Below are 288,358 nucleotides of genomic sequence, written 5' to 3'. Positions count from 1 at the left end.
CCTACAGGGTGTTTCAAAAATTTGAAACGGTAATAAAAACTAAACGAGCAGCGATAGAAATACACCGTTTGTTGCAATATGCTTGGGACAACAGTACATTTTCAGGCAGACAAACTTTCGAAATTACAGTAGTTACAATCGTCAACAACAGATGGCGCTGCGGTCTGGGAAACTCTATAGTACGATATTTTCCACATATCCACCATGCGTAGCAATAATATGGCGTAGTCTCTGAATGAAGTTACCCGAAACCTTTGACAACTTGTCTGGCGGAATGGCTTCACATGCAGATGAGATGTACTGCTCCAGCTGTTCAATTGTTTCTGGATTCTGGCGGTACACCTGGTCTTTCAAGTGTCCCCACAGAAAGAAGTCACAGGGGTTCATGTCTGGCGAATAGGAAGGCCAATCCACGCCGCCTCCTGTATGTTTCGGATAGCCCAAAGCAATCACACGATCATCGAAATATTCATTCAGGAAATTAAAGACGTCGGCCGTGCGATGTGGCCGGGCACCATTTTGAATAAACCACGAGGTGTTCGCAGTGTCGTCTAAGGCAGTTTGTACCGCCACAAATTCACGAAGAATGTCCTGATAGCGTGATGCAGTAATCGTTTCGGATCTGAAAAATGGGCCAATGATTCCTTTGGAAGAAATGGCGGCCCAGACCAGTACTTTTTGAGGATGCAGGGACGATGGTACTGCAACATGCGGCTTTTCGGTTCCCCATATGCGCCAGTTCTGTTTATTGACGAAGCCGTCCAGGTAAAAATAATCTTCATCAGTAAACCAAATGCTGCCCACATGCATATCGCCGTCATCAATCCTGTGCACTATATTGTTAGCGAATGTCTCTCGTGCAGCAATGGTAGCGGCGCTGAGGGGTTGTCACGTTTGAATTTTGTATGGATAGAGGTACTCTGGCGCATGAGACGATACGTGGACGTTGGCGTCATTTGGACCGGAGCTGCAACACGGCGAACGGAAACCCGAGGCCGCTGTTGGATCACCTGCTGCACTAGCTGCGCGTTGCCCTCTGTGGTTGCCGTACGCGGTCGCCCTACCTTTCCAGCACGTTCTTCCGTCACGTTCCCAGTCCGTTGAAATTTTTCAAACAGATCCTTTATTGTATCGCTTTTCGGTCCTTTGGTTACATTAAACCTCCGTTGAAAACTTCGTCTTGTTGCAACAACACTGTGTTCTAGGCGGTGGAATTCCAACACCAGAAAAATCCTCTGTTCTAAGGAATAAACCATGTTGTCTACAGCACACTTGCACGTTGTGAACAGCACACGCTTACAGCAGAAAGACGACGTACAGAATGGCGCACCCACAGACTGCGTTGTCTTCTACATCTTTCACATCACTTGCAGCGCCATCTGTAACTACTGTAATTTCGAAAGTTTGTCCGCCTGAAAATGTACTGTTGTCCCAAGCATATTGCAACAAACGGTGTATTTCTATCGCTGCTCGTTTAGTTTTTATTGCCGTTTCAAATATACCGGTCATTTTTTAAACACCCTGTAGCAGCCTGGTATGTTCTTCCACCGTACAGTGCACGCGGTGTATGAATGCAGAGTCTCGCGGCGATAACATTGAATTAAATGTTCTCGGGTTTCCAACCGCATCAATTGCTTAAAACTACTCGAGCTTTCGGCCAAGCACCCCTTGGCCATTGTCAAGTGTTATGACTGCCAGTGGGCTGTTGGTGCGCCCTTACATACGCTAGCTGCCGGCTGTGTCGTCACTGGTGCCCGTGACATTGCCCTGTATGGGCATGTTTTGAGTCGGCGTTCGATGTGCCCTCTTCAACCACGCGATCGCTGGATCCCACACAGCGCTGAGCTGCAAGCCACCGTCTCTATTCAGGGTGTTTGCGGTAATTTTTATTTCAATAGCTTCCTTTATTAAACTGTCCCAGAAGCCGTTAGTGCGAGCCACGACAGAGGTATCGCCAAATTTTATGTGGTGACCGTTTTCTAACGCAGATTTCTCTGGATACCGTAGGTGATAATACCTCTCATGTTCTTTACTGCGTTGTTCCACAGCGCGCACAGTGATGGGTGCCTCGGCCACAGCGCCTACAGAAAACCACCCACACAGACCTGTACCTGCACGCCACCAGCCATCATCATCCAGCACAGAAGCGCACAGCATTGCAGACATTGGTGCACCGTGCAAGAGTAATATCAGACGACGACAACCTGCCCCACGAACTGAGCCACCTACGCAAGGTTTTCAGGAATAACGTCTACAGCATCCATCAAGTGAAAGGAGTGATTTCTCAGAAATATCAGAATAACACCACCGACGAAGAACAGGACAAGAAACTTGCTTCGCTGCCATTCTGTGGCTCTGTGTCGGGCAAGATAAGCCGCCTATTGAAACGACACAAGATCAAATCGATCTTCAGGCCTCCAACGAAAATCCGCCAATTACTGAGACCAGTTACAGACGCTTTAGGTCTCAGAACACCTGGAGTCTACGAAATACCTTGTGAGTGTGGCCAGAAGTACATCGGACAAACAGTGCGCACTGTGGAACAACGCAGGAAAGAACATGAGAGGTATTATCGCCTACGCTATCCAGGGAAATCTGCGTTAGCTGAGCATGCGTTAGAAAACGGTCACCACATAAAATTTGGCGATACCTCTGTCGTGGCTCGCACTAACGGCTTCTGGGACAGTTTAATAAAGGAAGCATTGAAATAAAAATTACCACAAACATCCTGGATAGAGACGGTGGCTTGCAGCTCAGCTCTGCGTGGGACCCAGCGATCGCGCGGTTGAAGAGGGCACATCGACCGCCGACTCAAAACATGCCCATATATGGCAATGTCACGGGCACCAGTGACGTCACAGCCGGCAGCTAGCGTATATAAGGGCGCACCAACAACCCACTGGCAGTCGTAACACTTGACAATGGCCGAGGAGTGCTTGGCCGAAAGCTCGTGTAGTTTTAACCAATTGACGCAGTTGGAAACCCGAGAACATTTTATTCAGTGAACACGGTTTCTAACCTATCTTGACCACTCCAAATAACGATTTGTCCAGACTTAAAATACAAGAAACGCATCGAGCAAAGGGGGTTTAGCTACCACGAGGAAATTGCCCAGTGTTGTTGCCTTTCTTATAATTTAATTCGTTACGATGCTACGAACAGCGTCGTCTCTAACATTTTTATTCGATAATCCACTTCCTTTCCTCAAGACGTTTTCTAAAACTCGTCACAGCGTACTGTCACATAAACATGACGATATTTAGAACATTGTAAGGTGCCTCTTACGTGAGGATGACATTTTTACCAGTTTTAATAAATTATTGTCTCTTATTGATGTCTTCACGATAGTTAGGAAGTGCTGTAGTCCGTAGCCGGCCGTGAGTCGGAGATTATTTCCCACGCTGGCTGGCTAGGTGACGCAGCGACCATATGTCGCGCGTAGTGGGGTGGGGCTCGGCGCTGGACCCTAGCAACAAGCGTCAGCCTGGGAAATATACGCGACGGGATGTACCGCCATCTTGGCGCCAAAGTCACCGATTTTGTTTATTTATATTTAATAATTAAAGTCATTTATGACAACATGAATACCGGGAGGGGCCTCTGGATGTTTAAGACTACCATGATTTTGCCTCGTTAAAATTCACACCCGCTCATTAACAAATGCATATCTTAGTAAGTATGTACTTGATCGTAAATCCACAAACTGTGACGAAACTAGTAAGACATACGGACTGTGCGCCGAAGTCGGCAGTCGACGTTAACAGCTCTTCCTGTCTTGTTCGATGGTAGCCATGCTCTCTGTTATGAGTAGTTTGTGACACGAGTGTTTTGTTATTGATCTAATAGGAATAAAAGCGATATTACGGCATTCTGAATGTTAATTTCGAGTAAATAGATACCCCAAAGTTGATCGACAGCAATTTCAGATAATTAGCTTCCTTCCACCGACAAAGACATCGAATGCGCCAGTGAAGAATCTGCACGGGACGACATTTACAAGAGCTGCACCTCGCACAAGCAGGAGGAAATCCGACGACACGACCCACCAAGGCGGATCAAGGAAGGTCCGACATACACTCGCAAATTCCGGGTGGAAATGCTGACCAGTTATACTGTACGTCACATATACCACCCTCTACGGACTCGCGGCTAAGCTGAGTAATAATAGTATCAGTTTAGAAGCGAGGGGATCTTGCAACACGACACCCTAAACCGTCTTTGACTCTTGCGTGCTTGCACACAGTGGAAGTGTATAATGTAACTCATCCACTTGCTGGAGTTGATAGCAAACAAGGGGAAACACAAGGAAAATGAATTCTGGACATCCAGTTAACCTTCCCTAGGCGAATCTTTGTATGCGTGCCGTGAACGCAGTCTAAAAATGCTACTCATCTATGGAGAATGTAAGTCATCATAACAATAACTGCAATAATATTTTCTTGTTTGCGATGAGGATACATCTAGCAACAGCACTTCTGTCTGTTACTCCAGTTAGACCTAGATCTTATTACCAAACGGTGCCGCAGGAATGAAGTCAAATGGCACGCACAGATGACAACTGCGGTATACTTCTGTATTAAAGGTCTGTATCACGGAGCACGTTACGACTACAAAATAGGAACATATCATGTCCGACTGCTGTTCGGTATCTTTGGATAAAAATAGACCACCATCTGTTCTGACACATCTGTGTCGTAGAACTACGAAGAGAGACGCTAGGGGTGCCAAAGAAACTCACACCCTACGGATATGCAGTGCTCCTTGTGCACTTGTGCCATTCTTGTATGAATTTCCTTCCGTGGACTCCCTCCGCTGTAAGGAAACGCACCACACCCCTTCGCTCTTCTTTTGAAGCCTCCACGTATGTGTTTTAAGCACTGTTGAGTCGACGAGTGCGAGCGCACGTGTCCATCTAGCGGCGAGTTTGCAGTCTCAGCGCTCATATGAGTACACCTCTTACAGTACGCAATGACATGTCGGTCTCGTGCTCGGGTCTTTTTGAAATGCCCTACTACAGTGGGGTACAAAGTTACAGCAACAAACAGAAATTTCGCAAGGTTGCGTTTATTTTACCGCAGAGCAGTATGAACAGGTGCTAAAGTGCGCGTCTTTTATGACGGCGGCCGAGTTTAGGTTCGTTCTGCGCATCTGACGTCACAAAACACAGTCAGCCAATGAACAGAAAACGACGTTGCCAGAGCTTGACTGCAGTGTAGAGCACGGACGAGTGTCATCAGTTTTAGAAACTTTCAGTCATAAATAAAGTAATTGAACGAAAGCAGTGTCTTGACAGCAGACTTGCTTTTATAGAAAGTTTGGGAAAAGCATTCTTTATACCAATTGCTTCATATTCTATTAATTAATTAAACCAAACAAGCAATAAGCCTCCTAATTCAGGCGACAGCAAGGAAAGGTATTTCTATCATTCTCACTAACCGATTTTTCGCAATAAAGAACAGCGGTAATTGTTTATTTCCTATTGTACTTCGACGAAACGTGAGTAATTCATAGTCATACCAAAAGTGTTTGTCAGTATTTTGCGTGATATTTTTAAGTCCTCTGGGAAATGTATTGATCGACAAGCTGCGATAGCGTAATGGTTAAAGTGTCGCCGGCACGGTAGCTCAGCGTGTTCGGTCAGAGCGTTAGCTACTCTCTGTAATAAAAAAAAGAAAAACTGAGCGAACGAATCAACGAACAAACTAAAACTGTGTCATCCGACGTCTGCCCTGAACAAATTCAACAAACAATACAAAACAAAATGAAATTAAAGGAAAAAAAAACTCTGATAAAATTAAAAAAAAAGTTTATGACTGCTAAGTGGAAGGTTCTGAGTTCAAACCTTGTTCGGTGCTTAATATTTTCTTTACTTGAAAACACTATCAAAGTTTATTACTTCATGAATTTCATTCGTTTGAATGTAATTTTTTGAACATTCTAGTGGCAACTAAAATCGACCATATGGAAAGTATATACTTTTACCTCTGCAAACTCTTCAAAATTTCGTGCAATGGTTTACTACATCTAATGCTGCAAAATAACTGCGTTGAACTTCGAAACAAAATTAAGTAATTTATGGGGCGAAGGTATCAGTCAAGAAGATGTGAAAAAATATAATTTTTGGGCCAAATAGTTTTTGTGAAATCGAATGATAAAGTGCGTCAAAGCAGTCGAAACACCATGTGTCTGCACAGGCGAGCAGTGCAATGATGACAAAATCGCGCACATCGCGGAATACAGGGAGCACGTCTCTGTAGCAGCGAAAGGGTTAATGCGGCCGTGGTGGCTCTATTTCATAAACTGCGCGCTCCCCCTTCACGTAAGTTTGCGAACTATATACTTATGGCGCTGCTTCTCTTGGCGCGTACAACTGGCAACGCAGCAATCTCCCGTGTCTGGGCGGGCATGCACGAACCGCCAAGATAAAACAATTGAACTATAGTGAAGCAGAAACAACGTAAAGAACACAGAACTTAAACAACTGCAACATGTGTAACGGTAGACAAAAATGTTCGTTTTCTTCCAACTTAACGAATGTGCACTCACATTCTAACAACTAGTTAATGCTGTCAGTACGGGGTGTGACCACCTCTGGCAGCAGTGCAGGGTTTACGACGACGGGGCTTGCCGTGAGTGATATCGCGTTGAGGCAATAACGCCCATTCTTTCTGCACAGCTCCTCGCAGTCTTGGAGAGAGGTAGGCGGGAGCTGACGCGATGTAAGCCGCCTCCTTAGTGCTTCCCAGATACGCTCTATGGGATTCAAAGCGGGAGAGAGAGCACGCCACGCCAAGTAAACGTCAACGACTCGTGCTGTATGAAGTCGAGCATTATGGGCCATCAGTAGGAAGTCCGGTCCCACAGCACCTCGCAACTACTGCAAATGAGGTTCCAAGATCTCGTCACGATACGTTACAGCAGTTATACCTTGCCGATTCACCCATACTGTATCATGAAGAGGTTTTCGACTGCCAAATCTAACCCCTGCACACACCATTAAGAATCCTCATCGATCTCTGTCTCTTTCCACAATGTTTGGGTCCCGAAATCGTGTTCCACGTTCCCTCAACATGCGAATCCGTCGAGACTTACTCTCCAGAGTAAACCGGAACTCATCAGTGAAAAAAAACATTGGATTACTGATTAAAATGTTTTCGGGTTTCCAACCGCGTCTACTGCTTAAAAGTACTCGAGCTTTCGGCCAAGCACTCCTTGGCCATTGTCAAGTGTTATGACCGCCAGTGGGCTGTTGGTGCGCCCTTATATACGCTAGATGCCGGCTGTGACGTCACTGGTGCCCGTGACGTTGCCACATATGGGCATGTTTTGAGTCGGCGTTCGATGTGCCCTCTTCAACCGCGAGATCGCTGGATCCCACGCAGCCCTGAGCTGCAAGCCGCCGTCTCTATTCAGGGTGTTTGCGGTAATTTTTATTTCAATAGCTTCCTTTATTAAACTGTCCCAGAAGCCGTTAGTGCGAGCCGCGACAGAGGTATCGTCAGAATTTATGTGGTGACCGTTTTCTAACGCATGCTCAGCTAACGCAGATTTCTCTGGATAGCGTAGGCGATAATACCTCTCATCTTCTCTCCTGCGTTGTTCCACAGTGCGCACTGTTTGTCCGATGTACTTCTGGCCACACTTACAAGGTATTTCGTAAACTCCAGGTGGTCTGAGACCTACTGCATCTCTAACTGGTCTCAGTAATTGACTGATTTTCGTTTGAGGCCTGAAGATAGATTTGATCTTGTGTCTCTTCAACAGGCGTCTTATTTTGCCCGACACAGAGCCACAGAGTGGCAGCAAAGCAAGTTTGTTTTCCTACTCTTCGTCGGTGGTCTATAGCGCCCATCAAGTGAAAGAAGTGAATTCTGGGAAATATAAGAGAGGTATTATCGCCTACGCTATCCAGAGAAATCTGCGTTAGCTGAGCATGCGTTAGAAAACGGTCACCACATAAAATCTGACGATACCTCTGTCATGGCTCGGCTTCTGGGACAGTTTAATAAAGCAAGCTATTGAAATAAAAGTTACCGCAAACACCCTGAACAGAGACGGTGGCTTGCAGCTCAGCGCTGCGTGGGATCCAGCGATCTCGCGCTTGAAGAGGGCACATCGAACGCCGACTCAAAACATGCCCATATATGGCAATGTCACGGGCACCAGTGACGTCACAACCCACTGGCGGTCATAACACTTGACAATGGCCAAGGAGTGCTCGTGAAGTTTTAAGCAATTGACGCGGTTGGAAACCCGAGAACATTTTATTCAATGTTATCGCCGCGAGACACTGCATTCATACATTGGCCCACTGTTCGACCGTCCAGGTGGCACCTTGATGACTACACTCTATACGTTCCCTTATGTAAAGACGCGTCGGAGGTACACTCACACACCAAGTGGATTTGATTGGATTGGATTGTTTGAGGGAGGAGACCAGACAGCGAGGTCATCGGTCCCATCGGATTAGGAAAGGAAGCCGGCCGTGCCCTCTCAAAGGAACCATCCCGGCATTTGCCTGGAGCGATTTAGGGAAATCACGGAAAACCTAAATCAGGATGGCCGGACGCGGGATTGAACCGTCGTCCTCCCGAATGCGAGTCCAGTGTGCTAGCCACTGCGCCACCTCGCTCGGTCACACACCAAGTCTCAGATAGTAAAGCGGAAGCCTTCTGCACACCGTTTGCCTCTATACAACACGTCCAGTGGATGCTTCGAGCTGACATGCAGTTGCTGTGCAGTACTAAGGCAGTACTGTTGCGCCCTTATAGCCAAACAACAGTCCTATCTTCTGACGTCACACGTGGTCGGCCCTGCACTGGTCTTCGGGATATAGTTTTGGTGTCTATAAATTGTCGCCACATCCGAGAACGGGACGACTCGCCTTAAGCCATCCGACCACACCAGTTGGCGACTGTCCTGCTTCCTTTCATTACGGCCCTCCATCGCAGAGTGTCTGGTACGCATCTTCTCTGCGCCATTCTGCACCGTCTACGATTGTGTTGATGTTGAGCTACCCGGCGAACGCTACCTCGTTTCATAGGTGCCCTAACGTCATCGTTGGCATGGTTGTCAGTTGACCAGAATGTAATCTTCGTTGGAGAACATGATCTTGCGGACATCTGATTGACAGTCTGTATGACTGCATCGTGAATTAGACAAAAAAAGACCGGGAAATAGCGATTTGTTGCTTTAATTTTGGACATCATTGTACAAACGATTACCTTCTGTTAGGTGCAAAGTATTGGGCTTCCTGGTGTGGAAGTGTTGTTCTAAGGTGATCTGCAGTGATTCAGAAAATATTCCTCACGATAAAAACACCTTACAGGAGTTTGCAGCTCTGATTCCCATGCATGGGTGTGAATTGCTGAGCAGTATTCTTTTCCAGTTTTTGTAGACTAGTATGTTGGCTTATGTTGGTATGCAGAGGCCTGAGTCTGTTGGAGCTGGAGGATAGGCAAGATTGATTTGGCGAGGATTTGACGGAAGACTGTAAACTGAATTTCTTTCCATATATCTGAAGTATTTTGATGTGACTTCTGAACCATTGGTTTTGATGATTAACTTCTTGCAGTCATGTCAAAGGAAAAGCCCATTGACAACGCTTTCAGAATCCAGTTAATGTATTTGTTCCGCTCCTCTGTATGATTTTCGACTTGTTCTAACTACTTCTCATTTCGACTGTCCCTCTGGCTACACCTGCAAAGCTGTCCACTATTTCCCTCGGTGTTTCGCTAATTACTCGGTTCACAGTTCCCACAAGGAATTTTTCAACTTCTGACCACTTTTTGGTTGGTTTGTGTGCACAAAGTTTCAATATCATTGAAATTACAGTGATACGTAGGTATCCGAAAGATATAACGATTTCATGCCCTATTTTCATTTGTTTTATCGGTGACGTACATTGGTAATTGTGTTCACTTTTTTTTACGACCATTTCTAGCAATTCAGCTTCACCGAGATCAACAACCAGTCTTGTCAGCCACTGATTAATTTCGACTTCCTTTGTTAGAATAGGTAATGTCTTACCCTCAACAAGAGAATGGTATGCAGCAGTATGAATGACAATAACTGATGGGCTTATTAGGTTTCATGCAACTTTTTCGAGCTGTTACTAGGAAAGTACACTGTTCCTCTCTTCACGATAATTACCTATCGTTTTCGAACGAAAAATTATCAGTAAGTTTGGTACAAAGCTGCCCAAATGGCTCTGAGCACTATGGGACTCGACGTCTGAGGTCATCACTACCCTAGAACTTAGAACTACTTACACCTAACTAACCTAAGGACATCACACACATCCATGCCCGAGGCAGGATTCGAACCTGCGACCGTAGCGGTCACGCGGTTCCACATTGAAGCGCCTAGAACCGCTCGGTCATAGCGGCCGGCTACAAATCTGCCCGATCCACTTGAGTAAGCCACAAGGAGGACCTTCAGCCTGAATGGTTGAGGTTTATCACTCAGTTTTCTTTTCGGATCTGCTGGTAAGCTTTCTGTTCGGAGCATAAGGAAGTGTTATCCAAGTGCATACCGTATTCCCCCCCCCCCCCCCATGAACCATGGACCTTGCCGTTGGTGGGGAGGCTTGTGTGCCTCAGCGATACAGATAGCCGTACCGTAGGTACAACCACAACGGAGGGGTATCTGTTGAGAGGCCAGACAAACATGTGGTTCCTGAAGAGGGGCAGCAGCCTTTTCAGTAGTTGCAAGGGCAACAGTCTGGATGATTGACTGATCTGGCCTTGTAACAATAACCAAAACGGCCTTGCTGTGCTGGTACTGCGAACGGCTGAAAGCAAGGGGAAACTACGGCCGTAATTTTTCCCGAGGGCATGCAGCTTTACTGTATGATTAAATGATGATGGCGTCCTCTTGGGTAAAATATTCCGGAGGTAAAATAGTCCCCCATTCGGATCTCCGGGCGGGGACTACTCAGGAGGATGTCGTTATCAGGAGAAAGAAAACTGGCGTTCTACGGATCGGAGCGTGGAATGTCAGATCCCTTAATCGGGCAGGTAGGTTAGAAAATTTAAAAATGGAAATGGATAGGTTAAAGTTAGATATAGTAGGAATTAGTGAAGTTCGGTGGCAGGAGGAACAAGACTTCTGGTCAGGTGACTACAGGGTTATAAACACAAAGTCAAATAGGGGTAATGCAGGAGTAGGTTCAATAATGAATAGGAAAATAGGAATGCGGGTAAGCTACTACAAACAGCATAGTGAACGCATTATTGTGGCCAAGATAGATACGAAACCCACACCTACTACAGTAGTGCAAGTTTATATGCCAACTAGCTCTGCAGATGACGAAGAAATTGAAGAAATGTATGATGAAATAAAAGAAATTATTCAGATAGTGAAGGGAGACGGAAATTTAATAGTCATGGGTGACTGGAATTCGAGTGTAGGAAAAGGGAGAGAAGGAAACGTAGTAGGTGAATATGGATTGGGGCTAAGAAATGAAAGAGGAAGCCGGCTGGTAGAATTTTGCACAGAGCACAACTTAATCATAGCTAACACTTGGTTTAAGAATCATGATAGAAGGTTGTATACATGGAAGAACCCTGGAGATACTAACAGGTATCAGATAGATTATATAATGATAAGACAGAGAAAACTGAAGAAACTGCAAAAAGGTGGGAATTTAAGGAGATGGGACCTGGATAAACTGAAAGAACCAGAGGTTGTAGAGAGTTTCAGAGAGAGTATAAGGGAACAATTGACAGGAATGGGGGAAAGAAATACAGTAGAAGAAGAATGGGTAGCTTTGAGGGATGAAGTAGTGAAGGCAGCAGAGGATCAAGTAGGTAAAAAGAAGAGGGCTAGTAGAAATCCTTGGGTAACAGAAGAAATATTGAATTTAATTGATGAAAGGAGAAAATATAAAAATGCAGTAAGTGAAGCAGGCAAAAAGGAATACAAACGTCTCAAAAATGAGATCGACAGGAAGTGCAAAATGGCTAAGCAGGCATGGCTAGAGGACAAATGTAAGGATGTGGAGGCTTATCTCACTAGGGGTAAGATAGATACTGCCTACAGGAAAATTAAAGAGACCTTTGGAGATAAGAGAACCACTTGTATGAACATCAAGAGCTCAGATGGAAACCCAGTTCTAAGCAAAGAAGGGAAAGCAGAAAGGTGGAAGGAGTATATAGAGGGTCTATACAAGGGCGATGCACTTGAGGACAATATTATGGAAATGGAAGAGGATGTAGATGAAGATGAAATGGGAGATACGATACTGCGTGAAGAGTTTGACAGAGCACTGAAAGACCTGAGTCGAAACAAGGCCCCCGGAGTAGACAACATTCCATTGGAACTACTGACGGCCTTGGGAGAGCCAGTCCTGACAAAACTCTACCATCTGGTGAGCAAGATGTATGAAACAGGCGAAATACCCTCAGACTTCAAGAAGAATATAATAATTCCAATCCCAAAGAAAGCAGGTGTGGACAGATGTGAAAATTACCGAAAAATCAGTTTAATAAGCCACAGCTGCAAAATACTAACACGAATTCTTTACAGACGAATGGAAAAACTAGTAGAAGCCGAACTCGGGGAAGATCAGTTTGGATTCCGTAGAAATGTTGGAACACGTGAGGCAATACTGACCTTACGACTTATCTTAGAAGAAAGATTAAGGAAAGGCAAACCTACGTTCCTAGCATTTGTAGACTTAGAGAAAGCTTTTGACAATGTTGACTGGAATACTCTCTTTCAAATTCTAAAGGTGGCAGGGGTAAAATACAGGGAGCGAAAGGCTATTTACAATTTGTATAGAAACCAGATGGCAGTTATAAGAGTTGAGGGGCATGAAAGAGAAGCAGTGGTTGGGAAGGGAGTAAGACAGGGTTGTAGCCTCTCCCCGATGTTATTCAATCTGTATATTGAGCAAGCAGTAAAGGAAACAAAAGAAAAATTCGGAGTAGGTATTAAAATCCATGGAGAAGAAATAAAAACGTTGAGGTTCGCCGATGACATTGTAATTCTGTCAGAGACAGCAAAGGACTTGGAAGAGCAGTTGAACGGAATGGATAGTGTCTTGAAGGGAGGATATAAGATGAACATCAACAAAAGCAAAACGAGGATAATGGAATGTAGTCGAATTAAGTCGGGTGATGCTGAGGGAATTAGATTAGGAAATGAGAACCTTAAAGTAGTAAAGGAGTTTTGCTATTTGGGGAGCAAAATAATTGATGATGGTCGAAGTAGAGAGGATAGAAAATGTAGACTGGCAATGGCAAGGAAAGCGTTTCTGAAGAAGAGAAATTTGTTAACACCGAGTATAGATTTAAGTGTCAGGAAGTCATTTCTGAAAGTATTTGTATGGAGTGTAGCCATGTATGGAAGTGAAACATGGACAATAAATAGTTTGGACAAGAAGAGAATAGAAGCTTTCGAAATGTGGTGCTACAGAAGAAGGCTGAAGATTAGATGGGTAGATCACATAACTAATGAGGAAGTATTGAATAGGATTGGGGAGAAGAGAAGTTTGTGGCACAACTTGATCAGAAGAAGGGATCGGTTGGTAGGACATGTTCTGAGGCATCAAGGGATCACCAATTTAGTATTGGAGGGCAGCGTGGAGGGTAAAAATCGTAGGGGGAGACCAAGAGATGAATACACTAAGCAGATTCAGAAAGATGTAGGTTGCAGTAGGTACTGGGAGATGAAGAAGCTTGCACAGGATAGAGTAGCATGGAGAGCTGCATCAAACCAGTCTCAGGACTGAAGACCACAACAACAACAACAACCGTATTTCCGTCTAGTGTTCACTCAATGACTTTTGCAGTTCCTTCTGAATGAGTCAATGTCATTGACCAATCCCATGATGCAATATACGTGCAAGGAAGGAAGAGTTAAAATTCTGACAGACCTGAACAATGGCATGCACGAAATTCACAAACTGACATGACAAATCAGTCTGACCGCTCTTTTCTGAGCTAAAAAACTTTTTGTGACAGCAGTGTTGCCATAATGTTTAGCAGAGTTCGAGGTAACAGACTGAAACCAAGCAAAGCAAACAAGCCATCGCATTTTAGTGTATGACGCAATTTGGGTAACTCTTATACTGGAGATAGTGGCATTCAGTTTCTGCGCAAGATCTTTAATGAGATATTTTCAAGAAAGGCTTTCCCATTAGTACTAAGAATTTAAAATGCTCGACTGCAGAGACCTGTCTACCAGATTGGGCACCTCCGACTTTACACGACCCCAGCAGTCAGATCCAAATATCTTCCCTGTTTCTCTACACTGGAGGACAACCTTCTGCTTCCTACTTGCCAGATGCGAAGTGAACCATTGTTGAATTTTTTCACTAATCTCACAATGTTGCAAGTTATGCAGAAGCATTGCATGGTCCAGAAAATCAAATGCTTTCATTAACTCAAAGAAATACCTACTATCCTCAGTCTATCGTTTAGTCTTGCTACTGCCTCACACATACAAGAAAATATTGCATTTTTGTGGAACTCCTTTCCTTATACCAAACTAACTCTGATAGCAAATTATGTGAATTTGAAAGTGTGCCTACTGTGGTGTCACCGCCAGACACCACACTTGCTAGGTGGTAGCCTTTAAATCGGCCGCGGTCCGTTATTATACGTCGGACCCGCGTGTCGCCACTATCAGTGATTGCAGACCGAGCGCCGCCACACGGCAGGTCTAGAGAGACTTCCTAGCACTCGCCCAGTTGTACGACCGACTTTTGCTACCGATGGTTCACTGACAAAATACGCTCTCATTTGCCAAGACGATAGTTAGCATAGCCTTCAGCTACGTCATTTGCTACGACCTAGCAAGGCGCCATTACCAGTTACTATTGATGCTGTAAAACAGGTACCGTCAAGAGCGATGTTCACCAATTATGGATTAAAGTTAAGTATTCCACCAGCTACATCCGTTTTTCTAAAGTCTAAATTCCTTGTCCTGTTCCAGACCTCATGCCAGCCTGCGTGAGCTAAAACGCGTGCCTTTCGGCTTCCTCTAGTGCCCGGTGTTGGCTCTCCTGACAACCCACAACACCAACTATCTTATACATTGCTTCCTCGCAATATTTTAAAAACACTGGTAGAAACATACTGGCCAGTACATAACTAATGCATCATGCACTGACCTTCACAACCATTCATAATCAACTGTACTAATCTAATAGCAGACAGTTTGTGTTGGCTTGTTTCCTGTAGCTTCATGAAACACTGCAGAGAGGTTTAGTATTTAAATCAGGACACTGGCGTAGATTCAGATGATCAGCAACTTTACGCCACCGCGTCGTCTCCTCTGCTGGCCAAATACTAGCAGTGAAAAGGGCAGATCCTCTTTTGGTTCACGGAAGATGGGCCCCGACACCCACCTGCAGTCACCGATGTGACTGGCAGCAGTGCAGCTCCCAGAGATGAAGTTTCCTCCACAGCCACTTGGCTGCAGACTCTTAGGAGACGGCGGCTGTAGGCACTTCGCTGCATTCACCGGAGCATCGTGCAACTAGCAGAGCTGACCTTCCGTCTGAGTGGTGATGATGGAGAGGCCTAACTCAGAGCGAACAGAAAGAACTTATCGTCTCGGCCTTCAAGACCCGAGGGATGTCTACCGGCCGCCGTGTCCTCCTCTGCTCTGCGGACTTTATGCGGATTGTATGGAGCGGCTTATGGTCAGCGTACCACTGCCTGTCGTTTTGCAGACTTTCCAGACCGTCGAGCCGCTACTTCTCGCTGAAGTAGATCCCAAATTGGTGTCGCTAGGCTGTGTACACCCCTATCCGTCCTCCCAGCAACGAAAAATCCTTGACAGTACCGGGACTCAAACCCGGGTCCTCACCATGACCACCGTGCTACGGAGGCAGACGCTTATCATGTGATTGCCCTTCGTACAGGCGACCGATGTGCCCCCGTTTTCTGAGACTGTCAGCACCCTTCGTTGGCCTGATGTTTGAAACCTTTAGACCTTTAGAGTGTTCCTTTATGCAGAGTTTGCATCCTGAAATGCGTTCTGCTGCCTCTCTGAAGTCACCACGTGCAGGGTCGTTACCGAAGAGCGTTCTGTCTGCTGTGGATTGTCGTGTAGGTGCTGAATCACCGGTTTCCGACGCCGTCTCACGCACGCTGTTACGCAATATGCTCGCTGTCTGTTTCTATTTCGGCAGCCCCGAGTGTTGACATTTGTTACGCCATCGTTGCGTAGCCGGGGATGTGTTCCACTTGACTTCGTTCCAGCCGTATTTTACGAAATTTTATTTCTACACTTAATTACTAGTCCGCTGTGCTACTGCGCTTATGGTGCGCTCCCACAATTGTGCTTAAGAAAACTCTAAAGGCGGAAGAATATCAACACATTTTACAGGATTCTGTTATGTGTAAAAAAGAACAGTTCGTAGGAGACGATTGGTTGTATCAACATGACAATTCATCCTGTCATATCGCAACATCTATGAGGCATGATTTGTGAAAAAACTTGTTGAAATGGAGTGACTTGCACGAAGTCTGAAGCTGAAGCCAGTGGAACATCTTTGGGATGACTTACAATCTGAACTTCGCTTCAGACCCCAGCGTCCAACATCAATGCCTTCCAAGCTTGCGGCTCTTGATGACGAATGGAATTCCATTCCTCCACAAATATTGACACGTCGTTGAAAGTGTGTCTAGCGGCGTTCAAGCCGTTATGATGGCGAAGGGAGGACACTCCCTGTACTGATGTCCAGTAATAAGCGTCCGCGCCTACGGCCTTGCCGCAGTGGTAACACCGGTCCCTGCCGGACCACCGAAGCTAAGCACTGTCGGGCCGGGATAGCACTTTGATGGGTGACCATCCGGTCTGCCGAGCGCTGTAACCGGGGTGCACTCAGCCCTTGTGGGGCAAACTAAGGAGCCGCTTGATCGAAAAGTAGCGGCTCCGGTCTCGTAAACTGACATACGGCCGGGAGAGTGGTGTGCTGACCACATGCCCCTTCACATCCATATCCATGATGAGGATGACATGGCGGTCGGTCGGTTCAGTTTGCCTTCATGACCTGTTCGGGTGGAGTTTAGTTTTAATCGGTATACATTTCCTTTTGATGACGTAATTCAGCGCACGGCAAAAAGATCTCCCGTGTTGGTGGTGGGGATAATGATAGCTGTGAACGTGCCATTTTCGGCAGGCGCACTGTCTTGGCTAGTTGAGCGTCGTGCGTTTGTTGTGGAGGAGTATAATCGTAATGGTGGTTTTGTGATTACTCCATAGCGACCATTCGGTTCGAGCTTGGCAGACATGATTCTCCTCCTGATCGAAAAACTATTCGAATTTGGGTATCAAATTTCAGATTGTCAGGTTCTGCATTGAAAAGGACATCACCGGCCGATCTCGGACTGAAGCAACGTCGGGAAATGTGGCGTATCTGAGAGCGTCCGTCAAGAAATCTCTAAAGCGTTAAGCAGTCAAACATGCAGCTGTCCTGGGATTGTCTGATAGGAGCGTTAGAAAAATCGTCCACAGAGATCTTTGCGTGCACCCATACAAAATGGTAGTTACGCACGATTCTATGAGATTTTCAAATGCGCAGAGCTGTGTGTGAGGAGTTTCTTCGGGACACTCCTCCCGGCGCTGTTTTGTTTTCTTCTGACGAGTCCCGATTCCAACTGTCACGTGCTGTAAATAAACAAAATTTTCGCTACTAGGCTGCTGGAACTACGCCAATGACCTTCTTCACAGCCACTGTGCAACAGTTTGGTGCGCTGTTGCTGAATTTGGTGTTGGGCTCCCTATTTTTTCGAAGAAGGTGGCCTAACAGTAATGGTTAATTTAAGTCGCAGCGGTCACATGACGGAGACCTTCCTCCGAACTAAGTTAAACCAGATTGTTGAGGATCATGGAGAGGGAGAAGTCAGCTTCCAACAAGAAGCAACCACCGCTAAAAGTTTTCTGCATTATTCACAAATTTTGAGAGATTTGTTTCTCCTCTCTTCACTAGAAGACATCTCCCGATCGACGACGCCAACCGACTTATAACCTTGTAAGCGTTTCTTTCTATGAGGACACTTACATGTGTACGAAGATCGCCCCACGACCCTGCAAGCATTTATGGAGGCAATGACACAGGAAGTGGCTGCCATTCCACCGGAAATGATGCGAAGAACTACGGACAACAGTGCCAAGAATGGAGGATACCAGACAATTTTTAAAAACAGATAATGTGAAATGGCGCTGTATTTGTTGTTGACAAATAAAGGTATTTTGTCCATATCTTTGTTTCTTTGTGACTCTTTCGTGAAATATGAAACGTCTTTTGTCTTACACGTAGTTTCAAAATTCACTTCAAGTTTCAATCTTCAATCACGTAGTAATTACCCTTTTGTGATCTCGTATAAATATTTTCAGATTTCCATGTATGGTTCAAATGGCTCTGAGCGCTATAGGACTTAACTGCTGAGGTCATCAGTCCCCTAGAACTTAGAACTACTTAAACCTAACTAACCTAAGGACATCACAAACATCCATGCCCGAGCGCCTAGAGCCGCTCGCCCCCCCCCCCCCCCCCCCGGCGGCTTTCCATGTATTTGTTGTTGTATTTATTAATCGTTAAAGCAGAATGATATTTTCACTCTGTAGCGGACTGTGCGCTGACGTGAAACTTCCTGGTAGATTAAAACTGCGCGAGACTAACACTCGAACTCAGGACTTCTGCCTATCGCTGCCAAGTGCTCTACTAGTTGGTTTTCTCGCATTCCTGAAATTACGTACAGCTACAAAAACAGCAAGATAACGCCACCTCCACTTTTACCCAAACTTTTTAAGAAGCAGCACCAAAAGAAAAGCTTCAACACTTCAGGCGTTGACTCCTATCACAAAAGACGCCAACAAGTTCGACAAAAAAAGCAGGGAAGGAACGTACAACGAAGGCGCTTTTTTATTTTTAAATATTTATTTACTTTATTTTTTTTATCATGAATGACCATCTCCATCGCACCAGCGCGTCCTCCTAACGACTGGCGTGGTGGCAACACATCAGTAAATCATCGATGCACGTCTTCCCGAAGTGCGTATGAGGGGCCGTTGAACGGATCAAATCTGTCAAACTGGTGAAGGGACATATATGACAGCTGCTCAGCGATCCACCTGCGAGGGTGGTTGTGGAAAGCGCTCCGGGTAAAGTCCAAAAAACGTTGACGGTTCTTTGCGCTTTTGACAACTGCACGATGTCGGTCGTTAAGGTATTGCCAGAAATCGAGGGCTGATGAAATGACGACACCACAAACAGCCAGTCCCTGGGAAGAGAAAATTCCCAACCCGGCCGGGAATCGAAGCCGGGACCCCGTGATCCAGAGGCAGCAACGCTAGCCACTAGACCACGAGCTACGGACATCATTTGTGGTGTGATGCCGTCAGGAGTCGTGCGTGTGATGAGTGCCAGCATCTGGCGGACCAAAACCCAAACATTACTCGAATCGCCGCTCACAAATCGACGGCCGTCGTCGTCTTGCACGCCACACGTTGTAGACTACGAGTCGTGCATGACCGAGTAAGCGAGCACAAAATACGAGGTGGGGCGAGCACACCCTAACTGGATAGGCTGCCCGCACTAGTTCTAGTGACCGAGCATAGAAGCCGTGACCGAATACGTAGCACGCAACTTCAAACACATTACACGTGTCATTATCCGTGTGAGACTGCAGCCAGTAAGGGCTTCTCGTTTGTGGTGTCTCTCTCTCTCTCTCTCTCTCTCTCTCTGCAATCATGCAGTGCGAGGAAAGCAGTGCAGTAAGACGTAAGATTGAAATCAATGTTTACACATTGAAGAGACGGGAAGGTCTAAAAAGCCAAGTACGGAGCATATTTTTGGTGGTTGTAGACGAAAACAGTGCGTCTACTGGATACGTATCGTGCATAAACTGCTCCACATTATTGTGTTTCCAATCGGGAACCACTCTTTTAAAGAAACACAGTTGCAAGAAACCTCACAAAGATACAGCTCCTTCAGGAATACCGGCAGTAATAAAAAATAGTATTACAGCAAAGTGTGTTGCAATGTGTGCTAAAGATATGAGACCTTTTAATGCTGTTTGCGGTGAAGGTTTCAGAGAACTAGGCCAAGAAGTAATACATCTAGGTGCGCATTATGGAAAAGTTAACGTGGCAGATGTCATGCCACATCCCTCTACTATAAGCAGACATGTCAAAGAACAAGCTGATGCAATACGAAACAGTATAATGCCTTCTGTTATTGCGGAAGTTATTAATAAAACATGTGCTGCGATAGTTGATATGTGGACTGATTCGGATAATCAGGTGTACTATTTGACGCTTACATCTCATTACATTAACACGGATTGGTCTCTTCTGATCAATGTTTTATTTACAACAAAATTCCCGGACGTTAGGAAGACGGGAGTAAATATTATAAAAGGAAGTGCTCTGTGAATTTAGCTGTGTAACGTACCCGTTCTTGGAAACGTTACTTTTGTATTAAAAGAAAGATAGAGAGAGAGAGAGAGAGAGACAGAAATAGAGACAGAGACAGAGAGAGAGAGAGAGAGAGAGAGAGGCGTTGGATTTGTACAGTAAAGTACAGAGCAGCGAGCCGTGGCGAGACGTCAGCGGTGACCGGTCATGCTCTGTCTTATCCGCGTGTCCGGAATCCGGACAACAGACATGGGGCGAGTACGTGACCGAGCCGAGTCGTATGGGACCGGACACGAGCTGCTCGGTCCCCCCGTCAACAGGCGAGCCGTGACCGGTCAAACATGGAGCGTTGCAGCACTCTAGTAGTCATGTCTCCGCAATATCCTTTCTTCTAGGTGTGCTGGTCCTCCTAGTTTCGCAGGAGAGCGCCTGTGAAGTTTGCAGGGTAGAAGACGAGGTAACGGCGGAAATAAAGCTGTGAGGACGGATCGTGAGTTGTACGTGGGACGCTCAGTTGGCAGCCATCACCATGGTCTACATTGTGGACCATGGTGATGGCTGCCAACTGAGCGTCCCACGTACAACTCACGATCCGTCCTCACAGCTTCATGGTCTACATTGTAGACCATGGTGATGGCTGCCAACTGAGCGTCCCACGTACAACTCACGATCCGTCCTCACAGCTTCATGGTCTACATTGTAGACCATGGTGATGGCTGCCAACTGAGCGTCCCACATACAACTCACGATCCGTCCTCACAGCTTCATGGTCTACATTGTAGACCATGGTGATGGCTGCCAACTGAGCGTCCCACGTACAACTCACGATCCGTCCTCACAGCTTCATGGTCTACATTGTAGACCATGGTGATGGCTGCCAACTGAGCGTCCCACGTACAACTCACGATCCGTCCTCACAGCTTCATTTCCTCCGTTACCTCGTCTTCTACCCTGAAAACTTCACAGGCGCTCTCCTACGGAACTAGGAGGACCAGCACACCTAGAAGAAAGGATATTGCGGAGACATGACTACGCCACAGTCTGGGGTTTGTTTCCAGAATTGATATTTTCAAACCGCAGCAAACTGTGCACTGATACGAAACTTCCTGGCAGACTAAGTGTGTGCCGGATGAGACCTATACCGTCACAGGTAACTGAGCTACGCAAGCACGACTCGCGACTCATTCTCATAACTTGAGTAAGACGGGAGTCGTACTTGGGTAGCTCAGTTGCTACCAGAACGATAGCTCAACGTGTTCGGTCAGAGAGTTGGCTGTCCTCTGTAATAAAAAGAACTGAGTGAACCCTCAAAGATGAACTTCAAGGGATGTCACGGGACGTCCGTCTCTAACAAATGCTAAGGAAGAAAATAAATGAGACAAAAAGAAAGTGCTAGGTGATCGAAAAGTCAGTATGAATTTGAAAATAAACCGCGGAATAATGTAGATACAGAGGTAAAAATTGACACAAATGCTTGGAGTGACATGGGTTTTTATTAGAACAAAAAAAAACAAAGTTCACAAAATGTCTGACAGATGCCGCTGGACAGCAAAACGTCAGTAACTGCGCATGACAATCGTGTATAAAAAGAGCTGTAATGAGAGAGAGAATCACATGCGCCAGCAGTCGCAGCATGTTGACGTTACCTGAAAAGGCGCTTTTAGTGAAGTTGTATTATCAGAATGAGGAATGTGATAGTTCAGCGTTACGATCCTATCGCCATAGTAATGGGATTTGAACGGGTAAAGGTACGTTGACAAATGCAGCTGTGGCGATAATAATTTCGAAGTTCGAAGCCACGGGTTGTTCAGACGATAGACCCCGTAGTGGCTAACCGAGCACAAGGCATAATGCTGCTGAGTCAGTTCAGGAAGAACTGTAGCGGGTTCGTCTATGCACGGGGAAGTCAGCGCTCGTGCAGTCCTACGTCGCACCGGCATTCCATACACTACTATTTGGTTGGCACTTAGGCGTTCCCTCCGATGCTATCCGTACAAAATCCATCGGCATCATTAACTGTTACCTGGCGATTTAGTGAAACGGAGGGCATTTGCAGTGTGGGCGTTTCCAAAGATGGCGGAAGATAACGATTGGTTGAGTAACGTGTTGTGGACCGACGAAGCTCATTTCACGCTCCGAGGGTCTGTCAACGCCCACAACTGCAGAATTTGGGCTATCGAAAATCCTAGAACTGTCGTGGAAACTTCATTGCACGACGAGTAAGTCACGGTATGGGTTGGATTTTCCACATCTACCGTTATCGGGCCTTTTTTCTTCGAGGAAATGTGATTTCGTTTTTCTAACTGCTACTGTGACGGGTGAGAGGTACGGCGTTAAGTTACAGAATCGCGTCATTCCCAGCCTGGCTGATAAACACCTGCTGGAACGTTCGATGTTTATGCAGGATGGCGCTCCACCCCATATTGCTAGACGCATGAAAGATCTCTTGCGCGCGTCGTTTGGTGATGATCGTGTGTTCAGCCGCCACTTTCGTCATGCTTGGCCTCCCAGGTCCGCAGACCTCAGTCCGTGCGATTATTGGCTTTGGGGTTACCTGAAGTCTCAAGTGTATCGTGATTGACCGACATCTCTAGGGATGCTGAAAGACAACATCCGACGCCAATGCCTCACCATAACTCCGGACATGCTTTACAGTGCTGTTCACAACATTATTCCTCGACTACAGCTATTGTTAAGGAATGATGGTGGACATATTGAGCATTTTCTGTAAAGAACATCATCTTTGCTTTGTCTTACTTTGTTATGCTAATTATTGCTATTCTGATCAGATGAAGCGCCATCTGTCGGACATTTTTTTTAACTTTTGTAATTTTTTTTTGGTTCTAATAAAACCCCATGCCTTTTCAAGCATGTGTGTTAATTTGTACCTCTCTATCTACATTATTCTGTGATTTATTCAATTTTCAAATTTATATGGATTAACTGACCAATTGTGTGATTGGATTGAAGAGTTCCTAGATAACAGAACGCAGCATGTCATTCTCAATGGAGAGAAGTCTTCCGAAGTAACAGTGATTTCAGGTGTGCCGCAGGGGAGTGTCATAGGACCGTTGCTATTCACAATATACATAAATGACCTTGTGGATGACATCGGAAGTTCACTGAGGCTTTTTGCAGATGATGCTGTGGTGTATCGAGAGGTTGTAACAACGGAAAATTGTACTGAAATGCAGGAGGATCTGCAGCGAATCTGCGTTACCTCGTCTTCTACCCTGCAAACTTCACAGGCGCTCTCCTGCGAAACTAGGAGGACCAGCACACCTAGAAGAAAGGATATTGCGGAGACATGACTACTAGAGTGCTGCAACGCTCCATGTTTGACCGGTCACGGCTCGCCTGTTGACGGGGGGACCGAGCAGCTCGTGTCCGGTCCCATACGACTCGGCTCGGTCACGTACTCGCCCCATGTCTGTTGTCCGGATTCCGGACACGCGGATAAGACAGAGCATGACCGGTCACCGCTGACGTCTCGCCACGGCTCGCTGCTCTGTACTTTACTGTACAAATCCAACGCCTCTCTCTCTCTCTCTCTCTCTCTCTCTGTCTCTGTCTCTATTTCTGTCTCTCTCTCTCTCTCTCTCTATCTTTCTAGGGAATGACAATTGAATCTCAATGTAGACAAGTGTAATGTGCTGTGAATACATAGGAAGAAAGATCCCTTATCATTTAGCTACAATATAGCAGGACAGCAACTGGAAGCAGTTAATTCCATAAATTATCTGGGAGTACGCATTAGGAGTGATTTAAAATGGAATGATCATATAAATTTGATCGTCGGTAAAGCAGATGCCAGACTGAGATTCATTGGAAGAATCCTAAGGAAATGCAATCCGAAAACAAAGGAAGTAGGTTACAGTACACTTGTTCGCCCACTGCTTGAATACTGCTCAGCAGTGTGGGATTCGTACCAGATAGGGTCGATAGAAGAGATAGAGAAGATCCAACGGAGAGCAGCGCTCTTCGTTACAGGATCATTTAGTAATCGCGAAAGCGTTACGGAGATGATAGATAAGCTCCAGTGGAAGACTCTGCAGGAGAGACGCTCAGTAGCTCGGTACGGGCTTTTGTTAAAGTTTCGAGAACATACCTTCTGTGGTGTCACCGCCAGACACCACAATTGCTAGGTGGTAGCTTTAAATCGGCCGCGGTCCATTAGTACATGTCGGACCCGCGTGTCGCCACTGTCAGTGATCGCAGACAGAGCGCCACTACACGGCAGGTCTAGAGAGACTGACTAGCACTCGCCCCAGTTGTACGACGACTTTGCTAGCGACTACACTGACGAAGCCTTTCTCTCATTTGCCGAGAGATAGTTAGAATAGCCTTCAGCTAAGTCCATGGCTACGACCTAGCAAGGCGCCATTAACCATTTATAGAGAGAGTCTGACTTGTATCATCAAGAATGCTGTATACAAACGATGGATTAAAGTTAGGTATTCCAGTAGCTACGTACTTTCCTTTATAGCATTCATTACGTATCCTGTTTCAGACATAACGCCCGCATCTCGTGGTCGTGCGGTAGCGTTCTCGCTTCCCACGCCCGGGTTCCCGGGATCGATTCCCGGCGGGGTCAGGGATTTTCTCTGCCTCGTGATGGCTGGGTGTTGTGTGCTGTACTTAGGTTAGTTAGGTTTAAGTAGTTCTAAGTTCTAGGGGACTGATGACCATAGATGTTAAGTCCCATAGTGCTCAGAGCCATTTGAACCATTTTGAACTTAACGCAAGCCGGCGTGAGTTGACGCGTGCATTTCGGCCTCCTCTCTAAATTAGTGCGTTGTGTTGGCTAATCTGCCGACACAACACCTTCACCGAAGAGTCAAGTAGTATATTGCTCCCTCATACGTATATCTCGCGAAGAGACCATGAGGATAAGATCAGAGATTAGAGCCCACACGGAAGCATACCGACAATCCTTCTTTCCACGAACAATACGAGACTTGAATAGAAGGGAGAACCGATAGAAGAACTCAGGGTACCCTCCGCCACACACCGTGACGTGGCTTGCGGAGTATGGATGTATATGTAGATACTGCCTTTTTGATTACCCGGTAAGTAGATCACTTGCCGGGAAAGGTCTCGAGATCGAGGTTCGGACTGACGTACAGTTTTAATCTTCCAGGAAGTATCATCGTAAAAATACACTCCTGCAAACTGAAATAAGAACACCGTGAATTCATTGTCCCAGGAAGGGGAAACTTTATTGACACATTCCTGGGGTCAGATACATCACATGATCACACTGACAGAACCACAGGCACATAGACACAGGCAACAGAGCATGCACAATGTCGGCACTAGTACAGTGTATATCCACCTTTCGCAGCAATGCAGGCTGCTATTCTCCCATGGAGACGATCGTAGAGATGCTGGATGTAGTCCTGTGGAACGGCTTGCCATGCCATTTCCACCTGGCGCCTCAGTTGGACCAGCGTTCGTGCTGGACGTGCAGACCGCGTGAGACGACGCTTCATCCAGTCCCAAACATGCTCAATGGGGGACAGATCCGGAGATCTTGCTGGCCAGGGTAGTTGACTTACACCTTCTAGAGCACGTTGGGTGGCACGGGATACATGCGGACGTGCATTGTCCTGTTGGAACAGCAAGTTCCCTTGCCGGTCTAGGAATGGTAGAACGATGGGTTCGATGACGGTTTGGATGTACCGTGCACTATTCAGTGTCCCCTCGACGATCACCAGTGGTGTACGGCCAGTGTAGGAGATCGCTCCCCACACCATGATGCCGGGTGTTGGCCCTGTGTGCCTCGGTCGTATGCAGTCCTGATTGTGGCGCTCACCTGCACGGCGCCAAACACGCATACGACCATCATTGGCACCAAGGCAGAAGCGACTCTCATCGCTGAAGACGACACGTCTCCATTCGTCCCTCCATTCACGCCTGTCGCGACACCACTGGAGGCGGGCTGCACGATGTTGGGGCGTGAGCGGAAGACGGCCTAACGGTGTGCGGGACCGTAGCCCAGCTTCATGGAGACGGTTGCGAATGGTCCTCGCCGATACCCCAGGAGCAACAGTGTCCCTAATTTGCTGGGAAGTGGCGGTGCGGTCCCCTACGGCACTGCGTAGGATCCTACGGTCTTGGCGTGCATCCGTGCGTCGTTGCGGTCCGGTCCCAGGTCGACGGGCACGTGCACCTTCCGCCGACCACTGGCGACAACATCGATGTACTGTGGAGACCTCACGCCCCACGTGTTGAGCAATTCGGCGGTACGTTCACCCGGCCTCCCGCATGCCCACTATACGCCCTCGCTCATAGTCCGTCAACTGCACATACGGTTCACGTCCACGCTGTCGCGGCATGCTACCAGTGTTAAAGACTGCGATGGAGCTCCGTATGCCACGGAAAACTGGCTGACACTGACGGCGGCGGTGCACAAATGCTGCGCAGCTAGCGCCATTCGACGGCCAACACCGCGGTTCCTGGTGTGTCCGCTGTGCCGAGCGTGTGATCATTGCTTGTACAGCCCTCTCGCAGTGTCCGGAGCAAGTATGGTGGGTCTGACACACCGGTGTCAATGTGTTCTTTTTTCCATTTCCAGGAGTGTAGTTGTTAAGACACCGAAAGAGAGGTAGTAGCTTTCGTTAGGTTACTGTCGGCGCCATCAAGGCAAGGTCAGACGGGGAGCGGCCAGGGATTCCTAGTCACGGAAAGCGGCCGTGTGGGAGGTAAACACCGCGTTTCATTAGCAGCGGACGCTGCAGGACGGAGCAGCACTGCCGCTGCAGGCAGGCAGGCACGCGGCCGTTTATTCCGGTCGCAGCGCGCGGAACGACAGCAGGGGACGGAGGGATGGGCCGCTGATTGCGTGGCGTGGCGTGGCGCGGGCGGTGCGTGGCGGGCCGCGATACGGCGCAGCGCACACTTTTCCAGGGGGGGGGGGGGCGGGCTGCATTTTTAATGAGAGGCGCACATACCGGCAGCTGGCGGCGCGCGGAATGCACGTGCTCACAGGTGGCTGGCGCCGCCGCTCTGCATTGCAAATACTTCGCGTCACTCACACCGCCCCACCCCGAGTAATTATGTGCGAGCACTTCATCCGCTCCGCGCCAAGATTAATGCAACAGTGACGCCGTATTATGTGGGTTTGCAGCGAGTACTCGCTTTAATCCCAAATATTCCACTTCCTCGCTAACTCTGGCAGAAACGTACGATTACTACTGCTACTGGAACGACAGGAATCAAAAATTCTTTTTCTACAATACCCCCAGCCTGGCACTCCATCCCTGAAACTCCCTACATAGACATACGTTTCTACGTCTAGTTGTACAGTATAATTCACCAGAAAAAGATCTTGGCATCCCATAAAAATGATACCATTAGTCACTTTGGAATGCTGTAGAGTATGAAGCAGGGATGTACACTACTGGCCATTAAAATTGCTACACCAAGAAGATATGCAGATGATATACTGGTATTCGTTGGACAAATATATTATACTAGAGCTGACATGTGATTACATTGTCACGCACTTTGGGTGCATAGATCCTGAGAAATCAGTACCCAAAACAACCACCTCTGGCCATAATAACGGCCTTGATACGCCTGGGCATTGAGTCAAACAGAGCTTGGATGGCGTGTACAGGTACAGCTACCCATGCAGCTTCAACACGATACCACAGTTCATCAAGAATACTGACTGGCGTATTGTGACGAGCCAGTTAATCGGTCACCACTGACCAGACGCTTTCAATTGGTGAGAGATCTGGAGAATTGTGCTGGCCAGGGCAGCAGTCGAACATTTTCTGTATCCAGAAAGGCCCGTACATGACCTGCAACAAGCGGACGTGCATTATCCTGCTGAAATGTACGGTTTCAGCGGATATTGAATGAAGGTTAGAGCCACGGGTCGTAACACATCTGAAATGTAACGTCCACTGTTCAAAGTTCTGTCAATGCGAACAAGAGCTGACCAGGACGCGTAACCAATGGTACCCCATATCATCACACCGGGTAATACGTCAGTATGGCGATGACGAATACACGCTTCCAATGTGCTTTCACCCCGATGTCGGCAAACACGGATGCGACCATCATAATGCTGTAAACAGACCCTGGAATCATCCGAAAATATAACGATTTGGCAGTCGTGCACCCAGTTTCGTCGTTGAGTACACCATCGCTGGCGCTCCTGTCTGTGATGCAGCGTCAAGGGTAACCGCAGCCATCGTCTCCGAACTGATAGTCCATGCTGCTGCAAACGTCGTCGAACTATTCGTGCAGATGGTTGTTGTCTTGCAAACGTCCCCATCTCTTGACTCAGGGATCGAGACGTAGCTGCACGATCCGTTACAGCCATGCGGATAAGATGCTTGTCATTGCGACTGCTAGTGATACGAGGCCGTTGGGATCCAGCACGGCGTTCCGTTTCTCCCTTTTGAACCCACCGATTCCATATTCTGCTAAAAGTTATTGGATCTCGGCCAACGCGAGCAGCAATGTCGCGATACGATAAACCGCAATCCCGATAGGCTACAATCCGACCTTTATCAAAGTCGGAAACGTGATGGTACGCATTTCTCCTCCTTACACGAGGCATCACAACAACGTTTCACCAGGCAACGCCGGTCAACTGCTGTTTGTGTATGAGAAACCGGTTGGAATCTTTCTTCACGTCAGCACGTTGTAGCTGTCGTCACCGGCGCCAACCTTATGTGAATGCTCTGAAAAGCTAATCATTTGCATATCACAGCATCTTCTTCCTGTCGGTTAAATTTCGCGTCTGTAGCACGTCATCTTCGTGGTGTAGCAATTTTAAGGGCCAGTAGTGTACACTGAGGTAACAGGTCGACCGCTAGCGACATGCACGAGTACACGAGGTATAAAAGGGCAGTGCATTGGAGGAGCCGATTTTTGGAGACAGGTGAATCATGTGAAAATATGTCCGGCATGATTATGGCCGCATGACGGGAATTAACTAACTCTGAAAGCGGAATGGTAGTTTGAGCTAGACGCTTGGGAAATTCCATTTCGAGAATCGTTAGGGAGTTCAGTATTCCGAGATCCGCAGCGTGAAGAGAGTGCTGACAGTACCAGATTTCTGGAATGACAACGTAGTGACCGACGGCTTTCAATTAATGACAGAAAGCAGTGGCGTTTGCGTAGAGTTGTCAGTGCTAACAGACAAGCATTACTGCATGAAATAACCGCAGAAATCAATGTGGGACATACGACGACCGTACCCGTTAGAACAGTGCAGTGAAATTCGGCGCTAATGGCCTATAGCAGCAGTCAACCGACGCTGTTTCTGCAGATATGTCTACTGACCATATCGCTTGTACGCTGGACGACTGGAAAATCGTGGCCTGGTCAAATGAGAGAAGAGATACTGGCAGAAGTAAAGCTGTGAGTACCGGGCGTGAGTCGTGCTTCGGTAGCTCAGATGGTAGAGCACTTGCCCGCGAAAGGCAAAGGTCCCGAGTTCCAGTCTCGGTCGGGCACACAGTTTTAATCTGCCAGGAAGTTTCATATCAGCGCACACTCCGCTGCAGAGTGAAAATCTCATTGTGGAATCCCCTGGTTTCAGTTGGTCAGAGGTGATGGTAGGGTTCGAGTATAGGGTAGAGCCCAAGAACCCATGGACCCAAGTTTTCAACAATGTACTGTGCAAGCTGGCGTTGGCTCCATAATGGTCTAGGCTGTGTTTACATCGAATGGACTGGAACCCCTCGTCCAACTGAACCGATCATTGACGGGAAATAGTTATATGCGGCTACTTGGAGACCATTTGCAGACATTCATGTTCCTAAAGAGCGACGGAATTTTTGTGAAAGTTTGCGATGTCACCGGGTCAGAATTGTTCGCGATTGGTTTGATAAACAGTCTGCGAGATTCGAGCGAATGATTTGGCCACCCAGAACGACCGACACGAATCCTATCGAACAAGTATGGAGCGTAATCGAGAGGTCAGTTGGCGCACCAAGTCCCGCACCGGCAGCACTTGTGCAATTATGGGCGGCAGCAGAGGAGCGTGGCTTAATATTTCTGCAGGGAACTTCCAACAACTTGTTGAACCCATGCCACGTCGAGATGCTGCACTGCACCGGGTTGGTTGGTTCGTTTAAAGGCGGGAGAAGGGACCAAACTACGCAGTCATCGTTCCCCTGTTCGTAATAAAACAATGCCACAAGGGTGAGAATAAAACGGAGGAAACATACAACACAAAACGGAAAGAAAGGAAAAGCCACAGCAACGAAGGGTAAGCCAACAAATACTAAAAGGAACAAAATAGGACAAGAAAACAGGGAGAAGCTAGAAACCGAAGAGAGTAAAACATTAAAGCAGATTACAGTCGCTGGCCAACCACGAGAATAAAAAGGGAAAGCCAGCCACTCTGCAACACATTAAAACCTCCACCCTAAAAGCACTAGGGTGGAGGACACGGAGGGACAAAGGACATGCGCTAAAACCTACATGTTGCTGTTGTTGTGGTCTTCAGTCCTGAGACTGGTTTGATGCAGCTCTCCGTGCTACTCTATCCTGCGCAAGCCTTTTCATCTCCCAGTACTTGCTGCAACCTACGTCCTTCTGAATTTGCTTAGTGTATTCATCTCTTGGTCGCCCTCTATGATTTTTACCCTCCACACTGCTCTCCAATGCTAAATTTCTGATCCCTTGATGCCTCAGAGCATGTCCTACCAACCGGTCCCTTCTTCTTGTCAAGTTGTGCCACAAACTCCTCTTCTCCCCAATTCTATTCAATACCTCATCATTAGTTACGTGATCTACCCATCTAATCTTCAGCATTCTTCTGTAGCACCACATTTCGAAAGCTTCTAATCTTTTCTTGTCTAAACTATTTATCGTCCATGTTTCACTTCCATACATGGCTACACTCCATAGAAATACTTTCAGAAACGACTTCCTGACACTTAAATCTATACTCGATGTTAACAAATTTCTCTTCTTCAGAAACGCTTTTCTTTCCATTGCCAGTCTACCTTTTATATCCTCTCTACTTCGACCATCATCAGTTATTTTGCTCCCCAAATAGCAAAACTCCTGTACTACTTTAAGTGTCGCATTTCCTAATCTAATTCCTCAGCATCACCAGACTTAATTCGACTACATTCCATTATCCTCGTTTTGCTTTTGTTGATGTTCATCTTATATCCTCCTTTAAAGACACTGTCCATTCCGTTCAACTGCTCTTCCAAGTCCTTTGCTGTCTCTGACAGAATTACAATGTCATCGGCGAACCTCAAAGTTTTTATTTCTTCTCCATGGATTTTAATACCTACACCGAATTTCTCTTTTGTTTACTTCACTGCTTGCTGAATATACAGATTGAATAACATCGGGGAGAGGCTACAATCCTGTCTCACTCCCCTCCCAACCGCTGCTTCCCTTTCACGTCCCTCGACTCTTATAACTGCCATCTGCTTTCTGTACAAATTGTAAATAGCCTTTCGCTCCCTGTATTTTACCCCTGCCATCTTTAGAATTTGAAAGGAGTATTCCAGTCAACATTGTCAAAAGCTTTCTCTAAGTCTACAAATGCTAGAAACGTAGGTTTGCCTTTCCTTATTCTTTCTTCTAAGGTAAGTCTTAAGGTCAGTATTGCCTCACGTGTTCCAATATTTCTACGGAATCCAAACTGATCTTCCCCAAGATTGGCTTCTACTAGCTCTTCCATTCGTCTGTAAAGAATTCGCGTTAGTATTTTGCAGCTGTGGCTTATTAAACTGATTGTTCGGTAATTTTCACATCTGTCAACACCTGCTTTCTTTGGTATTGCAATTATTATATTCTTTTTGAAGTCTGAGGGAATTTCGCCTGTCTCATACATCTTGCTCACCAGATGGTAGAGTTTTGTCAGGACTGGGTCTCCCAAGGCCGTCAGTAGTCTAATGGAATGTTGTCTACTCCCGGGGCCTTGTTTCGACTCAGGTCTTTCATTGCTCTGTCAAACTCTTCACGCAGTATTGTATCTCCCATTTCGTCTTCACTACATTCTCCTCCATTTCCAGAATATTGTCCTCAAGTACGTCGCCCCTGTATAGACCCTCTATGTACTCCCTCCACCCTTATGCCCTCCCTTCCTTGCTTATAACTGGGTTTCCATCTGATTCATACAACTGGTTCTCTTGTCTCCAAAGGTTTCTATAATTTTCCTGTAGGCAGTATCTATCTTACCCCTAGTGAGATAAGCCTCTACATCCTTACATTTGTCCTCTACCCATCCCTGCTTAGCCATTTTCCACTTCCTGTCGATCTCATTACCTACATAGAAGTATAAAACCCACTCTCACGGATAAAACGTAAAACTAAAGCTGCAGCAGAGGCATTGTCGCCCAACACCGAAGGCAGGGTGCTGGGAAAGTTAAAAGTCTGCCGCAGAGCGGCTAAAAGTAGGCCGTCCAGCAAGAGGTGGACGACTGTCATTTGGGAGCCACAGCGATACTGAATGGGTCGTAGCGGCGGAGTAGGTAACCATGCGTCAGCCACGTATGGCCAATGCGGAGCCGGCAGAGGACAACTGATTCCCCGCAAGAGGCCTGCATGGAAGACTTCCACACATTCATAGTCTCCTTAATGACACGCAGTTTGTTGTGCGTGCTGTTATGCCATTCCGTCTCCCAAAGCCGGAAAACCCTGCGGTGTAAGACAGAACGCAGGTCAGCTTCGGAGATGCCTGTCTCCAGAGGCAGTTTCCGCGTCGCCTGTTTGGCCAGCCTGTGCGCAAGTTCGTTGCCGGGGTTTCCGACGTGTCCTGGGGTCCACACCAACACCAATGAACGGCGGGACTGTTCCAGGGCATATATAGACTACTGAATGGACGCTACCAGAGGGTGGCGAGAGTAGCACTGGTCGATAGCATGTAGGCTGCTCAATGAGTCAGTACACAGGAGAAATAACTCGCTAGGACATGAGCGGATGTACTCAAGAGCACGAGATATTATGGCCGCCAGCAATGCAGTGAAAACGCTGCAGCCAATTGGCAAGGAGTGCTGCTCAACATGTCCTCCATGAAGATATGCGAAGCCTACGTGACCATCAGCCATTGAACCGTCGGTGTAAACCACTTCAGAGCCCCGGAACTCGTCAAGAAGCGAGAGCAAGTGACAGCGGAGAGCGGCGGGGTTAACGGAATCCTTAGGGCTACGCAAAATGTTCAGTCGAAGTTGCGCACTGCACCGGGAAAAAGGAATGTCCGACACGATATTAGAAGATAAAAAATGGTTCAAATAGCTCTAAGGACTATGGGATTTAACATCTGACGTCATCAGTCCCCTAGACGTAGAACTACTTAAACCTAACTCAACTAAGGACATCACACACATCCATGCCCGAGGCAGGATTCGAACCTGCGACCGTAGCAGCAGCGCGATTCCGGACTTAAGCGCCTAGAACCGCTTGGCCACAGCGGACGGCGGATTTGGAACTGATCGTCTGTTGTTGTCGGCGTCTTGAACACGTTGAATTTCTATGGTATCCGCCCGTCGTACATTGTTTTTGAATAAGGTACTCCTGTTTGTGGATTTTGCCACGCGTGCTCCGGTGCTTGACTTGCTCCCGTTTGGCTGGTTCGCCCGCTGTCCTCCGTCGCTCTGTACTCAAGCTACTATATTCTGTCTCTCTCTCTCTCTCTCTCTCTCTCTCTGTCTCTCTGTGAACTATCCTTGTGGATTGTACATTTGAGTGTGTTGAAACTATGTTTTCCGTTTAATTGCAACTTGTTCAGCATTTCGGTGAGCTTTGTCATTATTTCTTGGTTGTGACCTTAGTTTGGTTGTAGTGACCACTGAGGTCGAATATCTAGCCTTACCCTTAAGGTGTCAAGTTCTTGCTTGCCCGACTTTGGCATGAATTGTAATATCGGGCGTGGTCGTAATAAGCAAACGCCAGTGGCCCGATGAATGTTGGCTCGTTTTCGGTACTCACGTTGTCAGGACCGACCCAAGGCTAAATGGCGGCAGGAAAAAGTGTGGGCAAACAGTAAAAGAAATGGGCGTTGGAAGAACCGATTCAGCATATAGAAAAATCGAAACAAAATTTGAGAAAATGGAACTAATAGCTTCACCATCAACAGTGCTATGTTAATTGCACTGCTAAAAGCAGAGGTAGAAAGAGTACATTCACCGATTCTCAGAGGGGACTACTAGTCTCATACCCTAATGAAAGAAGTACTGGGAGGTGACAGGAAAGACTTAGTGGATCCTGTATTAGTCAATTGGAGCCTTTAACGATTTGTCATCAAAGCTCGAAGTATAGGTACACTTCTTTGGAATTCCTTCTATCATTTGAGGAAGTGGCAACCATCTACCATTCAAGTTTGTGTTTAAAATCTATGAGTCCGGAAACATAGCATGAGATTTTGGGAAAGATATCGTCCACGCAGACAACTGTCACAGCTACCGCACATTACATAAACAGCTCATGCACCCAAAGGGCCAAGAAGAGTAGTGAGAATTAGTTAAGTGACGACGAGTTTACGTGAAATGTATTCTCAGTTGCGAACGTGGACAGCCATCAGCTGTATAATGGAATGGCGACAGTGAAAGTTTATGCCGGACCGTGACTCGAAAGCGGCTTTATCGCTTCTCGTGAGCAGTCGCCTTACCATTAAGGTAACCGAGCTCGCTTCACGGCCAGACTCAAGCTTCCAATGTCGTCAACCATGTGTCTACAACCTGCACTCCTACATCCTTATGCATGTTCCCGTACTGGGGAGACATTCTGATTGAAAGTTGCTGCAATGTTTCTTCGGAAATGCATGCATGGAAACACTGCATCGTACTTCTGAATAACACAAGAATTTCAATATCGTATCGACAATTAGCCTGGCACCAAAGGCACCAAATAGGCAATTCTCTACATCTACATCCACATCTACATTTATACTCCGCAAGCCACCCAACGGTGTGTGGCGGAGGGCACTTTACGTGCCACTGTCATTACCTCCCTTATCTGTTCCAGTCGCGTATGGTTCGCGGGAAGAACGACTGTCTGAAAGTCTCCGTGCAAGCTCGAATCTCTCTAATTTTACATTCGTGATCTCCTCGGGAGGTATAAGTAGGGGGAAGCAATATATTCGATACCTCATCCAGAAACGCACCCTCTCGAAACCTGGCGAGCAAGCTACACCGCGATGCAGAGCGCATCTCTTGCAGAGTCAGCCACTTGAGATTGCTAAACATCTCCGTAACGCTATCACGGTTACCAAATAACCCTGTGACGAAACGTGCCGCTCTTCTTTGTATCTTCTCTATCTCCTCCGTCAATCCGATCTGGTACGGATCCCACACTGATGAGCAATAAAGTATAGGTCGAACGAGTGTTTGGTAAGCCACCTCCTTTGTTGATGGACTACATTTCCTAAGGACTCTCCCAATGAATCTCAATCTGGTACCCGCCTTACCAACAATTAATTTTATATGATCATTCCACTTCAAATAGTTCCGCACGCATACTCCCAGATATTTTACAGAAGTAACTGCTACCAGTGTTTGTTCCGCTATCATATAATCACACAATAAAGGATCCTTCTTTCTATGTATTCGCAATACATTACATTTGTCTATGTGAAGGGTCAGTTGCCACTCCCTGCACCAAGTGTCTATCCGCTGCATATCTTCCTGCATTTCGCTACAATTTTCTAATGCTGCGACTTCTCTGTATTCTACAGCATCATCCGCGAAAAGCCGCATGGATCCTCCGACACTATCTACTAGGTCATTTATGTATATATTGTGAAAAGCAAGGGTACCATAACACTTCCCTGTAGCACGCCAGAGGTTACTTTAGCGTCTGTAGACGTCTCTCCATTGATAACAACATGCTGTGTTTTGTTTACTAAAAACTCTTCAATCCAGCCATATAGCTGGTCTGATATTCCGTAGGCTCTTACTTTGTTTATCAGGCGACAATGCGGAACTGTATCGAACGCCTTCCGGAAGTCAAGGAAAATAGCATCTACCTGGGAGCTTGTATCTAATATTTTCTGGGTCTCATGAACAAATAAATCGAGTTGGGTCTCACACGATCGCTGTTTCCGGAATCCATGTTGATTCCTACAGAGTAGTTTCTGGGTTTCCAAAAACGACATGATAAGCGAGCAAAAAACATGTTCTAAAATTCTACAACAGATCGACGTCAGAGATATAGGTCTATAGTTTTGCGCATCTGCTCGACGACCCTTCTTGAAGACTGGGACTACCTGTGCTCTTTTCCAATCATTTGGAACCTTCCGTTCCTCTAGAGACTTGCGGTACACGGCTGTTAGAAGGGGGGCAAGTTCTTTCGCGTACTCTGTGTAGAATCGAATTGGTATCCCGTCAGGTACAGTGGACTTTCATCTGTTGAGTGAATCCAGTTGCTTTTCTATTCCTTGGACACTTATTTCGATGTCAGCCATTTTTTCGGTCGTGCGAGGATTTAGAGAAGGAGCTTCAGTGCGGTCTTCCTCTGTGAAACAGCTTTGGAAAAAGGTGTTGAGTATTTCAGCTTTCCGCGTGTCATCCTCTGTTTCAATTCCATCATCATCCCGGAGTGTTTGGATATGCTGTTTCGAGCCACTTACTGATTTGACGTAAGACCAGAACTTCCTAGGATTTTCTGTCAAGTCGGTACATAGAATTTTACTTTCAAATTCACTGAACGCTTCACGCAAAGCCCTCCTTACGCTAACTTTGACATCGTTTAGCTTCTGTTTGTCTGAGAGGTTTTCGCTGCGTTTACACTTGGAGTGAAGCTCTCTTTGCTTTCGCAGTAGTTTCCTAACTTTGTTGTTGAACCACGGTGGGTTTTTCCCGTCCCTCACAGTTTTACTCGGCACGTAGCTGTCTAAAACGCATTTTACGATTGCCTTGAACTTTTTCCATAAACACTCAACATTGTCAGTGTCGGAACAGAAATTTTCGTTTTGATCTGTTAGGTAGTCTGAAATCTGCCTTCTATTACTCTTGCTAAACAGATAAACCTTCCTCCCTTTTTTATATTCCTATTAACTTCCATATTCAGGGATGCTGCAACGGCCTTATGATCACTGATTCCCTGTTCTGCACTTAAGGAGTCGAAAAGTTCGGGTCTGTTTGTTATCAATAGGTCCAAGATGTTATCTCCACGAGTCGGTTCCCTGTTTAATTGCTCGAAGTAATTTTCGGATAGTGCACTCAGTATAATGTCACTCGACGCTCTGTCCCTACCACCCGTCCTAAACATCTGAGTGTCCCAGTCTATATCTGGTAAATTGAAATCTCCACCTAAGACTATAACAAGATGAGAAAATTTATGTGAAATGTATTCCAAATTTTCTCTCAGTTGTTCTGCCACTAATGCTGCTGAGTTGGGAGGTCGGTAAAAGGAGCCAACTATTAACATAGGTCGGTTGTTGAATGTAACCTCCACCCATAATAATTCACAGGAACTATTCACTTCTACTTCACTATAGGATAAACTACTATTAACAGCGACAAACACGCCACCACCGGTTGCATGCAATCTATCCTTTCTACACACCGTCTGTGCCTTTGTAAAAATTTCGGCAGAATTTATCTCTGGCTTCAGCCAGCTTTCTGTACCTATAACGATTTCAGCTTCGGTGCTTTCTATCAGCGCTCGAAGTTTCGGTACTTTACCAATGCAGCTTCGACAGTTTACAGTTACAATACCGATTGCTGTTTGGCCCCCGCATTTCCTGACTTTGCCCCGCACCCTTTGAGGCTGCTGCCCTTTCTGTACTTGCCCGAGGCCATCTAACCTAAAAAGCCGCCCAGTCCACGCCACACAATCCCTGCTCCCCGCGTAGCCGCTTGCTGCGAGTAGTGGATTCTCATGTTGGGATTGTTGACAGAAGCAAGACTTAAGGAAAGTAAGTTCATGTGATTTGTCGACATAAACAAGCGTTCGACAATATAAGATGATGCAAGATGTTTGAAATTCTGGGATAACAGGAGTAAGTTACAGGGAAAGACGTTGAATATACCGGGTTATCAAAAAGTCAGTAGAAACTTGAAAACTGAATAAATCACGAAATAATGTAGATACAGAGGTACAAATTGACACACATGCTTGGAATGACATGGGGTTTTGTTATAACCAAAAAAATGCAAAACTTAAAAAAATGACCGAGAGATGACGCTTCATCTGATCAGAATAGCAATAATTAGCATAACAAAGTAAGACATAGCAAAGGTGATGTTCTTTACAGGAAATGCTCAATATGTCCACCATCATTCCTCAACAATATCTGTAGTCGAGGAATAATGTTGTGAACAGCACTGTAAAGCATGTCCGGAGTTATGGTGAGGCATTGGCGTCGGATGTTGTCTTTCAGCATCCCTAGAGATGTCGGTCAATCACGATACACTTGCGACTTCAGGTAACCCCAAAGCCAATAATCGCACGGACTGAGGTCCGGGGACCTGGGAGGCCAAGCATGACGAAAGTGGCGGCTGAGCACACGATCATCACCAAACGACGCACGCAAGAGATCTTTCATGCGTCTAGCAATATGGGGTGGAGCGCCATCCTGCATAAACATCGTACGTTCCAGCAGGTGTTTATCAGCCAGGCTGGGAATGACGCGATTCTGTAATATAACGGCGTACCTCTCACCCGTCACAGTAGCAGTTAGAAAAACGAAATCACATTTCCTCGGAGACAAAAGGCCCGATAACGGTAGATGTGCTAAATCCAACCCATACCGTGACATTCTCGTCGTGGAATGAAGTTTCCACGACAGTTCTAGGGTTTTCGATAGCCAAAATTCTGCAGTTGTGGGCGTTGACAGACCATCGGAGCTGAAATGAGCTTGGTCGGTCCACAACACGTTACTCAACCAATCGTCATCTTCCGCCATCTTTGGAAACGCCCACACCGCAAATGCCCTCCGTTTCACTAAATCGCCAGGTAACAGTTCATGATGCCGATGGATTTTGTACGGATAGCATCGGAGGGTACGCCTAAGTGTCAACCAAACAGTAGTGTATGGAATGCCGATGCGACGTAGGACCCCACGAGCGCTGACTTCCCCGTGCATAGACGAACCCGCTACAGTCTCCATTTCTTCCTGAACTGACTCAGCAGCATTACGCCTTGTGCTCGGTTGGCCACTACGGGGTCTATCGTCTAAACAACACGTGGCTTTGAACTTCGAAATCATTCTCGCTACAGCTGCATTTGTCAACGGACCTTTACCCGTTCGAATCCCATTCCTATGGCGATAGGATCGTAACGCTGAACTATCACATTCCTCATTCTGACAATACAACTTCACTAAAGCGCCCTTTCAGGTAACGTCAACATGCTGCGACTGCGGGCGCATGTGATTCTTTCTCTCATTACAGCTCCTTTTATACGCGATTGTCATGCGCAGTCACTGACGTTTTGCTGTCCAGCGGCATCTGTCGGACATTTTGTGAACTTTTTTTTTTTTTTTTTTGTTCTAATAAAACCCCATGTCACTCCAAGCATTTGTGTCAGTTTCTACCTCTCTATCTACATTATTCCGTGGTTTATTAAGTTTTCAAATTTATACTGACTTTTTGATCACCCGGTACAATATGTGCAAGAATGAAGAGTGTTGTGGACTGGCAAGGCTGCCAATCCCCAAGGACGGGAGGCCGAAGGGCACGCGTTTAAGCTCACACAGGATGGCGTGAGGTCTCGAACAGGACAAGGTCTTTATAGTAGCAAAAATAGTTCGTAGCTTCGGGAATACTTAACTTTAATCCATAATTGGTGAACATCTGTCTGACGGTACATGCATCACAAGATAAATAGCAATTGATAATGGCGCCTTGCTAGGTCGTAGCAAATGACGTAGCTGAAAGCTATGCTAACTATCGTCTCGGCAAATGAGAGTGTAATTTGTCAGTGAACCATCGCTAGCAAAGTCGGCTGTACAACTGGGACGAGTGCTAGGAAGTCTTCTCTAGACCTGCCGTGTGGCGGCGCTCGGTCTGCAATCACTGACAGTGGCGACAGGTGACGTACTAGCGGACCGCGGCCGATTTAAAGGCTACCACCTAGCAAAAGTGGTGTCTGGCGGTGACTCCACAAAGAGGCCACAAAAAGAATAGTAGAACAAGACAGTAGAATTCGCATTAAGAAGGGTATAACGGATGCAGTCTTCCAACCACACTATTCAGTCTCTACGTCTAAGAAGCAATGATGGAAATAAAGGAAAGTTTCGGGAGTGGGATTAAGTTTCAGCGCAACAGAACGTCAGCGATAAAATTCGCTAACCTCTGCAAAGGGGACATGAGAATTACAGGTCGTGTTGAGGGGAATGAACATTCTAATGAGTTGGCGTTGAGAGAAAACTGAAGGAAGACGAAAGACTTAAGGAGTATTATAAATGAGAATAGCGATGAATTTGACGTCAAAATTGTTCCACGTGAAGTAGATCATGGAAGGAATTGCTCCACGCATGAATCAATAGCAGACTATCACATGCGAAGAAGTTTACTTGTCCAAGTAACTTGTGGAAGAAATTTCTGATAATTTACGTTTGGAGCACGGTTTTGTACGGTAGCGGATCATGGACTGTGGAAAAAGCAGAAAGGTAGATAATTGGAGGGTTTGAGATGTGTTGCTATAGAAGGATACTGCGAATTACTTGGGCTGATAAGGACTGAGGAGTTTCCAAGGAAAATCGACGAATAAGAAAGATGGGAAACTCGTACAGGAGGTAGTGATAGGATGGTAGGACATGTGTTAAGACATCAGAGAGTAATTTCCACAGTACCAGAGGTAGTTGAAGAGGTAAAAACTTTTTGGGGAAAAAAGAAGGTTGGACTGCATCCAACAAATAGTTCAGGACTTGAGGTGTAAGCGCTGTATGGGACGGAGATGTTGGCAAAAGAGAGGAATTCATGGTGGGTCGCAGCTAACCTGTCAGAAGGCTAACGACTCCAGCAACATAACTGCTATTGGCATCATAGCAAGAAAGTCAGTAGTCCTGGAACACACTGAAATCAACGCACCACAATACCGTACCACGGCACCAGAGGACCAAAAAAAATGGCGCAGCCCGAAGATAAATTGAAGTATAGGGCTGTAATTTGTCCTCTTCACTTGGTGGGGGACAACTCTGCATCCGTCCATGTTGAGTTTGTAATAATACACCATTATATGCCACAGGCGTTAGCTGGCTCAAACACTTTCATTATGGTCAGACAAGTGTGAATAGCGAAGAATAAAGTGCGGACTATTTGTCTGTGAAGAACTGGGAATCATAAGATGACACTATGTTGTTTAGAATCCGGCCTAAAGAGACTATAGCGGAGAAGTGAAAATCAGTCATGGATCAGTTTGTTTTGTTTTGTTTTGCTTTGCTTTCCGGCGCAAACAACAGCTGGAATCATACGCGCCCCAGTCAAAACTCAAAACTATAGAACACGAACACAGAGAGGGACAGAATAGGAAACAACCAAAAACAGGCAAGTGGAAAAAGGGCTGAGAAAACACCATACAGAAATGGGGGTCCAAAACCAAAAATTAATTGGCCTCCGTCATAATGCTTCGGCGGATAAAAAGTAAAACGTGGCCTACAGCCCGCGGGTCATTCGCTGAAACGGCTGATAAATCAAACGGCAAAGCCGAGCTGGAACGTAATGATTAACAAATAGGAAGTGGTGGACTGTTAGAATTTGGTCGCAATGTGTTCAAAGTGGTGGGGTAGCGCCACTTAGAAAATGACGATGGCTAAAAAGGCAGTGCCCAATACGCAGCCGCGTTAAAATAATCTCCCCCTGGGGAGAGGGCCGATGGGAGGTCGTCCAAGGCTCTGGGAGAGGCTTAATTTCCGAAGCTTTGGCGATGCCAAAGGGACGCCACCTCCTGACAGACGGCAATGCAGAGATCATCGGAGGGACTATAGGTACTTGCGGGCTGAGGTATGAGGACTGCAGCCTTGGCAGCGGCGTCAGCAGCCACGTTTCCTGGCAGACCGACATGATCAGGGACCCACAGAAACATGACTCTGGCTCCAGCAAGAGTGAGCAAGTGACAGCTTTCGCGGACCCGCTGCACTAAGAGATGAGCAGTGTAAAGCACACAGACTTCAGAGGGCATTGAGAGTGTCTGAGCAGAGGACACAATTGGAAAATCTGTGTCGCCCGACGTACTCCGTAGCCTGTTACAAGGCGAAGATCTCGGTTGTAAATATTGAGGAGTATGCCAGAAGCCAATATCGAAAGACACTGGTGCCAATGATGAAGGCACATCCGACCGCACGGGCAGTCCGAGAGCCATTAGTGAAGACAAACGTACTATCGCATAGTTCCATGCGAAGGTCATGAAATTAGAGGCGATAGACCGAGGCTGAAGCAGAAAGCGAACGAAGGCCAAGGATAACATGGGCCGCTTCAGGAAGCCAAGGTGGTGAAGGGTTCACACACACTGGGCAAGTTTCAGGTAGTGTGAGTTTAAGCCGCCGTAGCAAGTGGCGAAAGTGGACGCCAGGAGGTAACAGGGAAGAGGGACGAGCCCCATACTGACGATCAAAGTAATCATCAAAGGAGGAGGCATAGGAGGGGTGGTCACGAATGGCATGCATACCTGTTGAGAGGAAAGTGACGGCGGTAGGACAGTGGTAGTTCAGCACCTTCAGCATACGGACTCTCAACCGGGCTGGTGTAAAAGGCGTCCATGGCTGAATGGATGCCACGGTGGTGGATAGTGTTGAGACGACGTAGGAGTGATGGGCGTGCAGATGCATAAACAAAGCATCCATAGACGTGTTTCGAACGGACAATGGATCGGTACTAATGGAGGAGGGTGGTTCGATCGGCTCCCTAGGAAGTACCACTGAGGACACGTAGGAGATTGAGGGACCGTGTACAGAAGGCTTCCAGGAAAGACACATGGGAGGGCCAAGAAAGTTTCCTATCGATCATGAGCCCCAGAAATTTCGTAGTTTCAACAAACCGAAGGGCAACAGGTCCAAGATGTAGAGATGTTGGCAGAAACCATTTGCGCCGCCAGAAATTTATACAGACCGTTTTGTCAGTGGAAAAGCGAAAGCCATTGTCGATGTTCCAGGAGTAAAGACGATCAAGACAGCGCTGAAGATGCCGCTCAGACAGGTCCGTGGAGAACTGCAATAGTACGCCTTAGATAAGTTCGTACCGACTAAGGTCCAAAGCGAGGGGAAAGATCCACCGTGGTATAACAATCATGTACGAAAGGTACTACGGAAACAAAGAAAGCTTCATCATAGGTTTAAGAGTAGTCGAATCATAGCTGATAAGGAAAAGCTGAACGAAGCGAAAAAGAGCGTAAAGAGAGCAATGAGAGAAGCATTCAACGAATTCGAACATAAAACATTGGCAAACAATCTAAACAAGAACCCTAAAAAGTTTTGGTCATATCTAAAATCGGTAAGCGGATCTAAATCCCCTATTCAGTCACTCGTTGACCACGATGGCACCGAAACAGAGGACGACCGAAGAAAGGCAGAAATACTGAATTCAGTGTTCCGAAACTGTTTCACTGCGGAAAATCGTAACACGGTCCCTGACCTCAGCCGTCGCACGGACGCCAAAATGGAAAATATTGAAATAAACGATATCGGAATTGAAAAACAACTGCTATCACTTAGTAGCGGAAAAGCATCCGGACCAGACGAGATACCCTTAAGATTCTACAGTGATTATGCTAAAGAACTTGCCCCCTTTCTATCAGCAATTTATCGTAGATCGCTGGAAGAACGTAAAGTACCTAGCGACTGGAAGAAAGCGCAGGTCGTTCCCATTTTCAAGAAGGGTCATAAATCAGATGCGAATAATTATAGGCCTATTTCGCTTACGTCAATCTGTTGTAGAATAATGGAACATGTTTTGTGTTCTCGTATTATGACGTTCTTAGATAATACAAATCTCCTTCATCATAACCAACATGGATTCCGCAAACAGAGCTCATGTGAAACTCAGCTTGCCCTATTTGCCCAAGAAATTCACAGTGCCGTAGACACTGGCGAGCAGATTGATGCCGTATTCCTGGACTTCAGGAAGGCATTTGATACGGTTCCGCACTTACGTTTAGTGAAAAAAATACGAGCTTACGGAATATCGGACCAGGTTTGCGATTGGATTCAGGATTTCCTAGAAGAAAGAACACAGCATGTCATTCTTAACGGTTCAAAATCTGCAGATGTAGAGGTAATTTCGGGAGTACCGCAAGGAAGCGTGATAGGACCTTTATTGTTTACAATATACATAAATGACTTAGTTGACAACATCGGTAGCTCCGTGAGGCTATTTGCAGATGACACGGTTGTCTACAGGAAAGTAGCAACATCAGAAGACTCGTACGTACTCCAGGAAGACCTGCAGAGGATTAATGCATGGTGCGACAGCTGGCAGCTTTCCCTAAACGTAGATAAATGTAATATAATGCGCATACATAGGGGCAGAAATCCATTCCAGTACGATTATGCCATAGGTGGTAAATCATTGGAAGCGGTAACGACCGTAAAATACTTAGGAGTTACTATCCGGAGCGATCTGAAGTGGAATGATCACATAAAACAAATAGTGGGAAAAGCAGGCGCCAGGTTGAGATTCATAGGAAGAATTCTAAGAAAATGTGACTCATCGACGAAAGAAGTAGCTTACAAAACGCTTGTTCGTCCGATTCTTGAGTATTGCTCATCAGTATGGGACCCTTACCAGGTTGGATTAATAGAAGAGATAGACATGATCCAGCGAAAAGCAGCGCGATTCGTCATGGGGACATTTAGTCAGCGCGAGAGCGTTACGGAGATGCTGAACAAGCTCCAGTGGCGGACACTTCAAGAAAGGCGATACGCAATACGGAGAGGTTTATTATCGAAATTACGAGAGAGCACATTCCGGGAAGAGATGGGCAACATATTACTACCGCCCACATATATCTCGCGTAATGATCACAACGAAAAGATCCGAGAAATTAGAGCAAATACGGAGACTTACAAGCAGTCGTTCTTCCCACGCACAATTCGTGAATGGAACAGGGAAGGGGGGATCAGATAGTGGTACAATAAGTACCCTCCGCCACACACCGTAAGGTGGCTCGCGGAGTATAGATGTAGATGTAGATGTAGATGTAGATGGCAAAACCGTCAACAAAAAGAGAGCCGGAGATGCACAGTGGGAGACAGGCCGTTATAGGATTAATGGCGATAGCAAAGAGGACGACGATCAGGACAACCCTGAGCCACACGATTTTCCTGGATAAAGGTATGTGCCAAGGTAGAACCCATACGCACCTTGAAAATTCGGTCTTGTAAAAATGCCTGAAGGAAACAGGGCAGGCGCCCATGGAAGCCCCACTTGTGAAGAGTACGGAGGATATCATTTCTCAAGCAGGTGTTGTAGGCCTTCTCCAAATCGAAAAACACGACCACAGTCTGAGATTTCCGCAGAAAATTATTCATGACATGGGTGGACAAAGTAACGAGATGGTCAAATGCAGAATGCTGCGCTTGAAATCCACCCTGTGCATTCATCAGTAAATTGCGAGACTTGAGCCACCATACCAGTCGCACTTGAATCATATGCTCCATCACTTTGCAAACGCAGCTGGTAAGAGAGATGGGGCAGTAGCTAGAAGGAAGGTTTTTGTCCTTAACGGGCTTAGGTATGGGTATGACGGTGACTTCACGCCAGCGTCAAGGGAATGTGGCCTCTGCACAGATGCGGTTGTACATGTTAAGCAGAAAGTGATTACCCAGAAGAGAGAGGTGCTGCGACATCTGAATGTGGATGGCGTCTGGCCCTGGGGTAGAGGATCGGGATGAACTGAGAATATGTTCTAACTCCCTCATAGTGAAGATGGCATTGTAGCACTCATGATTCGGAGATGAGAAGGGTACCGTTCGAGTCTCCTCCGCACGTTTCCGATGTAGGAAGGCAGGGCGATAGTGGGAAGAGCTCATAACGTCCGCACAATGGCAGCCCAAAGTGTTGGACATAGCAATAGGGTCCACAATGACCTCGTCATTGACTGTCAGGCCGGAAATTGGGGAATGGATCTTGGTTCCAGAGAGCCGTTGGAGGTTGGCCCACATGACGGAGGAAGGTGTGGAACTGTTAAAAGAACTAGTGAATGAAATCCAGCTAGCTGTTTCACTATCCCCAAGAACGCGACGACACTTTGCATGCATCTGTTTATAACGAATGCCAACCCGTTCGAATCCCATTCCTATGGCGATAGGATCGTAGCGCTGAACTAGCACATTTCCCATTCTGATAATACAGCTTCACTAAAAGCGCCTTTTCAGGTAACGTCAACATGCTGCGACTGCGGGCGCATCTGATTCTCTCTCATTACAGCTCCTTTTATACACGATTGTCATGCGCAGTCACTGACGTTTTGCTGTCCAGCGGCATCTGTCGGACATTTTGTGAACTTTGTTTTTTTTTTGTTCTAATAAAACCTTATGTCACTCCAAGCTTGTGTGTCTATTTTTACCTCTGTATCTACATTATTCTGCGGTTTATTTTCAAATTTATACTGACTTTTCGATCACCCAGCACTTTCTTTTTGTCTCATTTTTTTCTTCCTTAGCATTTGTTAGAGACGGACGTCCCGTGACATCCGTTGAAGTTCATCTTTGAGGGTTCACTCAGTTCTTTTTATTACAGAGGACAGCCAACTCTCTGACCGAACACGCTGAGCTATCGTGCTGGTAGCAACTGAGCTACCCAAGTACGACTCCCGTCTTACTCAAGTTATGAGAATGAGTCGCGAATCGTGCTTGCGTAGCTCAGTTACCTGCGACGGTATAGGTCTCATCCGGCACACACTTAGTCTGCCAGGAAGTTTCATATCAGTGCACAGTTTGCTGCGGATTGAAAATACCAATTCTGGAAACAAACCCCACACTGTGGCGTAGTCATGTCTCCGCAATATCCTTTCTTCTAGGTGTGCTGGTCCTCCTAGTTTCGCAGGAGAGCGCCTGTGAAGTTTGCAGGGTAGAAGACGAGGTAACGGCGGAAATGAAGCTGTGAGGACAGATCGTGAGTTGTACGTGGGACGCTCAGTTGGCAGCCATCACCATTGTCTACAACGTGTGGCGTGCAAGACAACGACGGCCGTCGGTTTGTGAGCGGCGATTCGAGTAATGTTTGGGTTTTGGTCCGCCAGATGCTGGCACTCATCACACGCACGACTCCTGATGGCATCACACCACAAATGCTGCCAGGAAGCTGCCGTTTAGATGTCCACACGGACGGGGTCAGCACATGGATAGCACACGGGAAATGGTCACTCGAGTAGGTGTCAGAATGGATCACTCAGGACGATGGGCAAGCTGGGCAGTGCAGAGGGATAGGTCCGAATGGGAATAGGTGTGCGAGGAGTCAGAAAGGAAAGTGGGTGCTCCAGTGTTACGGCAGAAGAGGTGAAGTTGGTTAAGAAGATCAGCCAAGAGGGCACCTCTCTAACAGATCCTGACAGAACCCCAAAGGCGATGATGTGCATTAAAGTTACCGAGTAACACAAAGGGGGGGATGTAGCTGCCCAATAAGTTGAAGGAAGTCTGCCCTGGTGACAGAATGATGGAGGGACATATATAGTACAGAGGAAAAAAGTCAGGTGGGGAAGGTTAAGGCAAACTGCCACCAGCTTCGAGATTGGTAGTCAGGGAGATGGGTTGACTTGAATGTCATTCCTTATGAACAACATGACGCCCCCATGAGAGAGAATTCCAACTTCATTGCGGAAGTCAAACTGAATCAGTAAGAAATGTGAAAGATCAAAACAGTCATGAGGGCGCTATTTCCTTTCCTGAAGGCAGAGTATAACGGGACGCTGCGACGCTAAAAGCAGCCATAAATCTTCTTTGTGGGACCAAAGGCCGCGAACATTCCATTGGGGGAGAGTCATGATGAAGAGACATGGGGGTGTCGGCTTGGCGGCTGCCGAGTGACAGCTGGAGAAGAGGCGTTACCACAGGGAACAGAAACAGGATGATCTACACCATGGGGTCCACAGAACCATTAGCTTGCTTCTGCGGTCGGTCTGTGGAGTCCAACACCGAAAACCGGAGGTTGGCCGGGGTAAGATATCACATGCGAACACCATCTAAGAGGACCACTGAGGTGGCGAAGAAGCAGACCGTTTGCCTTTGGACGACTTTTTCGAGCCTTTCTCGTTAAATGAAGACTCTGATGTTTGGCTGGAGGGATGGAGGAAGTCTTCATGGGAGTACTGCTTGTGTTGTTTGTGGCCTACCAGTTGCGTAGCTTGTGGTTTCGCCTCTTGAGGCGAGAGTTTGACGGATTGTTGCAAAGCTGGACTGGGGGATGGCGATGCGATCTTGACACTGACTGAGCGATTTCACAATCTCAGAGCTGAATTGAATGTCGCATGTCTGTGTGGCCATGTCCTTCATAGATCGAGGGGTAACAAGAACAGAACTATAGGTACCAGACAGGAGAACACATGGTTTCAAGTAGCCAGCAACTTGCGAGCAACTGGATAAGGCACCTTTTCCTTTACCCAGATCTCTTGAACAGCCCGCTCATCAAGATACGATGGATGAGTCTGAGGAGGAGGCAGCATGGCCGCAATTGCAGTTGATACAGCAGGGGGAAGTAGGTGGACAATCGCCCTTGTGCGCATCCCTACCACCGTTGGCATTTGGCAGGGTGTAGACAAGACGTTCTAGTGTGGTTGAAACGATGACAGTAGTAGCAGCGGATTGGGTTCGGAATGTATGGCCGGACGGTGATAATTTCATAGCCTGCTTTGTGCTTGGATGGAGGCACCAATCTGTCAAAGGTGAGCAAGAGTGCAGGTGGGTACTAAGGTAAAAATCTACGTTTTTTATCACACGATGAATGGCAATGAAATTCTGATCAGAGAAGTACGATTTTGTTTCGGCCTTAGACCGTAGAGCAGCCTGGTGTAAATTACACCACGGGGAGAATTCAAAGTTTTGTGGGCCTCGACAGGAACAGCGTAACCATGGAGAAACGAGGCAGCAAGCAGTTGTGCTTGAGAATGAGAAGTGGTCTCCAAAAGCAAAGTGTCATTCTGTAAACGAGAGCAGGGTTGCACAGGGCCAGCAAGTGCATCTACACCTTTCTGAATCCAAACAGATTTACTGTGGCAGAGGACTGACAGTCTTCAGTACGTGAGACCATGAGGAACTGTGGTGCAGCAGGAAGGGTCTCTGAATCATTAGCCTCATTACCTTTACATTTTGTAGACATTAAGTGGGAAGATGATTGACTCATAGTGAGGAAATCCCCCATGATTGGCAGCATCTCTGATGGTGTGCTCCTTCCAACTGTGGGCTCCCTTTACAAGCAAGTGCACCCACCTTAAGTTATTGTTCACCCATCAGGTGACACCTCCCAAACATGTGACAGAGGGACCAATCAGCAATTTGGGAAGGTTACAGCTTTACCAGGGGGTACATGCGAACAATACCTGTCTACCTGGGGCTGGGAACTACATGTTACCAAGTCACCTGTTATGCGTCAGATGTGTGGGCCGGCCTTCAGGAGCGCACAGGGAGGAAGAAGAAAAAGGAGGTTCCTCAAAAGTCGAAGCGGAGGAACGAGAGGAGAAGGGAGAAGGGATACAAAGAAAGGAAAAGGGAGTGAAAAAGAAAGGTGAGACTGTTCACACGTCAGATAGCAAGAGGGTAGACATGCAGCAGAAATGCTGCAAAGGCTTGGGTCCTGTGGTAGCCAAGCACGAACCCGGCAAATAGTGGTGAGCCCCCTCGTGGGGGGGGGGGGGGGGAGATCATCTATCAGTGGTCGACATCTTGCACAACATTTTAAACGTGGCAAGGGTTGCCGCCTGCTATGTTCGTCGGTTGTTGACGCCCATTCAAGAAGCCTGCGAAACGGCACAGTAGCTGTGTCAAGCCACTGCAGATGACTTCTTTAGCTGAATGATCAACATGGATGACTGCTGGATATATCACGACGACCCAGAGAGAAAACAGCAGAGAAATAGTGGAAACGCGTAGGTTCACCACTGCAGAAAAAGGCGAAGGCCCAGTGATCATCCGGGTAGTTGTTCCAGAGGGCTTTCTTGAGACTGCTGAAGTGTAGTACTCGTAATGGGAACATAACTTCCATTTGATTGATTTCTTCCATTTGTAAGGTACGCCACCATCCACAGTTAGCGGATAGTAATTCCGTGGAAACGTCTTGATCAAGACTATATGATAATAAGAAGCATCGCAAAAAGCTGCTCAAGGGGGTATTTTGGTCCACGACAGGACATAGCCACATCCTGACGTAACTGATACAAAAAACGTTGGCCACAGGCATTTCCACGTTGACGACAAAGTGTTTTGTAAGCTGAAATGTTTCCTGTCTGCCCATAACCCAGGCTTCCATAACCATGGTGTTCAAAATGCCGTCTACTGTTGCGAAAAACGTGTCACACTAAAGGGTGAAATCGTAGAGAAGAAGAACATCACAACTACGTTTCATGTTTGAAGACTTGCTGTTTCGAAGTGATAATTAAAACTTTCGGATTACCCTTTACACCGACAGTACGAGAGCCAACTGAGTAAGTTTCACATTTCACAGAAGACAATTTGTTGGGTGGGCGTAACTTCATTAGGATTAGGTCAGGGCTCGTGTTGTCCAGCATGTGACAGTTTTTGACAAGAAATGGCTTTTGTACACTATGTCAATCACCTTACAGGGCACTGTGCGACTGTCATCCCCACCCCGTTGCCAAAAACTACTTTGAGAGAGACTTTCGAAATATGCAAACAATGGAAACTCTACAGCCGATTTTGAAGTGCGTGAGAAAAATAAAATGTGGCTTAGCTCCATACAGCGCTCATATAAAACAGGTCAAAAGTCAGCTCCATACAAGTTGTTAGTTCGTAAGTGTGAGAGAGCTATTTGCAATCAACCTGCGTGTACAACCGTCCAGGAGACGGAATATTACGTACAAAATTTTAAACTTAAACATTTGCCATATACCAAATGGAAGAAAAATTTATACAATATTTTCATTTGTCAATAGCTAACGTCAGTATAAATTTCAGTCCAATGTTTGTCATATTTATACAGATACTAAGTAGACAGTAATTTGTCATGTACGAAGTTCGTAAATTATCAGTTACAGTATGTTTCTACTTTTTTCGTGTGAAGTATCTATTTTATGGCTTTAAGAATTAGCTCTGTTCCTTCCTGCAGTTCTTCTAGGCAAGAGTATTTGAGGATTTTAATTTTTCCTGTTATTTCCTGCATGACATTACTGTTAAAGCGTCCCATATCTTCCTGTAAGTGCGCTAACAGCTCTTCTCCTACACAATCTTAGGGAACTTAAATTTTACAACTTTTGCCAAGAGTGTCCATTAAATATAGTGACTTCATCAGTTTTAAACTGAGCGAACTACTGTTCTATTGCTAGGTGCACAACGTCCAGTCCACCAAACTTTGATACAATGTAACCATCATCTTTTAATTAGTTACAAACGGGAATAGGGCTTCATAAACAGGTTCACGTGCTACCTTTAACGTAGTAGACATGCTTGAAATTGTAATTTGCGATCAGTACTCCATCGTACGGCTACTTTCCATTGGTATTAACAGTAAATGTCGATGTCTTATATTCTCTACTTGTATCCATATTTCTCAGTACATATTGTCTGAAGCAGTATGTAAGCCTTGACACTACATCTAAAACAGTTTTCCTTTTCCCAATTGCAATTTATATTCGTCTTTTGTGGCAGCTGTTTTCGCCATTTAATCCAGTTTTAATTTTTATTTTATTTATTTTTTTAATTCGAACTCTTCCATTTCCAGATTTCTTCTTCGTGCAAGTAACACATTAACTGCACTTAAAGGTAATTTCATTAATGGGTGAAGAGCTGTTAATTCACTTACAGGAAGATACGGAACGCTTTTACAGTAATGCCATACAGGAAGTAGAGGAATATCAAAATCCCCAAATTTCCTTTCCTTGGAGAATTGCAGAAAGGAACTGAGCTAATTGTTAAATCCATAAATACAAGATTCTGTTGTAGACGTAACTTATAAGATAAAAATTAAACAGGATGTTGTTTGAAACTACACTAAGGAAACTTAAAAGAATATTGGTTACTGTGCATAAATGTATATGCAAGAAGTATCTGTAGAAGATTATTTGTTTACTATATTCTCTCCTATTAAAAAGCCAAAAAATCTGTTTACGCTGATACACATGTGTGTCTTTTGGTTCGACATCCGTTTCTTACCTCTATGAACGTAACTCGTATAACTGCCTTAGGTTACTAGGGACTTTCCGATGGAGGCAGTGGAGAGTGAGGAGAGGGGGAAGTGGCTTTGAATGTAGCTAGACCAGGCGTGTAACCTGATGCTGCAAGTCGTTGTGAGTGGCCTTGAGATAAGATCGTTATACCAGTTCGTTCTGTCCCTGTATATCTACTACTTTCCATTACAGAATTAGCTTATCATTGACCCTTTCTTTATTACTGTTGGTGTCTTTAGGTATCCAGAAATCTCGACAACATAACGATTGTTAGTAACTTCTTGACGAGTACGTAAGTGTCAGCTAAGCACTTGATAAGAAGTTTGACAGTATATGTAGCTTTTCGGTAACAATGAAAAACATATTTATGCAAAATAATTTTTTTGACGATTTTATTATAATTGTCATTAACATTTATGGAAGTAATGGGAGTTGTATTTAACTTATAATTAAAGAACGTATGCGCGTGACGTACGTGATGTACGAATTTGTGAACAAGCGGGTATAACAATGGGAACATAAATCTGAAGCATGAGAATGAGTCATGTACAAAAAGGAATTTAGTGATGTCTAATACGCCAGTTCACGGTATTCGGGTAACGACAGACTTTATCTGATAGTTCAGTTATCCAAAGAATGATTGAACTTCTCTTATTTGGATTTCCAAAACTAATTGTTTATTAAACTGATGTCAAGGTATGTAGATAATATGTTTGCTGCAAGGTAGAAGATGTGTGATGGTAAGGATTAGAATTGATAGGCTGTACTGGTACCAAAGCAAACCGTAGAGAGCGACTTTAATGCGCATTTCTTACGGCAAGAGAAATTATGTTCTGGAGTCTACAAGATATGGGATACGGACATCATGGCAATCGAACTTGTTAGCACTGTGCTGTGGAAAGAAGGTAGTTCGAAGAACCGTTTCCCATGTTCGTAAGTGTAAATTGCAGATTAACAATATAGTTCTACATACAGATGTAATTTCGAGCAGTCATTTTCTTAAAGAGATTGTGGAGTGTCAGAAAGTATTTATGGACAAACGGCAATGACAAAGATGGAAAATTCGGATTTTTCTATGTGAACATTTTGAACAACTCAAATCCGCATGTTGTATTGTACAAATCGTAAGCTAGAACTGTGAGTCCGAGTGGATCAACTTTTAGTGTACCGAGCCAGCATTCAATCCACAGATAATCCACGTGTATTATTCCGCTAACAGGTTGCGAGGTGCCGGGGCTAGCAGTGTATTTAACACTCAATTCTTCTAGAATCTACATATGTACATGATGCTCTAAGCCCCCCCTATTCTAACTCCAACTTTTGCTGTTGCACAAGGATAAAAAAAATACGCGAACTGACTCTAATCAACCCTGCCAGTGGAGTAGAAGAGAGTTTGGCACCTGCAATAATTTAATTTGATAAATAAGTTAAATAAACGAAGGTTTCATTAACATAGTGAGAAATAATGGGGTTGCTCTACTGATTAACAGAATGAAAGTTCTGTCCAAAATACCAATATGATTTATTAAGACTAAACACAAAATAATAAACAAAAACACATGAAACATTAACAATACATCAAATTGGCTCAAATTGGATACTCAAACAAACGCTGTGAATGTGAAGTTGTCCCTAAACTAGATTGTGAGGATTATGACGAAGTGGTATGTGCAGCCAATTCCTTGCAACTCAAATCTTAGAGAAAACACATAGCCAACCCAACATTAATTGCTGCCACCCAAGACAGAACAGAGTTAGAAAAAAGACGAACAGGCGCGCTCTGCTGAGCTCTGATTATCACCTAGGAAAATCCCTGTCTGCCGGTGCTGCGGACATACTTTACCAAACTGTCTTCTTAACTGCCAGAACACGATCTGGCGTACCGGAGCCGTTGGCTGGTTGCTTCGACATCCTCGACCGAAAGGCGAGAGCCGACTCTCCACAAGAGCGCCCATACAAAACCGAACACAGAACATTCACCGCCCCCACGACAGTGGCCGTGATTAAACGTTCCAATCAGCAACTCGAAAACCGGCGGAAAATTCCACTCCATTGCCGGAACGCTACCATTCCACCAATGGAGATTCTTGGCGCCAATTTCTGCGCCGATCTTGCTACGTCACGGAGCTATGCCCTGAGCAAACCAATCACAGTTACTATTTTGCAGAAAGCGCGGAAATTTTCCTGCCACAGCTGCCTGGGTACACAAGTCATTCCCACGCCCCACTGGTAGCCCGCCAGAAAGTGTTTTCGCTAAGTTTCTGCGAAGTAACGGAATCTCTAGCCCAGCCACTACTTCAGGCCCTGCGGGCGTGCCTCTTGACAATGTCGGCGTCTGGAAAGCATTCACTCGACTCCCTCACACCTGTCGGCTTACCCTTTCAAAGTCAAACAGAGCCCACCTGTCACCGGACCACCCGGGTGACGAGAGACGCTGCGTGGGATGTCCGCGTGTGAAGGAATAGCAACTTTCCACCGCATGCAATTAGAGAGGAGAATCGTAAGATAGAAATATGAGAGGGGGCTCATGCCACCTCTCAAGGTTAGGGTGTCTACAATATTTTGGCTATTAAGAATGATTGTGATTACGTGTTAAAGTGCCAGCCTAGCTAGCCGCACGGTCTAATGCGCCGCTTCCAAAGCAGGAAGGCATGCCGGTCCCCAGCACAAATCCACCTGGTGGATTAGTGTCGAGGTCTGGTGCGCTGGCCAAGCTATGGATGGACCGGCACGAATTTGCCAGGTGGAGTAGTGTCGAGGTCCGGTGTGCTGGCCATCCTATCGATGGACCGGCAGGAATCTGCCAGGTGGAGTAGTGTCGAGGTCTGGTGTGCTGGCCAGCCTATGGACGGACCGGCACGAATCTGCCAGGTGGATTACTGTCAAGGTCCGGTGTGCTGGCCAGTCTATGGATGCTTTTTAAGGCGGTTTTCCGTCTGCCTTGGTGCATGCGGGCTGGTTCGCCTTACTCCGCCTCAGCTACATGATGTCAGCGATTGTTGCGCAAACACTTTCTCCATGTACCCGTGCACCATAATTACTCTACCACGCAGACATTTGGGGCTACACTCGTCTGGTATTAGACGTTTCCGGGGGGGGGGGGGGGGCACTTGGGGCCAAACCGCACAATAACCCTGGGTTCGGTGTCGTGCGGCGGCGAGGCCTGTGACTGCTATCGCTTATTGTGGGGTTGTGAACCACTGAGGGCTACGGCTGGCCGAAGCCTCTCCATCGTTTCTAGATCCCCGTAAGCCACACACCCGCAACGGTCCACATTCCTGGTGATGTTCATCCATCTCATCACACGACACTTAATGCACGTTTGAGAGTCAGCTACAGTAATGTTGTGGCGCCTACGTTTTGTCGGAAACTTTTTCTTGACCACGAGATGCCAATTGGCGCGGATCTCCACATCATAGGCCACGCCACGCCTTCAAATGTACAAACGTGTGTGAATTCCTAAGGGACCAAATTGCTGAGGTCATCAGTCCCTAGACACACACACTACTGAAACTAACTTTAACTTATGCTAACAATACACACACACACACACACACACACACACACACACACTCGAACCTCTGACGGGAGGGGCCGCGATATCCGTGGCATAGCCCCTCAAATTACGCGGCCACTCCGCGCGGCTGCGCCTTTCAACCACACTCCGTGATTTTTCATCAACCGGTCGTACACACCACACGCCGTAGGTGTCCTTGTACAGGTGAGATTCGTGTGCGCACAGCTACATTCGAGGATGCGGGAGAGTGTGCGTGATGTGAGCGAGTGCAACAGGGGACAGACGGGATGGATGCGCCAGTTCATCAATGAGAAGACTGGTGAAACGGAATCGAGGATGGGTCCACATCCTGTACACAGTGCTGATGTAAAGGGCCACCGATTTTGCTCGAATGTTGGTAACTGCCAGTTCTCTGATGTGAGGTGAGAGGGTGAGGGCATCGTATCGTATCTTGAACAGAAGTCCATTGCTAGTTCAGCGCTGTCGTACAGCGGGTATCTTTCGTAAATGCAACGCCTGAAGACCGAAGTTTATCCATCAGCTCCAGTCGGGCAAGTCTTACTTCACAGAGCCCTTGGCCGATTTTGACGGCACGTGATTTACCAGGTTCGTGGTGCTGCCTGCAACGTTCCCATACCACTCAATCCATCCTAGTGCCATGTAATATTTCTGGCTTTGCAGGCATCATATTCAGGTATAAGGACCTCTTCTTACAGTAGTTGAGAACGCATCAATGGCAAGATGACGTAATGTGGTGTGAGGTACGGATGACGGAATTGTGACCCTTCTCCGCGATTGGCTGCTGCATTCGGAAGTTGCGGGCCAAAATGATAATCTTCTGTTATTATTATTTGACAAAGGAAACAGCGTATTTACTTGCATCTCAGATTAAAGTATCTCTCAAGAGTGTGGTATCATTCCATTATTTCCCAAGTATTAATATCCAGGACGATAATAATCAACTGCTAAACGAAAAGGCAGACGAAGCACTTCCGCGATCTTCGGATCGTGCCTAAACTGGATGGCAGGTGAAGTGGTTCGGCTGTAAGATCAGAGCTGGTTTGGCAGTGCCGGAGGACAGACATGTTGTCTGCCGTGGTATCAGTTTAGACTTAATTTCCAATGCCTAGTTTGTAAATGCGGGTACGAAAATACCCAACTCATTAATTTGTTGAACAACAAATTATTTGTGACACTAAAGTGTAATATAATTGTGTAGTTTCTAGTGTTCTGCCAATAAAAGGCGAATGGCATCCCAAACAAAGAAACTACACTCCTGGAAATTGAAATAAGAACACCGTGAATTCATTGTCCCAGGAAGGGGAAACTTTATTGACACATTCCTGGGGTCAGATACATCACATGATCACACTGACAGAACCACAGGAACGTAGACACAGGCAACAGAGCATGCACAATGTCGGCACTAGTACAGTGTATATCCACCTTTCGCAGCAATGCAGGCTGCTATTCTCCCATGGAGACGATCGTAGAGATGCTGGATGTAGTCCTGTGGAACGGCTTGCCATGCCATTTCCACCTGGCGCCTCAGTTGGACCAGCGTTCGTGCTGGACGTGCAGACCGCGTGAGACGACGCTTCATCCAGTCCCAAACATGCTCAATGGGGGACAGATCCGGAGATCTTGCTGGCCAGGGTAGTTGACTTACACCTTCTAGAGCACGTTGGGTGGCACGGGATACATGCGGACGTGCATTGTCCTGTTGGAACAGCAAGTTCCCTTGCCGGTCTAGGAATGGTAGAACGATGGGTTCGATGACGGTTTGGATGTACCGTGCACTATTCAGTGTCCCCTCGACGATCACCAGTGGTGTACGGCCAGTGTAGGAGATCGCTCCCCACACCATGATGCCGGGTGTTGGCCCTGTGTGCCTCGGTCGTATGCAGTCCTGATTGTGGCGCTCACCTGCACGGCGCCAAACACGCATACGACCATCATTGGCACCAAGGCAGAAGCGACTCTCATCGCTGAAGACGACACGTCTCCATTCGTCCCACCATTCACGCCTGTCGCGACACCACTGGAGGCGGGCTGCACGATGTTGGGGCGTGAGCGGAAGACGGCCTAACGGTGTGCGGGACCGTAGCCCAGCTTCATGGAGACGGTTGCGAATGGTCCTCGCCGATACCCCAGGAGCAACAGTGTCCCTAATTTGCTGGGAAGTGGCGGTGCGGTCCCCTACGGCACTGCGTAGGATCCTACGGTCTTGGCGTGCATCCGTGCGTCGCTGCGGTCCGGTCCCAGGTCGACGGGCACGTGCACCTTCCGCCGACCACTGGCGACAACATCGATGTACTGTGGAGACCTCACGCCCCACGTGTTGAGCAATTCGGCGGTACGTCCACCCGGCCTCCCGCATGCCCACTATACGCCCTCGCTCAAAGTCCGTCAACTGCACATACGGTTCACGTCCACGCTGTCGCGGCATGCTACCAGTGTTAAAGACTGCGATGGAGCTCCGTATGCCACGGCAAACTGGCTGACACTGACGGCGGCGGTGCACAAATGCTGCGCAGCTAGCGCCATTCGACGGCCAACACCGCGGTTCCTGGTGTGTCCGCTGTGCCGTGCGTGTGATCATTGCTTGTACAGCCCTCTCGCAGTGTCCGGAGCAAGTATGGTGGGTCTGACACACCGGTGTCAATGTGTTCTTTTTTCCATTTCCAGGAGTGTATTTCGCGATAATACAAAACGAACTTTTGAACTTTTTCGTGTCATCCGTCAGTCCCATCTGACGCGGATTCCACACCGAACAGTTGTGTTCCAGCCAGAATATGGCGGACAAGCGTGGTGTAAGCAGTGTCTTTAGTAGACCTGTTGCACCTTTTAAGTCGTCTGCCAATGACTCGCAGTATTTGGTTTGCTCTACCCACAACACTATGTGATCGTTCCAATTTGGGTTGTCTGTAATTGTAATCCCTAAATATTTAGTTCAATTTACTGCCTTCAGATCTGAGTGATTTATCGCACAATCGAAATTTAGCGGATTTCTTTTAGTACTCATGTAAGTAACTTCACACTTTTCATTATACAGGGTATATTGCCACTTTTCGCACCATACAGACATCATTTTGAAATTCGTTTTGGTCATCTGATGACTTTGCAAGACGGCAAATGACAGCATCATCTGCAAATAATCTAAAACGGCTACTCAGATTGTCTCCTATGTCGTTAATACCGATCAGGAACAATAGAGGACCTGTAACACTTCCTTGGGGAACGCCGGATACTACTTTTGTTTTACTCGGTGACTATCCGTCTGTTGCTACGAATTGTGACCTTTCTGACAGTAAATCACGAATCTAGGAGCACAACTTAGGCGATTTTCCATAGGCACGCAGCTTCGTTAGAAGACTCTTGTGACGAACGGTGTATAAAGCCGTCTGGAAATCTAAAAATATGGAATTAATTTGACATCCCCTGTCGATAGGACTCATTACTTCATGAAAATAAAGCGCTAATTGCGTTTCACAAGAAAACCCAAAGAGATTCTGGTCGTATGTGAAGTACACCAGTGGCAAAAAACAGTCAATACCGTCACTGCGCGATAGCGATGGAAATGATACCGATGATGGTGCCACTAAAGCAGAGTAATTAGATACAGTCTTCCGTAATTCCTTGAAGAAAGAAGACGGAGTAAATATTCCAGAACAGCTGTTAGCATGAGTGACATAAAAGTAGGTATCTTACGTGTTGCGAAACAACTCAAATCACTTAAGAAAGGCAAGTCTTCCGGTCCAGATGGTATACCAAACAGGTTCTTTTCAGAGTTTGCAGACACAATAGCGCCTTTCTTAGCAATCATATACGAGCGCTCACTTGACGAAAGATCTGTTCCTAAAAACTGGAAAGTAGCACAGGTCACACCAATATTCAAGAAAGGAAATAGGAGTAACCCCTTGAATTACAGACCCATATCACTGACCTCTTTTTGCAGTAGTATTTTGGAGCATATACTGTATTCTAACATTATGAATCGCCTTGAAGAAGATGACTTATTGATACATAACCAACACGGATTCAGAAAATATCGGTCTTGTGCATCACAGCTAGCTCTTTTTTTCCCATGAAGTAATGAGTACTGTCGGCAAGGGATCACAGATCGATTCATTATTCCTAGATTTCCAGAAGGCGTTTGATACCGTTCTTCACAAACGACTATTAATCAATTTGCGTGCATATGGAGTATTGTCTCAGTTGTGTGACTGGATTCGTGATTTCCTCTGAGAGGTCACAGTTCGTAGTGATAAACGGTAAATCATCGAGTAGAACAGAAGTGATATCTGGCGTTCCGCAAGGTAGTGTCATAGACCGTCTGCTGTTCCTGATTTACATGATCTAGGTGATAATCTGAGCAGCCCCCTTAGAATGTTTGCAGGTGACGTTGTAGTTTACCGTCTAGTAAAATCATTAGACAATCAATTCCAATTACAAAATGATGTAGAGAGAATTTCTGTATGGCACGAAAAGTGGCAATTGCCACTAAACAAAGAAAAGTGTGAGGTCGTCGGCATGGGTACTAAAAGAAATCCGATAAATTTTGAGTATACGATAAATCGCACAAATCTAAGGGCTGTCAATTCGAATAAATACCTAGAATTTACAATTACGTGCAACTTAAATTGGAAAGACCACATAGATAATATTGTGGGGAAGGCGAAACAAAGACTTCGCTCTGTTGGCAGAACACTTAGAACATGCGACGAACCCACTAAAGCAGGGGCGGGCAGGAATGCTGCACATGTGCGGTGCACTTGCACGCGTGCAGTTAACAGGTGTTCCGCGTGCACACAGGGGCAAGCTGGCCACCCGCTTCTCTCCCCTCCCCACCATACCTTCTGTCCGCTCCTTCCTCTGTAATGCGTTTTGTTTCCTAGCTTGCTTTATTGAGTGAATCAATAAGGTTAGTAGGAGTGCTTGAAAGAAATCATGGTTTGAAAGAGTACCTATTACCTACGATACGTTTTAATTAATTATCACAGGTGGAGTTTACAATACGTATAATATCTGGAACAAAATATCTACATACAGACAAACACAAAGAGTTACGTAAATTTTCATCACTGATGTTTGCTCTTAACCGAGACTTATTAATTCAGCAATTGGTTTTCCAGCTCTCGCTATATTAAGCGCAGTCTTATAACTTGCACATACCGCTGGGCTATTATTGTTGTCGTCCTGAAAACTTGAAAACAGTGCTCCATAAAATGTTAGATCAGGTAGATGAGAGACTGACGAGAGAAAGTCGCAGATCTCTCGTGACAACAGCAACTACGACAAATTCAAATGGCTCTGAGCACTATGGGACTTAACTGCTGTGGTCATTAGTCCCCTAGAACTTAGAACTACTTAAACCTAACTAACCTAAGGACATCACACACATCCATGCCCGAGGCAGGATTCGAACCTGCGACCATAGGAGTCGCGCGGTTCCAGACTGTAGTGTCTAGAACCGCTCGGCCTCTCCGGCCGGCCAACTACGACAGATTCATCTGGTATCGTCAGATCGGTCTTCTTAAGCTCTGTCAATCCCCATCCGCTCAGAATCCGACAATAAATTGTACTCGTCCTTGTGAAATTTATTATAATGGCCTTCAATACTAAACTTCCGTTGACCAGCGAGAATACTGCCACATATTAAACATTTCGAATTTTCACGTTTTTGCACAAAGAAAAAATGGTTCTCCCATTACTTTTTAAAAGATAGCAAATCTCCACTTCTCCGTTTCTTGAAATACAACGTTCACTACATAGTGCTCGCTTCGCAGATGGCACTACACTGCCGCAACCTGCCGGCTGTCGCCACAGCCCCGGTCGACGCCTGCACGCGAGCAGCACACGTGCAGCGCTGTGCGCTCATGAGCCGCGTGCAGCGTTTGCCCGCCCCTGCACTAAAGAGACAGCCTACATTACACTTGTACTTCCTCTGCTGGAATACTGCTGCGCGGTATGGAATCCTTACCAGGTAGGATTGACGGAGGACATTGAAATAGTGCAAAGAAGGGCAGCTCGTTTCGTGTTATCACGCAATAGGGGTGAGAGTGTCACTGATATGATACGCGATTTGGGGTGGCAGTCACTGAAACAAAAGCGGTTTTATTTGCGGCGAGATCTATTTACGAAATTTCAATCACCAACTTTCTCTTCCAAATGCGAAAATATTTTGTTGACACCCACCTACGTAGGAAGAAAAAATGATCATCATAATAAAATAAGAGAAATTAGAGCTCGAACGGAAAGATTTTGGTGTTCCTTTTTCCCACGCGCCATTCGAGAGTGGAATGATAGAGAAGTAGTATGAAAATGGTTCGAAGAACCTTCTGCCACGAACATAAGTGTTAATAGCAGAGTAACCATGTAGATGTAGATGAACGATATTTTCTGAATCCGTGCTGACTGTGTGTCAATAAATCGTTTTCTTCGAGGTAGTTCATGTTCGAACACAGTTTATGTTCCAAAACCGTACTAAAAATCGACGTTAGTGATATGGGTCTGTAATTCAACGGATCACTCCTATTTTCCTTTTTGGGTATTGGTGTGACTTGAGTAATTTTCCAGTATGTAGGTACGGATCTTTCTATGAGCGAGCGCTTGAATATAATTGATAAATTATATACTCTTAAAGGAACCCGACTTTAGACAACCTGCCTTTGTTAAGTGATTTAAGCTGCTTTGCTACATCAAGGATATCCACTTCTGTGTTTGTCATATTCGCAGTTTTTCTTGATTGGAATTCAGGAATATTCACTTCGTCTTCTTTGGTAAAGAAGATTCGGAAAACCGTGTAGTAACACTTCTTTTGTGAGACTTTCATCAGTGACTTCACCGTTGTCATCGCGCAGAAGGTATTGATTGCGTCTTGCCACTGGTGTGCTGTATGTTTGACCAGAATCTCTCTGAGTTTTCTGACAGATTTCGAGACAGAATTTCGTTGTGGAAATTATTATAGGCATCTCGCATTGAAGTAAGATGATAAGAAGGTACGTGCTTACTGAGTTCACAATGCGTATCTGTAGCGCCCCATTCAATACAGGGTAGGGGTCGGCACTTCGAATGGGACTTCTTATATGATAATCATTCAGATACCGAAACCTCTGATTCGGTAAGCTGAATTTAAGCATCGATTTCCGATATGAACTGGCTATTTACTTCTAAAGACACTCACTGGCGCGGAAGTCGCTGTAGCACGTAAACTCCTCGAAAGCCCGCATCGTGGCGGGAACGTGAACGGCCGCCTTCGCGTCGCTCCAGACTACGAGTCTAGTAGGTAGGAAATATGACAAGCATTGAAACAATATAAATAGACGAAAAGATGAGCGGTCTCGATCCACCTATCACTGAACTTCAGCGCTAAACGCATAGCGGCCATCGCGTTTGCGTTCGGGATTGCAACGCACCGGTACGTCATGGAGGGTAAAACTTCTCTTGCTATTTTCTCGAAATCGTCTGAGTAGTACGCCTTACTATTTTCCCGTTAAATTGTCTTAATGGACTACTATAAGTGTACAATGTTTGAAGTAAATCGGTGATCCGAACGTGGTATCCTCCCAGTAGTTTGTACGGACTCATTATTCGAAAGTGTATCCAAGTCGTGACAATATATCGGAATTTTCGTTCAACGACTTTCTCTCACTTAGTAGCTTGGCAGACTTGAAACCGGAAACATTTTATGCATCCTGTTATTACATGTAGTAGACCTAGTTTTTTGTTATAACTTCTGTAGTTGAGAAAATCTACTCTCAGTTTCACATAAGCCAAGTGCTGAAAGGTGAAGGGAACATTTCTGTACACAGGAGGTTCCCGTAAGACAGTGTAAAAATTTAATAGGACATAGAGGATGCTCGATTGAACAATGTGATGTAGGGAACCTGAGGTCGGAGAAGTCAGCTTAAGGAGATAACAGGAATAAAATCATATTACTGTGTACTTTATTTACATTAGTTACAGTTAACTGAAAATACTATCATTGAAGCAATGAACGTTCCCTTTGTACTGGAAATGGAAATGAGCGTGTGGCGTCATTGGCCGGGAGGCCCCTCGCGGGGCAGGTCCGGCCGCCTTGGCGCAGGTCTTATTACAGTCGGCGCCACATTGGGCGACCTGCACGCCGGATGGGGATGAAATGATGATGAACACAACACAACACCCAGTCCCTGAGCGGAGAAAATCTCCGACCCAGCCGGGAATCGAACCCGGGCCCAGAGGACGGCAATCCGTCACGCTGACCACTCAGCTACTGGGGCGGACCCCTTTGTACTGTACCTTACAAAATGTGCTAGAAGTGACGGCCGTGAACCTCAGTGCAAGAATGACATTGACGAACAAGATTCTGATGCACTCCGAGAAATATGCCTGGTGTGTTTCGAATCACACACGAAAATTCTGAGGTGGCGCAGTGGTTCGGGAGGACGACGGTTCAAACCGGCGTCCGGCCATCCTGATTTAGGTTTTCTGTGATTTCCTTAAATCGCTACAGGCAAATGCCGGGATGGTTCCTTTGAAAGGGCACGGCCGACTTCCTTCCCTAATCCGATGAGACCGATGACCTCGCTGTTTGGTCTCCTCCCTTCCCCCCCCCCCCCCCCCCCACAACAACTCAACCCACGAAAATTCTGGCAACTAATTCCATCTCCGTTTCCACTGCGGTCGCACACAGAAGTGACCTTAGATATCTACATAGGAAATAGTCAAGGGGATTAAGGTCTGGTGACCTCGCAAGGGCGTGGAATAGCACAGGCTGTTCCAGCTCGTCGGCTGCGTTGTGAGCCGCGGAGCGCTCCCTGCTCCATGGAGCCGTGTCGCTAGCTGTGACCATTCAAGTGGGCCGGCACGCCGGCACGTGGCACGGCATGCTGAGGCAGGCGGCAAGGCAAGCGTTTTGATGAGCCAGCTGCGTCTTACAAGGTCGACGTGGTGACGTGCTACACCAGGAAATACGATGTTCAGGAAATAAAGAAGAAACAACTGTTTTACAAGAAATTGCATACTAAATTTATTGGGCCTCTGTAGCTTGACATTTTCTTTTCATTACAAGATCGGAAATATCAGGCGTCAAAGTGTTCGCAGCGTTAATGCGGAGGATGGCCTTCATTGTTGCATCCTGAAGAAACGACCGTTCCTTACTTTTTTCTCTTTTCATTCCTGAGAAAAGCTGCTCACAACAATACGTAGATCCAAACATGCACATGATCTGAGCGGCATTGTTGTGTAGTTTGGGAAATGTTTCTGCTGTAATGAACGATACCACTGTGACAAATCCAATGTGCTGTAGTACCTCAATAATCTCCAATTCAAGTGACGATGACAAGTCATCGGGGGAAACTGAAAAAGGAGTGCTGAACACCTTAAGTTCTATTTCCAAACTAGTTAGGTCTCGGAATCGTGTTTCAAACGACGTGATGAACTGCTTTAACTTTGCTTGGTAATCACCAAAAGTAGTACCTTCAGGTAGTTTTAAAGAAGCAAGACGATTGAAGAACGTTAAATGTCCATTACTCATCTGCCTATCAAATAAAGGTAAGTTTCATCTGGTCGTGCATGTCAACGAGTAGCTGCCCTTTGCCCTGCTACGACAGATTTAAATTATTCAGATGCATAGTTATGTCAGCTAGGGACGCCAGGTCTGATATCCATTTTATATCTTTCAGACAACAATTGCATATTCAGTAGTGTTTTCTCCGCTCTCATTCACCTGAAAATTATAAACGCATTACAGAACACGAACTATGTTGCATGTTATGATAGCCTCCGTATTACGAAACCATTTATGAACTTACGTCTCCTGGTATGTCGTTCTTAAGCCTGGGCACCAGTTCTCTGCGTGCAACGCCTTCTACCTGATCGTAGTGCGCTGCGTGAAGACATGTATAATGTCGTTGTATATTGTACCTCTTCGCAGGATTAAATACTTTATTACATACAAGACATGAATAGAAAGGTATCCTCCAATAGAGGTACAGAGCTCCCGCGGCTAGTCATAGCTGTCATTGAACACCTTGTAGACAAGCAATGTAAACAAAAACAGCATCATGACTTGGCTTGCCAGTAATCATGATTGTCCTCCTTGCAGGAAATAAAGAATGTACATGTAAATAAGGAGCACAGTGCGCGTAATCCTGTGTGCGTATAGCTGTAAATAAGTTAGAAAACAGTGATGCTAGACAAAGCGGTAGACGAGTTTACTTCCATATCTCCTTAAGCCGTCTTCTCCGACCCCAGGTTTCATACCTCAAACTGTACACTGGAGGATTCTTCATGTCCTGTTACATGTTTCAACTTCTTACGGTAACACCGTGTGTACTATAGACGGCGCTGCCAAAAATGGCGTTGATCTCGTGAGCTGAGCCAAGTGAATCGCAAAATGGTAGATATCTAAATAGATGACAGAGGGATAGAAAAACAAATAAAATCGCTCAAAAGAGGAAACGCAGCTGGACCTGATGGGATACCAGTTAGATTTTACACAGAGTACGCGAAGGAACTTGCCCCCATTCTTGCAGCGGTGTACCGTAGGTCTCTAGAAGAGCGTAGCGTTGCAAAGGACTGGAAAAGGGCACGGGTGATCCCCGTTTTCAAGAAGGGACGTCGAACAGATGCGCAGAACTATAGACCTATATCTCTAACGTCGATCAGTTGTAGAATTTTGGAACACGTATTATGTTCGAGCATAATGACTTTTCTGCAGACTAGAAATCTACGCTGTAGGAATCAGCATGATTTTCGAAAAAGACGATCGTGTGAAACCCAGCTGGCGATATTTGTCCACGAGACTCAGAGGTTCCCAGGTAGATGCCGTGTTTCTTGACTTCGGCAAGGCGTTTGATACAGTTCCCCACAGTCGATTAATGAACAAAGTAAGAACATATGGACTATCACAGACAAGTTGTGTGATTGGATTGAAGAGTTCCTAGATAAAAGAACGCAGCATGTCATTCTCAATGGAGAGAAGTCTTCCGAAGTAAGAGTGATTTCAAGTGTGCCGCAGGAGAGTGTCGTAGGACCGTTGCTATTCACAATATATATAAATGACCTTGTGGACAACATTGGAAGTTCACTGAGGCTTTTGCGGATGATGCTGTACTATATCGAGAGGTTGTAACAATGGAAAATTGTACTGAAATGCAGGAGGATCTGCAACGAATTGACGCATGGTGCAGGGAATGACAATTGAATCTCAATGTATACAAGTGTAATGTGCTGCGAATAAATAGAAAGAAAGATCCTTTATCATTTAGCTACAATATAGCAGGTCAGCAACTGGAAGCAGTTAATTCCATAAATTATCTGGGAGTACGCATTAGGAGTGATTTAAAATGGAATGATCATATAAAATTAATCGTCGGTAAAGCAGATGCCAGAGTGAGATTCATTGGAAGAATCCTAAGGAAATGCAGTCCGAAAACAAAGGAAGTAGGTTATAGTACACTTGTTCGACCACTGCTTGAATACTGCTCACCGGTGTGGGATCCGTACCAGACAGGGTTGATACAAGAGAGAGAGAGAGAGAGAGAGAGAGGGAGGGAGAGAGAGAGAGAGAGAGAGAGAGAGAGAGAAGATCCAATGGAGAGCAGCGCGCTTCGTTACAGGATCATTTAGTAATCACGAAAGATCAAATGGTTCAAATGGCTCTGAGCACTATGGGACTTAACATCTGAGGTCATCAGTCCCGTAGAACTTAGAACTACTTAAACCTAACTAACTTAATGACATCACGCACATCTATGACCGAGGCAGGATTCGAACCTGCGAACGTAGCGGTCGCGCGGTTCTAGACTGAAGCACCTAGAACCGCTCGGCCACACCGGCCGGCTAATCACGAAAGCGTTAAGGAGATGATAGATAGACTCCAGTGGAAGACTCTCCAGGAGAGATGCTCAGAAGCTCGGTACGATCTTTTGTTGAAGTTTCGAGAACATACCTTCACCGAGGAGTCAAGCAGTATATTGCTCCCTCCTACGTATATCTCGCGAAGAGACCATGAGGATAAAATAAGAGAGATCAGAGCCCACACAGAGGCATACCGACAATCTTTCCTTCCACGAACAATACGAGACTGGAATAGAAGAGAGAACCGATAGAGGTACTCAAGGTACCCCCCACCACACACCGTCAGGTGGCATGCGGAGTATGGCTGTAGATGTAGATTTGGTGCCGAGAACATTGAAGATAAAAAAATAAATTTATGCACTTTTTTAATAAAACGTTTGAAAAACAGGTACCATTCTTTAATGGGCATCCATCGTACGACCGAGTCTGTGGCGCACCTGAGGCGACTAGGCTCGCTTTCAGCGCTGAGTGCTCCCTGGGGAGGAACTGCCGTGTCCTCGGCGGCGGGCGCCGCTGAGTGATTGTGGCGGGTGTCTCCCTCCCCCTCCCCCTCCCCTTCCCGCTGCCCAGGGACAATTTGGCGGCCGGCTGCGCGACACGGCAGACACCGAACCGGCAGACAATGGCGGAGCGCGCGCATTGTGTCAGCTCGGGTGTGGAGAGTGGACGGCCAGCCGGTCCGCGCCTCGGAGCTGCACGCGTATCGTGTGCTGCCGTTGCGCCACTAGTCCGCCAGCACTTGTTTATATGGTACACCGGGGGAAGCAGTGGCTTCGCGGCAATCACCGCAGTTTCTGCCTGGAGAAGTTGAAACGTCTCTCTAAAGTCGTTTCATAAGACGCTTGTCGAATTCGGTACAACTTATTCTCTACACTACCTAATTTTAGCTCAATTCGTGAACTCTTCCAGAAAGCCTGAGCACTCAAATAAGGCCTATTGAATATTATACACTCCTGGAAATTGAAATAAGAACACCGTGAATTCATTGTGCCAGGAAGGGGAAACTTTATTGACACATTCCTGGGGTCAGATACATCACATGATCACACTGACAGAACCACAGGCACATAGACACAGGCAACAGAGCATGCACAATGTCGGCACTAGGACAGTGTATATCCACCTTTCGCAGCAATGCAGGCTGCTATTCTCCCATGGAGACGATCGTAGAGATGCTGGATGTAGTCCTGTGGAACGGCTTGCCATGCCATTTCCACCTGGCGCCTCAGTTGGACCAGCGTTCGTGCTGGACATGCAGACCGCGTGAGACGACGCTTCATCCAGTCCCAAACATGCTCAATGGGGGACAGATCCGGAGATCGTGCTGGCCAGGGTAGTTGACTTACACCTTCTAGAGCACGTTGGGTGGCACGGGATACATGCGGACGTGCATTGTCCTGTTGGAACAGCAAGTTCCCTTGCCGGTCTAGGAATGGTAGAACGATGGGTTCGATGACGGTTTGGATGTACCGTGCACTATTCAGTGTCCCCTCGACGATCACCAGTGGTGTACGGCCAGTGTAGGAGATCGCTCCCCACACCATGATGCCAGGTGTTGGCCCTGTGTGCCTCGGTCGTATGCAGTCCTGATTGTGGCGCTCACCTGCACGGCGCCAAACACGCATACGACCATCATTGGCACCAAGGCAGAAGCGACTCTCATCGCTGAAGACGACACGTCTCCATTCGTCCCTCCATTCACGCCTGTCGCGACACCACTGGAGGCGGGCTGCACGATGTTGGGGCGTGAGCGGAAGACGGCCTAACGGTGTGCGGGACCGTAGCCCAGCTTCATGGAGACGGTTGCGAATGGTCCTCGCTGATACCCCAGGAGCAACAGTGTCCCTAATTTGCTGGGAAGTGGCGGTGCGGTCCCCTACGGCACTGCGTAGGATCCTACGGTCTTGGCGTGCATCCGTGCGTCGCTGCGGTCCGGTCCCAGGTCGACGGGCACGTGCACCTTCCGCCGACCACTGGCGACAACATCGATGTACTGTGGAGACCTCACGCCCCACGTGTTGAGCAATTCGGCGGTACGTCCACCCGGCCTCCCGCATGCCCACTATACGCCCTCGCTCAAAGTCCGTCAACTGCACATACGGTTCACGTCCACGCTGTCGCGGCATGCTACCAGTGTTAAAGACTGCGATGGAGCTCCGTATGCCACGGCAAACTGGCTGACACTGACGGCGGCGGTGCACAAATGCTGCGCAGCTAGCGCCATTCGACGGCCAACACCGCGGTTCCTGGTGTGTCCGCTGTGCCGTGCGTGTGATCATTGCTTGTACAGCCCTCTCGCAGTGTCCGGAGCAAGTATGGTGGGTCTGACACACCTGTGTCAATGTGTTCTTTTTTCCATTTCCAGGAGTGTATGTGTGTTTTAATGTGAGGTTTCGGTTTTGAGTTTTTGGGAAACGCTGAGTTGGTCATCGTCTGCTGCGAGCAGACGATGTTGCTTCTCGTTGGAAGGATAGCACAGGATGACCAACTTTGGTTTCCAATACCTGAACAGAGAGGTTTACCCATCTTAGTCGAAGGCTGTTATTGTGTGCGAGGTTGGTGACGAAGGGCTACCCCCTCTGGTAGCTTCCGCTGCACGGGGAGCTAGGTAATCTCGTAAGAGAAATGGGCACTCTTCGGTGAACGCTTGGTAAGTACGGATCGTAGCTCTTAAGGGGGGTTGCAGGTGATAGGAAGCAAGTTGAGTTAGGACTTCGTTATGTTTAAATGTTGAAATACTTAAGAACTTCAGCTTAACTGAAGCGAGTGAAGTTAGCAATTTTTCCGAATGTGCCATAATTATATTGTTTTAAATAGGCGATTTTTGGGTGTTTTGAGTTAAAAGTGTGGAAGTTACTTTGTTCATTTTGAACAACGATGAAGTAGAATTTCAAACGGTAAATCTGATTAAGAAAGCCGGCCGGAATGGCCGTGCGGTTCTAGGCGCTACAGTATGGAACCGCGGGACCGCTACGGTCGCAGGTTCGGATCCTGCCTCGGGCATGGATGTGTGTGATGTCCTTAGGTTATTTAGGTTTAAGTAGTTCTACGTTCTAGGGGACTGATGACCACAGCAGTTAAGTCCCATAGTGATCAGAGCCATTTGAACCATTTTCTGAGTAGGAAAAGCTGGTGAGTATCACTTCAATCGTACGTGAGTGTAATACTGTGTCGAAGCGAGTATGATTTTCAGTCTAATATTTTGTCGAAGTTGCTTTTGTCTTTGTGTGTCGATTTTGTGCCACGTTTTTGACAATCAATTACCCTTCTGGTCCAGCACGGCACCGCAATAGGCTTTACTTTTAACAGTTTGCTTGTTTAATGAGCTATGATTTCTGCAAGAATATGTTCTTTCGTGCGCTTTCTACAAAGTAGCACAACAGTTTGATTCAGAATGCACCATGTGCTCTAGTTCGGCCATTTGCAAGGAGCAGACGCAGTTAGTACGTTGAATAATTATAGCGCAATCTCGTGCATTGGTTAAACCTCTGTCCAGAATAGTGCATGCGTACAATCGTAATGGGAATGTCACAGAGATATTTTTGTGGTGTGAATGCAAAGGAGATGATAGTATCATTGTCTCCCACCCCCGTTTTCTGTGCTTCTTCTTGCTGTAGTTAAATTGTGCTCTGTTACATTCCCGTGTAATTCTTACTCAAATATTTCTTGTCAGGCACCAGTTATGTGTAGTTAGGATGTGCAACCAAGTACTTGGATACTATAAGTAATCCACGTGAAAGATAAATTCTGTGGTGTTGATCTTATCCACTTACTCCAATTTCCAATCCTGATTTAAGTTGTTTCATGCACGACGCGGAGTGCTATTTATCTGGCTACTTAAAGATATTTTCATACTTGTAATTAAATTATTAAAGTAATTAAACTAATAATTTTCCAGCTCCGTTTCTTCTAAAATGTTAGGAAAAGCTTGGGCTGGTGGCGACCCAGAATTTCTGAATTTTTATCATCATTTGTGTGTGAGAAGCAGCTAGAAATGCGAGATAATGTATATGGCTCGATGAGAAACGTCGTGAAGATAGTAATACGTTACAAAGTATCAGCCATCGCTGACACGTAGATCGCCGAGCCGTGAGTACTGAAGAAGGAGTGTTCCAAGTCAGTCCATCCACTTGATTGCTAACAAGAATCCGTTGAACTTCGGTCACACGATAAATCAGTCACATCGGAAGGCCGTAAATTCAGTTAAATACCAAGAAATTGCAATTACAAACAATTTAAATTTGATGAGTCGTGCCGCTACATTTGTTGCCGGTAGCTTCGAACGTCACGCAAATGTTACGGAGGTGCTTCGGGAACTCAAATGGGAATCCCTGAAGGGAAGGCGACGTTCTTTTCGAGACACACTATTGAGAAAATTTAGAGAACCAGGATTTGAAGCTGACAACCGAACGATTCTATTTCCGCCAACATACACTGCGCTTGAGGACCACGAAGGAGATACGAGAAATTAGGACTCATACGAAGGCATACAGGTAGTCGCATTTCCCTCGCTCTATTTGCAGGTCGAACAGGAGGGGAAATGAACAGTGGTACATGACACCCTCCGCCACGCACCGTACGCTGGCTTGCGGAGTATCCGATGTAGATGTAAATAAACAAGTAGAAAATGTTGGGGGGAAGCCGAACCAAAGGCTGCGTGTTTCATTGGCAGAACTGTTAGAAAATGTAGCAGATCTACTGAAGAGCCTGTCTACACTACGCTTGTCCGTCCTCTTTTGGAGTGCTGCTGCGCAGCGTGGGGTACTTACCAGATAGTATTGACGGAGTACATCGAGAAAGTTCAAAGAATTGCAGGACGTTTGTAAGAGTTTTTTTTTTTGGGGGGGGGGGGGTTTAAGTGCGCTCAACTACTGAGGTCATTAGCGCCCAGACACAATTGTTAGAGCACATAGAATGTAGTAAAACTCAAGGGGGGGGGGGGGAGGGACACCAGAAAGTTCTTATAAAGATACAGATAAAATAAGTGAAAGAGTTAGATATCTTGGGACAATCCAGTCAAAGTAACGAAACGAAGAACACGAGCAGCTGCTCGAGCGTCATCCGCTAAAATATCCTGTAAAGTAGATGGCAGAGACAGGACAACACGAGATTGACTAAAACGGGGACACGACAATAAAACATGTCGCACTGTTAATGCATGACCACAAGGGCACTGCGGGGCTGGGTCACCGGAGACGTTTGCAAGGTGCCAGGACATGGGCACTTACACGTTAGCTTACCAACATTGGCATTAATAATAAAGGGACTGGCAAGGGCATCAGATCATTACTCTATTGAATTATGATAAATATGAGGCACTCTCGAGCAGTATTCCCTGCATGTCTGCATGATTAAGTCACTGACTTAAAGCGTTCGCGAAAAGTGTCGGAAGTTGATAATTGTGGAATATAAAGTCTGCAGCTGGCCGTAGCTCATCGGGCCGCCGTGGGCGGCAGGTAGCGGTCACCGGAAACGCGGGACAATACGGCGCTTTTGGGGATAGCCCGGCATCCGGAGCCACCTGTGCTGGGCAACACGTGGCGAAGACAGGAATTTCGTTTGCCGAGGGGCGTTATGACCTACTCGATCATTGGGTAGATCTCAGAAATGCCGTTGGAGGGATTTCGGCGACGACAGTGCGTTCGACATTGGCCGAAACTGAGTATTCTTCAGCCGCGTTTTCGTACGCGTGGGAAACGGAAGAATTGTGGAGAGAGTGGACTTCGCCTTTAGCCATCGAGCGGTACGGACTTGGAGACGGCGCCTTGGCCATCGCCTTCGAAGGGAGATGTACGGTCTGTATCGCAGCACTGCACCAACGCGTGTTCCGTGCAGAGTTCTGAGGTTAGAGCTCTTTGTGTGCTCAGAAGCGAGATTTTCACCAACGCTTAACCACTTCCAACAACTTACCTAATATTCTTCATCTGGTAGTTATCTCTGCGAGGTGCCGAGTATTTATCAACGTAGCTGCCGGTAATATGGGCGCGTAATTGCAAATTGTTAATGTGACATTCTCAGGAGTGTGTGAGTGGACAAGGAAATTCACTTTTTTTTGTAAATTTTGTCAGTTGTGCAGGGTATCGAATTCGAATACTAGTATTACAATCGAATTATCGACTTCGTTGTAGCTAGCATTTACCCTGTCCCAGGAAGCTTTACATGTACTCTAGTCACTGCACAGCTTGCTCAGACGGGAACGAAAGAAGGTCAGCGACGGACAAATAAGTTTACACGTTTTTTACCATCGTGAGATAGGGGGAGAGATTGTCACTCAGATGACACGGGATTTGGGATGGACATAATTAAAACGAAGGCGTCTTTCATTGCGGCGGAACCTTCTCACGTAATTTCAATCATCAACTTTCTCCTTCGAATGCGAATATGTTTTGTTGACGCAGACCTGCATAGTGAGAAACGATCATCATTATGTAGTAAGGGAACTCTGAGCTCATACGGAAAGCTATAGTTGTTCGTTTTTTCTGCGCGCCGTTCGACATAGGAATAATAGAGAATTATCGTGAAGGTGGTTCGATGAACCCTCGGTCAGGCACTTAAATGTGATTTGCAGAGTATAGATGTAGATGCAGATGTTTCTTATAAAGCGCTAGTTCGACCGATTTTAGGGTTCTGTTTGTTGTGGATTGGCAAGACAGCCAACCCACTATGAGAGGAAGCCGAAAGGCACGCGTTTTAGCTCACGCAGGCTGGCGTGAGGTCTGGAACAGTTAAAGGAATTGAGACTAGTGAAAAAAGTACGTAGCTGCTGGAATACTTAACTTTAATCCATAATTGGTGAACATCGCTCTTGACGGTACATGTTTTACAGCATCAATAGTAACTGGTAATGGCGCCTTGCTAGGTCGTAGCAAATGACGTAGCTGAAGGCTATGCTAACTATCGTCTCGGCAAATGAGAGCGTAATTTGTCAGTGAACCATCGCTAGCAAAGTCGGCTGTACAACTGGGGCGAGTGCTAGGAAGTGTCTCTATACCTGCCGTGTGGCGGCGCTCGGTCTGCAATCACTGATAGTGGCGACACGCGGGTCCGACGTATACTAACGGACCGCGGCCGATTTAAAGGCTACCACCTAGCAAGTGTGGTGTCTGGCGGTGACACCACACTGTTCATCAATATGGGATCCTTATCAGGCAGGATTAATTGGAGAGAGAGAGAGAGAGAGAGAGAAGATATATCGAAGGAAAGCACATTTCGTCACGATATTGTGTGTTCGATACGAGAGTGTTATCGAAATGCTCGAGAAATTTCAGTGGTTGATGTTAAAAGGGTGACAATGAGCATCATGTGCCATTCACGAATGGAACAGCAAAGGTGGGTTAATGGCTCCAGAAGTACCCTCCATCACACATCTATCCACAATTCTTCCGTTTCCCACGCGTACGAAAACGCGGCGGAAGAATACTCAGTTTCGGCCAATGTCGAACGCTCTGTCATCGGCGAAAGCCCTCCAACGGCGTTTGTGAGATAGAGTAGGTCATATCGCCCCTAGGCAAACGAAATTCCCGTCTTCGCCACGTGTTGCCCAGCACAGGTGGCTCCGGATGCCGGGTTATCCCCAAAAGCGCCGTATTGTCCCGCGTTCCCGGTGACCGCTACCTGCCTGCCGCCTCTTTTTGTATTCGCTCACTTTCTAAGGGGCGCAAAATAGCTTAGGTCACAAGCGCATATATCATAATTTGAAACTGGCTGTCTTCTAGAGAAAGAATTCCTTGGATCTTGAAGCTAGTTGACAGCAGTACTGAGTATTCACTGGATGTAAGGTAAGCGCAGCTTACCCAGCGTAAACTGGAAACAATTGCGAAACACATGTAAACATTGAAGTTTAATAAGATTCCTTACGCTCCTTGATAAATGCAAATAAATAAATAAATAAATAAATAATACCATACAATATTTCTGCATAGAGCTGTTGGTTTTCAGATGTTTTCTCGAGAACGAGAAGCTCCTGTGTAAAAATAAACATGTATTCCGTAAACACAAGTCTTGCCAATTCCGTTCGCTCTGTTATGTCATGAGATCAAAGTGCAGTGGAAAACGGCGCTCGGGTTGATGCCGTGTTGCTTGACTTCAGAAAGGCACTTCACACCGTCCAGCACTGTCGGTTAGTGAGAAAAATACGAGCCTATCAATTATCGGACTAAATGTGCGCCTGTATTCACTACTTCCTTCCGGATAGAACTCGACACGTCGCCCTTAACGGAACAAAATCGACAGATGTAAAGGTAATCTCCAGAGTACCTAAAGGAAGTGTGACAGTATCATCACACAATGTATATAAATGAGCGAGTAGAAAGCGTCGGAAATTTTTCAAGACTGTTTGCAGATGATGCCAATGTCTATAAAAAAACAGCAATGCCGGAGGACAGTATCTATTTGCGGAATGACCTGCGTAGGACTGATCAGTGTTGCAGGCTCTGGCAGCTGATCCTGAACATCAATGTATGTAACATACTGCGCATACACATGAAAAGAAATCGACTATTGTACAACTCCACTGTTGATTACAAGCTACTGGAAACAGTTGGCTATCTACCGTGAAATATCTAGGAGTAACTTTACAGAGTGATCTTAAGGAAATTATCACATAAAACAAATGGTGGTAAAAGCAGATGCCAAACAGATTCGTAAGAAGTGTCTTAAGGAAGTGTGACTCATCCACGAAGGAACTTTCTTATAAGGCACTTGTTCAACCGATTCTTGAGTTCTGTTCATCAATATGGCATCCTTACCAGGCAGGATTAATAGAGAGAGAGAGAGAGAGAGAGAGAGAGAGAGAGAGAGAGAGAGAGGAGATACAACGAAGAAAGGTACACTTCGTCACGATATTGTGTAGTCGATGCCAGAGTGTTATCGAGAAGCCCGACAAATTTCAGTGGCAGATGTTAAAAGGGAGACATTGAGCATCTTCTCATGTGCCATTCACGAATGGAACAGCAGAGGTGGGTTGATGGCTCCAGAAGCACCCTCCATCACACACAGTTAGGTGGCTTGCGAAGTATGCCGTACATGTATGTGTCATGATTCGTAACAAAATTCCTGAGGTCGCGCTCACTGTATGTTACTATTCAGGCAAGGAGGGATATTCTGTGAATGGGCTATATAAGGGGGGCCCACATCTCTGGGAAACGTGGTTACCTTGTGAGGTGGCAGCTTGAATGAATGTTAATTTCGCACCTTACACGAGATTTTATACATCATAACAACTAGATAGATATGTCACCTGACATACTTGGGTGATAGTGAGCAGATTTGTCTATCAAAATGTACAGTAGGTAAAGCAAAAACGGTATGACACTCGATTCGATGGCATTAACACACCAAACCCAAATCCTGCATGTCGATGAGCAAAATGTGGAAAAAGTTGCTGGAAGAAACACTTTAGTTTGGGGACAAACGTAAGTTGTGCCATCACGGCCCACATACAATGAAAGGCTTCTAACAGGGGTCGGTGACCTGTAACGAGAGAGTCAACGAACGTGCCGAGCGATACATCGATGGGAGCAGGTAGTGACCCGGCGCTGCCTGCAATGGAGAAATTCTTTGCAAAACTGTGTTGGGGAATGTCCAGAAGGACACGAACAGGCCAGAGAAGCAGTTAAAAGGGAGATGCAGTTACTCATCATGTAAAAGGCCCGTGGTGCTCTCCTGATGTACGCGTCTAACTTTTAGGCGTCAGGAACGGGCACAAAATGTCAAATTGGCTGAAATAAACTCTGAAGGGGTAGAAGTTGCGGTATTTCGACGCAGTTTAAAGGTAGGTTCTTTGCGATTCGCGGCGGTAGTCTCCACGAGATGAAAGGAATGCTCCCATTGATCTGAAACGGCCGTGACGCGAAGGACGAAAGGACACAGGTGGGGGGACAGTTTGCTACGAAAGACGGTACCGATAACTTTGGGGACTCTCCTCATAAACAGCGTCAAGTGTAGAACAGGGCGCATCATGCTCTGTATGACGCCGAAAGGGGAATTTTGTGTGAAAACTGCATTCACTTTGGCTGGCAGTCAGCTAGAAATTAGCTGAAGAGTCGTTGAGCTCCGATACCGGAGAAACGAAGCAGCCACATAGTTACTTGTGGGAACTGAGAGCACATTGAAGTATACACGCTGCTCCATCTATGCACGTGTATATCGATGTATTTTCCAGACTTGGGATGAGTGCGTGTTTTCTTGCGTAATGATCAACATACGGTAGTTTCAGCTGATAAAATCAGTAAAGATTTTTATTAGCTTATTATAGCATATTCAGAGGGCGAGAGCAGCCACGCAGCCGACAACACGCCCCAGCTAAAGGTTAATGAAGATTGCAGAGGCGTAACATTGTTGTATCACCAGCTTTCGTCCACTGTGAACGTAAGCAACCTTGAGTAATCTTTTGTACATCTTTTCACAAAAACTAACCATCCTAAATAGTACCGACCTTAAAACCGGAATCGAATGATTTGACATAATACTGGTGAGGTCACACAGTGCTTCGCTGTCTAGATGGAAGAAAAATCTTTTAGAGAACCTATTTAAATTTGATGTTGTTGTGTTCAGTGTTATTTCTGATATTCAGGGCGTAATATTTTATTTTGAAAATTGTCCTGAAATTGTCGTGTCACAATCTACGTAAATCAGTGCGCTTCATTGACAACAACACAGAAATTAAAGAAATTTTGTACAGCTAAACGCCGATGTGCTCTGTCATAGAATAAGGGTCCACCACTCCTAACCTCAGTAATTTATTGTAGTGATGCTAACGCACAAACAGGGCGTTTTTTCTGATATCTCAGGTATGTGAAAAGGAGTGTATCCCAGGCCACAAGATCCCACAGTCGGCCTTTGTGTCAGATCAGAAGAACTCAAAATTGTAATTTCCTGTTGTGAGCGTGTGGGTGCTATTCTGTCATTCTGCGCAGCGGATTAATCTGAGATGTACCCTTTACCCTGTGGCTCCCGCAAGATGCAATTTCCACCCCCACACTACTACAGAAGTCAGACAGACGCTCCTAAAGTTCTAAAGAGAAATGCCTGAAAAACTTTCAACAATAAATATCTTCTGGAGTCGTCCACTGTAAGGAAATGACACAAAAATTCACCATAATTTCTTACGTAACTAGTGGGATACTTGGGTACTGGAGTAGTGTTTGTTAGTGTAAGAAAAACATGGAACTAACGAAAATTATTATTTATTTTGCAAAAATTCTGAGAAATCACAATGGCACTTTTAGTTATGAACTGAACAAGTTATTTCCAGGTTCTTTTCGGAATGTGAAGTTACCTCTTAAAGATAGGATTCGCCAATGAAATTTCTATACAAAGTTTAAGATTGTTATTGACTTGGCAGAATGGTTGAGAGCCGCACCTACTCAACTTGAATAATTATCCGTTAGAATGTTGCTAGGTATGGTCGAGGCTGTTGTGTGTGAAATGCAGTGAAATGTTGTGGAGGAAATATGGGGCTCGCAAGAGCTGTAGCACACAATACCGTAAGTTGCAATGACTACTGTCTGCACCGCTCGCTGCTGACAAATAAGATAACTCTCATTCTATCTGGATTGACCTTCGCCAATCAAACTCTCCCTATGCCTTGATGAAGTCTAGGACTCCTATTCGCCCATAGTCTAACTACTGGTGTGGTACGCTGGTCAGATAACGTACACCATGATGCCACTCAAACATTCGCTCGCAGACGTTTAACTATAACTCTGTCCGTTCACACAGCACAATAAGTGTGGCGGCCAACACAGTTTTCAACGCTTAATCGCAAGGACTCAATATAGAGTCGCACTTCGATTCACTCTCCCAGTGTAGTACTGAGTAGAGACTTGTTACTCCCTCTTTGAGTACACGTACGAGCGCACATGCTCTCATTACGTGTTCTCGCTACAAGAGTGACAACAGAACGGCCCCTCTCCATGCCAGAAACGAAGCGGTATATCTTTCGGTCTCTTCCATTACTCCTTCAGTTCAAGGCGTCAGGAATATCGTCTGGCAATCAACATTGCTCTTCTAAAACGGGAGAATGACGTTTCGTTTAAGGCGACCAATCCAGAAATCTGTAGCATCGGCATTTGGCGTTTGCTGTCTCCCTGTGAAAACCTCTGAAACTGCGTGCTATGTTTGTAAAGAATGCGTAGGCTGGGCGCTCCCACACAATGTAGCGGAATTGGCTTTTAAGCTAAACATGGGGTCGTTCTCCCCTTTCACTCAGGCAAACGCTGTCCGCTCCACAGGCAGTCGCCGTCTGATGTAGATAGGCTGAATCGTCCTCTGAAGGGACCGGCCTCTCTGCGTGCGGTCCGCTTCTCCCGAACTAAAAGCTCTTGTGACCGTCGTGCCTTGAATGTGTGTGTGTACGCCAGCCTCGAGGATCTCAACCCTGGTGCGCACTTGTTATTTGCGTATCGTTTACATGAATTCATACAACATTGACTATCTTATCGCGTTTGACGTGCGGAATATGATTGTTAGGGTGGAATATGTACGCAATGAAGGTCAGGAGACCATGACGTCTTACACTGTCTTGCGGAAAACATACTTATAATTAAGGTAAATGACGAATCTCGCATGTGGTATATGATTTTACGTTGTATCAGCGCCACAAATAGCCTTAACTGTTTACAATAGCCAGTGCATAGACTTGCTAGTGTGGGCGGCAACGTAAGCAACTGAACTCGTTGCATATTGTACTGCCGAGCAGCGAAGTCATAGAAATCCAAGCAGGGCAACACCAGCGCGAATTTGGGGCTCTGTGGCATGAGTTTTGTGCCCGCAGTTTTGAAGATGACCACAACATAACACAACTGTATAGACATACAAATGAATCATGCACTGTAACTATGTCATGCATATGACAGTCCAATACGTACATCAACAAAAGCAACAAGTGGCTGTCAGGATGCCCTAATATGAAAAAGCTGGACAACCACGATTTTGTAGAATCTCCTCAGTGAATATAGCGAAAAGGCGAGTGTAAAACCTAATACAGAGTGGCCTGACTGCTTCTGCTTCAGACATATCCATGAATAAAATATGAAAGGGCATATGTGAATAGATTTTTGTCTCGGTTGTTTGGGTTGAATTAACTGATGCTTGTGATTTCTCTTAGGCCTTTTAACACTTCGCTGTGTCACAGCTGGTAGTCAAGTCGATGGGACTAACTCAATTCATACTTACTTCAAGTTGTTTCAAAGACCAAAAATTACAGAATTATTTCCTTACTTTTGTTTCGCTAATTTTTTTGCATCGAAGGAGCTTAAGATGTAGATGAGAAAGTAAAGGAAAGACTAAAATATCTGCCATGCGGCAGAGTCCTGCATCTCGCTTCTAATCATGATGCTGCAACCAATTTGGGAACAAATGCTATGAGATTGTATTGAAAAATTTTGCACACAGTGATGGGCCAGTTACAAGATAGATTCAGTAGCTTGGACACCTGATTCAGTAGCTTGGACACCTACTTTTGGGACTTTTAAATGTGTATAATTTTGATGAACATGAATTATATTACTTATCACTTGCACAGAACCACTAAAAGAGTGGTATGCATTAAAAAAATGCCTGTGGTTCCGTGTATTTCCGGAGAAATGCGTCATTAAAGGGTTGGTAATTTGTTGAATTTTATTGCCGAATTACCTTCGGATTTCATTCTGTGACTCTGTAAAACAAATTATCTTGAATATTCCTGCATCCAGTTCGTAAGTTCAGAGAATCTTCTCAGCCACTAAAGCTTAAAACGTATTTTGTAGTTAAAGTCAGTAACGGCTTACAAACTTAGCTCTATTATGAACTGAAAATGATCTCCTGTGGCAGCTGAGGTGTGAGTTCTAGTAATCAACAAATTCCCTTAAAATTTAATTTGTTATACAAAATGTCCTTCAGTCGTTTTGTAACGGCTTACCTTAGTGTAAAGTTCAATGCATGCCACTGGTTGCCACAAGAAAGATTCCAAGGCATTCGTAGTTGGCTGAAACTATTTGAATAATGATACTGAACTTTAAACGCTTGGTACAAAACAGAAAACACAGTGCAAATATAAAATGCACAATTACTACAAACGTCGTTTCTATAGAGACCGATAAGAGTTTCTAGGACAGCAGGAGCCCACGGTTGAAAATTAAATGTACTTTGTCACGTTACAGCGAGTGAAGAGCAAAAAGCGTTCTGCAGCCTGTGTTCAGTTGCGATGACGAACACATATTAAACGTAAGAGGTTAAAAAACTGACACTTTTTTAGAAAAAAACTGACACTTTTTTAGGAAATAACTGACACTTTTTTAGGAAATAACTGACACTATTTTAGAAAATAAGTGGTGAGTGGTAATCGCTTAATGGGTGACAATGGCTGAAAAGACAACATCCAACACGTAGACTAGCCAGGGGCGCCCAAAGGGGAGGGCCAGTGGGGGCGGTTGCCCCTAAGTGAGAATTCATTTAGTTTACGAATATAAAAAAATACTTGTAACTTTAGGGCTGAGTTATGTATGATTTAAAATACCTGTAAAATTACCACTAAAATTACCGGAAAATATCGATAAAATCACGTAAAAATGATATAAAACATATGTAAACAGAATTACAGGATGAAATAGAGCAATGAAAAACTTTAAAGGAGAATCGAACTAAAATTAAAACATTATGATAAATTTAAAAATTGTGTGTTTTTCTTTAAGAAATCTCGTTCGTTGAAGATGTGCAAAATTGTTATATATCCGTCTTACAGCTATTGCCTACGAAGTATCTTTATTTTTATTTCTACACCCACACGTGGTAGAAATTAACAACATGCCGGCCGGAGTGGCCGAGCGGTTAAAGGCGCTACAGTCTGGGACCGCACGACCGCTACGGTCGCAGGTTAGAATCCTGCCTCGGGCATGGATGTGTGTGATGTCTTTAGGTTAGTTAGGTTTAAGTAGTTCTAAGTTCTAGGGGACTTATGACCACAGCAGTTGAGTCCCTTAGTGCTCAGAGCCATTTGAACCATTTGAACCAAATTAACAACAACAAGTGAGGCAACAATGGGAATAATCAGATGAACGCTCAGTTTATTGTTAACTTTTACAAATGCATTCTTGAGCAACATTTAAGCGTTTTTCCTGAAGGCACGCCCATTGTTCGTTCTTTACATATTAAAAGAATCAGTTGTGTCATAAAGCGACGTTAAACACAAACGTAAAAAAATGATATATTCCTTGAAAAATAATCTACGATACAGTATCTATATGACAAAAATACAAAATTAAAGTAGGTATCCTTCAGTTACTTTCGAATGTCGATTTGTAATAGCAGGAAAATAGGTAGTTCAGAGAGAAAAAGCTTAGGACAGGACCAAACGAAAATAACGGCAAAATGTACAGTCTGCTAATGTAAAAACAGGTTTTACTATAGTTATAATGTTATTTTTTATGTTCATAGCTCTGGTATGGTACTGAAAGTGCATCAGTATTTCTAAATTGCATATAAGGGGATAAAAATCTGGCTTACCATGAAACGACAAATGCTCTTCAGAGAACAATAGTAATTCAGTAAGCATATTAGAATACGTAGACTTATTCCAAAATAGAGCTGTATCACATGAAAGAATCGTTCTTAGTTAGTACACTACGCAGCTGCAGAACAATATTGTTAAGTGCATAAAAGAAGCGTTCACAGTAATGTAAGTGAATTTGACCAGGTTTACACAGCTGAGTGTAGTGAACCATTTTTTTCCGGACTGTCAATTTAAATTCAAGTGCGTTCACTGCATGAGCAGTGTTTTTAAACGCTTATTAGTGGTAAGAAAACAATTTATTGACAGAATACGGTTTAGAAACATAAAATCTGGGAATATACATATGTGGGGAAATTTTTTGCCCCTATTGAGACAAAAACCTGCGGGCGCCCCTGAGACTAGCCGAAACTATTTCCTCGCTATGGGATGTATGACAGAAAGCCGTCCAGGCCGCAGGGGGGAAAGGGTGTAGGATAATAGCCCTGTGCTTTTTGCCACAGAGACGAGCAGAGCCAGAGTAATAGTGTGTTTCTACTTATAGCAACACTGAGGTCGTCCAAGGGGACAGTATTGTTGAAAGACCTGTGTAATAAAGCTGCTGTCTTGGCAGCAGTAGGAGCAGCAGCAGCAGTAGCAGTAGTTATCTCACCCCTAACCCCCCACCTCACACACACACACACACACACACACACACACACACACATTACATATACAGTGTGATCCATTGATCGTGACCGGACCAAATATCTCACGGAATAAGCGTCAAACGAAAAAACTACAAAGAACGAAACTTGTCTAACTTGAAGGAGGAAACCAGATGGCGCTTTGGCTGGTCCGCTAGATGGCAAACGGATATTAACCGCGGTTTTTTAAAATAGGAACCCCAATTTTTATTACATATTCGCGTACTACGTAAAAAAATTTGAATGTTTTAGTTGGACCACTTCTTCGCTTTGTGATAGATGGTGCTGTAATAGTCACAAACGTTGAAGTACGTGGTATCACGTAACATTCCGCCAGTGTGGACGGTATTTGCTTCGGGATACATTGCCCGTGTTAAAATGGACCGTTTACCAATTGCGGAGAAGGTCGATATGGTGTTGATGTATTGCTTTTGTGATCAAAATGCCCAACGGGCGTGAGCTATGTATGCTGCTCGATTTCCTGGACGACATCATACAAGTGTCCGGACCGTTCGCCGGATAGTTACGTCATTTTAAGGAAACAGGAAGCGTTCAGCCACAGGTGAAAGTTCAACCACGACCTGCAACAAATGATGATGCCCAAGTAGGTGCCGCGGATAATCAGCACATCAGTAGGAGAGAAATTGCGCGAGCATCGGGAACCTAACAAGGGAACCTCCCCATCGCACCCCCCTCAGATTTAGTTATAAGTTGGCACAGTGGATAGACCTTGAAAAACTGAACACAGATCAATCGAGAAAACAGGAAGAAGTTGTGTGGAACTATGAGAAAAATGAGCAAAATATACACACTGAGTAGTCCATGTGCAAGATAAGCAACATCAAGGAGAGTATGAGCTCAGGCGCGACATGGTCCCGTGGTTAGCGTGAGCAACTGCGGACCAAGAGGTCCTTGGTTCAAGCCTTCCTAGAAGTTAAATATTTAATTTTTTATTTTCAGACAATTATTATCTGTCCGTCCGTCCGTCCGATGCGAGGTAACTGCGCCGTAGTATGGGGACGCAACACCTAAACAAACATCGAAACAAAACATATGTTTTAATAGAGCACAGGGAAAATTGTGCGACTTTGAAACTGTTGCATTTATTTGTTGCAGTTTATGTGACAAACTCTTATGTTTTCATCACTTTTTTGGGAGTGATTATCACATCCACAAGAAAACCTAAATCGGGCAAGGTATGAGAATCTTTTTACCCACTCGCCAAATGTACAAGTTAGGTGGGTCGACAAAATATTCCTTTCATGTGACGCACATGCTGTCACCAGTGTCGTATAGAATATATCAGACGTGTTTTCCTGTGGAGGAATCGGTTGACCTATGACCTTGCGATGAAATGTTTTCGGTTCCCATTGGAGAGGCACGTCCTTTCGTCTACTAATCGCACGGTTTTGCTGTGCGGTCGCAAAACGCAGACACTAAACTTACTACAGTGAACAGAGGCGTTAATGAACGGACGGACAGATCATAACTTTGCGAAAATAAAGAAAGAAAATATTTCACTCGAGGGTAGACTTGAACCAAGGACCTCTCATTCCGCAGCTGCTCACGCTAACCACGGGACCACGGCGCTCCTGAGCTCACACTATCCTTGATGTTGCCTATCTTGCACATGGATTACTCAGTTTGTATATTTTGCTTATTTTTTTCATAGTTCCACACAACTTCTTCCTGTTTTCTCGATTGATCTGTGTTCAGTTTTTCAAGGCCTATCCACTGTGCCAACTTATAACTAAATCTGACGGGGGTGCGATAAGGAGGTTCCCTTGTAAGAAACGTCGTGTTGAGAACGCTATATCAACATCGATTGCACCCGTACCATATTTGTATGCACCGGGAATTGCATGGCGACGACTTTGAACGTCGTGTACAGTTCTGCCACTGGGCCAGTGGGCAGAAGAGAAATTACGGGACGATGACAGATTCTTTGCTCCCGAAGCGTCATTCACCAACAGCGGTAACGTAAACCGGCTCAATATGCATTATTGTGCAACGAAAATCCACGATGGCTGCGACAAGTGGAACATCAGCGACCTTGGCGGGTTAATGTATGCTGAGGCATTATGGGAGAAAGGATAAGTGGCCCCATTTTATCGATGGCAATCTAAATGGTGCTATGTATGCTGGTTTCTTACGTAGCGTTCTACCGATGTTACTACAAGATGTTTCAGTGCATGACAGAATGGCGATGTACTTCCAACTTGATGGCTGTCCGGCACATAGCTCGCGTGCGGTTGAAGCGGTATTGAACAGCATATTTCATGACAGGTGGATTGGTCGTCGAGACACGTTCACCTGATCTGACGTCCCCGGATTTCTTTCTGTGGGGAAAGATGAAGGATATTTGCCATCGTGATACGCCGGCAACGCCAGACATCATGCGTCAGCGCATTGTCAATGCATGTGCCAACATTACGGAAGGCGAACTAGTCGCTGTTGAGAGGAATGTGATATTTACAGGTAATCACACTGTAACAGCATGCGCTCTCAGAAATGATAAGTTCACAAAGGCACGTGAATCACATTGGAACAACCGAAATAAATTGTTCAAACGTACCTACGTTCTGTATTTTAATTTAAAAACCTACCTGTTACCAACTGTTCGTCTAAAATTGTGACGCATATGTTTTTGACTATTACAGCGCAATCTATCACAAAGCGAAAAAGTGGTCCAACTAAAACATTCATATTTCTTTACGTACTACACGAATATGTAATAAAAAATGGAGGTTCCTATTTAAAAAAAAAAAACGCAGTTGATATCCGTTTCACCTACGGCCAGCCATCTAGCGGGCCAACCATAGCGCCAGCTGGTTTCCCACTTCAAGCTAGACGAGTTTTGTTCTTTGTAGTTTCTTCGTTCGATGCTTATTTCGTGAGATATTTGGCCCGGTCACTATCAATGGACCAACCTGTATAATCGACAAGGCGAGGAACTGATGCGAACGATACTTTGGTGCGAACATCAGCGAGCGAGTGAAGGCATTTCTGGATTCGTTGAGCTGAAGGGTACGTCGCTTAGAGGTTGTAAAGATCTCTGATGGAAACAAAACAGAGCTTACAACATATTTACCCCTTCCCTGTCGCCGGCTGTGCAAGGTGGCCGGGTAATAGGACAGATAGCTCTGCAATAAAAATCGAACAGTTGTCTAAAAGGCGCTATTTGAAAACCTCTCCACCAACAACAAAAGCATATCCAGTACCACTGTCACTTAAGGGTCTCCGGAAAGGCTCAAAATCATGATAAGTTCAATTTTTACTTTTTTGCGTTTTCTGAATCTGCAGACTATTACCTTTTAGTAGATATATAATTTATTCAATTCCGAAGACAACAACTATTTTTAAATTTTTTTTGAAATGTGTTCTACATGGGCGTGACCCACTGTGGCGCTGTTAAACTGCTGTCAAATGGTGTTATTATTAACGTCCGTCTTCATCAGGTACATTTTAGTGATTTGAGATAAAGTATGTGTTGTGGCTAACCTATTTTCAGAGACTTAGCAGCACCTGAACTGTTGAAAAAGTGAATTTACGGAAAAACTCAAAACCGCAATGAAAGTGTAAATAGTGTTATATGGTCGAGAATCCCCAAGACTGTATTTGTTGGAATAGAAACACTTCACTTTGGTGTGTATGATGCTGTTGCGACTTTCAATGATGGCAACATTGTAAGGTGCAAGGTATTTAGAAATATGGGAATGAAGATAGGTTCTAACGTGGTACGAGCGATGCTTGCTTTAGACAAGGAACGCCTTCGGGCTGCAGACAGGGCTGTAAAGAGTCTAGAAATACAAGCAAGAGTAAACAGGACGAGGAACAAGAGGAAGCTTGAGGAGGAGTTTGCAGAGGATGAAGATAATCCATCCTATGGACCTGGAATGCACTAAAAAGTTAATCCAATCTTTTTCGCTCGATTCCCAAAACTTTTATTTTCTCATACTAATTACATGTTTTCTAAGGATCTTCCAAACATATTTGTTTCAAACTTCCAGTAAATGTTACACAGTATCTTCCGCATAATTTAACACAGCCTTTTTCCAAAAAACTGTATATTTTTGAATATATAAATAAAAAATTGCAAAAAAATGTTGTGAATTTTCATTACAATTGAAAAAAAATCATCTTTAATAACTGAACAAAAATTTTGTAAAATCCCTGTGTTAAGTTGTAGCCCATATTCCAATAAATAATGTGTAAAATGTTCAACTTCCTACCTCAAATACTTTGTGAGGAAAGATATAATTTATAAGCGTTATTTTAACATTGCAAGTATAGGGCGTTCCGGAGCCCCTTAAGTCAACACACTGACTGTGCATTCTAACGTCAGCGTTGAGCGCGCAGAGTTTCTGACTTTTTAGGGCGCCGACAGCACGTTGTGGAGTGTTTCCGAACGTGTAGAGCAACATCAAGCGAAACAGATATTCTGATCGTGTGCTTGAAGTAGACTAATGAGGTGGAAGAACGCCACATGTCAAACGCAACTCGACGTGTTACTCTGAGTCCCCTGCAGAAATAGTGAGCTACACTGCCTCTATAGCCGTCAGTAACTGCGGAAGTGTTGCCACTGCAGGTTTTTGTGGACGAAGTGACCTCTCGTTTGTCGATGTGGGTCATGTCGGCCAATCTTGGTGGCCGTATCATTCCATTAGATTGTTTCACAAAGCAGTCGCGACCAGTTGTGGCCCAATGATATGGCGCATCGTTCTTTGGGTCGTGTGCTGCCATAGCCCATTAAGGGACTCCGGAACGCCCTATACTTGCAATGTTAAAATAACGCTTATAAATTACATCTTTCCTCACAAAGTATTTGAGGTAAGAAGTTGAACATTTTACAGATTATTTATTGGAATATGGGCTACAACTTAACACAGGGATTTTACAAAATTTTAGTTCAGTTATTAAAGATGATTTTTTTTCAATTGTAATGAAAATTCACAACATTTTTTTGCAATTTTTTATTTATATATTCAAAAATATACAGTTTTTTGGAAAAAGGCTGTGTTAAATTATGCGGAAGGTACTGTGTAACATTTACTGAAAGTTTGAAACAAATATGTTTGGAAGATCCTTAGAAAACATGTAATTAGTATGAGAAAATAAAAGTTTTGGGAATCGAGCGACAAAGATTGGATTAACTTTTTAGTGCATTCCAGGTCCATAGGATGGATTATCTTCATCCTCTGCAAACTCCTCCTCAAGCTTCCTCTTGTTCCTCGTCCTGTTTACTCTTGCTTGTATTTCTAGACTCTTTACAGCCCTGTCTGCAGCCCGAAGGCGTTCCTTGTCTAAAGCAAGCATCGCTCGTACCATGTTAGAACCTATCTTCATTCCCATATTTCTAAATACCTTGCACCTTACAATGTTGCCATCATTGAAAGTCGCAACAGCATCATACACACCAAAGTGAAGTGTTTCTATTCCAACAAATACAGTCTTGGGGATTCTCGACCATATAACACTATTTACACTTTCATTGCGGTTTTGAGTTTTTCCGTAAATACACTTTTTCAACAGTTCAGGTGCTGCTAAGTCTCTCAAAATAGGTTTTATCACCTTCATTATTGCATGAGGCAGACTATGCTTATGAGTGTACACTTCACCAGTTAGCAATCCTTTGTTATATTTACACCAACTGTCTTCTTCCTTGGGACACAAGCTATGTTGGGGATTTTCATCGGTTGAAGAAGTATGAAAAAAAAGAGCCCAAACAGCCTTCTTCATTTCGTCGACACTTTGTGTATTTTGCCTAATAGCCTTTACTTTTACTCATTATTATACTTCAACAAAACAGAGACTCAAGAAACAGAATTAATTACGAATATTTTCGAGATAATGACAGAGTAAATAAACATGAAACAATCGACAATCACACCAGCGATATATATTGAACCATCACAGGTTAGCCACAACACATTCTTTATCTCACATCACTAAAATGTACCTGATGAACACGGAAGTTAATAATAACACCATTTGACAGCAGTTTAACAGCGCCACAGTGGGTCACGCCCATGTAGAACACATTTCAAAAAAAATTTAAAAATAGTTGTAGTCTTCGGAATTGAATAAATTATATATCTATTAAAAGGTAACAGTCTGCAGATTCAGAAAACGCAGAAAAGTAAAAATTGAACATTTCATGATTTTGAGCTTTTCCGGAGCCCCTTAAAGCCAAATTTTGCCACATTGACCTAATGGATACGTTCGTCGTTCGTCTGCGGTTATTCCACGCAGCGTTATTTGTCTGTCTTCCCGGGTTCGATTCCCGGTGGGGTCAGGGATTTTCTCTGCCTCGTGATGACTGGGTGTTGTGTGATGTCCTTAGGTTAGTTAGGTTTAAGTAGTTGTAAGTTCTAGGGGACTGGTGACCAAAGATGTTAAGTCCCATAGCGCTCAGAGCCATTCGAACCATTTTTTTTAACTTGTCTGTCAGCTCTGAGTACGCAAATGCCGCTCCTCTCGGTCATTAAGTGAAGACCGTCGACCACTGCACTGTCTGCCATCTGTACATGTGCATATCGCTGTCCCATGAATTTGTCACTTCGCTGTAAATGGTGTTACATGGCAGTTTACCCTCAGAGTGTCACGCAACGTATTCTATAATGTAATATACACTTCCCACGAGTGAATCTAGTCGATCCTTTAACACTGAATCACAACTGCAGCCAATATTCAATACTGCCAGTGGTCGATCATCTAATGACTACTACTTTCGTTTTAACTGTGGTGTAGGGACCTCTTAATTTCTACAGCATTGAAAGCTTTCTAGCTGACCCACACAGCATACAACTTTATTTAAAAGGACCGTGAGCAATCATAAATGTGTTTGGAACTTAAAGTTGTCCTCCAGAGCAGGTAGCGGACAGGGAATTTGCTACATCTCATATTAGCACAGAAGGCGACTATCTGCTGTAAAATTCTGTTGTGGGAGATACTAGAAAGAATCTTCTTAAAAAGATGTTAAGCCAGATGTAGCAACCATAATGGTTAAGCACGAGACCACCCATTTCTCTGTGCTCACAGCACGAAAAAATGTTCATTTAAAATTCTAGTAACAGGCTCTCTGGCTGGCTCACTTTTTTATGCAGGAAACGGGTTAAGTAAACAAAAGATCTTTATTTCTACAAGCATAGACACAACCGAAAGAGCGTCCTTTCGGCAGAACCGACATCGGACGTTACTCTCGAACAAGTTGTGCAAAACTCTTTATTAAGAAGGTATCGAGAGTAATAATAATAATACTGAAAGTGTGCTTGTAGGTGTGAGGCCGTAGATAAAGAAGGAAGAAGGTGCGGGGCTATGATAGGACTTGCAGGTATGAACTGCTCAACAGATGGGGCGTGGAGGCTGAGTGGGCAGGGGTCAACATGCGAGGCCTGGCCACGGTGTCTTCGGCGCCACTACCGGGAAATGAGGGCGCAAGTCAAGGAGGAGGAAACAGTGACGTTGAGGGAACGACTAGCGTGCTCTGATATAGAGCATAAAAGAAGGGGCTGCGTGTCCGTTGTGGTCTATTTCTTTTTTAAAAAGATATTTATACACTCCTGGAAATTGAAATAAGAACACCATGAATTCATTGTCCCAGGAAGGGGAAACTTTATTGACACATTCCTGGGGTCAGATACATCACATGATCACACTGACAGAACCACAGGCACATAGACACAGGCAACAGAGCATGCACAATGTCGGCACTAGTACAGTGTATATCCACCTTTCGCAGCAATGCAGGCTGCTATTCTCCCATGGAGACGATCGTAGAGATGCTGGATGTAGTCCTGTGGAACGGCTTGCCATGCCATTTCCACCTGGCGCCTCAGTTGGACCAGCGTTCGTGCTGGACGTGCAGACCGCGTGAGACGACGCTTCATCCAGTCCCAAACATGCTCAATGGGGGACAGATCCGGAGATCTTGGTGGCCAGGGTAGTTGACTCACACCTTCTAGAGCACGTTGGGTGGCACGGGATACATGCGGACGTGCATTGTCCTGTTGGAACAGCAAGTTCCCTTGCCGGTCTAGGAGTGGTAGAACGATGGGTTCGATGACGGTTTGGATGTACCGTGCACTATTCAGTGTCCCCTCGACGATCACCAGTGGTGTACGGCCAGTGTAGGAGATCGCTCCCCACACCATGATGCCGGGTGTTGGCCCTGTGTGCCTCGGTCGTATGCAGTCCTGATTGTGGCGCTCACCTGCACGGCGCCAAACACGCATACGACCATCATTGGCACCAAGGCACAAGCGACTCTCATCGCTGAAGACGACACGTCTCCATTCGTCCCTCCATTCACGCCTGTCGCGACACCACTGGAGGCGGGCTGCACGATGTTGGGGCGTGAGCGGAAGACGGCCTAACGGTGTGCGGGACCGTAGCCCAGCTTCATGGAGACGGTTGCGAATGGTCCTCGCCGATACCCCAGGAGCAACAGTGTCCCTAATTTGCTGGGAAGTGGCGGTGCGGTCCCCTACGGCACTGCGTAGGATCCTACGGTCTTGGCGTGCATCCGTGCGTCGCTGCGGTCCGGTCCCAGGTCGACGGGCACGTGCACCTTCCGCCGACCACTGGCGACAACATCGATGTACTGTGGAGACCTCACGCCCCACGTGTTGAGCAATTCGGCGGTACGTCCACCCGGCCTCCCGCATGCCCATTATACGCCCTCGCTCAAAGTCCGTCAACTGCACATACGGTTCACGTCCACGCTGTCGCGGCATGCTACCAGTGTTAAAGACTGCGATGGAGCTCCGTATGCCACGGCAAACTGGCTGACACTGACGGCGGCGGTGCACAAATGCTGCGCAGCTAGCGCTATTCGGCGGCCAACACCGCGGTTCCTGGTGTGTCCGCTGTGCCATGCGTGTGATCATTGCTTGTACAGCCCTCTCGCAGTGTCCGGAGCAAGTATGGTGGGTCTGACACACCGGTGTCAATGTGTTCTTTTATCTATTTCCAGGAGTGTATTTTGATCAAATTATTATTCTCTTGTGAATATTCAGAAGTCTGTTGTGAGTTTTGCACCACTTCTTGGCGGGAAGAGCAGGGACTTTTCAAAAAACTTACAGTACTGTACGTGATAGTTCGCATTGCCACTTAATATATTTGTGTCGTGATCATGTTCGATCACAACCGGATATGAGACATAGCAACTACTAACAGAATAACCCAAGGGACCAGACAGAGCTGGAAATTTTCTTTGCTATACTACACCTCACATTAAAAGAAGTTGGATCTAAATCACAAACAAGGTAAAATAGCAATGCGCCTTCTGCCTTAACTACGACGTTTGCCGACATGCAGTCGGTCTCTGGTAGCTGTATGAAAACTATAAAAACATCGTCATTTCTGTTGCTATTAATAGACGATGGATAGCAAAGAAATACTTTAAGTAATAAGCAGGTACTACAGCATTTGAGAGCACAATAACCAATTTAATTACCTTAGTCTGTATTTCTAACAATATGCTCCTTATATTTCAATTTTATACCTTGCTGTTTAAATGAAGTCCTTTAACATTTTCGACATTTCATCTTAGCTCCACTCATAAATTCTTACATAGCACTGCGCAATAGTAATATTTTATAACGACTAATTAGTGATTGCAGACCACTCCATTTACGCGACCGCCGTCTTTAAAAATTATCACGACTGTGGTAAAAGAAGAGGATTACAATTCTTCAGCCGTCAAAAAATAAGAAACACAAAATATCTCTATCGATACAATTTATGAACAATTCTTATTCTGCGCCGTGGCGCGTAAGATATTCTTTGAAATATCAGGTGATCGCTGCTCAGCGACGATCTAAGAAATTTTTTACACAAATTGTATGGCTTTTATGAGCCTGCACGTTTAGATTATCGAATGTAAGTTATTTAAGCTATCGAAACAGATACTAATATTACACCGTGCGCGTACTCCACTGTGGGGTAAGATATAGAAATGTAGCGTTAGCATCCAACTGATCGGGGGTTACGCAAAGATAGCGTGAAGGTAATTGGCGAAGAAGGCGCGGTAGCGCGGTCGGTGATCTACGTCAATGTGGGCGGTTTGTAAGTACTGCCAGAAGGCGAGATTTATCGTCATCATTATAAAGGTAAGGACATCGGACATTACACTCGAACAAGTTGTGCAAAATTCTTTGCAAAGAAGGTATGGAGAATAATAATAATAACCCCGTGGAGACTCGGGAAAAGAATAGGCCTTCGGTATGTTCTGCCAGTCGTAAAAGGCGACGAAAAGAACAAACCACTAATAGGGCTAACCCCACTTTTAGTGTGATTAGTAGGTTCAGGACAGAACTAATGAAGCCTCGGACAAGCGCTGTCATGGTCGGGGATGACGCTTGAACCCTATGCCCGTCCACAATGGTAACGACACTGCCAGCCACACGGAAAATGATTTAAATCCAAATAGAGGTGTTTTGCAGGACATGCTTCCTGCAACCACTCTAGAAGGAAAACAAAGAAAGAGGATGAGATGGTCAGATGAAGTTAACAGACGCCTCATGTTATGTTATTACCAAGCAACAAACTTAGGAACCAACACAACTGGATACAGATCACAAGTATACACAACATTTATTACCAGATACACAGAATTAAAATTTTTAACAGAACAACGATTAGCTGATCAGATTCGTGTAATAATCAAAAATAACAGGATACCCCAGTCAGAATTAGAAAACATCAAACAACAAGTACAACAAATACTGGAACAAAATAATGTGCAATCAGAAGAAGAAGAAAATACAGTAATGGACTCAAATATCCCAGAGCAAACAAACAAAGAACAACACGCATCAATTAAACAATCAGAGGAAAACGAAATCTTAGGACAGCCACCAGAAGCAGCACAAATAGAACATGAAGTGACACACATGTTAGATACAGAAGAAAAATTTCAGTTGACATATATAGAATACAAAGACACAAATACAGACATTAGACCATTCTTGCATAGACCACCAAATAACCCACAACAAAATAAATGAAAATACAACTATGGCAGAGTTACAACTACTGGTCTATGTAGGAGCACTCACTACACTAAATATACACACTAGGCAGAGATCAGAACCAACCAACACACAGAAGAAACCCACAAAACCAGCTTGGCAACACAGGCTACAGATCAGAATAGAAAAACTGAGAAAAGACATCGGACAGATAACACAATTTATAAGAAATTAAATATCAGACAAAAAACGAAAAAGGTTAGGTAAAATCTCACAACAAGAAGCGATAGAGCAATTAGATGAAAAGAAGCAAAAATTACAAGCATTGGCCAAACGACTTAGAAGATACAAAAAAAGTGAAAATAGAAGGAAACAAAACCAAACATTCAACACAAACCAAAACAAATTTTACCAGACAATAGATAACACACACATTAAAATAGACAATCCACCAAACATAACAGACATGGAACACTTCTGGAGCAACATATGATCAAACCCGATACAACATAACAGACATGCACGGTGGATATAAGCAGAAACAGACTCATACAGCATGATACTACAAATGCCTGAAGTGATAATTTTGCAACATGAAGTCACCCGAGCAATTAATTCTACGCACAATTGTAAAGCCCCTGGAAATGATAAAATAGCAAATTTCTGGCTAAAGAAGTTCACCTCAACACATTCACAGCTAACTAAATTATTTAACAATTACATTGCAGACCCATACACAGTCCCTGATGCACTTACACAAGGAATAACTTATCTGAAACCTAAAGATCAAGAAGACACAGCAAACCCAGCAAAATATCGCTCCATAACATGCCTACCAATAATATACAGAATATTAACTTCAGTCATTACACAGAAATTAATGACACATACAACACAGAACAAAATTATAAATGAAGAACAAAAAGGCTGCTACAAAGGAGCACGAGGATGTAAAGAACAAGCTAAAACTAAACAAACGTCGCTGCACTACGCATACATTGATTATCAAAAAGCTTTTGATAGTGTACCCCACTCATGGTTACTAAAGATATTGGAAATATACAAAGTAGATCCTAAATTAATACAGTTCCTAAACATAGTAATGAAAAATTGGAAAACCACACTTAATATCCAAACAAATTCAAATAAATCACATCACAGGCAATACAGATTAAGTGTGGAATGTACCAAGGAGACTCATTAAGTTCTTTCTGGTTCTGCCTTGCTCTGAACCCACTATCCAACATGCTAAATAATGCAAATTATGGATATTACTGGAACATACCCACACAAAATAACACATTTGCTACACATGGATGATCTAAAACTACTGGCAGCAACAAATCAGCAACTCAAACAATTACTAAAGATAACAGAAGTATTCAGAAATGATATAAATATGGCTTTTGGAACAGACAAATGTAAGAAAAATAGCATAGTCAAGGGAAAACACACTAAGCAAGAAGATTTGATATTGGATAACCACAGCGATTGCATAGAAGCGATGGAGAAAAGCAGATGCCTATAAATATCTAGGATGCAGACAAAAAATAGGAATAGATAATACAAATATTAAAGAAGAACTAAAAGAAAAATATAGACAAAGACTAACAAAAATACTGAAAACAGAATTGACAGCAAGAAACAAGACAAAAGCTATAAATACTTATGCTATACCAGTATTGACCTACTCATTTGGAGTAGTGAAATGGAGTAACACAGACCTAGAACCACTCAATACACTTACACGATCACAATGCCACAAATATAGAATACATCACATACATTCAGCAACAGAAAGATTCACATTAAGCAGAAAGGAAGGAGGAAGGGGATTTATCGACATAAAAAACCTACATTATGGACAGGCAGGCAATTTAAGAAAATTCTTTATAGAACGAGCAGAAACTAGCAAAATACACAAAGCAATCACTCATATAAATACATCGGCTACACCATTGCAATTTCATAACCACTTGTACAACCCTTTAGATCACATAACATCAACAGATACGAAGAAAGTAAATTGGAAAAAGAAAACACTACGTGGCAAGCACCCGTATCATCTAACACAGCCACACATCGGTCAAGACGCATCCAACACATGGCTAAGAAAAGGCAATATATACAGTGAGACGGAAGGATTCATGATTGCAATACAGGATCAAACAATCAATATCAGATATTACAGCAAGCATACTATTAAAGATCCCAATACCACAACAGATAAATGCAGACTTTGCAAACAACAAATAGAAACAGTAGATCACATCACAAGCGGATGTACAATACTAGCAAATACAGAATACCCCAGAAGACATGACAATGCAGCAAAAATAATACACCAACAGCTTGCCTTACAACATAAACTTATAAAACAACACGTTCCCACATACAAGTATGGACCACAAAATGTACTGGAGAATGATGAATACAAATTATACTGGAACAGAACCATTATAACGGATAAAACAACACCACATAACAAACCTGACATCATATTCACCAATAAAAAGAAGAAATTAACACAACTAATCGAAATATCCATACCCAATACAACAAATACACAGAAGAAAACAGGAGAAAAAATTGAAAAATACATCCAACTGGCTGAGGAAGTCGAGGACATGTGGCATCAGGATAATGTTGATATTATATCAATTATACTATCAACTACAGGAGTCATACCACACAATATCCAGCAGTACATCAACGCAATACAGCTACATCCAAACATATATATACAACTACAGGAATCTGTAATTATTGATACATGTTCAATTACCCGAAAGTTCCTAAATGCAATGTAAGATATACCGTACAATTAAAAGGAAGTCACGCTTGATCAAGGTCCGCGTCACTTTCCATTTTTAACCAGACATAACGTCTGAGAAAGGAAAGAAATAATAATAATAATAATAATAATAATACTGAAAGTGTGCTTATAAGTGTGAGGCCGTAGATAAATAGGGAAGAAGGTGCGGGGCTACGGTAAGAATTGCAGGTATCCCCTGCTCGGCAGATGGGCCGTGGAGGCTGAGTGGGCATGGGTCAACATGCGAGGCCTGGCGGCGGTGTCTCCGGCGCCACTACCGAGAAAGGAGGGTACTCAGTACAACGATTTTTGATGACGGGGAAGCAAGTATCCTCAGGACGTGTGAGAGTGCATGGGTCAGTTGAGTCCGGAGCAACACGGGGATCGCAGGCAACGAACTGTTGACTAAGTTTCCAGGCGTCACTGGTGGCAGCACAAATCAGTTGGTGGGCATCGTCACCCACGGGCTGGCAAATTGAACAAAGCGCCGTGTCCGACAATCCGATTGCGCGTAGACGTTGATTTGAGGCGAATTTTCCACATGCGATGGGCTACCATATTGCCCAGACGTTCGACGGAAGGAAACGCTGGTGGACATGAACCCAAACCGGTGGCCACCGAGTCGATGGATGTTGAAGTTCGACGTTGTTGCAGGATGTGCAACGAAGCAGTGGTGCGTAGAAATCTGTGGTTCGAGGAAGGCGCGTCCTCGATAAGTGAGTGTCAGCATAACTGAAATCGACGATGAAATCAGGAATGTGCGTCACATGGTCCGTGGTGGGGCCCACTAGTGCTGACGGCGGGCATGAGAATGTCCAGCAAGCTGTGCGCAGGGCTGGTGCCCCCGTTCCACTGCTCGTGCATGTTGGCCGTGCACAAAGGCGCCGGTCAGGGTCGCACATTGACAAGGCCGAGGCTCCCCACTGAGGCTGATGCCTTAACCACTGCACCATCCGGGACACAGCATTATCGAAACTGCACGGACCATCTGCGCACGCCTCACGGCCGGTCCACATTCCCACCGACCGCCACCTACCCGCAGTCCCTGTCCATTTCCTCACTGTCCGCTACTATGAGATTCCCACACAGGAGGTACGTATTTGTGCGTCCGCACTGAAGAAGGTGGATCGACTGCCCAACTTGGCGTATCAATGATATGAACGCGTGGTGTCTGTTCTTGCGAATGCAATTAAGAAGTTCCAGTGTCTGTTCCGTAAGTGCATGGATCGCATGGTGGGGCTCGAGACTTACTCTGGACACATACCACTAACTGCTCACGCAGAGCAAGCTAGGGAGCCCCCTCACATTCTTGGAGCATCCAATGGTGATGTTCCCAATTTAAACGTCAGTGCTTTTTTTGCGATTGACGATTGTACAACACTCAAGAAGAAGTGGAATAGTTTCTTCTGTTTTCTGACGCTTCAGTTGTCGTTTGTAAGCAGTAACAGAGATGGACACCCGAAGCTGTACAGACGCCCGAAGCTGTACAGACGCCCGAAGCTGTACAGACGCCCGAAGCTGTACAGACGCCCGAAGCTGTACAGACGCCCGAAGCTGTACAGACGCCCGAAGCTGTACAGACGCCCGAAGCCGTACAGACGCCCGAAGCCGTACAGACGCCCGAAGCCGTACAGACGCCCGAAGCCGTACAGACGCCCGAAGCCGTACAGACGCCCGAAGCCGTACAGACGCCCGAAGCCGTACAGACGCCCGAAGCCGTACAGACGCCCGAAGCCGTACAGACGCCCGAAGCCGTACAGACGCCCGAAGCTGTACAGATGCCCGAAGCTGTACAGACGCCCGAAGCTGTACAGACGCCCGAAGTTTGAGAAGGTAGACACAGTATCAAATGCAAATTGTATGTTCCATTTCATTCACACTGATGTCTCATATCAAGTAGGAAAAGCGAATTCAACTTACAGATAAATTATTACACCACTTCTTTCTACGAGTTTGATACATCTGTCGCTATTTGTAACTTCATTTTCCATTGATTCTTGTCCATCCAGTCCCCATATTGCAGATTTCTGCTTTGCGTTACTTAATTTGTATCATACTTCTATGTTCTTGCTGGTCTATCCGCTTTTCTTCTTCCCTATCGTGCGTGACTCGGCGCAAGAGCGCAAGCGTAAACAACAAAATTTCTAAAAAAGTACAGAGACTAGTGACAGCTGTAAATATATTTTCAAAATACTGATTATCTTTTGAACGACTAACTGTAGAACGAATGTATTGCCAGGAGATTATGTTAAACGTTAAACACACACAACAATATCAGTTTATTAATCGTAAACTCTTTTTTAAAGCTTTATAGCGAGGTGAACGCATAATACATTTTACATTTTTTTGTTTCTGTAAGTCTTTTTTTAAAGCATGCATCATCGATCTCTGGTTTACCGACGATGCTTCTCATGGGCTTTATCTGAATTACTGCTTACCTGTCCACGTATTTTCTTAGTTACCTACTAACTGGAATATTTGAAGTAGTTTCGGAGCATGTGTGCAGTTGAGGTAGATATGCAGTAGCACACATTTAAATATAAGGTAAAAATATGGTAGTACCTTGTTTGTGTTGTAGAATCCATGGTTGACGTTCGATTGATAACTGTCTGTATGTTAAATTAAAAGAATATACGTCATTAAACCACAAGCTGAGTACGGTGACGTCTCAGGCCTAATATATTTGCTACGTATAGCCATTGGTAGGCAGCTACAGTTTGTATAGCAGCGGCAGTTGTATGGAAAGAGCTGTACTTTCCGGAAGTGTCGAGCGTAAAATTCTTAGGAAACGCTAGTAGCGCAAAGAGGTGAGGTACTCACTGCATTAGAGGTCTTTCCCCACCATCGCCGTGAAGTCTTACCTGTAAAGAAAAGAAAATGCGTTTAACAATCAGACACGGGAAATATGACCTTGCACAAGAGAGCACAAGGAAGAGGAATTATTCAGTTGAATTTTGTTTGTAACTCTTTCCTTTCTACTTTTGACCTGCGATGAGACACGCCACTCTGCTTTGGATTTGGGAGAGGACAGATCCTAGACACAGATATGCTGCAAGAAGCCTGAAGAAATTTAGACAGGTTAAGGGAGAGGTAGCTCACAGAGAACTTCAGATGACAAATTCCTTCGGTATTAGTAGTCTGTCCAGTACCATAATCAGATGCGATCGACAGACATAGAAAAGGTCCCAAGAAGAGCGGTGTGTTTCGCCATGTATTCGTTAATAAGTATGTAAGGTGGCATGGTCTCCTGACCTTCATTTCTTACGTATTCTGACCTCACCATCGTATTCTGCGTATCAAGACGTTTCATTCGAGCCCAAACTCGATAGGGTAGAGTCGATTTTACATATTTCCATTTAATTGATATACAAATCTAATAAGTAAGTCTCAAGTGTGCACTGAGATTAAAAAGTCGTACACAGTTATTCGAGACACGATGGTCACAGAAGTTTTCGTTTAGCGGAGGGAACCGGCCCGCTGAAAGTCCGTAGGAGGGTGGGTTAGCACGCAGCTGCGCCAGCCAACCGACTGCCCACGGACTGAAACAGTTTTTGCCAGAGAAAAGGGATAACGGCCTGCGTGTTCACCTCAAAAGCAAAACCTGCTGTATTGTTTGGGAGAGCCCCAGCATATGCATTTCTTTGGCTGACCTAGTGCACAGTTTCAAAGTTCTCACAAGTGGATAGTGAACGCCTAACACAGATGCTATATACACTCCTGGAAATTGAAATAAGAACACCGTGAATTCATTGTCCCACGAAGGGGAAACTTTATTGACACATTCCTGGGGTCAGATACATCACATGATCACACTGACAGAACCACAGTACTGATTTATTATTAGATATTCTGTACATCAACATTCTAGAGGCCTGCCTATTCCCCTTAGAGCAAGAATCGGGAGTAAAACGATGCACGTTGTCGCTTGGCGATAACCACTTTGCTAACAATGGTAACAGCGTGTAAATGGCACAATGACAGATGCACGATGGATCCGGCGTTCGGTTTCGTCGCACACGAGATTTGTGCAAAACACTTCATATCGACTTCCCTGTTTTTTCTCATTTCTGCCAATGCCAGCGACCTAGCAGCTGTAGTGCCCAAATTGCGTGGTGAAGCTAAACGTTGAAGTTTCTGTTTGTAGCGACGATTACGTCAGCATTTCCCCTCGCAGGTTTCCACCCACCGCAAAGCCCAATATTGTCGTTTTGATTTTTGTTCGTCATTTCCAGTAACTGCTATTGATGAACGCTTATTTCAAGAAACGGCACACTAGTTTCGTTAAAATTGTTTACTAACGCAACTGATGTGTGATTTCTTCTCATCTGAAATCTTGTTATTCCATTTCTCCCCCCCCCCTCCCCCCCAAAAGCAATCATACCACCCTTCTCTGACACATACACTCCTGGAAATTGAAATAAGAACACCGTGAATTCATTGTCCCAGGAAGGGGAAACTTTGACACATTCCTGGGGTCAGATACATCACATGATCACACTGACAGAACCACAGGCACATAGACACAGGCCACAGAGCATGCACAATGTCGGCACTAGTACAGTGTATATCCACCTTTCGCAGCAATGCAGGCTGCTATTCTCCCATGGAGACGATCGTAGAGATGCTGGATGTAGTCCTGTGGAACGGCTTGCCATGTCATTTCCACCTGGCGCCTCAGTTGGACCAGCATTCGTGCTGGACGTGCAGACCGCGTGAGACGACGCTTCATCCAGTCCCAAACATGCTCAATGGGGGTCAGATCCGGAGATCTTGCTGGCCAGGGTAGTTGACTTACACCTTCTAGAGCAATTGGGTGGCACGGGATACATGCGGACGTGCATTGTCCTGTTGGAACAGCAAGTTCCCTTGCCGGTCTAGGAATGGTAGAACGATGGGTTCGATGACGGTTTGGATGTACCGTGCACTATTCAGTGTCCCCTCGACGATCACCAGTGGTGTACGGCCAGTGTAGGAGATCGCTCCCCACACCATGATGCCAGGTGTTGGCCCTGTGTGCCTCGGTCGTATGCAGTCCTGATTGTGGCGCTCACCTGCACGGCGCCAAACACGCATACGACCATCATTGGCACCAAGGCACAAGCGACTCTCATCGCTGAAGACGACACGTCTCCATTCATCCCTCCATTCACGCCTGTCGCGACACCACTGGAGGCGGGCTGCACGATGTTGGGGCGTGAGCGGAAGACGGCCTAACGGTGTGCGGGACCGTAGCCCAGCTTCATGGAGACGGTTGCGAATGGTCCTCGCCGATACCCCAGGAGCAACAGTGTCCCTAATTTGCTGGGAAGTGGCGGTGCGGTCCCCTACGGCACTGCGTAGGATCCTACGGTCATGGCGTGCATCCGTGCGTCGCTGCGGTCCGGTCCCAGGTCGACGGGCACGTGCACCTTCCGCCGACCACTGGCGACAACATCGATGTACTGTGGAGACCTCACGCCCCACGTGTTGAGCAATTCGGCGGTACGTCCACCCGGCCTGCCGCATGCCCACTATACGCCCTCGCTCAAAGTCCGTCAACTGCACATACGGTTCACGTCCACGCTGTCGCGGCATGCTACCAGTGTTAAAGACTGCGATGGAGCTCCGTATGCCACGGCAAACTGGCTGACACTGACGGCGGCGGTGCACAAATGCTGCGCAGCTAGCGCCATTCGACGGCCAACACCGCGGTTCCTGGTGTGTCCGCTGTGCCGTGCGTGTGATCATTGCTTGTACAGCCCTCTCGCAGTGTCCGGAGCAAGTATGGTGGGTCTGACACACCGGTGTCAATGTGTTCTAATTTCCATTTCCAGGAGTGTACAATACTTTTGTGTCTTTTTCCTTACAGTGTACGACTCAAGAAGATATTAATTGCTGAAAGTTTTTCAGGCATTTATTCTTGGTACATTAGGAGCATCTGTCTGACTTCTGTAGTAGTGTGCGGTTGAAATTGCTTCTTGCAGGAGCTAAAGGGTACTTTTCGAATCAATCCGTTGCTCAACTCGTCAACGTAACATCCAAACACTGACAAGTACTACAGCTTCATAGCTTTGCTCAATAATCCTCAGGGTCAGATAATACTCGTATAAGCGAGGCGCTGTGTGTAATTTTCAATATTGTAATTCCGAGGGTATGTGTGCCTATAACAGTCGTGGGACATGATAATCCATCCGACGCACACTACCTGATATAAAAATGTGAAGCATTCAGAAGACATCATCAGCTGATATGTTAATGGTGAGAATTGCAGTACTCCGTAACAGACAGATTAAGGAAAGGGCGCATTAGTGGTGTTCGCGTTTAGTGGTGTAAACAACGTTAAGTGAGTGCCGTGAAGCACACGAAGATGCCGTGTACTTGTTTGGACAGCATTTTCAGTGGCTGATAGAATTTGAACTCCTTCTGGACAGCTAGTGCAGTGTTGCACTATATCCATCACGGCTTCGACAAAAGAGTGCATTTTCTTGTGTTCCTCCCGCAACAATAATCATTTTGTTATTGGTCTGGGATAGCTTCGTCGGCTGTCATTCGTTTCTGTAATTCAACCCACTGAAATTCTCTCTGTTGGAAACCTAAAATCTATTCATTTTATTAAATTCCATCTCGGCGGGTAACTCAGTTAAAGCGCTAGCTTGACGAGCGATGACGTTTCAATACTGGAGGTAAATTAAGCCTTTCAAAACTGTCACCATAACGTTTATAGCAGGTAAATTGTTGATAGGTAATATGCTACAGCATTCATATTTAGAGGAAGTTAAATCCAAAGTAAGCTGTAAGTAGCACTTTGAGACCACTATCATTCCTCCACCAAATTTCAAAGAACGTGTGAAGGTCACTGTTCAGAAGGGAAGGGGTCGTTCGAAACTTAAAGAATTTGTACAGAGCCAAACAAAATACCTATACATACACATGTAAAAGAAAGGCCAAGAATCGGCAGCAGAATGATATTGTTTAGCAAAAACATACCTCCCCACTCGTTTTCGAAGAATCAGGTTCCTAATTTTCGGCGCTGGCCTCTGTGGCTGAGCGGTTCTAGGCGCTTCAGTTCGGAACCACGCAGCTGCTACGGTCGCAGGCTCGAATCCTTCCTCGGGCATGAATGTGTGTGATGTCCTTAGGTTAGTTAGGTTTACGTAGTTCTAAGTCTAAGGGACACATGGCCTCAGATGTGAAGTCCCATATTGCTTAGAGCCGTCTGAACCATCATAATTTTCGGAGGAAACTTTCTTTTGGAAAGAAAGGAGTGTTCCTCCCAGATCCGAACTGGGACTGAACAAGACTCGTATAATGACGTCATCTAATTTAAAAGCTGTGTTCTATGTTGTGTGGCCATTCCTTGCAGCTTAGTGGTGCATCTTCTATTCACTCTGACATTATCGAGTATCCTCAAGTGTAAAAAGCGCACAACTGAGCTCTAAGCAATATTTCTTATGCAGGAGCCACAAACCACCAAATTTATACATTGTGCTTCAGAAGTGATGGTCAATATTCAGGGATATGACAGGAATAAGCATTCCAAACAAGAAAGTCAATGAAACATGGGCTCCAAAACGCATACCTTAAGAGTAGTGAGCAATTCTTAATCTTCGATACTGTGAAACAAATCTCTTCTACACCAAGGTCTTTGATTTCCATATATTAGGAAGTGCTAGTATAGATCAAAACAAGAAAAAAAAAGAATGTCCAGTAAACATGTGCTCTAAAATACATATCTTAGAAGTTATGAGCATCTGTTCATTAAAAGAGTTGTGTTTCAAAGTAGCGAACTGTTGACCACTCGAACCCCTGCTCATGAAATTGTACGGGTGAATCGGCAAGATTCAACTCCTGCCAGATATAGTGACGAGATCTTGGGACCTCATCTGCTATTGCTGCGAGGTGCCTTGGGCCTAGACTTTGTATTGTTGGATGATAATGTTCTACCTCATACAGCTCGAGTGCTTGCTGTTCTCTTGGAAGCGGAAGGTGCACTCTTGGCATGGCCTGCTCGCCCTCCCGATTTGAATCCCGTAGATCAGGTCTGGGATGCACTAGGCAGGCGGTTTGCATCGCGTCAGCATCCAACCAGCCACTCTTCAAGACCTGTGGGCGGCTCTGAAGGAAGAGTGGGCGTTATTGCCTCAGCGTGAGACTGATGACATCATTCACAGCATGCTCCGTCATTGTCAGGCCTGTATTGCTGCCAGAGGTGGTCACATCCCATATTGAGCACATTAACTAGTTGTCGGAATGTACGAGGGCAGTTCAATAAGTAATGCAACACATTTTTTTTTTCTCGGCCAATTTTGTTTGAAGCCGGCCGGTGTGGCCGTGCGGTTCTAAGCGCGTCAGTTTGGAACCGCGTGACCGCTATGGTCGCAGGTTCTAATCCTGCCTCGGGCATGGATGTGTGTGATGTCCTTAGGTTAGTTAGGTTTAAGTAGTTCTAGGGGACTGATGACCTCAGTAGTTAAGTCCCATAGTGCTCAGAGCCATTTGAACCATTTTGGTTGAAAAAACCGGAAATTTCTTGCGGAATATTTTCAAACATTCCCGCTTCGTCTCGTATAGTTTCATTGACTTCCGACAGGTGGCAGCGCTGTACGGAGCTGTTAAAATGGCGTCTGTAACGGATGTGCGTTGCAAACAACGGGCAGTGATCGAGTTTCTTTTGGCGGAAAACCAGGGCATCTCAGATATTCATAGGCGCTTGCAGAATGTCTATGGTGATCTGGCAGTGGACAAAAGCACGGTGAGTTGTTGGGCAAAGCGTGTGTCATCATCGCCGCAAGGTCAAGCAAGACTGTCTGATCTCCCGCGTGCGGGCCGGCCGTGCACAGCTGTGACTCCTGCAATGGCGGAGCGTGCGAACACACTCGTTCGAGATGATCGACGGATCACCATCAAACAACTCAGTGCTCAACTTGACATCTCTGTTGGTAGTGCTGTCACAATTGTTGACCAGTTGGGATATTCAAAGGTTTGTTCCCGCTGGGTCCCTCGTTGTCTAACCGAACACCATAAAGAGCAAAGGAGAACCATCTGTGCGGAATTGCTTGCTCGTCATGTGGCTGAGGGTGACAATTTCTTGTCAAAGATTGTTACAGGCGATGAAACATGGGTTCATCACTTCGAACCTGAAACAAAACGGCAATCAATGGAGTGGCGCCACACCCACTCCCCTACCCAGAAAAAGTTTAAAGCCATACCCTCAGCCGGTAAAGTCATGGTTACAGTCTTCTGGGACGCTGAAGGGGTTATTCTGTTCGATGTCCTTCCGCATGGTCAAACGATCAACTCTGAAGTGTATTGTGGTACTCTTCAGAAATTGAAGAAACGACTTCAGCGTGTTCGTAGGCACAAAAATCTGAACGAACTTCTCCTTCTTCATGACAACGCAAGACCTCACACAAGTCTTCGCACCCGAGAGGAGCTCACAAAACTTAACTGGACTGTTCTTCCTCATTGCACCCTACAGCCCCGATCTCGCACCGTCGGATTTCCATATGTTTGGCCCAATGAAGGACGCAATCCTTGGGAGGCACTACACGGATGATGATGAAGTTATTGATGCAGTACGACGTTGGCTCCGACATCGACCAGTGGAATGGTACCGTGCAGGCATACAGGCCCTCATTTCAAGGTGGCGTAAGGCCGTAGCATTGAATGGAGATTACGTTGAAAAATAGTGTTGTGTAGCTAAAAGATTGGGGAATAACCTGGTGTATTTCAATGCTGTTTCAGAAAAAATATGTGTTGCATTACTTATTGAACTGCCCTCGTATGTTCAAATCCTCTAAGCTGGAAAAAAACAAAGAATGCTTTTGTCTACCGTTATGTGTGTTGCAGGTATCTACGTTCTGTATTCATTACATTGTTTCTACTTTACTACCACGACTTTACACTGTTTTGTGGCAAAATAAAAAGCAATCTTGCAAAATTTCCGTTTGTTGCTTTAATTTTGGACACCAGTGTGTTTAGACACAGTGTACAACATTAACATTGACAAGACTACGGCTACTATTCTTGTGGTTTCTGTCAAACCTTAACTTTTTTAACTCAATGTCAAACGTTCGGCACGTAAAAAAGTACTTTATTTAAGGCTCTATGATGGCAAAGTGTACACAGTCCATGTGCAGCGATGCATTCTATACAGCACTGTGCAAAAGCAAGGAAAACCAATTATTGCATGTCCTCGTTGAGTGTCTAACAAAATAGTCTGTGTTTCGCTAATTTGGTCTGTTAAACACACTATAACGAATAATGCGTTACCTACACAGCTACGCATCTGCTTTCATTAACTTTCCATCTCCATCGAATATGAAAATATTAGAGGGATTAAAAATACTGGGACATCTAGTAGCGACTGAAAACGTCTCCCGCATCCATTTGTCGATCAATACGTGGTTTACAAGTCTCATCAAGCTCAAATTCGTGTTCTGACGCCTATGTTCGCCACGGATTGCACCGAGAGGCTAAGCAGCTCCTATTTAGGAAGAGTTAGTCATCTCTCTGTGATCCGCCAGTCTACGTTAATCAGACTGAAATGCGTCAGCTACTAATGCGCAGTTCGTTTAATATCTCAATTTAAATTAAGCTATCGGACGCCATTAAAGACACAGGGTACGTATAAATGGTGGAAAAATCGAAATTTTTTATGATTTTATTCGATTCTATAGCCATTCATGATCACATTGATATATACATTATAGGGTTTCAAATGCAAAATGACCTATATGTACCAAATTTTGAAGTTACGGTCATGTATGCTGCCACGCCCCCTTTTTTTCTGTTACAAAAACCAGTATCATTTCGAAAGGAACTGTGAACTTTCTGTTTCCAGTGATTATACGTATGATACCTTATATATGTTAGTAAGAGTGCAGGTTTCTAATGCCTGTAAATGATTATATTTACTAGAATTTATTTTTGTTTCACTGAAGCAGTTTGTTCACGTATTACTGAATGTTTGTTGCCAAAGTACTACATATATTTGTGGAAGTACACATCCTTTAGTGTGCAATAAATATGAACTATCCCACACATGAAGAAATTCAATAAAAGGAAATTCCGTGGTAACGAGTTCACAAACAAAGCAAGCCACACTGTTGAAAGTAACCTACGCATCAGTTCTAGAGGGAAGAAACTTCCACATCCACGCCTCCTGGTGATTCAGATTTTTGTGTTAACAATGACGCTGTAGTGGATTTGTTGTTGTTGGCATCTTATCTTGTTTGACAAAGGAAGTGGCGAAATGTAAACAATGTGCTGGTGTAGGCTGTCTGGAAGTAACTGCACAACAAAATTAGCAGGAAGGGTTTAGCGTCAAAATTAGTTGTTCTGTGTAGATCCTGCAATAAATCTACCTTCAAAATGAATTTGGTGTATGCAATGCATGCAATTGTAGTATCTCTTTGTATTCGATGAATTATTCTGATACAATTCTACCCTTGAATGACGTTTACTAATTTTCTATCTTCATACTCGCAGAATCCATGCGCAAAGTAGTTTCATACAATAGCTATGCCATGAGCGCATAATTATTCTTTGTATTACTCTCTTTGGTGGGTGTTAGAAAAAAAAAGGTTCCGCGATGGTCTTCGTGCCGATTAACCTGAGCATTGTTTGAAGAATTGTAATCTGAATATTGAGATTTATGACAGAAGATAACTGATACGAAATTGTACGATTAAAAGGGAAATATATATATTGCTCCTTCATACAAACGGTGTGTAACAATTTACATTATTTGACATTTGAGAATTAACGATATTCATCGATATATTGCGTAGTTGTTAATCAGAAGGGAACTTCCTAAAGACTGAATACGAACCTGCATTTAATAATCCAAGAGCTCCATTGCTTCTTCGAAAGGTTAAACTTCATCAAAGCCAAATATCCGCTTGACCTGAGGTTTCCCGACAGATTATACAACGCTCCCAAAAATACGACGCATTTTATTTGTACAGATTAGCAGATTGCCGCAAAGCACGAGCCTGCAGAGAAGAAGAATCATCGCCTGATTTCATTCTAACAAGTAAAATATCTGATCATTTTGAGTGACTGAGTTATGACTGTGTTCCCTATTATGAATGATTGATTGCTCGAACATAACTATATAATTACATAGATAGGAGGAAAAATTACAGTGGCGCCAGTGTGACAGGACTCTCTTGGATTGTTATATAATATATGTATTTTTTATTTCATGAAAACCAACGAGAACGAGAGGTAACTAATCTGAAGAGAGATTCGGTGCCCATAGTAAAAGATTGCTGATACCAAGGAACGATTTCAACTATTGGACAAGACCTATACTGCAGAACAAGGCCAGATGATTCCAATTTTTACATTTTGTAGTTAAAATAGTTTGAAATTAATTTAGAAAGAACTTTTTTCCAGATGGTAGTTAGATTGTAGAATTGTATATTGTGTGATTTTCGTATCTGGATATTGAACTTTATACCATCTGTGAAGTAATTTGAAAGTTAGGTGTGTCAACGACAGTAAATTTGAAACTGTATTTAGTGACTAGAACCTGATATTGAGAGTTATTTAATGGTATTGATTAGAGCGGCATTTAATATGTCATTGAATCAGCAACGAGACGTGCAACAGCCTTCAGCTGTTTCCGCAGAAGCAGAGGCCACGGATAGCAATTCTGAGACTGTTGTGGCTAGCGGTAGCAATATAAATAAAACCGCTGGTTCAGAAAACATTCATACAACAGCTGATCAGACTGTTGTTGACCCATTAGTTGCCCTTATTATGCAACAGTTGTCTCTATTAGCCGAAAATGTGTCAAACTTTGGGAAGGCTCAAGTAGAAATTAAACGAGATTTCGCAGAAGCCCAAGCGGAAGTAAAACGAGACTTATCCATTATACAGTGTGAAGTAAAACGAGACTTATCAGCCATACAAAATGAACTCGAAAATCAATTAGCCGAAAATCAAACAGAATTACAAAATCAATTAAGAGCAACCTTTACGGAATTACATCAGAGATTAAATATCCAGACACAGGAAATAAAAGAACAGGCAGAAAGGACCGAATAGAATCTTATTGCTCAAATTGAGCAGGTCCGCCAAAAATGCCAAGAAAACAATAGTAAATTAAAAGCGGAACTAACCGAATATGTATCCGTCAAAATTGACACGATACAAAAACAAGTAGAACTGTTTCCTCAAATAATACAAGCTCAAGAGGACATACAGTGTTACGTAGCTATGATACCAGAAATTATAGAATCCCAAGATAATCTAAAGAAACAATTGACGAAGAGAAGGAAAAACAGACGACAGTGGAGCATAGAATGAATGTACTTGCGGGAAAGTTTTCAGAAATGACCTTAGAGCGGCAAAATTTTCCTTCGGAAACGATAGAAGAAACTGAGAAAGTAGCTTTACAGTCAATTTCAGAGAGTTTCGAAGAGAATTTTTTCAACAAAGGGTTAAAGGAAGTTCGTGAACAACTTGGCGAAGAATTCTCGCGTTGGAAAGAAAATATCGAGAGATCACTAAATCTCTCGCAGGAGGATTTAGAAACAGCGAGAAGTAGGAAACAAAAATCTCAATCCGCGCGTGACATTCCGTCCACGTCAAGATCCGATGTAGACAGAACTGGAACGTCACAAGTTAGATTCGATATAACGGATAGCCACAGGGAAGAGTACGAACAGGATGATTTTTGGAATCGTAGTACCGTTGAGGAAAAGATGATTAAACAGAGACAATTTCAAATCTTTAACCCTGACAAAAAGAATGTTCATCCTGTAGTCTTTATTCGAAGTTTCAGAGGTCTATCTCCACGATCTTGGACAGAATGGCAAAAGATTAGTTTTGTATCTGGATATACACAAGGATCAGGAGCATTGTGGGCATCCGAACAAACATCTTCTTGTAAATGTTATAAAGAATTTGAGCAGGCTTTTCTAGCAAAATATTGGTCTGCTGGAATACAAGAAAGACGTAGGCAGGAAGTATTATATCCTGAGCCTTTCTCATTTTCCAGAGGATCTTTAAAGAGATATTTTGAGAAATACATTAATAAATCTTTGTATTGGGATGTACCGATTCCTTTGCCGGGTATACTTAGGATACTCAAGTCCAGACTAGCCACCAGTATAAGGAATCAGCTGTTATATATAAATGATAAGGATATAGACTGATTTATGACTACGCTTGATCATGTTGACTTAATTGAGGAGGACAATAAAAGGTGAAGAGAAATGTCATATCAAAGAAGAGCAATAGAAGCGAATCCGAGCTGCAACTCGAATGGGAATGGCAGTAATGGTAGCAGTAACAATAATCATAACCAACTACACTATCCGAGGAGACTTAGAAATGGACAAAATGCAAACAATAATTATGACCATAATGGAAACTTTAGAAATGGTGTAGCGAGGGGCTATTTTAGGAACAATAGGAATTTTAATCGATATAATCCAATGTATGGCAACACACGACAGTTCTACCAACACCAGCAGAACAACAACAATAATTACACGAATCAAGCGAGGCAATATAGACCGAATTCACCACAACAACCGATAATCACTGAAGTAGCTGAAGAGACAAATACCAATCGGACCAACAATCAGTCAAACTAAACATGACCGCATCGTGCCCCGGAGGAGCGGTCAGGGGATGTGTTAGGGGCGAAACAGTAAAATTACAATTGTTAAGATATAATGATGGTGAGCTGTTGGCTGAAGAGTTAACAAAGGATTTAATAACGTGTCATAATGACAGATCGAGTGTTCCGGTATCGGAAGTATTTGTTGAAATAGAGGAAGTTCCAACGAATGTGATATTAGACACCGCCGCTTCCGCCAATGTCATCTCAGGCGCTCTTTTTAGGAGAATTATTAGGAAGAAGAAGGTACCAATTTTGCCGGTACAGAACTGCAAAATCATCGGAGCTGTTGGAGCACGCTCTCCCAATGTCAAAATACAAACACAATTAGAGATGAAAATGGGAAATGTAGCAATACAATGCACGTTCCTTGTAGTGGAGAAGTTATTAGTGGACTGTATTCTTGGTATTGGGAGTATTCAGCAGTACGATTGTCAGATTGATTTTTTGGAAGGAATAGTTAAATTTAGATTAAATGGAGAAGAGATAGCACTGGATTTAAATAGAAAGGAAACGGTGCTTGAGAAATATTGTCGCGGTGCCATAATTCAGTTATTTGACACTACAAACGGTCGTTGGAAGGAGCTTTCAAAGGATTTGATACAACAGGAGGAATTTTACCAAACAACAATGATAAAAGCTAGTGAATCAAATCAGCTTACCGGAGAACAAAGGCAGTAGCTTCATTATTTGTTAGAGGCATATGAAGAGATTTTTGATGAGAAACCAGGAATTATTAAAGGGTATTTTTGTCACCTACAAGTGAAGCCACATCAGACTTACTGTTACACGCACTATCCGATCCCTTGGCGTTTAAAACAATCTGTTCAAAGGGAGATCAATAGAATGTTAGAATGGAACTTCATTGAGCCATCAATTAGTCCATATTGTTCTCCGCTCTTAGTCGTTCCAAAACCTAGAGGCAACGTAAGATTAGTTCTGGATGCGAGAGAGATTAATAAAATAATAGTACCTGTAAGAACTCATCCGGAAAATATAGATGAATTAATTCAAAATTTCCAGGATGTTTCGTACTTAACTAGTGTTGTTTTGAGAAGTTCGTACTGGCAGGTCCAAATGGATGAAGAATCTAGGAAATATACCGCATTTATCTATGCCGGGAGAAGATACCAATTTAGAGTTGTCCCGTTCGGACTTAATATTAGTGCCGGAATATTTATTTAGCGTTGGATTATGTTCTTAGACAAGAATTGCGTAGTCGTATAATTGTGTCTGTTGACGACTTATTAATAGCCACGAAAACATGGGAAGAGCATTTGCATATTTTGGAAAGGATTTTTGCTGTTTTCAAGAAAACCGGAATTTCAGTAAACTTACAGAGTCTCATTTTGCTTTACCACAAATTAAGTTCTTAGGACATATGATAGATGCGAAAGGTATCCTGCCTAGCGAGAAGAAGATAAGTGCAATTCGTAATTTTCCATCACCACGGAATAAAAGACAGCTGAAGGGATTTATAGGTATGGCATCGTTCTACCGAAACTTCATAAAGAATCAAGCCATGAATTCTGAGGCATTAAACCGGCTTCTACGGAAGGATGTGCCTTGGCAATAGAATGAAGAATGTGAATTAGCTTTTCGAGACATTAAAGACCAACTCGTTAATGCATCCTTATTATATCACCCTGATTATGTTGCTTAGAGGTTAAGAGACAGTGAGATTACTCCTGTGATAGGTTAAGAGACAGTGAGATTACTCCTGTGATAGGTTAAGAGACAGTGAGATTACTCCTGTGATAGGTTAAGAGACAGTGAGATTACTCCTGTGATAGGTTAAGAGACAGTGAGATTACTCCTGCGATAGGTTAAGAGACAGTGAAATTACTCCTGTGATAGGTTAAGAGACAGTGAGATTACTCCTGTGATAGTTTAGCACAAAATTTTAAGATAGGTAGAAGAATTTGTTAATTACTAGTGTTTGTAAGTGTGGACTATGAGCAGAAGCCATAGTGATATACAATGAAAGTGCATCTACATTGCCTCAAGACACGGCACTTACGTGAGAATTGCGTGTGAAACTTGAACAGTGCGGGATATGTAGGTAAATACTCTGTGTGTATGATGTGCGCTGTTCGCGCGAGAAAACAAATGAACTGTGAAATGAAGCAACAGTCGATAATGTCACTGCTGCAAACAATTGAAGAAACTCTCTTGTTGCGCGAGAGAAAATTATTAGAATTTTTAGATTTTTTATTATGCCTTCTCTACCAGGAGAATTAATTTAAGAGTTTTAATTAACATTTTAAGAATAGCAGTTTGTGTGTTTCATATTATGGACATAATTGTTGAAATATATTTCCATAAATGATCATGAGAGAATGAAGAAGAACCTGCGAGTGGATGATTTGTTAAATGAACATATATCATCATTCATGATATTTATTTGCAGGTGGATCTATAAATCAATTAATTATAAGAATAATGAAAAATTTTCAGAGAACTTTTTCTGGAAATTATTCCTTTTGTGGAGTCAGTATCATATGCCGATGTTTAAAATTTTTCATCAGGTGTACACTTAAATTTTATCCCTAACTTCGTAATTGAAAGCAAACCTCGGACAGATTCAATGCTCTACTTCCACCTGCACTATAACAAAACGAAGATTAGATTTAAAATTTTTTTTGATAGGAATACATTCGATATGAGCTACAACAAAATTTAAATGCCCACAGTCTATTTGGCAATGTTTTGGACAATCAGCAGTTGTAATGCAAAACAACTTTGGTATTGAGGACTATAAAAAATTCGTGATTGTCAGGACTGATGGATGTTCCAGTCTAGTACAGATGGAAGAATATAAGAATCCACTCCGATTTTGAGTTGAACGATGAAATATGGACTCCGTTGCCTTAATCCACTCTCTTCCAGGGATTTATTCAGTCAGAACCTTTTCTTATTCGAATTTAAACCTGTTCCATGTTCACGTCCCTGACCATCTGCTCCTGAGATCATCTTGCTGTTTCTACGGCACATTACCAGCTTCTGTCCTGTACCATAAGCCATCGCCTGTCCTCCGTACCGCCTCCACCAAACGCTGTACGTCGCCTACCCGCTGTCCATACCCAGTGCTCCTGTTCCATCGACTTAACAACGAGATCGCCGGCTACATCGTCGAAAGAAGAATTTTGAAAATTTTTTGGAGCACTATTGATATTTTTTTTTTTTTTTTTTTTTTTTTTTTTTTTTTTTTTTTGCTATGAGGTACTTTTCCTACGATCTAATCTAAGGTGCTTCTATATATTTCAAAATTACTGGATGTAGGCTTTCCTATCTTCTTTATTATCTGAGCTGGGGTCTATACTTCCGGGTTTTCCAGGGTTTCTCTGTGAAGGCCAGTTCCCAAATGGGCAGACCTTTTTCGTTATTACACCAACCTACATCTTCCCTGGTTATGTACTCGGGATGCGGGTATACCCCCGTACATGTAAAAGCTACAGCTTAGGTATTCTCGTAACTTACTGTCTTAACATGTTACCCATACTCTCTATATCAAAATTCTATTAATTCAAAATATTTCTCTTTTGAATAAACAACGCAACAATTTTTTTCTGTTAGCTCGCAAAGTGTATTATGATTAACTTTGCTCGCTGCGAGGGGCAATTGTAATATCTCTTTATATTCGATGAATTATTCTGATACAATTCTACCCTTGAATGACGTTTACTAATTTTCTATCTTCATACTCGCAGAATCCATGCGCAAAGCAGTTTCATACAATAGCTACGCCATGAGCGCATAATTATTCTTTGTAGTACTCTCTCTGGTGGTTGTTAGAAAAAAAGGCTTCCACGATGGTCTTCGTGCCGATTAGCCTGAGCATTGTTTGAAGAATTGTAATCTGAATATTGAGATTTATGACAGAAGATAACTGATACGAAATTGTACGATTAAAAGGGAAATATATATATATATATATATATATATATATATATATATATATATATATATATTGCTCCTTCATACAAAAGGTGTGTATTTGACATTTGAGAATTAATGATATTCATCGATATATACCGTAGTTGTTAATCAGAAGGGAACTTCCGAAAGACTGGATACAAACCTGCATTTAATAATCCAAGAGCTCCATTACTTCTTCGGAATGTTAAACTTCATCAAAGCCAAATATCCGCTTGGTCTGAGGTTTCCCGAGTGATTATACAGCGCTCCCAAAAATACGAGGCATTTTATTTGTACACATTAGCAGGCCGTCGGAAAGCACGAACCTGCAGAGAAGAAGAATCATCGCCTGATTTCATTCTAACAAGTAAAATTTCTGATCATTTTGAGTGACTGAGTTATGACTGCGTTCCCTATTATGAATGATTGATTGCTCGAACATAACTACATAACTACATAATTACATAGATAGGAGGAAAAATTACACAATAGAAGAAGGAAAAAAGGCTGCTCAAACGTTTTGCGGTTTGATGGACCTTCCTCCCCCTCCTAGTAGCTCAGGAAGTACATAAAAATACTTTTAGGTGCCTTGACGGTTGTTTATGAAGTATCGTGCAATAGAAGAAACTGTAAATATTAGTGGAACCAGGAACATTGCTGTTGCACTTGATGGGACATGGCAATGTCGAGGACATCGTTCCTCGAATTGTGTTGTAAGTGTTACTTCTCTGGAGAATGGAAAAGTTGTTGATGTTGAGTCTTATATAAGTACTGCCACATCTGCCATGGTAACACAGGACACATTGAACATCAGTGTTCTAAGAATTATGATGGTTACAATGGAGGTATGGAGTGTGATGGAGCTATGAAGATATTTCAGTAGTATATAGGCGATGGGAACTCTAAAGGTTTCAATGAAATTAATGAGTTCAATGTTTATAGTGACACTTTGATAACAAAACTGGAGTGTTGTGGTCATGTGCAAAAGATGATGGATGCTACATTGAGGAAGCTACGGAGAAAAATGAAAGGAAAGTTACTATCAGATTGAAAATCTCTGTCTGGCCGTGGCAGATTGACAGAAACAGAAATAGACCTTCTTCAGAGTTATTATGGACTGACCATTACACGAACTGCACCTCTAACTGATCTTACAGCAATCAGAAAAGCTTTATGGGCCACCTACTCTCACAAGTTGCCCACAAATGACCACCCTATTCAGGGACTATACCCCAAATGAGTAGATTTCTGGCGTGGTTACCAAAAAGCAAACGAAAGTGGTTAAATACATTATCATAAGCATTCTCTTCCTGAACCTGTTATGAATGAAATAAAACCAATGTTTAGAGACCTGAGTGACCTTGTTTCGCTTAGTAAATGTCTTCATGGGGGCACTCAGAATACGAATGAAAGTTTCAACCATTGCATATGGGAAAGATTACCAACAATGTTTTTGTAGGATTAAATACATTAAAAGTTTGTGTACTAGGTGCAGTGATATGTTTCAATGACGTAATGATAGGAAGGTTGGAAGTCCTGAGAAATGCATAAAATGTGGCTCTATTATTGAAGATCAATTGCTTGCGTGTGACAGACAACAGGTGCATGAAGCTGAAAGATTCGCTCTTCAAGTTACCAAAGAAACAAGAAGTGCTACAAGGACTGCCACGAGGAAGCTTGAAGACGAAGAAATGCTTAAGGAATGTTCTGAGGCAGTTTAATTAGACTCATATCTTCATTCCCAATTTCCTGCAAGTTGTATTTTTCAGAATTCAGGTACAAATATTTCTTGAAATTTATAAAGCATTGTTCTAATTTTTTTCTGTACCTTGCAATAGTCCATATTTTGTAGCAGACCTAAACATTGTTGCAGAATCAACTAAATTATAGAAAAAATAACATTTTTATTAGGAAAAAAATTATAAAAATTAAAACGTAAGATGTGATATTTTTTATCTCTGCAATATACGTAATAGGTTTAATTAAATAGGACTAGGACCTCAGCCATCATGTCATGCATATCTGGTAAAAATTTGGTCCCCTTGAAATATATAACATTGGATTAAATGGTACCTCAATGTGAGGAAGCATTTTGGAAAAAAAAGTTGCATCAATTTTTTTGTAATTTTTTTTAGTAATCCGAAGCAGGTTCAAAAATATTCAAACTACTTCCAATTTGTTAACAAAGAGTGCTCCATTACCTCATATCAACAAAAAATCTGTAAAACATATACATTATAAAGAGTGCCTGAAAGAAATAGGTGTTGATTTCTACATACTATTGAGCCGGAAAGTTCCCTGTATCCTTAAGATGAAACAGATAAATTCGACCGGAGAAATAAAATTCTGCGGATTTTTTCCCCATATAAGTCTCTATATAAAATGCCATGTCCCAAAAGACAACTGATCACTGACTTATCACTGACTCATCATCGCTCTGCCCAATCCATTAAGTGGTGGTGGTGGTAGTGTTTAACGTCCCGTCGACAACAAGGTCATTAGAGACGGAGCGCAAGCTCGGGTTAGGGAAGGATTGGGAAGGAAATCGGCCGTGCACTTTCAAAGGAACCATCCCGGCATTTGCCTGAAACGATTTAGGGAAATCACGGTAAACCTAAATCAGGATGGCCGGAGACGGGATTGAACCGTCGTCCTCCCGAATGCGAGTCCAATCCATTAAGCATAGAAACTTTAAATTTTCAGGGGGTGGTGGTGTATTGTAGGCGTCGTTAAGGAAGAGGGTGCATAGGGGATGAAATGTTTTTCGAAAAACGTCGCTATTAACGCAATTTTGAAGCTGAAGCTACGAATATTAGTTTTGGTTTCTTGGTCAGATATAACGAAGTGCATGTTACAGCATTTTTGGACCTTTAACCCCTATGGAGGCAAAATAGTTGGTGCAATTTTTTGAAACAAACAATTATTAAAGAACTACTAAAGCACTTTTATATCCACACGTATGAAACTTGGTATTTGAGTTCTCAGTTGGAAATAAAAAGGCACGTTTTTCAATGTTTCTGAAAATTCAACCCGTAAGGGGATGAAATAGGGCCCGAGTGATTCATGAACCACTCCAAACCACGAAGGACACAAACTAAAAATTCGGAGACGATGTTGATCTTATAGTAGACATCTTTTAATAAGGGATTGTTCGGATTTCCACCCCTAAGGAGATAAAGTAGGGGAGGAAACGTTATTTGAAAATATTTCCCTATTAAGGCAACTTTGAAAACTACAAAAACTGGTGTTTCGATTCTCTGTCAGAAATTGAAACACGTGCTTCAGTATTTCTGGAAATTCCACCACCAAATGGAACAGTAGGATGTGACAGCTTTTTTAGAAAGTAAATCAGTACTAAACAAATCATTTTCAACTTATGTCTCTGAAAACTGATGTTTCACTTCTCGGTTAGAAATTAAAGATACGAGTTTCAGTGTTTTTGGAAACTCAACCCCTAAGGTGGTGAAATAGGAGACGAAAAGTTTTATGAAAATATTCCGTTCTATTAAAACATTTTTTAAGGTAAATCTATGAAAATTTATATTTCACGTCTAAATAAATGTTATGGGATTTAAATTTCCTGCGGAAATATCACCACAGAAACTCAAAAGACAGAATTAACAACGATCTCTGACTGACTAGCTGCCAGAATTGCTTTTTGGTCGGAAGTAATTTTAGAAAAGACCTTGCTTCCATGGCCTTAATTATCATGCAAAGTTTAGACTATGTTGTAATATGTGAACAACATTAAAATTTAATTAAAGGAAAGGAAAAAAAAAGTATCTGTGCAGACCCTTCAGCCAACGCGGACCGAAGCAGCGGGCAGTAAGTTAGTGCAGTAATAGTAATTTGGATTATTCTTAGCCAGTTTTAACAATCTCGACAATAGTTTCAAAGTGACTGAGTAGTGTTTCTCTAGTTCTGCATTTACTCTCACACACACACACACACACACACACACACAGTGCTGGCACAGACGTGGCAAGCCGCCTTTGAACCAAGGATGCAAACAGCTGTTAACTCTGGAACAGCATCTGGTCTGGCTGTAACGGAAACATAAGAATGAGAGGTTGGCAAACGGTCAAAGTGGTCTGTCCAGCACCATACGACAGAGAGAGAGAGAAACTTTAACTCGACACTAGGAAGAACGTATCTGCGTTTTGTGGGAACCCTGTTAAAGTTTGTAACGTCTTCAGTGGGTGCCTCAAGTTGTTGCCTGAATGTGGACTCGTGAAGCATTTGAAGTCCTTTACAAAAACTCTTGCGCTAATTTCGAATGTTTTTGACTGCGGATCGTAACAGGGCGATTCTGGCAACGTATCAATAGAGTATCTCCGTTATTACGGCTTAAATTGTAAGAATGCATCGTTGATAGTGTTTTGATGTTGATATAAAATTCTAGGAAGTTTACCGTGGGAAACTAAGAGATTGTCTTAGATGGCTTTCTTTCACTGACCACGTGCCTGCGGTCAAAGTTGCCTGTTTCCTGTCATAAAGTCATTACTCAAAGATTCAATGAATGATATACGCCGTCTGGTCAAAAGCATCTAAACACCAGTTAGTGGACATTAATGTGGGGTGTGTCCACCCATGGCCTTTGTATTGGCTCCATATCTGTTGGGGACACTTTCAATGAGGTGTCTGAATGTACGAGGTCTGTTCAAAAAATTACCAACATTCGTAAATTCGCGCCAATGGAGTGTTGGAGCGAAATGGGGTTGGCATCCCTGCACACGACTGTGTTTAATGTGTAACAGCCGGATGTTTCATTGTTGTAAGTCTATCAGTTATTTTCTACCGCTGTATTGAGTAGAACGTTGTGTGTCAGTGTCTGCGAATTTCGAGATGGCAGAGGAGCTACGCGTCTGCATTACATTTTGCACGAAACCGAAGAAAACGTTTACAGAGACACACCAAATGATGCAGGAAGCGGTTTAAAATATGCCGGACGGAAGTTAACGGTGACCCTCGTTCATGACGTCGTTCGACGTCTACCGACGAGTTCATGTCAGGAACGTCAACGAAACTGTTCATGTCAATCGAAGACAGACTGTCCTAGAGACTATTCATACGCACCACACAACCCGTAAGTGTAAAACAAACCACAATGTGAAAATTTTTTTTTCAACAATCATTCCAGTTTTAGATATGACAATATTTTCCATGTTATTTTTCTTATGTTTGAAACATAGCGGGACTGTGGACGTAATAAAATGAACAGGCGCGGCTCGTAATTAAAGGCTCTGAGGCGGAGTCGCCCCAAAATATATGTTAAAATAAATTTCGCAAGAACGTATTACATAATTTAAATTATCAGGACGAATTTCGCATATTTCCCATTCCGATTAAAATAACGGCGGTCAACGTTTTTGGAACTGTTTATATCGATAGATGTTTTCCGAACGGTTAGTAGTGTTTAGGCTGCGCCTTGGAACGTCCGTAAGCTGCATGTAGTAGCGTTTTGGGGGCGTGGCTTCTACTTAGTACTGCTCTTTATGGGCGACCCGAAGGCTCAGAGCTTGCAGCCTACGGGTGTCATACCAACCACCACACATTTTTCAGGTTCCACTATCTATGTAATAAAGGAATGTAGAGTGGCCGAAACTTCGCTATCCTATGTCTGTCTCTGCACATCTCTGCTACGGTTCGATGCGTCATTAATCGACGTTTAGTATTATTGTTTTGATAATGTTTTACATAGTTGTTTTGTTTCAGCCATTCGCTATTTTATCCACATTTAGAATAAGTTTGCAAATATCCCGCCAGAGTGCACTACACAACAGTAACATACCAGTACTGCCATCTAGCGAGAGTTTCCTAAGTGGTTAGAGGACAAAGCGCGCGAAATGTGTCCCGTTACTTTACTTTCCTTGCTTGCTGTTGCTGACTGCTTTTGTTGATACCGTGTAATATTAGCAAGTTTCTTTTTCGGAGTATATTTTGCAAGATTTTAGTGAGTTTTACTTGCTGGTGAATATCTGCGACATACCGCGAGTGTGAAACAAGCGCAATATGAATTCAGTGTGCAATTTAATTGGTAAAAACTTGGAACACGGCCATAGAATGAAAGTGAAAGAACTTTGTGCATCCAGACCCACATTAAAGATCTCTCCGAAACGCGTCTTTCCATATGATTTGCTGCAAAGTGTCAGAAAATGTAATGATGACGTATAAAAACGCTTACCAAAGATTTTAACTCGAAGTTAGCTTCTAATGATATTTAATACCTGATTATAGAAGATACAGTACGTAAAATTATAGGTAGAGTGTGATCTGCCCACCCCGTCCACCTGAATTCTTAGTTGTTTATGTCAGACTAATCTGTAGCATAACCCGAGGTCTATGTTGGCTCTGATCGATAAATGCCGCAGCCTTCCCCAGTATAGAAACCACGAGCCGCGCCTGAAAATGAAGAAATATTTCCAGTGTTTACGATCGATTTATACTGCACTGTCAATATGTCTACAATATGGATGAGACTGCTGTGACAACAGTTCAAAAGTTAGATGAAGATTATTGCAAGAAAAGGCACTGAACAGGCGCGACTGTCACTTCTACAGAGGGATCTCTTTAGTAACTGACTCTTTCTCTTAGCGAAAGTGGTAATTTGCTATAACTTGTCTTTTCCGTCTTTTTCGCAGGAAGGAGTTTAAAGATCTCTTACTTTCAAATGCATCAGAAGGAAGTCGAGATTCTGCTAATAAATCTGGTTGGATAACAGGAGAGGGTTTGCACTGTCTCATGAGGCGTTCTATAAACCATGAGCGGGTCGCCAAAGATACGGCCTGTTCTGCTCCTTCTGGACAATCACCTGTCTTAGCTCTACTTACTTGCTTCGCACGTGGCCAAAGAAACGAAGTTCCACCACAGACATCTCGTAAATTACGTTCTTTGTACAGGTCTGCGTTTGGGCCTTTCAAGAAATTCATGGATGCGTGAATGAGAAATTATACTGGGAAAACTATGACTATTCACGACACACCTTTTGTTGAGCAGCACTCACGGCCGAGTGCAGTAGCTCCGAAAATGATCACAGCAGGATTCAAGATGGCTGGTGTCAGACAATTCAATGAAATTGTATTTGGAGATGAAGACTTTTTGTCGTTGGCCGTGACTGCTCGCCAAAATCGACTGAAAGCGCAAATAATATTCCACAGAGGGAGTACATTGTTAATGATAGTCCTGTTTGTTGCACTGTTTCAGACCCATCTTCAAAAAGCAGATCCTTCCACATCGAAACCAGATATTCAGGTTATTCCAAAGATACTAGACCATTTCGCAAAGCTGACAAGCACGAAGTGAACCATTAGCAGGAGGAAATTGTGAGTGCTATTTTGCTTTACTTGCAAAAGTAGAAATACATGTAACTGTGAAAAGACAGTCATCTATTGGCGCAAGGGGGAAACTGAGCACAGAGAAAGAAGCGAAAGAAAAGTGTGTAACCAAAGAGATCATTTGACAAGGAAGTCCATACTGAGGGTGCTGAGCCCTATAGTAAATCAGTGCATCCAAGAAAATAGAGTCATTATACTACATTTGGAGAATGGCACATGATTATTGTGCAGATTTGAATAAGTATTACATTTTCAAGAACTGAAATTATGATAATGTTTATCAGAAAAATTATTTCTGAAAATGTTGTATGACCAATAACTTGTGAAAGCAATCAAACATCTTCTATAATATTGATAAATTATATGTGGGGAAAAAGATATATAATACGTATCTCTACCAATTTTTATCAGTGCTTAATAGACTATGTTGTGTACAACAACTATCAGCACACAGCGTAACAACATGGCGCATTGTGTGGTAAATTTTCAAAATCGTATGAACGAAAATAACACCGTATTAGTGACATTCCTGATAGCTGAACATAAGAAAAATTGTCGTAAATGTGTAGTAATGAAGCTACATTATATGTCGCATTAAAATAGCTACATAACATGTCCATATACAAAAATTATTAAAGATCTGAACAATTAAACCAAGTCTTTACTCCTCGTCTTGGTGAGATTTTGTTTCCTGTCACTGCAAACGGCCCTTACAAACTGCCACGTGCACATATTTCTGCTGACAGCATAGGCCCTACTCGCACGTGCAGCAGTTCACATTTTGGTGGTCGTTTGAGCTGTCAAGCGGGGCTGATGACGAGACTGGTCACAATGTAGGAGCCCAGAGGTTTCATGAAGACATCTCTTGACGGACAGCATGGCGTTAGGCATGAAATTGTCTTGCATGTTTATATGGCACACGATCAATCCTTTGACGAAGGTTTATTTGGAGTGTACCAGTTATTTTCTTTAAGTGTTCATTATGAAGTCAAAAACGTCAGAATGTGTCGCTGATCGGCATACACCTTTTATTTTTAAACCCAAATAGTGTCAAAGGCTCCTAATAACCCTATTTCGGTGCATTTCTCTAGCTAATTTATCAATTTACCGTTTTTTTTTCGGGTGGACTGTAGGTATACCATGGTTAGTGAAGAATATTTGGAACTGAAAATTCGGTTACATACAGGGTGTTTCCGTAACGGCGTGCAAAAATGTAACAGGACATAGAGAATTCTGCACTGATAATTTGAGGTAGGGAACCTGGGGTCGGATAAGCCAACCTAGGGAGATAATACGAAACTTCTTTATCTACATTAGTTACAGTTATCTGCAAATACCGTCATTGACACAACGAAAGTACCATTTGGATTGTACCTTAGAGAATGTGCTGAAACTGACGCATCAACCTCAATGCAAGCATGGCATCGTTGAACGAGGTTTTGACGCGCTCTGATAAACATCCTTTGTGTTTTTAGAATCACATCACATGCAGCTAAAATGCTGACAATTGAATTCCATCTCCGTGTCTGTTGGGGTTGTGGTGTCACCGCCAGACACCACACTTGCTAGGTGGTAGCATTTAAATCGGCCGCGGTCCGCTAGTATACGACGGACCCGCGTGTCGCCACTGTCAGTAATTGCAGACCGAGCGCCACCACACGGCAGGTCTAGAGAGACGTACTAGCACTCGCCCCAGTTGTACAGCCGACGTGGCTAGCCATGGTTCACTGAGAATTACGCTCTCATTTGCCGAGACGATAGTTAGCATAGCCTTCAGCTACATTTGCTACGACCTAGCAAGGCGCCATTACCAGTATAGATATTGAGATTCTATTAATGTATCATCAAGAGCGATGTTCTACAAATGTGGATTAAAGTTAAGTATTCCAGAAGCTACGTACTTTTCTTTATAGCATTCATTACGTATCCTGTTTCAGACCTCACGCCATCCTGCGTGAGTTTAAGCGCGTGCCTTTCGGCTTCCTCTCCTTGTGTCTAGGGTGTCTTGTCTAGACACAACAGGGGTCTCATACAAAAATTAGACATCCTCATGGGAAATAATCAATGGGATTGAGACCAGCCGACCTCGCAGGCCATGGAATAACCCCCTCCCCCCGCCCCCTTCCAATCCAGCGACTAGGAAATGGCTGTGGACATCCACACTGACTTGAGACGGTGTACCATCATGTTGTATCCACATTCTCTCACGAAAAGCCAACGTGTCAAAGTAAATACGATACAACGGAGCCATCTTACGGACGAAGAAGATAAACAAAACCTGTGTAATGACTTCCAAGTAATCACGCTCGTCGTCCTTGCTTCTTTGCAGGACATAATGTACATGTAAATAAACAGCACAGTACGTGTAGACTTGTACGCATGTCAGTTGTAAATAAACTGGAGAACAGTAATGCTAGACAAAGCGGTACACAAGTTTCCTTCCGTATCTCCTTAAGCTGGCTACTCCGACACCGGGTTATCTACGTCGAATTGTTCAGGGGAGCATTCTTCTTCTTCTTCTTCTTTTTCTTCTTCTTACGTTACGGCCTCTGTAGGACCACGGGTAGCCACTTCGTGGACTACATTTTCCTCTTCCTCTCCCAGAACCTCTTCATTCCTTCTCTTCTTCTCTCCCGCTCTTCGTCCGAGATCTTCAGTTTCCGTTTCTCCTGTCGGCTCCACTGGGGACACTCTAATCTTTTCCTGTATTGTTCTCTGTCATTGATCTCCGGCATATTGGTCGGTGTATATTTGTTCCTCCAATTTTCCTTTCCTTCGACCTTGATCCCCAATTCCAACCAGTCCTTCCGAAGTTCAACAACGCACTTGGTTCCTGTCTTTCCCCTTATCCTCCCTGTTTCCCACACTCTCTTCGTCGTTCTGTCCATACTCATCCTAACTACATGTCCAGTAAACATCGACATCTACATCTACATCCATACTCCGCAAGCCACCTGACGGTGTGTGGCGGTGTGTGCCCTTTTGAATCTGATTTCCCCACATATTGTTCTCATGTTCCGGACAATTCTTCCCTAGGTCTTCGCATCGACCTAGTATTTTTCTCTCTTCTTTCTCTAGTTGTTCTTCCCCATTTCTTCCTAGTGTCATCGTCTCAGTAGCACACAGTACTGCATTCCTCACCGTTGCCTTGTAGTGGCGTACCTTTGCCTCTGTGGATATATTCTTTTCATTGTATATGTCTCTCGTCATGCAGAAGGCTGACATCATCTCTATCCTCTCTGTTATTCCTCCTTGCTCCTGTTCCTTCCTGTTATAAATTCTCCCAGATTTTTAAATTTGTCTACCATTTGCACAGTGCCTTCCGGTGTTTCCCAGTGTGCAGTGGTATTTAATGTCTGTATATCCTGTCGCATTTTTTGCACGCTCTTAGGGAAATACCCTGTCTATTCCGTAAGTAACCGTTTCTTTTGTATTGGGGTGAGGTAACAGGCAAACATAATAAAAAATGACCGGTATTAATGTTGATCAGGGGGTACCGGGCTAACAGTGGAAGTCCGAAATACATTTTATTCTTGAGAAGGTGATTAGTAAGAGAAAGGGTAAGACATATAAGATATTAGGTGGGGATTAATAAGCGGAAGGTTGTAGTGAAAGCTGGAAACTCATGTTCAGTGACATTTCGCTTATAACTAAGGCAGAACGTAAGGCGCTGGCGACCGCTTTGCTAGAGAAACCGAAAGGGACGTGGTGCCTCGAGAAATTCCTCCCGCAGAGGCATCTCGGAGTGACGTACCCTCGAAACGCGCAACTTGTGACGCCGACTGAAGTGTGCAATGAATATTGATGCAGGCCGCAGGTGACGTGGAGAGCGCCCACTTGCCGCCCCGCCCCGCCGTCGACGACGGCTCTTTGAGGCGGGCATCCAACATTCACACAGCTCGGCCCAAGAGCTCGCCGTACCCGGCATGCCTCAGAGCCGACTTGTCGCCCGATGCTCAACCGCAGGCATGCCTGCGAGCAGCTGGCGTGGAGCCACACATCCGAACCCCACCATCTGTAACTGAATTTCCTTCGCCTTCGTTTACCGGCAGACACGTTATCGTAATGGTACACGAGGAATGACACACGCACGCACGCACTAAAGAAATGAGACTGATGTCTACATCTACATCCATACTCCGCCAGCCACCCTACGGTGTGTGGCGGAGGGCACTTAACGCGCTACTGTCGTTACCTCCCTTCCCTGTTCCAGTCGCGTATGGTTCGCGGGAAGAACGACTGCCGGAAGGCCTCCGTGCGCGCTCGAATCTCTCTAATTTTGCATTCGTGATCTCCTGGGGAGGTATAAGTAGGGGGAAGCTATATATTCGATACCTCATCCAGAAACGCACCCTCTCGAAACCTGGACAGCAAGCTACACCGTGATGCAGAGCGCCTCTCTTGCAGGGCACTTGAGTTTGCTAAACATCTCCGTAACGCTATCACGCTTACCAAATAACCCTGTGACGAAACGCGCCGCTCTTCTTTTGATCTTCTCTATCTCCTCCGTCAAACCGACCTGGTACGGATCCCACACTGATGAGCAATACTCAAGTATAGGTCGAACGAGTGTATTGTAAGCCACCTCCTTTGTTGATGGACTTCATTTTCTAAGGAGTCTCCCAATGAATCTCAACCTGGCAGCCGCCTTACCAACAATTAATTTTATATGATAATTCCACTTCAAATTGTTCCGTAAGCATACTCCCAGATATTTTACAGAAGTAAATGCTACCAGTGTTTGTTCCGCTATCATATAACCATACAATAATGGATCCTTCTTTCTATATATTCGCAATACATTACATTTGTCTATGTTAAGAGTCAGTTGCCACTCCCTGCACCAAGTGCCTATCCGCTGCATATCTTCCTGCATTTCGCTGCAATTTTCTAATGCTGCAGCTTCTCTGTATACTACAGCATCATCCGCGAAAAGCCGCATGGAACTTCCGAAAAGCAATGGTCTCTTAACACTCCCCTGTGGCACGCCAGAGGTTACATTCACGTCTGTAGACGTCTCTCCACTGAGAACAATATGCTGTGTTGTGTTTGCTAAAAACTCTTTAATCCAGCCACACAGCGGGTCTGATATTCCGTAGCATCTTCCTTTGTTTATCAAGCGACAGTGCGGAACTGTATCGAACGCCTTCCGCAAGTCAAGAAAAATGGGATCTACCTGGGAGCCTGTATCTAATATTTTCTGGGTCTCATGAACAAATAAAGCGAGTTGGGTCTCACACGATCACTATTTCCGGAATCCATGTTGATTCCTACAGAGTAGATTCTGGGTTTCCAGAAATGACATGATACGCGAGCAAAAAACGTGTTCTAAAATTCTACAACAGATCGATGTCAGAGATATAGGCCTATAGTTAGTAGGTAGTTATCTCCATATCTACATGTGCATCGATACTCCGCAGATTACCTTATGACATATGATGTGAGACTGGTCTATTTATTTTCTCTGCCTCGTAATGACTGGGTGTTGTGTGATGCCCTTAGGTTAGTTAGGTTTAAGTAGTTCCAAGTTCTAGGGGACTGATGACCATAGATGTTAAGTCCCATAGTGCTCAGAGCCATTTGAACTGGTCTATTTGGAGTTTGATACTTGCATTTCTGGAATTTGTATGTGCTACGGATATGTCAGACGCTAAGCGACAATTCTGTATCCCTAATTATTCGCGCGCAGTCTTTGGCCAGAGTAGCTGTCTCTCTGGAAGGTGTGCTTGTTCTGTTGTTGGAGCAGTAGTGAGGCAGAAGCCTAGTGGAGCGCTCGTGGCAATTTGGACGTAAAGTTAACTATATCTCTGTTGTAACGTACCTACAACAAATACGAGGGTTGGAACTTAAATAGTTCACAACCGATACAAAAGAGTTACTTGTTTGCACCTGTTATTGTCCTTCAAAGAAGTCACCAGCGTTGTGTAGAACCCGTTGCCAGCGATGTGGAAGGCTTACAAGGGAACATCCCCATCGCACCCCCCTCAGATTTAGTTATAAGTTGGCACAGTGGATAGGCCTTGAAAAACTGAACACAGATCGATCGAGAAAACAGGAAGAAGTTTCGTGGAAGTATGAAAAAATAAGCAAAATATACAAACTGGGTCGTCCATGTGTAAGATAGGCAACATTAAGGGCAACGTGAGGCGAGTAGCACCGTGGTTCCGTGGTTAGCGTGAACAGCTGCGGAACGAGAGGTCTTAAGTTCAAATCTTCCCTCGACCGAAAATTTTAACTTATTTTCAGTTTATGTGAAAAACTCTTATGTTTTCATCACTTTTTTTGGAGTGATTATTACATCCACAAGAAAACCTAAATCGGGCAAGGTAGAAGAATCTTTTCACCCATTCGCCAAGTGTACTAGTTAGGTGGGTCGACAACATATTCCTGTCATGTGACGCACATGCCGTCACCAGTGTCGTATAGAATATATCAGACGTTTTCCTGTGGAGGAATCGGTTGACCTATGACCTTGCGATCAAATGTTTTCGGTTCCTATTGGAGAGGCACATCCTTTCGTCTACTAATCGCACGGTTTTGCGGTGCGGTCGCAAAACACAGACACTAAACTTATTACAGTGAACAGAGACGTCAATGAACGAACGGACAGATCATAACTTTGCGAAATTAAAGAAAGCAAAATTTTCAGGCGAGGGCAGATTTGAACGAAGGACCTCTCGTTCCAGAGCTGTTCACGCTAACCACGGGACCACGGCGCTCCTCGGCTCACATTGCCCTTAATGTTGCCTATCTTACGCATGGACGACCCAGTTTGTATATTTTGCTTATTTTTTCATAGTTCCACACAACTTCTTCCTGTTTTCTCGATTGATCTGTGTTCAGTTTTTGAAGGCCTATCCACTGTGCCAACTTATAACTAAATCTGAGAGGGGTGCGATGGGGATGTTCCCTTGTTAGTATACCGTTAGCAGAGCCTGTTCTGTCGATGGCGCGAATGCAGCGGTCTACTGCCTGTCGAATCTCTGGAACAGTTCTGAAGCGAATGTCACGAAATGGTTCCTTCATCTTCGGAATCAAATCAAAGTCACGAGGACTTACGTTCTGGCAATATGGTGGATGTTACAGTACTTGCCACTCACATAAACCGGACGGAGCAGCCACAGCTTGCGCTGTATGCTCCGACGCATTGTCGTGCAAGATGGTGGGTGGGTTACGCAGGAAGTGTCGCCGCTTCTTTCGCAAAGCTGGTCGCAGGTGATGCTCCAAAACCGAACAGTAATACTGTGCACTGACTGTCTACGGTGGAGGAACGTAATGCGTTAGGATAACACCATCACACTCTTACACGAGAATCACCATAACTTTCACTATACTAGGGCCCTGACGCACTTCTGACTTTCGCGGCGACCCATAATGACGCCATTCGTTGTATTTCCGTTTCAGTTTTGGCTCGTACGATGTGGCCCATGTCTCATGCAGTGTTACGATACGGCGTAAGAAAGCCTCTCCTTCGCGCTCATAGCCCTCCAAGTGCGTCTGAACAGCGTAGTAACGCTTCCATTTCTGCATTTCCGTCAAGTCATGCGGAACCCATCGTCATGCAGTTTTTCGCATGCCCAGGTGTTTCTTCGGGATGCGAAGCACAGTCGTATGCGCTGATCCGGTTACGTGGGCTAGCTCACAAGTCGTATGGCGTCGATCGCTGTCCACTACCACGGCAACAGCATGCACTACTACTTCAGAGACACTAGAACGACCTGCCCGAAGCATGTCTGCCACAGTTTGCCGACTTTCGTTGAAGTCTTTATCCCAATGTGTCACTGTTCTGCACGGCAATGCCGATTCCTTGCACGCCTCTTTGAGACCTTGACGACGCTGTACGACCTCTGGCACATTCAATCATGATCCTACTCCGTTGTTCCCGATTCGAAAACATAGTGTCACCATTACTTTAGACCGCTCGCTCACACGTGACTGTTTCCCTCGAATGTGTGCACGCCAGTGACGTGGGACGGGCGAGTCCATTTGCTAGAAACAAAACAAAGTGTGGTAGCAGCGACAACAGTAGATTCCATTGCATAGGGTCTCCACAGCAGTGCTGCCACTATTTAAGTGCCCACCTACGTATGTGTAACATTGCTACAACAAATATGTAACGTATATGCAACAAATATGTAACGTATATGCAACAAATATGTACCGTATATGCAACAAATATGTAACGTAGCTACAACAAATATACCTATGTTCGTCAGTGAAAATGGACTCCATAAGCAACCTGACCTATTAGTGACCAGAATCTAACCTGCATAACATTGTGTGCGTGTTGTATGAGTGTCCGTTTCACTGTCCTTTAAGCCCTCGACAGATCGTTACATGGAAAACTTTAAACTAACATTTGGATAAGCTATCTGACTGCGTATTTGAATATGAAAAACTACAGGAACAAATGAACCTGTAATAATGAATATCTAAGCTATCTCACTGCGAGTTTGAACAATAATTTGCAAGAGATACAGGATCTGGCTTGTGCCAAAAAAAAAAAAAAAAAGAAAAAAGAAAAAAAAAGCATTACATCACATGACATGCTGTGGTGTGGCCCTCAGTTTTGCACTCACCTCTTTAGATGACAGACTTTTTCTATATGGTTTACAGCAATTCGCAGCAGCATGCAGCAGTGGCGGCTAAAGCTTATTGTTACTAAGAACGAATATAATAAAAAGGGGTTTGTTTGGCTCCTGTTAACTACCAAACAGCTTTTCAGAAGGGATTTCATAAATTAAATTCAAAAACTTCAGAAATCATCATGACCCGTAACATACAATGACAATTACATTAGTATCAATAATGGCCTAGTGCCACATTAACAATTTTTTCAATTTCAAAGTTATCAAAGTTGTGTTAACATTTCATAACCACAGTATTTACTTATTAATTACTTATGGAGAATAATTATTTTTATTTGGAGGATAAGGAGGCTTCTTTCACTGACAAGTAAAACATAGGATTATTGCAAACTCAGACTAACAATCACGAACCTAACCCTGCAGTTGCTTTTGTGCTATGCTTGCGAATTTTACTTTGAATTCCATATTCAAGCGTAGTTAAAGCCTCTAAATCTCTCCTGGCTATATAAATGAAATCAGGCCTTGAGTGTGGTAAGATCTGCCATCACCGACGTCAGGGCAGCGTGACACGTCTTCTGTCTCCGAGCTCTCGACCGACACTGCTCCTTCCACTCTCGCTGACAGACCTCGTCTCACAACAATGCTTAGGATCGCGCTCCCATGTTTCGCCCTCAGATTGTTAGTATTTGTGTCAGAGTGCATACACGATTCAAAGAACAGCATTAAGTTGCCTATATTGTTTTCAATGTAATGGAGAGTTCTGACACAGACAATGGGAGTTCTATCGTTGGAGAAGTAGTGACACAGATGCCGAACGGAGGGCTCCTGGTAATGTAGACGTTAAGTTAAATGCATCTCCGTTTAAGTAAAATTGTTTGTATTTGAATATTGCGAAACAAACGAGAAGGATTTGGTTAGTGATTTAGAATCAAAAGAATGTGAAGAGGAATGAACGTAATATTTTCATTTATTAGCATTGCAGTCGCTTAGTTAGGACTCATTGTTGAATGGGGACATCCATAAAAGTGACCCTCAGAATTTTCATTAAAGACTGAATAATTTCACTGTAAGGTATTTTTCATGTTTATCAAAAATTTGTCCAACGTTAGTGAGAGCAGGAACATTATCAATGTTGCCCTCTGTCAATGTTCATGAGTGTTGCAATATGAATTTTATACAAGTAATAACAATATCAGATAACTTAAAAACTGTTTGTTAAGGAAATATTTCACTTAAGAGCATGATCTACATCTTCGATCAAGCCATTTTCATTTAAAGGGGTGTCTCACTCAGGGATGTGCATAAGATAGTCTACTTGCTGTCTGGAGCATTGCACTAAGCTCTCAACAACTGTAGTTAGAAACATGCATTTGGCGCACAGAGAGCAGCAAGCACAATGTTTCTAAGTAATTACATTACGAGATAAGATACTTTCGTTTCAAGATCATATTGTACGGAAATTACCAACGCACAGGGACCATTTGATGAACAGCATTACTAGACAGATCATTAATGCATAGCGACAACTTTCTTTGATTAAAGGGATTAATAGTAAAGTTCAGTATTTAATCAGTTTGCACACTTTTTTATAAAGATTATAAAAAAGGGCCAGTTTCAATTTTTATTCTCGCAGGTAGATATATTTGGTTTCTCTGGAAGTTGGAAATGCATGAAGCCACCCAAAGCCAGTAAATTTACAACCAACCTACCAAGCCAGTACGATAACATCAAATCAAATGAAAAGAATTACAGGGTGTTTCCAAAACGACTTTACAATTTTAAAAATTCGTGTAACTTTACTGAAAGAAGATATAGAGCTGGGTTCGATGTTATTTTGTAGGGAAACACATCAAGGATTTTTTTTACCTTAAACTATAGATGTTGTACGTGGCTTCCGTTGGCTGTCCTGCACACATCCCACCGGAAGTCCGTTTCTTCCCAAACTTGCTGTAGCACTGCAAGTGTAACTTGCTCAGTGGCGGCGTAAATTCTTGCTCTAAGTTCAGGTAGAGAAGCCGGCACAGGAGGTACAAACACGATATCGTTGATAAATCCCCATAAAAAATTCGAGTGGTGTCAGGTCTGGGGAACATGGCACCACGCAATTGGTGCATCACGGCCAGTCCATTGACCTTGAAAGCGGCTACTGAGAAAATCCGGGACGTCAGCCAGGTAGTGCGGTGGTGCACCATCTTGTATGAAGCAAACGGTTCGTTCTTGGTCGTCCTCATCGATCTGTGGTATCAAGAATTGTTATAACATATCCAGGGACACTATCCCGTTGATGGTTCTCTCACGGGGAAAAAGGGGGCCGTACACTTCGTTCTTGCTCAGTCCACAAAAAACGTTCAGTTTATGCGTATCACGAACATGGTGCAGTATTTGGTGTGGATTTTCACTGTCCCAAATCCTACAGTTACGTGATTAATCTTGCCGCTTAAGTGAAAAGTCGGCTCCTCAGAAAAGATTATTTCTACAAGAAACGTTCATTTTCATGTAATCGATTTAACTCATTTCCACAGAAGTTCTTGCGAGCAATTTCATCAGGGTATTTTATTGATTCTACGATCGTCAATCTGTACGGTTTCAAATGCGAACGGGTTACTCAACACGCGCGGAACAGTGGTATGTGGGATCTGGAGTTCGCGAGATGCACGCCGGGTCGATTTCGTAGGGCTGTTGACGGAACGTTGTCTCACTCACTCAACGTCGTCGTCAGATGTGCTTGGACGACCTGATGATTTCCCATGTCTTACCGAGCACCCTGTTTCTACGAAACTCATAAATTGTAGACTTTCTAGGAGGATCTTTAGCATACTTGGTACTGAAATTACACTGAACTGTTTTCGCCGACTTCGATTCTTCATCCAATACACACACAACTACCACGCTCGGGTCCAGTGAAGGCACCCTTCTTTAACGCAGCTGCCGCTAGCGCACCTTCCAGTACGATTCGGCACTATCGAACTACGCGAGTCAAAACTTGAAGTATTTTCCTAGAAATTGACACTCCAGTCATCTCTGTAGGTACCATGAATTAATTTATACGAATTTCCAAAGTTGTAAAGTCCTTTTGAAACACCCTGTACTTCAAAGGAAACTTCCAGCGGGACGATTACTTTGTGTGCAACTCTCACTCACTCCTCCTCCCCCCCCCCTCCCTCACACACACACTTGCCCCCATTGTTTATTCCATTCGTAAGTGGTGCAAGGGAAGAACGAGAAGAACGAGTAGGTTTTTAAAGTTAGTGTTTACTTCAGTTACATCTTCTGTGCTGAGAGGCCATGCTCACCATATAAAGCTATTCTCTGACTTTTCGCTTTAGAGTGCATTTAAATAAAAAACACGAGAGGATAAAATTCGAAAGGTAACAGGATTTTTTGAATTAGTGTTGCGGTCTTTTACGGTCTTTCTCTAATACGAAAGCCCATCGATTGCAGCCTGTCACTACGATAAATTACATACGAGGACTGATATTGCAAATGCAGCCAAAGATCTACAGCTGTCAGCTGCAGAGTAATACACCACTGGCCATTGAAATTGCTACACCAACAAAAATGCAGATGATAATCGGGTATTCACTGGACAAATATATTGAACTGACATGTGATTACATTTTCACACAATTTGGGTACGTAGATCCTGAGAAATCAGTACCCAGAACAACCACCTCTGGCCGTAATAACGGCCTTGATGCGCATGGGCATTGAGTCAAACAGAGCTTGGATGGCGTGTACAGGTACAGCTGCCCATTCAGCTTCAAAACGATACCACAGTTCATCAGGAGTACTGACTGGCGTATTGTGACGAGCCAGTTGCTGGGCCACCATTGACCAGACGTTTTCAGTTGGTGAGAGATCTGGAGAATATGCTGCCCAGGGCAGCAGTCGAACATTTTCTGTATCCAGAAAGGCCCGTACAGGACCTGCAACATGCGGTCGTGCATTATCCTGCTGAAATGTAAGGTTTCGCAGGGATCGAATCAAGGGTAGAGCCACGGGTCGTAACACATCTGAAATCGTCCACTGCTCAAAGTACCGTCAATGCAAACAACAGGTGACCGAGAGGTGTATCAATGGCACTCCAAACCATCACGCCGGGTGATACGCCAGTATGGCGTTTACGAATACACGCTTCCAATGCGCGTTCACTGCGATGTCGCCAAACACGGATGCGACCATCAATGATGCTGTAAACAGAACCTGGATTCACCCGAAAAAATGACGTTTTGCCATTCGTGCACCTAGGTTCGTCGTTGAGTACACCATCGCAGGCGCTCCTGTCTGTGATGCAGAGTCAATGGTAACCGCAGCCATGGTCTCCGAGCTGATAGTCTATGCTGCTACAAACGTCGTCGAACTGTTCGTGCAGATGGTTGTTGTCTTGCAAACGTCCCCATCTGTTGGCTCAGGGATCGAGACGTGGTTGCACGATCCGTTACAGCCATGCGGATAAGATGCCTGTCATTTCGACTGCTACTGATACGAGGCCGTTGGGATCCAACACAGCGTTCCGTATTACCCTCCTGAACCCACCGATTCCATATTCTGCTAACAGTCATTGGATCTCTAGCAACGCGAGTAGCAATGTCACGATACGATAAACCGCAATCGCAATAGGCTACAATCCGACCTTTATCAAAATCGGAAACGTGATGGGACATTTCTCCTCCTTACACGAGGCATCACAACAACGTTTCACCAGGCAACGCCGGTCAACTGCTGTTTGTGTTTGAGAAATCGGTTGGAAACTTTCCTCATGTCGGCACGTTGTAGGTGTCGCCACCGGCGCCAACCTTGTGTGAGTGCTTTGAAAAGCTAATCATTTGCATATCACAGCATCGTCCTCCTATCGGTTAAATTTCGCGTCTGTAGCACGTCATCTTCCGTGGTGTAGCAATTTTAATGGCCAGTACTCTAGATCCAATTGTAGTAAACAGGTGTCAGAATTCGGTTCATTGGTAATATGATGGGAAAATGCTGTCAGTCTACAAACGAGACTGCTTATAAATAATTCATGCACCCCGCCGTAGAGTACCGCACAAGTGTGTGGGACCTATATGAAATGCTACCAACAAGGGAATGGTCAGAGGTCTGTCTGACTCGCAGGATAGCGTCTCGAAAAGATTGAATAACCAGAACTGGATGGCACTGAAAGGGGAAGCCAACTGTTCCGTGGAAACCTACTTAAAAAGCTTCAAGCGCCAGTAGCAAGTTGAGAATCTAGAGGTCTGCTTCAGCCCTCTACTTACCACTCCTGCAAGGATCGCGAAGACAAGATAGACCAACTACGGCGTCAACAGAGGCTTTTAAACAGTCATGTTTCCCACGCTCCATGCGCAGTTGGAACGGGAAGAAACCCAAGCACGTGCAATGCTTAGCACCCTCTTGTTAAAAAAGGAAATTAATTTCCTGTGTCAGTCCAAATCATTGTGAATATTTTTTGAATAAAACCGTCTAGACCGTTTAATACATCTCTTTACTTACTACGCCGTTTCGACAATTGCAGTCGTCAGAACTCTGCAGTTAAGATAGAAAGAATACAGACAACGAAAGGCGTTTCTTATACATCAGGCTAAAGCAAATGGAAATTAAAAAGTTAATAATATTTTTAGAAGCCCACTTACCAAAATACTTGGGACTTGCAAACGAGGTTCAGTGTCAATATCAAAAAGCTATCCGCCAAATAATCATTTGGCTCAAAAAATTATGCAGAGTTGTAAGTTGTAGCGAACAGGTGTCGCTGGCGCTAGGGTTGGAGACATTGCCTTCACATTTTGTTTTGTTTCCCTTCTTACTTACAAAAATACTGTCTTTTAACTCAGGCATTCAGAGTCAAATTATAAAACCAATTTAAATTAGTATAATTGCATATTCATAAAATTAGCTCGTTGTGTTTCTTTAATCTTACTACAGATATCTACATCTACAGCATACTCCGCAAGCCACATGGCGGTACCACTATCTCATCCCTCCAACTCTGTTCCACTCGCGAATAGTGCATGGGAAGAATGATCGTCGGTAAGCCTTTGTATTGGATCTAATTTCTCGAATTTTATCCTCGTGGTCAACACGCGAAATTTATGTGGGGGGGAAATAATATGTTGTCCGACTCCTCCCGAAAAGTGGTGTCCCGAAATTTCAATAGTAGGCCTGGCGTTAACAGGCCTCTACTGCTGCCAGAGTTGGTCATACCCCATAGTGAGCACATTAATCAGTTGTCAGAATGTGTATGCATATCTCTTAATCTGGGGAAGAAAAAGAACAACATTTTCGTCTGTTCTGCATGTCGCAGCTGTTTGCATTCTGTTTTCTTTATATTGTTTCTACTTTTGCTATCACCTTGTAACCTCCGAACAAAAAATTATATATATATATATATAACATTCAGATTTAGTGTAACCTACCAACACATAAAATATAATTATATAATTGACATTTTAGCGTAACCTACCAAAAATAAAAATGTGACTAACCTCCTAATAAAAAATGTGACTTTATATATATAACCTTTCAATAATTAAGTGACTGTAAATCTAAACTGGTAAATTTTGAACGTCAGCATTGCTGCGTCACGGCCCTGAAAGATCATTCCAAATAAATTAAAAATTATTACCTCAATTAGGTCGCCGGATAACGCGTATATATATGCTCCTATAAGAAATTTTTCTGGCTCAGCCCAGTGCAATGCTGGCCGATAGATTTGTCATATATAAAAAGAAACAACTGATTTTTCTTTACAATAATCGGGATGACCATGGATTGGTGAAATTAGTAAATTTTTTAAATTGAGATGAATGATTGTCAAAAGTTAATTTTTGTAAGGAAAACTATTATTAAGAGATTTTTTTTAATCATTTAAATGAGACTTGATATTACAATAGTACATATGCGCGAGGCTGCTTTTACCTTATACGAGGGGCATTCAAGTTCTAAGGCCTCCGATTTTTTTTTCTAATTAACTACTCACCCGAAATCGATGAAACTGGCGTTACTTCTCGGCGTAATCGCCCTGCAGACGTACACATTTTTCACAACGCTTACGTCATGATTCCATGGCAGCGGCGAAGGCTTCTTTAGGAGTCTGTTTTGACCACTGGAAAATCGCTGAGGCAATAGCAGCACGGCTGGTGAATGTGCGGCCACGGAGAGTGTCTTTCATTGTTGGAAAAAGCCAAAAGTCACTAGGAGCCAGGTCAGGTGAGTAGGGAGCATGAGGAATCACTTCAAAGTTGTTATCACGAAGAAACTGTTGCGTAACGTTAGCTCGATGTGCAGGTGCGTTTTCTTGGTGAAACAGCACATGCGCAGCCCTTCTCGGACGTTTTTGTTGCAGTGCAGGAAGGAATTTGTTCTTCAAAACATTTTCGTAGGATGCACCAGTTACCGTAGTGCCCTTTGGAACGCAATGGGTAAGGATTACGCCCTCGCTGTCCCAGAACATGGACACCATCATTTTTTCAGCACTGGCGGTTACCCGAAATTTTTTTGGTGGCGGTGAATCTGTGTGCTTCCATTGAGCTGACTGGCGCTTTGTTTCTGGATTGAAAGATGGCATCCACGTCTCATCCATTGTCACAACCGACGAAAAGAAAGTCCCATTCATGCTGTCGTTGTGTGTCAACATTGCTTTGCAACATGCCACACGGGCAGCCATGTGGTCGTCCGTCAGCATTCTTGGCACCCACTTGGATGACACTTTTCGCATTTTCAGGTCGTCATGCAAGATTGTGTGCACAGAACCCACAGAAATGCCAACTCTGGAGGCGATCTGTTCAACAGTCATTCGGCGATCCCCCAAAATAATTATCTCCACTTTCTCGATCATGTCGTCAGACCGGCTTGTGCGAGCCCGATGTTGTTTCGGTTTGTTGTCACATGATGTTCTGCCTTCATTAAACTGTTGCACCCATGAACGCACTTTCGACACATCCATAACTCCATCACCACATGTCTCCTTCAACTGTCGATGAATTTCAATTGGTTTCACACCACGCAAATTCAGAAAACGAATGATTGCACGCTGTTCAAGTAAGGAAAACGTCGCCATTTTAAGTATTTAAAACAGTTCTCATTCTCGCCGCTGGCGGTAAAATTCCATCTGCCGTACGGTGCTGCCATCTCTGGGACGTATTGACAATGAACGCGGCCTCATTTTAAAACAATGCGCATGTTTCTATCTTTTTCCAGTCCGGGGAAAAAAAATCGGAGGCCTTAGAACTTGAATGCACCTCGTACTACAACGCTCAGGCACCGCCATCGCTCCACACGACCGGCCCAGCCAACTCCATACAGCAGACTCCTAGCTACTTCTTACTCCTACTGCTCTTACTGCATACAACACTGCTCTCTGGTCTGAGATTATCTTATAGCTTACATGTCGAAGGTAGCGGGTGAGCAACCCATCGCAATTTTATCTGCTCCAGTGCGCTAGCAACAAATTCTTTAGTCGTGGACCTCTTACAACCTGTTTATACTCTTTGGTGACAAAATAAAGGCAACCTTGCAAAGTTTCCTTTTGCTGCTCTACTCTAGGACGCCGGGGTAGATGCAATTACGGCGTAAGGATTTTGCAGGGCTGCACCATCGTTACCAAAGCACTGTAATTGCGACGCGAATCCGAGAACGGTGTCAGAGCGGAGCGGGGTGTTTTCCGCGGCGGCTTAGGTAACCGGCGGCGTGACACACACAGCGGCACGCGGTCACACGCCGCGGCCGGCGGCTCAGCTCCAGTTAAGCCCATTGTGCGGCGCGGGCGCCACTAAGAGGCTCGTGTAATGCCCGCTGGCTTCAGTGCCATCGACCGCCGCTCAGCGCTCGGCCGTGTCCACTGTCCAGCCCAGTTCGCTGCCGCCAGCGCCACGCCGGCTGCCGCCGCGCCTCTCGCCTCAGCACTCCGCGAGCGCCAGTGTTCGCGCGGAACAGCAGCTGAGTACAGAGAAATGTACACTACTGGACATTAAAATTGCTACACCAAGAAGAAATGCAGATGATAAACGGGTTATCATTGGACAAATATATTATACTAGAACTGACATGTTATTACGTTTTCACGCAATTTGGGTGCATAGATCAGTACCCAGAACAACCACCTCTGGCCGTAATAACGGCCTTGATACGCCTGGGCCTTGAGTCAAACAGAGCTCGGATGGCGTGCACAGGTACAGCTGCCCATGCAGTGTCAACACGATACCGCAGTTCATCAAGAGTAGTGACTGGCGTATTGTGACGAGCCAGTTCCTCGGCCACCATTGACCAGACGTTTTCAATTGGTGAGAGATCTGGAGAATGTGCTGGCCAGGGCAGCAGTCGAACATTTTCTGTATCCAGAAAGGCCCGTACAGGACCTGCAACACGCGGTCGTGCATTATCCTGATGAAATGTAGGGTTGCACAGGGATCGAATGAAGGGTAGAGCCACGGGTCGTAACACATCTGAAATGTAACGTCCACTGTTCAAAGTGTCTTCAATGCGAACAAGACGTGACCGAGACGTCTAACCAATGGCACCCCATACCATCACGCCGGGTGATACACCAGTATGGCAATTACAAATACACGCTTCCAATGTGCTTTCACCTCGATGTCTCCAAACACGGATGCGACCATCATGATGCTGTAAACAGGACCTGGATTCATCCGAAAAAATGACGTTTTGCCATTCGTGCACCCAGGTTCGTCGTTGAGTACACCATCGCAGGCGCTCCTGCCTGTGATGCAGAGTCAATGGTAACCGCAGCCATGGTCTCCGAGATGATAGTCTATGCTGCTGCAAACGTCGTTGAACTGTTCGTGCAGATGGTTGTTGTCTTGCAAACGTCCCCATCTGTTGACTCAGGGATCGAGACGTGGTTGCACGATCCGTTACAGCCATGCGGATAAGATGCCTGTCACCTCGACTGCTATTGATACGAGGTCGTTGGGATCCAGCACGGCGTTCCGTATTACCCTCCTGAACCCACCGATTCCATACGCTGCTAACAGTCATTGGATCTCGACCAACGCGAGCAGCAATGTCGCGATACGATAAACTGGAATCGCTACAGGCTACAATCCGACCTTAATCAAAGTCGGAAACGTGATGGTGCGCATTTCTCCTCCTTACATGAGGCATCAAAACAACGTTTGACCAGGCAACGCCGGTCAACTGCCGTTTGTGTTTGAGAAATCGGTTGGAAACTTTCCTCATGTCAGCACGTTGTAGGTGTCGCCACCGGCGCCAACCTTAGGTGAATGTTCTGGGAAGCTAATTATTTGTATGTCACAACATCTTCTTCCCGTCGGTTAAATTTCGCGTCTGTAGCACGTTATCTTCGTGGTGTAGCAATTTTAATGGTCAGTAGTGTATTTTGATGTTAGAAGAGGTGATATACCTTGATCGCACAATTAGTAAGGAAGCCGTGATGATGGTCCCCTAGGTTCGTTAAAGTCCTATGAGGATTTCCTGTGAAGGAACTGCAGCTGTTACTTGGCATCTCAAATTACTATAGTATGTTTGTGAAAGGATTTGCAGGCGCTGCCAGACTATTAACAGTACTTCTGCTGAAATGTTCTAAGTTTCTACAGGCAGAGTATTGTCAGCATGCTTTTGAGAAAGTGAAAGAAGCTTTGATGACGAGTCCTGTGTCAGTGTTTCCACAATACAGTAATTAATTCATTCTGGATGAGATGTATGCAATGATTTACTCAGCTGTGTAGTGAGTCAGGAGTTTGAGGGTGTGGAACATCTAGTGGCCTGTGCATTATGGAGAAGAATTACTGAACACAGATAAAGAGACGTTGACTCTTATTTATGGAACGACATACTTCGTTATCTCTATGGTTGGTTGGTTTTTTTGGGGAAGGAGACGAGACAGCGAGGTCATCGGTCTCATCGGATTAGGGAAGGACGGGGAAGGAAGTCGGCCGTGCCCTTTGAAAGGCACCATCCCGGCATTTGCCTGGAGCGATTTAGGGAAATCACGGAAAACCTAAATCAGGATGGCCGGACGCGGGATTGAACCGTCGTCCTCCCGAATGCGAGTCCAGTGTCTAACCACTGCGCCACCTCGCTCGGTTATCTCTATGCAAAGAACTTTCGAGTAGTAGTGGATCACGCAGTGTTGATATGGTTGGTGTGGTTCAAGGATCCAACTAGTAGGTTAACACGAAGGACAGTACAGTCGAGTTATTTTGGTTTTGAGGTCATACATAAACGTGGAAAGAAACACAGGAATGCAGATTGCTTGAATAGGAAGACTGTGGTAATGTAAACAGAAGGTAGTGAGCTTCAGGAATGGCGCAGAGTACCGAAAATGGAGGATGAATGGAAACATTTTTGTTAACAGTGACTGTTTTTGTGTGCAAGACGGTTTGCTGTGCAGAGAAGTTAAGGTGGGACCACAAGTAGAAGTACTAGCAAATACATGAGTAGACAATGTATTAATGGACATTCCTGATTGTGTGTTAGTAGGTCATGCTGGATGTTGATCTGCTAACGCAAGAGTAGCAGAGGCAGTGGTGGAGGAACAGGGAAGTCACATCTGGAGTAATATGTATAGAATTACATACACTGTGCACAGAGGGCAGGTCTTTGTAAGACGGAAGTACCGTTGTGGAGGTTACCTGGCGCATTAGAATTGTTTCAGTTAGTCGTGATTGATGTCTTAGGGCCTTTCAACAAAACACCTGCAGGGAACAAATATACGGTCATGATTACAAATCATTTTTCGAGATACGCGATGCCACAGCAACCGACAACAAGAGTGGCGCAGGCGCTAGTAAATAGTTCAATAATGAAGTGCCGGGTACTAAGACGATGATGACGTATCAGGGAACCAACTTCATGACAGATTGGTTAAAGGGATTGTATCGGCCTTTGTGTGTTAAGAAATTGAGAACTAGCTCTCTCCATCCTCAAGGTAATGGGAGGACCGAAAGAGTTCGCAGTCCTGAAATCAGTCTGATAGTACTGATTTATAGCTTACTGACGTTTTTAAGTATACCTCGTTAAATAAAGAATTACCAACTATTGTGAAGCAACAAATGGCCTTCCGTAAACTCACCCTGCACCTTCCTCCCACGCGTTACGTTTGACACATCATTGGGCATCCACTGACATTTCATTAGCCATGACAACCAGTTTTCTGCTTCAGCAGAGACACGTTGGAAGCGAGCGCTGATGGAGCGAAGGTGTACATTTCAGGTACCTTTCCAGTAGCAGAAAGGCAGGCACGGCACCAATGTTGTGTAGTCGGTCTATATCTGAGCACTAAGTAGTCGGTCTATATCCCATGAGATGGGGTATGCTGAAAACGTTTCTCGGGCTAAGGATGCAGTAGCTTTTGCTAATTGCAGGTAACGAGAGCAGAAATGCGGAAATGGAGGAAGTGAGGCTGCAGAAGTGTTACAGAAGTGAAGTTGCGGTTTGCCGAGACAGGGTAGTGAGAAAGGGTCAGAACTCCTGCGCAGTGAAGTTACTGTTGGGTTAGAAAACGAGAAATTATTGCATGAAAGAGATGATTAGGCCTGAGTTGTACTTCCATCAGGTTGAAGGATACTGATTGGGCTACCATCGATGGCGAGAAATTAATTGGCATTTACTACGAACAGGGCAGCTCCCGCTAGCAAAAATAATGGAATAGGACCGGAGAGGACATCGGGACATCATACGAAATAAAGGGACCTACTTTCCGTCTACCTGCCACAATTTCGGGAGCGTCATTTGTATTGTCCAGAGGAACTTACCGAAGCCTTACCAGCGGCGAATATGACTGCTCTGAAACAGAGATCAGGATCCAAATTAATGCAGTCCATAGACAAACTCTTTAAGGAGAAGGAGGGGAGAATCTCTATGGAGACGTTAATGCAGCATAAAGGGAAAACCACAAAGATTGATAATTGACGGATTGAGGGGGAATACGTGACTAAACGGTGAGGTCAGCAGTCCCGCGATTGAGAAATTACTTTTGTGACAGAGGGACCGCTGATAGTGCCCGGATCCAGTCGGAAGAAAGTTAAAACCGACTCTGTAGAAGGCATAAAAGTTTAGGCCAAATTTAAAAACTGGAAAAGCAGATGGATAAAAAGAGCGATCTTTGCATGGGGGAGTGGTCATGGGTCCCAGACCTAGAATACACGAAGAGATAGCCCAACCATAATTACACTGCCTCTGCTCCAGGAGTAATGCAGAACCTTATAACTAAAATAGAAACGACTTTCACGTAGGAAACTGAGGACCAGTTCAACATCCGTGAATCGTCTGGTAATACACTACTGGCCATTAAAATTGCTACACCACTAATATGACGTGCTACAGACGCGAAATTTAACTGGCAGGAAGAAGATGGTGTGATATGCAAATGTTTAGATTTTCAGAGCATTCACCCAAGGTTGGCGCCGGTAGCGACACCTACAACGTGCTGACATGAGAAAAGTTTCCAACCAATTTCTCATACACAAACAGCAGTTGACCGGCGTTGCCTGGTGAAACGTTGTTGTGATGCCTCGTGTAAGGAGGAGAAATGTGTACCATCACGTTTCCTACTTTGATAAACGTCGGATTGTAGCCTATCGCGATTGCGGTTTATGGTATCGCGACATTGCTGCTCGCGTTGGTCGAGATCCAATGACTGTTAGCAGAATATGGAATCGGTGGGTTCAGGAGGGTAATACGGAAGGCCATGCTGGATCCCAACGGCCTCGTATCACTAGCAGTCGAAATGACAGTCATCTTATCCGCATGTCTGTAACGAATTGTGCAGCCACGTCTCGATCCCTGAGTCAACAGATGGGGATGTTTGCAAGAAAACAACCATCTGCATGAACAGTTCGACGACGTTTGCAGAAGCGTGGACTATCAGCTGGGAGTCTATGGCTGCGGTTACCCTCGACGCTGTATCACGGACAGGAGCGCCTGCGATGGTGTACTCAACGACGAACCTGGGTACACGAATGGCAAAACTTCATTTTTTCGGATGAATCCAGGTTCTGTTTATGGCATCATGATGGTCGCATCCGTGTTTTGCGACATAGCGGTGAACGCACATTGGAAGTGTGTATTCGTCATCGCCATACTGACGTATCACCCGGCCTGATGGTATGGTGTGCTATTAGTTGCACATCTCGGTCACCTCTTGTTCGCATTGACGCCACTTTTACGACCCGTGGCTCTACCCTTCATTCGATCCCTGCGTAACCTTACATTTCAGCAGGATAATGCACGACCGCGTGTTGCAGGTCCTGTACGGGCCTTTCTGGATACAGAAAATGTTCGACTGCTGCCCTGGCCAGCACATTCTCCAGATCTCTCACCAATTGAAAACGTCTGGTCAATGGTGGCTGAGCAACTCGCTCGTCACAATACGCCAGTCACTACTCTTGATGAACTGTGGTATCGTGTTGAAGCTTCATGGGCAGCTGTACGTGTACACGCCATCCATGCTCTGAGTCAATGCCCAGGCGTATCAAGACCGTTATTACGGCCATAGGTGGTTGTTCTGGGTACTGATTTCTCAGGATCTGTGCACCCAAATTGCATGAAAATGTCATTTCTAGTATAATATATTTGTCCAATGAATACCCGTTTATCATCTGCATTTCTTCTTGGTGTAGTAATTTTAATGGCTAGTAGTGTATTAACGACAACGAATCTCGAAGGCCGTATTTAGTACAAAGGGCCAAAAGTAGGTGACATTCTACTAATATGTGAGGTAAGATGAGCCTGGCCCCACAGGCACATTGTGAGAGTGGCTAGTTACCAAAGAGATAGCCGGCCGGAGTGGCCGAGAGGTTCTAGGCATATCAGTCTGGAACCGCGCGACCGCTACGGTCGCAGGTTCGAATCCTCCCTCGGGCATGGGTGTGTGTGTGATGTCCTTAGGTTAGTTGGTTTAAGTAGTTCTAAGTTCTAGGGGACTGATGATCTCAGCTGTTAAGTCTCTTAGTGCTCAGAGCGATTTGATTTTTTTTTTACCAAAGAGATAACAAGACAGATGTGTAGGCGGTATAAGACAGTTGACTGCTTCTGTGACGAGTGGACGGAAGAACGCCAAACTGCAGTAGTCTCCTCGAGTGTGCGAAATTTATTACCGTGAGCAGAAGCGCAGCAGATGTCGTTCCACTTTTGGATAAGAAGATATTAGATGTTTATCCGTATATCTGCAAGTGGACTCATGAAACGGAGTGGGTGGTAAATATCTCCCTCTCTATCCAAACGGTCGGCCGGTTCCTTTCCTGGGATTCCCACGGGGGGTGGAAGCTAGAGGAAGGTAACGGATTACGCAGCACGGCCAGGGGCCGAGAGGTTGCTATTGCATTGACCAAAGGGTGACGAGGGTATCATCAATGCATAGCCTGCAAGCTAGTTATTGAAGCGGTACATATTAAAACACTATGGAGGGAACCTGAGAAAAAAAAATGAAGGGACTTTTTAATGGCTGGCAGTTCTGCTGTGAAAAAACACTACATAATCCAAGCAGTAAATGGTGCTCCATGCCAGTAGGAGAAGTAAAAGCGTATCGTGGAATAGGTCTGTCCTAATCCATGGTCAAGGCACCATCCAATACTGGATGTGGGAGGCAATGCAGGTGGTACTTTCCAGTGAGTGTAGATGGGGATCCGGACAGAGGGAATTGAGACGCATTCCAAGCAGCAGTCCCGCCCGAGGGCGGGAACAGTACCAGAAGGATACAAAATTCGCCATTGTCATACCAAAGTACTGCAGCGACATTTACTTTGCTGAACGTAGTCCTTGGTTATATGTATGAGAAGCGGAACACGAGACAAAACTCGGACCCAGTCACTACTATAAATCCTGGTTGACTGTAGTGCAGACCCTAATAAGCTGCGGAGGTTAAGTAGGTTAAGCTGGAAAGGAACTGCTGGAGCTTAGGATAAGTAGAGACAAGAAATCTTAGTGGTAGGAGCAGTGGAATAGTGGACTGACGCAAACTGGGCCAGAAGCCAAGGAACTTTTCACTTTATTTTGCACAAGAATAATCTAGTTTAAGGCGACCGGAGGGGATGAGTCTTGTTAAAGGAGAAGGCAATGTAACACGCCAACCATAGTTGGCCATCAATGCGTTTAGCTGGAAGTGAATTACAGCAGCGCCAGCAACTGGCAATTGCGGGTGTTATGCTTTACAAAATGTAAGACAGCCTTTTTTTTCAAGAGCTCAGATGGAAACCCAGTTCTAAGCAAAGAAGGGAAAGCAGAAAGGTGGAAGTAGTATATAGAGGGTCTCTACAAGGGCGATGCACTTGAGGACAATATTATGGAAATGGAAGAGGATGTAGATGAAGATGAAATGGGCAATACGATACTGCGTGAAGAGTTTGACAGAGCGCTGAAAGACCTGAGTCGAGACAAGGCCCCCGGAGTAGACAACATTCCATTGGAACTACTGGGAGAGCCAGTCCTGACAAAACTCTACCATATGGTGAGCTAGATGTATGAAACAGGCGAAATACCCTCAGACTTCAAGAAGAATATAATAATTCCAATCCCAAAGAAAGCAGGTGTTGACAGATGTGAAAATTACCGAACAATCAGCTTAATAAGCCACAGCTGCAAAGTACTAACACGAATTCTTTACAGACGAATGGAAAAACTAGTAGAAGCCAACCTCGGGGAAGATCAGTTTGGATTCCGTAGAAATACTGGAACACGTGAGGCAATACTGACCTTAAGACTTATCTTAGAAGAAAGATTAAGGAAAGGCAAACCTACGTTTCTAGCATTTGTAGACTTAGAGAAAGCTTTTGACAATGTTGTCTGGAATACTCTATTTCAAATTCTAAAGGTGGCAGGGGTAAAATACAGGGAGCGAAAGGCTATATACAATTTGTACAGAAACCAGATGGCAGTTATAAGAGTCGAGGGACATGGAAGGGAAGCAGTGGTTGGGAAGGGAGTAAGACAGGGTTGTAGCCTCTCCCCGATGTTATTCAATCTGTATATTGAGCAAGCAGTAAAGGAAACAAAAGAAAAAATTTGGAGTAGGTATTAAAATCCATGGAGAAGAAATAAAAACCTTGAGGTTCGCCGATGACATTGTAATTCTGTCAGAGACAGCAAAGGACTTGGAAGAGCAGTTGAACGGAATGGATGGTGTCTTGAAGGGAGGATATAAGATGAACATGAACAAAAGCAAAACGAGGATACTGGAATGTAGTCGAATTAAGTCGGGTGATGCTGAGGGAATTAGATTAGAAAATGAGACACTTAAAGTAGTAAAGGAGTTTTGCTATTTGGGGAGCAAAATAGCTGATGATGGTCGAAGTAGAGAGGATATTAAATGTAGACTGGCAATGGCAAGGAAAGTGTTTCTGAAGAAGAGAAATTTGTTAACATCGAGTTTAGATTTAAGTGTCAGGAAGTCATTTCTGAAAGTATTTGTATGCAGTGTAGCCATGTATGGAAGTGAAACATGGACGGTAAATAGTTTGGACAAGAAGAGAATAGAAGCTTTCGAAATGTGGTGCTACACAAGAATGCTGAAGATTAGATGGGTAGATCACGTAACTAATGAGGAAGTATTGAATAGGATTGGGGAGAAGAGAAGTTTGTGGCACAACTTGACCAGAAGAAGGGATCGGTTGGTAGGACATGTTTTGAGGCATCAAGGGATCACCAATTTAGTATTGGAGGGTAGCGTGGAGGGTAAAAATCGTAGGGGGAGACCAAGAGATGAATACACTAAGCAGATTCAGAAGGATGTAGGTTGCAGTAGGTACTGGGAGATGAAGAAGCTTGCACAGGATAGAGTAGCATGGAGAGCTGCATCAAACCAGTCTCAGGACTGAAGACCACAACAACAACAACAACGTAGCCGTTTATACTGAAGTCACTTCTGTCAGCATCGCAGAGCTTTCACTACAGGGCAGAGCCGCTTGGCTGCATTTCACACGCTGTTCGCAGAACACAGTTCGACTCTGCATCAGGACTGTCCACCCTAGGACTGCAGCACGTGGAGTCACTGCCAGAACGAACCAGCACCATCCTGGGAAGCAACTCGCTAGCCATCAACTCGCGGGCAGTGGGTCACTGGCATTACGTTACCGGCGTGCCGCCCTCCGGACAGCATGGGATGCCCGAGCCGCGCCATAGCGGACACCGTCGCAGCTGGGCGACCCTCCCCGTAACTGGAGTCGCCACTGACGTGTCCAACTGCGTCACGGGCTACTGTCCAGTCAACGCTGCGCTGTGGCCGCACTGCAGGAGCCTGCAGTTTCCGTAGGAAAGCATTTGGAGCTACAGGCTGCTCACTTGGTGATGCGCGATGTCCCCACAACCCATCTCCACCAGCTCACGTACACTGAGATGATGAAAGTCTTGAAATGTATCCTTATATCGCGTCTACCTCCTTTCGCCCGGCGTAGTGGACTAATCGACGTGGCAGACTCTACAAGTCGTTGGAAGTTCCCTGCAGAAATACAGGGCTATTACAAATGATTGAAGCGATTTCATAAATTCACTGTAGCTCCATTCATTGACATATGGTCACGACACACTAGAGATACGTAGAAAAACTCAAAGTTTTGTTCGGCTGTAGCCGCACTTCAGGTTTCTGCCGCCAGAGCGCTCGAGAGCGCAGTGAGACAAAATGGCGACAGGAGCCGAGAAAGCGTATGTCGTGCTTGAAATGCACTCACATCAGTCAGTCATAACAGCGCAACGACTCTTCAGGACGAAGTTCAACAAAGATCCACCAACTGCTAACTCCATTCGGCGATGGTATGCGCAGTTTAAAGCTTCTGGATGCCTCTGTAAGGGGAAATCAACGGGTCGGCCTGCAGTGAGCGAAGAAACGGTTGAACACGTGCGGGCAAGTTTCACGCGTAGCCCGCGGAAGTCGACGAATAAAGCAAGCAGGGAGCTAAACGTACCACAGCCGACGGTTTGGAAGATCTTACGGAAAAGGCTAAAGCAGAAGCCTTACCGTTTACAATTGCTACAAGCCCTGACACCCGATGACAAAGTCAAACGCTTTGAAATTTCGGCGCGGTTGCAACAGCTCATGGAAGAGGATGCGTTAAGTGCGAAACTTGTTTTCAGTGATGACGCAACATTTTTTCTTAATGGTGAAGTGAACAGACAGAATGTGCGAATCTGGGCGGTAGAGAATCCTCACGCATTCGTGCAGCAAATTCGCAATTCACCAAAAGTTAACGTGTTTTGTGCAATCTCACGGTTTTAAGTTTACGGCCCCTTTTTCTTCTTCGAAAAAAAAGTTACAGGACACGTGTATCTGGACATGCTGGAAAATTGGCTCATGCCACAACTGGAGACCGACAGCGCCGACTTCATCTTTCAACAGGATGGTGCTCCACCGCACTTCCATCGTGATGTTCGGCATTTCTTAAACAGGAGATTGGAAAACCGATGGATCGGTCGTGGTGGAGATCATGATCAGCAATTCATGTCATGGCCTCCACGCTCTCCCGACTTAACCCCATGCGATTTCTTTCTGTGGGGTTATGTGAAAGATTCAGTGTTTAAACCTCCTCTACCAAGAAACGTGCCAGAACTGCGAGCTCGCATCAACAATGCTTTCGAACTCATTGATGGGGACATGCTGCGCCGAGTGTGGGAGGAACTTGATTATCGGCTTGATGTCTGCCGAATCACTAAAGGGGCACGTATCGAACATTTGTGAATGCCTAAAAAAACTTTTTGAGTCTTTGTATATGTGTGAAAAGCATTGTGAAAATATCTCAAATAATAAAGTTATTGTAGAGCTGTGAAATCGCTTTAATCATTTGTAATAACCCCGTATATGCCCACGCTGCCTCCGTAACCACCTGCAATTGCCGAAATGTTGCCAGTACAGGCTTTGGGCACGAGCTAGCCTCTTGATTATGTCCCCTAAGTGTTCGACGGGAATCGCTTCGATCTTCGACCAAATACAAGTGCCCATCATGTTCCGACAAGTCGCAATGTCGTCCATACAAATTTCATGGATTACTGCAAATGGTCTCCAAGTAGCACAACAGAATCATTTCCAATGATCGGTTCAGTTGAACCACAGGGCCTATAACAGTCTATATAAAAAGAAGAAAGAAAAAAAACGCCCATACCATTACGCAGCCACCACCAGCTTGCACAGTGCTTTGTTGACAAAATTGAGCGCGGCTTTGTGGTGTCCGCACCACACTAGAACCCTATTATCAACTCTTACCAGCTGAAATCGGGCCTAATGTGGCCTCTAGGGTGTCAAAATGATATGGCCACGAGCACGGGAGACGCGGTGCAGGCGATGTTGTGCTGTTAGCATAGACACTCACATCGGTGGTCTGGTGCCGTAGTCCTCTAACGTCTGATCGGTTCTAGGCGCTTCAGTCGAGAACCGAGCGCGGCTGCTACGGTCGCAGGTTCGAATCCTGCCTCGGGCATGGATGTGTGCGCTGTCCTCAGGTTAGTTAGGTTTAAGTACTTGTAAGTATAGGGAACTGATGACCTCAGATGTTAAGTCCCATAGTGCTTAGAGCCATTTGACACATTCACTAACGCCGAAGTTCGCCGCACCGTCCCAACGGATACCTTCGTCGTACGACCCACATTGATTTCTGCGGTTGTTCCACGCGGTGTTGCTTGCCTGTTAGCACTGACAACGTTACACAAATACCGCTGCTCTCAGCCGTGAACTGAAGCCCGTCGCCCACTGCAATGTCCGTGGTGAGAGGTGACACCTGAAGTTTAGTATTCTCAGCTCACTCTTGCCACTGTAAGTCTAGGAATATTGAATTTTCGAACAATTTCCGAAACAATGCCCCATGTGTCCAGCTCCAGCTAGCGCTCTGCGTTCAAAGTCTTAATTTCGGTCATGAGGCTATAATCATGTGAGACACCTTTTCACAAGGCTCTCTTTAGTAGAAGTGACAGCTCCACCAATACACTGCCCTTTATGCGATACTACTGCCATCTGTATATGTATATGTATATGTATATAGTTATGCCATGACTTTTGTCACCTTAGTGTACGGCATGTTGAGTTTCTGCGCGATATTTAATGTTGTTTGGGTAGCTACACAAAAAAATACTCATCTCTGGAGGCGATGAGTCGATCAGTTTGGAATACCTGAGTCTGCCTTGAATAATGGTAAAAAGAGGTTTATGTTCAGTCAGTAATGTGAGATGTTGGCTGAACACGTGATCGGCGAACTTCTTGAGTGTGAACACAGTAGCCTTAGCTTTCTATTCTGTTTGGCTGTAGGATTTGAAACGTCCCCTTAGAACAATTACACACAATATTTTTTAGCGCAACGCATTCTGACTTTCAAAAATCCGTACAAAAGAATGGCCCTGACTAACATTAACGTATACCTTTCACAAATCACTTACCTCACAAAAATCTTCGTTCCTCGAACTACTGCAATACGGCGAGCGCCACTACTGCCAGCTAAGTAAAAGATTCAAACTACTGAAGGCACTAACTACTGATAGGCATAGTTAGCAAATGAAAGATTTTAATAGAGAACAAACAATGTATTTACCTTAATAGTCATCAAAAGTCATAATATATACAGCAGCTCATGACATCCATTTTTACAAATTTCAAAACTCCGCCATTTCTCTCCCCACATCCACCACTGCTGGCGGCTCACCTCCAACTGCGCAACGCTACGCGCTGTTCACATCCAGCTGCCCAACACTACAATGGCAGACAACAATGCAAACTAGCCACAGACTGCACACAGCACAGCCAGTGATTTTCATACCGAGCGCTACGTAACGTTGCCAATAAGAAAACATAAACAGCCTACTTACAGATTGATATGCCTCTGTCATAGTTTTGGTTCAGTAGGATGTTCCACACCTCCTACTTCGTGAGCTAAGACTGCACCCTGATCTTAATTAGAAGTATCTGCCACTGCAATTAGAAGTTGAGGCCATAATCTAGTCTAACAGGAGGCTTTGCTTCAGACCTCGGATGCCTCTGTCACAGGCGAGAAACCAATGCTACTTGACACTGAACTGCCATTGGGATCTCTCAAAAATCTCTTTCTGTAAAGACATGGTAGAAATAAGCTGCCTAGAGGCAAGTTCTATTTTAATTTGTAGTACTTTTAACACAAAAGATTGCCACGAATCATTCCGGCATCTTTACAAAATAAATGTAATTTTTACGAAAGTTGGAAAAATCGTGAAACTACGCCTAAAACTGATCTTCGATTTTGCACGACAGGCATATTTTCGAAGTTACGAATAACAAAATATTGAGATTAATATCTTTAAGTCATTTGTTAATATTAATTCACTTGATGTATTTGCGATCTAGTCGTAGGTATAAAACATTTTTGTCCTGTAATATTAGTTGAATGAACGATATATTTGGAAACGTCATTTAACTGGAGTTTCCTTTGTCAAGACCGGATACAAATTTTGTAGTTAGCCAAAGGAGTAGGTCTAAATAAAAGATTTTATCCCGTCTTTATGTTTAGCTGTTATAGGTACTCAATTTGCAGTAACAAAATGTGGGATAATGGACTTACCTGATTTCAACACTCGAAGTAAGTATGTCTTACAGGCAAATGAAAATACAATGTCGGAACTTTTGTCTCCTACCTGCAGAATGAGCAAACAATCAGGTATGTTGTGTTAGTGTTATAAACCTGTCTTCTATGTAACATAAATAGAAGTTACGTAACATCAATTTAGGTTAGAATCAAAGAGTCTGTTGCAGAGTGTTGTGATCGATTCTGCTACGATCATCGATACTCTATTACTTAAATTATCTCAATCTGCAATGTGACTGCCACGATTTGTATAACATACTTTCCCAACGGTAAAAAGGAAATGTGGAGTCATAAGGCAATATGAATCGAAAATTTACGTCGGTATTAGTTTTATGTTGAAACTGGAAAAACAAATAGACGTTTAAAGAGCTCCGTTTACATTTCATGTTTAAAGTGAATGCCTCTTCAAACAAACGTGTCGGCCATGACCACGTGGGGCACGCGTGTAATACAGTATCATGCATATTCGTCAAAAGATTTCCACAGGACGCACCTTTACATTCTCAGAAGGAAGGGGGTTAGACAACTACTTGCTGAGCAAATGTGTGGAAAGAACTCATTAGCTATCCAGTAACTTGTGTGAAGTCCACAGCACATGGTGACAATATGAAGACGCCAAATCACATCAGTGGGCGCTTACAATGAGTCTGACTCCACAAAATAATTTTCACATAAAGCTCTTGACTGAGACATATCAACACGCTCAAATAGACTTATAAAACTTACTTCGAAGGTCCACATGGCCATCTTGTAGTGGCTACCCAAACAATGATTCTCTAATCATGAACCTTATATAAAATGTGTGTGAAATCTTACTGCTAAGGTCATCAGTCCCTTAACCTTATATTAATAGTGTATTATGTTGAACAGCACTGTTTATTTCCCTGCTACCAGAGATTCGTTTCCGAGGGCATATGGCGCGGGATTTAATGTTGCAAGGGCTATCATGGAAGATATGAAAACAGGCTCAGGCTCTGATCACTATGGGACTTAACATCTATGGTCATCAGTCCCCTAGAACTTAGAACTACTTAAACCTAACTAACCTAAGGACAGCACACAACACCCAGTCATCACGAGGCAGAGAAAATCCCTGACCCCGCCGGGAATCGAACCCGGGAACCCGGGCGTGGGAAGCGAGAACGCTACCGCACGACCACGAGCTGCGGACAACAGGCTCAGATGTACATAGCCAAACATACGGAGCAAATGGAACTAGCAACATCTTCTGAAATTTGGAAATTTGTGGTAAGGTCTTATGGGATCAAACTGCTGACGTCATCGGTCCCTAAGCTTACGCCAACTAACTTACCCCAAGGACAACACCCATGCCAGAGGGTGGACTCGAACCTTCGACGAGGGGAGCTGCGCGAACCTTTACGAGGCGCCTGAGACCACTCTGCTACCCCGCACGGCCAACACCATCTGAGGCTGGGGCTGTGCACTGCCTGACGCTGGTATGGCGTCGCAGTGAAGGAGTCCAGAAAACCTTCCATCTACAGCCTGACTGGTCAGCCAACTCTCTTTCCCCTTCCCCCCCCCCCCCTCCCCACACACACACACACGCACCGTCCTTCCCTGCTGAGTGGGTCGCTGAGCAGTCTGATTCTAGTTTTAGTTTATTTTGTTTTAGGGCGCAAAAATAACTAAGGCCATACATGCCCATGTCATAACCTTAGAATACTAAAAGAAAAAGGAGTTAAAAGCATTTACACGTTAAGACCAAGGAGAGGAGGAAGGGGGCAGAGCTAAGAACAAGGGCTTGTTATTGTAGGTAAGTCCACGAAATATGCTGTAGATACTACGGAGGTCACGAAGATTAGATGTCCTTCGTCATATTGCTATGACTGATTAAAAAAAAATGAGAAAAGAGAAAACGCGGTCGACAGACCGAGCGTCGTTCGCTAATACTATCGATAACTCAGATGGCAAACATGCATTACAATGTAAGTGGTCGAAAACCAGATATTCGGTTAGGAAATGGCCACCGTCAAAGGTTTTTACAACGAGCAAAATATGGGGGGATCACCACCTATCAAATGGCTATGGGTAAAACGACAGTGTCCAATAAGCAACCTAGTTCACATGATAGCCTCGTGGCGAGAGGGCCGAGAGGAGGCCGGCCAAGTCGCTGGGAGAAGTTTAATTCCATGGAGCTTGTGCCCATGAAGGTAAGACTAGTAGTAATGCCAAAGTGACACCATCTGCTGGCTGCAACATGGAGATCGGATGGAATGGAAGAACTGGCGAGCCTCTGCAGCAGCGTCAGTGGCCTCGTTTCCTGTCAGACCGATGTGATCGGGAACCCACATAAACGTCACAGTGGCTCCCTGAAGACTGAGCAAGTGGAAGCTTGATTGGACCCGTTGTACTAAGGGATTGACTGTGTATAGCACACACATACCCTGAGGGAATCGGAGTAGATGACACAATTGGAAAGTCCATGTTGATGTACTGCGTGGCTTGATACAAAGCGAAGAGAAGGGAAAGGAATAGCAGGATGATAGACATGCAGCACGGAAAGGAAAAAGGTTGTGCAAAGGATGGATCCCTGTGGTAGCCAAACACGAACTCACCACAGAGTGGCGAGTCGTCTTTGGAGACAGTTTTCCTGTGTGTGGGCACGTTGCAACTGCGTGGTTTAACCTGCCTGCTTGCAGTGACACGGTATGGTATGTCAGGTAGTGGTCGGGGCAAGCAGGTGGAGGTCCACCATCCGGAGCATGGACGCGGACACTATAAAATCGTGCACATAAAGGCGAACAGGTGAAGGCAGACCCCCTTGGCAGTGGAGTCGGCCGACTGGTCAGCATGTGTTTGGGGGCCTTAACGACAGGCTGCGTTTGCAGTTGCTGGAGCTACTCACAAGGGAACCTCCCCATCGCACCCCCCTCAGATTTAGTCATAAGTTGGCACATTCGATAGGCCTTGAAAAACTAAACACGGATCAATCGAGAAAACAGGAAGACGTTGTGTGGAACTATGAAAAAATAAGCAAAATATACAAACTGAGTAGTTTATGTGCAAGATACGCAACATCAAGGATAGTGTGAGCTCAAGAGCGCCGTGGTCTCGTGGTTAGCGTGAGCAACTGCGGCATGAGAGGTCCTTGGTTCAAATCTTCCCTCGGGTGAAAAGTTTACTTTCTTTATTTTCGCAAAGTTATGATCTGTCCGTTCGTTCATTGACGTCTCTGTTCACTGTAATAAGTTTTGTGTCTGTGTTTTGCGACCGCACCGAAAAACCGTGCGATTAGTAGACGAAACTACGTGCCTCTCCAATGGGAACCGAAAACATTTGATCGCAAGGTCATAGGTCAACCGATTCCTCGACAGGAAAACACGCCTGATATATTCTATAAGACACTGGTGACGGCATGTGCGTCACATTAAAGGAATATGTTGTCGACTCACCTAACTTGTACACTTGGCGAATGGGTAAAAAGATTCTTCTGCCTTGCCCAATTTAGGTTTTCTTGTGGATGTGATGATCACTCCCAAAAAAGTGATGAAAACATAAGCGTTTGTCACATAAACTGAGAATAAAAAGTTAAACTTTTCACCCGAGGGAAGGCTTGAACCAAGGACGTCTCGTTCCGCAGCTGCCCACGCTAACCACGAGACCACGGCGCTCTTGAGCTCACACTATCGATGATATTGCTTTTCTTGCACATAAACTACTCAGTTTGTATATTTTGCTTACTTTTTCATAGTTCCATACAATTTCTTCCTGTTTTCTCGATTGATATGTGTTCAGTTTTTCAAGGCCTATCCACTGTGCCAACTTATAACTAAATCTGAGGGGGGTGCGATGGGGAGTTTCCCTTGTCAGTGCCTGGAGTCACACAAACAAGACAGCTATGAGAACTGTCAAGCTGAGGGCCTCAAGAAGCTGATATGTAGGATGGCTACCACAGGAGAAAACAGTAAGCAAGGGTGAGGCTGCTGTGTGGACAACTACTTAGTGCAATGGTTGATGTCTTTTTCCCAGCTGGATGCACAGCAGTTCCAGTGGAGTAAGTTACGGCTTCTGCATTTCATAACGAGCGCTACCTGAGTTTTTCACAGCTGATGGTGTCATCCTGGCGGCATTGTGATGGAGGTGGTACACCATGCTAAGTGTGAACCATGCATTGAGTGTAGCCACTTGCAAACAACTTCCTGCACAAGTGACTGTGGCTTCTGTGTAACTATTGTTTGTTACTTCTGGCATGCAGAGTGTGTGACAGTGTCGGTGCGCTGAGACTCAGAACATCCATAATTGTTTTATTACACGCTGTGGGAGTGCAAATGTATCAAGCAGAGAAAGATTGTTTTCGCCGTGAGTGTAAGTCTGTTGCTTACTCCAGTGGTTTTACGAGTTTGTTGTATTAATGATTTAATGTGATTAGGAATGTGGCACACAAGTTGCATAAAGATTTTGTTGTTAACACTTTTATGGAGAACGGCGTTTACATATGTTATTGTACAAGACGTTACTCAGAGATAAGCGTGGGTGGCGTGGTACTATTGTTGGTAGCTGGTATTTTAGTTGTTTGATGACCACAATATTAGTAGATCAAGGTGTAATTAGAAGTTATATTTGCTGGTCCTAGCTGAGGTTAAGTATTATTTGGCATCTTAAGTTTTGCAGATTTATTTCTGGTTATGACCGATTGTCAGACATTGTAAACTATAATTTTTTTTGTTCAACTTCTCGCGGCGTAGTGAATAGTCCACTAAATTTCGTCATGCAGCCGCGCAAATAAAATTTCCTCCACTGATATTTCAGCCGCGTATCGTCCGGTCATCCTCATTCTTGTGACTCACTCTGAGGATGGCTGGACGATACGCGGCCGAAATATCAGTGGAGGAAAATTTATTTTCGCGGTTGTATGCCCGAAGTTTAATGGACTGTTGTACTGTTCCCTGGTTGTTCATTACAGGACAAGGTTCAATTAGTTCTGTAATTGAATGTCAACTATGCTAATTTATAGTTCGGAACTACCCAAAAAGCTCTTTCGGGGTACACAATGATATGTTTTATTTTATTGTGAGTGGTTCACTATTCGGTAATTCCAAATTGGGATGCTTAATAAAACAATTCCTAAACTGAGCCCCAGAGCTGCACATTCTACAGCCGGAACTCCACCTAAATCCAATGATACAAAAGAATGACTCGCAACATTATTATTGTACCCTAATCACAGCTATTACAAAACGTTATACATCTTGCAACGCAGAAAAGCATCCACACGCTTCACAGCAATCAACTTGCAGAGACAGCCGGCACAGTGGCTGCAGGCAGGACACTGAAGTAGAGTCCTGGGAGCAAGGTGTGTGTGTCTGCCAATTCTACCTGTTCCTTAGCTCGGCCGAGAAACCTGTGTCGACAGCATTCACCAACTTCACCGAGCCTACGACAGAGGTCTACAACAAAGCTCTTTGGCTGAGTTAGCAAAAAAAAAAAAAAAAAAAAAAAAAATGGCTCTGAGCTCTATGGGACTTAATTTCTGAGGTCATCAGTCCCCTAGAACTTAGAACTACTTAAACCTAACTAACCTAAGGACATCACACACATCCATGCCCGAGGCAGGATTCGAACCTGCGACCGTAGCGGTCGCGCGGTGCCAGACTGTAGCGCCTAGAACGGCTCGGCCAGCTGAGTTAGCAGACTATGGTTAACGCTGTAGTGGTGGAGACATAATCATAAAGAAAACTATAGCTACCTCTCAAACCTCCCAGATAACTGAAACTCGTCCCAATTGAGACGTGGTAAAAATTGCTGTTTTGAAGAGCGCGCCGCAGCGCGTAGTGTAAAGCAGTCGCCCTCCGTTTCTGGCAGTGGCGCCGCTGTGGCAATCGCAGCTTTCGTGTCCCCCTCTGGTGGGAAAGGGGAAAGGTTGCCTGTTCAAGTGCATTTAAGGGGCACTATGAGCTCGCCAGTCGGTCAGTCTCTCATCGCCAGGTTGCTAGTCCGTCTCTAGTCCGCATTTGTTAGGCGGTTAGCGTCTGCTTGTCGTTCGGAGTGTTAGTATGTCTGTCGTTCGGATCAACCTTTAAACCGGCAAAAATGAGAGTCTTTCTACTCCGCAAGTAAGAGAACTCAGTGAGTGGTCGCCCGGTCAGGGCTTAGTTCCTGCATCTGAGTCTGCGCGTTAGGCCGCCAGTCTGCTCGAGTTTCCTCAGGCAATGGTCATTGGCGGTTGGATCGATCGGTTGGTCGGTCGCGCACTGAGACACAAGATGACTTGTCCGTCTTGAGCGTCGGCGCATGTGAGGTCGCCACGTGAGTCCAGTGGGCCGCGGCGTATAGCGAGGGGAGGTGACTTCGCGGTCGACACGAGAGCAACAGGAGTCAACCCACGACATCAGTCTGGCCGGTGCGAGCTGCGACGCCGTGAGACGGGAGATCGGCGCGCCTTCCTGCGTCCGTTGAAGCGCCTGGCAGTGGACGGTTGAGCAGAGCGATATCGAGGTGCTGCGCCAGGTGTTCTCGATAAATCGCAGTTTATTATAAGTGATATGTTGTTTGATTTACTCTTGTTAAATTCTACATGTTTTCTTGGTGAGGTCACCACGCGTTTTGCTTTGGGATCGTCCCACCATTCTTCTCCGTCTGCCCACCCGCGGGAAGGAGGTTGTTTTTAAATTGGGTGGTCCGCTTTTCCCTTGTGGAGTAGGAGCGGGTTAGAGCAACCTGTGGCTCGGGTCGTTTGGTAATCTCCCTATCAATCTACCGTACGTTAGTAGCTGCCTCTGTCATGTTGGTCGGATTTGGTGTGTTAACAAAGTTATTGCTTGGAATGTAAGGGCCTAATACCTGAAATATGTTTTGATCTTTGGAAACTTTGATATTATTGCCTATGATCTTGAGAGGCGGTATCTGTGTACTGTAGAGCATCTTAACTATTGTTTGGACAACCTTGTAGAATTTTATATAAGCTTGCATTTCATGGGCTTTCATTTAAATGATCATTTTAGTATATAAAGTTGCCACCCTTTCACCGTAAGAGTTTTCTTAGAAGTTAAAATCAAGCTGCACCTTCGGTGGCAAGGTTAATATTTTAACTGTTAGTGTTTTGTACCATTTTCATCCCTCCTACGGGATTGTTAAAACTCTTAGTTTAAAGTTATCTGGTGTGTTGCAGATTTGCACCAGTGTAGTCTTTCAGAGGCTGTTGTGAGCGGTCGTAACTACGGCCGTGTCAAAAGGGAGTGGCAAGTACTCTGCCCGAAAGCTCATACAGTCAGAACTTGTTTCTTTCTGCCTCTGAATAAATTGTAACTTTGACATTTAGAGGGTGCTTTCTGACTATAATTTTAAATCTGCTGCTTTTTTTTAAAAAAAAAAAAAAGCTTTTAGGCACTGTTAAAAGGAATTTGGTTATGATTTCATCAGTTACTCCCTGGCAACTACTTCCATGCTTACATAGTATGATTAAATGTGTTAATGTTCTTGATGAATCGCCAGTAAATAAAATAAATTCTTGAGAATATTCTTTGAAAATAAATCGCGGTACACTAATATTCTGCAGACTTCACGTCCTGTATCAATACCAATTCTTTCGTTCTTGTACATGCCTGAGAGGCTTGCACCATTACGCGGTAGATAATTAGATGCAGCTTGAGGATCGACCCTGCAGTCCCCCTCGCTGGCGTGGCAGAGAAAAATAGCAGCCCGCCCGTTCGCCGCAGTGTAGTGGATACACCGCGGTGCCCGGCCGAGGAGACGAGCTAAGCAGAGTTCCGCAGGAAACGGCGGATAACCGGTGGCTGCGGCGGTGGCGGCTGTGTAATGGCCGTTTTGCGTGCCCACAGGTCTGTCTCTATTGTCCTGCCGCTGGCTCACGGCCAGGCCCCGTCTGTTTGCTCGTCAGCTGGCCGCTGCCGCAGTCTCACGCCACAGGAGTACAGTACTACCTCTGTAGTGTACAGCGAACTTGGTCACTTCAAGCTGTCAGTCACGAGGTGTATTCGCACTCACGTCACGGCACTTCAAATCGAGTGAAGTCACGTGGCATCAACTCGCATCGCTGTTATCAACCGTTTTTTTCACACGAATTGCGATATTCGCCAGATGATTTTCAGCCGTTTTTACGCACGAAGTGCACATACACAGCTTGGTAGCTTGTATGGGTGGTATTTGAGTCCACACCTGTACGAAAATGACTCATTTAGGGTTGCCATAGGTCGCGGATTTCGCGGACAGTCCGCGATTTTATGCTCTGACACGGGTGTCCTGGGCGAAGAGGAGAATGTCCGCGAAAAAAAATGGCTAGTAAGTAAAAAAAATTTTACGCAAGTTTTGCCACTGGCCGCTGATCAAGTGTTTCATAAGTGCTGCAAACTTGACGATAGCCGTTGAAACCTGTGCTGATATTCCGTGTCACTTCAGAATCGCTCGGCTATTTACAGAACAGACTGTGGAAGCAGTGCAATAATCTACTCTCTGCGATTGTTTCAGTTTTCCGCTGTTGGTTTACAACGTCTCTGCTGTCTGTATCTGATATTCTTTAGTCGTGTTGCAACGTAACGTTTCAGTACTGGTGGTGGTATAAGTCCACCTAAGTAGGTAGATTACCGTCGCTTTGACATGTCCTACCGCTCCTGCAAGCTACCGTCTGTAGTAAATGGTTTCTTAAATTCGTGTGCTCCACGAAATTACTGGCCCCTGTGAGTTATTCCTGGGTATTAATAATTTCTAGCGGAAGGTTTTAACGAACCGGTAGAAATTTGAACGCAACGGATAACGTATTTTTTTGAACCACTACAGAAGGCACCTATACAGGGCTTAATAGGCATTATGTAGCTTTTATTTGCTTTCATGACGCAGAATTCGACTGTGGTACTGACTACCACCTATTCTTTATGATGGAAGGGGTAGAGATTAATAGATATTTATTCAGTACCGATGGTATTTCAACAACTAGTCGTGTTTCTCTTGCAATGTACATCATCAAAACCGGTCTCTAGTTAACATGGTTCAGTTTCGCCACGTAATTATGGAATGGGACAGAGGAGCGCAGACCTGGCTTCAATGTAATTCTATACAACCGCACAATTATACCTAAACCCTCGGTTATTACATTCGGTTGCTATAGATTACTCCGAACAAGTTACGCAAAGACAATACAAGCAAAACTAGGTTAGGGTGGAAGAGTATTTCGCAAATCTTTATCAAATCAGTGGGCATTAAAATGCGATACTTTTCCTAGTGGCACGAGTATTTTATTTAACGCACATAATCGCCAACAAATCAAATCCTTATGGGGGTGCACAAGAAACATCTCTTCAGTGCTGTTCAACCCACATGGCCAAGTTTCAGTAGCCAACAGAAACCCAGAAAAATATGGACACACACGATTATTCCTTCCCTATTTTACACTCGCTCACTATCGTATGATTATTCATCGTGTACAATATGTTTTCAGACCGAAACTACAATTTATCAATGCGGCGGTTGCTCCAACCGACCACGTGGCGCGAAATCAAGTTCAGAAAGAAAACATATGGAAAATACACTCCTGGAAATTGAAATAAGAACACCGTGAATTCATTGTCCCAGGAAGGGGAAACGTTATTGACACATTCCTGGGGTCAGATACATCACATGATCACACTGACAGAACCACAGGCACAAAGACACAGGCAACAGAGCATGCACAATGTCGGCACTAGTACAGTGTATATCCACCTTTCGCAGCAATGCAGGCTGCTATTCTCCCATGGAGACGATCGTAGAGATGCTGGATGTAGTCCTGTGGAACGGCTTGCCATGCCATTTCCACCTGGCGCCTCAGTTGGACCAGCGTTCGTGCTGGACGTGCAGACCGCGTGAGACGACGCTTCATCCAGTCCCAAACATGCTCAATGGGGGACAGATCCGGAGATCTTGCTGGCCAGGGTAGTTGACTTACACCTTCTAGAGCACGTTGGGTGGCACGGGATACATGCGGACGTGCATTGTCCTGTTGGAACAGCAAGTTCCCTTGCCGGTCTAGGAATGGTAGAACGATGGGTTCGATGACGGTTTGGATGTACCGTGCACTATTCAGTGTCCCCTCGACGATCACCAGTGGTGTACGGCCAGTGTAGGAGATCGCTCCCCACACCATGATGACGGGTGTTGGCCCTGTGTGCCTCGGTCGTATGCAGTCCTGATTGTGGCGCTCACCTGCACGGCGCCAAACACGCATACGACCATCATTGGCACCAAGGCAGAAGCGACTCTCATCGCTGAAGACGACACGTCTCCATTCGTCCCTCCATTCACGTCTGTCGCGACACCACTGGAGGCGGGCTGCACGAGGTTGGGGCGTGAGCGGAAGACGGCCTAACGGTGTGCGGGACCGTAGCCCAGCTTCATGGAGACGGTTGCGAATGGTCCTCGCCGATACCCCAGGAGCAACAGTGTCCCTAATTTGCTGGGAAGTGGCGGTGCGGTCCCCTACGGCACTGCGTAGGATCCTACGGTCTTGGCGTGCATCCGTGCGTCGCTGCGGTCCGGTCCCAGGTCGACGGGCACGTGCACCTTCCGCCGACCACTGGCGACAACATCGATGTACTGTGGAGACCTCACGCCCCACGTGTTGAGCAATTCGGCGGTACGTCCACCCGGCCTCCCGCATGCCCACTATACGCCCTCGCTCAAAGTCCGTCAACTGCACATACGGTTCACGTCCACGCTGTCGCGGCATGCTACCAGTATTAAAGACTGCGATGGAGCTCCGTATGCCACGGCAAACTGGCTGACACTGACGGCGGCGGTGCACAAATGCTGCGCAGCTAGCGCCATTCGACGGCCAACACCGCGGTTCCTGGTGTGTCCGCTGTGCCGTGCGTGTGATCTTTGCTTGTACAGCCCTCTCGCAGTGTCCGGAGCAAGTATGGTGGGTCTGACACACCGGTGTCAATGTGGTAGTTTTTCCATTTCCAGGAGTGTAAATAAAAAAACCACAAAATATTACTGTAAATGGAAGAGCAGATTAAAATAAATTGAATGAGTGAATTTACGTCAAGCACAGAGCAATAACGTGACCGTGGGCTTAAGGCACATGGTGCGTTGCCTGAAGAAGGCACTTACACAAGGTCTACTGAAATTAGAGTAAATTAAGAAAATCAATTCCCTTATGGGGTTCAGTGGTAAATTCGCGCCTGATTTCAACATCTGGACTTCATTACAGAGCAGATTTCAGATAATCTAATACCTATGCTAAGATTACCAAAACGAGAGCTGCGTCTCCATGTCTGTCCAGCACCACGACCCAGGAACAAGTGCTGTTCCAACTGAGTTCGCCTAACCGTTCCGCTTACAAACGTGGTGGGGGTGGCGTGCCAACCTGACAGAGCCAATACGCGCGCCTACGTGTCATCTTAGCCCTGGCCTGCAAACTTGGTCTCTGCTAAACTTGTTCACGCTTGGGGGGTTGATTCTACCCTACCCAGAACGACCATTCATGCAGTGTTATAATATGTGCCTAAAGCTTTTGCTAGTTCACACGCTCACACATTTATACCGTCCAGGCCGCACAAAGGAAAGGAAAATGGGAAACGTGGTACACTACATAAAAAATACAATAAATAACACTGTTTAGTCCATTCTCTCCTTTGGACACCAGCTGAGGTATTACCTGCAAGAGAAGAAACTCTTGCTAATAATTTCTGCGTGCTAGCAATTTAATAAAATATTGGAACGGTACAACAAGTTCCGTTTCAGTGTAAAGTTAACACCCAGCTGTGCTAAGTGTACTTCTCGTGTTATTGCACAGAAATTGAAATTTAAAATGTCGAAACAAAAAGTACATTTTCAAGAAGAATATATTGATGCGTTTCCAAGTATTAAACGTGGAAGAAACGACCATGAGTCTATTTGCAGTGTGTGGGTAAGTACAATGCATTGTAGGTACGTAACAGTAAACAATGCCTATCATTTGTAGAAATCATACACGTGAGTATTGTAATTGATCAGATTAGTCAACTGTACGTTTTCAAAAACCAAGTCTCCCGCAATTTTATTTTATGGTGATAGTTTTCAGTTATTGAAAGAAATATTTTCACCGTGCCATCAAATTTAGTTTTGGCAGAAAGGTGAAAGGACATTGTGTGGTTCCAGGTTTAAACCACATCTTCACTGTAAAGTAATGATGAAGATTAAACCAAAATGCAAATCAATGATCCCTTTCAGAACATATAGGTCCGTGTTTCAACCACATTTTTGTAATCACCGAATTTTGTCCTTGCTTTTCATCCTTGGATTATGCAACCCTACTTTTATTGGACTTAAATAGTTTGCTGCTTGCAGAGATAGCTTGTGTATTACAGAAGGAAGACCGAAGTTCAAAATACAAAAGGAGAGTAAGAGTCCGAAAATATTCATTACGTGGTACAGAAAGGGTATTTCACACACTATACAAGGAGCTCGTTTAATATTTTCGAAAGTCGAAGCATCTGTTTCATTTTTTACATCATATTGCACCCAGAATCACTACCAGAAACGCAGTGTTACGAGTTGCCATCACATCTAGTGAAAAATCGGTTTATTTAAATTTAAGTTCCGTTGTTAGTCCAGTGCTAATTTTTGTGCAATAATCTTACCTCTGTCCATACCTTTCCCTTCAAGATTTGTAAGTTTTTTTTCCTTCTTGTATTTGGCTTTTACTAGTCCAAGTGCCTTATCTGTACTGGGGTTAGCTGGAGAAACTGCTTAAATATTTACCACTGAAGCCTGCAAAACTGCTTCACGTACAATCCAGAGGGCTACTTAGCAATAAATAGGCCTGTCACAAACACAGATTTAAACCACAACTTGCAGTGTCTGAAGGTTTCAAGCCATTTCTTTACGTAACGCTACAAATGCTAGACAATATACAAGCCAATTCCATATAATAATCAATCTCATTTTACCCACATACTTTCCTCACTTCAATTTACAGCCATACTGCATGCAGCTCATCGTAAAATATTAAATACCGTACCGGTATGTATAAAAATCCACTTTATAAATGTAGTGGAGACCAAGTAATTTAGTACGCCCATGTCATACAATTCAGCCTGCTGCCTCAGTTTCGATAAATCTTTCGTCATTTATTACAAATTTTAACAAAGGAAATAACAAAACAGTTTTGCACAAAAACAACGAATGAAAAACAACTGATATTAGCGACTAAAACCACAACCAAACGAAACATGGATAGCTGCTCATGGCCGTATATCGAGAGTAAACGAGCTTGGGGGCCACGTGATCGACAACGGACGGATGACGTCAGCCGTCAAAACTTGTTTGCCGAGATACCTTGACGGTACCGTGAAGTGACTTGTCGGGAATCCACGGCCAGTGTGGATGCCGCCATTTGAAATGCTTTGCAGAATGTTTTGCCGTGGCATGATGGCCTGTGTGAATTGCCCTTTAAGCGAACAAGCATTCGGGGGCAAATCGTCTGTGTTAACCACCATTTGCTTGTATCTATGAACAAGCGTTCTTGGTGCAGATTATCGCCACATAGGTTTCACTCGATACAACATTAGTTACAGCCCAATGCAATGTTGCGAGAATATTGATTTTGACGAAGCTAGCAAAACGGTGAAAGAAAGGAAGAATTTGGGCCTAGTTATCTTGATCAGTGCGCAAGTGTGAAGCGCTTGGAGGCAGTTCACTTCACACTGACTTGCAGCTAGAGCCTTCCTTGGCATTGTTCGAAAGCTTTGAACAAATATCAGTTGACATTTTTCGCTGCTTTCTTAATGCAGTACTATGAGCAAATTTTAAATCAAATTAGCAGCTTAAACTGAAAGAACGTTAGCATTTATATTCTGGTTTTAGCAACCGGAGACATTTACAATGAAATTGTTCCGCATTTGAATTACTTTTCTTTCTTTGATTTCTTTTTATGGGGTATACAGAAACAGAAAGTTTACTCGATGAAGATCACGAATTTAAACCAACTGACAGAACGCATTACCAGTCAATGTGCTAAAATCGATCGCAGTTGAGACCTATTCTATCGAGTTCACCTTAATCTTACAAAGCGCATCAAATTCGTTGCAAAAAAAAAAAAAAAAAAAAAAAAAAATGTTCGAATGTGTGTGAAATCTTATGGGACTTAACTGCTAAGGTCATCAGTCCCTAAGCTTACGTGGCCGTGCGGTTCTAGGAGCTACAGTCCGGAACCGCGTGAACTCCACGGTTGCAGGTTCGAATCCTGCCTCGGGCATGGATGTGTGTGATGTCCTTAGGTCAGTTAGGTTTAAGTAGTTCTAAGTTCTAGGGGACTGATGACCTTAGAAGTTGTCCCATAATGCTCAGAGCCATTTTGAACCCTAAGCTTACACACTGCTTAACCTAAATTATCCTGAGGACAAGCACACACACCCATGCCCGAGGGAGGACTCGAACCTGCAACTGTAGAAGCAGTCTACAAATAAGTAAACGCTCATGACGTCATATTACCTGAACTATGTGTCTTAGTAAGGCCACTGAAAAGGAATGCGACAATCACGGAAGAAAGTAGATAAAATGTTTAATGTTTCAGAAGTAATTGCCATAACCGTAAACACATGTATGGCACTGTGAGACAAGGCGGGTATCCCTTCACTGAAAAATACCTACGGAACTAGGCTTGTACAGAGGTGTGGAGCTCTTAATCCAAAGCAAAGTAAGGGCCACCAAATTCTTCAGTGCTCGAAACATATGGAAATCATATTTGAAGAGAGAGAGACCATATGGAGGATTAGGACGGGTCTACATGTTGACAAGGTTGTTTCAACTACGCTGTAGAAGTTTTCGTTGGAAAGAGCTTACACATCCTTCATACATTCGCGATCTCATATGGAGGATTAGGACGGGTCCACATGTTGACAAGGTTGTTTCAACTACGCTGTAGAAGTTTTCGTCGGAAAGCGCTTACACATTCGTGATCTCTCCCTGTGCGATTTCCATACCTTTGGAGACCTGAAGGAAGGCATTCGCGGCAGTCTACAGGGTTATTACAAATGATTGAAGCGATTTCACAGCTCTACAATAACTTTATTATTTGAGATATTTTCACAATGCTTTGCACACACATACAAAAACTCAAAAAGTTTTTTTAGGCATTCACAAATGTTCGATATGTGCCCCTTTAGTCATTCGGCAGACATCAAGCCGATAATCAAGTTCCTCCCACACTCGGCGCAGCATGTACCCATCAATGAGTTCGAAAGCATCGTTGATGCGAGCTCGCAGTTCTGGCACGTTTCTTGGTAGAGGAGGTTTAAACACTGAATCTTTCACATAACCCCACAGAAAGAAATCGCATGGGGTTAAGTCGGGAGAGCGTGGAGGCCATGACATGAATTGCTGATCATGATCTCCACCACGACCGATCCATCGATTTTCCAATCTCCTGTTTAAGAAATGCCGAACATCATGATGGAAGTGCGGTGGAGCATCATCCTGTTGAAAGATGAAGTCGGCGCTGTCGGTCTCCAGTTGTGGCATGAGCCAATTTTCCGCGGGCTACGCGTGAAACTTGCCCGCACGCGTTCAACCGTTTCTTCGCTCACTGCAGGCCGACCCGTTGAGTTCCCCTTACAGAGGCATTCAGAAGCTTTAAACTGCGCATACCATCGCCGAATGGAGTTAGCAGTTGGTGTATCTTTGTTGAACTTCGTCCTGAAGTGTCGTTGCACTGTTATGACTGACTGATGTGAGTGCATTTCAAGCACGACATACGCTTTCTCGGCTCCTGTCGCCATTTTGTCTCACTGCGCTCTCGAGCGCTCTGGCGGCAGAAACCTGAAGTGCGGCTTCAGCCGAACAAAACTTTATGAGTTTTTCTACGTATCTGTAGTGTGTCGTGACCATATGTCAATGAATGGAGCTACAGTGAATTTATGAAATCTCTTCAATCATTTGTAATAGCCCTGTATTTGCTTCGAACGAGTAGGCACGCATGGGTACAACCATGGTTCCGCAGGCAAGCACAAAAATTTTTCCTTGAAGGCGATCATCGTCTTGTCTCACAGTGGGATAAATGTATTAACAGTTAACGACATTATTATTTTTTGAAATAATAAACAGTTTACTTACTTTTTCTCCGTTTCATTTGGCTCACAGAAGGAGTTTCCGCAAGAGCGTGCAAAAATGTAACACGACAGAGAGAATGCACCAGTGAACAGTTTCAGCTAGGGAGTCGAAGAAGCCAGCCTAACAAGATATGGTAGTAAACTTGTCTACCGCTGTTTCCACCATTACTCTTTTCCAGCTTACTTACCACTAACATGTGTACAAGTTTCCACGCGCTGTGCTTTTTATTTGCGTGTGCAGTCCTTATTTCCTGCAAAGAACCGAGGACGACGATGATGAACGTGTTTACTGGGAAGTACCTCCTGGTCGCTGGATTGGAAGGGGAGGTCCTATTCTATGGCCTGCGACGTCACCTGGCCTGAATCCCCTTGATAATTTCCTATGGGGATATCTAAAGTTACTTGTGCATGAGACCCCAGTGGATACAGAGATGGAATTACTTACCAGAATTGTAGTTGCCTGTGATGTGATTCGAAACACACCGTCAGAGTCCGTCAGAATATTGTTCGCCGATGTCATGCTTGAACTGAGGTTCATGGCCGTCACATATTGTAAGTGAAGGTATTTGCAGTTAACTGTAACTAATGTAAACAAAAAGTACACAGTACTGTGATTCTATTCCTAGTATCTCCTGAAGCTGGCTTCTCCGACCCCAGGCTCCCGACCTCACATTGTTCAGTGGATCATCCTGTGTGTCCTGCTACATTTTTGCACGCTCTTGTGAACCAAATGAAACGGAGAAAAAGTAAGTAAACTGTTTATTATTTCAAAAATAATCTCTTTAACTGTTAATACATTTATCCCACTGTGAGACAAGACGGTCAACGCCTTTATGGAAAAACACCCTCTATAATGATACAGTTTTGCAGGTACAATTGGTAATGTACATTGATACTGCCTGCAAAATGTGTTGTGAATATAGTTAATAGTTAAGAAACAATAAAGCTAAACGTAATGCTCGATGCTGATGTCTTACTGTAAAAACAGCGAAAATTAAGTAAGCAATAGACATTTTTCCTTTCACAATTTTCTAGGGGTCTCAGAGAGGAAAAGTTTCTGAAACTTTGCACATAACTTCAAATACCGTTGGCAGCCGCTAAGCCCTATCATTTTCAAATAATGCATGAATATACATCAAAAAAGTTTTGCATCACCTCGGTTCCCAGAGACGCGGAACCTGTATAGAAAATTGGATTAGAGATCGACATGAATATCATTTCAGCCCTTTTTATTGCTCATGAAAATCACACATTGCATGTTGTACCACCATACAGCGAGACCTTCAGATGTGGTGGTCCAAATTTCTGTACACACCGGTACCTCTAATACCCAGTAGCACTTTCTCTTGCATTGATGCATGCCTGCATTCGTCGTGGCATACTATCTACAAGTTCATCAAGGCACTGTTGGTCCACACTGTACCACTCCTCTACAGCGATTCGGCGTAGGTCCTTCAGAGTGGTCCATAAACATCCCTTTTGATTCTATCCCAGGCATGTCCGATTGGGTTCATGTCTGGAGAACATGCTGGCCACTCTGGTCGAGCGATGTCGTTATCCTGAAGGAAGTCATTCATAAGATGTGCACGACGCGGGACGCGAATTGGCGTTCTTGAAGAGGAATGCCTCGCCAATGTGCTACTGATATGGTTGCACTATCAGTCGGGGGATGGGATTCACGTATCGCACAGCCGTTACGGCGCCTTCCACGACCACCAGCGGCGTACGTCGGCCCCACATAATGCCACCCCGAAACAGCAGGGAACGTCCACCTTGCTGCACTCACTGGACAGTGTGTCTGACCGGGTTACCTCCAAACACGTCTTAGACGATTTTCTGGTTGAAGGCATATGCGACACTCATCGGTGAAGAGAACATGATGCCAATCCTGAGCGGTCCATCGGCATCGGCCCATCTGTACCGGTCTCTTAGTGTCATGGTTGGAAACATGGACCTCGCCATGGACGTCGGTAGTGAAGTTGCGTATCATGCAGCCTATTGCGCACAGTTTGTGTCGTAACAAGACGTTCTGTGGCTGTACGACAAGTATTATTCAACATGGTGGCGTTACTGTCAGGTCTCCTCCGAGCCACAATCCGTACGTAGCCGTCATCCACGTCAGTAGTAGCCCTTGGGCGGCCTTAGAGAGGCAGGTAATCGACAGTTGCTGTATCTGTATCTGCTCCATGTCCGAACAACATCGCTTTGGTTCACTCCGAGAAGCCAGAACACTTCCCTTGTTGGGAGCCCTCCCTGGCACAATGTAGCAATGCGGACGAAATCGAACCGCGGTATTGACCCACGGTTGAACTACATACTACACGAGATGTGTACATCCTTCCTTGTGGAACGACTGTAACTGATCGGCTGTCGGATCCCCTACGTCTAATAGGCGCTCTTCATGCATGGTTGTTTACATTTTTGGGCAGGTTTAGTGACGTCTCTGAACAGTCAAAGTGAGTGTGTCTGTAATACAATATCCACAGCCAACGTCTATCTTCAGGAGTTGTGGGAACTGGGGTGATGCAAAAACATTTTTGGGCTATTTACGCTCCTTGAGTTGTGGTGCTGCGTCGAGACGTACACACAATTTCTATCTTTACTACTTGTTTATTGCGTTTAATCTGTAACATCAGATTATACCTCTTTATGAGTAAATTATGATAGCACATTAGATTTTTGAATTAAAACAACAAGAATATGAAATACTGATAATAGTATTTTTGTTGTCACTTGAATTCGTTAGATAGGCAACAAGCAACTGAAATCTGTCAACTAGTCACTGGTAGTCGTATTAGCCGTTTAGGAACATACTGTTCGGAGAAACGAAGTTGACACTCGGCACGGTGGCTGATGGGAGCGACGGCAAAGACATTTTCGGTCGCTCCCATCAGCCACCGTGCCGAGTGTCAGTTTGTGCGGAGTGTAGACCGACTCGTCGAAGGCTATCTGGAGGGGAGGATGCTAAGTTCACCGGACTTGGATACGATGTGACGTCATTATGACGTATACACGCTAGATCGAAAACGATAGAAACCGTATATTGACTATTCGACTTTTGTGAACTTTCGAGAGGTTGTGACAGGGTAGCGCTGTGCTCTGCGCCATTCGTTTAGATGTGTTTTGCGTTCCTTGCGTTTAAATCGTGTATTGTACTCTGTGTGTGTCCTGTGCGTTGTTTTTCGTTTGCTCGTCTCTAATTATGTGTTCAGCATTCGAGAGACTAATGAGAGAAAAGCTGAAAGAGTTCAGTATCGATGACGACGGGCAATTGCGTGGTTATTGTGAACCTCAAGCAGAAGTTGATGTACTTGTGACCCAGCTGAAGTGCGTCGGTTATTCGTACTCGGTGAGGAGAAGCACTCAGCAGCCAAAATCTTTAGATGCGTCAAGACACCAACCTTTGGTTAAGATTACATTGAGAAATCCACTTCCCCTCGTATTTCATCTCCGGTCGACGATTTTTCTTCAACAATGCCTCATATTTTTCTTTTTAAGTTCGAAATTAAATCATTCTACAGACCAATCATTACTGGACACTAAGGTACCTGTCTCTGCGGTCCGAGTGTAAAATTACTTGGAATTATGGTTGATAAAAGACTATCTTGGGATGGACATATAAATTACTTAGCTAACAAACTTGCACGAGTTCTCTCTCAGCTATATAAATTAAGAAAAAAAAGTCAGCAAGAGTATGCTGCTACAATCTAATATGTACTGACAAGACCAATTGTATGAAACCATACTAAAATATTGATAATAAATAAATATTATTTTCGGCGTAAGCGTTCAATACAACAATCACACAATCTAATCTGGTTGGGACATAAGAAGACTTCACTTTTTTACGAAACGTGTTGTCCGTGGTGTTTTCAAGGCCACGGTCAGGAATATTTCTATTAATGTCCAGCTCTTTTACTTTTATTTTGGCGAAATACATATACGCTGCCACACTGAGCTGTTACCAGAATCGCACGTGTCAAAACAAACCACTAGCTGACGACAGTTTAGAATCTCGAACGTTCGTAAAAGTCGATAGCTGTGTTAATCGACTAAAGTGTATATACGTCATAATGACGTCACATCATATCCAGGTTGGGTGAACTTAGCATCCTCCATCTGGAGGGAGGTGAAACTGCGCAGTGCCTGTCCACGCCACTGGCACAGCTGCGAGCCTGGCAACCACTAGCCTGAGAGAACGCGGCGCGGCCCAGCTCTTCTCACAGGCGCACTGTGGGCACAGCCGCAGGGTCAACAGTTGCTGTCAACCCTTGGCCGCGAGCCGTGATTCTCTCTTTCCCACTGACAAGCACCCTTTCTCTGTCTTTCCCTCTCTCCCCTCCCCTCCCTCTCTCACCCCTCAAAGCGAATACTTTCTAATTCAGAACATGGCTTGTCAGAGCACTAAAGAACTGTAACATCGGACCCCATCACTAATGTAACCTACAATCGCAATGCTCTCCACAGGGCAATTACTGGCTACATATGGCGCACCGGTTGGTAGGACATGTTCTGAGGCATCAAGGGATTACAAATTTGGCATTGGAGGGCAGCGTGGAGGGTAAGAATGGTAGAGGGAGACCAAGAGATGAATACACTAGGCAGATTCAGAAGGATGTAGGTTGCAGTAAGTACTAGGAGATGAGGAAGCTTGCACAGGATAGAGTAGCATGGAGAGCTGCATCAAACCAGTCTCAGGACTGAAGACCACAACAACAACATGGAGCACTACATTGAGAATCCAAGTGGAATGTGAACTCTTAGGGTCTGGAACTACCGGAAGACATTTCTGTAGCGAAATACGCCACGTCATACCTTCCTTCCACTTGTGTACGTATTAAAGATACGTAACGTTCGTAGGCCTATTATTCATTCAAAGATGCCTCGAACATAATCTCCATCGAACTGGGAAAGATAGCTCGCCATATAGTGTGTGTTGAAAGGAAGATATCGACCACATTTTGTTCGCCTGCCAGCGGCGCCAACAAGTAATGGACTTTCTGCTTTGTCAGTCACCGTTCTTGTGAGAAGAGCTTTTACCAGCAGAGCGCCATCCTTCATGGAGACGGTCATTGTTCAGCGTCTTGGACGAAACTACGGAACAGACATGTGTCGCGCTTGTGCTGGCCTGCATATTCTGACGCTTACAGCACCATCTATTGGTCAAATTTTCGTTAATTTTTTCCCATGACGTTTCCCCGTGCGTCAATAATCTACTGTTCAAATTTGACATCATTCTGAACACTTGTCTTTCTACAGCGTTTTCAAACTGGTACTTAAATTATGGAAACCCTGTATAACAAAGCACTGTCGCTTTCAAATACACCTTCTGAGAGAGAACGACGTTACTTTACCTGGGAGAAGCTTTAAGACAGACGCCAGCTACTCGACGAAAATCTGCTTACAAAGTTTTAAGAACCACAGTGAAGTAAGTAATCAAGGAATATGTTACAACGATATACATATCTTTATCATAGGACAGATGAAATGACATTACACGAATTACAGCGCGCACATAGGCATTTAACATTGAAAGGGTACAGTACCACCCGACATTGAAAATAGGTACAACATACTTCATTATTCTTGTCAGAACAACTTATTTTTTTTCTAATAATAACTCAATTTCAATTAATACAGCGAAGCCGGATACCAGTGTGGGAAATAATGACAATTTATTTATTTAATTGATCACATGTGCACTCCCACAAAATAAATCCCTACATCCAGTTTGGTGAGATCTGTGAAATGAATGAATGTATGGTCGTCTGCTAACCGCAAATAGTGAATGTGAATATATGATCATCTCTGAGACGATCCTTTGGCCATATTTTGGTGGAACCAAAGAGATGAAACTTACCGGAGCTTTGAGCGCCTGAAATGTGGCTGACCAATACGGTAGCATGGTCTTCCCCCACCTCGACAGAGGTGTGAGATGACCTGAAGAACGGCCATGTTTCGGCACTCTGCCACTGGATCTAGTGTTGGTAAGACCTGTCTTAGGCGTGCTCCGTTAAGCTGAATAACTAGCGTGTGTACTATAAGTTGGAAATATTTAAGAAATGGAGTGTGCAGGACTTGAAATTAGAGACGAGTACTTCCACGTGGTGAGTATTGTGTGAGTCTCAATCTGTGTATTAGACAAAGGATAAAGAGAAGTACTCGTCCATGGTATCAGTTGAGGACTCGCTTGTGTGATGAATATGTTCTTAACATTACTTTGCGTGTTATGTTTCCGTGTGACGCTTGATTCAAACTATAATACTCTGAGAGAGAAGCAAGGTGAGTCAGCCGTCTATCCAGCAATGCCACTTGGCTTGCATTGCACAGGAAGACGTGCATGTATCGTCCAGAGTTCGTAGTAGCAAAGAAAAATTACGAAGTGAGGCAGTGTCGTGTGAAACTGGGATAAATGCTAATTGAAGTGGGTAATCTGAATGTGATGTGATTAAAATATTGTGACTATTCCTAGTGTTGTATGCCTTATGCAGTGTGGTGTATGTCATCTAATTTAAGTATGTGTGGTTTGCATGGGATAGTAGCAAGGTAGTTTCAGAGGTAGTGGGTTATGCATGTTCCTTTTGTACCGCTCGGTCTGGAAGAAATTTTCGTAATGATGGGCGTGAGAGTCGAAGTGTGAGATATAGCAAAAGATCCACCATCCTATCCAGAAAGTGCACTGTAGCATTAAATAATTATGAGACCATAAGTTAGAGAATCAACAATATAAAGCCATGCCCACTGGGCGGAATTTCTCATGTGCTATTGTTGTAGGTTATAGAATTTGTGTGTTTAGGTTATAGAATTTATCGGAATAAATAAGACAGTGAAAAGAAAAAGATTGGTGGCCTTTTCCTTCGAATTGTATCTTGCCATGATATCCAGAATTTATAATGTGTGCGCCATTCATATTCAGTGCGATGGCCACGTGTTGATCAAAGCCGTTAAATAAAAAAGAAAATGTGGTATTGCCAGTGCGTAGTGAACAGTCAGAGTTGTGTAAATTGCTAATAGTCAGATGTGCGTTTCCGTTGCGTAATATTCATACAGAAGACTAATTTGTAACTTAATTGTGAGTACTAGAGTTCATGTTACTCGATAAATAAGAATGAATCCACTCGCTTGGCAGACCACTCATCTTGCAGGCCTGACTGCTTGATGCCACAGTATGAGCAAGGCATGTGGGTGCATCTCAACATTTTCATTACCAGTGAGAATAAGGGTCCCACAGAAGTGGGAATTAACTGCATGTCATTGGTGTGTGTATCAATATTCAACTGGTAATGGGGAAACCTTTTAAAGGTTTGCATAATCCTTATAATTATAACTTCCTCCTGAAAACTATTCAGTTTCCTATTTTCATTGATGAACCTCTTTGCCGCTCCGCTCCGCGCTGTTGCATCGAATCACAGTAGTTCGCACCTGCCCATCGAGTGTCGTGTCTTCCAAGACAATTCGGGTCTATGAACTGTACGCACGTACTGATGTTTGCCGCTTCACAAACGGTGGCCATATTGAGCAACTAATATGTGAAATAGAAGCTCGAGAGAGGCCATATCTATAAATGTTTGACTGTTTTCTGTATGTCTTAATTTTCGCGCAGTCGTATTCTGAAACCACGTACATAGCTGAAATTTCCTGAAAGATTAAAACTGTGTGCCGGACCGAGACTCGAACTCGGGACCTTTGCCTTTCGCAGGCAAGTGCTCTACCAACTGAGTTACCCAAGCACGACTCACGACTCGACCCCACAGCTTCGATTCTGCCAGTACGTTACTCCGCTGCGGAGTGATAATTTAATTCTGGAAATATCCCCCAGGCCGTGGCTAAGCCCTGTCTCTGCAATATCCTTTCTTCCAGGAGTGCTAGTTCTGCAAGGTTCGCAGGAGAGCTTCTGTGAAGTTGGGAGGGTAGGAGGCGAGGTACTGCCAGAATTGAAGCTTTGAGGTCGGGTCGTGAGTCGAGCTTGGCTAACTCAGTTGGTGAACCGGCTACCCTGTGCCGGCACGGTAGCTCAGCGTGTTAGGTCAGAGGGCTGCGTGCTCCCTGTAATAAAAAAAAACTGAGTCAAGGAATCCACGATCAGCTTGCACGCATGTCTTGTGACGTCCGCCCAGACCAAATGCAACGAACAATATAGAACAAAATAGAACAAAATAAATTTTAAAAAAATTTGGTAGAGCACTTGCCCGCGAAAGGCAAAGGTCCCGAGTTCGAGTCTCGGTCCGGCACACAGTTTTAATCTGCCAGGAAATTTCATATCAGCGCACACTACTTTGCAGAGTGAAAATGTCATTATGGTGACGTACGTAGCTATTAATCAGTCCAGACACACTGTGACCAAAATGGTACTGAAACAGATGATGACAGACTAAAGGCCGATATACTAAATGTCTTTTTCCAAAGCTGTTTCACAGAGGAAGACTGCACTGTAGTCCCTTCTCTAGATTGCCGCACAGATGACAAAATGGTAGATATCGAAATAGAGGACAGAGGGATACAGAAACAATTATAATCCCTCAAAAGAGGAAAGGCCGCTGTACCTGATGGGATACCAGTTCGATTTTACACAGAGTGCACGAAGGAACTTGCCTCCCTTCTTGCAGCGGTGTACCGTAGGTATCTAGAAGAGCGTAGCGTTCCAAAGGATTGGAAAAGGGCACAGGTCATGCCCGTTTTCAAGAAGGGACGTCGAACAGATGTGCAGAACTATAGACCTATATCTCTAACGTCTATCAGTTGTAGAATTTTGGAACACGTATTGTGTTCGAGTATAATGAATTTTCTGGAGAGTAGAAATCTACTCTGTAGAAATCAGCATGGGTTTCGAAAAAGACGATCGTGTGAAACCCAGCTCGCGCTATTCGTCAACGAGACTCAGAGGGCCATAGACACGGGTTCACAGGTAGATGCCGTGTTTCTTGACTTCCGCAAGGCGTTGGATACAGTTCCAAACAGTCGTTTAATGAACAAAGTAAGAGCATATGGACTATCAGACCAATTGTCTGATTGGATTGAAGAGTTCCTAGATAACAGTACGCAGCATGTCATTCTCAATGGAGAGAAGTCTTCCGAAGTAAGAGTGATTTCAGGTGTGCCGCGGGGGAGTGTCGTAGGACCGTTGCTATTCACAATATATATAAATGACCTTCTGGATGACATCGGAAGTTCACTGAGGCTTTTTTGCGGATGATGCTGTGGTATATCGAGAGGTTGTAACAATGGAAAATTGTACTGAAATGCAGAAGGATCTGCAGCGAATTGACGCATGGTGCAGGAAATGGCAATTGAATCTCAATGTACACAAGTGTAATGCGCTGCGAATACATAGAAAGAAAGATCCCTTATCATTTAGCTACAATATAGCAGGTCAGCAACTGGAAGCAGTTAATTCCGTAAATTATCTTGGAGTACGCATTAGGAGTGATTTAAAATGGAATGATCATATAAAGTTGATCGTCGGTAAAGCAAATGCCAGACAGATTCATTGGAAGAATCCTAAGGAAATGCAATCCGAAAACAAAGGAAGTAGGTTACAGTACGCTTGTTCGCCCACTGCTTGAATACTGCTCAGCAGTGTGGGATCCGTACCAGATAGGGTTGATAGAAGAGATAGAGAAGATCCAACGGAGAGCAGCGCGCTTCGTTACAGGATCATTTAGTAATCTCGAAAGCGTTATGGAGATGACAAACTCCAGTGGAAGACTGCAGGAGAGACGCTCAGTAGCTCGGTACGGGCTTTTGTTGAAGTTTCGAGAATCTACCTTCACCGAAGAGTCAAGCAGTATATTGCTCCCTCATACGTATATCTCGCGAAGAGCCCACACAGAGGCATACCGACAATTCTCCTTTCCACGAACAATACGAGACTGGAATAGAAGGTAGAACCGATAGAGGTACTCAAGTTACCCTTCGCCACACACCGTCAGGTGGCTTGCAGAGTATGGATGTAGATGTAGAATAAGTCCGTATGTCCAGGCTCTCCCTGTGCTGGAAAATCAATTAGTTGGGGGGGGGGGGAGGGAGTTATCTTTTTGATGTATTTTATACTGACTACGACTTTGATTAAAATAAATGTACATTAATGCCTTTCACTTTGTTCAAATGTTAGCACAATACTGATCTCACACTCACAAACCCTTACCTACACCGGGATTCGTACCACCACCCACAGCAAGCGCGAGGCATTATGAAAACGTTAGAGGATAGAGCAACGAAAACTGAGAACCAGTGCTCCTTGACGCAGAATTAAAACATCTCACCAATGCATTGCTCAATAATGGTTATTCGTTAACTGAGGTGAAAAGAGTGTCAGGGATCGTAGCGATGCTCAAGCGCCGATGAAATCCGAAGTTTTGCTGCCATTCATTATGGACGTGAATGGCTGCATAGGAAAAAATCTTGAAAAAGCGGAACATCGCGGTAATCCTCATACACGTAAAGTACAGGATCACCTAAAATTGGCCAAAGATGTCCGACAATCGCTGCAAAAAGCTGTAAATTATAGGGTTCTTTGTAGTTGTGGGGAGGTGTCCGTGGGTACTACAAACTGAACTGTCAAAAAATGACTATGAGCAGAAGGGCGATTGCAGAAGTGGGAAGACTGACACAGCATGCCGAACATGCCTTACATCTACAAGACCGCGACATTCATTTGGATAGGACTCAAGTACTGGCAGCCACAAGCGGATACCGTGAAAGGCTATACAAAGAGGCCATAGAGATTGCAAAACAACCCAGAAATTTCAGTAGGGAGGAGGAGGGTGTGATATTAAATGAAATTTGGATTCCGGTGCTGAGGAAGATGTGTACAAGTCTTCCAACATGGGATGATAGAAGCAGCGGACGACGGCAGTCAAACACGGCCAGTTGCCCTCGCGTAATCAAAACATGTGACGTCACGCCGTAGTGTGGAAGCGGAACTTTGTTGTTGTAAGTAGCGAGCCAGAGTGTGACTCGAGCATTCAGTAAAGCTGCGATCCCCCCTGGATATATCCTCCGAAGGTGGGGACTAAACGTCAGCTTTTAAGGTGAAATCCATTCGACCACAGCGTAACAGACAGTAGCATTTTACTAACTGAGTAGTGGAAGGGTTCAGGAGTCCCTTGCCCCGTAAGTGAATGCTGTAGAACTGCGCCATAAACCGGAATGCACGGAGAAGTACGCTCTGCCACGCACTGCACAGTGCTTTGCACAAAGAGAGTAAAATTAGGTGTAGAAACAATTTGATGAGAGAGCGCTTGGTGTATTAAGATTTGACTTCCGTAATATGAAGATATGATTTTTTAAACGTATGACTGAATGATATTTTATCATATAGGCTGTAAATTCTCTTATAGAAACTGACGGAACTACTATAGATAACTTACTTTTACCTCTAGAAATTTCACAATTACGTTAAATAGGCATTTTCTCCAATGAATACAATATGTCAATTTTTTCAAAACAATTGAAATGTTTCAACGACATTTCTCCTATTCTCTCCGTTCTCAACAGTGCAGAGAATTTATCACATGGTCTCCGACAAGGGTACCAACTATGAACTGATTTGTTTATGTTAACTTGTATCGAGATTTTATAAGAAGCATTGCGGCTCATATCCTTACTTTGACTGTAGAGAATGCTCGGGATTCGCGTTTTGATAAATAGGAACATCGGACAAAATGTTAGCCGTACCGAGGGGGACGTTACGCTAATACCGTGTAACACCGTCTCTAGCCTTGATGGAAGACAGGACGAACGTCCACAGGTTCCTTGAGAAATGCCACGCCCAGCTACCAAAGCGCATATTGAATGCTGTATTTCACCTGCGGCTCTGTCCGCTCCCGGTAGCTAAGTGGTCAGCCCGACAGAATGTCAATCCTAAGGGCCCGGATTCGATTCCGGGTTGGGTCGGAGATTTTCTTCGCTCAGGGACTGGGTGTTGTGTTGTCCTAATCATCTAATCATCATCATTTCATCCCCATCGACTCGCAAGTCACCGAAGTGGCGTCAAATCGAAAGACTTGCACCCGGCGACCGGTCTACCCAACGGGGGGCCGTAGTCACACGACATTATTATTACCTGCTGCTCCAAAGCGTTCCAGAGGTTTTGTGTGGGCCTAACATCGGGAGAGTTATTGGAGCAGTCGAGGTGCAACGGGATGTCTGAATATTCATCAACCAACATACGTTGCAACTGCGTGACTACGTATGTACGCAGCGTACTGTTCATGAAGAAAGGGCAACATCTGGTCACCGAGAGTGCTGTGATAAACTTCCCAGTTTATATTCACGGTAATACCATTGAGTGGTTCCAACAATTAGTGCTGACATTTTTAAAATATCGGTAATTCGATATATGGATACTTAAAATGTATTATCGGCACTCGATATATGGTAGAAAGTATTGATATATCGATGGAAAAATATCCACGTATCGGCTTATAAAAGTATCAGCTGCAAATTGTAAATATAATGCCGGTTCTAGAGCTGTGTGTTTAAGTACTGATTTATTATTAGATATTCTGTACATCAACGAGCTAGCAGCCTGCTCGAAGCAAGAACTGAAAGGAAAACGACGCATTTTCACGCTCGGCGATAACCACGTTACTAACAATGGTAACCGCAGGTAAGTGGCACAATGAAAGGTGTGCGACGGGCCCATCGTTCGGTTTTGTCACATATCGGATTTGTCTGGAAAACGTCATGCCGACTCCACCGTTTTTTTTTTCATTTCTGCAACTGCGGCGACCTAGTGTCAGAAGGTCCACGAAATTGAACGATGCAGTGTGTGTCGGTATCGCTGAGCGCCGGTTGCGTCAGCATTTCCCCCTCACACGTCTTCGCCCAGCGGAAAGACCAAGCTTGCCATTTAGGCAACTGTTTTTAAACAAATCTGATGTGAAGAAATAGCACACCTAGTTGCGTGAATTTTTTTTAACGCAGCTGGTGTGCTATTTCTCCAAAATCGGAAATGCTATTATTCCATTTGCACCAAAACTCCCCCGTGGAATATGACTACTACTTTGTGCCACATTACTTGTTTCACACAGTGATGAAATCTCAAAAAGTAGTGAGTCAAAGTGAAAGTAAAATTATGTTACTACAATTTCAGAAGAACAATTTGTAATATTAATTGAAAATTGCGAAAAAATATAATATAGGGTAAAAATATCGGCAATCTATGTGCCTTTCGATACCGAAGTATCTATATATCGGCAAAAACACGTCGCCAGTGTGTACTGATGAAACAATAAAACGAATGCAATAAGGCTGAAAGTCGCGTGGCCTGTCATGTGACTCTCGCTCCGCCTACTGCTCGAGTTTCATCTGCCTCCTGCACTCAGTCTGCCCGTGGCGTCTGTTTTAAGTAGTTGACGTTTTGTCTGTGCGTCGGAAAATGTCGAGTGTACAGAAAGAACAGCGTGTTAACATCAAATTTTGTTTCAAACTAGGAAAATCTGCAAGTGAAACGTTTGTAATGTTACAACAAGTGTACGGCGATGATTGTTTATCGCTAACACAAGTGTTTGAGTGGTTTATACGATTTAAAGATGGCCGCGAAGACACCAGTGATGACACTCGCACTGGCAGACCTTTGTCAGCAAAAACTGATGCAAACATTGAAAAAATCGGTAAACTTGTTCGACAAGATCGCCGTTTAACAATCAGAGCAGTGTCTGAGTTAACAGGAGTTGACAAGGAAAGTGTTAGGCAGATTCTTCATGAACGTTTCAACATGAACAAAGTGTGTTCAAAAATGGTTCCAAAGTGTCTCACAATTGAACAGAAGGAACGCCGAAGAATGATTTGTTCTGACATCCTGGAAAACATTGAAAGTGATCCCACCTACTTACAAAATGTTATTACTTGCGATGAATCGTGGTTTTTTACTTACGATCCCTAAACTAAACGCCAATCGATGCATTGGAAAACTCCTGGTTCTCCACGACAAAAAAAAGCACGAATGTCAAAATCGAAATTCATGGCAATGATGATTGTTTTTTTTGACATCAAAGGGATTGTGCACATTGATTGGGTACCAGAGGGACAAACAGTGAATCAGCATTACTACATTAGCGTCCTGGCTACCCTACGTGAGCGAGTACAGAGAAAACGGAACGATTTGTGGAGAAAAAAGTCATGGATCCTTCACCAAGACAATGCCCTAGCTCACAGTGCGTTGTCAGTGAAGACGTTTTTCGCAAAACACAACATTCCCATCTTAGATCATCCACCCTACTCACCTGATTTGGCCCCCTGTGACTTTTTTCTTTTCCCTAAAGTCAAGTCAGCTTTGAAAGGAACTAGATTTGAGACTGTTGAAGCAGTAAAAGAAAAAGCGACGGAAGTAATGTATGGACTTACCGAAAATGATCTGCAGCATTGCTATGAACACTGGAAAATTCGTATGGAGCGGTGTAGAGACCGAGGAGGAGAGTACATTGAAGGAGATAACATGAAATTGTAAATAATTGTAAATAAATGTTTTTTCCAGCATCAGTCCGGTTTTTTTCTACCTGCACCTCGTAGATATTATATCAGCAGTCCTACTCCAGTCCGCACGAGGCGGAAATTCAAACCGGCCAGTTCAGTAGCATACCGGTGGTCGGGCCAGCAGCTCCAACGCACCCGCGAAGCCCCATCATCAGTGCGCGCAGGTCGAATTATTTCGTATTTCCGTCGAAACTAAGTTTGAGCCAATCACACAGACGTGTCACTCCGTGAGATGACTTCAGGACGGTGCTCCGATGGCAGCCGGCACTTCCAGCGCAACCAGCCACACTGGGGAGACCCCGACTGGACAATGCGCAACCACGGACAAATCCTCTACTCTTTGCCCTCAATCTGAAGTGGGATTTTGCTAAAAGGATTCCACTAAGTGGAAAAGACTTTATATTCTGTTTTCTTGTATCTTCTACACATGGGAACATTCGGGCTTAGACCCAGTATTACAAACTACTCTTACAGTCCACGGGTGTACTGCCGGTCCATAGCGTCCAACGGGCACAATATTTCGGCGATCAACGATGTCGCCATCGTCGGGTGCGCTGGCGAACTGAGATCTTGAGGTTTTTTTTTCCTTTATTGTAATTTTCATCACCTGATACAGGCGGGCTGTCAGCAGCATAGTACGCTGCTCTTCAGCCTTAAGTGGAACAATAATAAGACATATAGGTGATACAGACACTACAGTAAAAACGGCGGTCAAAAAAAGGAGATTTAAAAAACAATAAACATGAAGCCGTTCACGCTGGACTCGAAAAAACAGGAAACACTTGGTGACACGGCGCACAGAACACGGATGACGGCGACGGCACACGTGAACAGTTGATGCGTGACGGTGACAGAACACTAAACACAAATCGAGGCACACACACGACACACAAATGGCGATGATCTCCGGCGCGCGAAAGTCCACTGAGCGTGTACGAGTCCGGGGACCTGCCAAGAGAGGAGGAGGAGGAAGGGGAGTGGCAGAGCGAGAGGGGAGAGCAGAGATGCCACGGGCAGGGGAGATAGGGGGGAGGGAGGAAGGGGGAGGGGAAGCCCGGGGGTAGAGGGGTGGAGGGAGGGGACGGGAGAAAAGGAAAAAGAAGGGAAGAGAAGAGAAGGGAGGGAGGGTGCCGAAAGGAAAGGACACCGGAAGTGGGGGGTGGGGCAGGGTCAAAGTTGATAGGAGGGGTAGATGGAGCGGACGAGGACATCATCAGATGGGGGAGCTGGCGGAAGCCACCTTGGGAGAGGGTAAGGAGGGTGGAGAGATGGAGACCGGGTGGGACGTAGGAATACAGGCGCGGCAGCTGTCGGGGGTGGGAGAGGATCGGGGACACGAGCGGGTGAGGAGGATCAAGTTTACGGGATGTGTACAGGATGATCTTGAGGGCGGGCGGCCGTCTTAAATCCACTCCCGTCGACCGGCGACTAGGGCGGGCGAGGTAGTTACAGCGACGCCACCACAGACGACGCCAGTGTCTCAACGACCGCTGATGCGCGGGCGCGGACCGCAGAGAGAACGCCTCGCGAGGGGGGGAGGGGATTTTAAGACGGGCGCCCGCCCGCAGGAGCTCAATTCGTCAACGCATCTGATGATGGCGACATTCTAATCGCCGAAATATTGTGCCCGTTGGACACTATGGACCGGCAGTAGACCAGTGGACTGTTAGAGCAAGAGATACGCCGGGAGAAACTGAAGAGTCACATACATTGATAAAGACTTTCAACGATTCAGTACTGTGACTTACTTTTTGGAACTCAGTTTATTTGTGCATTCAATCAGCCAAGAAGGATTTTTTTAAGGGGCTCCGGAAAGGCTCAAAATCATGAAAAGTTCAATTTTTACTTTTTTGCGTTTTCTGATTCTGCAGGCTATTACCTTTTAATAGATATATAATTTATTCAATTCCGAAGACTACAACTATTTTTAAATTTTTTTTTGAAATGTGTTCTACATGGGCGTGACCCACTGTGGCGCTGTTAAACTGCTGTCAAATGGTGTTTTATTAACGTCCGTGTTCATCAGGTACATTTTAGTGATGTGAGATAAAGTATGTGTTGTGGCTAACCTGTGATGGTTCAATATGTATCGCTGGTGTGATTGTCGATTGTTTCATGTTTATTTACTCTGTCGTTATCTCGAAAGTATTCGTAATTAATTCTGTTTCTTGAGTCTCTGTTTTGTTGAAGTATAATAATGAGTAAAAGTAAAGTTGCTGTTGCGACTTTCAATGATGGCAACATTGTAAGGTGCAAGGTATTTAGAAATATGGGAATGAAGATAGGTTCTAACATGGTACGAGCGATGCTTGCTTTAGACAAGGAACGCCTTCGGGCTGCAGACAGGGCTGTAAAGAGTCTAGAAATACAAGCAAGAGTAAACAGGAGAAGGAACAAGAGGAAGCTGGAGGAGGAGTTTGCGGAGGATGAAGATATCCTATGGACCTGGAATGCACTAAAAAGTTAATCCAACCTTTGTCGCTCGATTCCCAAAACTTTTATTATCTCATACTAATTACCTGTTTTCTAAGGATCTTCCAAACATATTTGTTTCAAACTTTCAGTAAATGTTACACAGTACCTTCTGCATAATTTAACACAGCCTTTTTCCAAAAAACTGTATATTTTTGAATATATAAATAAAAAATTGCAAAAAAATGTTGTGAATTTTCATTACAATTGAAAAAAAATCATCTTTAATAACTGAACTAAAATTTTGTAAAATCCCTGTGTCAAGTTGTAGCCCATATTCCAATAAATAATCTGTAAAAAGTTCAACTTCCTACCTCAAATACTTTGTGAGGAAAGATGTAATTTATAAGCGTTATTTCAACATTGCAAGTATAGGGCGTTCCGGAGACCCTTAATACCTTTTATTCGTAAGTTAGTTTTTCGTTAGTATCCAAATCTGTAAAGTTATTTTTTGTGTTTCAAAATAAAACTAATTATATACCTGGTGAACATTTCGTCTCGTGTAACTGAAGGGACACATCAGTTAGCGTGTGGTCCCTTCAGTGCGCTTAAGAAATCGTGAAATGCAGAATGATAACAAAACAGTTTACGGCACTGTGTATTGCGTACAGTAGAGGAGCATATCGGAGACGGTGATTGTATCAGCACGACAATGCACTCTGTCGTGAAGCATCATCAGTGTAGCAATATTTCTGGACAATAAAGTTCCTTAAATGGACTAGTCCTGGCTAGAGCAGCGATCTGAACTAAATGGAACACCTCTAGGGTCAGCTACTAAGCTTCACACACTTGTGTCCAACATCGCCAGTTTCTCCGGTTTCGGCTTTTGAGGAAGAATGGACTGCATTCCTCGACACACCTTCAGACCTCTGATTGGAAGTTTTCGCAGTAGTGTTCCAGCCGCCATAAAGATGAGGTGTGTGTACATGGTCCGTATCAATGGCTGCTAGTAGGTCTCTTGCTGTTTTCATCAGGTACTGTGCATGTCCCACCGACTACGAAACGTTACAGGCTGCAGGCAACAGCGATCTGAACTAAGTGGAACACCTCTCGGGTCAGCGACTAAGCTTCACACCCTTGTGTCCAACAACGCCAGTTTCTCCGGTTTCGGCTTTTGAGGAAGAATGGACTGCATTCCTCGACACACCTTCAGACCTCTGATTGGAAGTTTTCGCAGTAGTGTTCCAGCCGCCATAAAGATGAGGTGTGTGTACATGGTCCGTATCAATGGCTGCTAGTAGGTCTCTTGCTGTTTTCATCAGGTACTGTGCATGTCCCACCGACTACGAAAGGTTACAGGCTGCAGGCAACAGCGATCTGAACTAAGTGGAACACCTCTCGGGTCAGCGACTAAGCTTCACACCCTTGTGTCCAACATCGCCAGTTTCTCCGGTTTCGGCTTTTGAGGAAGAATGGACTGCATTCCTCGACACACCTTCAGACCTCTGATTGGAAGTTTTCGCAGTAGTGTTCCAGCCGCCATAAAGATGAGGTGTGTGTACATGGTCCGTATCAATGGCTGCTAGTAGGTCTCTTGCTGTTTTCATCAGGTACTGTGCATGTCCCACCGACTACGAAAGGTTACAGGCTGCAGGCAACAGCGATCTGAACTAAGTGGAACACCTCTCGGGTCAGCGACTAAGCTTCACACCCTTGTGTCCAACATCGCCAGTTTCTTCGGTTTCGGCTTTTGAGGAAGAATGGACTGCATTCCTCGACACACCTTCAGACCTCTGATTGGAAGTTTTCGCAGTAGTGTTCCAGCCGCCATAAAGATGAGGTGTGTGTACATGGTCCGTATCAATGGCTGCTAGTAGGTCTCTTGCTGTTTTCATCAGGTACTGTGCATGTCCCACCGACTACGAAAGGTTACAGGCTGTAGGCAACAGCGATCTGAACTAAGTGGAACACCTCTCGGGTCAGCGACTAAGCTTCACACCCTTGTGTCCAACATCGCCAGTTTCTCCGGTTTCGGCTTTTGAGGAAGAATGGACTGCATTCCTCGACACACCTTCAGACCTCTGATTGGAAGTTTTCGCAGTAGTGTTCCAGCCGCCATAAAGATGAGGTGTGTGTACATAGTCCGTATCAATGGCTGCTAGTAGGTCTCTTGCTGTTTTCATCAGGTACTGTGCGTGTCCCACCGACTACGAAAGGTTACAGGCTGCAGGCAACAGCGAACTCCGCAGCCTTGTCCTGTTCGAGTTTGGCGTGGCGGCACAGCCAGCACGAACGCGTGTTTCTATTTCCACCGCTGTGCTGGCAACGCGGCGTGATGTACGGCGCCGGTGCGCGCCCTTCTTTCAGGGCGGTTCGCGAGGGGGCGCAGCGGGGGACGCGAAACAAACGGGGCGGCGAGGGCACTGCTTTCGAGGCCAGCTGCTCCTCCCTGCCCCTCTTTCCACGCTGCTTCCCGAGATTGCGTGTCCACGGGTGATGAACGCGGCCGGTGGGTCGAGGCATTTAAATCGCCGCCGCAGCGTGGGCGGGCACCCATCAGCCTAACAGCTGCCGGCGGCCGCCGCTAGCTACCTGCTACCTGCTGTGCCGGCGTGTTCCACAGCCCGCCTACGGCCTTCACCTTCTGACCTGGCCGGCTGCGACAGCAACACCAGCCGTGGTGCCCTGGGAACCACACGAGTCACCTGCTTAAAGGAGATGGGAGTCACCGAACCTGTTCATTTCTTATTCCGGTTGCTTAGACGTAACTGTCGAAGCCTGAGTTCAAATCCGAGCATATGCAGTACTGGTGACGTATGAGATAGACACGATCATAGGATTTGTCGACCTGTAAAAAGCATTCGACGGTGTAAGATGGTGCGAAATTCGGAGAAAAATAGGGGTAAGCTATAGGGCAAGACGGGTAATATACAATAGGTACGAGGGCCAAGAGGGAAGAATAGGAGTGGAAGACCAAGAACGAAGTGCTGGGATAAAAAAGGGTGATTTCGCCCCTACTTTCAATCTGTATATTGAAGAAACAATGATCGATATCAAAGAAAGGTTCAGGAATGGAACTGAAATTCACTGTGGAAGTATATCAATGATAAGATTCACTGATAACATTGCTATCCTGAGTGAAAATGAGGAAGAATGGAATGGAATGGAATGAACAGTCTAACGAGTACAGAATCACGACTGACAGTAAAGCGAAGAAAGACGAAAGTAATGAGGATTAGGAGATATGAGAACAGCGAGAAAATTATCAGGATTGATGGTCACAAAGTAGATGAAGTTAAGAAATTCTGCTACTTAGGCAGCAGAATAACAAATGACGGATGGAGCAAGGAGCACATCAAAGGCAGACTGGCACTGGGAAAAAGCACATTCCTGTCCAAGAGAAGTCTATTAGTGCTACTAGTATCAAACATAGGTCTTAATTTGAGGAAGAAGTTTCTGAGAATGTACATTGTAAGGTGGCTACAATTTCCCACCTAACAAGCATTCATCCACATACTTTGCCGTGATCTACAAACCCAATTAGGTATCATGTGATGGGTTGTACATCGTACATCTAAATATACACTCCTGGAAATTGAAATAAGAACACCGTGAATTCATTGTCCCAGGAAGGGGAAACTTTATTGACACATTCCTGGGGTCAGATACATCACATGATCACACTGACAGAACCACAGGCACATAGACACAGGCAACAGAGAATGCACAATGTCGGCACTAGTACAGTGTATATCCACCTTTCGCAGCAATGCAGGCTGCTATTCTCCCATGGAGACGATCGTAGAGATGCTGGATGTAGTCCTGTGGAACGGCTTGCCATGCCATTTCCACCTGGCGCCTCAGTTGGACCAGCGTTCGTGCTGGACGTGCAGACCGCGTGAGACGACGCTTCATCCAGTCCCAAACATGCTCAATGGGGGACAGATCCGGAGATCTTGCTGGCCAGGGTAGTTGACTTACACCTTCTAGAGCACGTTGGGTGGCACGGGATACATTCTGACGTGCATTGTCCTGTTGGGACAGCAAGTTCCCTTGCCGGTCTAGGAATGGTAGAACGATGGGTTCGATGACGGTTTGGATGTACCGTGCACTATTCAGTGTCCCCTCGACGATCACCAGTGGTGTACGGCCAGTGTAGGAGATCGCTCCCCACACCATGATGCCGGGTGTTGGCCCTGTGTGCCTCGGTCGTATGCAGTCCTGATTGTGGCGCTCACCTGCACGGCGCCAAACACGCATACGACCATCATTGGCACCAAGGCAGAAGCGACTCTCATCGCTGAAAACGACACGTCTCCATTCGTCCCTCCATTCACGCCTGTCGCGACACCACTGGAGGCGGGCTGCACGATGTTGGGGCGTGAGCGGAAGACGGCCTAACGGTGTGCGGGACCGTAGCCCAGCTTCATGGAGACGGTTGCGAATGGTCCTCGCCGATACCCCAGGAGCAACAGTGTCCCTAATTTGCTGGGAAGTGGCGGTCCGGTCCCCTACGGCACTGCGTAGGATCCTACGGTCTTGGCGTGCATCCGTGCGTCGCTGCGGTCCGGTCCCAGGTCGACGGGCACGTGCACCTTCCGCCGACCACTGGCGACAACATCGATGTACTGTGGAGACCTCACGCCCCACGTGTTGAGCAATTCGGCGGTACGTCCACCCGGCCTCCCGCATGCCCACTATACGCCCTCGCTCAAAGTCCGTCAACTGCACATACGGTTCACGTCCACGCTGTCGCGGCATGCTACCAGTGTTAAAGACTGCGATGGAGCTCCGTATGCCACGGCAAACTGGCTGACACTGACGGCGGCGGTGCACAAATGCTGCGCAGCTAGCGCCATTCGACGGCCAACACCGCGGTTCCTGGTGTGTCCGCTGTGCCGTGCGTGTGATCATTGCTTGTACAGCCCTCTCGCAGTGTCCGGAGCAAGTATGGTGGGTCTGACACACCGGTGTCAATGTGTTCTTTTTTCCATTTCCAGGAGTGTATAAAGGAGACTGATGTTGTCACGTACACCTTGTAAGTAATTGTTAACGCTAATTGCATGAAATGTGACAGAGTGTGTTTACTATCAGAATGGCGTAATGAATGATTGCCTACACTACTTGCTCAGCAGCTCGGCCTTCTTACTCCGATGTCGGGATCAAGAAGTGATGTCTAAGTTCGCCAACTTGCGGCAGCCTGTCAATACCAACAGGACGAGACCCATCTTACGACGGGCGAGCGCGGCCCTAGTACGAGAACACATCAGGGTCACAAGATTGGAACTCGACTAGAACGCTAGAAGCCTGCTTTCTCTACACCTCCGATTGGCTTCCTGTCTCCCAGAACACACCTGGGACTGGACAGAAGGCAATACCTTTGCCAATAGCGAATGGTCCAAGAAGAAAGCCACCGAAAGGCAGTGCAAGGAATTCCTTCGACTTCCGGAAGTGCGACAACGGAAAGAAAAACCACCTCCCAACAAGGTGTTCAATAACAAACAAGGAACTGGATGGGCCAACACAAGAGGTGCTGTCCAAGGGCCTAAACTTCGCCCCGGTTCCGAGGACCTTACCGAAACGGGACATCATAAGTGGGGTGAGCAAGCCATAGGGAGACTACCTGAAGAAGCTGCAGAAGAAGTAAGAAGAGACGTTTGCAGAGTACTAGACAAAGCAAAGATGCCGAAGAATAACATTTCGGCGACAGAACGAAAGGCGCTAAAGGCACTCAGGGAGGACATGGACATAGCTCTTGGCAGCGGACAAAGGCAACGCTACGGTGCTGCTTAAATCAGAAGACTACTGGCAGAAAATAGACGCCCTCCTGCAAGATCCTGCCTATAAAAGACTAAGGAAGGACCCCACCACAACAGTGATTGGAAAGGCCGTTGAGATGCTCAGCAACTCAGGACTAGAGAAGAATATCGTCAGGAAGCTGTACCCGAGGGCACCGGCACCACCACGTCCCTATGGCCTCCCGAAGGTCCACAAAGAAGGCGTCCCATTACGGCCTATTTTGAACACTATCAACTCGTCGACACATGGTATTGCTAAGCATTTATCACAGATGGTGGGTTACGGTCCACACCGTGGAAATAACTCGGCTGAGTTTGTGAAGGTACTACAGGTCATGCGGTTGGAAAATGAAGACCTACTAGTCAGCTTCGATGTAACATCCTTATTCACACGAGTACCAATAGAAGACTCAGTGGCTTTACTCGAAGAATACTTTGTGGAGGATATCATCACGTTCTTTCGCCATATTCTAACCACCACTTATTTCAAGTGTTATGGGAATTTCTACGAACAGGTAGATGGTGTAGCTATGGGCTCCCCCTAGCACCAGGCATAGCCGACCTGTACATGGAACACATCGAAAAGCTAGCACTGGACACTGCTAAACACAAGCCAAAAGCCTTCTACAGGTACGTTGACGATACCTTTGTAGTTTGGGCACATGGCAGGGACAAACTGCTGGAGTTCCATCAACACCTCAACAGCATACATCGAAATATCAAATTTACCATGGAGATAGACGCTCTATGGCCGACAGGTTCTAGATGTACCCTTGTCCGGTTCTCAGCTACGCTACAGATCACATTATTTATGAAAATACAAAGTACAATCACCAACAAACTTTACATATTCACAGGTACCTTTGCCTTTGATCCAAATAAATACAGTTTCATTACATGATAATTTACGTCTACTACGTGTATACTGCAGATGATGAAGAAATAGATGACATGTATGAGGAGATAAAAGAAATTATTCAGGTAGTGAAAGGAGACGAAAATTTAATAGTCATGGGTGACTGGAATTCGTCAGTAGGAAAAGGGAGAGAAGGAAACGTAGTAGGTGAATATGGATTGGGGGGAAGGAATGAAAGAGGAAGCCGCCTTGTAGAATTTTGCACAGAGCATAACTTAATCATAACCAACACTTGGTTCAAGAATCATAAAAGAAGGTTGTATACCTGGAAGAATCCTGGAGATACTAATAGGTATCAGATAGATTATATAGTGGTAAGACAGAGATTTAGGAACCAGGTTTTAAATTGTAAGACATTTCCTGGGGCAGATGTGGATTCTGACCACAATCTATTGGTTATGAACTGCAGATTGAAACTGAAGAAACTGCAAAAAGGTGGGAATTTAAGGAGATGGGACCTGGATAAACTGAAAGAACCAGAGGTTGTAGAGAGTTTCAGGGAGAGCATAAGGGAACAATTGACAGGAACTGGGGAAAGAAATACAGTAGAAGAAGAATGGGTAGCTCTGAGGGATGAAGTAGTGAAGGCAGCAGAGGATCAAGTAGGTAAAAAGACGAGGGCTAATAGAAATCCTTGGGTAACAGAAGAAATATTGAATTTAATTGATGAAAGGAGAAAATACAAAAATGCAGTAAATGAAGCAGGCAAAAAGGAATACAAACGTCTCAAAAATGATATCGACAGGAAGTGCAAAATGGCTAAGCAGGGATGGCTAGAGGACAAATGTAAGGATGTAGAGGCTTGTCTCACTAGGGGTAAGATAGATACTGCCTACAGGAAAATTAAAGAGACCTTTGGAGAGAAGAGAACCACTTGTATGAATATCAAGAGCTCAGATGGCAACCCAGTTCTAAGCAAAGAAGGGAAGGCAGAAAGGTGGAAGGAGTATATAGAGCGTTTATACAAGGGCGATGTACTTGAGGACAATATTATGGAAATGGAAGAAGATGTAGATGAAGACGAAATGGGAGATAAGATACTGCGTGAAGAGTTTGACAGAGCACTGAAAGACCTGAGTCGAAACAAGGCCCCGGGAGTAGACAACATTCCATTTGAACTACTGATGACCTCGGGAGAGCCAGTCATGACAAAACTCTACCATCTGGTGAGCACGATGTATGAGACAGGCGAAATACCCTCAGACTTCAAGAAGAATATAATAATTCCAATCCCAAAGAAAGCAGGTGTTGACAGATGTGAAAATTACCGAACTATCAGTTTAATAAGTCACAGCTGCAAAATACTAACGCGAATTCTTTACAGACGAATGGAAAAACTGGTAGAAGCCGACCTCGGGGAAGATCAGTTTGGATTCCGTAGAAATGTTGGAACACGTGAGGCAATACTGACCTTACGACTTACCTTAGAAGAAAGATTAAGAAAAGGCAAACCGACGTTTCTAGCATTTGTAGACTTAGAGAAAGCTTTTGACAATGTTAACTGGAATATTCTCTTTCAAATTCTAAAGGTGGCAGGGGTAAAATACAGGGAGCGAAAGGCTATTTACAGTTTGTACAGAAACCAGATGGCAGTTATAAGAGTCGAGGGGCATGAAAGGGAAGCAGTGGTTGGGAAAGGAGTAAGACAGGGTTGTAGCCTCTCCCCAATGTTATTCAATCTGTATATTGAGCAAGCAGTAAAGGAAACAAAAGAAAAATTCGGAGTAGGTATTAAAATTCATGGAGAAGAAGTAAAAACTTTGAGGTTCGCCGATGACATTGTAATGCTGTCAGAGACAGCAAAGGACTTGGAAGAGCAGTTGAACGGAATGGACAGTGTCTTGAAAGGAGGATATAAGATGAACATCAACAAAAGCAAAACGAGGATAATGGAATGTAGTCAAATTAAGTCGGGTGATGCTGAGGGAATTAGATTAGGAAATGAGACACTTAAAGTAGTAAAGGAGTTTTGCTATTTAGGGAGTAAAATAACCGACGATGGTCGAAGTAGAGAGGATATAAAATGTAGACTGACAATGGCAAGGAAAGCGTTTCTCAAGAAGAGGAATTTGTTAACATCGAGTATAGATTTAAGTGTCAGGAAGTCGTTTCTGAAAGTATTTGTATGGAGTGAAGCCCTGTATGGAAGTGAAACATGGACGAAAACTAGTTTGGACAAGAAGAGAATAGAAGCTTTCGAAATGTGGTGCTACTGAAGAATGCTGAAGATAAGGTGGGTAGATCACGTAACTAATGAGGAGGTATTGAATAGGATTGGGGAGAAGGGAAGTTTGTGGCACAACTTGACTAGAAGAAGGGATCGGTTGGTAGGACATGTTCTGAGGCATCAAGGGATCACAAATTTAGCATTGGAGGGCAGTGTGGAGGGTAAAAATCGTAGAGGGAGACCAAGAGATGAATACACTAAGCAGATTCAGAAGGATGTAGGTTGCAGTAGATACTGGGAGATGAAGAAGCTTGCACATGATAGAGTAGCATGGAGAGCTGCATCAAACCAGTCTCAGGACTGAAGACCACAACAACAACAACATTCGTGTATATAAAGTAAAGGGTGAGGGTGACATGTAGGTAGATTTGCCAAAGTCTTTATTAGCATTTTCAGTAACATGATAGGTTCTATATGCGATGACATCACGGTCGACAAAACTTTCGAGGCCGGCTACATTTGGAACTCCAGAACCACCTCGTACAATAGCGACGGTTAACCATCCGTTGCCATGTGTGAAGGAATCATTGATGTCAATACTGAAGTTTAGTCTGCATCCACAGAAGACTGCTGGTCCATCAAGTAGAGAGTGTGCAGCGACAGCACATCGAAAAGATAGCACTGGACACTGCTAAACACAAGCCAAAAGCCTTCTACAGGTACGTTGGCCCGATAAGGCCTGCCGACGCCATCTTGGCAGCGCGCCAGCGGCAGACTTAGCGCTCAGCCGACGTGCGCACTCTAGTAGGACTAGTGCGCCCGTACGGGATAACGCGCCGCTGGCACTCTGAATATTTCTAAGTTCTTATCAAGGTCACGCGTCAGCGCGCGACTATAAAAGCGAGCGATCGCCGCCCAGCGGCTCATTCGCGCTGCTGCTGCTGCTGCACAGGCAACTGCATTGAACGCTGCCAAGATGCCTTACAGAAGATATCGTCGACGTGCAAGACATACAATATATAAAACAATTGAAGACGTCGAAATGACAACATCTGCTGCAGACAAGAAAAAGAATACTATAAAATCTGTCGCTGCACACTCTCTACTTGATGGACCAGCAGTCTTCTTTGGATGCAGACTAAACTTCAGTATTGACATCAATGATTCCTTCACACATGGCAACGGATGGTTAACCGTCGCTATTTCTGGATATCCTGATCACAAGAAACGTGGACGGCACGCTGGGACACGCAGCGTATAGAAAGAAAACACACAGGGACCTCTATCTTAACGCCAATAGCTGCCACCACTCTGTGGAATGCAATGCTGTACTCAACACCTTAGTGCACAGGGCCAGGTCCATCTGCGATAAGGAAAGTTTGCCAGGAGAATTGCTACACCTAGAGGACACCTTCAAGGAAAATGGATACAGTGAGACACAAATAAGGAGAGCTCTGAAGGCCGACCACAAGATGAGAGAGGGGACGAAGACGAAGCAATGGGTTGTGCGTTCTTGCCGTACGCGGATCCTCCGACGTCCAAGATCGCGAGAATTCTCAAGAAACAAAGTAGAGACCGTTTTCCGCGCAGCAGGAAAAATCAAAGACCTTCTCGGTTCAACCAAGGATCCACTAGGTCTGACGGCACCAGGTGTGTACAAGATCGGATGCGAATGTGGGATGCAATATACAGGACAGACGCAGCGCTGCATCTCACAGCGCCGCAGTGAACACATCAGGCGTGTACGCTTGGGTCGGACCAAAAAATCTGCTGTGGCCGAACATAGTATTGACGAGAAGCACACCTTCGATTCCGAGGACACACAGAAAATATGCAGTACAAACGGGTCTTGGGACTCAGTAATCAAAGAGTCCATAGAAATACGGTTACACGACAACCTAATCAACCGCGACAGTGGCTGCCATCTCAGCACAGCCTTGGAGCCTGCAATCAGGAAAATCAGAAAAGAGCGTTCCGTTCCACCAAGGGCCGCAGACGGAGCAGACAGAGACGTACGCCGGGACTCTTAACACCGCGCAAAACACACAGGTACATCCCCCCCCACCACCACCACCCCCACCACCACCGACCGATCCAGGCGCATCGGGCGTTTCCGCGGGCGCGTGATTGGCCGGCCGCGGGAAGCGGAGAGCAGTCCGGCAGAGATATAAGCCCGCGACCGACGATATCCCGACACACCTTCGTGCTGGGGTGCCACAGGGATCGGTCCTGGGACCCGTATTGTACAGTTTGTACACTGCGGACACTCCAACGGCCCCCTGGTGCACACCGCACAGTACGCTGACGATACAGCCTTCTACACAAGAAACGCGAACAAGGACCTGGTCATCCGTAGGCTACAAAAGGTTTTAGATGACACAGAAACTTGGGCCCGTCGCTGGCGCATCACCATCAACTCTGAGAAGACGCAGGCAATGCTGATTACCCGCAGGCTCGGAAGGCGCGAACCTCCTCAACGTCCCCCCCCCCCCCCTCTACCTTCACCTAAATGGAACCCAACTCACCTGGCGCAGAACCGCCAAGTACCTTGGCGTAACCTTGGACTCTCGTCTTACGTGGAAACCCCACATAGACGAGGTCCACAGGAAGGTCTGCGCCAGAATGTCCATCCTATATCGTATCCTGAACACAACCAGCTCCCTTCCTTGCCCAGTAGCAGTAAATGTGTACCAGGCCCTGCTCCGGCCAGTAATGGAGTATGCGTGCCGCTCTGGGGATACGCGGCAAAGCAGCACCTGGACAAACTCCAGAGGCTGCAGAACCGCGCCCTCAGAAGGGCACTACATCTACCACTTGGATTCCCCACAGACGACCTGCACGCCGCAGCCGAAATCCCACTCCTGAGAGAGCGTTTCCAGGATCTGGCAAGGGCCTTCTATGAGGGTTCTTCCAGATCCGGAAACGCACTCATCCACTCCCTAGGTCGGTATGACATGTCCCGCGATAAGCACAAGCGCCCTATGACGATCTTCGGCGACTAAGTCGAAGAGAAAATCCCTACACCAAATCCATCATCCTGTTCCTTCCCATATAACACCAAACTTCTCGCCTACCTCAGGCAAGTACCAGACACACTCACAACAATCATCACAAATCACAGACACCAAAAAACTATAGAAAAATCACACACACACACGTTCACAGGGGAGTAAAAGCCGAAAGGCTACAGACTCCCCCTCACACTTCCCCAAAGAGGGGAAAGTAACAGATGAGAGCAGCAGCAGCACGATATCCCGACACTTCGCCTGAAGATGATGGACACGCATTCCATCGGAACGTTGCTACGAGACGACGATGCTACTCGGCTGATAACCCGTGAACACTTCATATACACTAATAGAGGTTGGAACGACAGTGGAAATGAAATGGCAGGCGGAACTGAAGCCCTGGATGGAAGGCCCACACAGGTGTGGTGCTTCAGCTCCACACAGGAAGTGCCGAGGCGTACAGTCTGGACACATCAGCTCTAAGACACAATACAGAGGCGACCGGCTGCTATTTTAGTAGTGCAGGAAGCATAACCAGATAATACTTCCCTAGATTGCAAATCTAGGACGCAGGTGAGAGGAACGGAGAAGTGGCACCTCGGAAACCACGCAGGCTGGGATATTTCCCAGGATTTTTACTCAGGAGCATACCATTGTACGTGTATTGGTTTTTCCTCGCAAATTTTCCGGGCTGGACGACTGTTGACTAAAGTATGGTTGGTCGGCGTTCGGAAGAATCTGTAGAGAGAATATTCCGTGGTTTCGGGAATATGATTGCTGGGAAGCCAGCGAAGGAGAGACGAGGTCTTCCATTGCGAGCGCCAGTATGTGACGGTCGCTCGGTATGTTTTGTTGGTACAGACGGACTTGCTGTCTTTGCTCTCAGGAAAGTTTATAACTAGAACAGTTAGGCACTGTAGTCTTGCGAACTTTCAAGATTCTGGACTTCACCTCCGGGTTGGAAGTCGTTGTTGAGTACACAGTGTTCAGTAATTGAGAGCACTTCCTCTGCCTATACTTAACGTTGAGATGTTATCTGAACTCCGCCCTTGTGGCTGGTAGTTCGCGTTTCTCGTCTTAAGAACAAGGAGAGGAGAAGACAGTAGTAGAGCATATTAGTCAGACGACCACCTTCCGCCGTTCTAGTGTTTCAAAGAGTATTTGTGGCTAGAGTTCTTCCATCGTCGCAGACGAGTACAAGAACCATCACTTTTACGCACCGGAGTCAGTACATACGGTGATAGCGCAAATTGCTTCGGCTTATTAGGGCTATAAAAGCTAAACAGTTGTGATCACGTTCGTTTATTTCCAATAAGATTTCACACCACCGTAGATCATCTTTCAAAGTAGCGTCTTCTAGTGTTTGGTACGTGGATGATGCCAGTCATTTCGCGTTATTGATATTAGTTCGCGCAGTCATAGTAAGGGGCAGAGTTGGGCAACTGATTAGTCATTTTACTTAGGAAATGTATACTTAGTAATATAAAGGTTTTTTAATATACAATAAATATATAAGCAGGAACAACGTTTATCATTTAGCAGTATTAGTTGCCTTAATCATTCATTTATGCCCGCCGGAGTGGCGGAGCGGTTCTAGGCCCTACAGTCTTGAGCCGAGCGACCGCTACGGTCGCAGGTTCGAATCCTGCCTCGGGCATGGATGTGTGTGATGTCCTTAGGTTAAGTTAGGTTTAATTAGCTCTAAGTTCTAGGCGACTGATGACCTCAGAAGTTAAGTCGCGTAATGCTCAGAGCCATTTGAACCAGCCATTCATTTATGTGTATGTTGTAATTTATATGTTAAAGTCCATTAAGAGATCCTAAGATCTGCTTCAGGGAGTAGTCAGACAGGGCCAAAACTTCATTTTAGCGTTTATTATTTTACGTTGCGCACATTTATTTTCACACTCGGCTGGAGTAGCGTCTTGGTACGTGTGCAGCTCAGCATTGTATGGTAGTGAAACGTGGACTGTGGGAAAACCAGAACGGAAGAAAATCAAAGCAGTTGAGATGTGGTGCTACAGACGAGTGCTAGATATTAGGTGGACTGATAAGGCAAGCAACGAGCTGGATCTGCACGGAAACGGAGAGAAAAGGAGTATGTGGAAAACACTAACAAGGAGAAGGGACAGGGTGACAGGACATCTGTTAATACATCAGGGAATGACTCCCATGGTAGTAGAGGGACCGGTAGGATTACCATTCCGATCCAGTACAAGTGAGGTTCGATGTGGCGACCACCAAGTTCGGTGCATACATTGAAGCTACGAACAATGTTGTGGTACACACGCTCTATCACATCTAGTGTTTCTGCAGTCTTTCCTATATGGACCTCGACTCGTGCCACCCGATCTTCTGTTGTCCCTAAAGGAGTCTCATAAATCAAACTCTTCGTAAGACGCCGGAGGATAACGTCCACTAGAGTCAAATCTGATGATCGTGGAGGCCATGCAATTGAACCACCTCGGCCTATCTGTCTGCGCCCATATTGGTGGTTCAGATGTTCCCGAACACGATGTGAAAAGTGAGCGGATGCACAGTCATGCCGAAACCACATGTCTTTACGAAGGTTGAGTGGCACAGCATCCAACAAGAACCCCATTACTTGCAATAGGAAGGTCAAGTAGATGGGAGCCGTGAGCTTGGGTAGAAGCATGCACCGTCGCATCACACGACCATCCACAATACCTGCCCACACACTGATAAATCTGTGTTCGAATACCTGGACATGCGCAGCATGTAGGTAGTCTGCCCAGGCATGGCTGCTTCGAGAATTGAGAACGCTGTCCCTATTCAGTTTATATTTATCTATGAAGAGAATGCGCCATTGATGCAGAGGCGCAGAAAAGTGCGTACAGACCTCAAGGCGTGGTACAAAGTCGGCTGGCATTAATGACTGTATCCGTTGGATGCAGTATGGATGTAGTTGTGAGAGGTGGCATGAGCCCCCTCTCATATTTCTATCTTACGATTTTCCTCTCTAATTGCATGCAGTGAAAAGTCGCTATTCCTTCACACGCGGACTTCCCACGCAGCGTCTCTCGTCACCCGGGTGGTCCGGTGACAGGCGGGCTCTGCTGATCTGGAAAGCGTTAAGCCGATGGGTGTGAGGAAGTCGAGTGAATGCTTTGCAGACGCTGACATTGTCAAAAGACACGCCCGGAGGGGTCTGAAGTAGCGGCTGGGCTAGAGGTTCCGTTACTTCGCAGAAACTTAGCGAAAACACTTTCTGGTGGGCTACCAGCGAGGCGTGGGAATGACTTATGTACCCAGGCAGTTGTGGCGGGAAAATTCCCGCGCTTTCTGCAAAATAGTAACTGTGATTGGCTTGCTCAGGGCATAGCTCCGTGACGTAGCAAAATCAGCGCAGAAATTGGCGCCAAGAATCTCCATTGGTGGAATGGTAGTGCTCCGGCAATAGAGTGGAATTTTCCGCCGGTTTTCGAGTTGCTGATTGGAACGTTTAACCACGGCCACTGTCGTGGGGGCGGGAATGTTGTGTTCGGCCTGTACGGGTGCTCTAGGTAGTCGGCTCTCGCCTTTCGGTCGAGGACGTCGAAGCAACCAGCCAGCGCCTCCGGTACGCATCTACAAGTTTCCTCCTCCCTGTATTCTGTCAAATGGTTCAAATGGCGCTGAGCACTATGTGACTTAACATCTATGGTCATCAGTCCCCTAGAACTTAGAACTACCTAAACCTAACTAACCTAAGGACATCACACACACCCATGCCCGAGGCAGGATTCGAACCTGCGACCGTAACAGTCCCGCGGTTCCAGACTGCAGCGCCAGAACCGCACGGCCACCGCGGCCGGCCGTTATGTTGAAATACTTAAGAACTTCAGCTTAACTAAAGTGTGTGAAGCGAGTTATTTTTCCGAATGTCCCATAATTATATTGCTTTAAATAAGCGATTTTTGGGTGTTTGAGTTACAAGTGTGGTAGTTACTTCGTTAATATTGAACAACGATGAAGTAGAATTTCAAACGGAAAAGCTGGTTAGGATCACTTCAACGTGAGTGTAATACTGTGTCGAAGCGAGTATGATTTTTAATCTTATATTTTGTGGAAGTTGCTTTTGTCTTTGTGTGTCGATTTTGTGCCACGTGTTTGGTACTCAATGACCCTTCTGGTCCACCACGGCACCGCAATAGGCTTTATTTTAACAGGTTGCTTCTTTAATGAGCTATAATTTCTGCAAGAATATCTGTTCTTTCGTGCGCTTTCTATAGAGCAGCACAACAGTTTGATTCGGAATGCACCACGTGCCCTAGTTCGGCCGTTTGCAAGCAGCAGACGCAGTGTGTTGAATAATTATCGTACAACGTCGTTCACTGGTTAAACCTCTGTCCAGAATAGTGCATGCGTAGAATCGTAATGTGAATCTCACTGAGATATTTTTGTGGTGTGAATGGAAAGGAGACGATAGTATCATTGCCTCCCACCCCCGTTTTCTGTGTTTTCTCTTGCTGTAGTTAAATTGTGCTCTGTTACATTCTCACGTAATTCTTACTTAAATATTTCTAGTCAGGCACCAGTTATGTGTAGTTTGTATCTGTAACCAAATACTTAGATACAATAAATGATCTACGTGACAGATAAATTCTGTGTTGTTGATCTTACCCACTTACTCCGATTTCCAATCCTGAATTAATCAAGTTGCTTCATGCATGACATCGAGTGCTATTTATCTGGCTACTTAAAGAAATTTGCATACTTGTAATTAAATTATTAAAGTAATCAAACTAATAATTTTCCAGTTCCTTTTTTTTTCTAAATGGTTAGGAAGGGCTTGGGCTGGTTGCGACCCTGTATTTCTGAATTTTTATCATTATTTGTGTGAGAGAAGCAGCGAGAAATACAAGATAACATATGTGGCTAGATGAGAAACGTCTTAAAAATAGTAATACGTTACAACATCTTCCTGTTACTGAGAAAAAGGGTTCTTAACAGTCCGACAGACAACAGTGATGGTATAATATAGCGTATATAGACTGTCATACGGAATCCTAAACGCCCACAGTGAGCGACATGACATGATGACTCCAGGTGTTCTTTAATTTCAGTAAGTTTGTCTTTCATTTCCAGCTTCTATTTGTATCGGCAGCATACGAAGAAGATAAACTTGAGGCAGCTTCGCACTTCACACAGCAGGCTGCAATAACTGCGCTTCGTGGCCACTCTCCAATATATTTAATACATACTGAAAGAGGGTGTGATTCTCCTCCCACCGTTAAATACAATTTCGATATGTTAGCTATATGTCGTACGCAGTAATGAAAGGCATAAAGCGTACCAATCACACACCTCAGCGGCTACATTTTTCAGTGGGAACTTTTCAAAATACGTGCGACGCTGTACAATACTTTGAAGTAGCGCATTAGCTATGGGCAATAACGAAAAAAAAAAACTAAGTTCATTATCAGTTTGTGATGTGTAGCTATAAGGCGCGGACATTTTTTTTATGGAGTAGTTTTCTCAAAATACAATGAGGACGACCGCAGAGTGGAGAACACACTTGAACTACAAAACTTTTTTTTACGCGAAAGTAAGCGCCTCTAAGAACTAACTACACAAACGAATTCACCTTTGCTTCAACTACATAACACAAATTTTTGGTGGACAAATCCGGTTAACTGAAATTTCACTCCATGTGTATTATACGATTCGAGTTGATCTGAGGGAGCACCACCTCCATGGTGGAGGGTTTCCAGAGGAAAAGGAAGCTTGACGCATTCCGAATGCCACTATTTACTTCTATTCTTTGTGTGCGTTTCCTTACGTTCCGTTCTATTCATCCATATTGCCCCTTCAGTGCTCGCCACAGGCCAGACGCTGGTCGTAAACGAACGTACTACAGGTGGCTGACTCGGCATGAAATATCGCCAGGTCCGTGGGTGCGTTAAACTTGCGGAATGTTCGGTCCGCTTCTCGAAGTATTGCCACCGCGTGTTCCTTTCGTCTGGACACTGATGTTATTGAGCCATCACATGTCGCACTGAATCGTAGACACTATGAATGGTCAGTGCCTAAGGAAGTAGCCAGTATTTTTAGGAAAACGAAGTGCGGATTTCGTCCCATTGGCCTGAGATGGAGCACCTTCCGATACGGGATGTCTGCAACAAATTGTTAGTATTTTGTTCAAACTTGCAAAACTCAGAGACTGGCTAGTGAACAGAAACTTTTCGGAGGAGAGGGGGCAAGGTGTGCTGCGCAGCATCCCATTGGGAGCTCGTGTAACAGTTGGCGCGTAGGCAGATTTTTGGCGGCTTCTCCGCTTAAAACTCTGAAGAGTGTCATTCTTGGTGATTCTCGTTCTGGTCGCTCTTCTGAAGGTTCTTTTGTTAGACCTCTGTGGGCGGTCCTCAGGAGGCTCTTCGACTGCAGATGACTAAGTTCGGCCTCTGCACTTACTCAGGTTGCAGTCTTGCTTCTTGAACAGCAGCGTTACGGTTAATTCACTCTGCGAAATGATTGTGGCTTGAAACTGTCGAGTTACTGTATGGCGCGTTGTTCTGAAGTTGAGGGAACCTTGTTCCAAAATACGTTGGATTACTCATGACTCAAGTATTTGAGTTCATGCATGTCTTTTCCTTTACACCACACTGTTCGATGCTATCATCATGGGCGGTTCTAAAGTGTTTAATTTTGGCCAGTACAATGCGAGTTTAGTACCAGACGATTTCTCTTGATCTACACCGCGGAATTCACCACTCAGTATTGTCTTATGTTGATTTGTCATATTGTTCGGAAACTGTTGTCCAAATTTCGCTTACCTTTTTGTTTGGGGAACTTATTATTTCGTTCTGAATAGTGTTTTTCTCCTACATTTCGCATTTTATAATAATAAATGTTGGCCAGAGTGGACCACCTTTCATTTTAGTGGTTGGATAAACTCCTTAATTCCTGCAATTAGTATTAACTTTGGCAAGGACTACATATTATCATACTAAGCAATGTCAAGGAGCCTGGAAACCTACCGACGTAATAGCCACAACCAAGACGGGGAGTGAGAAGTCATCGATCAACCAGCCTGCCGCCGGCAATGTGAGAACTCTTTGAGAGGCTACATTTCTGTGAATTTCAACGCCAACGAAACACAGGCCATCGCCATTAAGTGACTGCATCTTGTCGCAAGTTCATGGCAATCCAGTGAAATTGATCAGACCAGCATGATATCTCTGTCTCGTTTTGGGCTCTTAGTTATGTGTTACTCACACAGGAGGCAAAGAGATCAAGAGAAGCCAAGCACCAGACTAACTGTAGATCGGGAGTCAAATCATGAAACTGAGAACGATATAACTGGAGAAGATGACGTAGTAGCTGAACTGCTGAAGGAAATACCAGTAGACTGTAACTGCGCGGTTATAAACCTTTCACATAGAAAAGGGACTGTACAGATTGTAACAATTACAGAGGGATATCTTTACTGCTAGAGACATAGAAAATTCTATCACAGAGCTTTCTAGGTAGGCCACACCTGGTCATGCATGTTTCCATTTCCTTCCACTTGTTACCTAACCAATGCAGTCAGCCATTTAGCATTTTATGTCAATCTCTTTTTTATATATTTTTATTCTCTTTAGTCTACTTCACATCCCGAAGTTTTGTATTTTCTACTTTGTCAAATTCAGTATCTCGTGTGTTATCCAAACATTTCTACTAGGCCTTTCCTTTTTTACTTATCTTACGCTGCTGCCTTCACTATATCAAGCTACTCCTTTTTTTTAGTCAAACGCCTAAGGCTTCGTCAAGCTCTTAGCATCCATGGATCCTTCACTACCTCCAGACTGCATTTCTCCATGTTTAATTTGCGATTCATAATCAATAAATTATGGTCTACATCTGTCCCTGGGAAGTCTCACAAATTAAAATCTGGCTATGAAATCTCTGTCCTATCAACATGTATCTGTCTGAAACCTTGCTGTGTCTAAAGGTCTCATCCATGTGTACCACCTCCTGACAATATTCCTAAAGCAGGTGTTAGCAATGATTACATTATATGACCTGCCATCGACCATCTCTTCCTTTCCTTTTCCTCTGATCCAAATTATTCTACTATTTGGCCTGTTCCTTTTCCTGCTATCGAATTTCAGTCCACCGACACAAATTTTAGTCTCTTTAACTACCTCAATAACTTCTTTTTTGTCCTTATACATCCCTTCAGTCTCTCCACCATACATAATAAGAGAACCACCAAATGAGGAATTCACCTGCGAAGACGAAATCCAGTACGGCGTCTCCTACGTCCTACTTGTGACTTGGAAAACGATTTTTAATCTTACTGGACACGTCCATCTACGCGAAGAAAAATTTGACGTGTCTGATCCTGCCTTTCACGCATGGGAATGGTCCACAACGTGAACATCCATTTCCTGGCGTCACAAAAATCGTCCAGCTACACTTCCACGTCCGCTTTCACGTCTCGTGTGAGGATGCCATTAGCCTCTCGCCAACACGAGGAGTTTCTGTGGGGGAAGGCGCTGGCATTGGATTCCCTCAATCGCCTGTACTCGCTGCTATTCCTACACCGTCAGCAGAATACCTCGTCTCTGTCCCGTACCCTTGTCCAATAGTGTGAGAAAATGCAGTAGCCGCAGACATCCAGCTCATAAGGCGAGTCCACAGTCATTCACTGGGACTGACAACAAGTACCTGCCGAAGGAATTCCAGACGGGATGACTGCAGGAAGCCACTAACGTACACTCTCTCCTAGCCCTAACCGCTTCCCTCCAGGTTTCTGTTCGAAATGCGCCATATACAGATATTGGACACAGACACTGTCGTTGTGTGAGACAGACATATTGGCTGATACGGTAGCCTTTACCTGATGGAGTACGAAGTTCATCATAACGAGGTCATCCTAATGTAATGCATAATCAGCTTCACAAAACAAGGGGAAAAATTAGATGGTTGCTGACTTTTTCACAATCAGAATATATTGAAGGAGGTCAGAGAGGATTACAATTTTTTTGTTTTTCGCATGATGTAGAGTGACATTTTATTGAATAAGTTGTATGGTAGTTTAAGACTAACCTCCCACTCGGAAGGAAACACCGGATAGTTTGTCAGCTTCCGATACGCGGAAGAAGGCATATGTTTCTAATTACGTTTTTATAATGCGTATTATCCATGGCTATTGCACGTCATATAGAGTCACAGTTCACTGTACTGAGGTCTTCTGCTACGGTTATGATTGACGTCTAAACTCCATTTGAGAGACTTAACAGTTATTGTGTCACGGGACACTCAGCAAAGTTTCATTAACTCATTTCCCCTCATCCTTAATTGAAATCCTTTCTCCCCGTTGATGGACATCGATCTACGGTAAATATTACAGTTCTTCCGGAAAGCGGCTACCCAATTTAGCCATGACTGCTTTCTGCTGGAAACATGTGACAACTGTCCTACAATAATGTTGGCAAACTTACCTCATAATACGAAGAAGTGAAACGCGGTAAAAATGAAGCGGTGGTCGATAGTTTTAAAAAATCTAGACAGTTAACAGATTTGCGGATTTATAGTACCAGAAGAGCTTGATATAAACATTGAACAGTGATGACATTTTTGGGATTAAGGGTTCTAACGGTTGAAAAGAAATTTAAGTTCATGGATACCAATTGTGTCCCTTATGCCAGAGCAAGTTGTGCAACAACTGACCTATGAATTTTCTAGTTTAATAACTGCAAGTAGGCGCAACTGTTTTACGTAATTAAAAATTTTCAGTTTTACAACTGGTAATTATACATACCAAATAATTTCTGAGCATTGCTGTGATTAGGTATGAAAAACATTTGTGAGTTTTTCTTCATTCTAAGAGAAAGAATGAATTTTTTGTTTTAATACTTGTATGATCAAATATATTATTTTAGCTCGATTGTTGCGCAGGGTGATGCATGGCCATTTTAATAAAACAGCGGACCAAATTTAGTAATAATCAAAACTTTTCGCGAATAGTAGATTAGCGGTTTACTGTACTATGCCTACACTGTGTAAATAATTAAATTATATATATATATATATATATATATATATATATATATATATATATATATATATATATATATACACTCCTGGAAATTGAAGTAAGAACACCGTGAATTCATTGTCCCAGGAAGGGGAAACTTTATTGACACATTCCTGGGGTCAGATACATCACATGTTCACACTGACAGAACCACAGGCACATAGACACAGGCAACAGAGCATGCACAATGTCGGCACTAGTACAGTGTATATCCACCTTTCGCAGCAATGCAGGCTGCTATTCTCCCATGGAGACGATCGTAGAGATGCTGGATGTAGTCCTGTGGAACGGCTTGCCATGCCATTTCCACCTGGCGCCTCAGTTGGACCAGCGTTCGTGCTGGACGTGCAGACCGCGTGAGACGACGCTTCATCCAGTCCTAAACATGCTCAATGTGGGACAGATCCGGAGATCTTGCTGGCCAGGGTAGTTGACTTACACCTTCTAGAGCACGTTGGGTGGCACGGGATACGTGCGGACGTGCATCGTCCTGTTGGAACAGCAAGTTCCCTTGCCGGTCTAGGAATGGTAGAACGATGGGTTCGATGACGGTTTGGATGTACCGTGCACTATTCAGTGTCCCCTCGACGATCACCAGTGGTGTACGGCCAGTGTAGGAGATCGCTCCCCACACCATGATGCCGGGTGTTGGCCCTGTGTGCCTCGGTCGTATGCAGTCCTGATTGTGGCGCTCACCTGCACGGCGCCAAACACGCATACGACCATCATTGGCACCAAGGCAGAAGCGACTCTCATCGCTGAAGACGACACGTCTCCATTCGTCCCTCCATTCACGCCTGTCGCGACACCACTGGAGGCGGGCTGCACGATGTTGGGGCGTGAGCGGAAGACGGCCTAACGGTGTGCGGGACCGTAGCCCAGCTTCATGGAGACGGTTGCGAATGGTCCTCGCCGATACCCCAGGAGCAACAGTGTCCCTAATTTGCTGGGAAGTGGCGGTGCGGTCCCCTACGGCACTGCGTAGGATCCTACGGTCTTGGCGTGCATCCGTGCGTCGCTGCGGTCCGGTCCCAGGTCGACGGGCACGTGCACCTTCCGCCGACCACTGGCGACAACATCGATGTACTGTGGAGACCTCACGCCCCACGTGTTGAGCAATTCGGCGGTACGTCCACCCGGCCTCCCGCATGCCCACTATACGCCCTCGCTCAAAGTCCGTCAACTGCACATACGGTTCACGTCCACGCTGTCGCGGCATGCTACCAGTGTTAAAGACTGCGATGGAGCTCCGTATGCCACGGCAAACTGGCTGACACTGACGGTGGCGGTGCACAAATGCTGCGCAGCTAGCGCCATTACTTATTTGTGCGATGTTTCAAGAAGCTAGAAACTTTTTGTCACTGCGGTAAGGAATTTTGCAAGCGTATCCATTTCGTCCAGTCAGGGAATGGCATTTTCCATGATGATAGTTTTCCAGGCAGCAGGCCAACATGGTTTTTAAAGTATTTCGAGGAGCATGCTTACCAAAATTTGTTTGTATCCTGGCTGGCATTTTAAACTTTAGCATATCCAATGTTCCCTGTGTGAACATTCTGTGTCTACGTTCATCCCTTGATATGTCCAGTCCCAAGAAAAAATTTAATAAGGAATACTTGGCAGATCAAATGAAAGGAGAACAATTGTAACTTCATGAAATTAGAAGTATCAGAGTTTAAGAATTGCGGAAACATAGTGGAGGATAGCTGTGAAGGGAAGAAAGAGAAGACGCGTAAGATCAATAGACGCACATTAAGACACTGTTTGAAAAGCAGTGAGAAGTCGACAGAACTTTACACTATGTCACGTGAAGTAGGGATATCAAGTACCAAGTCGGATCACGGATTACACCCGAGAAGGATCTATATGATACCGCGCCGAGAGACCCAAGCCCTGACACTAAAGGAAGCTTTCCAGTATACGTAAGTGGTAACGTCGAGTGGAAACCTATAAGAGAAATTGAACATTGAAGTGTTTACGCGTCGAAGGAGCTAGCTAATGGAAATATCCCGAACGGATACTATAGGTGAGTCGCGACTTAGAACGATATACCAGCAAGAGATTCTGAGGGAGGGTTCACAGGGAGCAGTAGTACGATCCACTAGCGAGTGGCCGCTTTGAGGAGCCACCGTGTAGCTACACCAGGCAGCAGCAGCAGCAGCAGCAGCAGCTGATACGCACATCAACTGCAAGGTGAGTAATCATTATCTATTCTCGGGAATAAAATTGAACATAGACGATCTGTCTGTCTCAAGGAATAGATAGCGTTCGTAGTTTCGTAATTAACAAGAACAATTTACGGAAAAGTAATTGTCTACTGTTAGCTCAGGCGAGTGGCATGTTGATAAGATTAAACTGAATCTGACATTTATTAAAGAAGGGATTAGGAACTGGCGCCTTTTTTTATAAGTTATCGAAGAATTAATAAATGAATACTTAAATAAATACTTAACTCTTCATCATACCCATCATGAAATTAATCCAGAAAAATTACCACTGCAACCAATAACCACCCAGTTACACCTGTTAGAGCTTTCTCCCACTCATCTCCGACATCTAGGTGGACACCCCAACAACCCTCTGATTGTCATCAATGTTCTTATTGCACTAAAAAACTGTGACGGGACGCGACAGATGAATAATTTTTTAACATTTTGCACATTACGTGAAATTATTTCTAACAAGGGGAGGTCACGCTAGTTGTTGCGGAGAATAAAAGAAAACTATTTTTGCTTTGTTACCGACAAGAAAAGTTTGAGCTGCTGTGCCGCAACAATATTGACAGGGGAGGAGTGAATAGGTGGGTCGGTAATTGGTTACCCCTATCTATTGCAGCCCCCCCCCCCCATTTACGAATCTGTCTGCAAGCAGGGCAGTGGTCACAATACATCATATAGGTCTGTGTTTGCTGTTAGTGTAGATCAGATTATTTTTGTGGTGGGGAATTATGTTTACAGAGTCCCTAAGTGTTTCATCCTGGACAGTGAGGGAGGTGTAATTGACAAATTGTAAGTGGAGTACTTTGGTATTGCCGAAGAGGTACACACAGGAGAAGATCGTGTTATTTATGAACAAATAAAGCAACAGTTGACAGACGATGATGCTGTAATATCAGAGGTTACTACACTTGTAATAGATGAAGAGATATCAGATGAAGAAAATGGTAGTCCATGGCAGTGAAGGACGAAGCAACGTCACCGGCTGTTTATTTCCAGGCAAGCAGCGGTTCTTCTTATGAGCCGTCATCTCCAAGAAAACAAACGCAGTACCCATAAGACCATCTAGCTGATGTGTACAAGATATGGACAAGACGAAAGGAAAAAGATGGAAATGTTGATCCTTGACGTCTGTGTCGTCCCAGATTGTCAGCAGATATGCAATCGTACCTTTCAATCACAACAGTGGTTGCACAAGAAAGAAAAAAAAAGAGCAATACTCTGTTACAAAACTTTGCAAAAAGGCTTAAACGACGTCATTCGTGAAGCCCAAAAAAACTGCAGAATATGATAAATCGTGAATTACGTGATGATCTTTCAGCAGAGAGACACGAAAACGCAATAACTGATGACCGCACATTGACCGCTTGGACACAAAGTAAGAGAATTGACCTTCACAATTCACTGCAATTCAAAAAATGGCTCAAATGGCTCTGAGCACTATGGGACTTAACATCTGAGGGGTCATCAGTCCCCTAGAACTTAGAATTACTTAAACCTAACTAACCTAAGGACATCACACACATCCATGCCCGAGGCAGGATTCGAACCTGCGACCGCAGCGGTCGCGCGGTTCCAGACTGTAGTGCCTAGAACCGCTCGGCCACTCCGGCCGGCTCACTGCAATTCAAAGCTTCCAATTATTGGGTAAAAAAATTTAAATCTAAGACAGATTTTCTGTCGCAAAATAACCTACTACCCCTCGCTACTCACCCTACCGTCGCTTGCGGTGTATCTACGTAGCTGTAAATGTAAAGGACGTTAGCAAGCGGCTGGTTGAAGGCGACGCCGTTATTCAACTGAAAGCTCATCAATTCATGAGAGAAATCAGGTCTCTAACTGAGGCAAAACGTCTGTCTCACCAGATCAAGTAATTAATGCCGACCAATCAACATTTGATAAAGCGTTACGATGTAGGCGGACTCTCGCGCTGTAGAGAAGCAAGCAGGCCTTTGGTGTGTTGGGACCATAGCGGCGACCACACACACTTGTATGATAAGGCATGGGATTGCGATGGATGGTACGCTGTTACCCTATTTGTGTGTCCTTGTATTGGAGCCTACCGGCGTTTATCTGAGAATATGAATATAAATTTACTGAACATCGACACATCGCCAGCAGCTCCGCTAATATGACTAACAATGATATAAGAGTCTTCTAGAACGAGGAATGTTGCCAGATATACAAGGAAAAACTAAAACAATTCTTTCAGTTCGACTCCTGTAAAGCCTATTGAGATTCCGAGCTAAGCAAAGCTTCACAGTTTCTGCAGACGTCTAATTAATGAAGTAGATTCCACCAAAGTGCTCAAGCATTGTTCAACCAGCCAACGTTTACTTCTTCCTTTTTTTTCACACATTTGTCACAGATACAGTTATGCTCATTTTTGACAATGACATTAAAATGTGGCGTAGAGACCACTCCTTACGCCTTCAACCGTTTGTGTATTTTCAGGTCTCGGTGGAACGATTCTCTAACTTACTCAGACTAACAGTTTTTCAATGCGGCTATGCCAAAGACTTTCCTGGTATATTTCAAACACCCTCATAGTATGCTTCGAAGAAGCATTAACGAAAGTATTTCCATGGGAACTGTGACCAACCTGCTTTCGTCAAATGTGCGCACTATCTATGAATTTACCGTGCTGTTATTGCTGACTTGCAAAATTTTTGCCTCCGATCATGTAGTCAAGTAAGTAAACCCTCTTGTGGAGTGTTTCGCGACATATTTTTGATTATTTGTCTCGAATGATCCATTTCTGTAATACATCACTCATACATACAGTATTCTCATCCCAACCAAGGCGACTGACGTCTCCTGTTTTAACAGCCCAGAGCAGTTACAATTTTTAAGGTTGTGTGTGCGTGTGCGCATATTTTGTTCTATTAACTACCCAACGTATGAATATAATTTGCGCTACAACATATCGTAACCATTCTTTGTAAGACAAAATCTGTGATAAGAGACGCAGTTTTCTGTACGAGATTAAAAGATGTGCAGATAATCAGAAATGGTTAAGGGTGAAAACGGATGTTTTGAAATTTCCTGGCAGATTAAAACTGTGTGCCGGACCGATACACGAACTCGGGACCTTTGCCTTTCGCGGGCAAGTGCTCTACCAACTGAGCTACCCAAGCACGACTCACGCCCCGTCCTCACAGCTTTACTTCTGCCAGTATCTCGTCTCCTACCTTCCGACACTTTGTAAACAGGATGTAAATGATGTATTACCGGAATGGACGCAGATAATTAAGAACAATACGAACTATAGACAGGAGTATGACAATTAATACCGAAAAACAGACGGGTGAAAATATAAGCTAAAACGAGCAACAAAGGTGCTCCAGTAAACACGGACTGCAAATGGGCCGCTTGTGAGATAATTCTGAAAAAAACGTTACAGACTTGGGTATGAAATATTGTCCTATTTGCTAGGGAAGTTTTCGATTATGCCTTAATCGAGTTTGAGACAAAATTCACTTATGGCTCGTGTTTGGGAAAATACAGTGTGATCAAAAGTATCCGGACGCCTATCTGGAAATGACGTACCAGTTCGTGGCGCCCTCAATCGGTAATGCTGGAATTCAGTATGGTGTCGGCCCAACCTTAGCCTTGATGACAGCTTCAAATCCCGCAGGCATACGTTCAATTATGTGCCGGAAACTTTCCTGTGGAATGACAGCCCATTCTTCACGGAGTGCTGCACTAACGAGAGCTGTCGATGTCGGTCGGCGAGGCCTGGCACGAAGTCGGCGTTCCATACATCCCAAAGGTATTCTATAGGATTCAGGTCAGGACTCTGTGCAGGCCAGTCCATTACAGGGATGTTATTGTCGTGTAACCACTCCGCCACAGGCCGTGCATTATCAACAGGTGCTCGATCGTGTTAAAAGATGCAATCGTCGTGTAACCACACCGCCATAGGCCGTGCATTATGAACAGGTGCTCGATCGTGTTAAAAGATGCAATCGCCATCCCCCAATTTCTCTTCAACAGTGCGAAGCATAAAGGTGCTTAAAACATCAATGTATAAAACATCAATGTAGGTCTGTGCTGTGATAGTGCCACGCAAAACAAGGGGTGCAAGCCCCCTCCATGAAAAACTTGACCACACCATAACACCACCGCCTCCGAATTTTCCTGTTGGCACTAGACACGCTGCCAGATGACGTTCAACGGGCATTCGCCATACCCACACCCTGCCATCATATGGCCGCATTGTGTCCCGTGATTCGTCACACCACAAAACGTTTTTCCACTGTTCAATCGTTTAATGTTTACGCTCCTTACACCAAGCGAGGCGTCGCTCGGCACTTAAAGGCGTGATGTGTGGCTTATGAGCAGTCGCTCGACCATGAAATCTAAGTTTCTTCACCCCCCGCCTAACTGTCGTGGTACTTGCAGTGGCTCCTGATGCAATTTGGAATTCCTGTGTGATGGTCTGGATAGGTGTTGCCTGTTACACATTACGACCCTCTTCAACTAAGGCGGTCTGTCAGTCAACAGACGAGGCCGGCTGTACGTTTTTATGCTGCAGGTGTCCCTTCACGTATCCACTTCGCTATCACATCGGAAACAGTGGACATAGGGATGTTTAGGAGTGTGAAATCTGCGTACAGACGTATGATACCTAATCACCTGACCGCGTTCGAAGTCCATGACTTCCGCGGAGCGCCCCATTCTGCTCTGTCACAATTGGTAATTCCTGAGGTAGTAGACGGCAGCACAATGCACTTAATATGAAAAACGAATGTTTTTGGTGGCGTCCGGATACTTTCTCTAGATAAGTGATGAAGTACTAGCACGTTTTGCAGCTGATGTAACGGTGTACAATAAAGTTTAGCATGCAGAATCAGTATTTCTTGTTGAGGTAGACCAACTAGGTGTCGACTTAAAAGAGATGTATATATTTCACGTACATTTGTACTAACTAGGACAATATTCCTTACTGAAGACGGTGGTGGCTCGGAACCATGTTTCCTCGAACCTTTTTGCTTCTATTTTCATAAATTTTCAACCTTACCAGTTTTCTCTATTATGGTACACCCTGTATGCAGGAACGTATATACAGTCAATGGTGTCCCAGGGCATGCATAGGGTGTTTTAGAACTGACGGTCAATATTCAGGGATATGACAACAATTATAATTCGAAACAAAAAGGTCAAGTAAACATGGACTCTAAAACGCGTATCTTAAGAGCGGTGAGTAACCTATCTTCGATGCTATGAAACAAATCTCTTTTACTGCAAGCTATTTGCTTTCCATATTTTGGGAAGTGGTATATGAACCAAAACAAGGAAAAAACTGATAGTAAATATGTGCTCTGAAATGCGTATGTTAAAGGTTATGAGCTCTTGTTGATTAGAAGACTTTTTTTCCTTTATTGTAATTTCCATTCGCCATCAGGGGCGGGCTGGCAGCAGCGTAAGCGCTGCTCTTGAGCCGAGAGACATTTAAAACAATATAAAGAAGAAAACATGGTGGAATACAGAAACAAAAATGGCGGGAACACAAGAAAGCATACGAAGCGGTGACTGTAAAACGGAGGTAAAAATATAAAAAGTATTTTACACAAAAAACACGCTGAATTAAAATGCACCGTGTAAAGTACAGCCAGAGTATAAAAAGTCGCAGGATGATTAAAACAGCCACGTGACGGACGGCGTGGCACATAACAATCATCGACGATAAACAGGTCAGGCACACAATTAAAATCATACCACTAGATGACACTGCATAAAGGTACCAAAACAACACTAATGCAGCACACTGATAATGAATAAAAACCTTGGAGGATCTGCTAGTGGGGAGTGGGGGGAGGACGGGGGAGAGGGGAGGAGAGAGGAGGGGGCAGGGGAAAGGGGAGAGAGGAGGAGGGAGGGGTGAGGGGAAGGGGGAGAGGGTGGAGGGTGGAGGGTGGAGGGTGGAGGGTAGAGGTGGAGGGGGGCAGAGCGGGAGGATCGCAGAGCGGGAGGGGGCAGAGCAGGAGGGGGGCAGATCGGGAGGGGGCAGAGCGGGAGGGGGCAGAGCAGGAGGGGGGCAGATCGGGAGGGGGCAGAGCGGGAGGGGACAGAGCGGGAGGGGGGCAGAGCGGGAGGGGGGAGAGCAGGTGGGGGGAGAGCAGGTGGGGGGGAGAGTAGGTGGGGGGAAAGAAGGTGGGGGGAGCTGGAGGGGGAGGGGTGAGGGGGGAGAGGAGAGGGGAGGAGAGGGGAAGGAGGAGGGGGAGGAGGGAGAGAGAAAAGTTGTTAGGTTGGGGGCATGCCAAAGGAGACCTGGGGAGGGAAGGGATGGGAGAGCAAAATAGCTGAGGAGGGGGTGCAGGGACTCAGGGAGGGAAGAGGATAACCTGCTCTGGTAGAAGGAGGAGGAGGAGTGGAGAGGAATAAGGGTGCCCTAGGGACGGGGGGAACAAGGCCAGGTTACAGTTGGAAGGAAGGGTAGATGTCACAACGAACTTCAACATCCAGGAGGGTTATATGCTGGAAATAACCCTGATGAAGGAGATGGAGGGTGTGGAGGTGGAGAGAGGGAGGGACACAGTCACAGAGGTGCAGCTTTGAGCAGGGGGTGAAGAGGAAGGAGGAAACCAGGGGGTGGGGGTTCAAGCCAGCAGACAGTGTAAAGGATGCAGAAGATGATTTAGGAAAAGCAGGAAAAGAAGAAGGTGATGGAAGGGGATGAGGTCATACAGGAGTAGTGTGGGGGAAGGAAGGCAGATATGGAAGGCAAGGTGGAGTGCATGGCTTTTGAGGATTTGGAGGGCCTTGTAAATGTGGGAGGGGGGGGGGCGAGATCCAGGCAACACTGGCATAATAGAGGATAGGACAGATGAGAGATTTGTATATGTGGACAATGGTGGAAGGATGGAATCCCAATGTCCAGTCAGATAGGAGTTTCAGGAGGTGGAGGCGGGAATGGGCTTTCTGCTGGATGGTCAGAAGGTGAGGGGTCCAGGTGAGGTGACGATCGAGGGTGAGGCCAAGGTATCTCAGGGTGGGTGTGAGCTGGATGAGATGACCACAAATGGTGATGTAGAAAACGTGGAGACGGAAGGAGCGGGTTGTGTGGCCTATGATGCTTGCCTGGGTTTAGGAGGGGTTGATACTAAGCAACCACTGCTAACACCAAGTGGTGGAGGTTGCGTTGGGACCATTGAAGGGTAAGAGAGAGCCAGCAAGGCTGTGTCATTAGCATATTGGAAGAGGTTGACAGGAGGGGGCAGCTTGGGCCTATCAGTGGTGTACAGGAGATAGAGGAGAAGGGAGCCCTGGGGGACGCCAGCAGTTGGATGAAAGATACAGGACTTGGTGTTGTGGAGGAAGGACGGTGTGAGAAGAAGGAAGCGACCAAATGGAAAAAATTGATAGCCGTTGCATTGGTTTGGAGTTTAAAGAGGAGACAGGGATGCCATACGTGGTCATAGGCATTTTAGAGGTCGAGGGAAACAAAAATAGCGGAGCAGCAGGAGTTAACCTGGAGGGTGAGAAGGTGGACGAGGTTAAGGAGTTGGTCTTTGGCGGAGGAGGGGGTTTGGAAGCCACAATGGGTAAGGAGGAGGAGGTGGCGTTGGGTAAGATGCTGATGGATACGACAGGAGAGGATGGATTTTAAGACCTTACTGAAGAGGCAGATGGGACAATAGGAAGACGCGACTGAAGGGGGTTTGTCACATCACCTGGCAGCAAACCCGTAAGTTATTCGATTCGCCGGGAAAATTTAAGGTCTCAGTGGTGCTGTTGCTTTTGGGACAGGTGTGCTGGGGGAAGGGGAACAAGGTAACCTTGGATTGTATGGAGGAACTGTTGCCACCACCTAAGAGTGGCAGGGGAGCGGCTATTGATATTGATGTCAGTGGCAATCATATAGATGGAGAAGGTGCAGTCAATGTGGCAGATAAAAACATAGGGAAGAGGAGCAGACACAGATGGTGGTGCAGGTAATGGTGAGGGAGGGGAAGAAGACACTGAGGATAGGGTATTCGTTGGGGTCATTGAGGAGGGGTTGTGGCTCGATGGGTATATGCTTAAGGCGCTTGAGGACCAGGAGCTCCAGTGCAGTAGAGTATATAGGGAGAGGTGTGGATAGTATGTTGGGGCTGGAGTAAGGTTTTGTTCAGGGGAAGGTGTCGACCCAGTCGTGGGAGAGGGTGTTCATGAGTAGGTATTTGTTGGTACGGATGGAGCAGACGTTCTGGAATAGGATGTTGTGACATGTGCCAAGACAGGAAGAGGGGGGTAAAGAGAGAGTAGGGAAGAAGCTTAAAGTAGGGTGTCTAGGCAGTGAAAGTGAAGTTGTGGGAGAGAAAGTGGTGAAGGTGTTCAGGTCAAAGATGGAGTGGGTGGTGAGGGAGATCTGTTGAAGGGTTTGGGGGTGTTGAAAAGGGTGAATGTTTTGGAGGACTATGGTGAGGAAGTGGATGATGTCTTCAGCCATTGAGGTGGACAGAGGGAACTGTTGGGGTGGATGAGGAGATGGTTGGGGCATTTTTGAGAAAGTGGGAAGCCTTGCAATAAGGACAGATGGGAGGTTTTTTCAGTTAGGGGTCAGGTAATCGTTGTACATGAGACATCATTGGCACTGGTGCGATTAGGGAGGGGATTTGGGCGGATTCAACAGGGTGGCAGCAGTGGAAAATTGGGGCATCTTGGAGGAGTTGGTCAATGGAGGGAGCAGACTCCAGAAAGACCTGCACGAGATAGGTGGGACTGGAGGCATTGTCGATACGGCAGGCAGAGCAGACTTCCAGGTCTGGGTGGGAGTTCAGTTCCGCCAACACTTCATCCTCCGTGATTACTGGGATGAGCTAGATCACGGCGTTGTAGGTAGGGGGAAGGGACGGGGAGGCTGGGGCTGATGGGGAGGGGAAGGGGAGAGGAAGGGTGTCAGTGATGCGTGGGGACCAAACATAATGAGTGGAAGTTTACAGAGGAGGTCTGTATGAAAGGAGGGGGAGGGGGACTTTATGAAGACTGAGTACCTATTGGGAATCAGTTGGGAGCACCAGGGAGATACTCGTATCTCCACAGTGAGGATACGAGCATCAAGGAAGTTAGGGTCCAGGTGAACACGACAAAGGTGTGAAGGGCGGGGGCTGTGGAATGGGTGTGAGGAGGACGAGTGGTGTCCATGGAGACGATGGCGGGAGGGGGAGGAGGTGGTGAATTTTTATGGGAAGTGGAGGGAGAAGAGTCATCTATGACGTGCTTCTGGGGTTTTTTGGAGAGTGGAGACTGGGAAGAGGGGAGGGGAACAGGGAGGAGAGGGAGGTGACAGGTGGCAGATCCCGTAGGCACGATGGAGGTGCTGGGAGATGTGGCTGGTTCAGTCTTGGTGATGGTGGCCCAGCGCGAAGTGATGCTAGTGGCGGATGCAGATGATGAAGTGATGGGGGGGGGGGAGGGGGTGGAGGAGATGATAGATGGGAAGCCTACCACCTGAAGGGTGGTAGCAGAGGCGGCAACGGAGGTGTACACGTGGGTAGGGCAGGAGAGGGAGCAGTTGTGGGTGTGTAAGCTGTGGGAAGGGTGCAGATGTGGGGGTAAACAGCAGGGGAGGAAATGCGGGATAGGGTGAATGGGGAACGGGAAGCGAGGTTTAAGGAGGGATGCCAGGGGCGGCACTCCAGGAAGTGACAGTGGAAGTGGGGGTGGGGGAGGTGTAGATAACAGTGGAGGTGGAAGGTTCATGACGGACGTACAGCAACGGACAGCAGGCCGCGGCGAGGTCCGGGCGGCCAGCACAGGACGGCGGCGACTGCGAACGGACGGCAATGGCTGGCCGGCAGGCAGACGGACAGACAGCCACAAGCGCTTCGAAACCGTACATTCCACCCTGAGGGCGGCTCACGCTCTGTAATGTGTCGACTTCGATGTGAGGGGATCCAACCTCCGAGTTGTGATTAAAAGAGTTGTGTTACAGAGTATTGAAGATGAAGATGGGCTCATAGCTCTTACTGCATTCATTTTAGTGCACACTGAGCCGCGTGTACTTCCACCGTCCACGGCTCAATTCCCGAGTGTCGTGTGGAGCCAATATTTTTGGTAATCGACAGTGTTTGGGCGCGATCGGGCTCTAGCATCTCGTTGCTGTCATTTATTGCTTCGCCTCTATTTCGTTTTTCTGCGGTTGTTCAGGGTTGGTCTTTTATGAAGCTCTTTCGTTTGAACTCCCACCCGTAGCGTACCCACTATCGACTGCGAGTTCTGTCTCTGGTGTACTTAGAAACCGCAGGTTGGTAACACGACCGACTCACGTATTTACTGCAGCAGACTCTTTGGCCTGTACTATTTATAGGAGAGCGCGGTCACGCTGGAAGAGGTTGTCGCGCAGTGGCCTCCGTGTCTGCTCTGGTGACGTCGACATCCTGCCTTCCGCGTACGGGTGTTGTTATCCAACCCGCACTTCTACCCGTGGAGGAACGCCGGCCTGGTTGGGCCCCTCTGTCCACTCTTCACTGGTTGTCCGCGGGAGGCGGATGGCAGTCTAATCATCGCCTGCGTCGACAAAGGCAAACAAACAGTATCCATCATGGGACGGTGGAGCCGCCGTTGGGCGAGGGTTTGAGTCCGGGAGCAGTTCGGCTGGGTCGGTGTCTGCCGGGACGACTGGGGACGGCTCAGTATTGTGCACAGTGGTCCCGGACAATCGACGAAGTGCGCCGAGGGAAAGGAGAAAAGGAGTTAAGTGTGAACGTTTCAAGTTGATCGTCCTTTGGGATTGAGTTCATCCAGTCGTCTTTCCCGTCTTGTGGCCGCCGCTGTGGCAATCCTCTGTTCTGTTCACTGGTGAAATTATGACAGTGCAGATTCCTTTACGCATCGTTGCTAACGGGTGTAATGGTGTATTTTGGTAGTCATTTGTGTACGTTTGCACTTCTATGTTTTGGTAGTTCATCCTCCCGCCCTGTGGTTGCAGAATTTCGGGTGGGGAGTTAATTCCCTGTCTCCCAAGATCTAGTACTGTATTATTAAGGTTAACTCCAGTCTAGTGTTCTGTTAATCCCTGGGTATATGTGTCTGTCATACTATTTGCGCTGTACTTATTCTAAGTGACTTGCAGTGACAGTAGTTGGGGGTTCGAGTCCTGTCACGGGGCTGATAAGGGGTCACATTGGTTTCGGCTTGTCAGTTGGAGGGTGTTACCTTAGAGGTTTGTTAACATTGGCATGTCAGCGTCGTCTAGCGCTACCGGGACCTAAAGAACATTGTGCTGATTACGGAATATTGTTACACGTTCTTGTTTTCATTTAGATACCTGTTTTTGTGAAGGCAACCGCATGAAGTAAGATCTGTTCTGAAGCTATGCTGGATCTTGCGCTCTTGGGATTTTTGGTTTTGTTTTGATCCCGACTATTTGGGTGTCAGGAATATGGAACTGTGTTGTTAATGTTTGGCTTGCACAGCCGATACGCGGCTAGTTTAGTACGTGTGTAGTGGCATGGCGTCCTCGTGAAGGCGTGCCCGCTAGATTACTATTGCGTCTCCTCAAAGTGTAATTTCCACCTTACTAAAACCCCCTTGTTAAAAGGGAGGAAGGAAGAAAGAACACTTTAGAAATACCTTCTATTTGCATTAACTACCTTACCTGTCGCTTAAATAAATATCTGCTCAGTGATTAAGCTAATGGGAGCAACTTTCCTAAAATCAACTAGCGCACTTCTGTTATGGTGGTCCTCCTGCCTATTTTGGTCCGAAAGATTGTATAAACAGGTTTACATGCTCCGTATCGAACTTCTGATGTTTTTCGAGTGATTGTGGATTATTAAAATTGATTATAGTGCAAACGTTTGTATTTTACCAGCCGTACTTATAAGTTATTAATGTGATTGGCTGGAATGTAATACGAAAGTTTTAGGACCATAGGTTGTCCAGGTAGAAATTTTGAAGCCATGCTGTGTTGTGAATTCATGTATTTATGTTTTATATTGGAATGAGAATTTAAATGTGGTAAACCCACGCTTTGTAATTAATAATTAAAGATTTAAGAGTGCGTTCACTTAGCGCGTACTTATGTGTTGTGTTATTATTATTGCCGGCCGGAGTGGCCGTGCGGTTCTAGGCGCTACAGTCTGGAACCGAGCGACCGCTACGGTCGCAGGTTCGAACCCTGCCTCGGGCATGCATGTGTGTGATGTCCTTAGGTTAGTTAGGTTTAATTAGTTCTAAGTTCTAGGCGACTGATGACCTCAGAAGTTAAGTCGCATAGTGCTCAGAGCCATTTGAACCATTTTTTGTTATTATTATTTTTAAATATTATAAAAGGCGTTTCAGTTTCTTAAATTAAAGTCTTTCTAATTCGAACCCATTTTGGGCAATTGTAAGTAACGAAGCAGGATTTACTCAGTTGGTGTTATGTATTGCATGTTATGAATAAATTATTTGTGTGTTAAATCACGTCTGATATTTCAGTTCCGTGGCCCCGTCCACATCTTGGTCGTAGTCTTTTAATATTAAATGATCAGACCACCGTTCCACACATGTTTACTGGACTTTTCTTCTTTTCTTGGTCCATACTACCACATCCCAAAGTATGGAAAGCAAAGAGCTTGCAGTAGAAGAGAGTTTTTTCACAGCATTGAGGATCAAGAATTACTTATGCGTTTTAGAGCCCATGTTTACCAGCCTTTTTTGCTTGGAATGATCATTCCTGTCATATCCCTAAATATTGACCGTCACATCTGAACACGCTGTATATCAAAAGCGGCGCTCTCCCCCTTTCCTTCACGTTGCTGCAACCTTCTCTCACCTTACCTCACCCCCAACTCTCCTCTCCTTTCTACCCCTCCCCTATCACATAAAGGAGCACATTACATTACATCTAAGGCGATCTCCTCCGACTTGAGTACTAGAGAGAGAATGATTACGTTGGTTAAAAGTTGCGAGGTGCCGGGGCAAGCAGTGTATTTAACACTAAATTCTTCTAGAATCTCCATATGTAAATGATGCTCTAAGCCCCCCTATTCTAACTCCGACTTTTGCTGTTGCACATGAATTAAAAAATATACGCGAACTGACTGTAATCAACCCTGCAAGTGGAGTAAAAAAGAGTTTGGCACCTGCAATAATTTAATTTGATAAATAAGTTAAATAAAGGAAGGTTTCATTAACGTAGTGAGAAATGATGGGTTGCTCTACCGATTAACAGAATGTAAGTTCTGTCCAAAATAACAATATGATTTATTATGACTAAACACAAAATAATAAACAAAAACAAATGAAACATTTATAATACATCAAATTGGCTCAAATTGGATACTCAAACAAACGCTATGAAGGTGAAGTTGTCCCTAAACGAGATTGTGAGGTTTAAGACGAAGTGGTATGTGGAGCCAATTCCTTGCCACTCAAATCTTAAGAGAGACACACAGCTAACCCAACATTAATTGCTGCTACTCAAGACAGAACAAAGTTAGAAAAAGACGAACAGGCGCGCTCTGCTGAGCTCTGATTATCACCTAGGAAAATCCCTATCTGCCGGTGCTGCGGACATACATTACCAAACTGTCTTCTTAACTGCCAGAACACGATCTGGCGTACCGGAGGCGATGGCTGGTTGCTTCGACGTCCTCGACCGAAAGGCGAGAGCCGACTACCTAGAGCACCCGTACAGGCCGAACACACAACATTCCCGCCCCCACGACAGTGGCCGTGGTTAAACGTTCCAATCAGCAACTCGAAAACCGGCGGAAAATTCCACTCTATTGCCGGAGCACTACCATTCCACCAATGGAGCTTCTTGGCGCCAATTTCTGGGCTGATTTTGCTACGTCACGGAGCTATGCCCTGAGCAAGCCAATCACAGTTACTATTTTGCAGAAAGCGCGGGAATTTTCCCGCCACAGCTGCCTGAGTACACAAGTCATTCCCACGCCTCGCTGGTAGCCCGCCAGAAAGTGTTTTCGCTAAGTTTCTGCGAAGTAACGGAACCTCTAGCCCAGCCGCTACTTCAGAGCCCTCCGGGCGTGTCTTTTGACAATGTCGGCGTCTGCAAAGCATTCACTCGACTTCCTCACACCCGTCGGCTTAACCCTTTCCAGATCAGCAGAACCCGCCTGTCACCAGCCCACCCGGGTGACGAGAGACGCTGCGTGGGAAGTCCGCGTGTGAAGGAATAGCGACTTTTCACTGCATGCAATTAGAGAGGAAAGTCGTAAGATAGAAATATGAGAGGGGGCTCATGCCACCTCTCAAAGTATTTGAAGAGGTACTGCGGCTCAGGAGAACGAGGGCTTTCCCTAAGAGGATCGCTGACCAGCAGTCAGGCAGCAGTGCTGGAAGGATGACGACACGTGGGTTACGTAACGATCGACGGTGCGCTCCACACTGGAGTGACGACACGAGGTGCAGTAACTGTGCCCCAAATACGTTAGCCGGGGGCACTGGTCGGTGCTAGGTCTGTCCATCGTCCCACTGACCAGAGGAAAACAACAGAGGTCAAAGGAAGAAGGATACTCAGCGACTGCAGACCACCCCATCATGATCAGATGTAGACTAGCAGTAGAGTGGGGAACCATCTCTTCACAGCCACCGCGGACTCCCGTGACCAAGCTTCGAGCCTCGGACTCCGGCTTGCCTGCCCGCTAGACAACTGCCGTCTCCTAGATGGTATACTGGGCGGGTTGCCGATCTGCTCGCAGCCGTTGACGTCACGCCTCACTTTTGCCGGACGGCGCCGGACGCGATAGCTGATCCGCCCCCCCCCCCCCCCCCTCTCCGCCCAAAGGCCTCCCCACACACACAGCCAGCGTCAGTGGCAGGCAGAGTCCCACTCCACGCTGTAGTGGCGCATCCGCACGCCGCCGCGTTAGATGCTGCGGGTACCTGCCGCTATCCGTTGTCTCCGCCCATCTCTCTCTTGCGAGGAGATAAAATCTAGTGCCGAGGATCACCCAGCAGTTTTAATGACTCGTTACTGAATTAAAGGCTTTTTATTTGCTGTCAAGAGTCTTCTACTGTCCAAGCCGCCCCTCCCCCCTCGCCCACCTCCTAGCAGAGCACCCGCGATCCTGACAGTCACCAATTCCATCCCCCTTTCAGTGTAAGAGTTAACTCCATACATATTATAAACATGGATGTATCTATTATGTACGAATATATATATATATATATATATATATATATATATATATATATATATATATATATATATACGAGGGCTGTTCAGAAAGTAAGCTCCGATTGATCGCGAAATGGGAACCACAGTGAAAATTAGAAATGTTTTATTTTTAACAGTTAGCTACACCATCCAGCTACTCTACATAGTTGCCGTTCTGACTAAGACATTTGTCGTAGCGTTGTACCAACTTTCCAATACCCTCATCATAAAAGACAGCCGCCAGTGCTTTCCGCCAATTCTCTACGCTGGCCTACAGCTCGTTTTCTGTGCCAAAATGTTGTATTCATAGCCAGCGGTTCATGTGAGCTGAAATGAAATGCAGGGGCAGTCAATTACGGGCTGTATTGTGGGTAGTCAAACATTTACAATTGAAAACGATGCAGGAGCATCTTCATTGCCCCTTCAGAATGCGGCTGAGAATATTGACTTGTAGAAGAAACTGCACGACAGTTATGTAATGTTGGCTGTATAGCTTCAGGCGAAATTTCTCACCAGGTCCTCGTACTTGGAGGGAGACACTATTCTCTAGACAACTTTACGCGATCACTGTGAGCTCAGAAATGAGAGGAGTGACGTGATGCTATCTAGGGTCATACTAGAGACACTGCCCAACACATCTGTGCAAAGCTTTATCGGATTATCATAGTCGTTTCCATTTCGCGATCAATCGGAGCTTACTTTCTGAACAGCCCTCGTATATATATCCGGCCAGAGTGGCTCAGAGCCATTTGAACCATATATATATATATATATATATATATATATATATATATATATATATATATATATATATATACAATGTTTCCGTAAAACCGCGAAAAAATTTGACAGGCCATAGCGGATGTTCCACTGAACAATTTGAGGTTCGGAGAAGCCAGCTTAAGGAGATAATAGGGACAAACTCACATTACTGTCAAAATATTTGTACCCTAACTTACAACATGTGCTCAAACTGACGGCCTTCAACCTCGATACGATAATGACATTGACAGAACAAGATTCTGCCGCAACCTGACAAGTATCCCCGGTGTGTTTCGAATCACATCACACGCAGCTACAATTCTAGCAGTACGTCTCTGTATCCACTGGGGTATCATACACAACTGATTTCAGATATCCCCAAAAGAAATAAGCAATGCGAACCTTGGTGCAAAGGCAGACACAAGCATTGCATGGAATCGTTGTGGGTGACACGGGTGTAACTGTTCGTGGAATGCTCGCCACACGCTAGTATGTGCAGCGCCAATTTCACGTGCAAAACCACGAGTATTTGCAGTGCGGTCCGCAACATCTCTTCAAAGTCGGGTGTGCGAGTGGTCCTCATGTTGCAAGGCCCCTCTTTTATTCTCTCCAATTAACCAGTCGCCCGCATTTTCGATCCAGAGAAATAAAGACTCATCGTGACGGGTTGTGCCTGACAGGAAATTGATCCCTATATAGTCTTTCAGTAGTAAGATACATTCATAATAAAGTCCCAGAACGACTTCAGAATGCTATGATGAAAAAGAAAATATTTTCATGTAGCAGGATGCCAACTGTTGTGTCTAGACAAGACAGCCTAGACACAATGAGAGGAAGCCGAAATGCACGCGCTTAAACTCACGCAGGCTGGCGTGAGGTCTGAAACAGGATACGTAATGAATGCTATAAAGAAAAGTACGTAGCTTCTGGAATACTTAACTTTAATCCACATTTGTAGAACATCGCTCTTGATGATACATTAATAGAATCTCAATATCAATTGAATACGGCGCCTTGCTAGGTCGTAGCAAATATAGCTGAAGGCTATGCTAACTATCGTCTCGGCAAATGAGAGCGTAATTCTCAGTGAACCATGGCTAGCAACGTCGGCTGTACAACTGGGCGTGCTAGTACGTCTCTCTAGACCTGCCGTGTGGTGGCGCTCGGTCTGCAATTACTGACAGTGGCGACACGCGGGTCCGTCGTATACTAGCGGACCGCGGCCGATTTAAAAGCTACCACCTAGCAAGTGTGGTGTCTGGCGGTGACACGACACCAACTACAACCTTCGACTCCCTAAACCACTATGATATCTTTCACTCCGCCATGTGGCATTCGTCTCCTGTCTTGCTTATCATACTATTTCTTGTAGGCTTTTATCGCTGATGCATTGTTAACTCACTTATGATATCTGTGACGAATTAACGATGTGCCGTCACCTTAAAATGTCGTACTGAAAGTTATAATAAAGCGTGTTTAGTGCCTAATTTGTACATTATTGACGATAAGAACTATTGCCGAGAGAGCACACTGATATGAAAGCATTAACCTCCATGAAACGTTATGAGACGTTTAATGATAGCAATAATTACAATAGATCGTACGAAGAAAGGCGTGTTTTTGTAAGTCTCCGTTACGGACACATGAATTCTTGCTAGAGAGACCGGTATCGAACGCTAACTAAAATCGATAGCAGTTACCGCCGTTGTCGATATTGCGCATCACAACATGACGTGCCTTCCGTAGCCGAGCGGTCTCAGGCGCTGCAGTCATGGACTGTGTGGCTGGTCCCGGCGGAGGTTCGAGTCCTCCCTCGGGCATGTGTGTGTGTGTGTGTGTGTGTGTGTGTGTGTGTGTGTGTGTGTGTGTGTGTGTGTGTGTGTGTCCTTAGGATAATTTCGGTTAAGTAGTGAGCAAGTTTAGGGACTGATGACCGTTGCAGTTAAGTCCCATAAGATTTCACACACATTTGAACATTTGAATGACGTGCCGTTTTCAGAAAGTCTTGTGAAATGAGGGGGGTTCAATCGCGACATAACGCAGCTCTCGACAATGTGGGCGTTCACGCAGCGGCTTGGAACGTTGCTTAGCAACAGTCCGAGGCGAGACGACTAGCGAGCAACACAAACGTGTCCGTCCCCAGCCAGAGATATCCTAAGAAGACCGTGATATGCATGAAGAGCGTGAACCAGCGACTGCAGTCACGAGGTAAGCTGGCAGAAATCACGTTAGTTCCGCCAGTCAGCGGCACGCAAAACCCAGGTGGCAAATCGACTGCGCCTTGCAGTGGACGTGCTACGTAGATTGTCAAAGACATATGTGTGTAGTTAATGCACTTTTGCATACACAAGGTGCATATCTGTGAGTTATGCGAAACTGTACCTGTGCTGCTCCATCGTATTTTACTGTACGTCTCTGAATAGGACTGAGTAATAAATGGATCTGTCACTTGTTCGTACCACGTTCCATCGTGGGACAATCTAATTACGATCCAACAGACTCCTTGTTGTTGTTGTTGTGGTCTTCAGTCCTGAGACTGGTTTGATGCAGCTCTCCATGCTACTCTATCCTGTGCAAGCTTCTTTATCTCCCAGTACCTACTGCAACCTACATCCATCTGAATCTGCTTAGTGTATTCATCTCTTGGTCTCCCCCTACGATTTTTACCCTCCACGCTGCCCTCCAATACTAAATTGGTGATCCCTTGATGCCTCAGAACATGTCCTACCAACCGATCCCTTCTTCTGGTCAAGTTGTACCAGAAACTTCTCTTCTCCCCAATCCTATTCAATACTTCCTCATTAGTTATGTGATCTACCCATCTAATCTTCAGCATTCTTCTGTAGCACCACATTTCGAAAGCTTCTATTCTCTTCTTGTCCAAACTACACTCCTGGAAATGGAAAAAAGAACACATTGACACCGGTGTGTCAGACCCACCATACTTGCTCCGGACACTGCGAGAGGGCTGTACAAGCAATGATCACACGCACGGCACAGCGGGCACACCAGGAACCGCGGTGTTGGCCGTCGAATGGCGCTATCTGCGCAGCATTTGTGCACCGCCGCCGTCAGTGTCAGCCAGTTTGCCGTGGCATACGGAGCTCCATCGCAGTCTTTAACACTGGTAGCATGCCGCGACAGCGTGGACGTGAACCGTATGTGCAGTTGACGGACTTTGAGCGAGGGCGTATAGTGGGCATGCGGGAGGCCGGGTGGACGTACCGCCGAATTGCTCAACACGTGGGGCGTGAGGTCTCCACAGTAAATCGATGTTGTCGCCAGTGGTCGGCGGAAGGTGCACGTGCCCGTCGCCCTGGGACCGGACCGCAGCGACGCACGGATGCACCCCAAGACCGTAGGATCCTACACAGTGCCGTAGGGGACCGCACCGCCACTTCCCAGCAAATTAGGGACACTGTTGCTCCTGGGGTATCGGCGAGGACCATTCGCAACCGTCTCCATAAAGCTGGGCTAGGGCCCCGCTCACCGTTAGGCCGTCTTCCGCTCACGCCCCAACATCGTGCAGCCCGCCTCCAGTGGTGTCGCGACAGGCGTGAATGGAGGGACGAATGGAGACGTGTCGTCTTCAGCGATGAGAGTCGCTTCTGCCTCGGTGCCAATGATGGTCGTATGCGTGTTTGGCGCCGTGCAGGTGAGCGCCACAATCAGGACTGCATACGACCGAGGCGCACAGGGCCAACACCCGGCATCATGGTGTGGGGAGCGATCTCCTACACTGGCCGTACACCACTGGTGATCGTCGAGGGGACACTGAATAGTGCACGGTACATCCAAACCGTCATCGAACCCATCGTTCTACCATTCCTAGACCGGCAAGGGAACTTGCTGTTCCAACAGGACAATGCACGTCCGCATGTATCCCGTGCCACCCAACGTGCTCTAGAAGGTGTAAGTCAACTACCCTGGCCAGCAAGATCTCCGGATCTGTCCCCCATTGAGCATGTTTGGGACTGGATGAAGCGTCGTCTCACGCGGTCTGCACGTCCAGCACGAACGCTGGTCCAACTGAGGCGCCAGGTGGAAATGGAATGGCAAGCCGTTCCACAGGACTACATCCAGCATCTCTACGATCGTCTCCATGGGAGAATAGCAGCCTGCATTGCTGCGAAAGGTGGATATACACTGTACTAGTGCCGACATTGTGCATGCTCTGTTGCCTGTGTCTATGTGCCTGTGGTTCTGTCAGTGTGATCATGTGATGTATCTGACCCCAGGAATGTGTCAATAAAGTTTCCCCTTCCTGGGACAATGAATTCACGGTGTTCTTATTTCAATTTCCAGGAGTGTATTTACTGTCCATGTTTCACTTCCATACATGGCTACACTCCATACAAATACTTTCAGAAATGACTTCCTGACACTTAAATCTATACTGGATGTTAACAAATTTCTCTTCTTCAGAAACGCTTTCCTTGCCATTGCCAGTCTACATTTTATATCCTCTCTACTTCGACCATCATGAGTTATTTTGCTTCCCAAATAGCAAAACTCCTACTACTTTAAGTTAGTTATTTTGCTCCCCAAATGGCAAAACTCCTTTACTACTTAAAGTGTCTCATTTCCTAATCTAATTCCCTCAGCATCACCCGACTTAATTCGACTACATTCCATTATCCTTGTTTTGCTTTTGTTGATGTTCATCTTATATCCTCCCTTCAAGACACTGTCCATTCCATTCAACTGTTCTTCCAAGTCCTTTGCTGTCTCTGACAGAATTACAATGTCAACAGACACCTTATGGACAAGTAAATTAAACGAAGCCTGCATCACGGCTTCCTAGTAATCGAGCTCGTCCTTGTATCCTTGCAGGAAATAAAGAATGTGTATCCAAATAAACAGCACAGTATGTGTGAATTGGTACGAATGTTAGTTGCAGATAAGCTGGAAAACTGTAATGCTAGACAAAGCGGTAGAGAAGTTTACTTCCACATCTCCTTAAGCTGGCTTCTCGGACCCCAAGTTCCCAGTCTCAAATTGTTCAGCGGAGCATTCTCTATGTCCTGTTACATTTTTGTACGTTCTTATGGAAACACTCTGTATGTATGGTCTACATTTCCTCCTAAACCACAGGACCAACTTCAACCGAAGTTGGTACACATGTCACTTATTGTCCGGAAATCATCGCTGTGGGTGTAAGAGTTGGGGACCTAACTAAGATGCGGGTGGGGATGAAAAAGCAGTGTAGTCCACGATGCACAAATAACCATGTTTTAGTTATTCAGTATTTCAGAAATATCACCTTAAAGAAACGTTTTCTCGCTGACAACCACTTCAAAATTACGAAAGGAAAAACATTTCTTGTCTACAACACTTTCGCTGTTCATGCAGTAAAACTGCCGCATGGAGCGTGACATTTTAATTCATTACTTCTTATATGAATGAGTGGACATTTTAATTCATTACTTCTTACATGAATGAGTGGTGTCTTGTTTCGGACATGTACGGAAGAACAGACACCACAAGGAATCTGCAACTGTGATGCGTTATATGTAAATCGAAGAACCCTCCTTCAGTGTCGATATCCGACCTCGTGCGGGAGTTTCAGAGTACCGAGTGTGGAGAAAATTGACAGAGGACAGGTTGTGCTGGGTTGGAGTGTGGGTCGGCCGTGAGACGTGCCGCGGGAGTCTGCGCAGTTACGACAAGCGCCATGTCGTGTGTGGCGCAGTGCTTAACGCAGCCTACTAGGCGGGAGAGACCGGGTTCGAATCCCATTCCGCCACACATTTTCACTCGTCGCGCTGATTCCGTGTAATGTCCCGAAGCAGCCGACATCAGTAATCCTCTCCCATTCCTTTCTCTCCCCTCCATTTTCATTTTACATATTGTTACTTCTTGGCTACTAACTGTTTTAGCGACACCTTCAGATAGTATTCACTGACACCGCTCAATGTACCAGTAAAATTATATCACTGTACGACAAATATTGAAGAGACACGATGTCAAACATTAAGCTGCGTGAAAATGAAACAGCAGGACAAAATTTGAGTGAAATATGAGTACAATTAGGTGTGAAAGATGTTAAATGTAGTGAATATAATTAGCGTGTGTATATGGGCAAAGCCACGAGTAAATAGCTGATGCTAAACCCCCTAGAAATGAAACTTCCTGGCAGATTAAAACTGTGTGCCGAACCGAGACTCTAACTCGCGAACTTTGCATTTCGCTGGCAAGTGCTCTACCAAGTGAGTTGCCTAAGCTCGACTCACGACCCGACCTCAAAGCTTCAGTTCTCCCAGTACCTCGCCTCCTACATTTCAAACTTCACAGAAGCTCTTCTGCGAACCTTGCAGAACTAGCACTTGTGGAACAAACACTCCGCTGCAGAGTGAAAATCTCATTCTGGAAACATCCGCCAGGCTGTGGCTAATCCATGTCTCCGCAATAGCCTTTCTTTCAGGAGTGCTAGCTCTGCTAGGTCCGCAGAAGAGCTTCTGTGAAGTTTGGAAGGTAGGAGACGAGGCACTGGCAAAAGTACAGCTGTGAGGACGGGGCGTGAGTCGTGCTTGGGTAGTTCAGTTGGTAGAGCAAAGGTCCTGAGTTCGAGTCTCGGTCCGGTACACAGTTTTAAACTGCCAGGATGTTTCATATCAGCGCACACTCCGCAGCAGAGTAAATATCTCACTCTGGAAACATCCCCTACAAATGTTTCAACCAAATTTGGTACATGTAATACTTCCTGAAAACAAGTTCTGTGGAAGTGAGAACAACCAGCCTCCTATCAGTGTGAGTGTCATCAAGTGGATAGGCGGGAGGGAGGCGATGGACACCGAGTGGGAAGGTGGAGATGGACTGAGATAGGCTACAGGAAATAGACAAAACGGGGCAGGAAGATAGAGATAGACAAAGTGAAGAGGAAAGAGGTGGACAGAGGAAAGGAAGATGAAGAGCAAGAGATGGACAGAAAAAAGGAAGAGGAAGAGACGAAAGGAGAAAAGGGACAGGAAGAGATGGATGGACAAAAGAAAGAGGTAGATATGGATGGAGAAGAGGAAGAGATGGAAGGAGAAAAGGAAGAGGAAGATATGGATGGAGAAGAGGAAGAGATGGACGGATTAAGCGAATGGAAGAGAGCCCGAGAGAGGGAGGCAATGAACAGGGAAAGGGGGAGAACGAAGTGAAGTGGAAAAAGACAGGGAAGAGCTGCAGATGGACAGAGAAAGAAAAGAGCATAAGGTGAACAGGAAAAGGGAACTCGAGGAGACTGACAGAGGGGGGAGAGGGGAAGGTAGAAAGAGAGGATGTGAAGGATGAGGTGGACAGAGAGAGAGAGAGAGAGAGAGAGAGAGAGAGAGAGGAGATTGACTAATAGAAGACTGAGATAAATACATACCCGTGCAACACCAGGTACGCAGGTAGTAAATAATAAAATCTCAAAACAATTTTATTTTTAAAATTTTAGTAAAGCGAAAAATAATCCTATTTGTCAATATATCATTGCATGTAACAAAGAATGCACACTAGGCAACGTAGTAGACTTTACCTGACTTTGTAATGTGATACGTAGCGCGCCACCTTGAGAGACTGGGAGGTGTGCCAGGCGGGGAGGGAGTGGGCGTGGCAGATTAACGATCATGGCTGGTGAGCCGGCAAGCCTGTCTAGTTTTTAGGCGATTTCCTACGTTCGCTTAGGCAAATGCTTATTTGTCCCCACTTTCCGCCTCCTAAAATACGTGAAGCAAACAGTTACAATATGATCACACACGGAACGAACTTTATATAATCCACGTAGTTGGCGGACCCGACGTCCCTCTCTTAGGCAACTGACACCTGCGGCGACAGGATGGGGATCCGGATCCCGAAATTAAATAAAATAAACTAGCCAAATCTTCAGTACACCGCCAAGACGCGGTAAAAGATAAAAGACGACTCAAGATAGATTTTAAATACAGGGCTATTACAAATGATTGAAGCGACTTCATAAATTCACTGTAGCTCCATTCATTGACATATGGTCACGACACACTACAGATACGTAGAAAAACTCATAAAATTTTGTTCGGCTGAAGCCGCACTTCAGGTTTCTGCCACCAGAGCGCTCGAGAGCGCAGTGAGACAAAATGGCGACAGGAGCCGAGAAAGCGTATGTCGTGCTTGAAATGCACTCACATCAGTCAGTCATAACAGTGCAACGGCACTTCAGTATGAAGTTCAACAAAGATCCACTAACTGCTAACTCCATTCGGCGATGGTATGTGCAGTTTAAAGCTTCTGGATGCCTCTGTAAGGGGAAATCAACGGGTCGGCCTGCAGTGAGCGAAGAAACGGTTGAACGCGTGCGGGCAAGCTTCACGCGTAGCCCGCGGAAGTCGACGAATAAAGAAAGCAGGGAGCTAAACGTACCACAGCCGACAGTTTGGGAAATCTTACGGAAAAGGCTAAAGCAGAAGCCTTACCGCACTTCCATCATGATGTACGGCATTCCTTAAACAGGAGATTGGAAAACCGATGGATCGGTCGTGGTGGAGATCATGATCAGCAATTCATGTCATGGCCTCCACGCTCTCCCGACTTAACCCCATGCGATTTCTTTTTGTGGGGTTATGTGAAAGATTCAGTGTTTAAACCTCCTCTACCAAGAAACGTGCCAGAACTGCGAGCTCGCATCAACGATGAATTCGAACTCATTGATGGGGACATGCTGCGCCGAGTGTGGGAGGAACTTGATTATCGGCTTGATGTCTGCCGAATCACTAAAGGGGCACATATCGAACATTTGTGAATGCCTAAGAAAACTTTTAGAGTTTTTTTATGTGTGTGCAAAGGATTGTGAAAATATCTCAAATAATAAAGTTATTGTAGAGCTGTGAAATCGCTTCAATCATTTGTAATAACCCTGTACATGTAAAATCGAGTTGTTTTTTATGGTTAACTGTACTCTCCTACACTGCTGGAAAAGAAACTAGCACACTGGTTTAGAGGTTTTCAGTTCACACGAGATTTGTTGCTAGAACTGTTCATATGGACTACATAAAATGTTACATTTATAGCTCAAGCGGTTCTGAGGTACCAGGCATCTACTCATGCTGTATGTAACACCCGTATCAGTAGGTGGTGTAGCCACCACGGGCGGCTGTGAAGGCGCTGCCTCAGGCATCCAGTCTCTCGTACTGATGGCCAGTACTGTCCTGGTACATGTTACACCACGCCTGATCCACCTGTCCACGTAGCTCTGTAAGAGTTGTTGGCTGACGAGTCGCACGACTCACTTCTCGACTCATCGTATCTCACACGTGGTCAACTGGAGTCAAGTCCGGAGATGCACTGGCCAGGGAAGTTGTTGCACGTCTTCCAGAGTACGTAGAATTACACGAGCAGTGTATGGACGAGCATAATGCTGTTGGAGCAACACATCACTTTCCTGTTGCAAGATCGGCGAAAGAACGTTGCTAACAACATTCTACACGTACCTAGTTCTGGTTAACGTCCCTTCCAGGAATATCGGAGGTGAACGGGAGTTGCAGCTTATTCACCCCAGACCACAAGGCTCAGGGTGGAGTCAGTTGCCTTGGATGTACAGGGTGTTTAAAAAATGACCGGTATATTTGAAACGGCAATAAAAACTAAACGAGCAGCAATAGAAATACACCGTTTATTGCAATATGCTTGGGACAACAGTACATTTTCAGGCAGACAAACTTTCGAAATTACAGTAGTTACAATTGTCAACAACAGATGGCGCTGCGGTCTGGGAATCTCGATAGTACGATATTTTCCACATATCCACCATGCGTAGCAATAATATGGCGTAGTCTCTGAATGAAATTACCCGAAACCTTTGACAACGTGTCTGGCGGAATGGCTTCACATGCAGATGAGATGTACTGCTTCAGCTGTTCAATTGTTTCTGGATTCTGGCGGTACACCTGGTCTTTCAAGTGTCCCCACAGAAAGAAGTCACAGGCGTTCATGTCTGGCGAATAGGGAAGCCAATCCACGCCGCCTCCTGTATGTTTAGGATAGCCCAAAGCAATCACACGATCATCGAAATATTCATTCAGGAAATTAAAGACGTCGGCCGTGCGATGTGACCGGGCACCATCTTGCATAAACCACGAGGTGTTCGCAGTGTCGTCTAAGGCAGTTTGTACCGCCACAAATTCACGAAGAATGTCCAGATAGTGTGATGCAGTAATCGTTTCGGATCTGAAAAATGGGCCAATGATTCCTTTGGAAGGAATGGCGGCCCAGACCAGTACTTTTTAAGGATGCAGGGACGATGGGACTGCAACATGGGGCTTTTCGGTTCCCCATGCGCGCCAGTTCTGTTTATTGACGAAGCCGTCCAGGTATAAATAAGCTTCGTCAGTAAACCAAATGCTGCCCACATGCATATCGCCGTCATCAATCCTGTGCACTATATCGTTAGCGAATGTCTCTCGTGCAGCAATGGTAGCGGCGCTGAGGGGTTGCCGCGTTTGAATTTTGTGTGGATAGAGGTGTAAACTCTGGCGCATGAGACGATACATGGACGTTGGCGTCATTTGGACCGCAGCTGCAACACGGCGAACGGAAACCCGAGGCCGCTGTTGGATCACCTGCTGCACTAGCTGCGCGTTGCCCTATGTGTTCGCCGTACGTGCTCGCCCTACCTTTCCAGCACGTTCATCCGTCACGTTCCCAGTCCGTTGAAATTTTTCAAACAGATCCTTTATTCTATCGCTTTTCGGTCCTTTGGTTACATTAAACCTCCGTTCAAAACTTCGTCTTGTTGCAACAACACTGTGTTCTAGGCGGTGGAATTCCAACACCAGAAAAATCCTCTGTTCTAAGGAATAAACCATGTTGTCTACAGCACACTTGCAAGTTGTGAACAGCACACGCTTACAGCAGAAAGACGACGTACAGAATGGCGCACCCACAGACTGCGTTGTCTTCTATATCTTTCACATCACTTGCAGCGCCATCTGTTGTTGAAAATTTAACTACTGTAATTTCGAAAGTTTGTCCGCCTGAAAATGTACTGTTGTCCCAAGCATATTGCAACAAACGGTGTATTTCTATCGCTGCTCGTTTAGTTTTTATTGCCGTTTCAAATATACCGGTCATTTTTGAAACACCCTGTATGTACTCTACGAGACGGTGCTCACCAGGTCTGCGTCGTACGCGCACACGACCATCACCAGCGTGCAGGCAGAATCTGGTTTCATCGCTGGACACTACGGAGCGCCATTCCACCTACCTAGTGATCCTCTCACGCACCAGTCGATACGTGGACGTCAATGCTGTGGTGTGACTGGAAGACGGGCTAGAGGAGTGGGTGTACCCGTAGTCCCGCTGTCAACAACCGGTTCGCGAAAGTTCGTGTTGACTCGTCTGGACTAACAAGCTCTCTTATCCGTGCTGTGGTAGCTGTACAATCTGCCACTGCTGCCATTACAATACGACGACCCTAGCAGGCGCCTGTTCTGTGCGGACGTCCAGAACCTCGTCTATAGATATGAGAATGTTCAAGTGAGCGCTGATACATGCATCGTTGCACAACTGACGAAGCGCCTCCAACTTCTATAGGAATGCTCAGGAAGGACCCTAACACGAGTGCGTCTCTGTGGCATGGTTGCTTGTTTGCTTCACAGATCTGTACCACACGGAATCTTTTGGCTGTGAGCCTTCCCTAAGAATGGGTGGCTATACCACTACGCTATCTGTTGGCGGATGCGTTTGAAACCATTACCAATACATTTACTACGACACACGTTGCACATGGAGTCTTCGGATCAAAGTCGACGTCTTTCGAGGTGTAATTAGATATTATTTTACACCACGAATAAAAAAATGTTGTTGTGGTCTTCAGTCCACAGACTGGTCTGATGCTGCTCTCCATGCTACCCTATCCTGTGCAAGCTTCATCTCCCAGTAACCACTGCAACCTTCTGAATCTGTTCAATGTACTCATCCCCTCCAAGGTGCCCTCCAATACTAAACTGGTGATCCCTTGATGTCTCAGAATATGCCCTACCAACCGATCCCTTCTTCTAGTCAAGATGCGCCACAAATTTCTCTTCTCTCCTATTCTATTCAATAACTCCTCATTAGTTATGTGATCTACCCATCTAATCTTCAGCATTCTTCCGTAGCACCACATTTCGAAAGCTTCTATTCTCTTCTTGTCTAAAATATTTAGCGTCCAAGTTTCACTTTCATACATGGCTACACTCCATACAAATACTTTCAGAATCGACTTCCGGACACTTAAATCTATACTCTATGTTAACAAATTACTCTTCTTCAGAAACGCTTTCCTTTCCTTGGCAGTCTACATTTTATATCCTCTCTACTTCGACCATCATCAGTTATTTTGCTCCCCAAATGGCAAAACTCCTTTACTACTTTAAGTGTCTCATTTCCTAATCTAATTCCCTCAGCATCACCCGATTTAATTCGACTACAGTACTTTATCCTCGTTCTGCTTTTGTTGATGTTCATCTTATATCCTTCTTTCAAGACACTTTCCATTCCGTTCAGCTGCTCTTCCAGGTCCTTTGCTGTCTCTGACAATTACAATGTCATCGGCGAACCTCAAAGTTTTTATTTCTTCTCCATGAATTTTAATTCCTACCCCGAATTTTCCTTTTGTTTCCTTTACTGCTTGCTCAATATACAGACTGAATAACATCTGGGATAGGCTACAACTCTGTCTCACTCCATTCCCAACCACTGCTTCCCTTTCATGCCCCTCGATTCTTATAACTGCCATCTGGTTTCCGTACAAATTGTAAATAGCCTTTCGCTCCCTGTGTTTTACCCCTGCCTTGGAAATAAACAAATTAGAACACAGATGTCATCAAAAGGGAACTAAATTACCTACAGTAGAGGAACGTAAAGATTATTTCAAACTAGTACTGTAATATATACGCCCTAGTGTTTTTCCTCGTGCTTGTGAGTGGAAACTGTTCTATTATTTTAGGAAAACCAATATCTCATGCTCTTATTGTCTACGGATCAATCTTCACATTCGTCTGCACCCTGCGAACAGCGGTAAAGTGAATTGCGGATGATACATTTTAGTGAACCACACATTAACCTGTGTTAATATTCCACGTACAGATGCATGGTGGGCAGCAGTACTGTCTGTGCGCGAACTGTTGAGGGCCGTATTTTACCTTCACGACCACTGTAGGATGGATACGTGGCTGGGTGAAGAGTACTTTCAATTTCTCCGCTCAAAGATAGGTCCCGGAATTTTCCTGGTGTGTTCTTCATATATGTACGGTATATCTCTTCGAGCTGGGCCAGTTAATGTTCCAATGTTTCCCAAAATTTCTGTTACACCTACTCGTCAGTCAAACAATCCTGTGAGCATACGCGCCACCCTTCACGTGTTGACAGTACTGCCAAACCAGACAACAGTTCCTGCCTGCTTGTGTAACGCATATATTTTGAAATAATTTTATGTTGTAAAAAGAACCATCATCTTTTGTAACAGCGACAGACTCCATTCCACCCATCAGCACGATTATGCATACTTCGGGATAACTGGATGTCAGCCCTGTTAACTCTTGTACACCTAACACTTTCGATTAATTTCTTACCGAAGGCAACGAGTCGTAAGAGTCTAACTTTCTCCGTTATCAGCTATATATTTGCGAATAAGTGTTGACAGTTATTGGTTAAATGAAGAGTTATTCTAAGGTTAGCTAAGGTCTATGTCAGCCTCCTTTATAGCTGTTATTCGTTAGAGAATTTACTGTCCTTCAAGTACGTTTGATGTTTCATCAAGCGGCTTGTCGAGTGTTCCTTTCTGACGGCACTGTTCCTAAGAGGTCATATGCAGCTTCAACATCTGTAATATGAAATTTCTAAGACTTAACTGCTATACTGATTCCTTCCAGTAGTTCGAATATCAGAGCTGCGGGATTCAGTTATATAGCGCCACCTTGCAAGTATTCACGAACATGTTTCTCAATCCTACCGAAACTTTTTTTTAGATCACAACTGTTCTGAAATATAGAGCTTTACTTGATTAGCCTCCACATTGTGTATGTCAATCATGATGGGTGCCCGCCATAACCGTAGTAACAACGTTTGCTCAAATCAGTGACCTTTCTTCTACAGATTCAATTGATTGATGTTTCCAATGCAACTGCAGTCTGATCTTTGACTGGCTGAGGGATGTAAATGATTTGCGTATATTTCCACCTCTGAAGGATTTCCAGAAACATGGTTATTTGCACACAGCGAATGAGTTCACTTGTCTCGTCGACTTTACTGACTTTCCACTTTTTTTTCCATTTTAAATATCCTTCCTTTCCTTCATTCTGTTCATCCTTCTCTTTGCCTTCACAGTCCTGAAGCTTTGCCCCAGGTGCCCCAGGCTAGTAAAAGCCTGGTAGTTATCACTGGTGAGAGACCCTCATCACGTGGTGATTTTCTTCCCCACATCATCTGAGAGGCCGACGCTCATTTCACAGGACTTACTGCAATTTTGACGTCGTTTTGACTTCACAAAAGAATATGAATGTTATTGCTTTCCGTTTCACTCGCAGCAATTAAACTTAGGTTTCTGCCAAGCCCACACTCGGAAATCGCCACATATTCGGAGAAAGAGCCAAATATTTGTTAAAAGGAAGAATATGCACTTTATTGCTCCAAGTTTCACTCGCATCAATTTAAGCTGAGTTCTTACGTTCCTGCCTAACCACACACTTGGAAATAGCGAAATATTTATTACATCATTCGTTCTCTACTTAGAAACGCAAATAACATCGACTATTGCAGAACATACTTGTGATACATTCATAAGAAAGTCCCAGAATGAATTCACAATGTTATGATGAAAAAGAAAATATTTTCAGGTAGCAGGATGCGAACTACATCCTTCGACTCCATAAACCACTATGATGTCTTTCACGCTAGCACGCCGTCATGTGGCATTCGTCTCCTGTCTTGTTTATCATACAATTTCTTGAAGTCTTAAATCACTGATGCATTGTTAACTCACTCACGATATCGGTGACATGTTTGTGATGAATTTTCCATGTGCTGTCACCTTAAAATATCATACTGAAAGTTATAATAAAGCGTGTTTAATACCTAATTTGTACATTATTGACGACAACAACTACCATCCGAAAGAGCACACTCAAATGAAAGCATTAACCTCCATGAAACGTTATGAGACGTTTAATGACAGCAATAATTACAATAGGGTCTAGTGCAGCAGGGGATACAACCCGTCGGCTTTGAACAATGACGTCACAAGTCGCCAGAGATCATATATTACAAAGATGAAAGAGCTGAAGAGAATGTTGAGAAACAAAGGAATGCGAGAGAGATAAACATTGATCTTGTCAAAAGGCGAGAAGCGATTCTTCTTAGTGTTGTAGCTCCCTTCAGTAGCTAATAAGTGTTTTCTGGCTTTAAAAAAAATCTCACGAGATAGAATAAACTGATCCTACTTTATTAAGCAATAGTGTTTTTTGGCTTTTAAAAAAAATCTCACGAGATAGAATAAACTGATCCTACTTTATTAAGCAATATCTTGTCAAAAGCCGAGAAGCGATTCTACGTAGTGTTGTAGCTGCCTTCAGTAGCTGATAAGTGTTTTTTGGCTTTAAAATAAATCTCACGAGATAGAATAAACTAATCCTACTTTATTAAGCAATCAGTAAAAAAACGAAATTGAAACATAACAGCAAAAGCTGTTATGTTTTAGTTTAGTTTTTTTATTGATTGCTTAATAAAGTAGGATCAGTTTATTCTATCTCGTGAGTTTTTTTTTTAAAAAAGCCAGAAACCACAATCCACATTACCTCAATATCATTACGAAAAATATTAAGTACCGGCCGAATAAAAAAAAACAATTAAGTTAATTAAATCACACGTTTAATGATGTACCGAATATCAAGCGATCGCTTTTAGATTAACATTCAATTATTTTAATGATAGTGCTTATTAGAACACAGAACTGCTTTATTATCTATGCCTCGAAGTGAAGACATTACGATCTATGACTAAGGAATGACGTCATTGTTCAAAGCCGACGGGTTGTATCCCCTGCTGCACTAGACCCTTACAATAGATCGTACGAAGAACGGCGTGTTTTCATAAATCTCCGATACGAATACATGAATTCTTGCGAGAGACCAGTATCGACCGCTAACTAAAATCGATTCCCACCGTTGTCGATATTGCGCATCACGACAACATGACGTGCAGTTTTCAGGAAGTCTTGTGAAATGAGTGGTCCAATCGCGACGGAACGCAGCTCTCGACAATGTGGGCGTTCGCGCAGCGGCTTGCAACGTTGCTTAGCAACAGTCCGAGGCGAGACGACTAGCGAGCAACACAACGTGTCAGTGCCCAGCCAGCGATGTCCTAAGGAGACCGTGAAGTGCAGGAAGAGCGCGAACCAGCGACTGCAGTCACAAGGTAAGCTGCCAGAAAACACGATAGTTCCGCCAGTCAGTAGCATGGAAAACACGGGTGGCAAATCGACTGCGCCTTTCAACGGACGCGCTACGTAGATTGTCAGAGGCATATATGTGTAGTTAATACGCACATATTGGCTGCGGCAGTTGTATTCAGAGTATTTTGATTTTGCAAACCAGCCTTCCATACAGTAAATTACTGCTTGTCTGGAACAGTTTGTGCTGGAGAAGGCTGAATATTATAAATCTTGGAACTGCAGAAAAATCGAAATGCTATAAATTATGCAATCTCCTGCGGAGTTTCCGTGCCAAGGGAGCTTCCGCATTTTTTTCACGCAACTAATGTTCGGTAAGTCGAATGTATCAGAGAGGCCTCTTGAAGCACAGATATTCCATTCATATTCCGTAACAAATAGTAAATTTTCTAAGAATTTGTAATGCAGTGTAGGCTGATCCTTTACATTAAGATGTTTCTCTTTTTGTCAGAAGACAAATTTGTCATTTGAATCGCAGTGGACTTAAAAACTATGTATATTAACGTAATGAAATGAGATTTCTAATTATTGTTTATGCTGGCGTTCAATTATATAAGATAGATCACCTATATCTCCTTTGTGCCACTGAAGTTTGTATCTTCGGTCCCACTACACTGCACGCGTATACAGGGTGGTCCATTGAACGTAACCGGGTCAAATATCTCACGAAATAAGCGTAAAACGAAAATACTACAAAGAACGGGACTTGTCTAGCTTGAAGGGGGAAACCAGATGGCGCTATGGTTGGGTCGCTAGATAGCTCTGCCATAGGTCAAACAGATATCACCTGCGTTTTTCAAAATAGGAACCCCATTTTTATTACGGATTCGCGTAGTACGTAATGAAATATGATGTTTTAGTTGGACCACTTTTTCGGTTTCTGATAGATGGCGCTGTAATAATCACAAACATATGGCTCACAATTTTAGACGAGCAGTTGGTAACAGGTAGGTTTTTTAAAATAAAATACAGAACGTAGGTACGTTTTAACATTTTATTTCGGTTGTTCCAATGTGATACATGTGCCTTTGTGAACTTATTTCTGAGAACGCATGCTGTTACAGCATGATTACCTGTAAATACCACAATCATGCAATAAACGATCAAAATGATGTCCGTCAACCTAATGCATTTGGCAATAGGTGTAACGACATTCCTCTCAACAGCGAGTACTTCGCCTTCCGTAATGTTCGCACATGCATTGACAATGTGCTGACGCATGTTGTCAGGCGTTGTCGGTGGATCACGATAGCAAATACCCTTCACAACTTTCCCCACAGAAAGAAATCCGAGGACGTCAGATCCGGTGAACGTGCGGGCCGTGGTATTGTGCTTCGACGACCACTCCACCTGTCATGAATTATGCTATTCAATACCACTTCAACCGCAGGCGAGCTATGTGCCGGCCATCCATCATGTTGGAAGTACATCGCCATTCTGTCATGCAGTGAAACATCTTGTAGTAACATCGGTAGAACATTACGAAGGACATCAGCGTACATTGCACCATTTAGATTGCCATCGATAAAATGGGGGCCAAGTATCCTTCCTCCCATAATGGTTCAAATGGCTCTGAGCACTATGGGACTTAACATCTGCGGTTATCAGTTCCCTAGAACTTAGAACTACTTAAACCTCACTAACCTAAGGACATCACACACATCCATGCCCGAGGCAGAATTCGAACCTGCGACCGTAGCGGTCACGCTGTTCCAGACTGAAGCGCCTAGAACCGCACGGCCACGGCGGCCGGCCCTCGTATAATGGCTCACCATACGTCAACCCATCAAGGTCGCTGACGTTCCACTTGTCGTAGCCATCGTGGATTTTCCGTTGCCCAATAGTGCATATTATGCCGGTTTACGTTACCGCTGTTGGTGTATGACGCTTCGCCGGTAAATAGAACTCGTGCAACAAATCTGTCACCGTCCCGCAATTTCTCTTGTGACCAGTGGCAGAACTGTACACGACGTTCAAAGTCGTCGCCATGCAATTCCTGGTGCTTACAAATGTGGTACGGGTGCAATCGATGTTGATGTAACATTCCCAACACCCACGTTTTTGAGATTCCCGATTCTCGTGCAATTAGTCTGCTACTGATGTGCGGATTAGCCGCGACAGCAGCTAAAACACCCACTTAGGCATCATTTGTTGCAGGTCGTGGTTGAACTTTCACCTGTGGCTGAACACTTCCTGTTTCCTTAAATAACGTAACTATCCGGCGAACGGTCCGGACACTTGTATGATGTCGTCCAGGAAATCGAGCAGCATACATAGCTCACGCCCGTTGGGCATTTTGATCACAATAGCCATACATCAACACGATATCGACCTTCTCCGCAATTGGTAAACGGTCCATTTTAACACGGGTAATGTATCACGAAGCAAATACCGTCCGCACTGGCGAAATGATACGTGATACCACGTACTTGTACGTTTGTGACTATTACAGCGCCATCTATCACAAAGCGAAAAAAGTGGTCCAACTAAAACATTCATATTTCTATACGTACTACACCAATATGTAATAAAAATGGGGTTTCCTATTTTGAAAAACGCAGTTGATATCCGTTTGACCTATGGCAGCGCCATCTAGCGGGCCAACCACAGCGCCATCTGGTTTCCCCCTTCAAGCTAGACGAGTTTCGTTCTTTGTAGTTTTTTTCGTTTGATGCTTATTTCCTGAGATATTTGGCCCGGTCACTATCAATGGACCACCCTGTATACTCTACATGGCCCGACGCTGAATCAGTAGACGTCACTGGAATTGGAGCAGCTGAACATGTTAACTCGTCTCGATGACAGCTTCAGTGATTAAATAATAGTGTGGCCAATAAATCTGACAACGGAGTAGTTGTGTGTCTGAACCCTGCCTACTCAGTTCGCTAGACAAACAAACAACTCTTATTAATAAGTTTTATTACAAAAAGACAATTACAGATACTTAGCTTTGGCAACTACACAGATGTGTCGCAAGCAAAGGGCGACATACGAAATAATCAGTCTTTGCAGTTTCTGCTGATCTCTAACTGACAGGAGTCGTTTCTGAATTGCTATCTAAGTGCCTAACGTTGACGCCGCTGTCCACGTAGGCTGCCACCAATGGGGCGCGGCGCTTATGTCCTCTTCACGTATGGGCCGTTGCTGTCGCGTTGTCCTGGAAGGGGGGGGGGGGGTTCAGTCAGCGAGTGATTGGCCGACTTCTCAGCATTCTTTTCTCTGTCGTTCTCGCCTGGCGTTCTGGCTCTTGACTTAACGCCCTAAGAGGAGCAGTTGTTGCTTAATGCGGTGATGCCTGTCGCTGATAATTTAGAGCAGTAGGTACCACTTGCACACGTCTTATGACCATGTGTTCCTGATGTGACGCAAATAGCCCGTCGACGACGGGTTCATTTAAGGGAAGGGAGTACTTTGAACGCAACTCTGTCGAGAAGTTCTGTTGCTGAAATTTCTTGCCGTGTTTAGTGGCAGTGTTTAGAAACTGCTTTCCTAGGGATCTAAACTGGCCACAAACAAAGTGTTCAGACATGAATGTCTTACTACATTGCTGAAAAAGACTTACTGAAATTCTCTAGGATTTTGGGACTACCTTTCATCACTTATTTATTTACATACACTTATTTTGCTCCTGTTCTGATTCCTTTTCCGACGTCATTTCGACTATAATCCAAATAGTTATCTCTTTGCGGCATCTTTTTAGCTTTCCGTACCTCAATCGGTGAAAACGAAACCCTTATAGCATCACTTTGTTTTCTGTGTCAGACTTCTCAAAACCCATTCTCTCTGGAACGGGTGGGATGTATCAAGTCGAAAAACCGTGTCACACAGTAAAGTCCATGGTCGCTTGGCTGTACAGTAAACGTCAGCTTGGAAGTCAAGGCAATCAAAAGATACGGCCATTTATGCCATTTTTTTTATTTTCGCAAATTCACTCATCACAACCTATAGTGCACTTCCCGTTGGTCTAGAATCATGAGATTTGGCAAGAAGAAATATTTCACTATACAAGTAAAGGGAAAAAACCGAAATTGTTAATTTGTAATTATATCACACGCAAAGATATATCTTATTTGTTATCCGGCTTCGGACTTGAAATTAAAACATTTTCGAAAGTGTTGGAATCCCTGCGACCGATGTCTTCCCAGTATCAATGTCCGTAACAGGCGAAAATCGCCAGTGTCCTCTATTCCCGGAATAGATGGACTGTCCATATACGTAATTAGTTTGTACGGAACTATCAGTGCCGGAATCTTACTCACACCTGGCAATTTTATTTTGTAGGTACATGTAGTGGTAACACACTGGCCTCATATTCGGGAAGCCGGTTGTTTCATTACCTATCTGGCTATCCAAACTCCAGTTTGTTATAATTTTCTTAAATCGCTTATGGTGATTCCGTTCCATTTTAATTATGCTTTATTTTTTACTTTCCTTCCTTTTGGGCTCCAAGGGTGCGCTTACTGACGGTGGCCCTAGGGCTTTGTTCCGGATCCGCATCACGGTTGTGTCCCTGCCTGTATGGTAAGATCATGCCCATCAGGCAGTTCTTCTGACGTAAACATTCTTCCAAGAGTAATACTCACTACAATCATGTCTGAAAACTTCAATTTTTGTTTCCCAATGCGAAAACCTGGAACGATCGTCTTTACTGCTTTTGAAACAAACAGGATTTAGTGATTCTTTTAAATTTTCTGTCTCGGCTTACACGCAATCTTTTGCATTAGCACAAACTTCTCAAATTAAATTAATTACGTACTATGCAGTAATTTGTAAATTATGAAAGAAGTGACACCACAATTCATGTAACAAACTGTCAATTGTATGTATGTCGGTTTACGGAAAGAAGACTATAAAATAAGGAAAAGTGTACCTACGAAGGGAAGGAAAGAAGTTCGTAAGATTTGTGAGTTACACACAGTCCGTCCCACAGGGAAGGAAACGAAACAAGACATTATTTTTAGCTTGCCTGTCCTTGTATTCTAAATAATCTCCTTGTGGATGTGTAGACAACTGTAACGGTACGAAAAATTGTTCGAAACGCTTTCGTCTCATTGCCAGTTTCAGATTTGCAAACAACCAGAAATCGCATGCCGACAGAAAAGAGGGTATTCAAGTACCATAACGTATTTTGGGGCCAAGAAATCGCGTATTTTCTTTTTGTGCCCCGCTGCATTCTCGTGCAACTAATTACATATTCCCTGATTCCTGTGTGGTGGTCAAACCCTAACAGTCCTCCACCATAAACAATTGAAAGCACACCAGTAGTAGTCTGCATTCACCACTTCACCTCCTAGGGTGAATTTCTGTGGGTAATTCCTTTTTAATGAAAGAAAACAGTGGGAAGTGTCTTGACACGACTCAGCACGCTTAATTTCTTCGATACTTTCCGTTCCGAGCTCTGGCACTAAGTGGCTCGTACCGAAAACGTCATATTTCACCATCTGCTACGGTGGAAGAGATGAAGCCTTTGTCCAGAGCGGCTGATTTTTCATGTCTCTGAAGTGTTCTACTCCAGAATCATTTTGATCGTCAATGAGTCAGTCGGGCAGAAAGCAACAGAACTTCTGCCCAAACTTTCGTTTAGAATGTGGAGTACAGTTGCCTTAGGAATTCCAGAGACCTGCTCGGTTAACCTGGTAGATGCACAATGATCATTTATAAGAATTCCAGCCGCTGTTTTGAGCATTTTCTACTTCTCGAACTGTCTATGAAGCTCTTTGATGTAGCTCGTCTTCACTGCCCTCAATAATTGCAAACCTTTGTATACCGTTTACAAACTCATTGATTCACAATCATAGTTTCTATCATTTGAAAATGCGTTTGTGGCACTTTAATGCAATTTAAAACAAAACTATGTTCGCACATTCCTCCATTGCTCCTTACACGACCGAAGTACAAAACACACCGTTCAAGTTTCGATTATTACGAGTTGTCTTGATACAGCCGCAGGTAAATTTCAAAAGGAGAGGGATAGTCGAAATACACGCACCCGCTCACAGATGGCACTAGTAGTTATGTGAACAGAAGATATTTGCCTTATCTGTGGTACGGACTGTGTATTAGACGAAAATAATAACGTATGTACAGCCTAAGAGAACGTATACCAAGACAGACGTTTATAAAGATATTTAGATAGAATGGACCACATGTACCGAAAACTACATACTGGTGAGAGAGTTAGTGCCTAGGAACATTACGTTCGGTCGCAGGTTCGAATCCTGCCTCGGGCATGGATGTGTGTGTTGTCCTTAGGTTAGTTAGGTTTAAGTATTTCTAAGTTCTAGGGGACTGATGACCTCAGCAGTTAAGTCCCATAGTACTCAGAGCCATTTGAACATTACGTTACCCTGACAGGACACTGAGCATCGTCAGCAACAAAAAGTTCTGACAGGAGGTAGGAAGGCTTATTGAGTGGTGTGATGAGAAGAAGATTAAGGATAAGCAATAGAAGACGAACATGATGAATGAGAAGGAAAGAAACCATGGACAATAAAACATTCCATTTTTGCAAATTAGAATGTCACTTGGTGACGGTAAAAACTTAGCAATTCACGTGTCAAACGTATGCTGTGATTAACACGTGATGCGCGAAGTGCAGAAAAGATGCCATGACATAGATACGTAATTTTCATGTCACAACACACACAAGCCTGATGCGTGCTCACGCTCGTCCAAATGTCTAGACAAGGCTGCATGCTACACGATACGTTTCGCGCTGAAACTCTTTGATGGAGCAACTAAAAGTTGTTTGCAATGATGGTTTGCTGCAGTCACTCCTGAGTTACATTATTCCCAAACATTCAGAAGAGACTATGAAACCTATTCTTTGTGTCTCTATTGCTTAGTCGACAAACGCCCGATAACTTGCAGTTACCGAGATAATATGAACTTACACCCCACAGTATGATAAACGTAATACCAATACGTGCATACCAGGAGGTCACAGTAATTACTAGCTTCAGTACGCTGATAGCATTTCTGTATGCGTGAAATTGAACATGTGTCTTCAAAAAATATTGCGAACACGAAGTGCGTTTACCTAAATTTTGCAAGGAGGAGGAGTGAAATAGTTTGCAATTATCTTAGTCTTGGAAGTGTTTACCTCTTAGGTATTTTGGAAGAGATTGTCACAATTGCACAAAATAATCCATGTTTTTTTCGATCAGACGTTCCTAACGACGCAAAAACATGGCGTACGCACAGAGGCTCAATTTCATAGACTCTCCGTGAAGGTAGAGTGATTGGGAGATTCTTTTCATATCGCTTATGGACGCTGTTCTCTTCGACGCCTGCTATCACGTTCTGGTCCCGCAGGAACGTAAGTTTTCTTTCTCCAACTGTAACTGATTTTATACTGCACAGCTTATAGCTATCAAACGGAAGAAAACAGATTTTTTTTATGTATCTTCTGTACTCATCACGGGCGAGAGTATTAGTACTTTTACAGTGTATAAATTCCGCCACTGAATAAAGAGTTTGTTTAGCTTTTTCCTACATAAGAATCTCCAATGGTCGTATGTTTGTGCTGAAATAGTTTAGATTTTGTTTTTGTTGCTATTTTCAGGTATAAAAAGAGCCTTTTGGTGCACAAGTATCTCTAGTTTTTAACAGCGTTTGTTGTACACTACGATTTCGTGTGGTCGGTTTCACATATGTTCCAACAACCCTTAAGGGATTGGAAAAAAACTGTGCACCAAAGGCTTGTTTTTGAACCTAAATGTAGCCACAAAACTATGGTGAAGAAACTGGTTTTTAAAAAAGCAAGAGACCTGTGGCTACCAACCAACCTTCTATTTGTAAGTAGGGACGGAATTTATACACTAAGCGGAAACTAATAGGCAGTTATTAGAACTTACGGCCCCTTTCACTGACACGAGTTTACTGAATACACCTGGTTCTTAAAATTTCCTTCTCTTTGGGCAAGGCAAGACATTCTAACACGGAAAAAGATTTCTAAGGGAAAAATGCATAGTAGGAATAAATATGATCAAACGTCATACAGAGAAACATCGTCATTTGCATTGCAGATTTTGGAACTAATTTACAAGCATTTCAGAGGGAATATCTTCTTTTGGAAACATGTAGAACATATGGCAATCATGACAACTGATCCACTGCACTATTTGAAAGACAGTCTTAGGTTGCAAAATGTTCTTTATTAGCTTAACAAGGACGCGTTTTGCCCTGACAAGGAATCACCACGTTATCTGAAAACATAAACGGACGACGATATTAGAATAAATCCGGCGTGGTTCTATCCTGGACTACTACCAAAGCAAAATAAGCTTCAAAAACAGCACGAATAAAGAAACGTAACTCACGGTACAAAATTAGAAAAATTTCTGCCAAAAGCATCCACCAAGAAGACATGATACCACATAAAACGTATTAAGAAGCAACCCACATGGAAAAAATAGTAAAAACTAAAATCATCTGGATCTTCCATGAATAGAGAGCAAAGTACAAACCTCGTGGAGGTGATGAGAGCCTTAGCAGCGCAGAACAGCACCTCGCTCGCAAACCGTAAACGACCGCTGAGCCCCGACCGTATTCATACAGTGCATACATAACAAATGGTACGAGTGCATGCAAACGACTCGGGTAGTAGTAATAACATTCGCCACGCGGTGCTGCAGTCAGGGGTACGGTGTGATAAGGGGGTAAAATTCAAATAGTAACGAATACATTCAGAAATAAATGAAACATAATAGAGCATATGAGAATATACACAATGCAGGACATGCCAGAGCGAAAGCTAAGCACAGAGGCATGGAAAACTCTTATGCTCAAAAGCAGTGTGAAAGAATAATGAAATAAAATACGTAGAGCAGTAAAATAAAGATTAGATTACAAATATATCGCTAGAAAGTAACAACGCCAAAAATCTACAATACAACTTCATACGCACGAAAGCGGTCAAGGCCCTGGTAATAAAAAGCTAAAAACTAATAATAATTTGTTTAAAAATGGGAAACTTTCAATCATAGAAAACCTGATTATTGCTTGATAACTGGTCGTTGAGTAACATGTCCTTCATAGCGTTTGAATGTTTAACAATTTCGATCTCTTCCAGCAGATTGAGCCTCTTACCTTTGGGAGCGTAGGTGACTGGTGGCCACTGGATTTAATGTGCCCAGAGAAGGCGTAATTATGCTTAACCTTAATATCCTTGCGTCTAGGATGCTTTTTAATACGTTTTATGCAACAAAAGCAAAACGAGGATAATGGAATGTAGTCGAATTAAGTCGGGTGATGCTGAGGGAATTAGATTAGGAAATGAGACACTTAAAGTAGTAAAGGAGTTTTGCTATTTGGGGAGCAAAATAACTGATGATGGTCGAAGTAGAGAGGATATAAAATGTAGACCGGCAATGGCAAGGAAAGCGTTTCTGAAAAAGAGAAAATTGTTAACATCGAGTATAGATTTAAGTGTCAGGAAGTCGTTTCTGAAAGTATTTGTATGGAGTGTAGCCATGTATGTAAGTGAAACATGGACGATAAATAGTTTGGACAGGAAGAGAATAGAAGCTTTCGAAATGTGGTGCTACAGAATAATGCTGAAGATTAGATGGTTAGATCACATAAATAATGAGGAGGTATTGAATAGAATTGAGGAGAAGAGGAGCCTGTGGCATAACTTGACGATAAGAAGAGACCGGTTGGTAGGACATGTTCTGAGGCATCAATGGATCATAAATTTAGCATTGGAGGGCAGCGTGGAGGGTAAAAATCGTAGAGGGAGATTAAGAGATGAATACACTAAGCAGATTCAAAAGGATGTAGGTTGCAGTATGTACTGGGAGATGAAGAAGCTTGCACAGGATAGAGTATCATGGAGAGCTGCATCAAACCAGTCTCAGGACTGAAGACCACAACAACAACATGCAGTGTCACACGTTCTTGACGAATTCTTTTTGCCAGAAAATGTTTGGTTTTTTAACATGAGTTACACTACGTTTCTCTGTATAATTTTATTAGATCAGTTCTTGAAGCTTATTTTTATATGATAGTGCGGTGTAGGACCACGATTGATTTGTTGTAATATCGTCGTCCCCTCATATTTTTAGATAAGCTGATAACGTCCTGTCCGGGCGAAACACGTCGTTCCTAAGCTAATAAAGAATATTCTGCAACCTACGACTGTTTTTTAAATAGTAGCAATAGAAGGTTGCAGTAGGACCACGCAGAGATTGAATGGATTAATTTTTTCGGTCTGCTGTAGACAAAACTGAAGTGATATCAGGTGTTCCGCAGGGAAGCGTCCTGGGACCTCTGCTGTTCCTGATCTATATAAATGACCTGGGTGACAATCTGAGCAGTTCTCTTAGGTTTTTGGCAGATGATGCTGTAATTTACCGTCTAGTAAGGTCATCCGAAGACCAGTATCAGTTGCAAAGCGATTTAGAAAAGATTGCTGTATGGTGTGGCAGGTGGCAGTTGACGCTAAATAACGATAAGTGTGAGGTGATCCACATGAGTTCCAAAAGAAATCCGTTGGAATTCGATTACTCGATAAATAGTACAATTATCAAGGCTGTCAATTCAACTAAGTACCTGGGTGTAAAAATTACGAACAACTTCAGTTGTACAGACCACATAATATTGTGGGGAAGGCGAGCCAAAGGTTGCGTTTCATTGGCAGCACACTTAGAAGATGCAAGAAGTCCACTAAAGAGATGGCTTACACTACACTCGTTCGCCTCTGTTAGAATATTGCTCCGCGGTGTGGGATCCTTACCAGGTGGGATTGACCGAGGACATCGAAAGGGTGCAAAAAAAGGGCAGCTCGTTTTGTATTATCGCGTAATAGGGGAGAGAGTGTGGCAGATATGATACGCGAGTTGGGATGGAAGTCATTAAAGCAAAGACGTTTTTCGTCGCGGCGAGATCTATTTACGAAATTTCAGTCACCAACTTTCTCTTCCAAATGCGAAAATATTTTGTTGAACCCAACCTACATTGGTAGGAATGATCATCAAAATAAAATAAGAGAAATCAGAGCTCGAACAGAAAGGTTTAGGTGTTCGTTTTTCCCACGCGCCGTTCGGGAGTGGAATGGTAGGGAGATAGTATGATTGTGGTTCGATGAACCCTCTGCCAAGCACTTAAATGTGAATTGCAGAGTAATCATGTAGATGTAGATGTAGATGTAGATTTTTGTCGGGTGCACGCCGCTACTTCGCCAATTTGGCCAGATTCGTTGCAGTGACGCATGTGATATGTATGCTCAGCTGCGGCGACTGTACAAGATAGCATCAAAGATTTGATCATGAAAAACGTGCAAATGGAACTATAGTTACGAAACGGGTAATGATGACTTAGACCATAGCCGGCCGCTGTGGTCGAGAAGTTCTAGGCGCTACAGTCTGGAACCGCGAGACCGCTACGGTCGCAGGTTCGAATCCTGCCTCGGGCATGGATGTGTGTGATGTCCTTATGTTAGTTAGGTTTCAGTAGTTCTAAGTTCTAGGAGGCTGACGACCTCAGATGTTAAGGCCCATAGTGCTCATAGCCATTTGAACCATTTGATTTAGATCATAGACTTTCCAGGACAATTCACGCTCGTTTTGGCAAGACCGAGCCAACCGTTACATCTACACCTGAATCAGTACTCCGCAATCCACCTTACGGTGTGTTGCGGAGGGTATTTCGTGCATCACTGTCGCTTTCCCCTTTTCCCGTTCCAATCGTGAATGGTTATCAGAAAGAACGATCGCTGTGAAGCCTCCGTGTGGTCTGAAACCTCTCTAATGATAACACTGAAGAGCCAGAGAAACTGGTACACCTGCCTAATATCGTGTAGGGCCCCCCAACACGGATAAGTGCCGTAACACGACGTGGCATTGACTCGACTAATACACACATCATGAAAAGGTTTGCATCACTCCGGTTCCCACAACTATTGAAGACAGACGTTGATTGTGGATACTGTATCACAGACAGTCTCTTTGACTGTTCAGAGATGTCACTAAACCCGCCCAAAGACGTAAACAACCACGCATGAGCAGCACCTATTAGACGGAGGGGCTCCGACAGTCGATCAGTTCCAGTTATTCCCCCTGTAAGGAGGTACAAGGCTCGTGTTGTCTGTAGTTCAACCATGCCTAGACAGTCAATACCGCAGTTCGACCGCGTCCGTATTGTTAATTTGCGCCAGGAAGGGCTCCCAATAAGGAAAGCGTCCAGGTGTCTCGGAGTGAACCAAAGCGATGTTGTTTGACATAGAGTAGATACAGAGAGATAGGAACTGTCGATGACATGCCTCACTCAGGCCACCCAAGGGCTACTACTGCAGTCGACGACCGCTACCTAACTCTGACAGCAACGCCACCATGCTGAATAATTCTTTTCATTCAGCCACATGACGTAGTGTTACGATTTAAGCTGTGCGCAATAGGCGACCTGTTCACTCCCGACGTCCATGGCGAGGTCCATCTTTGCAACCACAACACCATGAAGCGCGGTACAGATTGGCCCAACAAGATGCCGAATGTACCGCTCAGGATTGGTACCACGTTCTCTTCACCGATGAGTGTCGCATATGACTTCAACCAGACAGTCGTTAAGGACGTGTTTGGAGGCAACTCGGTCAGGATGAACGCCTTAGACACTTTGTCCAGCGAGTGCAGCAAGTTGGAGGTTCTCTGCTGTTTTGGGGTGGTATTATGTGAGGCCGACGGACGCCGCTGGTGGTCAAGGGAGGCGCCCTAACGGCTGTACGATACCTGAATGCCATCCTCTGATCGATAGGGCAATCATATCGGCAGCCTATTGGCGAGACATTAGTCTTCATGGACGACAATTCGCGCCCCCATTCTGCACATCTTGTGAATGACTTACTTCAGGATATCGGCATCGATCGACTAGAGTGGCCTGCATGTTCTCCAGACATGAGACCTACCGAACATGCTTATGATAGATTGAAAAGGGCTGTTTATGGACGACGTGACCCACCAATCACTCTGAGGGATCTACGCCGAATCGCCGTTGAGGAGTGGGACAATTTGGACCAACAGTGCCTTGGTGAACTTGTGGATAGTATGCCTCTACGAATACAGGCATGCATCAATGCAAGAGGACGTGCTACTGGGTATTAGAGGTACCAGTGTCTACAGCAATCTGGACCACCATCTCTGAAGGTCTCGCTGTAAGGTGGTACAATATAGAATGTGTGGTTTTCATGAGCAATAAAAAGGGCGGAATTGATGTTTATGTTGATCTCTATTCCAATTTTCTGTACAGGTTCCAGAACTCTCGGAAACAAGGTGATGCAAAACTTTTTTTGATGTGTGCATTTGAAGTAGTGCAGGAGGGAACTGACACCACGAACCCTGTAGAGCTGTCCATAAATCCGTAAGAGTACGAGAGGGTGGAGATCTCTTCTGAACAGCACGTTCCAGAGCGTCCCAGATATATTTATTAATGCTCATGTCTGGGTAGTTTGGTGGTCAACGGAAGTGTTTAAACTCAGAAGACTATTCCTACAACCACACTGTAGCAATTATAGACGTGTGCGGTGTTGCATTGTCCTTCTGGAATTGTCCAAGTCCGTCGGAATGCACAATGCACATGAATGCATACAGGTGATCAGACAGGATGCTTACGTACATGTTAATTGCCAGAGTCGTACTGTATCTAGATGTATCAGGGGTCCCATATGACTCCAACTGCACACGCCTCACACCATTGCAGAGCCTCCATCAGCTTTAACATGCAGAGTCCATGAATTCATGAGGTTGTCTCCATACCCGTACACGTCCATCCGTTCGACAGAATTTGAAACGGGACTCGTCCGACCAGGCAACATGTTTTCCAGTCATCAACAGTCCAATGTCGGTATCCATGGTTACAGGCGAGGCGAAAAGCTTTGTGTTGTGCAGTAATCAAGGGTACACGAGTGGACCTGTGGCCCATATTGATGACGTTTCGTTGAATGGTTCGCACGCTGACACATGTTTATGGCTCAGCACTGAACTCCGCAGCACTCTCAGGACTGATTGCGGTTCTGTCATGTTGAACGATTCTCTTCAGCCGTCGTTGGTCCCGTTCTTGCACGATCTTTTCCCGGCTGCAGCGATGTCGGCGATTTGATGTTTTACCAGATTCCTGATATTCACGGTACACTCGTGAAATGGTCGTACGGGAAAAATCCCCACTTCGTAGCTACTTCGGAGATGCTGTGTCCCATAGCTCGTGCGTCGACAATAACACCACGGTCAGACTCACTTAACTTTTGATGACCTGCCATTGTAGCAGCAGTAACCGATCTAGCATCTGCACCAGACACTTGTTGTCTTATATAGACGTTTCCAACCGCAGCGCCGTATTCTGTCTGTTTTCATACCTCTGTATTTGAATATTCATACCTGTAGCAGTTTCTTTGGCTCTTCGGTGTAACTTCATGGCCTTTCACGAGATACACGTAGGAGCAAGCAATAAACTGACTGACTCTTCTAGGAACGTTTGCTCTTGGAACTGAAAACATTCAGTCTATACAAACAAAGAATATTTTATAAATCGAGACAGGTGGATTCAGACAGGTGATGAAATTGCAACTCGAATGGCTGCAATCATGGGTAGATTACACGTCTGTAAGCAAGTACCTAGTATGCTAATGTTTTTCGACATTCTGAATGATACAGTACAGAACAGCAATGCGGTTTCTAAGTATTACTTCAGTATTGCTCGTCCTTCACTGATTATTTACAACAAATCCTACTAGTCTCCATTACATCTGCATTCCACCAGAATAGAGAGACTAAAATGTTGCTATCAGTTCCACAGTTTGGTTTAATTATCATGATGTGTCACGTAAGGAGATAGATACTGCAATCGCCCTCTTACAAATTCAGTGAAAGTGGAATTCAGCACGGTAGACTGCCATAAAGCAAGATAGCGGCGTGGCTTCTCGGCCGTTTCTTCGCAGCGGGCAGGTGAAATACAGCGCGATTAATTCACTCTTATCTTTCAGGTGTCCTGGAACTCCCAGAGGAAAGAGGGTCTGCCTACTGTCCACGGAAGCAGGAACGAAACTAAAAGTAATGATGATGATGCCCGTGTTTCAGATGCGAGGCAGAATGCATTTGGTTTTTTTCCGCTCAACAGCGGAGGACATTAAAGATGTAGAAAGAAAAGAATATCTTCCATTACAAACAGTTGCTGACTGCAGAGGTTCTACGTACATTTATAATACATAAAGTTAACTTTCATGTTATCTGCATTGACATTACCAGATATTCTGATTATTCAAAAGAAAGGAACTGAAGTTCAATAACCTGCGCAGTGACACAACGGAAGTCATGATACTTTTGCGGCGAAGCATTTGACAGGCACCACCAACGCTATGTTCTCTCCCTCCGCACCGTCATAGAATAGCTGTCAGAGAGTAAACATTTAAAAGCCAAAGCAGTAGACTTTCCAAACAGGGGTGCAAATGGGATAATTAGCGCGGACTTTAAAGCATTTTCCAATGTTTTTTCATCCTATATAGTGAGAGGGAAGGAATTTGATTAAAATTTATTTCTGCGGCTACTTTCAGTAAAAGCTCTTTGTTTTCGTAAACATTGGGCTGTTGCCTTTCCGTCACTGTCGCTTCCTTCCCCTCTTGCAAATAAGTAACGTCTTACATTCAGATTATTTATCTTGTCGCAGTGACCGTAAGAGCGTCTGACTTCCTGTCTTGAAGCAGGTATTTCTGCGGGAGATTGTTTTATGTACTGGGACAGTACAGACGAGAAACAGTTAGCAGAAGCTTAACTTGATTTAGCTATTTTTCCATAAATGTGGGATTTAAGGCAAAATACCGGATTAAGGCAAAATACCGGAAATAGCCCTGTCACACGCGGTAAACTGTTAGAAAAAAAGTTCCGGATGATTCAAAATGAATATCGAGGTTTTATGGCTTTGTACCATATTTTATATTCAAGCTGCAGTTATAAATAGTGCATCAAATGAAAGTGAAATTCTAATAATATTTCCTGCAAGTATTCAATGTAAACACCATTTGTCACACGACTCACATCGTGTCGATAGACGAATTCTTCCCGAATCAGTCTGTCTGGAGTAATTGTTGCAACAACAGATTCAGTCCCGTTTCTAAAGTCGGGTAGATTAACTGGTAGCGGAGGCAGATACATATGATCCTTTATGAACCCTCAGATGTAAAAATCGCATGACGTCAGTCTGGGTGAACATGGCGTCCATGCAAAACAAACTCTGTCATCCGGCCTCTTGTGGACAGTTCTAGTGTTCGGGTACAACATCGTTCAACAAATCGCTTACACTGAGTTTATAGAGGCGGCGAATAGTCTTTTTCCTAATGAAGCTCTATGGTTCAGCTTCTTCCAATTGATGAAAGAGCCCTACTGAAATCGCGTCATCCAGAAAATTTTCGTCGTCATGCAACAACATTTCGTTTACCAAGTTGGCACGAAGACTACAGTCTGAACGCTTTATAAACTAAAGAGCCGTAGAAACTGGTTCACTTGCGTAATACAGCGTACGGTCCCCGCGAGCACGCATAAGTGCCTCAACACGACTAATGTCTGAAGCAGTTCTGGAGGAAACTGACACCATGAATCCTGTAGGGCTGTCCATAAACCCGTAAGAGTACGGGGGGGGGGGGGGGGAGAGATCTCTTCTGGACAGCACGTTGCAAGACATCCCAGGTATGGTCAATAATGTTCATGATTCAGATGGTTCAAATGGCTCTAAGCACTATGGTACTTAACATCTGAGGTCATCAGTCCCCTAGACTTAGAACTACGTTAACTTAACTAACCTAAGGACATCACACACATCCTTGCCCGAGGCAGGACTCGAACCTGCGACCGGAACAGCCGCGTGGTTCCGGACTGAAGCGCCTAGAACCACTCGGCAAGAGTGGCCGGCAATAATGTTCATGCCTGGGGAGTTTTGTGGGCAGCGGAAGTGTTTTAGACTCATAAGAGTGTTGCTGGAGCCACTCTATAGCAATTCTGGATGAGTGGGGTGTCGCACTGTCCTGCTAGAATTGCCCAAGTCCGGCGGAATGACAATGGACATTGTGGTGTCACCGCCAGACACCACACTTGCTAGGTGGTAGCTTTAAATCGGCCGCGGTCCATTAGTACATGTCGGACCCGCATGTCGCCACTGTCAGTAATTGCAGACCGAGCGCCACCACACGGCAGGTCTAGAGAAACGTACTAGCACTCGCCCCAGTTATACGAAGACTTTGCTAGTGACTACACTGACGAAGCCTTTCTATCAATTGCCGAGAGATAGTTAGAATAGCCTTCAGCTAAGTCCATGGCTACGACCTAGCAAGGCGCCAATAACCATATCTAGAGAGAGTCTCACTTGTATCATCAAGAATGCTGTATACAAATAATGGATTAAAGTTAAGTATTACAGAAGCTACGTACTTTTCTTTATAGCATTCATTACGTATCCTGTTTCAGACCTCACGCCAGCAGGCGTGTGAAACGCGTGCATTTCGGCTACTTCCGAGTGGCGTGGCTGTCTTGATACGCCACAACAGACATGAATGGATGCAAGTAATCAGACGGGATACTTACGTACGTGTCACCTGTAAGAGTCGTATCTAGACTTATCAGGGGTCCGATTTCATTCAAAGTGCACCCCCCCCCCCCACATCATTACAGAGCCCCAACCAGCTTGAACAATCCTCTACTGAAATGCAGGGTCCATGGATTCATGAGGTTGTATCCATACCCGTACACGTCCATAAGCTCGATACAATTTGAAACGAGACTTGTCCGACCAGGCAACATATTTCTAGTCATCAACAATCCAGTGTCGGTGTTGACAAGCCCAGGCGAGGCGTAAAACTTTGGGACGTGCTGTCATCAAGGATACACGAGTGGGCCTTCGGCTACGAAAGAGCATATCGATGATCTTTCGTTGAATAGTTCGCCGCTGACACTTGTTGATGGCCCAGCATTAAAATCTACAGCAATTTGCCGAAGGAAATGCTGCGACCCGTGAAAGATAATCTTGGCCTGAGAGTACCGGGAATTTACAGCATTCCTTGCGAGTGTGGCAAAAGTTATGTGGGCCAGTCAATAAGAACTGTCGCCGATCGCAGTGTGGAACATCAGCGTCACCTGAAATACAGGTATCTAGAAAAATCAGCGGTGGCTGAGCACGGTTTGTTAAATAAACATAAGATTTTATTCGATGAAACAAGACTACTTGCTCACGCTTCAAACTATTGGGACTCTGTCATCAGGGAAGCAGTTGAAATTAGACTCTGTGAAAATAATTTCAACAGAGATTCCGGTTATGCACTCAGCAATGCATGGAAGCGCGCAATTGATATAGAAAGAGCGCAGAGGGAGACTTCTTACATTCCTCGCAGTTCTCCGCCTGTTGCGATGGATGGCGCTGCAAGCAACGCTGGATAAAGCGCGCAAACAAAATCTATGGATATAGAGGCCGCCACCTCAGTACGCATCGGCTTCACCGTGACGTCATCCAGCCAATGAGAAGCCGTCCACTGCTTATAAAAGCGGAAGCCTCACCGGTCCACGTCCCGCACCTTCTCCACCTATGTGATTGCCGCCGACCTGAACATCCATAGCCGCACTCCTGCTGCCCTTCGGCAGTGGCATCAGTTCCTCTCCACGATCCAAGGTGACCTTGTTCCTCTTCCCCAGCACACCCGCCCCGAAAGTAACACCACCCCCGATGTTGTCCTTGCCTCCGCCAACCTCCTTGGGCGTATCACTGTTGCCGTCCTTGACCCCACAGGTAGCGATCACCTTCCTGTCCTTCTCACCGTAAAGTCTGCTCACCGCCCCCCTCCGGCTCCGCACCCTGCACCCCCTCCCAAGGTCGTCCATGACTATCGCCGTGCCAACTGGGATGCCTACCGGGATTTCATCTCCACCCAGGTCGAAAGCCACCCTCTTACCTATCGCCATCCCGACGACATCATCCACGCTTCTTCCTTCCTTCAGAAGGTAATTACTGACGCCGTGGAGGCCCATGTTCCTACAAAGACCATCCACCCACACCGTCCCACTCTCCCTCCGCGGGCTGTCCTCCTCCTCCGTGAATCCCGCCGCCTCTATCGCTCCTTCCTGCGCACTCGTGACAGGGATACACTCCAACGCCACCGGCAAATACAGCGACACGTACGGAACCTTATTACAGCAACGAAACGCCGAGACTGGCGCCAGACCTGCACACGACTCAACGCCACCCTCCCTATCAACTCCTCCAAGTACTGGTCCGCCTTCCATCGCCTTACTGGTTCCCTTTCTGCTCCCAGCTACCCCCTTCTCCATAACGATCGCCCCGTTCCTGACACCCTCAGTAAGGCCAACCACTTTGCTTCCCACCTTTCCGAGGTCTTCTCCATCCCTGATGATCCCCACTTTGATTATTCTCTTTTCCCCGCCGTCATGGAACGTGCCGATACCTCGGTCGCTCCACTTGCTCCTAGTCTCCAGTACTTGGGGCAGTTGCCCCCCTCCAACATAAACACTCCCATCACGGCACAAGACATTAAACTTATCCTCCGGTCCAAACGCAACACAGCCCCTGGTCACGACTGTGTCACCTACCGGCACCTTCGCGAAAGCCCCTATTCCTTCCTGACTGTCCTCGCCCAACTCTATAATGTCGTCCTCTCTACTGGCTTCTACCCTGACCTGTGGAAGACCTCCCGCATCCTCTTATTCCTCAAACCCAACAAACCCCCTTCTGCCGCCTCTTGCTATCGTCCCATCTGCCTCACCTCCGTCTTCAGTAAGGTCCTTGAATCCATCCTCTCCCGCCGTATCCATCAGCACCTTTCTCAACACCACCTCCTCCCCCTTACCCAGTGTGGCTTCCGACCCTCCTTCTCTGCTGACGACCAACTCCTCAACCTTGTTCACCTTCTGTCCCTCCAGCTCAACTCCCGCCGCTCCGCCATTTTTGTTTCCCTTGACCTCCAAAATGCCTATGACCGTGTATGGCATCCCGGTCTCCTCTTTAAACTCCAAACCTACGCCCTGCCTATCAATTTTGTCCGTCTGGTCGCTTCCTTCCTCTCGCACCGTCCTTCCTATGTCACCCTCCACAACACCAATTCCCGTATCTTTTATCCCACGGCTGGCGTCCCCCAGGGTTCAGTCCTCTCCCCTCTCCTTTATCTCTTGTATACAGCTGATATGCCCAAGCCACCCCCACCAGTCCACCTTCTCCAGTATGCTGATGACACCGCCTTCCTTGCTCTCTATCCTACCCTTCAACGGTCTCAACGTACCCTCCAAACCCACCTTAACCAGTTCACCACTTGGTGTAACCAGTGGTTCCTCCGTCTCAACCCCTCCAAAACCCAGGCAATCATCATAGGCCGCACCACTCGCTCCTTTCGCCTCCATGATTTCTACCTCACCCTTTATGGTCGTCCTATCCAACTCACCCCCACCCTGAAATACCTTGGCCTCACCCTTGACCGACACCTCACCTGGACCCCTCATCTCCTGACCATCCAGCAGAAAGCCCATTCCCGCCTCCGCCTTCTGAAACTCCTGTCTGGCCGGACCTGGGGATTGCATCCTTCTACTATCCTCCACACCTACAAATCCCTCATCCGTCCTATCCTCTGTTATGCCAGCGTTGCCTGGATTTCCGCACCCACCCGCTTTTACAAGGCCCTCCAAGTCCTTGAACGCCATGCGCTCCGCCTTGCCTTCCGTATCCGCCTTCCTTCCCCCACACGGCTCCTGTATGAACTGATCCCCTTCCCCCACCTCCTCCTGTTCCTCCAACATCTCCGCATCCTTTACATTGCTCGCAGACTTGATCCCCCCCACCCTCTGGTTTCCTCCTTCCTCTCCACCCCCCGCCCGTTGCCGCGCCTCTATCGCTGTATCCCTCCCTCTCTCCACCTCCACACCCTCCATCTCCTTCATCAGGGCAACTTCCAACGCCTCCCCCTCCCGGATGACGAACTTCGCCGTGACATCTACCCTCCCTTCCAACTATAACCTGGCCTTGTTCCCCCCCCCCCTCCCCAGGGCACCCTTTCCTCTTTCTTTCTTCTCCCAGAGCGGATTTCCTTCCGTCCCCCCTCCCCTGAGACCCTGCACCCCAAACCTACCTCGCTCCTTCCCCCCCTACCTGGCCCTCTCCCGTACGCCCCCTGCTCACCTCCCCCATCTCTTCCACTCCCTCCCTTCTTCAGGTCTCCCTCCTCTCCTTGCGCCTGGCAGATCCTCTGTATTGCTCATCATCAGTGTGCCACATCAGTGTTGTGTTTAGTGCTGTTTCTTGTGTGCGTCAAGAGATGTGATTTTAATTGTGTCCTGCCTTGAGGTTCGCCGTCAGTGTTACGTTATGTGCTGTGCCATCCGTCGCTACTTTTAGCTCCAGTCATACTGTGCCTTGTGTTCTTTTAACCGTCGCCGTGTGTGGCTTTTTATATGTGCTACTTTTAAACAGTTTTTTATTATCTCCATTTTTACAGTCACCCCGTTTTGTTTTGTTTTGTCTTCCATGCTGTTCCCCCCTTTTTTTATATATATGTTCACCTTAGTCTCTCCTTTGCTGTTTTTAATGTCTTCTATTGTTTTGTACTGTCTTTCGGCTGAAGAGCAGCGCCTATGCTGCTGCCAGCCCGCCCCGATGGGGCATTGAAACACAATAAAGGAAAAAAAAAAAAAAAAAACAAAACGGTCCACGTCAATCAGTTTTACCCCTGACGAAGATGACGGAGGTAGTCATCGAAAGCTTGGGATTTTATCCAAATTTGACGCGGCAAGTAAACCGAGAACTTTTTATGCAATTTGCCGAAGGGTTCCACTTCTGTCACGCTCGACGATTCTCTTCATTGGTCGCCGGTTCCGTTCTCGCAGGACCTTTTTCCGGCCGCGACGATGCCGGAGATTTTATGTTTTACCTTATTCCTGATATTCACGGTACACTCGTGAAATGGTCGTACGGGAAATCCCCACTTCATCGCTGCTTCGGAGATGCTGTGTCCCATCGCCCGTGCGCCGACTATAACTCCACGTTCAAACTCACTTAAATCATGATAGACTGTCATTGTAACAACTACAAACAATACGGGAGTAGGTGTAAGCGCCTCCTTAAAAGGCTCCACACAGACGTCACTGGAACTGCTAATTCGTGTCTAGCCTTCAGAACTGTTTTCTTGGTGTTAAGCGTGAAAGATTCTCCCACTCGTTCAACATGTTCTTCAGGTACTATTGGTTTGCCCTTTGCAAAAATAGCCGGTATCTTAATGCTGATGATACCACGTATGGACGCTATTATCAGTTGGAGGATTACAATGAAACTTAATACAAAACTCACGCTGTGCTGCACCGATAGATGCAGTCCATGCAAACTGTAAAACACAAAAAAAAGCTTTCTGTTCACTATCCGCAATCTTTGCTATTAGTGCTTTCTAACGGATCACAGAAAACAGTGCATGCGCACAGGTATAAAAACAAGATTGTTTGAGTTACTCTTTCAGCTGATGTGTTATTTATAATTGTAAATCGAGTGTAATAAATGTTACAAAGCCTTAAGAATCCGACATTCATTTTGAAACGCTTGGTATTAAAAATATGCAAAAGTTCGTTTATGCTAGCCCATACGTGTTATAAACGGAGCGTCGAGATCGCAGATTGCGTAAGAAACAAAGAAAACTGTTAAAATTCGAACCGGGCATGGGAGAAAACTGTGCTGAGTGAGGATGGGAGTTGTTAACTGTGCAGGAGAGTTCTGGGGATTTGACGACATGCGTGGAAAAACGGCTAACTCACAGTATTTAGAAATGGAGAAAAATGGATATATGTAAATGGGGCCGGGAAAAACATACCACACTATTTAGTTGTTATATTTTGTACGTGAATCCATATGGTATGGACCAGTATTGTTTATGATCTGTCATTTCCTTTCTATTGGAACGCAACATGAAAAATAATAATAAAGAAGAACAATAATACGTGAAGACTTATTTTGTACATTTTCAAACATCCACAACCACAAATTACCATTATCTGTAGTAAAGAGTACTGTAAAAGGGAAAATTAGTGGTAACACATCACACATGGCCGAAGTAGATCGAGCCAATTGCCACCATCATAGTCTGATGTCGCAAAACAACGCATTCATTGATGAAAGCCATGGCCACAACAGATGTATAAGTTTTTAATTATTCTGAGTCCGAAAGTTCTGCCTTGCTTCAAGTTTTTACTTTTTCTGACCGTTTTTCTCATATGAAATTTGCATGTTAAGGTGATAACAAACTTGACAGGTGCCACCACGTGGTTTTCCAAAGCCAATATTTAAAAACTGATAAAGTATTATACAACACATGCAAAGGCTAAGAGGCTCCTTGTTGCTGTCTTTACACTTAACTTGATAAAGACTGTAGATCTTGCTAATGTTCAGATCTGCAAGCAGATACGTCATGTTGGGGTTCTTTCCCCCGAAGTAGTCACTTGACTGCGTAGGAAAGATATTTATTGATACATGAGTCAACGCAAATTCCTGGTCCTCTACGCTACATTTATTTGGGCGATTTTTAAGTCACCCATGCTTATCTACCTTAAATAAAATATTTAGCTTTTAATTTCACGTTACTCATAAATCTATCATTGTGAATGTATGTCTAGTGTTTTGTTGCTTAATTTGACACAGAAACTAACTTCAGGAGTTCCAGATGTTTTCTTTTGTTGATTCACATAGGATAGGCGTCCACTGCAAGTACCAGAGATTGCTAGACGAGCTTTCTTACAAATCTGAACGTCTACTTCACCTACAGTAACCCAATAGATGTTCGATGTCTGCCGCCTACTCCTCTCCGGATCGTCATTGTACCCCCGCTCGACAGGATTCCCATTCAAACGTCCAAATATGTAAGGATCTTGAAGATCATTGTTACTTAGATTTCGGAAGTCACGAAACAGCTTCTTCCCTGTAGCGCCTGTACAATATGGAAGCATTTTCTCGCATAAGCTCAATCTGAACCTCGTGATATTGCCTTTTTCTCTACATCCTAATAATTATTGTTCTTTTTACCACTGTTTCGCTACTTCTTCTCAGCTTCTTTGCACCAGTTCCTCTTTCGATAATTTCCACTGATTTTTCTTCTTTCGTCAAGGTTTCCCGTTTCTACGTGGTTTCTGTAATGAATGTGCTAATTAACAGTTCAGATACTCTAAACTAGGTTCATAAAGTGATTGACATTACATTTTATTCAATGTTTATATTTCTTTTTTAGCTTTTATTAATTCCAATACAATCTGCATTAGCCCCCCAAACCTTTTCAAATTACAGTTAATTATCTGTTGTTTGTTTATCGTATGACATAGTATTGGTTATCCTGATACTCAGCTATTCAGCTTCTTTCTGTCGGAGGGAAGCCGTAGTGTAGCGGAAGGTAACCCGTTTTTGACATTGCAGAAACCATATACAGCGAAACGCAAGAAATTCCACGCGTTGTATTACATCCTAATGTGAACTTCCTGGCAGATTAAAACTGTGTGCCTGATCGAGACTCGAATTCGAGACCTTTGCCTTTCAGGGGAAAGTGTTCTAGCGGGAGGGCTACCCAAGTGCGGATCACGAGGGCGGGTCGTCAGTAGTGCTTGGGTAGCTCAGTCGGTACCGTCACTTCACGGTAGCTCAGAATGTCCGGTCAGAGGGTTAGCTGCCGTCTGTAATAAAAAAACTAAGTGAACAGATCAATGGTGAACTTCAACAGGTATCACTGGACGTCGGCACTGAACAAAAGCGAACGATAACCAACACAATGAGATCATAAAAAAAGAAAAATAAGATGAAGAAGAAGAAGAAGAAGAAGAAGAAGGAGAAGAAAAGTCGCCAGAGCACTTGTCCACGAAAGGCAAAGGTCCCGAATTCGAGTCTCGGTCCGGCACACAATTTTAATCTCCCAGGAAGTTTCATATCAGCGCACACTCCGCTTCATGGTGAAAATTTCATTCTGTAGACATCGTAAGGCGATTTTTTAGGGGTGAGACCAATGTCAGTTGTGATAGTTCCTGTATCAGCAACAGATGGCAGCACTTACTGTTGTGACTTGGCAAGACAGCCAAGCCACTATGATTGGTAGCCGAAAGGCACGCGTTAAGCTCACGCAGGCTGGCGTGAGGTCTGGAACATTTAAGGAAGTTAGACTTCAGCAAAAAAGGTCGTAGTTGTTGGAATACTTAACTTTAATCCATAATTGGTGAACATCGGTCTGACGGTACATGCATCACAAGATCAATAGCAAATGATAATGGCGCCTTGCTAGGTCGTAGCAAATGACGTAGCTGAAGGCTATGCTAACTATCGTCTCGGCAAATGAGAGCGTAATTTGTCAGTGAACCATCTGTAGCAAAGTCGACTGTACAACTGGGGCGAGTGCTAGGAAGTGTCTCTAGACCTGCCGTGTGGCGGCGCTCGGTCTGCAATCACTGATAGTGGCGACACGCGGGTTCGACGTATACTAACGGACCGCGGCCGATTTAAAGGCTACCACCTAGCAAGTGTGGTGTCTGGCGGTGACACCACACTTACCTTTCTACATCTGAGGGTTAGTCCGTTTTTCCGCGCATGTCTTCACTTGCCAAGTGGCAGTACAGACTGCGTCACGTGTCAGCATCACGTGTGTGAGCGGTGGGTAGCAGCATCGAACCCAGACGTGGCTGGTCTCCTCCACAGCGTCGGTCGACACCATACCTCGCGATGTGACGGAATTTATAGTAGACTACAAGGCAGTGGGATCCAGATCTTGGTTTTATGATGGCAGGCTGTTGCGTCAGTGTAGACGGTGAGACGAAACGAATGAGTGAACTCCACAAGTGAACTGGCGAGAGAGCGATCGAGTATCACGGTGCCCGTTGTCTCCAGCAGCTTTGTAACTTGGACAGTGTGCCTCAGCGAGTGAAATCATGGTCCGTATTGTGATCGCTACAAGGTGGCTACACTCCCCTGTCCCTGTTACGTCTTCAGTCTGAGGACCGGTTTGTCGTATGCCTCCAAGCCATTCTATCCTGTGCAAGCCTCTTCATTTCTGTATACCTGTTGCACCGAACATATTTATAAACAACCCTATTGTAGCAAGCCTAAAGAACTTTTGCCTCCGCAATTCTTTTCGTTACCAAACTGACTTCCCCTGATGCTTCTGGATATCTTCTAACAACCTAGTACATCTTTTAATGAAGTTGTGCCCTAAAGATTAATTATACCCCATTCGATTCAGTAACTAATCATTTATTAATTATTCATCGTGCTCCATAGAGACAATCAATTAGTAAAATCTTGAGATATATAGAATGAGTCGAGGTGGGCATTAATAAAAGACAAGCAGATCATACAATCTCTATGTGCACACTACACTACCAATAAACTATCACTACACTACTTAATACCATTTGTGGTTATTCTAGAGAAAGATAACCCAGTAAATTCGAAGAAAAACTGCAACTTTGGGAAAAAAATCTGGCGGTTTCACAGTTACCCGATGTTCTCATGTAACCTGGAACATTCTTTGGCAACACAGCATATAACAAGTTTGTATTCTCTTCTTGTCTGTTATGTACTTTCAGAAAACATTCCCTTTCCTGATATGCTTTCCTTGCTGTTTCCAGCCTGCAATTCCTATCCTCTTTGCTTTGCTGTAGTCAGGTATTTTCCTGCCCATACAACGAAACTCACCTACTGTTTTTACTTTCTCATTTTTAGCTTAATTTCCGCAGCGTCATCTGTCTGAATTCGACTGCACTCCTTTACTGTTATTTACGTTCTTCTACGTTCATGTCTCTACAGTACACCATCTAGTACGTTCAAAATGTTCTTCGAAGTCCTTCCAGTTTTCCTGCAGATGCAAATTCCATCGGAACCATTCCACATACTGACGAGGAACTCATTTGCGCAAATTGCCAAACTGGCGTCAAATAGAAAATATTGTGCCAGGAGGCCGAAAGAACACCAGAACGTTTTTCTCAGCCTATAACGCCATACAGACATTTCATTTTCAACTGCGTGACTTCACTGACAAGGGAATGGTCAGACTTGTCATGTCGAGACCTGTGTTGCTTTTTTTACCACTGTGAGTTAACATTGCAAGAAGTCTGTATGCAGAATTTTAGCTGTTGACATGACCTGGAAGTCTGTAAACAATTTTATGAAGTAATACATTATTGTCGCATGGTTTCCGCGGTTATAACTGCCTCTTGTACAACCCTGACGTCTCGCTACATTATACCAGCGCCATCTATGGACAAGGTGGCGTTAGCTACGTGCCGCTCTCTTGCCACAGCAGTGAGAGAGCTGATTCCCCCTGTGAAAGCGATCGTATGATAATTAAACATTCGTTGACAAATATGGCTGATATGTTATCTACAACATTCATTCCAAATAGCTATGAAATAGACACAAATAAATATACGGTTTAGAACATGTCCAAATTTTATTTCTTGTAATCACCGCAAAAATGCGAAATATGGATACAATGTTCAAAACATAGTTGTTTTTTTTTTTTTTTTTTTTTTTTTTTTTTTTTTTTTTTTTTGCACCAAGAACATACAAGCGAAGACGACATATGGCAGCCCTGCGAATCACAGACGTTGTTAGATGTCCGTAGACAAAACTGGGCTCGTGTTAGGAATGAATCAGGCCTAGTATCAGTATATTTCGAGGAGTGCCACGCATATTTAATCAAATTCTGAAACCGTGGGGAGGAAAATTGATAATGTACTACTGATTGCAGCTTGAGAATATTGTCACGGTGATAGACAGGAAATTGCAGTAATCTGCACACAATAATTTTCTCTGTTAGTTTTCTGTAAAAGGCCTTCCACTGACGGAAAAATTCTCTGTCTAAAGGTTGAAATATGTTCGTCGTGCCGAGTGGAATCTGAAATACCTCTACTTCTTTGACAGGGTGGGCTCGAAATACAGCTTTTAATGATTCGGACCTTTTATGACCTTACCACGAATCTAGAAGGAGAAGAGATTTGTTCCCGCAGAACGGAGGAAAAGCATGACGCATGAGAAGTGTAACGTTTTAATTTCCCATTTTTCAAGACTTCGATGCGTCTACCACAAGATTGTTTGCGTAGAATATTGTTCTTTTGACACGTGGTCCAAAACGTCCAGTTGGTTCTTGAAGACACACATATAGTTTAGGCAGTAATGAACCATCCAGACTAATTATGGGCATTATAGTGTATGAATGGGTGAGTGCAGTCGTGGACTGCGCAATCGCCTCAATATGTTTTTCCACTTTGAATGACAGTGTTCTTTTCGCACGCATTTCTTTTTGAAAACCTGACTGATCTGCATTGTACACGTACGATTCACTAAAACTAGCGATCTTATTTTTTGCATTCTTGAGAAAACCTTCTATCATTTAGATTTGTGTCACTTCATTTTCCGACCTGTTTCTCGATACAAATTTTGTTATTTTTCTTGCCACAATTTTATGTGATCTTTTGAAGCGACTAATCCAACTCTGAGAAGCTGCAAATTCTTTAGCGCCTATCGCGTTGGCAATCTCTAACGCCCAATCACGCAAAGTTGTATCGCTAATACTAAATGACTGTTGTCTGGCATCGGTAAATAGCTCAAAAAGTCGCGCATTTATCTCTGTAGCAATTTCCAGTCGACTCTTACGTCGTCCAGCGACTTCCTTTTCCCATCTATACAATTCACGTTCAGAACGGACAAAGCGATACTTATTTTGAACAGTACTGACACGTAGGCGTTTCTTACTACTTTTGTTCAACCAATACGTCACCGCTTTTTCTTTGTCTGATAAGGTAATTGTAGTTGCTGGTGTTACTTTCGGAGATAATTGATGATGGTACGTGGCACTATCACTCGAAGAGTCTTCATGAGTGCAACATTCGTCGGTGTCTTTGCCTTCTGTAGATTCACAGTCTGCAATATCGAGTGTTTCAGTTGTTTCTAACCACATGTCTGCGCCATTTACATGCTCGTCTAGAAGTTTAACAACCATGTAGCACAACACATAGTCTTCCGCGTGTTTTCTGTTGATTGCTTCATTTGGTGTCTATGGTATATCTCCATGGCAAGCAACAAATATTTACAGGGTTCGCCATCACCTGTGAGGGGAGGTTGAATGTTCACCGTAAAGTGGCTTGCGGAGTATAGATGAACATGTACAGAACATCTTTCACATCTCTAACCAGTTTCCGGACGGTATGTTTCGAATTACCAACCAGAAATGAAAAGGACGTGCATGCCACAGAAACGAATATTCGTTTCCCCTTTCCACCAAAACCGTGCAGCGATATTACTCTTTAGCGAACGCCGCGATAAGACGGCCGCACTTCCCGACCATGCGCACAACGCTCGCGACTCGCCATTTCCAGGGGTGGCCAGCCGTCACTGCAAGCGCCAAGCAGAAAAAACAGCCTTGTTCGTGATTTTTTTTAGGTGACTTCCAGTTCATCTCAGCAGCTACAATTTTGCACACGGACCTTTTGCACAGTTAAATAACAGTGCTAAAAAAAGCAATACATGTTTCGGCATGACAAGTCTGACCATTCCCTAGTGAGACGTGTTTAGTTGACTCGTGTAACAGGCTCTTGTTGGGAACACAGCGTGTATATTTTTCACTTCGGGATGGCACCGAACAGACGTCTCATTGAAATACAAGGAGCGTTGATATGCGAGTGGGTAGCACATGTCAGACATTGGAGCGCTGTTCAAAATACGTTACCTGTATTAAATCAGATTGCGATTGTTGAAAACACAATTTTCGCATATCGCAAGTGTCGGTATAAGATGGTAATCTCAAATTCATTACACTGTCCCATTAAAAGAATGAGTAAAATCAACAATTTGTTTTAAATCGATTACAGGAGCAGTGATACCGATTGGTATCTGTCTCATATTTTTGGTCCATTTCTAATTTTTTTTCTTCTTCTGTTTCGAGTAATCGTTCTGACTGATTCGATGTGGCTCGCCATAACATCCTGTCTTGTGCCAGCTTCTTCACCTCATAGTAGCACTTCCAGCCTACGTCCTCAATTGTTTGTTGAAGTATTCCAGTCTCTGTCTTAGCCATTACGGCTCCCTCCAGTATGCACTACCATTTTAGTTATACCCTGATGCTCTAACATACGCCATATCAATCTGTCCCTTCTTCTTCTCAGTGTTCTGTGGAGAACCCCCTCATTCCTTACTTTCCTTATCACTCCACGTAATTTTCAACATCCTTCCATAGTACCACATCTCAAACCCCTCGATTCTCTTCTTTTCGATTTTGCCACAGTCCGTACCTCACTACTATTCAATGCTTATACTCCAAATGCACATGCACAGAAATTTCTTCCTGACATTAAGTCCGATAATCGATACTAACAGATTTTTCTTGGCCATAAATGCCCTGTTTGCCTGCGCCAGACTGCTTTTTATGTGCTCACTCCATCGTCCATTAACTTATTTTGCTTTCTAGGTAACAAAATTCCTTAACTTTGTCTACTTCATGGTCCCAAATTTTGATACTTTTTATTAAGATCTTTGCTATTAGTCCTCATTACTTTCGTCTCTCTTCGGTTTACTCTCAATCCATATACTGTATTCATTAGACTGTTGATTCCATTCAACACCTGCACTTTCACAAAGTATAGCTAAGTCATTATTGGAACCTTATCACTTCATCATGATTTTTATTCCCTCACTTGAAACTTTCTTTTATTTCCTTCATTAGTCCTTCGGTGTACGGATTGAAAAATAGTCTTACACTCATTTTAATACGTTGTTATCCAAGAACGCTTCGCCATTACCTTCCTTGCACCTATGTTTGTTTGTCCAACTTCAGTGAATGGGCGTTTTAGAGATATCCATTTAACTGAGCTACAAAATTTGGTCCGACTTTTCTCCGAATGTGCTCCCTTGAAAATTCAGTAGTAAGCACCTCGGTGGAGGAAAACGCCACACATGTAGCATCTGCCATTGGAGTTTGTTGAGCGTTTTGATAACGCTCGCGAGCCAACTAAGCGATTGTGTGACGAAACGCGTCGCTCATCGTTGGATCTTTTCTGTCCCTTCTGTCACTCCTAACTGGAAATGATCCCAGATTCATGACCAGTACTCAAGAATCGTTCGAATAAGCGCCTTCTAAGACACTTCTATAGTGGAGGAATTACAGTTTCTGAAAATTTTTCTTGTGAATTTCAACCACTAACTGTGGTATTCATTATGTCACTGTCTATAGGCTCAGAGAACTTGAAACACTTCGTCCCTCAGTACCTGAGTATCCCACTTATTTCCACATTAAGGTATATAATAAATTTTTCTGTCTGCGTGTGAAGGTTAATCTCAGTAACTACCGGAACTACAGTAACAGTTAGACTGGTTCACGAGGAAGGTTTATGTATATAATTTATTACCACTACTCCGGAGAGTCCGGCATAGACACTTGGTGCTACCCCTGTGAAGTCGAAGTGGGTGACTAGACTAATACACTACTGGCCACTAAAATTGCTACACCAAGAAGAAATGCAGATGACAAACGGGTATTCATTGCACAAATATATTGTACTAGAACTGACATGTGATTACATTTTCATGCAATTTGGGTGCATAGGTCCTGAGAAATCAGTACCCAGAACAACCACCTCTGGCCGTAATAACGGCCTTGATGCGCCTGGGCATTGAGTCAAACAGAGCTTGGATGGCGTAGCTGCCCATGCAGCTTCAACACGATATCACAGTTCATCAAGAGTAGTGACTGGCGTATAATGACGAGCCAGTTGCTCGGCCACCATTGACCAGACGTTTTCAGTTGGTGAAAGATCTGGAGAATTTGCTGGCCAGAGCAGCAGTCGAACATTTTCTGTATCCAGAAAGGCCCGTACAGGACCTGCAACATGCGGTCGTACATTATCCTGCTGAAATGTAAGGTTTCTCAGGGATCGAATGAAGGGTAGAGCCACGAGTCGTAACACATCTGAAATGTAACGTCCACTGTTCAAAGTGCCGTCAATGTGAACAAGATGTGACAGAGACGTGTAACCAATGGCACTCCATACCATCACGCCGGGTGATATGCCAGTACGGCGATGACGAATACACGCTTCCAATGTGCGTTCACCGCGATGTCGCTAAACACAGATGTGACCATCATGATGCTGTAAACAGAACCTGGATTCATCCGAAAAAATGACGTTTTGCCATTCGTGGACCCACGTTCGTCGTTGAGTACACCATCGCAGGCGCTCCTGTCTGTGATGCAGCGTCAAGGGTAACCGCAGCCATAGTCTCCGAGCTGATAGTCCATGCTGCTGCAAACGTCGTCGAACTGTTCGTGCAGATGGTTGTTGTCTTGCAAACGTCCCCATCTGTTGACTCAGGGCTCGAGACGTGGCTGCACGATCTGTTACTGCCGTGCGGATAAGATGCCTGTCATCTCGACTGCTAGTGATACTAGGCGTTCCGCATTACTCTCCTGAACCCACCGATTCCATATTCTGCCAACGGTCATTGGCTCGCGACCAGCGCGAGCAGGAATGTCGCGATACGATAAACCGCAATCGCGATAGACTACAATCCGACCTTTATCAAAGTCGGAAACGTGATGGTACGCATTTCTTCTCCTTACACGGGGCATCACAACAACGTTTCACCAGGTAACGCCGGTCAACTGCTGTTTGTGTATGAGAAATGGGTTGGACACTTTCCTCATGTCAGCACGTTGTAGGTGTCGCCTTCGGCGCCAACCTTGTGTGAATGCTCTGAAAAGTTAATCATCTGCATATCACAGCATCTTCTTCCTGTCGGTTAAATTTCGTGTCTGTAGCACGTCGTCTTCGTAGTGTAGCAATTTTAACGGCCAGTAGTGTATAAATATTATTTTCAGTAGGTAGTTGTGCGTAGTGCAGCCTTGTACGGAAGGCAAAGGTGGACGATAAGTAGTTCAGACAAGAAGACAATAGAAGCCCCTAAAACGTACCGCATTAGAAGAATGCTGATGATTAGATCGGAACCCCGAGCAACAAACGGGGATAACAGGGGAGAAAGAAATCTCTGCCACAACTTGAGTAGAAGAAGAGGTCGGTTTTTAGTAATGGAGAGAAGTGTTGGAGAAGAGGATGGGTAACAACTGTACAGGGAGACCAAGGGGTTAGGTGGATGTAGGCTGCAGTTACTTTTCGGAGATGAGGAAGCTTGCAAGGAGTACAGTAGCGTGAAGAGCTGCATCAAACCAATTTTCGGACTGAACAACACAACAACAAGAACAACTGCAGCATTAGGGATGGGTGAGGCTTACGTAAGCAGAGCTATGTGTTCATAGAGGGTTAGATATCATGAGAGCCGGTGCAAGTATCAGCATACATATGTCAGTTCCGAGCGGAATAAAACAACGTCTTGCACAGACAAAACTGACTAGTATCTTAGACGTCGGACGATAAATTATTCACACAACACAACTTTCGCAGTACCAGGAATGGAATTTTGTAAACAGTAAACAGAAGTCGGAACAGGAATGAGGACAGGAACTGTCGGACACTCTACGCTCAGCACATTCCCAAGTCGATGAATTCCATCACAGCCCGGGGGTAGGCAAGAACAAGCGGTTGGAACGCAGCCCAGAGATAAAATATTCAGCAGCCAGTGAAAAGAGCAAGAGACCTCGTTCCGCCTGAAAAGGTCACGTTTTCGAGACTTTACTTCACAAGGTAGTGTTATGTAGAAAAAGTGACTGCGCAAGAGGAGAAGAAACGAAAATGAAAATAATACCAGAGACGTTTCATTCTTGGATGAAAGGGTTTTGAAGTCGTTACATTGGGACTATCAGAATAAGTTAAGGAAGATCAAGGTATGAACGCGAAAATGTAGTCATTTCGACAATCATGGGTACTTGATACCGCAGATATCGCTGCCTTACCTCTGAAAATGACACAGCAGAATTTCTCAAATTGTACACTTATGTAGATCGGCAGTTAACATGTAACTTTGTATCAGTGAACCGTCTGTGGAATGAAAAAGTTTTGTGGAAAAATGTACTGTCAGTGAATGTTTCAGTCCTTCGTTGGTTCCTAAGTGAACAAATGACATCTATGATACAGGATTATACTGGTTCATGGGGACGTAACACTGCACCCATAATCCAAACTATACACATTGTTACCGGAAATTATCTTTGCTTCATTTACAAAACATGCTAATGCCGTGTTTGAAAGCACACTGCACTACCCACGTCTTACTCATCGGAAAATTACATCTTATTTCCAAAATTGTTTTCGTGACATTTGGTTCCATTTCAATTTCGTGAAATAATTATCCAGTGTTTCTGTTTTTTGTTCACTTTTTCCCTGAAGACGATTCTTATTTTCCGTACAGCTGAAACACTGATATTGTCAAAATAGTCTTGTTCGGCGCACTTACTTTCTACTTTAATAAGAGGTCAACATTCTTCAGAGCCTGGTTGTGTGTGATAAAACATGAGGCACATGTTTTCTAAACGATAAAACTTTGTTCTAATTATAACAAAGGATTCAGGTGTCGTGGCTATTTTTCTAAAATCGCCGGATAACACACAAGTGATCCGCAAACCGCATACTCTTCACTGGGGCAACCGGGAGCTAGCTGTATGTTAGCTGTTAATAGCTTGTTGTATCCAAGAGACACCATTAAGCATACCGTTTCTGACATCCCAGACATGAATGATTACTTTTGTTCAGCATGAGGATGTGCGCGTAATATGGGTCTGAAACTCACTTTATGAGGCATCAGAGCAGGGGTCAGGCATGGTCTGCTCAATTATTCCGGCATCCACCTGTAACGATTTAAGACCAGTAGGATGGTATGGACCTTACGGAAGGCCCAATGTCTTAACGATGTGCCACTCCGCTGCCGGCCACCACGGCTCTCTCGTGATCGGCAGTGTCCGCTTTTGCAATCGGAGCAACATTTTTCTTCTTGGGTTATCTTCCTGGCCATCTTCGCTACGGTGGCTCACTGCGGAAAAAGTCTTGACAGTCCCGAGAATTTAACCCGGGTAGGCAGACATTCCAAGGGCTCCGTTGCAATGACGGGTACGTGCACATTTTGAAGTCACGGTAAAAGCTTATAAACCAATCCTGCATTGATTAGTTAACTAAGTCGCTCATGCGATGAAGAAATCAAGAGGTGTCAGTCGCTCATGCGATGAAGAAATCAGAGGTGTCAGTTTATTTATAAACTGGTGTAATTCGTTTAAATAAAAATAAGCAGATTTCTGGAAATGGTTATAAATGATAAAGTTGTAACCGCATTGGGAATCAAACCCAGATTAGCGGTAGAAATTTCTCCATCCCAACATACCTCGCAGATTTGACGGGCATCAGAAGGATACAGTAGTTGCAACGAGAGCGAGGCAGTATTGCAGCCTATCCTTCTACCTCTGTTATACGATGTGTACATAGAAAAAGGACTAAAGGAAACTAAGAAGAGTTTTGGAGACGGAATAAATGTTATGGAGAACAAGATGTTCAAATGTGTGTGAAATCTTATGGGACTTAACTGCTGAGGTCATCAGTCCCTAAGCTTACACACTACTTAATCTAAATTATCCTAAGGACAAACACACACACCCATGCCCAAGGGAGGACGCGAATCTCCGCCGGGACCAGCCGCACAGTTCATGACTGCAGCGCCTTACACCGCTCGGCTAATCCCGCGCGGCGTCGTGGAGAACAGGTAAGAACCATTATCGTTACCAATGACATTGCAGTTTTGTCATCGACGGTATGGACAGTAAAGGACTTGGAACACTATTTAAACGAAACAGATAATACCTCAAAAACAGATGAATAAATGAACATCAGTCAGAATAATGGAATGCAGTTGAATTAAATCAGGTGGTGTTGAGGGGATTAAATTAGGAAAGTAGATTATAAAGAGTTTTGAAGTTTGACAAGCAGAATAACTGACCATGAAAACCGTAAACAGGAAATGGCAACAGATATTTCCTGAAAAAAGAGATATATCTTGCCGTTAAATATGAATTTAAATCTTAGGAAGACTTTTCTGAATGCAATGGTTTGAAGGGTACTCTTATATGTAAGTGAAACACGAAAAGTAAGCGGTATAGAAAAGAAGAGAACGTAAGGTTTTGAAATATGAGGTTACGGAAGAATTCTGAAGATTAGTTGCGTGGGTCAGCTGGCTAATGCGGAAGTGCTGAACTTAAACAGAAAGAAACAGCTTTGTGCGACAACTTATCAAAAGGGAGGACGGATTGTTTGGACACATACCAGGCTTTCAAGGACCAGTTCACTTGGTGGCAGGTTCAAGTGGATGTTTGGATGTAGGTTGTAGAATTTATACAGAACTGAAGAGACGTGTACAGCGTAGAGCAGCTTGCAGACCTGCAACAAACTAGTCTTCAGACTTAAAACCGTATCCAGACCGTATAGCTACTACAGGATATACTGCAGATACTCGGAATAGAATTCTGTGCCAAATGTGTGGGAAAGTAGTATCGCCATATTTACTTTTTCAAAAGCGATAGCATCCAAGAACTATCGTGTACTTCAGAAAATCAGTGAAATCGAATGAAACAACAAGTTACCTATTGCCAGCCACAGAGTATTTATTTCCATAACGCGTCTCGAAGGTTTAAACCTGGATCATCAGGTGGATTTATATGGATTAATGTGGCATGTATGTGTTGTGTTAAGACGTTGGAGTTACTCGTGACACGGCCTGGTAGAGGAAAAAAAAACATTATTTCAATATACGCCCCATATGTTGTGGAGGCTTTGAAAGGACGAAGGAAAATATAAATGTGATAGAAAATAAAAGTATCTCCAGTAGCCAAAGGCCGCTTTCTCTGACATGTTGCATAAAAAACAACACTTAGGAAGCAGTGATTCGAACAAACATGGCGTCTGCAATCTAATAAGTGCGAAGAACATATAGAAAAGTAAAACATGATTATTGAGCAGCTCTCAAACAATTGCAGAGGTCTATGGTTGTGTAGATGTAGTGAAATGTAAGTGTAAGTATCTCAAGTGTGCACAGATTCTTTGTCAATCTTACATAACTTTATACTTTTCATGTACTTAAGTGATCAGGGTGATATGTTAGAAACATGAAGCGTACCAATTATGTTGCCAACAGCGGTAGAATTTGTATATAAACAATCATTTACTTGTTATTATATGTTACACACGTAAATATTGTGTGTGTGTGTGTGTGTGTGTGTGTGTGTGTGTGTGTGTATTAATGTATACTTGGAGCTCAGGATTCAGAGATAGGGAGTACAAAAAGTGACAGATGGAGAGCAATGGTTCGTTCTCCAGATTTGTGAATTGCTAAGATTGCACCTGTTAAATCGTATACCTAAATAAATTTTAAATAACACATTGATTATGATTTAAAAGAACTTATGCAAATAAGTACATTCTTTTCTCAAGATGAAATGGGGGGGGGGGGGGGGATGTTTAGAAAGTTTTGTGAGTCAGACCAACGAACAGTTGATTTAAAAAACACCGCACCGACTCTTATACGAATGCGCAATAGTAATAACAAGTAAACTATAATTTATGTATAAATTCTGCCACAGTTGACAACATAATTACTTCACTTTACGTTTCTAATATGTCGCGATCATTACTTAAATGTATATGAAGTATTAAGTTATGTAAACCTGGCAGAAAAGAATATGTGACCACTAGAGATTTGCACTTCCATTTCTGTTCACCTACGGACGCAATCCAAGATGTCAACAACACTTTTAGAGTTGCTCCAAAATCGTGTTTTGTTTTGCCATTTGTATTCCTTGCACTTATTAGATTCTAGACGCCATCTTTGCTCCCACCAGTTTCTTCAGTGTGTGGTCGTGTATATGATGTGATATGACAGGGAAAGGATCTTTCCAACTCTGGAGGTATTTTCATTTCGATTTCACTTCCTAATTTAAATTTTCGTTCGTCGTTTCAAAAATCTCCGCAAAATTATGAGCCATGTATTGAAATAGTGTTTCGTTTACCTCCAGTACACAGTGCCTCAGGTGAATCCGTAGTCGTAACACAACAGATTCATGTCACATTTAATTCGCATGAATTCACCGATTATCGAAATTTAAACCTTCGAAACGCGTTGCGGGAATAAGTAAACACTGACTGGTAACAGTACTTTTGTTGAGTCATTCGATAGCAATAACAGTCTCATTGAAGGCTAACCAAGAATGTTGGCCCTTTACTGAGAGGCTGGAGCAGATTGTGAAGACGTCCAGGCGGAATGTTTTCCACAGAGAGCTCCAGTCAGCACAGGCCGAACGTTTGGAGAGTTTTCCATTCGCCTTGGCTGCTACGTGTCAGGTAAGAGGCTCCAGACGGCCGTAATCCACAGCTAGGCGGCTCCGCCCAAAGCGCTGCCTGGCAGCACCTTTCCGTCAGTTTTATCCCAGTCGCTGCTGCAAGTGGATTGTAAAAGTTTTAGGGTCTGAAGCCCCTTTACGGAGGCGAGGAGAAGAGAAAAAATAAGCGACTGGAAAATATTCCCACTGCCTTCTGTGAGCTGGGAGCCGTCCGCCTAAACAGACGCGGGCGAATGTTTTCGGATAAAATATTGCCGCGAAAATAGCTACCGACCGTCTTCCTGCGAATCAGCGAAATGGAACAGATGGGGCCAGTCTGAACTGCTTCGCAGGAACTTACATCACCGCTGTTGAGTTTAGTACAAGCCGCGCTGTCCTCTTACAGGGAGACTGCACTTGCAATGAGTATTATCTGTTACTCAGATCTGTTGTTCTACATGACCGCTGTTGAGTTTAGTACAAGCCGCGCTGTCCTCTTACAGGGAGACTGCACTTGTAATGAGTATTATCTGTTACTCAGATCTGTTGTTCTACATGACCGCTGTTGAGTTTAGTACAAGCCGCGCTGTCCTCTTACAGGGAGACTGCACTTGTAATGAGTATTATCTGTTACTCAGATCTGTTGTTCTACATGACCGCTGTTGAGTTTAGTACAAGCCGCGCTGTCCTCTTACAGGGAGACTGCACTTGCAATGAGTATTATCTGTTACTCAGATCTGTTGTTCTACATGACCGCTGTTGAGTTTAGTACAAGCCGCGCTGTCCTCTTACAGGGAGACTGCACTTGTAATGAGTATTATCTGTTACTCAGATCTGTTGTTCTACATGACCGCTGTTGAGTTTAGTACAAGCCGCGCTGTCCTCTTACAGGGAGACTGCACTTGCAATGAGTATTATCTGTTACTCAGATCTGTTGTTCTACATGACCGCTGTTGAGTTTAGTACAAGCCGCGCTGTCCTCTTACAGGGAGACTGCACTTGTAATGAGTATTATCTGTTACTCAGATCTGTTGTTCTACATGACCGCTGTTGAGTTTAGTACAAGCCGCGCTGTCCTCTTACAGGGAGACTGCACTTGCAATGAGTATTATCTGTTACTCAGATCTGTTGTTCTACATGACCGCTGTTGAGTTTAGTACAAGCCGCGCTGTCCTCTTACAGGGAGACTGCACTTGTAATGAGTATTATCTGTTACTCAGATCTGTTGTTCTACATGACCGCTGTTGAGTTTAGTACAAGCCGCGCTGTCCTCTTACAGGGAGACTGCACTTGTAATGAGTATTATCTGTTACTCAGATCTGTTGTTCTACATGACCGCTGTTGAGTTTAGTACAAGCCGCGCTGTCCTCTTACAGGGAGACTGCACTTGCAATGAGTATTATCTGTTACTCAGATCTGTTGTTCTACATGACCGCTGTTGAGTTTAGTACAAGCCGCGCTGTCCTCTTACAGGGAGACTGCACTTGTAATGAGTATTATCTGTTACTCAGATCTGTTGTTCTAATAGTGAATATATGGTATTTTTATGTAGTCCTACAAGACAACCAAGTCACGTGACTTATCGGTCAAACGGAGGACACACATTTGGCGCTACGGCAGTTCAAACCACCCTCCAGCCATCCATGTCTGGATCTTTAGTCTCCGTAAACCGCTTAAGCTGAATTCTGGGGTGGTTCCTTCGTAAAAAAACATGACTGATTTCTTTTCCTATCTTTACCCGAGCAGATAAACCGTTCTTGTTCTCTGCCACTAATGAATATTCGGTGACGGAACGATAAACCCTAATTTTTTCCTCGACGTCATGGTCAGCTCAGGAATGTATGTAACGTCAACTAGCTGACGTCTCCCTGTCCAATTCATGTTACATCTAGTATGGCTTTTCCTGCAAAAGAATTGCTGTAGATTACAGTTTTGAAATTAGTTCCGTACTGTAAGCCATAATTTTTGTGTCATGTCTCTTTCGTGATGTTCCTTTCAGACTGAACATGCAAATCATTCTTTTGGATGGTATATTTCTTGAATCCTTGCAAAATAACTCAGTCTGAAGCTGTGCCCGTAAATTTTAATTCGTCTCTTCCAAAAACTGTTGTTCTAAATTGTCAACTGTATACGATTTTAGCAGAACATTAGTATAATGCACAGCACAGGATTTTCTTCAGATCAGATTCCTACTGAGCAGAATTATTCACACATTCCGTATTTCCTTTTTCTATCTTTAATTAGCAATGGGTTTCCATTGATTAAGCCTCCGATGAATTAAATCACTTTGATTCCATTATCTTATTATTATTTCTTAGTTTCGCAGTCCAGACGGTTGTGATTTTTACTCGCAACACCAGGGATACACAGGTGTTTTACTTCAACTGAAATATTTTTCCGTATCGAGTTACCAAATGTTGACCATCAATGTAATGTGTACAAACAGGGTGTTCGGAAATTCCCGTCACAAACTTATAGCACATGTAGAGGGGAGTAAGTACATTATATTTTGAGTAGGAACCTACGTCCTGAAACTTACCGTCTCCTTGCAACAACCGTGTGAAAACACATTCGTCGTGGTGGGGGTGAGGGTTACGTCGGATCGGCTGATGTTGTTTGATGTCTGTGCTACTTCCTTCATCTGGTTCGAGTCTCATTCCCGTGTCTGCGAATGTTCGAGCAACATAGTTGAGTACACGTTTGCAGAATACCCGACACGATCCTTCGTCTGTTGACTGACAGACACCGCCGACAGTTGAAGAGGGTCGTAATGTGTAATAGGCAGACGTCTATACAGACCATCACACAGGAATTCCAAACTGCTTCAGGATCCACTGAAAGTACTATGACAGTTCGGCGGGAGGTGAGAAAACTTGGATTTAATGGTCGAGCGGCTACTCAGAAGCCACACATGACGCCGGTAAATGCCAAACGACGCCTCGCTTGGTGAAAGGAGGGTAAACATTGGACGATTGAAAGTGGATAAACGTTTTGTGGGATGACAAATCACGGTACACAATGTGGTGATCCGACGGCAGGGTGTGAGCGTGGCGAATGCCCAGTGAACGTCATCTGCCGGTGTGTGTAGTGCCAACAGTAAAATTCGCAGGCGGTGGTGTTATGGTGTGGTCGTGTTTTTCATGGAGGGGGCTTGCACTCCTAGTTGTTTTGCGTAGCACTATCACAGCTCAGGCCTACAATGATGTAGTAAGCAACTTTTTGCTTCCAACTGTTGTAGAGCAATTCGGGGATGGTGATTACATCTTTCAACACGATCGAGCACCTGTTCATACTGCACGGCCTATGGCAGAGTGGTTACACGACAATAACATCCCCGTAGTGGACTGGCTTGCACAGAGTGCTGACCTGAATCCTATAGAACACCTTTGGGATGTTTTGAAACTCCGACTTGGTGCCAGGCCTCACCGACCGACATCGATACCACTCCTCAGTGCAGCAGCCTGTGAAGAATGGGCTGCCGTTTCCCGAGAAACTTGATAGCATCTGTTTCAACGCATGCCTGCGTAGTGGAAGCTGTCATCAAGGCTAAGGATGCGCCATATTGTATTGCAGCATTACCGATGGAGGGCGCCACGAACTTGTAAGTCATTTTCAGGCAGTGTACACGGCACGGTATGACAATATCGTCCGTTTTTGAGAGATGCATATGTGGCGTGAAGATGGCATAGTGGAATGCCGAAATTCGTAGTCAAAATGAAATAGAATAACATCTCAATTACACGGCTGTTGGCGAATTTCATTGATAATTAGTGATGCACTGGGTCATGCCTGATCAGTTACTTGTGAAAGTTGTCGCGTTACCAACATGTTTTGAAATGGTTGTAGTAGGTAAACAGTACATTTCCGGACGAGGGTTCCAGTTCAAAATATTATCAACTTACTCCCCTGTCAAAGTCCCAGAAGTTTATAACGGGAATTTTCGAACAACATAGAAAAAAAGCAAGCGAACTGTTTATTGTTTCTAAAGTGTGCGCCGTAACTATCAGTGCCTTCATCGAAAAATGTTTGCTGCTGTTTACGGAACCGTAATTATACCCAGATACCCAGCCGTGCATCTCTTCGTCCGAAGCAAATCGACGGCATTTGGAAATCGATGGGAGAGACTGATACTGCATGGAGGATGCGTAAGGCCTTCCCAGTGAAACAACCTTGGCAACACGTGTTCGGGCCCATATTTAGCCAAGATTGTTTCAGCTACGGTGCAGAAGTTTCACTGGGAAGCCCTCACACATCCACCATGCAGTCCGACTCTCCTCCCATGTGATTTCCATATTTTTGGATCCCTGAAGAAAGACATCCGTGGCCGTCCACTTGCTCTGGAGGATGTGGTGCACGCCTGGGCAGGCAACAGCAAACATTTTCCCATGAAGGCATTGACCGCCTTGTCTCACAGCGAGGTATGTGTATTAATAGTCATGGCGATTACTTTTCAAATAACAAACAGCTTACTTGCTTTTTAGGGCTCTGTAGCGCAATCGGTAAAAACGGAACCCTTATAGGATCATGATGGAAGCTGAAGGAATGAATTAAAATTTGTGCTAAAGCCAGGACTTGAACACAGATCTCCTTGCTTACTAAGCAGGGATGCTAGCCATTACACCACCGCAGTGGTACAGTTACACAACTGCATGGTCTATTCTAGTTAATTGCCCTTCCCAACACAAATTTCGATTCATGTCTTCAACATATGTTCCATTTCTTCAGCTTCGATCATTATTGTTGATAAAGATGAGATGAAAATGTCTCAAGGAAGATTTAATTTTATCAGACTTATAGGATCAGTTTACTGTCTGTCCGTCTCTTTCTCCATCCACCCAAAAACACCTCTGTTTCTCAGGAACTTGTAAACCCATGAAATTGAAACTTATATCATATCCAAATGTCTATAATCCCTTGGCAGTGTAAAAAACGTTAGCGTCTATGACAACGCAATGAAATGTTGTGGCCCTTCACGGCACACATTATGATATTCGCAAACTCGCACTTCAAAGCCTACAGCATACTTCACGTTGATCTAGAATGACGAAATTTGGCAAGAAGCAAGGACCACTGTACAAGTAAATGGAGACATCAGAAAATTGTTAATTTGTAGTTATATCACATAGCACCCCCCCCCCCCCCCCTGAACCATGGACCTTGCCGTTGGTGGGGAGGCTTGCGTGCCTCAGCGATACAGATAGCCGTACCGTAGGTACAACCACAACGGATGGGTATCTGCTGAGAGGCCAGACAAACGTGTGGTTCCTGAAGAGGGGCAGCAGCCTTTTCAGTAGTTGCAAGGGCAACAGTCTGGTTGATTGACTGATCTGGCCTTGTAACAATAACCAAAACGGCCTTGCTGTGCTGGTACTGCGAACGGCTGAAAGCAAGGGGAAACTACGGCCGTAATTTTTCCCGAGGGCATGCAGCTTTACTGTATGATTAAATGATGATGGCATCTCTTGGGTAAAATATTCCGGAGGTAAAATAGTCCCCCATTCGGATCTCCGGGCGGGGACTACTCAAGAGGACGTCGTTATCAGGAGAAAGAAAACTGGCATTCTACGGATCGGAGCGTGGAATGTCAGATCCCTTAATCGGGCAGGTAGGTCAGAAAATTTAAAAAGGGAAATGGATAGGTTAAAGTTAGATATAGTGGGAATTAGTGAAGTTCGGTGGCAGGAGGAACAAGACTTCTGGTCAGGTGACTACAGGGTTATAAACACAAAGTCAAATAGGGGTAAGGCAGGAGTAGGTTTAATAATGAATAGGAAAATAGGAATGCGGGTAAGGTACTACAAACAGCATAGTGAACGCATTATTGTGGCCAAGATAGATACGAAGCCCACACCTACTACAGTAGTACAAGTTTATATGCCAACT

This window comes from Schistocerca cancellata, chromosome 1 (genome assembly GCF_023864275.1).
Source record: "Schistocerca cancellata isolate TAMUIC-IGC-003103 chromosome 1, iqSchCanc2.1, whole genome shotgun sequence".
Classification (NCBI taxonomy): Eukaryota; Metazoa; Arthropoda; class Insecta; order Orthoptera; family Acrididae; genus Schistocerca; species Schistocerca cancellata.
This window is presented reverse-complemented; position numbering follows the sequence as displayed.